The sequence below is a fragment of the Dermacentor andersoni genome, chromosome 10 (assembly GCF_023375885.2).
Source record: "Dermacentor andersoni chromosome 10, qqDerAnde1_hic_scaffold, whole genome shotgun sequence".
In the NCBI taxonomy this organism is placed as follows: domain Eukaryota; kingdom Metazoa; phylum Arthropoda; class Arachnida; order Ixodida; family Ixodidae; genus Dermacentor; species Dermacentor andersoni.
Genome location: NC_092823.1, coordinates 139,882,941 through 140,171,298, shown reverse-complemented (window position 1 = coordinate 140,171,298; position 288,358 = coordinate 139,882,941). Strand labels below are relative to the sequence as shown.

At 45.7% G+C, this 288,358-nt stretch overlaps 3 protein-coding genes and 4 long non-coding RNA genes across 10 annotated transcripts; 3 read left to right on the top strand and 4 right to left on the bottom strand.

Moving 5' to 3' along the window:
* The first annotated feature begins 32,719 nt into the window (after nucleotides 1-32,719).
* insc (spindle orientation adaptor protein inscuteable) lies at nucleotides 32,720-48,379 on the top strand. The gene is made up of 7 exons (XM_050192963.3): nucleotides 32,720-33,198; nucleotides 35,190-35,989; nucleotides 36,076-36,224; nucleotides 36,447-36,793; nucleotides 37,525-38,118; nucleotides 39,619-39,844; nucleotides 47,410-48,379. Exons 1-7 carry the CDS (start codon nucleotides 33,172-33,174, stop codon nucleotides 47,616-47,618), a joined length of 2,352 nt encoding a protein of 783 aa, XP_050048920.2. The 5' UTR covers nucleotides 32,720-33,171; the 3' UTR covers nucleotides 47,619-48,379.
* Nucleotides 48,380-54,740: 6,361 nt separating this feature from the next.
* On the top strand, nucleotides 54,741-57,730 carry LOC140213626 (uncharacterized). 2 transcript variants are annotated; one of them, XR_011890538.1, is made up of 3 exons: nucleotides 54,741-54,982; nucleotides 56,615-56,743; nucleotides 57,602-57,730. It is a non-coding gene; the product is annotated as an uncharacterized lncRNA (long non-coding RNA). The 2 variants fall into 2 exon arrangements; XR_011890539.1 differs by lacking the exon at nucleotides 54,741-54,982 and adding an exon at nucleotides 56,318-56,442.
* An 8,827-nt stretch (nucleotides 57,731-66,557) lies between these two features.
* Sec10 (Exocyst complex component Sec10) lies at nucleotides 66,558-246,660 on the bottom strand. 3 transcript variants are annotated; one of them, XM_050192964.3, is made up of 16 exons: nucleotides 244,973-245,166; nucleotides 228,710-228,946; nucleotides 221,625-221,825; nucleotides 212,753-212,817; nucleotides 202,262-202,400; nucleotides 174,770-174,814; nucleotides 174,561-174,701; nucleotides 174,260-174,336; nucleotides 169,765-169,971; nucleotides 166,222-166,384; nucleotides 160,254-160,362; nucleotides 125,482-125,605; nucleotides 116,280-116,469; nucleotides 96,254-96,410; nucleotides 78,724-78,884; nucleotides 66,558-66,779 (listed from the first exon to the last, which is right to left on the bottom strand). In XM_050192964.3, exons 1-16 carry the CDS (start codon nucleotides 245,000-245,002, stop codon nucleotides 66,693-66,695), a joined length of 2,133 nt encoding a protein of 710 aa, XP_050048921.1. In that variant the 5' UTR covers nucleotides 245,003-245,166; the 3' UTR covers nucleotides 66,558-66,692. The 3 variants fall into 3 exon arrangements, with proteins under 3 accessions (XP_050048921.1, XP_054934279.1, XP_054934280.1); XM_055078304.2 differs by lacking the exon at nucleotides 78,724-78,884 and having other exon boundaries at nucleotides 244,973-245,174; XM_055078305.2 differs by lacking the exons at nucleotides 66,558-66,779; nucleotides 96,254-96,410 and having other exon boundaries at nucleotides 78,791-78,884; nucleotides 244,973-246,660.
* Nucleotides 246,661-247,134: 474 nt separating this feature from the next.
* On the bottom strand, nucleotides 247,135-249,896 carry LOC140213769 (uncharacterized). The gene is made up of 3 exons (XR_011890710.1): nucleotides 249,642-249,896; nucleotides 248,715-248,826; nucleotides 247,135-248,507 (listed from the first exon to the last, which is right to left on the bottom strand). It is a non-coding gene; the product is annotated as an uncharacterized lncRNA (long non-coding RNA).
* An 18,978-nt stretch (nucleotides 249,897-268,874) lies between these two features.
* Nucleotides 268,875-271,274, bottom strand: waw (Translation factor waclaw). The gene has a single exon (XM_050192966.3). The coding sequence runs from the start codon at nucleotides 270,950-270,952 to the stop codon at nucleotides 268,961-268,963; it is 1,992 nt and encodes a 663-aa protein (XP_050048923.1). The 5' UTR covers nucleotides 270,953-271,274; the 3' UTR covers nucleotides 268,875-268,960.
* A 2,678-nt stretch (nucleotides 271,275-273,952) lies between these two features.
* LOC140213624 (uncharacterized) lies at nucleotides 273,953-277,195 on the bottom strand. Its single transcript, XR_011890535.1, has 2 exons — nucleotides 276,923-277,195; nucleotides 273,953-274,156 (listed from the first exon to the last, which is right to left on the bottom strand). It is a non-coding gene; the product is annotated as an uncharacterized lncRNA (long non-coding RNA).
* LOC140213625 (uncharacterized) lies at nucleotides 274,165-275,919 on the top strand. Its single transcript, XR_011890536.1, has 2 exons — nucleotides 274,165-275,469; nucleotides 275,538-275,919. It is a non-coding gene; the product is annotated as an uncharacterized lncRNA (long non-coding RNA).
* Nucleotides 277,196-288,358: the final 11,163 nt, after the last annotated feature.

Sequence of the window (288,358 nt, the reverse complement as noted above, 5' to 3'; positions counted from 1 at the left end):
CGCGCTAGCACACATACGGAAATGCATACGGAAAGATGCGTTCTGTGGTCGGGAAGAAAAAAAAAAAAGCGCTTCGCAGTTCTTTGGAAGACGACGCGGCGACAGCAAAAAAAAGGTTGTTTCACTAGTACACTTCACATCACCGTGTAAAATACGGCTTGAGGCGGACGACATGTACAGTCTCTGTGCGTGGCAAACGGCGCTTGGGTGATGGCAGGTCTCCGTCTGGAATCACTTCATAGTTCACGTCGCTTACACGCCTTAGCACTGTGTATGGTCCGAAGTACTTGCTCAGGAGTTTCTCGCTGAGGCCTCGCCGTCTAATGGGTGTCCAAACCCAAACTTGGTTACCAGGCTCATAGGTAACTTGTCGATGGTGGAGATTGTACCTTACTGCATCTGCACACTGCTGCTGTCTTATGTGCACACGGGCCAGTTGACGTGCTAGCTCGGCGCGCTGAATGCACTCCTCGACGTCAGGAGCTAACTGATCGAGCTGGTCGGTATCTTCATACGGAATCATGGCGTCTAGCATAGTTTAGCAAACGAGGCGGAATGGCGTGAATCGTGTAGTTTCCTGCGTGGCAGTGTTGTACGCGAACGTTACGTACGGCAGGATTTCGTCCCACGTTTTGTGCTGCACATCCACGTACATAGAAATCATGTCTGCCAGTGTTTCGTTTAGTCTTTCTGTCAAGCCGTTAGTCTGAGGGTGGTATGCAGTGGCCTTTCGATGACTCGTGTAACTCAGCTTGAAGATGTCGTCCAGAAGCTTCGCCGTAAATGCCGTCCCTCGGTCAGTGATGATGAATGACGGTGCGCCATGCCGAAGCACAATGTGATGCATAAAAAACTGGGCAACTTCAGATGCTGTCCCGCGTGGTAGTGCCTTCGTCTCAGCGTAACGCGTCAAGTAATCACTTGCAACAATGATCCACTTATTGCCGGAGGAAGACAGGGGAAATGGTCCAAGAAGGTCAATTCCAACTTGATCAAACGGCGTATGCGGATGGTCGATGGGTTGTAGAAGGCCTGCAGGCTTGAAGGGTGGTGACTTGCGGCTATGTCATTCACGGCATCCTTTCACGTAGCGTTTGACGTAAGCAGTCAGTCTAGGACAGTAGTACAGTTGCCGTACCCTGTCCAGAGCCCTTGAGTAGCCCAAGTGACCAGATGTCGGCTCGTCGTGGCAGGTAAATAGGATGTCGTCGCGAAGGGCTTGAGGTACTACTAGAAGATGTGGTCTGTCGCCGGCACCTGTGTTTCTTTTGTATAAGATGCCCCCTCGTAGGCAAAATGACAACCGTCGCGAAATGGGGCGAGGAATGGACGCGATGCCGCCTTCTAAGTGATCGATGATGGGTCTCAACTCAGCGTCCAATCGCTGTTTAGCGAGCAGATCCGGCCCACTGAGGGCTCCCAGAAAGGCGCTGTCATCTTCCTCGTCAGGATTATGAGATTCAACAGGTGCTCGTGATAGCGTGTCAGCATCTTCATGTTTTCTGCCTGACTTGTATACGATGGTGATGTTAAATTCCTGGAGTCGCAGACTCCAACGTGCCAATCGTCCAGAAGGGTCTCGGAGGTTGGTCAACCAGCACAAAGCATGATGGTCGATCACAACTTTAAATGGCCGCCCGTAGAGATACGGCCTAAACTTTGCGGTAGCCCAAATAACCGCGAGGCACTCCTTCTCTGTGGTGGAATAATTGGATTCGGCGCGTGAAAGAGTGCGACTCGCGTAGGCGATAACTCGTTCAGTCCCGTCTTGCCGTTGCACTAGGATAGCTTCGAGACCGATATTGCTGGCGTCAGTGCGTACTTCTGTGTCAGCATCCTCATCAAAATGACCGAGCACGGGAGGAGAACACAATCGACGTTGTAGCTCCGCAAAGGTGGTCTCTTCTTCATTAGTCCAGAGGAATGGCGTGTCGTCACGCGTAAGGCGAAATATCGGTTCTGAAATCTTCGAAAATTTTTCAATAAAGCGTCGATAATACGCACACAAACCCAAAAATCGTGGGACACTTTTCTTATCGGTTGGAGCGGGAAAAGCTGCTACGGCAGCAGTCTTCTCGGGATCGGGCCGAACACCTGCCGCGCTTACGACGTGACCAAGGAACTTCAGTTCCTCGTAACCGAAATGGCATTTCTCTGGCTTGAGTGTAAGGTCAGCCGATCGAATGGCTTCGAGTACATTCCGAAGGCGTCGAAGGTGCTCGTCAAAAGTTTCCGAAAGGACAACGACATTATCGAGCTAGACGAGGCAGCTTTTCCATTTGAGGTCAGCGAGAACGGTATCCATCATTCGCTGGAATGTGGCTGGAGCGGAACAGAGGCCGAAAGGGAGTACTCTAAATTCGTAAAGGCCGTCCAGAGTCACGAAAGCAGTTTTCTCGCGGTCACGCTCATCTACTTCAATTTGCCAGTAGCCACTTTTCAGATCGATAAAGGAGAAATATTCGCGCGCCTCAGCCTGTCCAGAGAATCGTCGACACGAGGCAACGTGTACACGTCTTTCTTCGTGACGTTGTTTAGCTTCCGGTAGTCAACACAAAATCGAAGCGTGCCATCTTTCTTTTTAACAAGAACGACTGGCGATGACCAGGGACTGCATGAAAGCTGGATTACGCCGTCTTGAAGCATTTCCTTCACCTGCGTTTGAATCGCATGTCGTTCGGTCGGGGAAACACGATAAGGCTGTTGCCGTATGTGGGGCACGTCGTCATAGGTGATGATACGGTGTTTCGTAATCGAAGTTTGACGTATCTTCGACGACCGTGCAAAGCAAGAGTGGAACTCAAGCAACAGCTCGCGCAGGGGTTGTTTGTTCTCTTCAGGAAGCGTTGGACTAATGTCGACGTTGCGTAGAGGTGCTTCAGCAGTGCCGATTGCCTCGGAAACAAAACACTCAGTGACATCGGCGATCGGGTCGGCGTAGGCGATGACAGTACCGGGGAAAAGGTGCCGGTGTTCGTAGCTGAAGTTCGTGACAAGAACCTCGCAGCGGCCATCATGGAGATCGACAAGGCTTCTTGCTACGCAAACACAATGAGAATGCAGGAGAAGCGATTGCTTTCTGCAACCGCTTCACCGTGTACGAGCCTGTCACATGCCACTTGAACCACGACACTGGTAACGTGTAACTGGTAACGTCACAGCGTCATCGATGACACTAAGAGATGCTCGAGGGTGGATGGTGTTGGTCGTCGCTGTGGCGCTCTTCGTCGAGAAAGTGACGAGGCGTTGTCGAATGTTGATGATAGCTCCGTGCTCCCTGAGAAAGTCCATGCCGATGATTAGGTCTCGAGAAAACTGAGGGAGAATGCTCAAACTGGCAACAAAGGTAGAGCCGCGAATCTGTGTTCGTGCCGTGCACATGCCGAGTGGTGTGACGATGTGCCCGCCAGCTGTACGAACTGGCGTTTGGTCCCAAGGCGTGGTCACTTTCTTCAGAAGGGTGGCCAGTTTTTCGCTGATTATAGAATAATCTGCTCCAGTGTCCACTAAAGCAGTCAATTCACGACCGTCGAGCAATACAGGAATGTCCAAAGGAATTCTTCTTCCGTAATTAGCAGGTACTGTCGTCGTCGATGTATCGTCGGTCCGCGTACGCGTCAGTAGGGGTCCTTGAGCACGTCCAGACTGAGCGACCTCGCCCCGAAAGGTCGCTGTGGTTAGCTTTCCCGGCGTGGGCTGGGCGACCGACCCTGCACCACGCTCGAATACGTAGGCGAGTCGGAGAAAACCGCCGCGGCGAAGGGGAGCGTGACTGGTGTCGAGCTGATGGAGATCCGCGCTGCTGGGCAACGTATTCTTCAATTTCAGGAGGACGCTGGCCGAACCTAGGTCGCGGCGAGTTCGCTGAGAATCCGCGTAGCCCGAGCTCTCGATAGGAGCACTGTCGGTAGACATGCACAGCTTCGCCACAGTAAAAGCAGAGGGGACGACGATTGGGTGCCCGCCACACGTCTAATTTCTTTGGGGCCTGTCGGTGGTCCTGGTAATACGAGGCCGCTTGGACGGGCTCTAGCATGGCCGGGCACGCGGTGCGAAGCGGGGAGGCAGGTGGGGCAGGTTGCTTCAAAGCTTGCGAATATGACATACGGGAGCTGTCATTTCTTAGCGGTCGAGCTTCTGTGTTGAAAGGTGGCTCTCTTAGCGCATGCTGGACTTCGTCACGGAGAACGCTGGACAAGGAGCTGAGCGTCGGCTGTGAGGGTACGGACAGTTTCTGGAGTTCTCCGCGGATTACGGAACGAATGAGCTCTCGAAAGAAATCGACGTGTCCCCCGAGAGCTCCGAAGAAGTCCGTAGGTGAGGCAGTGTTCACTTGGCGTTCGTATGATGGTGTCCGCTGCCGAAGAGTCTGTTCCATGGTGATGGCCTCCGAAAGAAATTCTGACACAATCTTGGGAGGACTGCGCACGAGACCGCCGAACAGCTGCCCTTTCACTCCGCGCATCAAGTACCGCACCTTCTTTACTTCCGACATGCTGGGGTCGGCTCGTTGAAAGAGGCGCGTCATGTCCTCGACATACATTGCGACTCCTTCCTTCGGCATTTGTATACGGGACTGGAGATCACGCTCAGCTCGCTCCCGGCAATCAGGGCTCGCATACGTCTCAAGAATCCGGCGTTTGAATTCCGCCCATGAAGTTAGGGCATCTGCACGGTTCTCATACCAAACACGTGCGCCATCGTTAAGGCTGAAATATACGTTTTTCAGTTTGTCTGCTCATCCCACTTGTTGAACGCGGCAACACGCTCATAGTGCACCAGCCAATCTTCAACATCCTCATGTATGGCGCCGTGGAAGGGATTCGGCGTTCGCGGATTGAGTAGCGTATAATGAATCGGCGTTGTGCCTTCCATACCGGTTGGGGTGGTCGGAGCTGCCATTTTCTCTGGGAGGAGTCCAAACTCAGGGGCTTGTCCACGGATCCTTCTGCTGGCGCGGTGTACAGGCGTAACCACCGGTACGGGGCTGGAGCTCCTGCTGCTCGGAGGGGTTTGGTGCATAGATTAAATTACCCCGCACCTCCACCAGTTTGTCACGCGCTAAGGCAAGAGTAAGCAGTAGTATCAGCAGCCAGACACGAAAATGTCAGACACAAGAAGGACGGTTCTCCAGCTGGCGCGTGATCCTTGACTTCGTCGTCTTCTTCGCCGTTTTTGCTGGGCACGCAACGCTGGCTCAAAACACCAGGTGGCAATATCTCCTCGCACTGCTCACCAACTGCAAGTTTCCCGTATACACGTGTGAGAACTGTTAATTTTTCAGCATCTTTTTTTCCTCGTGCAGCCAAAGACTACGGAACAGCCTTCCTCGCAATATCGTCGTTTTCACCTGTCCATCATCTTTTTCTGACAAAGTGACTGAGTACCTGTTGTCGCAAATTTGAGTGTTTTATTTATTCTTTATGTACACCCACCCCTTATGTAATACCCCCTAGTGGGGTGTGTAAGGTAAATAAATGAAGTGAAATGAAATTTTGCTCGGGGCAAATAGGCCGCCGTGGTTAGTCGTCGTAGCAGAGCACGAAGTGTGCTGCCGCGCAGCTCTTGTAATGAATGAATGAATGAATGAATGAATGAATGAATGAATGAATGAATGAATGAATGAATCTTGTAATGAATGAATGTGGCATGCTTTTCTAGAGCATTGCGGCACCTCAGTAGAAATCGTACATTGCTTTCGGCTGTACATACCGCCTTAGGACGACGCCGCGAATGGCATTTCACCTGTATGTACACGTTTCTCTTTGTTTGCTTACGGCCGCCTGTATGGTGTGCATTTTCTTCAGTTGGGAACCATTGGGAAGATGTACGTGCATGATGCATTACATTACACGTCTCGATGTTAAATTTACGCCTTACAATACTCATTGGCGCGTCACTGCGTGTGGTTGAACTGGAATTTCACCACTAGCTTCAGCGCGCTCGAGTTCTGCTCAAGTATACGCTTGCGGCCTGACTGTACGTACTGCAAAGTGTCTGCTTGTAATAGGACTTAAGCCCAAGGGTGCTTATGTACCGAGCGCTAGGTCCTAGTGCGTACGAGTAAGCAGCTGTAGATCGACGCGCTTTAAATTGCGAATTTGTGAATGTGTAAGTATTCTTTGGCAAGTACACTCTTAAGCAAAATTACACCCTTTTGGTCGTATCTTGCCGCACAACAATAATCGTCATCTGTCTTGTCCGCATTTCCTTTCTTTAACGCTGCGAGCCCGGTATACTTCCAAGTCACGAACGCTATATATGCTCGTTATCAGCACGACAGAGCATTCTCGACAGGAAAGTAGCGAGCGCAGCGTTTTCAAGAAAGAAAACACAAGCAAGGCTGATGACGATTATTGTTGTGTGGCAAGATACGACCCAAAGGGTGTACATTTGTTTAAGAGTGCCCTCCACCTCTGTCACCCAAAAACTGTAATACCTTGTATCTGCACAAGCATGCGTAATTTGCGAAGTTAAGACATTTAATGGTTATAATAGTGAAATGTAGATGATTGCTAGCTTTATAAGCGATTAGAATTAATCTAAACCACTAAAACTTTCCCAGAGAAAACGTCCTTAGGGAAACATAGGGCTCCATAGAATATGCATGGGGAAGCTCATAGCAGAGGTAAGCCAACTGAAATTCGGCGTTGGCCAACCCGAAGCTGGAGGGACGAAAATCGCACGACCACGACGGCATGACGACGGCGATATGACAACGGATGGCATGGTAGCGACCGTCAGACGACGACGGCATGAATAAGTTGCCATAATCACGATTGAATGACATCTTTTCACTAGAAAGACGAAGAGTTGACATCGATAGAATGACGACGGCATGACGACACGAGATGACGAGAGTCGAATAACGACGATGGAACGACCGCGCCGGCATCGCGACAATGGTGTGAGAAAGTATGCGCACGACGACGACTTCGCATCAGAAAGCCTGTGGGATAACGATGGCGTGATGACGGTATGACGAGAGTAGGACGACCGAAGCCTTAGTGACGACGATGAAACGATCACGACGGCATCACGACCATGATCACATACCTATAGTGGCTCGGACATTGGGCCACGTGATATAGGCGTAAAAGGCCTGGCGACACCGGCATGCATGGCTGTAGAGTCAGGTCCCGAAGCTGAAATGACGGCGATGGAACGACCATCACAGTATCACGACCTCAGGCACACACCTAGTGGCCTGTAGACAACGTGGACCACTGGGTTGGTGTAAGAGAATAGGCAGGCAGGCAGGCAGGCAGGCAGGCAGGCAGGCAGGCAGGCAGGCAGGCAGGCAGGCAGGCAGGCAGGCAGGCAGGCTCAGAAAAGGCTCAAGCATGGAAAAAATACTAATCGCTATGAAATAGCCTGACTTGCTCCAAGCGACGGCAAAGAATGTTACCTTTGTTCTGCCCTGCTACGAGGCATTTGCATATTTTAAAATTTTGGCACAAATTGCGTTGGGCACACGATATACTCGAACCAGGCACGTACCCAGGATTCTTTTTCGGGGAAAGGGGAGGGCGACCCCAAGGTAACTTTTGTGTGCACGTGAGGAGGGGGGGGGGGGGGTACTTTTACTAGCACAAACGTTAATAATTCACACCGTTCGCTATCAAGGCACGTAAACCCGCAAATGAGAAAAGAAGTAAGGTGTATCTCACAAGCACGCCTGTGATATACACGTACCCTTTACTTGGTAAACCAGGAACCACATCAAATTGACTCGCGCAGGAAAGAAACGCACGAAGGACACAGCCAAGAACAAGTAAACACACGAAAGCATAAAATGAAGATTTCTAGTAATGTTTTTTTAAATAGCTCTGGAAGAATTCTCGAGAAACATATATTTGCGGAACAATCACAGTTATCTTGTATCCCTCGTTTGCTGCTCTACCAAGTTAGGCGACAAAACCGACTCGTATTGTTATTTGGAAATTTGCGTAATGAAGCGTGGCCGCCAGTCCCGTACAACCGCGTAGAGTACAGGACGCTGCGGTTCTAGACGCACTGCACCCACCGCGGAAGGTTAGAAAAACGCCCACATAAGCACAGCAGAGAAGTGACTACGTCAGGCGGCGTGAATGATAACTGTATGAAGCGTCACTCAAAATACAGGGAGCTATTCTCCACTTCCAGCTGCGTTTTCTCTACTTACTCTTTAATTAAAAGGATTTTCGTGTATAAATATTTTCACAAACAACGGTTAAATTGGTTAATTTTTGCTTTTCCTTCTTGTTTTGCTGTTGCCTCGGTTCTCTCCATTAGCAGATCGCTTAATTTTTCAAGTTCTTGCGACTCTTTTCTCCCGTTGCCAATTTTGCACGATAAGTGCTGTACAATTAAGGAAAAAAACAAGACGAGGTAACGGGTGACATTCATATTACTTATGGGTTCAACGGTTACTGCCGGGTTTGATTGAAATTTTGAATTATTTTTGGATGGCTGCGAAACGCAGATCGTTGAAAAGATGTCAGTGGGGCCCTTTCAACGGCAGCACCTTGGGATTTCGAAACAAACATTGACATAACGAAAAAGGCGAAAACATTCCGCCATCTTATAGCTGGGAGAATATCAAGCTATTTCCCGCCCTCAGTTCAGTGGCCTTTCCCTCGGCCCGATGAGCGATCGCTTCGACGCCTCGGCCATAATAATACTGTAACAGCAGCCCAGTATTATTTATTTATTTTTATTTTGTTGTACGCTCAAGACCGAAGTATTACAGAGGGGAGCAGGTAAGAAACATACACATAAGTAAATAACAAAGCAGCAAAAGGTGGTTAGTTATTACAGAAAATTGGATTAGTTTATTGTATCCGGGAGTGAGGACGTGTGATACGGCCGAACGAAACTTGGAGTTGTCCTTGATTGCCACAACTGCGCCCGGAACGTGGTTCCATTCCTGAGAGGTCCCAGGAATAAATGATTCGTGACAGGTTCTGGTGTGGCATTGAATTATTCCAACCTTATGGCTATGATCAATGTGAGAGGAAATGTAGGTAATAGATGATATAAGATTGCCGCGAAGGTAGGAATTGCGGAAATATAGTTTATGAAATAAAGCAAGGCGAAAGCACTTACGTCGGGCTGAGAGAGGAGGAAGTTGCAAAGAGTTTTCCATGGCAGTTACGCTTGACGTGCGGCTATGGAATCGTTATGCACCAACTCGCCCAGAAAGAAGTTTTAATGAAGTGCGGCTATAATTGCTGTCAATGAAACGCGCGGCATTGTTTTGGACTAGTTCAAGTGATTGAATAGGGGCTTCGAAGTGCGAGTCCCAGACAGATGAGGCGCACTCCATTTTACTCCTGATAAGCGTTTTGTATATGAATAATTTTAATGATTGTGGGGATGCGTGACTCTCACGCCTCCCCTGAGATCTAGTTTTCCCGCATAGCTCGTCTCCCGCAGGGCGGCTTCGCCCGTCGCGTGACCTGGCGCCCGCGGCGGTCGGAGTGGTTGAAGCGCAGTGCGAGAGATGGCGCTAGTGTTGCGCTGCGGCGGGGTTACTTGGGCGCCGGGAGACAGGCGCTTCGGCTCTTTCCCGGCGGGGCGGCGCACGGCGTGGACGTCCCGCGCGCGCGCGGCGACCCATGCTTCTGCGAGACCGCCTCGCGTGGCCGCCTTCGAACGCACGACCGTTGGCGTGACCGAACACGCGAACGACCAGGCGTTGGGATCCAGCATGGGGCGAACATATTCGCTCGCCATCCGGTCGCTCGGTGAGTCGGACTTCTAGATTTGTCGCGCGCCCATCGGCATGTTTTGTGGATAGCAACTCGGCTAGCAGGCATTGATCTATGAAAGGTGCAATAAATGCCCTTGTGATTGTTTGCACTACTGTGTTGTCGTTCCTTTGTCCCAAGAGTACGGAGGAGAACCCCATATTTCCCACATGATGTAGGAGCAGAAGAAAAATTTCGACGAAGATAGCCTAGCATGCGGTTAGTATTCTAATTACCCTATCGATGTGCAACGACCAGGAAAGTGACGAGGTTATGCGGACGCCTAGGTAATTGTAGGAGGTTACTATTTCTAGGGGAATATTATTAACGTAATAGTTCGGCGGAGGAATATTGCTGCGAGTTGTACGCATACATTTGCATTTAGTTACGTTAAATTGTATTAACCATACGGCTCACCAGTTAGAGATAGCGTTTATATCGTCTTATAAGAATTTGTTATGAGATTTTTCTGAGATTTCACGGAGGATAATACAGTAATCGGCGAAAACGTAAATATTAGAAAAAACATGCCCCAAGGATCGGGATTAAACGGGGACATATGGTTATTTGACACAACAGACTTTGACCGATTAAGGAGAAAATTCTCAAGCCATGCAAACAGGTTAGGATCAAGACTAAGTTTAAATAGTAACAATTTATTACATTTTATCGAAGGCCTTGCCGAAATCAAAGAAAGCACAGTCTGCGAATGAACCTTTGTCGAGAATAAGATGAAGGCTGTGAGTAAAAGAGAGAAGCTGAGTTTCGATAGGGAAGTTTTTTCCGACTTAACCGCGGAATAGCTGTCAAGTCTCAAAATTGATTTGGAGGCGCTTTAGGAATATGATTGAGGAGCGGTGGCGTGGGCGGGGGGAGAAGGGGGTATGTCGCTTAATATGGGGGGAGGGGGGGGTTCCCTGGGTAAGTGCCTGACTCGAACCTTTGTTTTACTGAAACAACAAAGCCGATCATTTGTGTGCTTCAAACACAATGTTCCACTATTTCGTTATTCTTTTCATTGATATCTATGCATATTGCAGATGCTACCCTGCTATGTGCATTCATTTTGCCCGTGCAGAATACGCATTCTGTGGTAACAGCCCGCGAAGGAATAGCCAGCAGGCGATTAGAACAACCAAAATAGCTTCTGCCATGGAGGACATGCCACCCGACTAACAGCGATGCCACAGGGACACCACATGGCAGGCGCACCACATCCGCTTCCTCCTCGTTTCCGCTCCGTTTCATCGCATGGACTTATCTTTCTTTTCAACTCCGTCGGAAGCCAGCGCAGATCTCTACCCCCCAACACAGCTGCTGTAAAAATTCTCCGGGTTCAGCGACGATGCTCTTTCCAATGTGTCCGTTTTATTTCTCCCCCTCACCCTTCCGGCAATGGTGCCGCCACTGTTTCACCAAGCTGTCGACATCTGTGCGCGCTTTTCCACGTTATCGGCACTTAAAACGAAAACAGAAGTGCCTAATTTTGCCTTTTGCCATTAAACGCCAATTTTCCATTTCAGTGGCATTGAACTGGTCGATAATGCTTCATCATCAGGTGATTCGTCAGAATTGCACGTGCGCAAGCACGCCCGCACGCACACACACAGAAATAACCCCTCCCCCCGCCGCGCGCCACCTGTCAGCGGTGCTAGTGTTCTACGTTTTTTCAGCGGCACTAACGATCAGGATGTCGAAGACTGGCTACCTTCGCATGCGAGGGTGAGCCGGCATTACAATTGGACAAAAACACGAGACGGAAGAGGGCAGTCATCATGAGCTAGTCCACAGGACATAGAATCCAGGATATTTCGTCATTCATCATCATCATCAGCCTGGTTACGCCCACTGCAGGGCAAAGGCCTCTCCCATACTTCTCCAACTGCCCCGGTCATGTACTAATTGTGGCCATGTTGACCCTCCAAACTTCCTAATCTCATCTGCCCACCTAACTTTCTGTCGCCCCCTGCTACGCTTCCCTTCCCTCGGAATCCAGTCCGTAACCTTTAATGACCATCGGTTATCTTCCCTCCTCATTACATGTCCTGCCCATGCCCATTTCTTTTTCTTGATTTCAACTAAGATGTCATTAACGCGCGTTTGTTCCCTCACCCAATCTGCTCTTTTCTTATCCCTTAATGTTACACCTATCATTCTTCTTTCCATAGCTCGTTGCGTCGTCCTCAATTTAAGTAGAACCCTTTTCGTAAGCCTCCAGGTTTCTGCCCCGTACGTGAGTACTGGTAAGACACAGCTGTTATAAACTTTTCTCTTGAGGGATAATGGCAACCTGCTGTTCATGATCTCAGAATGCCTGCCAAACGCACCCCAGCCCATTCTTATTCTTCTGATTATTTCACTCTCATGATCCGTATCAGCAGTCACTACCTGTCCTAAGTAGATGTATTCCCTTACCACTTCCAGTGCCTCACTACCTATTGTAAACTGCTGTTCCCTTCCGAGACCGTTAAACATTACTTTAGTTTTCTGCAGATTAATTTTTAGACCCACCCTTCGGCTTTGCCTCTCCAGGTCAGTGAGCATGCATTGCAGTTGGTCCCCTGAGTTACTAAGCAAGGCAATATCATCAGCGAAGCGCAAGTTACTAAGGTATTCTCCATTTACTCTCATCCCCAGTTCTTCCCAATCCAGGTCTCTGAATACCTCCTGTAAACATGCTGTGAATAGCATTGGAGAGATCGTATCTCCCTGCCTGACGCCTTTCTTTATAGGGATTTTGTTGCTTTCTTTATGGAGGACTACAGTGGCTGTGGAGCCGCTATAGATATCCTTCAGTATTTTTACGTACGGCTCGTCTACACCCTGATTCCGCAATGCCTCCATGACTGCTGAGGTTTCGACTGAATCAAACGCTTTCTCATAATCAATGAAAGCTATATATAATGGTTTTATAATCGTGATATATTTTACCTATCGTATCATTCTTTTTATATGCATCTAAATTTTCATAGTACAAGTCATACATCATCGCCATAATTTTATCATACAGATTTTACGCACTTTAGAGCGTATATTTTAAGGCCTCTTTACAGCCACCTCACACCAACTTCATAGCAATCATAATTACACCGCAAACTCATTACCACAGACATGGCGCTCTTTGGCCACACCTGGCCCTTGCGCCATAAAACTCCACACATCATCATCATCATATATATAATGGTTGGTTATATTCCGCACATTTCTCTATCACCTGATTGATAGCGTGAATATGATCTATTGTTGAGTAGCCTTTACGGAATCCTGCCTGGTCCTTTGGTTGACGGAAGTCTAAGGTGTTCCTGATTCTATTTGCAATTACCTTAGTAAATACTTTGTAGGCAACGGACAGTAAGCTGATCGGTCTATAATTTTTCAAGTCTTTGGCGTCCCCTTTCTTATGGATTAGGATTATGTTAGCGTTTCGTTAGCGTTGTTAGATTATTTCGTCATTATCCAGTCATAAATGTCCTAAATTGATGCTACCCGGATCCTTCATTTTGGAGCGCATCTCTTAGGCAACCGTTCTTGCGTTTCGCGTCGGCGTCGTACTCCCTCGGCGTACAATCTACGCGAGGCTATCAGAGTGGTCGTACGGGAAGAGCTGTAGGAGTTGTACCTAAGGTCGCAGCCTCAAGTGGCTTCAGTCACCGAAATCGTCAAGGAAGAAGTTCAGCGATTGCTTGGTGTTCCTGAGGTGCAACCACAATCGCCGCAGCCCCAGCCGGAAGCGATGACCTACGCTGCCGTCGCCCGCCGTCAAGGTCCCCCTCCGCGATCGCGCCTGCAGGGCCCTGTAACGCCGCAATTCCATCGTCCGCCGCCCACCCGTCGCCCAGCGCAGCTACGCGAGGAAGAGGGACATTTGACGTGCCCCCGACCACCGCCCGCTCTGCTACCATTGCGGGGAAGCAGGCCACATGCCGCCGATGTCCTTATCGCGAGATGGGACTGCGAGGGTTCGCCGTCAACGCACCGCGCCCTCAGCGAGGTGAACGCCCACGCGACATCGCCGATTACCCGGCCACCACTCAGTGGAGCCCTCGACGGCTATCCCGTTCACCATCACCAGGCCGCTACCTGTCGCCGCAGCGCAGACCGTACACCGTGACCGGTCCGTCAGCCCATGTATACGAAAAACTAAAAGCAGCAACCGATGGAGGTGCGGTTGCTGTTCGTCGAAATGACGAAGATCCTCCACCGCCGACTAAGACGCAGAAGACACTATCTATACGATATAACAACGACACGCCGCCATCCCGACGAAGCCTGGAAGCAAGCAATGCACCGACCAAGGACCTGACGACGCGACGTACCAACCACACGTCAACGCGACGCAGCCGTGATCCGACGCCATGACTTAACCGCAACGCAAAACGAAGAGCCACCGACCTCGACGTGTTGCTCGACGGCCACGCAGTCACCGCATTAGTAGACACAGGAGCCAACTACTTCGTCATGCGTGGACCCTTCGCCGCCAAGTTGAAGAAAGTTAAGATTTTGTGTGAAGGCCCCCAAATTCATACCGCTGGAGGACACCTAATAACGCCGACTGGAATGTGCACTGGAAGAATTACAGTTCATGACCGGACCTACCCGGCCACTTTCGTTATCCTCCAACAATGTTCACGAGACGTCATTCTCGGCATGCACTTCCTGAACCAACACGGCGCAATCATCGACCTGAAGTCAAAGTCGATAACGCTGTCGGAAGATCAAGCGATAGAGCCGGAAAGCTGTCGTAATAACCACGCCTTGAATGTGCTCGAAGATCAAGTGAGCATCTCGCCTCAGCATTGTTATTACCGTTGGCACCGAAACATCCTCAGACTTAGAAGGCGTAATCGAGAGCGACCAACGTCTACTGCTCAACCATGAAATTTGCGTCACGAGAAGGGATCGCTTGACTGCAGGGAGGGAAAGCGAAAGTGATTCTTACAAACTTCAGCCAGGAGTTCAAGCACATCAACAAGGGCACGACGACCGCGTACATTGAGGAAATTGTGGAAACCAGCAATGCGTTTGTCCTCTCGGATTCTGCCGCATCAAACCCGACGACCATAGTTCCCGAACCAGACTTGACATAAATCCAAGTCTCCCCATGATTAAGCAGCAGCAACTCAGAAGTCTGCTCCGACGATACAAATGTTGCTTTTCGACGTCATCGAGGATTCGACAAACACCAGTCGCAATTAGCATCGCATAATAACCGAAGAGTGCGCTCGACCACTCCGCCAGAGCCCTTATCGAGTTTCGACGCGAGAACGTCAAGCTATTAGGCAACAAGTCGACGAAATAATGCACGACGACATCTTCCAGCCGTCGAAAAGCCCGTGGGCATCTCCTGTAGTCTCGGTGAAGCAAAAGGACGGAACCCTAAGTTTCTGCGTCGATTATCGTCGACTGAACAAGATCACGAAGAAGGACGTATACCCCTCCCACGGATAGACGACGCATTGGATCGGCTCTGCAACGCTAATTACTTATTGTCGATGGACCTCAAGTCTGGCTACTGGCAAATAGAAGTCGACGAGAGATCGCGAAAAGACCGTGTTCATCACGCCAGACGGCCTCTATGAGTTCAAGCTTATGCCATTTGGACTGTGTTCGGCGCCTGCAACTTTCCAGCGAGTGATGGACACGGTTTTGGAGGATTGAAGTGGCAGACCTATCTTGTTTACTTGGATGACGTCGTCGTCTTCGCCGGAAATTTCGACGATCGCCTCAGGTGGCGTGCGACAGTACTACAGGCCATCAAGTCATCAGGGCTCACTCTGAAGCCGGAAAAGTACTGCTTCGCTTACGATGAGTTTCTGTTCCTAGGCCACGTCATAAGCAAATATCGAGTCCGCCCCGACCCGCAGAAGACAGTTGCCATCGCATGCAAGCTTCCCGCAGCCCATCAACAAGAAGGCAGTGCGTCGATTCCTTGGCATGTGTGCCTACTACAGGCGCTTTGTCAAGGCCTTTTCACTCATCGCTGAGCCGCTGACACATCTAACTAAATGTGATGTCGAGTTCAAGTGGGAGACACCGCAGGCCGACGCATTTCAAGAACTCAAACGACGCATGTAGTCGCCTCCAGTACTTGCGCACTGCAACGAGGACGCCGATATACCGAAATCCACACTGACGCCAGTAGCCTATAGGCCTCGGTGCCGTCCTAGTCCAGATGAAAGACGGACTTGAACGGGTGATAGCTTACGCTAGCCGGTCACTGTCAAAAGTGGAAGGCAATTATTCTACGTCCGAAAAGTAATGCCTCGCCATCATTTGGGCTACAGCTAAATTCCGTCCTTACCTATATTTGGCAGATCATTCAAAGTCGTCAGCGACCATCACGCGTTGTGTTGACTAGCAAACTTTAAGGACCCTTCAGGATGGCTGGCGCGGTGGAGCCTTAGACTGCAAGAATATGACGTCACTGTAACCTACGAGCCCGGACAAAAACACTTTGATTCCGCCGCAACATGACCAGGATGACGACGCCTTCTTTGGAATAATAAGCCCGGAAGACTTCGCGGAACAGCAACGAGCAGACCAGGAGGCAAAAAGCCTCGTCGAGTATTTGCAAGGGCACACCGACGTTGTCCCTAGGGCATTTAAGCGAGGATTGCCTTCGTTCTCGCTTCAAAACAACATACTCGTAAAGAAGAACTTCTCACCGGTCCACGCCAACTACCTTCTTGTTGTTCTCTCAGCGCTGCGTCCAGAAGTACTGCACGCCCTACATGACGATCCGACCGCTGAGCACCTCGGATTCTCCCAGACGCTGCCGAGGATACAGGAAAAGTATTACTTGCCGCGCCTGACCGCCGACGTCGCCCGTTACGTCAAGACATGCCGAGACTGTCAGCGACGCAAGACACCACCGACAAGGCCAGCGGGATTAATTGCTACAGCCGATTGAGCCTACTTGCCGACCATTTCAGCAGCTCGAGATGGACTTGTTGGGGCCCTTTCCGACATCAACAACCGCAAACAAGTGGATCGTCGTGGCGACGGACTACCTCACCCGCTTCGCTGAAACGAAAGCTATGCCGAAAGGTAGCGCAGCTGAAGTGGCAAAATTCTTCGTCGAGAACATGCTGCTGCGACATGGCGCCCCAGAAGACTTCATCACCGACACAGGAACGGCCTTTACAGCAGAGCTCACCCAAGCCATTCTGCAATACAGCCAGACAAGCCACAGAATGACAACTGCCTACCACCCGCAGACGAATGGTCTTCCTGAGCGCCTGAATAAGACCCTCGCCGACATGCTAGCAATGTACGTCAACGTCGAACACAAGACCTGGGATGCCGTCCTGCCGTACGTAACCTTCGCTTACAACACGGCGGTGCAAGAAACAACACAGATCACGCCGTTCAAGCTGGTTTACGGCAGGAACCTGACGACTACTCTTGACGTCATGCTGCCGCACGTCACCGACGAAGAGAATCTTGACGTTGCCACCTATCTACAGCGCGCCGAAGACGCCCGACAGCTCGCCTACCTGCGGACCAAGAACCAGCAGAGGACCGACAGCCGACACTACAACCTTCGACGACGCCACGTCGAGTACCAGCCCGGCGACCGTGTTTGGATTTGGACCCCAATACACCGACGAAGACTTATAAATAGCGAGAAGCTTTTGCGCCGCTATTTCAGACCCTACAAGATCATCCGACGCATTGGCGCACTCGACTATGAGGTTGTACCAGACGGCATTTCGCTATCACAGCAGCGCCCGCTCACGACCTGAAATAGTCCATGTTGTGCGACTTAAGCCGTCCTACCAGCGCTAACGAACTTTGCGACTTTGTATAGCTGAACTCTGGACCTTCTTTTTATGGACTATGTTACTTTGGACTTTGTTTCTTTACCCGCCGTGGTTGCTTAGTCGCTATGGTGTTGGGCTGTTAAGCACGAGGTCGCGCGATCGAATCCCGGCTACGGCGGCCGCATTTCAATAAGGTGAAATGCGAAAACACCCGTGTACTTAGGTTTAGGTGCACATTAAAGAAGCCCAGGTGGTCGAAATTTCCGGAGTCCCCCACCACGGCGTTCCTCATAATCAGAAAGTGGTTTTGGCACGTAAAACCCCATAATTTATTATATATATTCTTTGTTGTTTTGTTACTAACCTACTTTGTTCCTCATCCGCGCCTCAATAGAGCTCAAGCATTAACGCTCCGTCTACTACAAACGAATACCTATCCGAATCCGTCGCTCTTACATAAAATCTATCCGGATACTTACACCAACGCTACCTGCCACGATTGTGGAGATATAGCCACGTTAGACCATATGCTCTGGTGGTGTGCCCGGTCACGCTCTATCATCGCTAACAGCTCGGCCAGATGGGAGGCGGTTCTCCGCAGCCCTCTTCTGGCTGACCAACTCTGGGCTGTCCAGCAAGCCCGTGATGCGGCCGAGAGGCTCGGCCTTCCGGTTCCCACGTGGGAGCGGCCCGCTTCGTGAAGACTCACGATCTGCAGGACTTTATTAAAGTTTTACCATACCATACCATGGGAGCAATACAGCGGCATTCCCTCGTTTCACTCCGTTGGCTAGCTGCGGGAGGATTAAGGTGACATGACGTGATTTTACTCCGCTTCAAACTCTTGTTCTCCTGTGAAAACTCCGCACAGGGAGTTTTAGAAAACTGCCCCCGCTGAAAGAGGTTGGTCACGTGGCGCTTCCCATAAGACTGTGCGCCGCGCCAGCGACCGGCGGCGTTCGGCGGAGTCGTCAGTGCTCATGGCTGACGGTTTGTTCACATCTTTGAAGGGGCGTTCCGTGACAGTTTCTCGTCAGTTTGATTCCCGTCTTTACTTCCAGAAAGTGTTATAGACGTGTCTGAAGCTCACTGTATCTCAGCTTCAAGCACTTTAGTTACTCGCCGAGGTTGCTCAGTGGATATGTGGTGTTGGGCTGCTGAGCACGAGGTCGCGGGCTCGATTCCCGGCCACGGCGGCCGCATTTCGATGGGGGCGTAATTCGAAAACACCCGTGTACTTAGATTTAGATTAACGTTAAAGAACCCCAGGTGGTCGAAATTTCCGGAGTCCTCCACTACGGCGTGCCTCATAATCAAAAAGTGGTTTTGGCACGTAAAACCCCAACGATGAATGCAAGAGCAATGTTTTCAAGTGTGGAAAAAGGCCTAGGTATATACCTCGAAGCTGCTGATTGGCTCGTGATGTCGGCTCAGGTTTGTGACTGTTTTCTTGCTGTGTGACCGTGGCTTGTGTCCTTCGGTACGTGAAATGCGGCATTTATCTCCCTGTGAGTACATGCTGACGATTTCCGGTGTGATGTTTGAAAGGACCGCATAGCAATGGCAATATCAGCCACTGTTCGAGCGAGGACGTCCGTGCTAGTCGCACATGAATGGCATACTCTAAGCTCGTTGCGGTGCTGTATGTGTTGCCAGTGAGAAAGGCCGTAGTGCAAGCAACTGTTTTTATGTATCTCTGTAAGGTTATCCTCGCCCAAGAAAGACGATTGGACATAGTATGCGTACTGTAAATAAAGCTTCTTACTGAGCAGTGTGAATCGAATTGTTATCGCGCATTTCATTTTTGGTCACGTCGTTGCTTCCAAAATTGCATTAACATTATGCTCTATCCCAGACACTGATTAGGGGCATGCCTGCTGCCTCTCAGTGTGAGGATTCGCTCGACAGATCAGCGATGTAGCTCCTTTTCACAACCGAGAGAGATTGCAATGCTTGGACGCTGAGCAAGTAGTGCGGTCTAGAAAATGTATGACTACGCACTTTTCGGTATTACGTCAGGTTCTGCGGGTCATGTTCACACGTAATAAATTCTTGCTACGCTGCCACTATTTCGCACAAAGTTAACGCACTTACATTTTCTTGCTTACTGTGACTAACGCATTACTTTTTGGCCGCGAACGCCGGCAGTGTGCGAAGTCGCTTCAGCACTCGCAGAATGGCATGCTAATTTTGAAAAATTATGCCATTACCTTTTCTTTATCTCTATTATAAATTAATAGTTTTGTGTTGATTAAGGTATTCGGTTAATTTGGGAGAGACAGGTCTTGTATGAGCGAGCATGTGAGTCGTAATTCTGAAAACAGCACAGCGGCTCCCTAGGCTGTTTCGAGGCACACAGTATCTTGGCTATATATACTGCAGTGTTACTGTGTAGCGTGTACGTTGAATGCCTTTTGAAGTTCTGCATTAAGCGTTTCTAAAATGTTTGTTTGGCATGATTTATGTGCTTTCATTGACTTGTTTCGTTGAATTTGACGAGGTCTTGTGTGTATATTTCGAAATTTGAGCGGTAGCCTCTGCATATAAAAATTTTCACGCTAGCTAACGCGATACCTCTTTTTATACTCCCGTTGCACCTCGAAAAAACTGTGTCTAGTGCAACGTAAAAAAATAAAAGACAAAGAGGAACTTCCATGGTTCCACGCAAAAATTTCGCTCGCACGGAGTAAAAATTCTACTGCGATCATACGGAGCATAATAAACTCCCAACCGGGGAGCCGCTAGAGGACAAGCATTATATATTCCCACCTGGGAGTTATTTCCGTTTACAGTGTTGAATAACTTGATTGCCGGCGCTGTTCGAATCTGTGCACGCCATGTTTTAAAAAAAATGTACAGATCGAACGCACATCGAAATTCTTCCAAAGAATTTGGAATAGGTTATATATCTGCCCATTCAGTTTGGAGTAAACTGGCGCGGCGTGCTCACCCGTGCTGCGCAGTGGGACACAAGCGACGATCATCTCAAAGAGCTAGTTGGCGTTTGGAGGATAGAAGTGCGATTGTGGCCTATAGTGGTTAGCGCTGGCATGATCCCACCATCGGGCACGTAAGTGATTACTTATTCGGCAAGAAATTAGCAGCCACGGTCAGGAAAGTCCGGGGAAGCTCTGATTCGCAAAGAAAGCTCCCCTTTGACATTTCACGTATTGCTCAACATTCAGCAACTCTGTGTTGGCAAAAAAGTAAATAATATGGACACTATATCAGCTATAGACCATCTATGAGCAGGGGTTCTTGCAGTGGCTCCTGTGGATAAGTATCCTCGCCATAATTATCAGTTTGAAGGGGAACATGGAAGCTCTCTTGCGATTATTGTTTGAGTGGTCTCAGCCTTGCACGCGAGTTTCCACATCATCGTGGACGCTGGCGTAGCCGCTTATGTGTACGCAAATACAACACGCTTTTCGTGTAGTTAGCTACGCCGATCAGGGCTCCTCGATGAGCCGTGCAGCAGGCGTGATTTGCGGTTGCGCTAGTCCAACTTGACCGAATTATCGGTTCATAGTAAGCGTTCCTCCCCTTTCAATATTTCTTGCATTGAGTCTGTGGGAAACTAACTAAATGTTTACATATTGTTCTTCATATCTAAAAACCGGCTTTATTAACGGGAGGCTACTGTACTTCGTGCTAGTTTTTACTCTGTGTTTATAATTTGTGATTACTTTATTAGTCAGGATGTTCACCCAGTGCTCAATTGGTCGACAAGCACTATATGTGTATACCAATCAATGGAATGTTCTTTGCGCCAATTGATTTGCTAGTAACGTTTGAGTTGAGTGTTACGAGCAAATGCAACTATGGAACTTGCATGTCGTGTTGTCGTAAAATTATTATTTATTCATGACCGTCGAATGCTTATGTTGTGTTTATTCCTGTTATTTGTATTACTATTTCAACAGTATGCTAATATTACGTTGCAACTAAATCCCCCTACAATAATGCCTCATGGGCGATGTATGTATGTATTTATTTGAGTTCAAAACAAAATAATAAGACAGCTAACTTAGTAGCCCTGCCGACGGATGAACGTACGGACACGTCAAGAGCTGAAAGAGCAGCTACCGTTTTAAGAAGACTATGTAAAAAGTATTAAATACGCAGATGCGTCTCTCGCCAGAGCTTACCGGCTTCACCGACAGGCAGTACGTCAGTACGTCGTGCCGAATAAAAGCGGCGCTTTCAGAAAGGGCGCTCTCCCCGTCGGGGAGGGGCCCACAAAAGGCGGCGACCGGCTGCTGCCGCAACGGCCGCTGCTTCGTCGAACATCTGCCACCACATGTCCCCTCCCCGCGTTCATTATTATAGGCCGGCGGGGTGGCAACTACCCGTCTCCTTTGCAAGCTGGGTTTGCGAGGAACAAACCGTCGGCAAATAAAAGTAAACGCGCCCACTGTACGAAAAAAAAAAAGGCTAAGCAGAATTTAACCTCATAGGAACGCTTGATCGTGACCGCTGCCAACTTTTTGCACAGAAGACAACGGCTGGTCTGCACCCGTACAGCGTCGAAACTAACGCCATGCCTTCAAACGACAGCAGTGAGAGGTCTTGTCAGAGAATTGCCCTATAGTTCGTTTCGGCGTGCTGTTTACGTACAGTCGACCACAAAATTTTAGGGGACAGGGGTTCTACGACAAATGTGAATTCACGTTCCGTTAAGGCTCGAGGCTTCTAATTGTCGCATCACTGTGTAGACTGTAGGTTGCGAAAGCGACCACAGATTGAAACTTGGTATTTGAGGCTATGTGCCCAGACGTCGCAGGAATTGCAACGTTTTCGCAAATCTTTCCAGTAAAGTTACGTGGCCGACTGCACATGCAGAGGGAATCACACTCGTCTAGAATGGCCAGGCGGCCAAGTGTGCCGTCATCTTTCGCAAAAGGAAATACATGCCGACGCCGCAATGAGATAACACGTGGTCATGCCGCAGGCTGGGTCTATGGGCCACTGGAGAAACATATGTGGGAAACAAGCAGCCACAGCGAAGTAGAAGCGACGAACGCTGATGCAGTCCGCAGCCGGTCTCTCTAAACAAGTTTGATTCCGTCTGCACAATGCATGGATACGCATTATCTATTTTGGAGCATAAACAAGGAAAACAACATTAAGAACCGTTAAGCACACATATTATGCACCAATGGCGAAGTCAGCGGATGGAAAAAATTATGTAGAAATAAAGCACTTGACTGATTATGTATAATATGGAAATGCTGCAGGTATGATGAGCGACTGAAATCAATGACAATTTGTTGCGACAGTTCCTATAGCTCTACAAATGTACTTTCGCCGCCATTTAGAGCGGGTATTTCGAACGGTTGTGTTGGAGCAGACATTATTTCTAGCCCCAATAACAGCTCCGTCAGAGTCACGTTGTAGTGACGGTGAAGAACAAAAATAGTGCTAAGAATCTAGCTCTTTATCAGGCGAATTACTGCCCAGAAATATAAGCAACGCTCAAATCACAACGACAGCATAGTGGTCGGTCGCCGAATTCAATCTCACGGCTCGAGTCCGTCCACTATTTATGCATGACTCATCGTACCTACCATGCAGCGTAATCGCTGGCGTTCGTGTACATTCGACAATGTAGTATAACACTATTATTGATGCAAGCGCCATCTGATCAGACACGCCTCTTTCGCTGTAGAATGGTCGGCAACGTCCAAAATATATTTAAAATAATGGACAGGTGCATCTTGCACAAAGCGACAATTTGATAGCAATATAATAAACAAGGAAAGCAAACACCGGCAACAAGCAAAAGACCGACGCGTGGCAATAATCTGCGACAATCTGAACCAGGAAAATAAAAATTTATCGAATTTGTTCATTTCCCAATTTTAAATTATAGTAGCAGATGAGAAGCAGATATTCTGCACTGATCTGGTACTTATATACATAGCGAGTGTAAAGAAAGAAATTGTAAAACATATATATTTTCATTAGTAATATCTTGATGAGGGCTAGTTGGTTCATATCTAAAAGTGAGGTTGAACAGCGCAAATAAGACAAGGACACGAGGAAACAAATACCACAGACAAGGCAGAGTTTGTCTTATTCGCGCTTTTCAACCTGTTCAACAAAGAAACTACGTAACACAGACGCTATCTTTTGCGGTGTGCAGTCACGTCCATACTGAATCACCAACTCGCCCAAGCTTTCACTTGATCATATTTTCACTTACTATACAATCAGAAATCGAGGATCAAACTATTATGTTAAAAATAAAATTGTGGGGTTTTTGCGTGACGAAGCCACGATCTGATTATGAGGCACGCCGTAGTAGGGGACTCCTGAAATTTGGACCACCTGGGGTTCTTTAACGTGCACCTAAATCTAAGTACACGGGTGTATTCGCCTTTCGCCCGCATCGAAATGCGGCCGCCGTGGCCGGGATTCGATCCCGCGACATCGTGCTTAGCAGCCCAACGCCATAGCCATTCAGCAGCCACGGCGGGTCAGCTATATATGTGATCAGGGTATGTGAAATTGTTAGCTTATTGAGGCCTTGCTATGTGAGACAATGTGAGTGCCCTATTATGAGAAACCAACAAACGCCGACACCAAGGACAACATAGGGGAAATTACTTGTGCTTAATAAATGGAATGAAGAAACGATAAATTAATGGAAATTAAAGTGGATGAAAAAACAACTTGCCGCAGGTGGGAACCGAACCTACAACCTTCGCATTTCGCGTGCGATGCTCTACCAATTGAGCTACCGCGGCGCTGTTTTCCCATCCACTTTCTTGGGTATTTATGTGTACTAGTAGAACCCTGGGAGTGTTAGCCAGCGCCACCACTCACAGACCATGGCGGCGGACGTGGAACGTCCTTGTTTCCGCAGGCGTCACGAGAACGTGATCTTTTTTTTGGTGAAGGCAACTGGTCAATAAACCCACATATGCTACCTGAAGGCATCAATGTTGCCGGATTCGAGACCCTCGTTATGTAATAAACGAGAAGAAAGGGGTTAACCGAGGGGCCCGATTTTTATTAGTCATATTATGAGAAGCCAACAAACACCGACACCAAGGACAACATAGGGGAAATTACTTGTGCTTAATAAATGGAATGAAGAAACAATAAATTAATGGAAATTAAAGTGGATGAAAAAACAACTGATGAGTGACCGTCACAATCAACCTATAGAGTTTACCAAACATGCAACATGCCAAATACATCAATGTGACGATGTAGCATACTCGATTTGTTGTAGCCTCGCGTTAGCAATCGTCAATAATTTTTTCTACATTTAAATGGTCAACACTGACCGAGTTGCAGGCTGGCCCTTTTCTTGTGCGTCATGACGCCGCCATGTCTACTCTACTCATTATTTTTGCCTCATTTACCAATACAGAAAGTACTCACTGGCAAAGAATGAAATCTCGAGCTATACAGCGTGTCATCTTAACTCGAAGCGAGTGAATTTGGATATTCAAAACAGAGTAAACTTATGTTTGTAGAAAATTGAGGTAAGTTGCGGAAAGAAATGAAGCTTTCAATTGAGAACTACAGTCGCAAAAAAAGAAGAGAAAAGAAGTATGTTTTCGGATAAACGCCGGAAAAAGGCCGCGATACCATATAACTGTATTACACCTAAAGCACCAAATACCTTTTCTCCGCTTATTTAATCAGATCGTCGCGCAGATCACTCAAAAAAAAGGAAAAAAATGCGACTGCCGTATGCATTAGTACCACCGCATCACCACTGAAGTAACCGGTACTCGGCTTGATTTTCTCACAAGCGGCACTCTTGCTCAGGAACGCTGGCAGCACTCTCGAGGCTATAGTGTGCACAAACACGCATAGTCAGCGCCAAGCGAAGTTCTAACATTTTGCACAAATATAACGCAAATAGTTTACCAATGCAACAGATCAGGCTAGTCGGCATTCCATACCCATATTATCGCGACAGCCTCCCGTGTCGCAAAATATCCAGCGTCAAACGTCGCTTCGGCAAAAAGAATATCGAGCCACGCATACTTAACCACGCAGGCCCTCCATGTGGCGGAAGGAAGTTACTGAAGTAAGTGAATTTCTCAAGATACGTAGAAAAATCGTAAAGTACGACTTACGCACATCCTATAGGCATAATATATCGTCGGATTGTAATTTGAATATAGGAGAAAACATAATTATGTTACGCGAAAACTCAAACGCAGACCCCTTCTAACGCTACAGCATTTTCCAGCTGCATGCCGTTTGAGGTCTGTCTTAGGAGCGGCGCGGCCCGCTCGGTTCCTTGCACACACACACACACACACACACACACACACACACACACACACACACACACACAAAAAAGAACCACAAAGCTCGCCTTTGTGCATAGCGTTCGCCACCAGCGTTTCCCGGTAAACATTACGGTTACATAAGATGCAGTTGACGGGAAGCGTGAGAAGCACTCAGGGATCATTGAATGGTTCGTGGTTCGAGCCTTCTTTTAGGCTTGGAAAAATCTTTAATTAGCACGCAGAGCAATAAAAAGCTGGATTAGACATTTTTCAGGATGGTCTCCAGTTTTCTCAATGTCACTTTTGCTCTCATTATAATATTTGAGGAGTTGTTAATAATACCTAATAATACTAATTACTAATAATAATACCAATAATACCTAATTATGTAATTATGCGAAATGCAAGAAATAGTATGACTTGCTCGAAACGATGGCAAACAAAAGATTCATATCATATCAACGCGATAGTGTTAAGGGTCCCGTGTCGCAGAAAATCCGGTGTCGGCGTCCGGCGTCCCGTGAGCGAAAATTGCCGTATACATTTAGGTATATGTAAATGCCACACCTTGCTATATGACATGCGGTATATGCGAGTTATATTGCGCCACACCATTCTATCACTACGGTTGCTCGTACCGTGTTTTACATTTTTGACAAAGTTATTCCTCGGAATTTTGAGAATGAAAACCCAAAAACAGAATGTCATGAAACAAAACAGCCCCACAGCGCATGCTTTTTATGTTAAATCTTCTCAGACTGAAATATTAAGAGTGTGAAACATTAAAATAAACCTGAAAAGTTTACATTTTTTTTGGCGCGGCTGTGCACTATCTCCGATATTTGCCCACTCAAGAGGCCGCGTTCCTGCCAAAAAGCTTGCCTTCGTGCATGCCGTACGCCGCCAGCGTATCCCGGTAAAGATTACAGTTACAAACTGCAGTTGCCTGAAAGCGTGAGGAGTAGTCGGGGATCTCCGAATGTAAGGCGTCCTACAATTATCACAGCGAAGCTGTTTATGTCTGGGTTCTGGCGGATCTCGTCTCAGTGGACATAGACCAACAATTTTTCACACGTGGACCGATCCCTAAGGTAGTGCAACGCCGGGCCGACCCGCGGCGGAGGTGAAGCAGGCGTTTAACCACTCCACATACGCATAAAACTACGTTTTGTTAAGGAAGTAACAGAAACGCCAATGCATTTGTCCACAAAGTTCGAGAATGAATATCTCGAAACTGGTGCCATCATGAGAATTCGTTCCAAGTGGATCCTCCTTGCCAACTCCAAGGCTAGAATTTGTAAATTGCATTGTTGATAACAATGTAATTAGTTAGAAACTTAATTAGTAAATTTTGTTAATTAGTCGATTATACATTTGAATTTTTTTGCAAGTAATGTCCGCCTCTTCAAGTAGACCAGCTCATAAACTAGAATTGTGCTATCTGCCACAGAACCTCTAAAAATTTTGAAAGTGTTCGCTGAAACACCTCGTATAAGTAACCCCTGTAGCATGCCGACCGACGCAGTAGTGCACGTGAACCTCTGCTGTGCGTAATAAAAAAATTTTACCGGCGGTTACGATACTCCCTAATGCGAAATTTGAGCGCAGCTCTACACGTGTTTTTCATTTTGCGATATATTGAGGCATCGCACCGATTACAGCACCGAATGGCAGAGCCGCGACCTCACACTTTCTCCTCACCCTTTTGCCATACTTTCCGCTTCATGCTTTCACTGTGGCCTCCTCTTCCGCTTTACCTCATCGCGATCTCTTCGCTATCGTCTTCTTTCATTCCCCGCTGCGCGTTCCCTCTGTTACGCCGACGAGGCATGCACACCGACGCTCAAGGGAGGAACGGGCGCCTAAGAGCTGCGCTCTAAAAATACTTAGATTCCTTCATAAAATCTGGACATATAGTATTGTCGGCTCATAAGTAACTTTAAAGAACACCGACATCTTAATGGTATAGCGCATGGTATTCAACGAATTGTTTGAGTTACTGGATTTTCTTTGATTTAGCCGTTCGGTGTATACGCCTGTCGTCACCATTCTTCCCTCGGCAAGCGTCATATATCGTCTTCGTCCTCGCGTTGCGACATAGCTGCGTAGATGTCTCAACCTGATATGACATCTGCATTTCGGCATAGCTTGCGAACCGTGTAGTGCATATAAACAAACATTGCATGAGACTGAAAGTGCGATCATCATAGTGGATAAACATGAACATTGCGTCAGGTTGCACGCTGCATATAATGAAAGTAAACACAGTTGCACGCATCGCTGTCAGTTCTAGAGGATGTTATGTATACCGTTTGACTAAAGCTACGCTTCACATAGATTTCAATGTGTGCGTTGGACCTGCATAACTATTTTTTTCCTTCGGCTTAGGTTGGCCCCTTACTAACGAAGGCACGAATGTTTAAGCGGGGAAAGCCGCCACGCATCTCACATGTTAAAGCACAGCGGCGCGAGTCATGTTGAGGTAGTGCTTTAGGACAACAAATGATACTCATACGCGTATATTCTATCATTGCCTTTAGTGACCAATTTGATAACCTGTTCACTTTCTCTTTTCACCTTTCTAATCCCCCTCTTTCCCTTTCTACTAGTGCAGGGTAGCAAACAGGACGCTCTTCTGTCTTCTGGCTGATCTACCTGCCTTTCCTCTCTTTGTTTTCTTTCTCTCTCTGTCTTCGATAACCCCTTATTTTTACTCGCTCTATCACTTCGTCTGCGCGCACACTGCATTCAGAAGAACAAAAAACAAATACAAAAAAGGTTTAGGGTTTGTAATTCGTTTTTACGTATATTTCTAGGTTCTTTAGTAACGTGCAGTTATTTGTGTTATGGGCAAGGTCGGCAAGCTAACTGCAAAAACAAGCATTGACAAGCACGTACAGACACCGGCAACTTGAATGTGATCGGCTGCATGGAAACCTGTTTACTAATATCAGCTTTCTGATAAGAAAGCAGTTTGCGTTGACACGAAAGTAACAATGCAGGATGTACTGCAGGCAGTGCTAGCTAAATCTGTTCATCTTCAACTTTTCACGAAAATAGTAGGTTGGGGACGCTGAAAGCCAATTCACTTAGAACTAAATTTATACCTTTCATAAAGCCGGCCACTGTGCTTGTAAACTGCTTGATAGTTTTTTAGCACAATCACTGAATCATACCTGGTTATCTTAGCAATCACAGCAACGATCGGCACGGCAAGGTCGCAACATCGCGGAACCAGTGTAAGTGAGGCCTGCCGCATTTTATAGCCGCCATCTCGAAGGCACCAAATGAAACACACCGCCCATGTATTGAGTAATATTAGGTAGTTGTGTTCTTTACTTACTGGGCACTCCAATCAAACCTTTCGCGCTGTTAAACGCTTAGTATAACGTTAGCAACGGATTGAAAACATTCGTAAGAGGTTCGGAACTGATTACTTTGTTAACTTGTTTTTTAAAACTGTTGCCGCAGCTTGCCCAAAAATTTACGTGAACTCAATGCCCAGAAAAGTAGAGCTCGTTCTCGTCTGTCGTGTCTTCTTCGTGCGTATGTGTACTTTTTTGTACTATATCTCGGAGTAACTATGTTATAGAACGTTATAACGTGTTAACGTTAGAACGTTATCTAGTGAGGCGAGTCTAGCAGTGTTATTGGAGGAATTAGAGGGTATAGTAAATGGGATATAATAGGGCTCAGTGAGGTTAGGAGGACAAAAGAAGCATATACGGTGCTAAAAAGCGGGCACGTACTGTGCTACCGGGGCTTAGCGGAGAGACGAGAACTAGGAGTCGGATTCCTGATTAATAAGGAAATAGCTGGTAACATACAGGAATTCTATAGCATTAACGAGAGGGTGGCAGGTCTTGTGAAACTTAATAAGAGGTACAAATTGAAGGTAGTACAAGTCTACGCCCCTACATCCAGTCATGATGACCAGGAAGTCGAAAGCCTTTATGAAGACGTGGAATCGGCGATGGGTAAAGGCAAAACAAAATACACTATACTGATGGGCGACTTCAATGCCAAGGTAGGCAAGAAGCAGGCTGGAGACAAGGCAGTGGGGGAATATGGCATAGGCTCTAGGAATAGCAGAGGAAAGTTATTAGTAGAGTTTGCAGAACAGAATAATATGCGGATAATGAATACCTTTTTCCGCAAGCGGGATAGCCGAAAGTGGACGTGGAGGAGCCCGAACGGTGAGACTAGAAATGAAATCGACTTCATACTCTGCGCGAACCCTGGCATCATACAAGATGTAGACGTGCTCGGCAAGGTGCGCTGCAGTGACCATAGGATGGTAAGAACTAGAATTAGCCTTGACTTGAGGAGGGAACGGAAGATACTGGTACATAAGAAGTCAATCAATGAGTTAGCGGTAAGAAGGAAACTAGAGGAATTCCGGATCAAGCTACAGAACAGGTATTCGGCTTTAACTCAGGAAGAGGACCATAGGGTTGAAGCAATGAACGACAGTCTTATGGGCATCATCAAGGAGTGCGCAATAGAAGTCGGTGGTAACGCCGTTAAACAGGAAACCAGTAAGCTATCGCAGGAGACGAAAGATCTGATCAAGAAACGCCAATGTATGAAAGCCTCTAACCCTACAGCTAGAATAGAACTGGCAGAACTTTCTAAGTTAATCAACAAGCGTAAGACAGCGAACATAAGGAACTATAATATGGATAGAATTGAACAGGCTCTCAGGAACGGAGGAAGCCTAAAAGCAGTGAAGAAGAAACTAGGAATAGGCAAGAATCAGATGTGTGCGTTAAGAGACAAAGCCGGCAATATCGTTACTAAAATGGATGAGATAGTTCAAGTGGCTGAAGAGTTTTATAGAGATTTATACAGTACCAGTAACACCCACGACGATAAGGTGAGAGAGAATAGTCTAGAGGAACTTGAAATCCCACAAGTAACGCCGGAAGAGGTAAAGAACGCCTTGGGAGCTATGCAAAGGGGAAGGCAGCTGGGGAGGATCAGGTAACAGCAGATTTGTTGAAGGATGGTGGGAACACTGTCCTAGAAAGATTGGCCGCCCTATATACACAAAGCCTCATGACCTCGAACGTACCGGAATCTTGGAAGAACGCTAACATAATCCTAATCCATAAGAAAGGGGACGCCAAAGACTTGAAAAATTATAGACCGATCAGCTTACTGTCCGTTGCCTACAAAGTATTTACTAAGGTAATCGCAAATAGAATCAGGAATACCTTAGACTTCTGTCAACCAAAGGACCAGGCAGGATGCCGTAAAGGCTACTCAACAATAGACCATATTCACACTATCAATCAGGTGATAGAGAAATGTGCGGAATATAACCAACCCTTATATATAGCCTTCATTGATTACGAAAAAGCATTTGATTCAGTTGAAACCTCAGCAGTCATGAAGGCACTACGGAATCAGGGTGTAGATGAGCCATATGTAAAGATACTGGAAGATATCTATAGCGGTTCCACAGCCACCGTAGTCCTCCACAAAGAAAGCAACAAAATCCCAATAAAGAAAGGCGTCAGACAGGGAGATACGATCTCTCCAATGCTATTCACAGCATGTTTACAGGAGGTATTCAGAGACCTGGAGTGGGAAGAATTGGGGATAAAAGTTGATGGAGAATACCTTAGCAACTTGCGATTCGCTGATGATATTGCCTTGCTTAGTAACTCAGGACACCAATTGCAATGCATGCTCACTGACCTGGAGAGGCAAAGCAGAAGGGTGGGTCTGAAAATTAATCTACAGAAAACTAAAGTAATGTTTAACAGTCTCGGAAGAGAACAGCAGTTTACGATAGGTAGCGAGGCACTAGAAGTGGTAAGGGAATACATCTACTTAGGGCAGGTAGTGACCACGGATCCGGATCATGAGACTGAAATAACCAGAAGAATAAGAAAGAGGAAAGTGTATAACAGCTGTGTGTTACCAGTATTCACGTATGGGGCAGAAACCTGGAGGTTTACGAAAAGGGTTCTGCTGAAATTGAGGACGACGCAACGAGCTATGGAAAGAATGATAGGTGTAACGTTAAGGGATAAGAAAAGAGCAGATTGGGCGAGGGAACAAACGCGGGTAAATGACATCTTAGTTGAAATCAAGAAAAAGAAATGGGCATATGGGCCGGACATGTAATGAGGAGGGAAGATAACCGATGGTCATTAAGGGTTACGGACTGGATTCCAAGGGAAGGGAAGCGTAGTAGGGGGCGGCAGAAAGTTAGGTGGGCGGATGACATTAGGACGTTTGCAGGGACAACATGGCCACAATTAGTACATGACCGGGGTAGTTGGAGAAGTATGGGAGAGGCCTTTGCCCTGCAGTGGGCGTAACTAGGCTGATGATGATGATGATGTTATAGACCAACTAGCTCAGCAGACGGTCTTCAATGCCCAAAGCCGGCGCGCACTCGGGCGGATGCATGCTCGTATGCCTGCCACTAGGGCCGGGTCACCGAGCTTACCTTTCGGAGAGGGCTCCCTACTTTCGAGGGAAGCTTCTGTTACTTCATTTTCCTTCTTTCCTTCAAGTGTGAGGAACACCTTGGCCGTTTGTGCCCGCCCTCGCGAGGGTGGAGATGACAGCTGCCACGTGCCGAGGCACGTGGCACAGCTCTGCTGAAAACGGGCGCACGGAAGCTGTCCAGCGTTTTAGGCTATTTTTTTTAAACTCCTCTCCTTGCACAAGCGTTTTAGGCGGGCGCGTGGCCGCGCGTAGGCCCGGTGTACGAAAACATCTGCGACGGAGACTTTCCGCTGAAGACTGGGGGCGGAAGGGGGGGGGGGGGGAGGGGCACACGCTACCTTTTGGGGCGCTCTTCCGGCACGCGCCAAGGGCGCAGCTGGCCTTGTTCGAAGCACGAGACGCCGGCTGTTCGCCGGGAAATGAGGAGGGGCGGGGGGGGGGGGGGGGGAGGTGTTCTCCTGTAGTGGTTGACGAAGTGGAGGGGCGCGCCAGGTCAGCAACGGAGGCCACAGCGGTGTGAGGGCCCGTGTAGTTGAAGGCTTTTGCTGCATCGGAGAAAGCGTGCCTGCTGGCTTGGCGCGGAGGGGAAGCACGGCGAATAAAATAAACAGCGGCAGCGTCATTTTCTAAGGAAACGCGCACGAAACGCGCATGGAAGGTGTGTTGATGGAGCGGATAGAAGGAACCAGAGGCGAGCCACGCGCCGTCGCGTGCCAGCTGCGGCAGTGCAAGAGGGGTGACGGCCGGCACGCGACCATCTGGTGCAGGCGGGGCCTCCTCCTCGCACCCGTGCAGCGTATAAAACGTGCCGCAGCTCCGCACCGCCCGCATTCGTTGCTCTGGTCTCGACTCGGTCGCTGCGCAATGCTGGCCTTTTGCTGAAGGTCTCGTGCAAGGCGGAGATTTGTGGATTTCATACCCGACTCGCGGAGGATTTCACGTTCAGCAACCAAGATGGGACGTGGAGGCATTGACACGTCGGTGAGTTTACTGGTGCTGCGTTCGATCGGTTGCTTTCTTCTTCGTTCTTCTTTTTTTTTTTTAACGTTAGCTGCCCGCTTTCGGCACGACCGGCCATTGTTCGAAGATACGTGCGCATGAGTTCCGTTTCTAAATAGAAACGGCGTAGTAGCGGTATCCAATAACTGTGAACGGGGGCAATATTTAAAAGCAACATCGTATGTTATCCGGTTCAACTTACAGGCATTGCCCGCATTCCATGATAAACGCTGAACACAAAATCAGGATGCGGATTTTGCCACACTAAATTATTCGCACATCAGTCTATCCTAATCTAAATGAATTACGGTATAGTGAGAAAAATAGCGTCGCTACTATGCTATGTGTTTCATGCGCTATTGTTTACTCTGATGGTATTAAAAAGAAAATGTTTCGTTCGATCGTTTGTTCACGGTTAGGACCGAAAAAAGGGCCCTCACAATATTCATTCGCAGAAGATATCGTTGAGCCAGCCCTTGAAGAGATTGCACCCAACGCCGCGCCTGGCATACATCGAGCCGTTTGACGCTGGTGCTGTCGGAAAGTGGAGAGTTGCACATATATAGCAGCTGGACTGAAATGATAAAAGGTGAAATGACACACAAGAAAAGGAATTTGGGGGGTGGGGGGGGGGGGTGAGGGTGTCTATATCTAAGGGGGGGGAATTTCTGAAAGCATGTCGTGTCAGTCAGACTGGAACCGATTTCAGGTACCAAGGAGAAAAGTCGCAGACAATAAGTGGACTCAGTGTATAAATATAGTGAGTCGGTTAAAAAGCGTCCGGTAAAAGCACTAAGGCTAGCATTTGTGTTAGGAAGCGGCACTGAACCATAGTAGGTTTTTCGACGACCATGTTCGAGTCCCATGTCCGTATAGGTGAACCCTTAAAGCAGCAGCTTCGGCGTAGCTCACTTGCAGCGCCAGGAGGAAGTGCAGTGCACTGTCACTGAGTGTTTGTTCGCGTTTAAACGAGCGCGCACGCACGCGCGCTCGCGCACACACACGCACGCACACACACACACACACACACACACACACATATATATATATATATATATATATATATATATATATATATATATATATATCAGTGAAGCAGAGAATCACAGGATCCGGCACACAAGTAGTTCAAACAACAGAAGCATGTAGGAAAAATAACAGGACTTTACTGACGTTTTGGCCAGGGTCCGGCCTTCATCAAGAGAGCAACTGCAAGCACAGAGAGTTCAATTTATGCATTTTTTCAGTAAAGAAAAAGAAAAAGCGAGCGAGAGGAAATACAAAACGTGAATACAAGCTTTACGAACTTGCGCGTGTACAAAAAAAAAAAAAAAAAAGGAAACGTAGTCTATGACCACAAGCCATAGTAGGGTGAGTCGGCTTCGCGGCAGGCAACCGAGAACCTTCTCAATGTTTTCAACGATTTATACGTAAACAATTACGTGCATGACTGGCTTCTGGGTAGCATCAAGTAAGGATAACATCTGTAAATCTTTGTTAGCCTGTATGAATTCGCTCCGACGATCTTTTCAACATACGCCTAAAAATTTGCGTAGATCGGTTAAAGTCATTTTAAACAAAGCCAGCTTTATTAATTATACTACGTTTATAGTGGACTTGCTAGGTGAAAATGAAGCATGTTTTCTGAAATATTCGAATAAAGGAGCTTGTCTAATTTTCAGACTGAATTCTTGAGAGCAAATATTACATCTCGCTAAAACCACATCACCGACAGATAGGGCTTCCTCGTGGCAACCTTCATAAGTGCAAGCCAATCCTCGCGGCAAAACGTGGCCCGGACAGTAGCGGAAATCATAAGCGTTAAAGCTATTCCGAAATTGTAACAACAGCTCGAAAATGTATGCAGCGTTAATCTGAGTACTCGAGAATCATGCATATTATGCTGGGTATTGTTACGCGAGAATTTGTATATGTGGCATGCGGAACCTTACATGCATCATTTTCAACTGCAGGCTAGTGGAAGGAGTCACGAGGTCTTCAAGCTCAACCTGGACACGTCGCTTGACAACTTCGACCTGTTCCACAAGAGCGTCCTCCCCTATCAGATTAGCAAGGTATCACCCCGAATCGGCAGCGCACCTCCCAGTGAAGAGGCTGGGCAAGAGGACTGGCTGTCTCACTCAATCGAGCAGGTCTGTCGCAAGACCCTGTACAAAAATGTTCAATACAGGACCATAAACATGTCTTCCGAAGCTGGCAGTGAGAAGGACGTATGCCACGTTCAGAAAGATAAACTTGCAGAAAAGCCAAAAATCGACGCCCCCCATTCGACGCCGGCCAAGTCAGCTCCACCGAACAACAAAGCGACCGATATGAAGACGCCGGAGAATGTCAAGGTTCCTGTGCCGAAGACGCCAAAGACGAGCACACCCAAGAGTGCGTCCTCGTTTATGAAACGATGCCGGAGGGGCAGCTCGTTTCGCCTGCTGCGATCTTCAGAGAAGAAGAACGTCCGGTTCGCTTCCACAGAGGACCTTGCCGCCGAGGAACAAGATTCGCCCAACAGTTCCCTTGTGCCACCGTCAGAGACCAGAGTCAAGGCGGAAGAAGCACTAAAAAGCATATATGCCACTGTCAGTCCCATTGTACCGACAGACCTTAGGGATGTTTGCCGAAGGCTTCCCTTCGCTGATGAAGATGCGATGATGTCGCCTGTAAAAAAACCGGAAACTCCCGAATGCTCTTTCCTTAATCCTGCCGTATTTCCTGAGAACAGCCCCCTGGGACACTACCTGCAGTGGATCGTTGAGCAGTAAGTAGTAATGCCAGCTATTTCATCGCTGGTGACACGCGGTTATTGCCTTCATGACATCTCATTAATTCTTGCCACTATTTCAGGTCGGGATTGAGCTCCGTGCCCAGCGTCCAGCAGTGGCTCAAGGCGGTGCGCCTTTCAGTAGAGAACGAGTGCCTCAGCTCCCTGCAAAGCAAGTCCCTCACCAAAGACCCAGCCCTCGCTGCCGTGCTGGCCGTCGGCGACGCGCACGGTACGTCACCAGCGTTCCAGCAGAATTTGTAACATATAGTAATGTATGGTGCTTACGTCATCAATCCGTAGAATAGATTGAGCGCTGGGACAACAAAGCTTCATTTAACGGGTTAGCAGAGTCATTTTAGCCGCTTTCACTTTATCACGTTGCAAACGCGACTTGTGTCGGAGAGATCCGTTATTCTCACGAAAGGTACCTCTTGCCGGTTTGTTCTCACAGACGCCATCACGTCACTGCAAGACCGCGTTGATTCGGTTATGGCGACCGTAACTCACGTGGCCAGGAGGCTCCAGCAGGGACAATGGCTCAAGTTCTGCAGCAGCACTCCCGGTCTCAGTTCGGAGGTGAACGACCTGCTGCGAGACTACAAGACTGTCATCCACGGCTCCTCGCCGTATTCGCGCAAAGTAGAGAGCCACCTGTACCGACTGCTGCAAAACCTCCGAGAGATCGGAGCAAGGCCCAACTGCAAGCCTGTCGATCTAGAGACCATTGTATCCCTCATGAGTGACATCAAGAACACCATACAGACGCTCTGCAACTCCCTCATCTTGAAAGATCTGGAGGTTGGTTCATTTCTTTGTTGCGACTCATGCGCTGCAGCACAGACTAAGTACAGTACACAAGTTCCACCCTAAAGAAGGCTCGTTCACATTTCACCATTTGGATGCTTTCTTTATCTTTTGAAGAAAAAGATGTAAAAATCGGATCATCAGATCTACAAAATTTTTGGGTTTTACGCGCCAAAACCGCAATCTGATTATCAGGCACGCCGTAGTGTAGGGCCGGATCAATTTTGAACAACTAGGATTCTTTAACTTGTGCCTAAAGCTATAAGTATACGAGCGTTCCTGCATTTCGCCCACCCCCTTCAGTGGCAGGTCGAATCCCCTACGTCCATTTGCATAATTATTCTGTCTTATGTAGAATACTACCAAGTATGGAACGCACGTTGCAAACGATACTGCCGTAGCACCTTCAAGATGAATAAAAGTAATGTACCGGGTTACGTATATATTAAATAAAAAAAACAGACTTACCTGCGCTAGATGTCGCAATTCTGTCGAATCATCAGGATTACTTGCGGCAGACAATACTTGCAAGGGAAATTACATAAGGATGTTAGCTAATTAACAGAGCTTCATTAAGCTTGTAATTGGTCATTTTAGAGCCCATGTCACAATTTCAAAATTGAAACCAAGCAGTAACGAAGTAGCATCATACAGTCTTGTGATTAGAGCATGACAGGACAAGCCGAAGTCATTGCGATTACTTATCACTTTTTTTTTTCATGCAGAAAATAGTGAAGATGAGCCGAGAGAACCGGGCCCCGAGTTGCGCCCGGCGATCTGTCGCCGCACTGAGCAGCTTGGGCGAAGCTGGTCCGGATATGTGCGACCTGATCACGCGAGTGGGCGGCGTCAGCGCTCTCCTGTCGATCGCCGAGGATGCTGGTCTCCGGCCGCTAAAGTGCGCCACCGTCCGTGCGCTGACCATCATATGCGGCCACTCGGTGGCCATTCGGCAGCTGGAGCAGGCGGGCGGCATCGAATGCATCGAGAGAACCCTCAGGGACGCCGACGCCAGTCAACAGGAGAAGTGCGAAGCAGTCGGCTTGCTGGCCCAAATCACTGCCCCGTGGGTCGACTGCACCGGCGGCACTTTGAGGCACATGTCGAGGCACATGGACTCGCTGGTCTCATCTCTAACCGGGATCATCGAGCGGGCCAACAGCGGAGACGTGTTTCTGCTGTCTGCGGCTGCGCTCGCCAACCTCTCCTTCTTGGATCGCGTAGCTCTGGAGTGCATCCACAGGAACAAGTCTGTGCGCGCTCTCATGCTGGCAACCAGGCAGAAGGACCTGGCCTGTTCCATCTTCGCCAAGGATCAGGTGAGACTTGGGTGTTTCCAACTGCGGCAGGCTTCTAAATTCCGACAATGGAACCGACTATCTTGTCCACAAGCACGCTGCGAAGCCGTTAAGGGCCAATTCAACGCATGTCTCGCATTTTTGTGTGAATTCGGTGATTTCGTGAGCGCTTCGTAGTACGTAGTTCGGTGACCACTCCGTGTTGTCCCTTTCTTCAAATCTCATGTTTTCTTGTGGTAACTTCCCAAAATCATAAACAACCAACCGGTGTACACTCACACTCTGCTATGATAATTCGGTGGTCGCGTAAAATGACGTTTTCACGTCGCTCAGGCCGATCAACTATAATCCTTACTGGGGCCCTGCCACGCCATTGAGACCCGGGGTGATATTCTAGACACTGTCGAATTCCGCCATGCCTATGCTTTGAGCCAATCAGCAGCTGACCTCCTGTGAGTCAATCGAAGGCGGCATTTGACAGTTTCTAGGAAATCACACTTGTCTGGAGTGGTCATGCGATGTAGGAAAAAATCGCCAGGAGCCTGAATGAGTGGCATTATCGAAGCGGAGGTCTCCATGTTAACTCAACCAGAAACTTTGAGATAGTTGATGTGCCATGGCTCAAGGTATCAACGACGGAAAATAGACGTGGACAACGAACACCTATATACGATAGGATGGGTGGCCGTTCCGTCTTATGTTTCCGCTTCTGTTATGGCGCCGCTGATTTCCCGAAGCAACTCCGAGTGAGCTGACTGAGGACACAAAAAAATCTGGAGTCAGCGCCAACACTAGCCAACGGGAAAATTAGCTTGACCATGAAACCTCGTCCGCATTAGCACGGTATTTGTTGGGATGACTTTTGGTGCATATTGACAGGCTCGACCATAGCATAACTTTGCACGTAAGCATGCCAGTCTCATGGCCTAGAGTTTCATATAAACATTTTAGAGGAATATTTAAACTGCAAACGTTAGAGAGGGAATCATCAGTAATACACAGATAAATCTGTGGAAAGCAACACCGGGTTTACGTTCTTGTTTCCAGGGTCAAACGTATTGCATACTGCTCTTGCGAAATTCTTAGAGCACACGTGCTTTGCATTCACCGTCAAAACATATAATCACATCATTTCAAGCGCATACGTGCACATCTACGTGTATGTATGTGGCTAAGGTAATATTTGGCAAGTAACACTCGCCTTGCATTCTTACTTGTGGCACAACTTCTAAGCACAGAAATTATAAATTAGAGCATAAATTAGACAAAACATTACATTTGAGGGAGAACGCTTAGTCTTCAGACCTCCTTTTTTAAATTCAAGTTGCTATGACAGCTTGAATAGTGTTCAACATTTGTCATAATATTAAAATTATATATGTGATCTAGCCCCGGCTGTCAGTTTCTTACTGTCCAGAGATAGACTATCGCGTACAGGATATAAAAACAGGCGGGGGCACACGTGAGCGTTGCGCACCTCCTGCATTTTGCCTTCACTCAAGCGCGCCTTGCCCATCACAGGTTGCGACGATCCTCGCTAATGCTTCGGCCGGGAAGTACTGCCACGCCGACATCATCGAGTCCGGCGCCCTGACTCAACTCGTCTGTTACCTGCAAGTTCGCCCTTCCAGCCTGCACAGCAGCGGAGAAGTGGATGCCTGCGAACGCGTCTTGCAGAAATCTGCGATCGCTCTGGCGCGCCTCTGTTCATGCTCAAGCACAGCCGGCATGGTCTTGCAAATGCAAGGTATGTTCCTCAAGCACCTTGCGCTGCTTTATTTTTCGAAACGGCAACCGTTCACAAACGTAAATTTACGAAATGTAAGGAAGCCGTAACATTAAAACATGGCGTGTATGCACGCACACAAACACACACACACACACACACACACACACACACACACACACACAATAGAAAACTAGCGACAGGAAGGCTTATGTACTGTCGTTCGCTTTCCCTTGAATTCTACGAATTTACGCACGTTAAAGGCCGCCTTATAATATGGAGGAAAGAAAGACATCTGACTTTTAAAGGGCAACTCCGGCGATTTTTAGATGTCAACAAATGTCAGTGACATTCTTTGGGTGCGTTCTTCTGCACACTTCGGTGATGTCCTCAAAAAAGCAGGTTTGAGAGTTACGGAGAATTTCTTACAAATGGATTTATTGCCTCGGACACCCTACCTTACCTCTTCATTTATACGGGTCACAACTGGCACCACCTGCGCATTTTAGTTTATGGTGCCGTGCACCTTTTCTGAATGGAACAAACGTTGAGTACGACGTAAGGAGTGGTACACGCGGAGCATGCCGGGATCATGCAGAAGACAGCGACGAGAGAGAAGTCGACGATCGCTATAGCTAGTGCTTGGCGAGAGAAGTTGCTGTCGCGAGAAGTTGCGTTCCCTGTGGACGTGCGAGAGATGTTGTGGTGTTGCGTTGATGGCTGCACGAACTTCAGCCCTCGCCATCCGTGCACACAGTTCGAGCCGATGCCGATCGCTTTCAGCCGAGGTTAAGTCGCGGAGTTGGTGCGAAAACTGCTGTCGGCCCTGAGCGAATGACCTGAAGCCAATGAAGCCATAGTAGGATGAACAAAACTGCTTCTGTAGTCAAGTTTTGACCATATGGATGTGAAGTAAACCATTCCTCATTTCGTACATTGCACACGCAAAAAAGCTAGAAGCGACGACACGACGCGCTGTCAACATTTGTACGCTGCCGTTGTCGACGGCGGTGGCGACGACGGCGACCGTTGTTGACGACTGGCTGGCACTTTCCTAAATTAAATGTGACTACGCGCTCAAAATCGCGTTCATGGGGTTTAGCCAGCGACGAATTCTAGATTTGCAGAACCGAGCGATCGCGCGACAAGACCGCGCGACCTGTTCAAGCCACGGCCCGATCCGTCGCTCGAAGCCGACGGATCGGGCCGTCGCTTGAACAGGTCGCTCGGAAGTGCTATGAGCGACTAGCCAATAGCGCGAAGCCGGAACTGGATGTACATAACTTAAATACTACCGATTGTTGCACAGAAGTAGCAAACGATTGAATTTTTATACGTGCAAGGATAAAAACCTACTGCGAGACCCTCAGAAATATTTTATGCTGGTTTTTACAGTAAGATACATCAACTTAAATTAATAATGCACGCGTCAGGCTAGTTTCGGCCCGTATATTGCTGCCCTCATACAGGCACGATGCCGGGGAGACGTCGCTCAAGATCGTCGCTCGCACGGGGTACGACTTGTAGGCGACGAGCGAACGCGACAGCCATCTTCATCGCATCGCTTGTCGCTGTCACGCGCCAGATCGCTTGCATGGGGTTTATACTTCATGTTGCAGCGAGATACGCTGCGCATGGGCACTGGCTCTCGTGGTGGCGGATCGAACGCGAGCTTGACTAACTACTCCCGTCATTCTAGCGTCACGTCCATGAAAAGAACGTTAAACTTATCGGACCTTTCCTACGTTTCAGCTGTAGAACCGATCACTTTCTCAAAGTAAGCTTGCCATCGTGTCGCATTAACTTTTGTCATGATTCTTTCGTCCCCAAAATAACCACCGAATGGAACCACCTTCCCTCCTCCATTGCTGCCATTGCAGATACAGAACAATTCAAGATCGCCTTGGAAAAGCCTTAAATTGTAACGTTTTTTTTTTTTTTTTTGCTGTTATTTCACTGCACATGTTTGTGACCTTACCGCTCCTTTCTGTAGTGTCTTCGGGCCCGGAAAGTATAAACAATAAATAAATAACTAAATAAATAAACGGCGATTCGGGGCTGTTGAATTGGTCGGAATCATAGCTGTCACTGTTTCACAGACCAGGAGAGCTGGTGCAACTGACATTGTCACGCGGTCACGAATCAGCCGAGCTTCTGCCTTTCGCCGGTTTCGTTGGCCTCGCGGGCGAGACCGGCATGCCTTGCGCGCCTTCCCCGCTGGGCACGGAGCAAGAAACCCGCTGGGTTACCTCTCGTGACGTCACAGGAAGATGTTCGCTCAGCTGCTTGGTCAGATTTCGGTTTCGTTTTTGTGATTTTTTTGCTTAAAGTTATTTTCGAATTTGCGGAACAATTTTACTATCATCATCACCATCATCGTCATTTACTGTCCCTTAATGGGGGTCCTTTCAGGGTATTACATAGACGCGTGACAGGATGTCTCGGGAACCTAAATATTCTATTACCTTGACATTGTCAAGAAATCGCTGGAGTTCAAATTCAAATTCAAATTTATTTTGCCACCATGGTACAGATGATGGCGGGGACCCGTAGTAAAAGCTGCCGTTGGACAGCTTGACAAGGCCACGGGCCCCCACTTTGACAGCAATACAGTGGTTGTTTTTCTTTCCCCTTTTTTTTTTCCCTTTTTTCCTTTCCTTTTTTCCTTTTTTTTTTTTCACACACACGAAAAAGAAAAGAAAATACAGGAAATACAGATAACAAAGGAAAAAAAAAAAAAAAAAAAATACATATAGCAGAGTTGTTATCCGGTTACAGTAGTCAGCATAAAATCAACAGCATTGTCCTGGCTGGAAAAGAAACTTACAATGATGGTGAAAGAAAGAAGAATTGGGTAGACAAATCACAGAGAAAAAAAAAAAAAAAAAAAAGGTTAGGTGTAGTGTAAAAAATACTCGAACAGTTTGTGGCGTGTTGTGTTTTGGAGATCAATATCGTTTTGTGCGAGTTTGTTAAGAAGTCGTGGTAGTTTATTTTCTAATGTTTGATTACCATAGAAAGTTCTGTATGTTTTTACGTTCCATTGTGCTATGTTTCTTGTGCTGTACATTGCATCTCGTTTTTCTAAACCAGCTAATTTTGATAGAAAAGATATGTTCTTCAACACCTCGTTTTTCACACACTTGCTCAGACGATAGTCATAAAGTTTAGTAATTGGTAGTAAGTTATACTTTAAGAAAAGTGCGGCCGTATGGTAGGTATGCGGAACATTTTCAACAATTCTTAGAAATTTTTTCTGTAACAAGTGTAGTTTCTGAAGATTGCCTGCTGTTGTTGCACCCCAGGTTAAATGGCAATAGCTGAAATGCGATTGTATCAATGAATTATATAGCATTAGCATTACATTTCGCGGTAGTATCTCACGGTTCTTGTAAAGAAGACCAATAATACGTGAACATTTATTTGTTACAAAGCTGACATGATCATCCCATGACATTCTTTCATTAAATAATATACCTAATGTTTTAAATGAAGGCACAACTTCTAAGGGTACGGACTGAAGGAATATATTCTCAGTGAGACGGACCTTCTTGTTTCTACCTCTGAAAACAACGACTTTAGTCTTTGCTGTGTTAATCCGCAACGCATTTCTGCTACTCCAGTTTTCTATTTGCCTCAGTGCATTGTTTGCAGTATCTGTGAGTTCGGCTGCATTATCTCCGGCAAGAAAAATACTGGTGTCGTCAGCATAGATGATAAATTTAACGAATGGAGTTGCATGTACAATGTCATTGATGTAAAGATTAAACAGAAATGGACCCAAAATGCTACCTTGTGGAACGCCACAGCCTACAGATTGCATATCTGAGAGGAGACCATTTATTGCTACTGCCTGTTTGCGATCCATGAGGTATGACTGCACAAGTGATAGTGCATGGCCGCGGAAGCCACAACGCTCAAGTTTACGAAGAAGTATTGTATGGTTTAATAAGTCGAATGCCTTCGAAAAATCAAGAAAAATACCAATGACTATCCTATTATGTTCGAGTTCGTTCAATATATATTCTCGTTGATCTAATAGTGCAAGTTCAGTAGAGTGGTGCTTACGGAAGCCATACTGAGCTGCTGTTATAATTTTGTGTTTTTCTTCAAACTGCAAAAAGTTTCTAAGTATTACTTTTTCTAGTAGCTTAGAAAACACGGGTAAGATAGATATTGGCCTGTAATTCCCGAGCTGGTTTTTATCACCCTTTTTAAAGATAACTGTTACACGTGCAATCTGCATTTTACGAGGAAATACAGCGGTACTGACACAAAGGTTTAAGATATGCGTGATGTATGGTAAAATAAGGTCAAAAATATACCGTATAGGCTTTATCTGGAGGCCATCAATATCAATGGATGTGCTATTGTTTAGTTCGTGGAAGGCTGTCATTACATCTGCTTCTTCAACCGGTTTGAGAAATATAGTGTCGCTTATATGAACGACATCACTGAGATTGTTATGTGGGACTTGATTTCTAGAAGCGCAAATAAAGTGCGTATTAAACGTATCTGCTAATTCTTTTCCAGTTATACTTACACCATCGATATTTAGCATATTTAATTCACCTGATTTGCTATTTCTCCCCAAAATTGCGTTTAGCCTCTTCCACATAATGTCGACACGACCACAAGTTGACGTGAATTGATTTGTGTAATAGGCGTTTCTGGCTTTCTTGAGCTCAGTATTCAAGCGGTTACGATATTTTTTAAACGCTGTCAGATTACATTCAGCTCTCGATTTAATAAACTTATGATATAGGATGTTCTTTGTGTTTATCTTTGCCACCAACTCCGGTGTGACCCATGGTTTGCGACTGTGACGCCTTTGTTTTTTTGTTAATATTGGGAAACAGGCCTCGTAAATCGGCTTCAGAATACCTAAGAATGCCTCGTAAGCATTATTGGCGTCATTTTCTAAAAGGACAGGCCTCCAGTTGTTCTTTTCTACCGAGTTTCTAAATGTCGACAGTGTTTTTTCAGATATAAGTTGGAAAGAATATGTTGAACTACGTTTCTTTTTAGACATGTTTTTAACACACATAAATATTGGCAAGTGATCGCTGATGTCAGAAATTATTACTCCAGATGTGATCATACTAGGGTCATGGTTAGTGATAAACAAATCGATCAGCGATGAAGACGTGATCGTAACACGCGTTGGCATTTTGATTGCATTCAGAAGTCCATGTGTCTTAAGCAATAAGTCTAAACTCATTTGGGATGCATCAACCGATAACATTAATATTTAGGTCACCACCAAGGACAATGTTTAAATGCTGACTGGTTGCAAATGAAATCAGGCTTTCAAGAAAATTCAAGAATATGGCTACGCAACCCTTTGGTGGACGATAGCACACTGCAAAAATAGTGTTGTTCAAACACATTGTTAAGATTTCATATTCTTTCACAGAAACTGTGAATCGCTCTAATATTTCAGGCCGCCACTTCTTCTTAAATGATATGGATACGCCACCACCAATACCAGCGTAACGATTCAGAAAAAATGTCTCATAACCAGGAATTCGAAAGACATCATAATCACTTGTAGACCAGGTTTCGCTGATCATGATAGCGTCAATGGGAACATTTAGTTGTTGAAAGAAAGTGTCGAAATATGCTTCTTTACGTCTGACAGATCGAGCATTGATATGAAGACATTTGAATGACGTCTGGAAAACCGGGCCAAGGTAATCTTTGAAGTTCTCTGGGAGTAGATAATTCTTTTCTGTTACAGTCTGCATTTTTGGCAGGAAACAAAAATAAAAAATCAATTTTCCCTTCTTATTGCAGCTTGCCAAGGTCGCAAGAGTGCTGCACTAGCATTGCTGACGCGCCATCAGTCTTTCTTATCAGAATCTTGCCGTTGCTGTGCCAGACATACTTGTACTGATTTGTTTTTGCCCATTCTTTCACTTCCCTCAGCAGTTCTCGATTTCGCCTGGTCAGGTTTTCCAACATGTGAACATTGGCATCCGCAGTGGTCAACTCCCGCCTGCTAGCCCACCATTTGTCCCTCATGCTCTGTCTCGCGAAACGGCAGATGATGCCAGGCACTTTGTCACGCTTTGCCGGCAATCGATGAATTGCCGTGATGTCGTGTTCTGATAGCTGGGGCAATCCACTTTCACCGGCCAAAGCATTAAGTTTGGACAAAAGATTTTCGCCTTCCGTTTGTGGTACACCATGAATTTCTAAGTTCAGTTTCCGGTTGCGCCACTCGAGGTCATCGAGTTGGACACTGAGCGATTCAAGCTGCTCTTTGTTCATTTCTGTTTTTGCGAGCCTAGTCTGGATTGCTTTAATATCTCGCTCATTTTGTTCTGTGCGCGTCAACAGGTCTGTCATCTGTTCGGACATAAACTGCACCGATTGCTCAATTCCATCGACAGTTTCTTTCAGTGGCAACAAAACATTAAGTTTTTGGTTAATCTCCTGAAGTACGACCAACATATCTTCTACGGTCAACGGTGCTTTTTCTTTCTCATCCTGGTTAACATGTGAGGTTGGTAGCCTACATTTCGGGCATTTCCATTTCTGGTAGGTTGATTTCTTAGATTTTATTGTTGCCTCCGACACTCCTGCGCAGCTTCCTACATGGTACGAAAGCTTACAAGTCATGCAAGATATACTCTCTTTGGGATCCAAGATTTCTTGTTCACACTCAACACACTCCATACTGACATAAACAAGGTTCGCTCCTTTGGCAGCAGCAGTGGCAGCAACACAATAACACCCCCCTCAAAAAAAGCCACTAACCTGTAACAGTATGCAGGAGTATTTAGGCAAACGCTCTTCCGAACACTGCTGCTGCCAAAGTGCCGTCTTGGATGCGATGCCGTAGCTTTATAGCAGATGCGTCGATGCAAGCGCCACGCCAGGTGATGCCAGCCGGTGACGTCCGTCCTTGATAACTCTTAGTTGATAACCGGAGTCGAAATGCAGCCTCAGAAAACGTGCGCTTCTCGGCTTATAGTGGTGTCGTCCTAGGATCCAGGGTTATCTGTAACAGTATGCAGGAGTATTTAGGCAAACGCTCTTCCGAACACTGCTGCTGCCAAAGTGCCGTCTTGGATGCGATGCCGTAGCTTTATAGCAGATGCGTCGATGCAAGCGCCACGCCAGGTGATGCCAGCCGGTGACGTCCGTCCTTGATAACTCTTAGTTGATAACCGGAGTCGAAATGCAGCCTCAGAAAACGTGCGCTTCTCGGCTTATAGTGGTGTCGTCCTAGGATCCAGGGTTATCTGTAACAGTATGCAGGAGTATTTAGGCAAACGCTCTTCCGAACACTGCTGCTGCCAAAGTGCTGCTGCTGCCACTGCTGCTGCTGACACTGCTGCTGCCACTGCTGCCCTTCCAATCCACTGTAGAAAGGTTGCTTAACACACTTAATGGTGAATTACCATTGCGCGATGTTCATAGTCTAATTGAAACTAGTGTGAACACCAAACCAAGTTGTTTTTTATGGTGTTCGCTACGAGTAACCTTTCCCTCATGTAAAAAAATAGTGTGCGCAAAAAAATAGCACAAACCTTTCATGTGCGTACCCGTTTAACCAGGCACAATTTTCTTGCATTCAGGTGTGCAAAGACTTGTTCGGCTGTGCAAGGAACCAAAGGAGCGCAACGGCAGCAACTCTGTCCTAGTGGCCTGCCTGGCTGCGCTCCGCAAGATCGCCACCTCGTCCGGTCACAAGGATCTGAAGGACCTCGGCGCCACTGACCTTGTGAAGGACGATTTGTGGAACTCTTTCAAGCAGTACTCGGTTGCTCATGAAAGTTACGTCTAATGACGGCCGAAAGCTGACGACGAAGCTCGTGCGTTCCTATGTGCGCACCGAGGCTGCCATTACATGCGAACATTCATCAAAAGGAGCCGAAAGCATTTACACAAAATGCGGCAACGTAGTCACGAGAAAAGAAAAAAAAACACACCGGCTATATTCTAAGTCAGATGCAGCATCCCTCTTCGGACACGGGTCAGTCAAAAGCAGAGGAAGCCATGCATACCGCGATAGCGCTCCTTAAATTTGTCAATTATATATCTAGACAAATCTACCGACGGAAGATCTGCATGTTCGCGGTTTCCTTTATGGATGAGTCGACTAGTTGCGAGTTGATCCAGCAGTGGTGCTAGAATCATGTCCCCGTGACGCAACAAATCTAGTCAAGGACCTAGTCTTTCGAAACGCTAAATAGTGTACATTATACCAAGCACTGCTTTCTGTGGACTGTGATTGTGATAGTAGTGTGCCCTTCAATAATGTACAAATTGTAAATGACGTATATTCTTAATCGCGAGAGTGAGCAGATTATTGCGTTATGTAGCTTAGTTTACTGTGTTTTATGTCGCTACTTTAAGTACAGCTTGTGGCCAAAGACTAATGTACGTTGCAGTATTGATTCTACTTCTGTTTTCTGTGTCTTCAAGTGAAAACGCTACACCCCTACGAGTGTTATTCACGATTTATAGTCGTTTTATCTATAGCGGTAAATTTCTTGACAAGACAACGTTTGCTCTGTGTTCAGAAATAAACTGGCATGCACTTTATCATGGTTTGGTTTCGTTACTATTCAAGCTATACCTCCATTATTCAAGGATACCTTCATTAGAAACAGCAATGAACAGGATACAGAAACTCCTCCTATAACTAGCGATGAGGTCAGAAGGGCCTTGCAAGACATGAAATGAGGAAGAGCGGCAGGAGAAGATGGAATAACAGTCGATTTAATCAAAGATGGAGGACACATAATGCTTGGAAAACTGGCGGCTCTATATACGATGTGTCTATCGACTGCAATGGTCCCAGAAAACTGGAAGAATGCAAACATTATACTAATCCACAAAAAGGGAGACGTTAAAGAATTGAAAAATTATGGGCCTATTAGCTTACTCCCAGCACTATATAAAATATTTACCAAAATAATATCCGATAGAATAAGGGCAGCACTGGACTTTAGTCCACCAAGTGAACAGGCTGGCTTCAGGAAGAGATACTCTACAATGGATCACATCCATGTCATTAATCAGGTTATCGAGAAAAGCCTCTCTATATGGCTTTCATAGATTACGAAAAGGCATTTAATTCCGTGGCTATAGCAGCAGTCAGAGGCATTACGTAATCAAGGAGCACAGAACTCTTACGTAAATACCTTGGAAAATATCTACAGATATCTACTATATCTGCTAAATATCTACAAATATCTAATTTAATTCTACACAAGAAAAGCAGGAAGATACCTATGAAGGAAGGGGTCAGACAAGGAGACACAATCTCTCCAATGCTATTCACTGCGTGCTTGCAAGAAGTATTCAAGCTATTAAACAGGGAAGTCTTAGGAGTTAGGATCGACGGCGAATATCTCAGCACCTTTCGGTTTGGCGATGACAGCAACAATGCAGACAAGTTACAACAAATGATTGAGGACCTTAACATAGAGAATGTAAAAGTGGGGTTGAAGATTAATATGCAGAAGACAAAGATAATGATGAATAGGCGGGGCAAGGGAATAAGAGTTCAAGATCGCCAGTCAGCCTCTAGAGTCTGTGAAGGGGTACGTTATCTAGGTCAATTAATCACAGGGAACCCTGACCATGAGAAGGAAATTTACAGAAGGATAAAAATGGGTTGGAGCGCTTACGGCAGACTTTGTCAGCTCCCGATTGGAAGCTTACCCTTATCATTGAATTACAATTGTGTACAATTAGTGCATATTACAGGGGCTGACATGTGGGGCAGAAACTTGGCGACTGACAAAGAAGCTTGAGAACAAGTTAAGGACCGCACAAAGAGCAATGGAACGAAGAATGCTAGGTATAGCATTAAGAGACAGAAAGGGATTGATTGGGATCAGAGAGCAAGTGGGTATAGCCGATATTCTAATTGACATAAAGAGAAAAAAATGAAGCTGGGCAGGTGATGTAATGTGCAGGTTAGATAACCGGTGGACCATTAGGGTTACAGAATGGGTGCCAAGAGAAGGGAAGCGCAGTCGAGGACGGCAAAAGACTAGGTGCAGCGATGAAATTAGGAAATTCGCGGGTGCTAGTTGGAATCGGTTGGCGCAGGACCGGGGTAATTGCAGGTCGCGCCTGCAGTGGACATAAAACAGGCTGATGATGATGATGATTCAAGTATTATTCAAGTACTCAATATATTAGACGGGAAAGGCTTAGAAGGATCAATGGCGAATATCTCAACCTTCGATTTGCAGAAGACATTGTCCTGTTCAGCAACACTGCAGGGATGAACTGCAACAAACGATTGAGGGCCTTAACTGAGAAAGCATAAGAGTCCGGTTGAAGATTATAGTGCAGGAGACGAAGGTAATAGTAAAGTTTTCTTTGTCGGTTCTTCTTGCTTCTCCTTTCTTTGCTGAAATGTTAAGTCTCTAGTGTGATGATCAGCAGCGATGATCAAATGCAGACGGGAAGCGAGGCAGACTAAAATGAACAAGATGACGTTTATAGGTAAACGTTTCTATGCTGATACATGGCAGATAAAACAAATGAATTACAACTTGAACAATTGAGAAACACTGTCTCACTCTTTGATTGTCTCAATCCCCAGCCCAGTCTGACGGACAGGATATCGTCTGGATTAATGTAGTTCTAACAGACAAAGAAAAAGGGCGCTAGGACGGTCCGTTGGCCCGTCCCACAGAAGAATTACACGTTTGCTAAGGCACAACTCAAAAGAATGGGACAGACAAGGGCTTAGAACATGCATCGAGATAACCCTGCTGATGGAAAGATTGCCTATCGTATTGGCTAACTGGAATCATGTTTTTCTCATTGAACGTGGATTAAATTTTAATTCATTACTAAAAGTCGCCAAAAATAACCTTTGGCGGCCCACGCGGCAAAGAACATGAAGGTGTACAAGGGGTGCGACTGTTTTCACAACAAATCCGTGCAGGGGGCGAAGCCTCGCCTCGATGACGTATCACCATTTTCTTTTTTTTTTCCCTCTGTTTGGCGGCGCGGTCGGTGTGCGGCGCTTCAGTTCGGATAAGTTTGGAAAAAATTTCAGAGTACCGCATTCGTTTTCCCCGTGCCGCCGACGCGTTCATTGGCCCAACCGTACCACGTGACTTTGGGGTGCCATATACCTTCCAAGCGCCGGGCGGGCCGGCTGAGTTAGAGCGCAGGAAGCACAGGTTCCCTACGTTTTTTTTGTGTGTTTCGGTTGTCGCGCTCGCGTTTGACTGCAAGGAATTCATGCCTGGCTGCTGCGCCTTCGGATGCAGACACCGAACCGAGTCTGGAAATACTTTTTTCTCGATTCCGACCGGGAAAAATGACCGAGAGCGTCGTTCTGCGTGGTTACGCAGAATCGGCCGGGAGAACTTCGAGCCTACAAAAAACACCCGCGTATGCGAAGTATAAGTACACCTTGCTTGTGCTTTTCGGCAGCGTTTTAGAAGATATTTAAGCGAAGTGCACGCGGTGTTAGCGATGCCACGAAAATAGGAGTTCATTGCAGGGATCGTTCGCGTCTTGCACGCTTGACGCGGGTACACGTGTACGCGTTTGTTGCTCAACACACGTGGTTAATCCGTGGTCGTGGCACGCGAAGGCACACTTGTCGCGCAAGAATTCCGCGTCCTCACGTGCACCAGGTGCTCGCATTATTTCTCCGCGCACGTGAGCGCGCTCTCGCCTAGAGTTACTCGACCCATAGGCACTTGTTTTTCGCAGACTGTGACGATCGCAGTCAATAAATACATGGTCAGTGCATGTCGTGCGTCCACATAAGGGCCGCTTTCTGTGCAGTTGTGTTGGCACTGGTAGAAAAATAGAGTTGGGTTAAATGTTAGCCATCCTTGAAGCTGCGTGTTGGCGGCCACATGCGCGTTTACACCTCAATTGAGCTATTTTAATTGTCTCACTGCGTAAACTTGTAAACCTTTATAACGTATTCTTCGACTCTTTAGTTGAATCTTTCAACTTATTATTACAGCTACCTTCCATGTTTTTCTTGTTTCACGTGTCTGAAACAGGGCTTCATTCAAGAAAGCCCTGGGAGCCTCCTTGGACAGCCCAGCGTTAGGGTGACCAGCATCACACTTCTAACCATACAACAAACATTTGCAGGACCACTTTTGTGCTGAAGACTTTGAGAAGCCTAGAGTGGATGGGCATTCCACTTATCCTTTACTCATTTATACATACGCATTTTGAGGTTGAAACCAACGGCAAGGTGATATTCACAACACATGCTTCAAGTTTTGAGCTTGTAAGCCGAGCACATGCAATGAATTGAAGTCAGCATACATATTATGTTTTATGTTGAAATGCTACGCTGCATACCCAAATAATGTTGAGCTTGATGCATAACAAGAAATACAAAACAGAACACCCATTAGCTTTAGTTTCACTGTGTCACTATGCATTCTTTAAAACTGATGGTAGCGCTAAAAAGGACGGATACACGATGAAAAGACGACACGACGACGAGGAAACGCTACTAACAACTGGTTTATTTTTCGGAAAAGTTCTATATTTAAGAGAATCACAACACATGCGCACAACCGAACTGCACCAGCCTTCTTTATCGCAATATCGAAAACATGCACGCGAAGTGAAATGATAAAACACCCAAGCAGCAAGAAGTGAACACATGACCAACTGAAGAAAAGCCATACGTTACGGTTTTTCAAATTTCCCCAGAAGTGTGCGCTCAGCCGAGTACAAATTTATTGAAACATCGCTGATGCACAGACCCGCCTTCTTTTTTGTATGTGGAAAGCTTCCAGCAAAACTCTAGCTTTAGCGCTTGCACTTCTGCCCAGAACCTTTGCTTCTTTGAACCGTGGCACGCACTCGCAAACCATCACATGCGAAACTAAATTCGCAAGTTTGTCTTGTTTTGTTAAGTTTTGAGCGTGTTCCCTTAAGCGGTCATTGAGGCAACGCCCCGTCTGCCCGATATAGCACTTGCCGCAGGACAGGGGAATAAAGTATACCACTCCTAGGGCACACCTGACGAAGACTTCTTCATGCTGCTTTTTGCAACCGCGTTGACCTTCACTGCAAATGCGGGGGCACAGCCTCGCCAATTTGTTTGGCGCAGAAAAAACAAGCGGCACGTTGTGCCTGCTGGCCACCTTTTTGAGATTATGGGAACAACGAAAAACTGCGCGAAAAAGAACAAGCCAGAGAAAGAACCACACGACACAGGCGCAGCGCCTGTGTCGTGTGATTCTTTCTCTGTCTTGTTCTTTTTCGCGCAGTTTTTCGTTGTTCCCATAATGTCATACCAACTAGCCCCTCACCGTACGCTTCTACACCTTTTTGAGGTTGTGTGAAACCTTATGAATGTATGGCATCACCTTAGGTTTGGTCTTCACGCGTTCAGGTGCAGCCTTCATTCGTCGGGGGCCAAATTTCTTGAGGAGGGTTTCAGCGACAGCTACGAGGACCGAGCAAGGGAAGCCTGCGGCCAATAGCCTGCGAACCTGATAGTCAAAGCTAAAAAGCATTTCGTGCGGGCAGGACTTTTGAAGCGCCGATTCTATGCAGAGCGATGCAATTGCTCTTTTCACGGTCTTTGAATGAGACGATTCATAGGGCAAAAGTTCTTTCTTTGCACGTGGGAAATACGCCCAACCGGTGTGTCCCTTAGCTATTCTCAGCCTGAGGTCTAAAAAACGTATCTCGCCATTTTGCGGAAGTTCATGGGTAAAAGCCAGGCCTTTACCATGGTCATTAAAGGTCATTAAGACCTGTCGTACAGAATCTTCAAAAGAAATGTCATTACGATCTTTTAAAAAGATCAAAAAATCGTCGACAAACCTAAAAACATTTAAAACCGGGCCTCCAATAAAATCTCGATCCAAAAGGCGATCAAGCGATGCATGTTACATAAACCGCTCTAAATGCGCAACAATTTTATACATCGCCCATGTAACTTAGAAAGAAAAGTGCTGCGTCAGCAGCGGGCGTTCCTGCCTATTTTTTTTTACACAGGCAGCAAATCTTGGCAGTCTAAGAAAACAGCCATAAATAAGTTGAAAAGAGTAGCCGCTCATGAACGCACTTGACAGCCGCGTTCATAAATCACAATGTAGCAAACTCTCGCTCATTATCAGTGTACAGAAGTACATATACGTTGCTGTAATCACGCAAATGGCTCATATTGGCCTTCCACAAGATTTAGTGCGCAAAATGGTCATCGAAGTTGGTTTTTACACCTGCTGTGCACAGATCGTCTTACGATCACGGCCAAACACCGGTGCGCACACGGCAGTCGCAGTGTGTCGTGTGCGTATACGGCGGACGAAGTCGCCCGGCAGAGTCGAGAACGCACGGTACCCGATTACAATCTAAATTAAATGTATCCGATGTAGCTTGTGAAATTATACAATAAACATACGTACCTGTGACACTGTCAGGTGTTAGTTTCGTCCTGCTTGGAAACATTCAATAGAAGCCGGCGGTGGTACACGATGTTCATGCCCAAAAGCGCAAGCTTGCCTCATTGCAGCTCGAAGTGACGAAATGTTTTCTTCGTAGCTCGCTCCGCGGAAGGAAAAAAAAAACGCGTGCATAAGCTCCCGATAGCAGCGCAAAGCTGCTGCCCCCAATCGTAGCACAGTTCCAGCAGTAAACACGATCGGCGTGCAAAACAACCACCGGCTGTATGACTTCGCACAAAATAACATTTTATTTTTGTTCTTAGCAACCATTATCTCCGGGCACAAAGTATCTGTACTTCAGTCAATACTCAACCCGATGTGTCACCGAATATCAAGCTCTTCCAACACGGCGGCCTTCCCGCGACGCAGTCGGCTTGGAAGGTATATGGCGGTGGCCGCTCAGTGTTGCCAGTCAAATGCCGACCTTTGTGGTACTCAAATTTTTTCCAGTGACTCTAGATCAGCTCACTCCACGTGAGCGAGATGTTGGCGCGCGTATTATATTTGCGGCGTGCATTGTTTTGTTTCAGACGGAATGCAACGATGAGCGAGCCTCCTGACCGACAGAAGGTGATCGAAAAGTACCTCCAAGGGTTACATCATCATGAAGACGGCTACTCCCATGGCTACCTGAAGTCAGACGCTGAGCTTAAGCTTTTTGAGAGGTCCTTCGCTGCCGTCAACGAGAGGTATGCTGTGCGGACATCAAGAGACCTGAACAAGCCGTCTAAATGTAAGTAGTATCGACTGCTTCTTAATGTTTCGGTCTGCGCGTAGATTTATCATTGTAAAACGCAGTAGTAATTTCAAGGGGACCATTCTATTTGTCATTATTATTGCTGATTATTAATTGTTCCTGATATTTTGGTGTGTTGTTCATTTGAAAAATGGTTGTTTGAGCCTTGTGTACTAGATCGTACACCTGCCTCTTGTTGCAGCGGGAGCAAAAAGGGGGATAGCAATTTAGTTAGGTTGATTTGGATTATGGCCTTGTCTGGTGTTTGACGGGAGACAGAGGGCACTTGTTCGTGTTGGGTGTTGCCTCTTGCCGGTCGGTTTTGCAAGCTGCAGAACGACCAACCGGGACCAGTGGCGAGAAGCAAGGGCTTAGGAACGACCGAGCGGAGCTGGTCGAGGTGCCTTGGCGACAACGCGGTGAGCAGAGCTCCTGTCCTGGCGAGTGGGACCTGGGCACGTGAAGTTACCTGGCGTCCAGACACTGGACGTGAACTTGGACGAGCCTGACGAACGTGCGCGCCTGGCATCCGAGCCACGTGGAGGCAGCTCGTCTTCCCAGCGCCTTATCTGAGGGCGGGGATGCTGTTGTGCCATTACCACCAGCCCGGATTTCGAATCTACAAGATGCAGAATTTATCCTGCGAGCGCCCTTTGGACAAACCCGGGGCTGCGCCGAAAGGCACAGCGCCCTAATTCTCCCTTGACAAGTCAAGATGCTGAGCCGTCAGGCAGCGGTGTCCTGCGGAGAAGTGTCGGCGAGCGACATGTCCAAACGTGCAACCAAGTGCCAGACAGCCCGGCGCCGTACCTCCCGTTGCCGGGAGGTCACCGCGCCCGCCAACATTGAACGGGGTGGCCAGCGCGGTCGCTAGTTGGACCTCTCGGACGACCGTCGAGTGCTGGCTTTGTATTGGGCCGTTTGAGTGACAATGGTTTCTCGGGCCATTATAAGCCGCGACGCGACCGCCTGGAAAACGGGATCCGCCGACCCACCGGGAGCGAGTGCCACTCTCGACTGGAGTGAGATGTGTCACGCGTTTTCGCCGGACGTCGCCGTGCGGGAACAGTCGCGTTTGCTGTGAGCTCTCGGCCCCAGTGCCGATCCGATCATGTCCTGTATAATGACCTGTATATAGGGTATAAAGTCCCTTTTGTTATTCTCACCGACGCCTGACTCGGAGTCTTCGCTACCAACGCTCTGTCACTAAACGGGTGACGAGCGCTACGAGACCACCTCAAAGTCGTAATAGTGGTGGCACCGGTGCAGAGTCGTAACAGCACCTTCATTAAATCGTCTTTAGTGTTTATTTTCAGCCAATGTCGTCTTCTCCATGATCCATTCTGGGTGCAGAATCTCTCCAGACAATGTAGCGTTTGTGGTTGTCAAAGAAACCGCCAGTCTGCATATTTGGAACGGAATACTACAAAAAGACTCGAGAGAAAAACAAAGACCAAGTATGTTACATGGTGATGCACTTGCGCACGTTTCAGTCTCATGCAGATATCCAGCAGCGTTCCAAATTTAAAGATTGTGTACAGGCAGTGTAAAGAGGATTTACTTTAAATTACTTTAGGTTAGGTTAGTTAGGTTTACACCAGAAATAAATATTCTTGATTTCATTTACAGGGTTCAAGCACCACTGACTGGCCGAAGGAGGTGTACGAGAAGAAGCGAATGAACCTCCAAGGCACAAAGAAGAAAGGGTGTGCAGCAACAATGAATTTGAAGTGGATTGAATTGTACCCAGATTTCCAGGTACGTAATGTGCAACCACAAGTAAAAAATGTTTGCGGGTTATTTTCTGGGCACCTTTATCACGGCATTTATGTCTGCAAGCAGACACGAAACAAGCAGTTCTAAAAAAAAAATTATTACATTGTCCTTGCAGTGGCTCGTGAGAAATTTGTAGCTGATGTCCACTATCATTGCTTCTACTTCTGGTGATAGTAGGGAGTTTTAGTAGAGGAATCCGATAAGGATGCCTCCTCTCCCCTCTGACAGCCTTGAACACGCGTTGTGCATCATTATGGGATCGTTATCGGGGCTAAAGAACGGTCTGGTAAAACTCCCTAACATCGGCTTTCCTGTTGCCCTTGGTGCGCAGTGCAGACAAATTTGTCATGGCATAAGATGGAGCACATTAGACTTGGTTGACGTATGCTCAATGAAAGGTTTGTTTGAGCTAGTTAACCAACTAGCTCAAACAGCAATGATCATTATGGTTTAAAACAGCGTGCCAATATGAGGACAAAGTGAAGACGAGACAGAAGACAGCACTGAACTAACAACAGAAAGTTTATTTCCGCTATTTCCAGTATATATACGAGTACACGTGGGAGATAGCAAAAAAAAAATGAACAGTGCGAAAGATAGAGTACAACACATACAGTCTCGGCATTCAAGCCGAGGCTGTATGTGTTGTACTCTTTTTATCTTTCGCACTCTGCTTATTTTGGTATTTCCCACGTGTATATATAATGGACAAGTGGAAATAAATTTGCAGTTGTTAGTTCAGCACTGTCTTCTGTCTCGTCTTCACTTTCTTCTCATCTTGTCGCGCTGTTTTAAACCATACAGTATGCTCAATATACGTAACAATGCCTACTTTTCTAGGTGGACCTTCCCCAGCCATGCGGCCAGACAAAAGAGGGTCGGCTGAAAGCAGACAAGGCCAAGCAGCTGCAGGAGGCGCTTGACGCAGAGCAGCAGACTGTGGCCAAAAAGACGCGGATATACAGTAAAATTGCCAACTGCAGCCCCGTTTACATGAATGCGACAGTGACGCATCGCATTTCCCAGCGCATTTGGGAAAGGCGATGCGACGCCGTTACTTCTAGCCACCCTAACGCCGTTGACATGTAGCGCATTAACTGGATGGATGGATGGATGTTATGAGCGTCCCCTTTGGAACGGGGCGGTGGCTTGCGCCACCAAGCTCTTGCTACTATGCTGCTTAATATCCTACCTAGGTTAACCAATGAAAAAACAAAAAACCCCACTATGAACTACCACGTCCAAATTTTCTGATACCCTATTGCGAACTGTGCTTTTGTACGTCTCCGTCTTTTGTAGTTTCCCTACTTTTCTTCCACCAATCCTCCAATCGCCTCTTACTGATGTCTATTGCGGACCTGTTTGCTTTACCACTGCTCCCGCTGAACCCAAGGGCTTCAAGGAGGCCAGTGCCTAAATCGACCGCTGGATAGACGTCTTCACATTCTAATAAAATATGCTCCGTCGTTTCCCTAGCTTTACCGCAGCAAGCACATGCTTCTTCTTCCTTCTTATATCTCGCTTTATAGGTGCGTGTTCTAAGGCATCCCGATATCGCTTCGAAAAGTAATGAGCTTCCCTTTGAGTTATCATAAATGGTTTCTTTCCTAATTTCGTTTTTTCCCCTTAAGTAGTTACTCATGGCAGGTTTCTTTTCCATTGCCGCCACCCATGAGATTAATTCAGTCTCTCTGACTTTTCCGCTTGACCTTTGTTGCTGTGTTGCCCACCCTAGGCCACATACTTGCTGGTAAGCTTCCTAGTTCTTTTCCTCCACTGTGAATCAATGTTTTGCCTGTACAGATACCTGAACACTCTCCCAGCCCATTTACTTTCCTCCATATTCCTCAGCCGTTCTTCATACTCAATTTTACTGCGAGCTTCCCTCACTTCAAAACTAGTCCAGCCCATATCCCCTTGCACAGCTTCATTTGTAGTCTTCCCGTGCGCGCCCAATGCGAGGCGACCCACTGACCTTTGGTTCCCGTCGAGTCCTGATTGTACCCCTGATTTAAAGCAAACAACCGCATTTCCAAAAGTAAGTCCTGGAACCATTACCCCTTTCCACATACCTCGGAGGACCTCGTACCTATTGTATCCCCATAGCGCTCTGTGCTTCATTATGGCTGCATTTCTCTTCCCCTTGACTGTTATGGTTTTTTCCTGTGTTTCCATATATCCGTTGCCTTCGTTTATCCATATACCAAGGTATTTATATTCTGTTACCCGAGGTATTTCTTGGCCCTGTATCTCCACTGTCTGTTCACTGTTTTCATTGAATACAATAACACCTGATTTTCTAACACTAAATTTCAAACCTAAATTGTTGCCTTCCTGTCCACAGATATTAGCCAGACGTTGCAAATCACTTTGCTTGTTTGCGAGCAACACAATGTCGTCCGCATAAAATAAACCTGGGAGTTGCTGCTCTATTACTGTACCTGCCTGTTTGTATGAGAGATTAAACCCGATATTACTTCCTTCTAGCGCCCTCTCCATCCTCACCATGTACATCATAAACAGCAGCGGGGATAAAGGGCAATTTCAGGGACTTGCCGCCATCTCGCGGCACTTTGGGTTTGTACGCACACTTTCAATACTTTTTTCATCGTGGGTTGGCGCGCTCTTGTCCGCTATCCACTTCTGCAAAATGATGAGCTCAGACGAAGACGAGATCGTTGGCATTTTACTCGCCACTAGTCTAGTCGCTTTTCAAGATTTGTTACAGCGCAACACAAGACAAGGACAAAAGAAGGTATAAAGCGACGGCACGGCGCCGTGTCGTCGTTTTATACCTTCTTTTGTCCTTGTCTTGTGTTGCGCTGTAACAAACCTTACTATGAATCCAAACCAACTGGCCCAACTTGCCGTTTTGACGCTTTTAAAGAACAGAAGCGAGAAGCCCAGAGAAAGACATTCGTTTACATTCGTTCACCAGCGCTTCTGCCGTGTCGGGTTCTGATTGGCTGTGGTCAAAGCGGCCAACTTGTCCGCGCGGAAAAAATCGGTCCGGGCGCGATCCGGCCAAGCGGCCGCGTATTTTCCGCAAAACGGAATATCCGCGGCTGCTTGGCCGGATCCGCTTGTCCGCTCCGCCTTCGGTGTGAACGTGCCTTTAAACATGGCTACGGTCCCAGATGCCTGCTTCGAATTGAACGTGGCATTGCTTTTGTAAAATGCACTTCGTTCGTAGCAAATGACTGTGTAAACGGCTTTTACTTAGTCTCAGGCCGCTTCGACGACAGATTAGGGGCTTTTAGCGGTGCTACGGAAAGTACGGTATACGGTACGGTAAGTGCGTAATACCGTACCGGTTGAGGACTGCGCATGCGCGAACTTTACCGTACGGAATTACTTTCCGTACGGCATACTAGACGGTAAGGAGTCGGTAAGGTTAGGCTGGCACCGTGTGTCGCGAGCCGAGCTGCACCAAGCCAAAACAGTGAGAAGCTGGTGTCGGCCACAGAGTCCATGTCTCGCGTGCTTTTTTTACCATGATAATACCAAGGCGAGAGGTTACTTTAAATCACCTTCTGCGGAGCGACGAAGTGACAACTAGTAAACAGTGACATAAAAAAAACCAGGTAGGTGGTGCCATCTAGTGATGCAGAGTTTACTTAGAGGGGACGCAGAGTTTTTATTGCAATAACTAACTATATTCTACTTATCTGCTGGTGTAAAGTGTCAGCCGCGGTGCAATTTACAAGAAACAAACCCTTTTTTATGTATTGATTAGATAAGAACACCTATGTAACAAAAGGTTTCACGTGTTGCAGGACGAAGTGTCACAAAATGTCGCTACTGGCCTTGTGACTGGCGTCTAAGTTTGCCGTAGCCGGGCATTTCTGTAAAGAATAATGCGTGTATGGACAAGCTAAAGCTTTCTAATATTCGTCAAAATGAATATTTCGCACTCAGCGCATAGTTATTGTATTCTGCAAAGCCCCAATGTTAGCCGCTATCATCATTATTACATTACCGTATGCATCGAGCGGCCCACGCAGCTAAAACCTTTTCGGTCATCGCGGTAAGTTAGTACGGAACGGTAATACCGTACCGTATACCGCACTTCCCGTACCGTAATACGGCATTGCTAAAATTACGGAAAACCTTGTGGAGTTTTCGAGATCGCTTCTCATTTCGTATGAGTCAAAGCCTAACGAAAGAAACATTCGAGATGTCAGCGCCACCTATGGCTGCAGTCGGGAGATTAAAACCTTAAAAACCAAAAAGCAGTAGGCCCTGATGATATCCCCAACGAATTCCTAAAAGCACTAAAGACAAAAGCAAGAGAGGTACTACTAGACTACTTCAACAGCATCCTCGATTCGGGCCAAATTCCACCAGCTTGGAAAGAGGCAAAAGTGATCCTCATACACAAGGGCAAAGGAAAACCAATTGAACAACTAAATTCATATCGCCCGATATCTATACTGAGCAACGTACAAAAGCTGTTCAGCGCAATCCTAAACAGAAGACTACAAAAGTTCTGTGAATCAAATAGCATATTCACAGAGTCTCAAAACGGCTTCAGACTAAACCGCAGGACAAGTGACCATATATTCACTCTCACCCAGGCTATGGAGATGAAACATAAGGAAAAATCAACGCTTTATCTGGCTTTCCTTGATATGGAAAGAGCTTATGACGGTGTGCCCCACTCGAGGCTTTGGCAAAAACTACTGAGCAATGGAATAGATTGTAAAAGCATCGACCTGCTCAAGAACCTATACACGGATTGCACAGCAGTGTACACACTACATGAACTAAGGTCGAAGAAAATCGAGCAAAAGATAGGACTAAAACAAGGATGCCCGTTGTCCCCAACATTATTCACCATATACATCACACAACTACTCCAAACATTACACAATGAAGGACCAGGCCTCCGCCTATCCACGATAACAACTGACAAACAAGAAGAATACACCAAAATTTCATGTCTGGCATTCGCGGACGATATTGTGCTGCTAGCAGAATCAGCAGCTGACCTCCAACACCAGCTCGACATCTGCTCCCAAGTCACAGGAACCGACCAGCTAAGGTTTAACACTGAGAAAACACAGTGGATGGGGATAAATACAAGCAACACTAACAATGAATTCACCCTCCAAGGAAACCTCGTCAAAAAAACATCGGAATACAAATACCTCGGCATAACTCTCAGTGACCAGCCAAACTTTCTGGATCCGCATCAAAAAGCACTAGTAAATAAATCTAATCGCCTCAAAGGCCGCATCTGGCACTTGGCCAGACATTCATATAACCCATACACTGTCGGACGCACACTGTGGAAGGGAGTAGCAGTACCAGCGACAACATACGCAGACGATGTGCTGGCCTACTCCAGTGAAACCATAAAATGCCTGGATCGTCACCAAACAGAACTAGGCCGTTGGCTGCTAGGGGGCAGCATAGCCACTGCAAATGCAGCAGTAAGCGGTGAAATGAGCTGGTCCTCGTACGAGGCAAGGGAGGCGCGGTCCAAATTACAATATGCCGGCAGACTCAAATTTATGGCAAACACAAATTACAGTCGCAGAATGTACCTACACCTAAGATACAAAAACATCAAGACGGCTTGGATTCGGAAATACACATCCCTAGACACGAAATACAGCGAAAATTCAAAACAACACGACACTAAGACGGAGGCAGATTGGCGCAAGGCAGTCAAGGAAATCAATGAGGCTGAAAAAACGATCTGGCGCACGACAGTGGCAAAAAAGCAAAGCCTGGCACTATATTACCACCACAAGCCGGAACCGTGCCCATCACCAGACTACCGAGGAGATAGAGGCAGCGCCCTGCTGTTTCAAGCCCGCACTGGCGCTCTCCTCACCAACCAACGCCGCCACGAACTATTCGGCGTGGATCCGACGTGCCGCTTGTGCGGTGCACCAAAAGAAACCCTTCTCCACGTGCTACAACAGTGTCCGAGACTTCCCGCAGTTTCCCGATCGTGCCCCCTGGCTGAGAGCCTGGCGCTGACTGGTCTCACCGAGGAGGACCGAACAGCACGCGCCGAGACTACGAAGATCCGGCTAGAACAGTGGGAACGGCTGAGCAGGCGAGCCGAATAGGTGAAGGAAACCCGCACACAGATATCGCCCGGCTAGAGCCGCCCAGTCACAGCGAGTGGCCGCTGAAGCCGACCTCCTCAGCTACACGAACTCCTAAAATAAAGACGGCCGACCAAGCAGCGACGCAAATGGGACGCCATAGGACGCGCTGACTTGAACCGGCAGCGCTGGCGGATTGGATTGTCGTGGCTTTAGTGAAATCCGAGGCGACTGGAGCCTAGAATACAACAAACCGGACCAACCAGACGGACTCGTAGACTGTGACAAAACTGTGTTTTAAGTTCTTTTAAGTTCTTTTATGTGTTTTCTCTCCTTACTTTCTTTCCTTCTTGTACTCTGAACATCTCCTGTGGCGTTGACAAACGCCTGCCCTGAGTCAAAAGGGATCAGGACCACTTACTTACTTACTTACTTACTTACTAGATAGCCCCAACGATGGCATATGGCCTCTGAGATCTGAAGATATCACAGGGCAACTAACACTGTAATGTGCGATGCTTAGCATATGCAGCCCACACTATACTATAGTGTACGCTATAATTGCGTATTGCACATGTATTATATTCCACATGGTGGTGATGTTGAAGAACACAGTAGCAATACTGTGAAGGACAAAACCAACTTTTATTGGGCGAACCTGTGCCTACAAAAACAGGCAACACTTAAAGCACAACGATAGCGGCGAACACGGTCGGCGATCGTCGAAAATCTGATCAGCGGGTCAAGCGCGTCCGCTTTTATACATCAGTCGTCGAATGTTCCAGAGTAATTGCCGGGATGCGCGTGCCTTCTACAAATTTCTACATTATTCGCGTCGCGCACACATGCGATGAGATTACACAAGGCTCGGTCACAGACAGCGGATGGAAGCATCTATAACATTCCAGAAACTTCCGATACATGCAGGCGCGTCCTGCGCTGTACGATAACATTTGTTAGGCGGTGAAACGTGTCACCCGATTAAGACAAACAAGTACACGTGTCAATATCACGCCGCCGCCGCTACTGCGAGGAGGCAGGAGAGAAGGTCTGCGTCCCCCAATTAATTGAGCGCCGTCGCGTGGTATTTTTCAAGCCCTTTTCTCTATTCTTGCTTCTTTTCTGCATCTCGGCGCACTCACCACCATGACAGTTAGCTATCAAGTTCCCGCGGCGAGGCTTTCCCAGGGGATGTCGCATGTTTTGGCTAAGTTTCGTTGTGGCTAGCCGCTTCATTGAAGAACTTAATTTTTGTTTTGTTTTATGTTAGGGATTGATTTTAATTGTACCGGATGTGCAAATGTGTAAAAACGGAGCTTTTTTTTTTTCTTTGTTGACAGGGTACAGAGCTCAGGCATAGAGAAGCTTATGCACAGGTGCTATTCTCGGTGCTCGTCCAGATTTGTTTCCTGATCGCGCTATCGTCAACAGGTGTATGAAGCTATGGAGTCCATAGGCTGTGTTCTGTCATATATCGTGCTATAAACATAACACATGTTATTGTTGTAGTAGTGAGAGTGTGTAGCTTTGCCACTCCATGCTTTTGTTAGGCACTGCAAATATATTTTGCGAGGACAAGCTGTTCACTACCAGTGCAAATGATTTTGACTATAGTGAGTAGGTTTTCTACGCTTCACCATCTCGGCAGGATAAAGTGGTGCAGGAGTTTGTTGGCTCATATTGACTTGGAACTGTGCAAAGGGGGAAAGTGCTCATTGATGGAAACTATTTCTATGTTTAACTTTTGTCCTTGCATATGCTTTGTTTACAAATGAAGTACAGGTTCCATTGTGATGTTTGCGCTTAAGAGCCGACGGCACCAGTTTGTCATAAAAGCAAAGGACCAGTTTCACTGCATAAAGAGATGCCAGCGTCTTGACGAAACGACGAGAGTAGCTGAGATGCTCCGCATTGATCGCATAAGTTTCTACATGACGCTCGCATTATTCAGGCGAATATGTCACGTGCCTTGTGTTAGGTTATCATGGTACTAAGATGAGTAAATTATGAAGCTGCACAAGCTGGACACAAAGCAGTCGACTGGGTACACGCAAGTACACACGTATGCACTTAGAGTAGCGCAAACGCATCCAAGTTGCTGAATTAATTTGGCAGCTACATAGTGCTACACACACGCAAGCACACGGCCTTTGGCGTGTACCGGCAAATCCTTCATCGCAGCCCTTTCAGGTCGGGCAAGTGTCTTTAGAAAGCCAAATAAAGAATCTGATCAATGCAATAGAAACAACTCACGAAGCAGGTTGATCTGTGCAAGCCGCAACAGTAGGTCTATTCGATTCAGCCAAGTTTCGCTGCACCTTCTGCACCTGTTCACGGTGCACTGCACCTAGACCTTCGATTTTCCAAGGTGCAGTGATGCCCCCTGCATCCCTGTGCTTGGTCGGTGTGTATATATATATGCATACTTGATGGGTCTTGCAGTGAGCCTTTGCCTGTAAACATTGTGACTGTCACACTGTGCTGTATATTGGGTTAATAAACCTGTGTTTGTTGTTGGCGATCTGACTCCAGAGCCTTCTCTACGCTGTGTCGACAAACCTTGCCACAGCGCCTTCGTACATTGTGGAGTAGAGGAACGTCGTGCCCTTTTCTGACCATCACTTGTAGGGTAAGGCTCGTGTAAAATCTCCACAACAGATGTGCTAGCCCAGGCCATGCTGGCACTTTCGTTTTTGAATGTGTACAGCGTCCTCCTTAGTTCCAGTCCTTTTTTTAATAGTTTTGTAGCTTCTGTATAATGTCTTGCAATAGAGTGTTGATGTCTTTGTATGTCCAACAGTACTTCCCATGGTGGCGTTATTGGCGCTTCGGCGGGTTTCAGCCTCATGTGGCCTTAATTGGTTATCCCATGCCTTGATGTGTTTTCCTTATGTCGTGTTTTCCAACCGGGATCGCACATGAATTCGTTCTTTATTATATCCCATACTGATGGTACCATTACCAGCTTGAGCAGCTTCTCATTGTTCAAGTGCTTCGATTGCCCAGTGATTGTATGAAGGCTTGCCTTTTGTAACTTTTCGATGTCGCCGAGGTCACAATCAGGGAAATCATACACGGCTGCCCCGTAAACAATTTTTCCAACTGCGACTGCATTTTCAAGCATTTGGCATGCTTTCTGCTGCACTCCGCCACACTAAGCTTGTTTGACATTCGTCGGACCATGTGCCACATCGGGCTTCATTTTCGTTTCAGGGTGCAGATCCATTGCTTGGGGCTGTTGCACCTAGCAATCTGTGCTCCGAGGATCCTGATTTGTCTGTTGGTAGATGTAATATTGCTTTGGCCGATTTGTAATGAGATCTGCTTGCTTGAATTAGTCACTTTTTTTCAGTCTACGCTGATTATGAAAATGCAGCTGTTCTAGCCGGAGCGTTACAGATGACAGAGGCGATCGAGTCCCCCTGGGCCGCTATTTTGTAGTGATGCCTTATGCCTTATTTCTATGCTATTCTTATCATCCACCACACACGGCCGCCTGATCCCGTTGATAATGTGGGCAGACCGTTGCTCTGACCACTGGCCAAGCGCGAAAAGTCTGAAAAAGCATAGAATCGGAAAAGGCATCGCTACAAAATACCGGCCCTGGTGACGTCACACCAGAGCATTGTCTGGAGTGCTGCCATTAGTCGTGCATGCTGCTGCTGCCCCAGTTCTCCTAGTGCGGGAGACAACATAGAGTCTTATGCAGTTTGAATAAATGAAGACAGTTTGAATTCAAAGTTGTCGGGTTTCGATGTCTTTCTGATTGGGTCCCGACAGGCTCAACATTTTATTCTAGCCCTGTAACGAAGCACTTGGAGCCCTTTTAAGCTGTCAGCCAAGTGTGGGGTAACAAAGCACCCAGTGGCTCACTTGAACTGGTTCACCAGCTTGTGCACCTTGCAGTCCGTCCTCAACTGGACGAAATTCACCAGCACACTCCTCTCCAGACTCGCCTGGAAAACAAAGTAATGTAAAGGGTCCTGAATATTTCGCAATAGGATAGAAAGTTGGGGGAGTTGGTACGGTAACATGATCTTGAATTGTAGCGCGAAGTGACACAGACAGACTGTCTGCTTCTAGTCTCTGTCTGTGTCACTTGGCACTACAATTCAAGATCCTGGATATCTCGCTGCGCGTGTTTGAAAAAAGATTTTCCACTACCCGCTGCGCTGTTCTTGCTCAATTTTTTCGGAACGATCGCATTTTGGCGTCGATTTCATTTAGTATAGCACTTGGCACATTAAATTGCCTGGTTTTCAAGAAAAAAATACAAGTTTGCCTGCGCTTATGGGAATGCGAGCCACTGCCGCAACGGCGCAAGCATAAACTTGTGTCGCCGCCTGCCATCAGCTGCAGACAGCAGCGCTTCACGGAGGGCTGCTGCGTGCTGCCCACTCCTGGAACAGGCAACTGCTCTCCCTGAAGCGCTGCTTTCTGCAGCTGGCAGCAGGCGGCAACACAAGTTTATGTTTGCGCCATCGTGGCAGTGGCTCGCATTCCCATGAGCGCAGGCAACTTTGCCTTTTTTTTCTTAAATACCAGGCAATTATCTGACCCAAATGTTATTCTAAACAAAGTCGACGCCAAAATGCGATCGTTCTGCAAAATTTGAGCAAGAACAGTGCAGCAGTGCGCAGAAAATATTTTTTGCGAACGCACGCAGCGAAATATTCAGGGCTTTGTATACACAAAGCTGAGAGTCAAATATTTCCTTCAGGTTCCTATAGGTATGCCCCCAGATCTGTAAAGACATTTAAAGGGGGTACTGACACAATACTTTCGAGTCCCTTTTTTTTTTTCGCTTTAAAGGACCCTCACCAGGTTTGGCCATTTTAAACAGAGAAGTGCTGTGTATACAATGCGTGCTGATGATCATGCTGGCAAAGTATTACACCGCTGCACGCCACTGAAAACAGCTGAAATTTTGTTCCAGCATGCTCGGTTGTTCACTATACTGCTACATTGGGCCTCACGAGTAGCAATATTGGGGGCAAGGACTTACGGAGTCGCCATCTGTCGGAAGCGCCTCCCTTGCATAGTATGAGGGATAACGTGGCGCGCGCCTCATAAATTTGGCTTACGGCGCCCAATAAAAACACCATGCGGCAGCCCTCCTCGAGATTTCTGTACGAACTCTCAAAACGAGGGAAGTCTTTATTGTGAAAATAATAATCTTGGCCAAACTGAAAGCACATAATCGTTTACGGACGTTATCGCTTTACCGAATATGCACAGCGAGCGTCACTGCGGTCACCGCGATGGAGTCTCCTGAACCGGCTTCTTGCGTGAAAGGCAGGCAAACGCTAAGAGTAAACTATGTGAAATATGTTCTTATAGTGGGCTGTCTGTGCAACTGAATGGAGCATAACAGCATGAAGCCTCAATGCAGCAATCGCACGGGTTCGCAGTGACCGACTGCGCGTCTGCATGCATATCCGCGCACAATGATTTGCTTTAACTGCGAGCGCATTTCTGCACCATGCCGCCAGCTTCAGGCCGCATAATATGAGCGTTTCACAGTACACAAGCAACCATTGTTGCGTGGACGCTATCAGAGCTATTCAAAAATAATTTCATGATGTGCCGTCGCAACAATTCAATCTTTTTTTTTTCCCTCTAAATCCTTATATGTTTCAATATCATTATTTCTCATGCTTCTCATGTTTATCGGCCTTCTCAGCATGTGATTTCCTGCTGCTTCTTTTTCGTAATCCAGTACATTAATTCATAACACAAACATGACCAAGTGCCATGCCTTCTTTTAATGTGCTTCTTACCGCTCCCTTTCCATTCCAGCGAACTTGCCAGTGCCTAGCATCAACAAGTTCATAGACCAAATAAAGCGTCATGACACTAGCCAGGCAGCAGGCGCGTGCGAGCGTCTCAGTGCGTGCTTTCTGCTATTCACCAAACATCGCAGTCCTGACGGTGTATCAGAAATTTCAAGCAACAAGCAATACACCCAAAATTCACCATAATCATAGCTCGGGCACGCTTTGGAAATGACAGTCTCACTTTGCATGAGTCTGCAGCTCGCCTTTATTTTTTTGTTTGTTTTGTGTCCCATGTAGACTGATGTGGTTATTTCATTTGGTATTGTTTGACCTTGAAAAACTATCGTGGAAACCTTGCTTTTACCTAGAAATTTGCCATGAGCCAATAAATACTACAAGTTTGTCTCAAACATGTTAAATTGGCAAGTCAGAGCTCCAAAAGATGAACAAGCACTAAGCAGACCAATATCGTCTGGTTTCCAAGAGCCCATTATTTGCGGAGCAGTGAAGAAAGTTAACATGGTCAAGGGTGCGGAACTAAAAGGATCAAGAAATAGCAGAGAAGGCACAGAGCAAATGTGCATTGCAGTCATGCCTTAAGTCAATAACTTTTCTCATGGACTGCAGAATGTTGCTAGCAAGTTTGATGTCAATGTTGTTTTCAGCACCCCTAACAAGCTAGGACGACTCTGCCAAGCTGGGGCAAAAAAGAATGGAAGACAGAAAGCAGATGTGTCTTTGCTTTGAAAGAAAACTCAAAGTTTATTAAATGTAAAGAAGGTGTAGTGTACTTAAGCAAGGTCTGACTACGGGCTAGTTGGAATTCCATGGTATAACTCGTCACTTACAGCGCAAACATAGACGGAGGACACGTCGTCTACGTCTACGTCGTCCTTTTTGTCCTCCGTCTATGTTTGCGCTGTAAGTGACGAGTTATACCGTAGTGTACTTGTTGCCTTTAACTTGCAGCCAAGTTTGCATAGGGAAAACTGGCCAGTGTGTTAATACATACCTTAAAGAGCATCTGTAATCACTGGGGAAAGATAACCATTCACTATGAAACTGCAGAGTGCACAGAACAACATGCAACCGTTCACACTTAGCCGACCACTGTAAACGCTGTCATTGTCACCCTTTTTTTTTTGTGATAAAGCGGATCTGTTGGCACATAAAAATAAACATGAAAAATACTTGAGGCCTTCTGTGTAAGAAGGCATGCAGACTGCACGTGAGTGAGCGATCTGTTTTACTCCCTGACATAGAATTCACCTTTTTGAATAGCATGTGATTTTTTTATATCTTTTGCAGTTTCTGTCAATGATCTGCACATGCTCATTGCAGCTAGCCGCGGTGTATATGTTGTAGGAATGCAACGTATATACAATGCTCTCACGCATTTCCTGATGTTGTTTTCCCCACATGCCTCTCGTGCCTCTTGCAATCCAGTTTTGCCATGAAGCTTTGCATTGGTGGTGGTCACTGTAGGTACAGAATAGTATGAGAGATGGCAAGTTTTGTTCTGCTACTGCCACCTAATGGCAGGGTTACTCGCTCACAAAAGGGAGTAGCCTCTTCCTCTTTGGCTTGGCTCTGGCTTTGGAGCGAGGTGCCAGAATGGACAAACACGATCATTTGAATGTGTCACCATTCGTGTGACTGTACACGTGAACGATTAGGCATTGGTATCTGGCATGTGACGAACATATTCGCTCTATATCCTATCACGGTGAGCAGGACTTCCTCGATTCATTAGCGCCCATCAACATGTTCCACTGGTTGTTATTTGGCTAGCTGGCGACGGTGTATACAGGGAGCAATAAGTGCCCTTTTATTTGTTACCACTACTGCATTGTCGTTTCTTTGTCCCAAGAGCACGTTTGAGACCTCACAATGCATAATCTTCTCCTGAAATAAACTGAGTTGTGAGTCAGAGCTTGTTTTTAAATTACTCGTGTCCTTTGTCCTTTGTGTGCACCACAGTTTTACCATGACAAAGAAGCAGATCCCTGGTAAACTGAAGTGTGCATAATGTAAACAAACCAGAACAGCAGACATTATGCAGTTCTCTAGGGAAAATTTTAACTAATTCAGAAATACTACTCACTACAAAGCAATCCTGTAACTGTATCATAATTCTTAAACCCAAATTTATTGACACAATTGGTTAGCAATATTTTGAGTGAGAAATACGAAATGGATGGGGTGACATTGCACACCTTCTGCAATTTGACGCTTTCAGTTTCGGATTCGAATGCATGCAGAAAAGAAAGGCTGAAAAACGGCTGTAACATTCGAATGGGTTAGTTTGGAAATCTAATCCTTTTTGATGAATAATCTTGAAAAGATCGACACTACTTTAGAAATATATAAAAAAAAAAAACGAAAAAATGACAATTTTTCAGGAAATGTGTTTTCAGATGTGGTGACGTACCTTGACAAATTTCTAATGTTTGACAGCCAATAGTGTCTCATTCTCACACTTCTACATGAAAGCAAGAAGTGGACTGAGCACTTGCAGTATGCGCACCTGTTTTACATGTAGCACTGTGGTGACATTTAACGAGCTAAGTCAGCATGCAGCAACACACTACACCATATGTTTCGGAGCCAATGATGCTAGTTTGCACAATGCTTTATGAGCTGCAGGTATGACGGAAAGCTCGTCGGCCCCTTTATTATAAATTATAATAGTATCAATGTCAAGCATAATTTTCTGTCGTGTGGCCGATGTTCCCTGACGCCTTGTTCCCTGAGCCTTGTTCCCTACCGTCAGGGGAGCCGAAACGTCTTTTCTTGTATTCTTTCAGTGGTCGGTGTCCTTTTCTTTTTTTCCCTTCTTCATGATGCCTCCCGACCAGACAGGCTTCCGTCAAAACCTCTACTTATGTGTAGTCATGTTTCCACACTTCCAAAAACTGAGTAACAAGGCATAAACAGATATTTGCTCCAACCTAGTATCGGTGCTGAAGTGACTGGCCCTCTTCTGGTTGCTGGTGTGGTTAAGAAAAAGCTCTAGCTCAGGAGCTCCTATCTATAACTACATGGTATGGGAGAAATTACTTCTTTTAGGGGGCTTCTTATGTTTAAGGAAGAAGTTAAAATCTGCTAATTGTAGAAAATGGACTATCAATTTACAACATATTTTGTTGAAAAAATTCCTGAAATTTGTAAAAAAAAAAAAAAAAATGAAGAATGCTCAAGTATCAAGTTTACAACTCTCTAAATGAAAGGGAAAAATTGGGAGCTGCCTGGACTGTTGTAGCATGAATCTACAAAGCTGTAACTCGCCAATAAAATACCTTATCACAATTCTGTAAACTGCACCTAATAGTAAGTCGACTGCTGTTAATTGCAACACAGTCCATCTGACATTGTGGTTAATTCAGAATGACCTGAAAATTCCCGGCAGGAAACCATACATTGCTATAGAAGAAAAAAATTGTTTAGTTTGAACGCAAATGCATGCCATATCGAGTTATTCGACCTCCACCGGCACCCCCTTATGCACGGAGCAGTTACCAAAAGCTTAAAAACATAAATTTGGCAAATGGTGCTAGTGCTTCCCCAGGCATGAAGCTGATTTATTTGTATCTTTTAGTGGCCAACACTTTTTCTGAATGTGAAGCCGTCTGTTCCCACTTATGTCTTTTTCTGTCCCACTGAAGCAGCATTTAAAAACCTCAGCCCTCTTTGCTACATGTTGGTTCCGTAGTACTTTAACTGCAAGATGAAAAATGACATGACCGACTACTTCTGGCAAAGAAAAAAATTTGCAAGGTGAAAAAGTTCTGCAAGGTGAATTAACAAGAGTCGACAGTATATCTAAAGCAGACAAAACTGATGTGTTATACACCACTGACGGATCCAGTGATCCAGATAGGACCAAGCTGCTAGCACTGCCTAGGAGGCGTAAGTCTGCAATATCTGAGGGATATGCCATCATTCTTAGCAACAAACAATTACCGGAGTGCCACAAACATGTTCAACAGTGTTGACCAAAATGTTGCTTTGAGCTAAGTTGAAACCTGTGGAGAAAATTACCTTGGTGCATGCTGTTTACAGTCATGTTCTTGAGTGTGATAATGCACATTGCATCAGGGAGACTGTACAGGTCATCGCTAAGTGCGACACCCGACATACTCTTCATTGCAATAATAAAGGTGTTATATAGGCGGTTTCGGTTTCAAACCGTAACTGGCTAGCCCTCAGGGGGTGCTAACGTATTGACGCAGAGCCTATTTGAGGCGCTGCAATGACAATAAGTGCACTCTGCCTCGGTCTCCGTTTGCATCTCCGTGTTGCTTTCAGTGCCCGGCGTGCCCAACGTGCCCGGCGCTGCGACCATGGCGGCCACGCCGACGTAACATTTTGGCGACGACAATAAACCCTTCCATACGTACTATGATACCTTCAAGATTCCTTAGAAACCGTTTTGCTGCCATGGACACCGGATTCTGCCCGGACGCTACTAGTGTTGGCACCTGCACCATGTCCTGCTGAGCAGCGCGTTCCTTCGCCATTCCTACAACATTTTGGCGACGAGAATGATTCAAGTACATCGTGACTACCTGTAAGTTGCGTTTACTAACTGCATTCCTTACAGCATCTTTCCCTTTGCCTGCCCGTATTTCAAGTAGTATTTCTGCACTTTCTACAACTGCCTGATTCCTGCTTGCTGCTTCTGTAACCCCAGTGTCCACTTTCGCTGCCCTCCTTGCCAGCAGCATTTTTGCACTGTTTGCATTTTAACGTGCCTTCGATGTCATTTGTCTCACCCCCAACGCTACTGCACCATTTGACAAATTTATGTTTTTAAGCTTCCTTGTCATCCTTGCATCTGTCCTAACCCTTCGGCCCTGCCTGTTACTGCTCGGCATGAATGCGGCAATCCCCCCAACCCTTCCTGTCATGCCCCGGTGTACCGGCCATCCCTTGGCTAAAATGGCGACATGTGTTGCAGGCATACATCCCCGCCACCACCAGGATCGTTACGCCGGAACACAAGGAAGCGCTCCTCCTCAATGCGCTGGGGGTAGAAGGCATCAGCATCTACTACAACATCACCGAGACGAAGACAGAGGCCGACGAAGGGACAGGGGATGCGCGGGCAGTTGATGTTTATGAAGCGGCACTTGAAGTGCTTGACAACCATTTTTCTACAGAAGAAGATGAATTCTGCAGCTGCGTCCAGTTCAAGCGCAGATTCCAATGTTCAGCGGAGCCAACTACCGAGTTCATCCAGGATGTGCAACGGCTTGCCAAATCATGCAAGTTTGGAACTGCTACCGATCTCATGGTCTAAGATCAGATCCTTTGCGGCTTGCAGTCGCAACAACTTTGCTGCAGGTTCATTCAACTCGGCGAGTACTTCACCGTCAAAAAAGCATTGGAAATTGCGCAAGAAGAGGAACGCACCAACAAAATAATGGAGAAGCTCGGCGTTCTACAAGTAGATGCCGTTTCACACATTTCACAGTGTCGTCTGCCACAAGATGGCAGCCGCGACCAGCCCCGTCTTCCTCGGGACTTTCTCAAGATGGTGGTTATATTCCCTGCCCGACTGCATTTCAAGACGGCGGCCAACGGACCAACACTCCCCCCCGACTGCGCCGAGATGGCGGATGCCAAGAGCGAGGAGGTGGGCCTCCCCGTCAGGGATAGAGACAACCGGGCGCTTCCTGTGCCTCCGCACCGTCGGCTCGGCCCGGCGGCAGTTTCCACTGCGGCTCGCTGCAGCACTGGGCAAATTTTCTGGGTTGTCCTGCCCGCCACAAATTCTACCAGACATGTGGAAAGAACGGGCATTTCTTCCAAATGCGCCGTTCGTCGGAAAGTGCTGGATATACAAGAGCTGGATACACAAGAGAATACTACTCTCAAGACAGTGATCATTCTACACATTGAAGATGCTGTCGGCGCCCTATCGCTTACGCATGTTCCCGTACAAGTTAACAACGTAACTCTTCCTTTGATGATCGACACAGGGGCAGTAGTCCCACTCCTGAATGTTCAGTACAATAGGCACTTCTCACATATCCGTCTACTTCAATTGCATCTAGTCATCCAGAACTACTCGAAGCAAGTGGGGAATAATTTGGGATCTTTCTCCAAAACTGCCAAGTTCCAAGATAACTCTGCTGCAATGAACTTCTATGTCACCAAACACAGTTCATCACTTCTGGGACTCGACGCTATTGACACTCAAACTAGTGATCGATGGAGCGACTTTGTCTTGGCTCCAAGCCTCATCTTCACCACTTGGTTCCCACTGAACGGAATATCATCTGGCTTCACTGAACTTACATGGTACAGTGGACTTCAACAGTACCACAGGCCAATGCCTGTTCGATTTCACCACCAGCGAGAGTGAACCAGTGTAGAGTGCTGGAACAGTCTACCCCAGTTAAAGCATCGTGATGGCAAGCTCTGCGGAAAGCCCAGGTGGACAGTAAATCACCTGTCAGTTTGCATGTTGAGTGCATTCCTACCAGGTTTTTCTATAGTGGCACGCAGGTTAAGGTATATGCCCTTCTTGCAAGTTCTTCTCTAAAACACTCAGATGCAGAAGTTACCTTCGGATATGCCTTCAGTGAATTCCGCATTTCAGTGCAGTTCTTCTCATTCGTGAGTGCACTCTTATACAGCTCGTAAAGTAGCTCGAATGAGTGTTTCATGTTCAGCCATAAGGCAAGAGAGTCGGGCACGGTTAGTTATGCTGACTGACGTGGCCAGTCAAAATGCTCCGCTCTCAGCATGGACTGCTGAGCATTTCACAGGATCTGAGGATTCTGTTCAGGCACCAGTTTCTCATCTGGCTGTGGTGCCCAGCCGTGTTCTTTTGCCTGATAGGCATGCAACTGAACCTAGTGGTTCAATGCAGGCACCTTCTCAATGAATGACTGATGTGCCCTGTCCCCATGCTTTCTCAGAAACACCTAACGCTCATGTCTCCGAGCCTTTCTGCTCACATACAGTCCTTCATAAGTCTTCGCTCCCAGCTGTGCCTGAGGAGCGTGTCAGTGGATCTTTGGATTCTTTTGAATCTTGTTCTTCGCCTTCAGAGTTGTCTGACGGACACTTCAGAGAGCTAAGGAGCTCAGAACAACAGAAAGCTGAGCTAGTTGGTAAGGATTCATTATGCAAAGGAGCTCAAATGTCAAGTCTTCATCTCTGCCCCCAGTTTTGTTTGGTGGGTGCTTAGCTGAGCAGCATAGCTCAAAACCAGCTTCGGAGCCATTACTGGCACCTATGGACAATACGTAGCTTTTTGTACCGCAATAGCCTCGGCGGTCAAAAAGGTGGCGCCGCAAACCGCGCCACCTAAATGATATTGTTCCATGATGTTTTTTCCATAATTTCCTTTAGTTCCAGATGTTCGTATCTTTTATTGCGAAAGCAATACTGCTCGAGGTTTCCGCTCTTGGCCGTCGTCCCGGAGAATCCACCATTGACCTTTAGCGTGACCTATGTGTGACGTCATACCAGCTGTGGAAAAGCGGGGCCCCAACTCAGCTCATCGCGATCGTCCCAGCGAATCCTCCATGCTGCAGCTGCGCGCCGCTGCCGCAAGGGGCGCTCGCTGTACGTGACGTCATGCCAGCTGTGGAAAAGCAGCCCCCCCAACTCGGCTCGCCGCGATCGTCCCAGCGAATCCTCCACGCGCTGCTGCTGTTGGGGAGGTGCTTGCTCTACGTAACGTCATGCCAGCTCTGAAAAAGCGGCCCCCCAACTCGGCTCGTCGCAGTCGTCCCAGCGAATCCTCCATGGTATGTCGGATGATGTGTATAACGTGAAGCTGCAACGATGTGCTGCAGCTAAGAAGCGGTGGCGTGCGGAAGAAACGAATGAAGAGCGGGAACAACGTTTAGCTAAACGGCATGCATATTATGCAGCCAGGCGAATGCGTTCAACATCTCTTGATCTGGGTACATCACAAGTATCATGCATGCTCTCAATGCTGACACGAATTTGGCGACACCTGATCGTTCAACAGCAAGTCTTATGGAAGCTTTAAATGGCAACGAGACTGCATCTACACGTTCGATGAGCAGTATGGAACTCTACAACCTGAACGGAAGATTGCTTTCGCAATCCACTAGGCTTAGCCAAGCTAAGCCTCTGCCATTTTTTTTTTTTTTATGTACCAATCCTGGACAGTTGTCTAGATATTTGGCTACTGTGCAGTCCATTGAGTTTGTCATGTGTATAAACGTAATTTATATTTTCATACTCAAACTCACAAATTGGACATCGCACTTTCAGAGATATTGGCTGGTATTGCGTAAAACTATTCCAATATGTTTTTTTCTTTTTTGAAATCTATTATTAGCCCTCTGTGATAAGTTACAATGGTTCAAGTCCAGCCAATATGAGCGGATGCCACGCCCAAATGGGCAGAGCCTGAGCCATTTTGACCTATCATGTAGGGCTAATGGCTGATTTGGAATAAAAGTGGATTGCAATAGCTTTATGTTATACCGGCCATTATTGTTATGGAACCTGACTCATTGTAGATTGCTGTATTCAGGTTTCTATAAGGGCACTTGCATACGTCCAATGTGTATCCTTTCCCAATTTCTGATTTCAATCAAGTAGTCCCTCTCCTAAAGGGTTCCTCAAGTCAGTCAGACTTAATGGGCCTGGCCACCCGTGTTTTTCATTACTTAGATGATTACATGGTTTTTGTGGCCAAAAAATATTGCACTAGACTCTTGGTCAGCATCATTAAAGTGTTTAAGTATAGGAGTCATAGCCTCAGTATATCATGTGCGAGGTTGCCAAAAACAACAAGCTGCATTTTTGGACCCTTCCTCAGGTTTTCACGACAGTCACATCTGGTGGACGTACTCGACTAAAATCATCAAGCCTTCTTTAATGCTGGCTCAGCACATTACAACATTGTAAAAATGGTTCGGTCATGTCATGCTTGAAATCAGCCTTGTATTAATCATGTGCTTGTGCAGGCTAGTTTTGAGGTGCCAGTTGACCGTCTTCTATCGGCTGGGTATTCTCCCAGTTTAACATGTACTTGCGAATGATTGTTCAGTAAAATGAAAGTAGCGACCCGACAGAACCCCGAGAATGCTGCCCCTGTTTCGGAAAACTGCAACATAATCATTACTCTGTAGCTGCATTACTACATTACATTACTCTGTAGCTGCTGTAGCTGCATTACTCTGTAGCTGCAAGAAGGCTAGTGTAGTAGTTATGATGCCGATGTTGTTTTCTCTTTAAAAATTCAGCTTGGCAGTGCTTTTGCAGCCATTCAGAGGAAAGTGGAGGGTGGGGCAGCTCATCAAAGTAAGATGTGTACAATTAACCACACCAACAGCCTTATACACCATTACAGGGGTGCTGTTTACAAAGTTCCATTGTCTTATGGCAAGGCTTACATAGTCCTAACTGGCCATCATATTACATCATATTATTTTCATTGAGAGAACATTTGAATTCACTAAAAGGTACACCCAGCTCTTTTACCAAGTCAATGTCAGCCATGTGGCCACTCTCCAGATTTTGATAACACTTCCATGCTTATGAGGCACATAGCTCAGCGCACCTGTGAAATTCCCAAAGTTTTCCAGGTTGAACAGTGTGCACAGTCTTATGTCAGTCAGCCATCTACCGCTCAAGCTAAGCAGGAGTTTGAATTTCTAAACTGCTGATTTTGTCACCCACTTTTGACATTCTCATCCTTCTTTCTTGCTTCTTTGTGACTGTACTTGAATGGCACATGCTTCCACTAAACCTTTAGTTGAAAGACGGCACCTTTGTCCCTATTTTTCCTTATCTCCGTCTTTTTGTGCTAGCTGTAAAGCCTGAACCTGTTCCACCACACGAGTGTGCTCCATTCTTAGACTCACTGCCCTAGGCCTCCTTTCAGCTCACTCACTCATGAGTCGGTGCGAGTCTAAGTGAGCTGACTCCTGAGTTCATGTCCTTGGGAAAAAGTAAACAAGTAGGCAGGGCACAGGTAAGCCCTGTGATGTCAGCAACACTGCAAAGTGTCTCAATATTCTCTAGAGCTTGTTTTGTACCATGTGGTCAATACTGCAAATGTATGTATGCTGTATTCATGGCCTTTAGGTAAGCAAAAAGCAATGGTGAATTGTGCCACAATTACCAGTTGGTCGTCCCGACAAACATCCTTTAGGTTTTCCGGTGCCACCACCAGCAGGTTGCAGAGGGCATGCAGAACATCGAACATCTTGTCCAGAGCAAGGATCTTGAACTGCTTGGCACATTTGCGGTACTCATTGTGGTCACAGATGAGGATCATGCCACCTGCATCATCACTAAATTAGTAAGATGACCAGATCTGCACTGACATGCTAATAGGCCGAAACAACCACATACCCACCAGGCGAGGTAAGGTAATCCACAGAGCAAGGTGGGTTACGCTGACAAGTGAGTGACTAAGTAATGCCACATATAAAGTCCTGAGGCGTTTGCAAGCTAGTCCAATATGTTGATGTATGAAAAGTTGGTGCGTATGAAATGCTAGGAAAACTGGCGGCTCTCTATATGAAGTGTCTATCAACTGCAAGGGTCCCAGAAAACTGGAAGAATGCAAACATTATACTAATTCACAAAAAGGGAGACGTTCAAGAATTGAAAAATTATAGGCCCATTAGCTTACTCCTAGTATTATATAAAATATTTACCACAATAATCTCCAATAGAATAAGGGCAACACTGGACTTTAGTCAACCAAGGGAACAGGCTGGCTTCAGGAAGAGATACTCTACAATGGATCACATCCATGTCATTAATCAGGTTATCGAGAAATCCGCACAATACAATAAGCCTCTCTATATGACTTTCATAGATTATGAAAAGGCATTTAATTGAGTAGAGATACCAGCAGTCATAGAGGCATTACGTTATCAAGGGGTACAGAACTCTTACGCAAATACCTTGGAAAATATCTACAAATATTCCACAGCTACCTTGGTTCTCCGCAAGGAAGGTAGGAAGATACCTATAAAGAAAGGGGTCAGACAAGGAGTCACAATCTCTCGAATGCTATTCACTGCATGCTTGGAAGAAGTATTTAAGCTGTTAAACTGGGAACATTTAGGAGTAAGAATCAATGGCGAATATCTCAGCAGCTTTTGGTTTGCATATGACATTGCCCTGTTCAGCAATGCTGGTGGCAAATTGCAACAAATGGCTGAGGACCTTAAAGGGCCCTTCACCAGGTCTGGCCATTTTGAGCTGACAAGTGCAGAGCATACATTGTGTGATAACGATCGTGTCTGCAAAGTATTACATCACTACGGGCCTGTGATGTGTGTAGTGCGCAACATGGTGCGGTGGTCAGAAACAGTGGCGTAGCCAGAAATTTCGTTCGGGGAGGGCTCGGGTACTCCTATGTAAATTCATGTAGAAAATGAATCCGTTTTTCTTGGCACCCACTGCACCAAATTTGATGAAGTTTGTTGCATTAAAAAAGAAAAACATGAATTCTACTGATTTCTGGTTCTCAGTTTTCATTTAGGTTGTCAATTCTTTATTAAAAATTGTCAAAAATCGCAAATTTCCAGGAAACGAAACTATCACGTTTAACCCTTTCGCTGTCACGGACGTACCGGTACGTCATCGCGCTTCCCCCCCACGGTGTCACTGACGTACAGGTAAGTTCTCTATCGTGCGTTCAAAATTTCGCGCCTGAGCGCGAAGCTGGCGCTCCTGAATTGGCCACGCCATCTGTTGACTCTTTCTACAAGTTCGTATATTCTCCCCGACCTGTGTTAACCCATGTATTGAAGAGTACGGTGCGACTGCCACTCCCCACTTTCTCTTTGCTGAGTGGCGCGGTGGCTCCGCGTTCACTGCATCATGCGTCGTGTGCGTGTGGTTATGGGTTCAAGGGTTGTTCTGCCATCTCCGCTGGTTTGAAGGTTTTTATTTTTCTTCTGTTGGTGTGTCTGCTACGCCGCGTCAAGTTCAGGCGCACGTGCCGCCGTTGCCTCTCCGAAAAGAGTGACTCGATTGCTGCTTTCGCTCTCTCGCCGAACCCTCGCTTCCGACTTGCAGCAGTAAACGTAGAGCCCTTCGAACTTTGTTTAGCCTTTTTCCATCTCCCTCTGTCTTCTTGATCACGCAACGTCCCATTTCTCTCCGTTGTGCGGGCGACTGAAAGCGCATCCTCCCAGCGCGCAGTTACTTTCGGATGGCTGAGCGCGCGGGACCTTCGTCTGCTCATTGGTGCGGTGGCTCAATTCCAATTTCGAATACGAGCCGAGCTCGGATTCGGACTCGGACAGAGTCGCATGCGAGGAAGAGGGTTCCGCATCGTCAGATTCGGATGTTGAACGGATTTTATAGTCAGGCTGATGATGATGATGATGTTTACTAACAGCAGCTGCAGAACACTGAAATGTGCATATAGCATTGACTACGTTATTTGTATACCAATCATAATCAAAAATAAATTGCTATGTTCATTCCCTGTTATGCTCGTTTCCTGAAACCACGCCGACACTGGGGGTGCGTCACGGCCAGAAAGGTCCGACAGCGAAGGGGTTAATACTCTGTAACTCAACAATGAAAAATAATATCATAATTCTGTGAATTGCATCTAATAGTACATCTATACAGCGGACAAAGCTGATATGTCACACATGAATCTAAAAAAGTTTAGTATTATGGAAATACTGCTTTTGCAGAACCCTTGTACACCACGTAACCAAGTAACGTAAGGTACAAATTGACATCCCAAATTTGTCCGGTTTGACTGTTATAATAGATGCCGTTTACAGAACTGCGATATCTGTTCTTGATGCAGAGCTATTAGTTTGTAAACGTTGTGCTTCTATTTTTTTTGCACTTTCGAATTGTTCAAAATATTTAAAACAAAATTCAGGCCCTAAATCAATATTCCGCTTCCAACAGATACTATAATTTAACTTTTGCTCTCAAATGCAACAAATTTCATTAAAAGCGATTTAGGGGTTATCTCAGAAAAGCATTTCGGCGTTTTACATGTATTTGAATAGGCCGCGTCAAAGTTGGGCCCGAGCCAGAGCGTCTTCTTAAACAATTTCTTGAGGGATCAAATACATGAATAATAACTGCATTGCCCTAGCCAAAGATGCTGCAATCGAATTCTTGAACGCTACGCACTGTCAAAACATGTATTTTTTCATTAGAAGATATTCTCGTATGTGCCAAAAATTGTGCCCAAAATAACTGATATCAATGCTTCCGTGTTTTGTCTATTTAATAAGTAAAGAAAATATCACACGAACTTTAGAACTATATCAGTTCAAAACCAGCAAAGCAGTGCATGCCACTGGTATGAAAAATGTAAAGGCCATGAAGTGAACATGTTGAGGACAAATACGTTAATTAAACTTTGTCAATCAAGAACCTTGTTTACATTTTTGTACATATGCAACAGCCAGTGAAAAACCTCAATGACGCTGTCATTTATTCCAATGTATTATGCAGGAGCAGCTGCCACCGGTCGTGTATCGTGAGTAATTGCCCCCAAATTATTGTCCCAACAGAGAGCACGTATACAAAGCCGTTCTGCAAAATATACGAGGGCGGGTGAAATGAAAGTGAGCCAATGTGCATACATGACAAACGGGGTACTTTATTTAAAAGTAGTCTCTCTGAGCATTTAGACATTTCTCCCGTTGACTAATGAGTTGCGTGATTCCCCGTCTCATAAAACCCCTTGGGTTGCTGCTTCAAAAAGCCTGCAACTGACTCTTTCACGTAATCGTCCGACACGAATGTGTTTCCCTTGAGCTGTTTTTTCATTTGTCCGAAAATGTGGAAGTCGGAAGGCGACAGGTCTCAGCTGTATAGCGGATGTTGCAGCGTTTTGAACTTTGCCAGCTTTGTATTAACCACATCAGCGACGTGGGGACGGGCATTGTCGTGGAACAATTGAAAAATAAATTATGAGGTTTTACGTGCCAAAACCAATTTCTGATTATGAGGCATGCCGTAGTGGAAGACTCCGAAAATTTGGACCACCTGTGGTTCTTTAACATGCACCTAAATCTAAGTACACAGGTGTTATCGCATTTCGCCCCCATCGAAATGCGGCCACCGTGGCCGGGATTCGATCCCGCGACCTCGTGCTCAGCACCCCAACACTATAGCCAGGTCGTGGAACAAGATGGCCCCATTCGCCAATTTTCCACGTCGTTTGTTCTTGATTGCGACACGCAGCCGATCCAGCGTTTCACAATATCGGAAACGGTTGATAGTCTCTCCGGGTTTAGCAAATTCCATCAGTAATGGCCCCTGACGATCGAGAAAAAAAAGCCAGAAACACCTTCCCACCGGAAACGACGGCCTTTGCTTTCTTTGCGGGTGGTGAACTCGAATGTTTCCACTGTAAGCTTTGCCATAGTGTTTCAGGGTCATAGTAGTGGCACCATGGTTCGTCCCCGATCACAGTTGCACACAAGAAGTCGTCACCTTCATTGTGATACCGGATGAGATGAGTCAAAGCAGTGCAGAACCGCTCCGTCTTCTGGCGGTGGTTAAAAATCTTATCCATCCATTGCGCACACAAGAGCCGATAACCGAGATGTTAATGAATTATGGCGTGAACCGAACCGTGACTGATGTTCATATGCTCTGCCAGTTCATCGATGCTTATCCTCCGTTCTTGTCTCATCCGCCCATCAACCTTTGCAATTTTGTTGGGGGTGATTGCACGATGGCTTTTGCCTGGTCTTGGATCCTCTTTGCAACTTTCATGTCCTTCTTTCAACCGTTTACTCCAACGCTTCACATTGGCCAATGAAATGCAATGTTCAACGTACATGGCAGCCATACAGCGACTAATTTCTTTTTGGGAAACACCTTCAGCTGTCAAAAATTTCTCGGCACCACGCTGCTCAACTTCTGAAGAGTCCATTAAGTCACGCAACCATGTTCAACCTAGTGTATGAGAGCATTAAAGAAGATTTACCCTCACACTTGCATGTCACTTTTGTAAATGAGAGATGCCTTTGTGTCACGTGCATGCCTCGCATATAATGAACCGAACCATTACTGCGTGAGATGGGTAAGCTCACTTTCACTTGACTCGCCCTCGTTCATTAGAAATGCGAAGTTACAATGGAATATACAAATGCTTCATAAAGGGCAAAAATGTGTCACTGGAAAGAAAGTTCACTGCACGTATACAGAAAACCTCGGAACAAGATATTTAAGTATACATGTAAGTCACCAATAAATCTACGTATCTAAGAATAAGTCACTGTATATAATGCGTCAAAGAAGGCAAATAAACATGCTGCGCAATTATGGATTCACAGAATCCTAGATCCCGCCCCCATTCCATCGACTACCCCCGATGTATCGCACGCGAAGGAAGGCGGCGCGCTTGCTTCCCGCTTTTCTCATTTGCGCACACAAGACTGAGCCACCATCGTGGGCTCACCCATTCCCTCCTCCCGTATGCTTTCACTCGCACATACAGCATGCGGCGCGCGGTCACGAAGTTATCGCCCTTGGACTTCATACGAAACATGAGAGTGACGGCGACAGAAGGAATGCGCCTGAAGTGTCCATATAGTTACTGCCACACCAATATAATAAGAATATCCAGCAAATGAAATGTCCCGTGGCCGATTACTTTCCACAAAAGAAGCAGCAAAATCGAACTTTCACCATGCGACAATTTGCTGCTCCGCAACAATGTATTTTTTTTTCCTTTTGTGGGGTGGGGGCACCGAAATGAAAAAAAAAAATACAAAGGAGAGTAAGCTGGCCAATATCCAATGCCTACTTTGGGCATCTAATGTGGCTACCGAATGAATATAGAAGAAAATGTGAGACGTTTGGTCCACCGAAAACCATACGCATAGTGCTCGGTATCCTACACCGGCGAGACAAGACTTTCCGGAGAGGTTGCGCTTAAGCGAACGCGGTGCAATCCGTCGAGTCCTCACCGTGATGGCGCTGAGCGACCATTGTTTCTTTTTCTCGTCTGCTAGCCAGAAGGTGTCCAAAACTCTGCCAGGCAAAAATACACTCAGCCAGAAAAAACCAAACGCGCACCACAGTGCCCCGCGTGGTGGTCACGGCAACACGAGAAAAAGGCATGCGCTCTGGCTGGCTCTGGCAGCCAGTGGGTATATGGTAGCGAGAATGAAAAAATTGAAGAGGCTTAATGTGTCCTCACGAATAAAAGTCAAAGTAGGAAAGAAATCTATAAGGCCGTAGTTAGCCTGGCTGGCTTCAGTGTCTTCACATGGATGCTTTGGCATAGGTGAAAAGAAAATGTTTATATTTTTTATGGGATATGACGGCACAAATGAACGACCACAATGCTTCGTCTCATCGGACCTCACTGCGTGCTTTGTCAACTTGCCTGATAGTGCGTTGATTTGGCTTGTCTCGTTGTATGTACCGATCTAAGACTTTAGAAAAGTCAATGCGCAGTTGGTGTCAAATGTTTATAACAACATCAAACCCACAAACCTCCGAAATTGAATATCTAAAGCACAACTTTAGAAATGTCAATGCACCTTTCACTTCAATAGCTTATGAGAACTTTATACCCATAAAGTTTCGGAATTGACATCCACGCACTCCATAGATTCCGCGGCCTCCGCGCGATTCCGCGGTGAGCCTGTTCGCGATCAAAACGCCCTCGAAACTTTGTCCTCGGATGGGGCTGCTTGCGTTTATGATTCCCGGTGCATGGGCGTTGCCGCGAAATCCAGCCCGAGTTCACAATGTTCGCGGGGAAATGTCTTTCCGAGCATGATAAAGACATTCTAGACAAAATTCAGAATGATTTCTGGTGCCGGGGGTTGCTTTGGTCGTCGTTCCATGTACAGCATGAAAAAATTTCAGGGGGGGCTGAAGCCCCATAAGCCCCCCCTCTGGCTACGCCCTTGGTCAGAAAGGACAGAAGCAGATGACAAGGAGTGCATGCGCCGAGGCAAATTCCGTGCTGGAGAAAAAACGACAACGCCGAAGAGCATCTGGCATCTGAACACGCGGCGCAAGAAAAGAAAACAAGAAACCAATTAGGAGAAACCACGGAGCGTCAAACAACCAATCACAAAACGACTAACCGGCCAAAGCGGAAGAAAAAGTGAGGCGTGCTGGCAGAAGGGGGGTGACGCCGGGAGAGTTCCAGGAAGCGACGCCAGGAGAGGGTCGGCCACCGGACCGGGAGTTGAAGACGGGCCGTCGAGTTCCGGACCCGAGCCACCAGGACTTCACCCGACCGGGGCCTCCTGCCAACCCGTTCCTGTGCGTCGCCAGTCTACCCGAGCATGCCGCCAGCTGTTCAAGGCCGGCGAGCTTCTGCGCCCGTGGGCAGGATGAGAGCAGTCGGGCTACGGGCCCGTGTTCTACACCCAGATGCCCGGCCAGAACGCCCCGCCATCTGCTCGTGCCGCCTTCTGTCCAAGGCCAGCGTTCGAGCTTCTGTGCCCGTGGGCAGGACGAGAGCAGTTGGGCTACGGGCCCAAGTTCTATGCCCAGCTGTTCGGCCAGAACGCCGCCGCCGTGTGCTCGTGCCGCCAAGCCGCCTGTCGTCTATCTTCAAGCTAGAGCAAAGGCGCTCCGGTCGCCCGGTCAACCATCCTATACCCCAACTGTTGGTGAGACTGGCGCAACTCCTTTCATCAACTTGTCACCGCGTCTCCACGTCGAGACTGTTATGCGTCCCTGCCGTCGTGGCAAGCCCGGACACGCGCACTAGTTAACGTCATACTAGCCCCAAGTGTGTTTCTTACTGCTGTTATGTCTGTTTGAGTGTTTATTTCATGCTTTCTTTTTCCTTCTATTTATTTTAACCCTCTTTCTAGTTTCATTAAAAGTTTGTGTGTGCGTTTTCAAAACCAACGGCTTTGTCCTCAATTAGGTTCTCAGAGGCTCCGCCTAAGAGAACCGTCAGAACCTTTGAGTACCATACCTTGCATCACAGTGTCACAGAAAGATCTGAAATTTTAAACCGAACAGCGTTTTTCCTTTTTCTCGCGGCCGCCGTACTCCAAGCCGGAGCATGACGTACTCGCATCCCTGCGCCTACATACTCGAGTCCGCAGTGTGATGTCGCTCGTGGTGACACGTGACTTCGAGAATTATTCAAGGCACAATCTGTTATTTGTGTGATCTGTTGCTTGAATTGACAAATTTAAGTTTAGAGAAATAATATAACACACAAAAAGAATGTTTGCATGCTTTTTTTGCTTTACTTCGCACCGAAGCAAGAGAGATGTACTTCCTCTTCGTCTGCTTGTTCCCATGATCGTGCGGTCAGGTGCGCAGGTATTGAAACTATGCCATTTTCTACCGTGTTCCAGCACTTCAACATGCTCTGCAATCTGCTTGTTCTGCCTCAGTATTCGTGTAGCACTGTATTATACCACTAGTCATGTGTCCTTGTGCACAGCGTGCAAAATCGTGCGCTGCATGAAATGATGACAGCTTGCACCCAACACTGCCAGTGGAAGTGTGCATCGCCGGGGGGGAAAAAAAGTGAAGGCAGGGCCCATGACGTAGGTGTCATGTGATCCTCGAGGTCCAGCATGGGAGAACGCAAGGAAGGAATTTCGCTTGCGGAGGCTAGGCAAGGCGAGTGGAGAGAGAGTCTCGCTATGCAGTGGAGCCCGCCTGCTGGAATCATGGGTTCGTGGCACTGAAATATTTCTATCTCTGCTACTAATGAGCCGACTTGAAAAACTTTTGCGGAGGAACGCTCCCTGGAGGACAAGTAACAACTTCCAGCATATAACTAAAGTTTGCTATGGGGCTGGTGAGCGGCCCTTTAACAGACAAAGTGTAAGAGCGGGTTGAAGATTAACATGCAGAAGACAAAGATAATGCTCAATAGCCTGGCAAGGGAACAAGAGTTCAGGATCACCAGTCAGCCTTTAGAGTCTGTGAAGGCAAACATTTACCTAGGTTGTTTACTCACAGGGTACCCTGATCATGAGAAGGAAATTTACAGAAGAATAAAAGTGGGTTGGTGTGCCTACAGCAGACATCGCGAGATCCTTACTGGAAACTTACCACTATTACTGAAAAGAAAGGTGCACAATCAATGCATTCTACTGGTGATAACATATGGGGCAGAAACTTGGAGGTTCACAAAAAAGCTCGAGAACAAGTTAAAGAGTGCGCAAAGAGTGATCAAACGAAGAATGTTAGGCATAACATTAAAAGACAGGAAGAGAGCGGTGTAGATCAGAGAGCAAATGGGGATAGTCAATATTCTACTTGACATTAAGAGAAAAAAATAGAGCTGGGCAGGCCATGTAATGTGTAGGATAGATAACCGGTGGACCATTAGAGTTACAGAATGGGTGCCAAGAGAAGGGAAGTGCAGTCGAGGATGGCAGAAAACGAAGTGGGGTGATGAAATTAGGAAGTTTGCAAGCACAAGTTGGTATCGGCTGGCGCAGGACAGGGGCAATTGGAGGTCGCAAAAAGAGGCCTTCGCCCTGCATTGGACATTAATAGGCTGCCGATGATGATGATAGATGCATGTGAGCCAACATTACACAGTAGACTCTCGTTAATTCTAACTCCAAGGGGACTGGACATTTATTAAAAAAAAAAAAAAACGAAGCTTGAACTAAGGAGAGCCCCATTTAATAAGCGCTGATCAATTGTGTGGTACAGTGGGCAAAACCAAAATCGTTACTAGGATTGGTTTCAAATATGGTTCTTGTGATAGTGGTCTCTGATGAGGGTATGAATAATTCCATTCTTTCCTCCACCAGAGCACGACATGTGCCGGAAGAAGCCTAGGTTCCCTATAAAGTCCATGTGCAATAACATGGCACTTCATGTGCCTTTTGTTATGGGTGCGAGAAAAAACTTGTGAGGGTGAATTGAGTAGAATGGTGGCTTCAAGCCTGCTGTTCTTCTGCATGCTCAATGTTGGAGATAGCATGATCAAGTGTGCCCTAGGAGGGTGCTGTAGGTGATGTAACATGATGGTAACCTGAGCCACATGGGCACATGAAATGACATTAACTTGCTAATGCCTTAAATTTGAATGCCATTTGCGTGATGCCACACGGACAAACCTAATGCCATTTGCCCTAATGTTAGGGGTGTGTAAATATAAGAAAATTTTTAATATTATATTTTTGACGTATGTATTCGATTCGAAAACTAGGTATTCAAAAATTTTTGAATATTCTATAGGATACGAGTACTCAAAACAAATCGAATATATTTCTGGTTGTGCGGGAGCAAAAATTGGTCTTAGTGTTTGTTTCTATCCAATCTAAGAAAGTGCGTCTGTTTTGTGCTGAATTTTGCTATAATTTCATGCTGCTGGCGAAATTTCGCTTGTGCTTTTTCCTCTCGCATTCTGTTTCCCTACACTCCACAAGGACGTGAGTGACCGCCCGCCTTTCACCACATGTACCACATGTAGGAGGTTCACCAGTCGGCAAGTAGTTGCGTGTACTGTATTTATGCCCTATTCTTAGTCAACAGAATGCAACATCAGTTTCTCTTAATTTTATTATAGAGGAGGAAGTGCTTAAATCTGGCCTGATTAACTGAAGTTTATTCGAGGTTTGGGAGTCCCACAAGTGTTGCCAATAACCTCTTGATATTTTGCAAATAAAAGGTCTCAAAACTATGGCGAGGACAGCTATGGAATAGTTGAAATCTTTTCTTGCTGTGGATGTGGCGATTTCGTCAGCAAGCACATTACTCTCGATGCCTCTGTGCCCTGGCACCCAGCATATAATAACATGTTGATTACATGCATAAACAGAGCACAAGAGTGTATAAAGATTATTAATTACAGAATTATTGTGCTTTTTAGTGATGCTAACGCCTTAACAACGCCCAGAGAGTCGGTATATATAATTGACTTTCCTAGTTTTAATTGTTTTACGTGTTTTACAGGTGATAATAGTGTATAGGCTTCAGCCGCTGTAAAGATACTTGTTTGCGCATGCAGAATGCCAGAGTCTGAAAAGGATGGACCAACTGCTGCATAAAAAATGCCGGCTTGTGACTTAGATGCATTGTTGGAAAATTCCGGGCAGCAGTACTTCGACCGAAGTTCAAGGAAGTGCATCCGAATGTGCATCTCAGGAGCACGCTTACTGACTTCAATAAATGACATGTCACATTCCACGAGCTGCCACTGCCACGGTGGTGACAGCTTCGCTGGAAGCATTAAATGGTGTTCTACCAGTGGGACACACATTTCTTCACTGAGATTCCTCACACGGAGCAAGAGGGCTTTCTGGCTTTAGGCCAATTATTAAAAAATATGGCACAGGACACATCGTTTACAATTGTGTAACAAGGATGTTCAGGATTCAAGTTTACTTTCAGATAATATGTGAAGCCAAAATATGACCTCTGTAGATGGAGTGACCACTCGTTTGATTCTACATAGAGACTTTCTACAGGTCTTGCCCTGAAAGCACCGGTCGCTAGGCGAATACCTAGATGGTGCACAGGGTCTAGGGTTTTTAGCATGCTCGGCATTTCAGAATGATAGATTATTACTCCCAGGAATTTGTGCTCACTGCTCACAGATGCTCTTGACTGATGGTGAGTTTTGGCATTGGTGTTATGCCTCTTTTGTTTGAAAAGAGTATACACATACATTTGTGGCAATTTATTTTAAAGCCATTTGCATCTGCCCATTTAGATAATTTGTTTAATGTAAGCTGTATCTGTCGCTCGCAGATCGCAATGTTGCACAATTTAAAGCCTATCTGTACGTAAACAACATACACAGAATAAAACATTGTGCGTGGTATGACTGTATACAGGGAGTTCATTTTTACAATAAACAGTGTGCAACTAAGCACACCCCCTTGCGGCACCCCAGTCTCCTGGGTGAATGTTTTAGATAAAGCATTGCCCACTCTCACATGAAACGTGTGGTTGGATAAGTAGCTTTTCACTGTGTTTAGCATATTTCCTCGGACCCCCCCTCGCGGAAAGATCTCGTGAAATCCTGAAGCACCATGTCGTATTGTATGCTTTCTCTAAATCTAGAAATACCGACAGTAAAAACTGCTTATGTATAAATGTATCTCTGATGTTCGCTTCGATGCGGACGCGGTGGTCTATTGTTGATCTACCTTCTCGGAAACCACAGTGGAAGGGGTCTAGTCTTTTGTTATATTCTAGGAAAGAGATTAGGTGCCGGTTAATCATTTTTTCATACAGCTTGCAGACAGCTTGTTAGTGGCTATTGGCCTGTAGCTGCTGGCTAAGGACGGGTCTTTGCCTTGTTTAAGTATCGGGCTGACTATGGCTTCTTTCCACGAGGACGGAATATACCCAGCCGCCTACATGGCATTGAAAAGAAATAGGAGCATTTTCGGTGCTTCGGGGTGTAGGTATCTAATCATTTCATACATAATGCAATTGCCACCTGGTGCCGAGTTTTTGCAACAAGCAAGATACGAATTAAGTTTAGCTAAGCTAAATGGACGATTGTAAACTTCATTCGATGAGTCTTTGTGATTAAGGGGCTCTCTTCATGTTCTTTTAACCTCAGGAAAGATTCTGTATAGTGCGATGCACTTGAAACATATTCAAAGTGTTTGCCTAGATAATCCACCTGATCTTCCAGGCTATCACCCTGGGTGCTTACCAAAGGTAGAGGACGCATCTGCCGGCCTACTAATTTATTCACCCTATTCAAGACTTTTGTCTCGCCCATGTAGGAATTTATACCAGAGATGTACTTCTCCCGACTCTCCCTTTTAGCACGTCGACATGTTCTTCTACCCTGAGCCTTTATTTGTTTAAAACTCATCAAGTTTTCAGCGGTTGGAAAGTCGCGAAGTTGTCCTCAAGCTTTGTTTTGGTTTTTCTGTGCTTTTTTACATTCTTCATTCCACCATGGGATACGACGCTTATTCGACATTCTGTTAGTTTCACGAATGCATTTTTTCACAGCCTCAATTATAAAGCATGTAATATATGCCACAGCATCGTCTATATTGAATCTATTTCATTCCGGATTATATATTTAGTTCTCGGAAAAGTTCCCAGTTAGCCAATTAGATCTTCCACCGGGCAGCATGTGGCAAGCATTCATCTTGTTTTGCTAAGTTTAACATAACTGGGAAATGGTCGCTCCCAAAGGGGTTCTTCAGAACGGACCACTCAAGGTACGGCATTAGTGTACTCGACACTATGCTTATATCTATCAAGGAGTATGTATTATGTGCCATGCTGTGATACGTCGACTCTTTTTTATTAATTATACGTGCTCCTGAGGAAAAACGAAAGTTTTCAATTAGGCTCTCACATCGCAGTGAGAGTCTCCCCACAAAGTGTTATGTGCGTTTAAATCTTCGACAACTATGTATGGCGTAGGAAGTTCATCTATTTAGTATTCAAATTCGGTTTTAGTGAGTTGATAATTTGGAGGGACGTATACAGAGCTGATAGTGATCAGCTTGTAAAACAACACCCCTCGGATAGCAACTGCCTCCAGGGGCGTACGAAGTTTTAATTTCCAGCAAGCAACACCTCTGTCTACAATGATAGCAACACCACCGGATGACACGATCGTGTCATCGGAGTCTTTAAGAAAAATGGCATATTGTCAAAGGAAATTTGTTTGCGTACGTTTGAGGTGTGTTTATTGAACACACAGCACCTTTGATATCATCAAGATTGTGCAGGAGACCTCTGACATTCCAGTGTATTATTTGTGTATGCATGTTGAATGTGGTTTATGTGCTGTGTGTTTAAGAAAGAGGATTTAGCTCACAAAGCCCTTTAGAGGCACCGTGATGCGGTGTTTTTCTTTTTTGGAGCTATTGCGAGACTCTCGTTGCTCCTTAGGCGCTAGCGGCGCCGTCTGACTAGTTGTGTCTATCGCCTCTTCCGAGGTGCTGGACAGGCGCTCTTGCGAGCGCTGTGTTTGACATGAAGGCCTCGTACCCGTAGACGAGACCATCCCAGAGGTAGATGGCCTCTTCTGCTGGGGCAGCAGCGCAGCGCTGGCTGCAGGAAGTTCATCTATTTAGTATTGAAATTCGGTTTTAGTGAGTTGATAACTTGAAGGGACGTATACAGAGCTGAGAGTGACCAGATTGTAAAACAACACCCCTCGGATAGCAACTGCCTCCAGGAACGTACAAAGTTTTAATTCCCTGCAAGCAACACTTCTGTCTACAATGATAGCAACACCACCAAGGGGGCGGGTGGCGTCACTGTTGCCTCACTGGGTGTGGGTTGGACAGTAGCCGGAGGCCGTTGTGCTGCTGCCCCCTGACACGCCACATCGGCAAACTGCTCTTGGGCAGGTAGGAAACCCGCCTGCGTGCTTCTTTGAACGAGATATTCTCTTTGACTATTATCGTCATGATTTCTTTTTCTTTTTTCCGTGACGGGCACGATCGTGAGTATGCGGCGAGCTCGCCATCACAGTTGACACAGTGTGGAGCGCTTCCGCAATTTTTGGAGGCATAATCTCTGCTACTACATTTAGCACATGTCTGTTGGCCTCGGCAATTCTGGGAACTGTGGCCGAAACGCTGGCATTTAAAGCACCGAAGAGGATTTGGAACCTAGGGTCTGACACGTAGCTTTACATAGCCTGCCTCAATTGTCTCAGGCAGGATGCTTGAGCCAAAAGTGAGTATTAGATGCTTTGTTGTGATTTCCTTACCGTCACACCTTAGCATAATTCGCTTGACATTGATAACATTCTGCTCGGTTGAACCTTCTATCAGTTCAGCTTCTGCCAGCTCGATTGGCCAACATCAGAGACAACACCACGGCTGGTGTTCATAGTTCGGTGCGGGGATATAGTGACTGGGATTTCTCAAAATGTAACTACGTTAGGAAGCCTTTCATGTTGTTTCTCATCGCAGAGTTCCAGAAGGAGATCTCCACTAGCCATCTTTGATGTCTTGTAACCTGCACCAAGTGCTTCGGTAAGACATTTTGACACTAGGAAAGGTGAAATCATTCTCATAGTCTTTTCAGGTTTGTCATAATGGATGACGTGGAATCGGGGAAAGCTTTGTAATCTGTTGCCACAAAATTTTAAAACATCTTCGGTGCGCCCTTGCTTCTGAGGGCGGTCACGGAGTGGGGGGAAAGAGCTAGCCATTCGTAACATCAGTTTCAGTAGCGGTGCTAGCCGCCCACCACGGAGCCCAACAAGGGAATGTGAAAGGATTTGTGTTTAAACAAGGCGTGCCAACACCAGCTGTACACAGCCACTATAACCAAATATGACATAACCTAGGTTGGCTACTCACACAAGGTTAACCCTTGCTGCCTGGGAGATCGGAAGAAATGAGTAGGAGACAGGAAAGATGGAAAGTGAGAGAAAGACTAAGGTTCATGGGAGAGAGAGACAGGAAAAGGCAACTACCGATTTCTTTCGGGTGGGTCAGTCCGGGGGTGCCGTCTAGGTGAAGCCTAGGCCAAAGGGGTGTGTTGCCGCCGCGGAGGGGCCGTAAAGGTCCAAACACCCGGCATTGGCTCAACCCCCGGGATCCCCTTTTCCCCGGACATGGCTAAGCCGCGCAAGGTTAGATGCGGGAGGGTCCAACCCTCGTGTGCTCGGGTATGTGATGTCGCAACACACGCGGGGCCAAGTTTACGGGAAATTGATGAGGTATAATAAGGCACAGGTTGGCGAGAACAGAAAACTAGCAGAAATGACTGAATTTTCCAAAGCTAACATGAGCCAAATACACACTCTTCTAGTATAACGGCTTACCAGTTAAATTTTTTCACCAATAAGAATGTAATTGCAATGTTCCAACATACTAAAATAAACCAACTTGCTATAAATGCATGTGTATATCATTATTTGATATTCGATTCAATATTTGATGCTGAGTATTCGATTCGTATTTGAAAATTTTGATATTCGCGCACCCCTACTTAATGTCATTCGTTATCTAATGGGTTCACCAGAACTCATTTGACTGAGATATGCACACCCTAAACTCCGTAGCTTGGGGAGTGCAGTATAATTGATGTATTTGAAACAGTCCCTAACATGTAAAAAATGCTTTATACATAACTTTCAACTACAACGCTTCTGCGAGGAGTTGTACTTGAACTTTCTCAGGTCAGCTTTGGAACGGCTTCAATGGGCCAAGCACCATTTTGATTTTGGAGTTCGAATATGACCTGGAATGGCTGAAGTTGCAATTGTCGGTTGCAACATTGCAAAAGACAGCAACAAACTCAAGCTAACGGCACTATGGTATGCTTGCTTTTATGATTCACTATTCGTGAAGAGCCAAAGTAAACTTTGTAAATGCATATTTATTTATATTTAGTGCTTTAATATTGCTCGCTACAGAAGATGCTGTCATCGATATCACCACATCAAATGTCATTAAATTTGGACCTGTGGCAGCTGTGCTGGAAAAAAATGTCGTTAGCAAACATAATGCATTAACGAATGAATGGCATTCTTCGTGCTCGTGTGGCGCGGGTATAAGTGTGTGCTGGAGCTCCTCCCCGTTCCTTTCAAGCCAGATAGAAAAGGAGGGTGCACACTGCTCAGCTTGCTCCTATTCAGTCTTGGCTTCCTGCATATCTTCCCTCATCATTTTTTACAGCACACAACATTAGCGTAGCTAGTGACACATTGAACCTTTGCCTTTGGCTCAGGTTGAGCCAAAAAGCGGTGCATGGGAGTGAAAGATATTGTACGCAATAACCGTTGCTTGGTCCTTAGTTCGAATTCGCTGGAGTTTTTCTCTATTCAACTACATAGGACGCTGCTGGAATCAACAGTCCAGTTTGAATTATCCGTCAATTCAAATGGCCAGATTTAAAATTATCAGGATTACGCTTAATGTTCTGGTTTTATAAAGGAGGTTATTTTTTTGGGTTATGCAGATTGGAGGTGGACATACTAAGCTCATTTGCACGTACTTTCATTCGGCGCCTAGTAGCACCTAGTGACACCCAGTGTCCAAAGTTGGCAATAAACGGCCTGAAACTGACAAACTGCAAAGTGGGGGGAAGAGCCACTAAGAAAACTGTCGCTTTAAAAAGCTTGGTTTTTCTCAACATAAGTCTCTGAAGAGTTTTCAAAAATTGTGACACTAGGAGAAAGTATTTCTAAAAAAAAAACTCACTTTCAAAGTACAGCCAGTATATTCAAGGCACTATACTCAAAAGGTTTAAAGTGAAGCAGGAATACAGTGTACATACTTTCCTTTGTGTCAGCTATAGACAAAAAAAGATCTCTTATCTACCCTGAACATAATTATCGTCTACCCTGAATCTCGCCTACCAAATTAACACATAGAAAGAAACTAGGCTAAGAACTAAAGCACAAAGCTGAACCACAAATCACCTGCTGGCAACTATCAGCTTTGCATACCACTTTGTGAACCGAAAGAGATGTCCACTTTGATCAGGACAGACTGTCCTGTCCAGAGCCCATTTTAATTTTTTGCAGAACTGCATGCTGAAGGTTCATAGCTATGAGAAACAAAAGGTAATGAGTTTGAGGAGCAGTGTGGTGAAACAATATTCTGAATCGCTGGGAAATTGCGTTTTTCACGCATTCAACAGAGTGACACTGGGCAGCATACAAAACAAAGTAATATTTTTCTATAGAATTATCAAGTAATGCTGCATTTGTCTTTTCACGTGGGAATAAGTTGATAGGAGTCACATGCAATGCATACCTTCTAGCACCTATGCATTCGTGCACTTACCTACAGTACTGTACTGAAATGTCTGGATGTGCTCGTAAATCGTTCTGTGAAACCTGATGCCCAACTCCAAAAGCATAGCATCCACGTTAGTGCCATCGAGAGAGTCCCTAAGTTTTTCAATGCACTTGGTCACATACTTGACAACCTTTTGAGCAACCTGCAAGAGTGAAACTGTGAGCAGATGCAGGGTAATGTGCAACGAAATACAACACATAAACTTATATGTCCAGCAAATGCAGTACGAAGTGCTGCTAGTACGGCTGCTGCTCTACTAGTGAGCTTCCTCACGTATGACTCCCACCCTAATATAGCATTCTTATCATTCATTGAGCCGCCTGAACCGTCATCGATTTTGAAGTTTGCCAAAATTCGCTTACCCAGCACGCGATCGTGTCCTTAGGTTAAAGGGTCACTAAAGTGAAAAATGATTTCATCTGCATCAGTAAATTACTGTTCTACAACACCAAAAACACCACTCATACAACGATAAAACGTTTTGTAAGCTAGAAAAAGCGCAACAACGAAATACGGGTGGTGACGCCTACTTAAGTTCCCACACCTGGGGGCTGTGACGTCATGGATTTTGATGGCATCTTCTAGGGCCTACTAATTATATATAGCGGTACAGATTGACTACATTGTGTTCTAAAAGAACCAAATATTAAACATGGCAAGTTTTGGGAACATTTATTCAGCTAACGCAGCCCAAATGCAAAAACATACTTTGGAATCCCTGACGTCCCGCTGACGTACCGGCGCTAGGGTTTTGGCGCAAAATTCAAATACTGATACTTGGACCTTCATTTTCTCATCTAATAACCAAACTATTTTTTCGAAATGACTGCCTGCAGAGTTCTCAAACAATGCTTCATTAGTCTAAACTGATTTATTGTTTTGCTTTAGTGTCCCTTTCAGTTATACACAAGTGATTTGTGATCTCCGAGAACTTTAACATGTGTGCCTTCCAAGTAATAATGAAAATATCAAAGGTCTTTTGAAACAACCAGTGCTTTCTTCTCTGTTGTGGTGAATTGCACTTCTACTTTTGTGAATGTGTAACTGTAATAGCCAACAAGAAGTTGCTGATTTCTTGCTTGAATGCAGTCTGGCAGGTACAGAAGTGCTCTGGCTCCCTAATGAGAACCATCTATGTGAAGTTTGAAAGAAAGGGTTGTTGGGAAGGCAAAAGACAAGAGGAGATAACTTGTACCTGGCATGTGTGGGTGGTGTCACACTTGTCTGTCCAACAGAATATGATTCGTTCAGGCACACCACATCCTCTGCTCCATATATGCTTGCTATCCTGGAGATACATGCTCCACGATAGATGGATTGATGCAAGAAATGTGTTGGCGTTGTAACCATAAGCTGTGTTTACATGAATGCGACAGCAGGGCTTTGCATCATCTATGCACATTCTCAGCAGTTCTTTGCTGCCTCCTTAGCCAGTAGTAAGGGTAAACGTCCTTATAAGTGTTCACCAGTGCCACATCGTGTGCTCAGCATTTATTTGGCATTTGCTTGTTACTGTCTTCACATACCATAATATGGCGGAGAAGTAAAATGATGCGGTGAACAATTAGGCCTTTGTAGAGTTCCAAAATGTCAATGCATTGCCAGTGTTAGTGCTGTGGTGCCATTTGCTAACAGGAAATTAAACCATTTTTGCAGCTTGGCAAGACCTCTGTAGTCCTAGAAGCATAAAAAAAAAGCAGATCTAAACAATTTGCAAAACAACATACCTAATGCTTTGCCCTCAGCATAAAGTGAGACTAAGTGATGACATATTTTACCAGTTATCTCTTGATGTAGGGTGAAGAGCCAGCAACAAGAGCAAATGCAGATTGAAGTGGGTGGCCTGCACCATATGGGCCTGTCATGTTGCTATGTAATCATTTTTACGGTGGCTATTACCGTTAATGATGGTAACTGCCTAAGCAATTTGTATTACACGATGTGCAAGCACAAAGGTCCTGACATGTCACATATCACTGTAACATATGTACCAAGTAAAAACAAAGCTCTCTAATCCCACAATTCACCAGATAGTTACGCCTCGAACTTTATTCCGCGATATTGATTGTGTATGCCTCATACCTTTGGCAGCGCTGCAGACAACTTGTGAAATGGAGTAGAGTGGTGAATTGCTGCACAAAGGACAATATTATCTCTGCTGCATTGTTTTTATTTCCATCCTTGTCAATTGAGTGCAGGGTATTTAGTAGTTAAACAAGCCTCGTAACCTTTAGTAGATAATATGGGCATGCAAATATTTGGAATTTAAAATGGAATTGTATACGGTCAAACCCAGATATACAAAACTCAAAGGGAATCGTGAAATAACTTGATATATCAATAATTCGACATACATATAAAATAAAAATATTATACAAAAATTTTCAAGGGGATATTACAGCTGTTCGTTATACAAAATAATTTGTTATATCTGGGTTCAACTGTAGTCTGCTATTTGATTTATATTCAATGAAAAATCAACAGGGTGTCTACCAAGATGACATTTCCAAATTCCCTGAATTTTTCAGGTTTTCCCTGAGTGCCTTTGCAATATTTCCTGAGTGACACAGAACTTTGTTTTATGTCAAGACGGTCTCCCTACATCATGTCGCCCAATGGTGTCACTCTCTGGTAAGCATGCTAAAAAATAAAAAAATAAACTTAATCCAGTTTGAATAGTAAGGGGTAGTACTTATTTTATTCAAAAAGAAAACAGAAGGGAGGGGTTAGTAAAACGCACAGCGAATAAAATATCTTCGAAAGGAAATAGTAAAACCCATTGCAAACTGAGTCGAACATTCTCAACTATGAATAAAAAAAGATGCATACAGAATATTTTCAAATATGAGCTATTTCTATCAAGTAATAGCAAGCTAACTGGTATGAGGCCCGAACTTTATCAGAAGCGAGATTTTCTCGTAAAAGCTGGTAAGTCAACCTCAGCTGTCCTGACATACTCAGCCTGCTCACAACACCCCAGTGTTGCGTTTCACTGCTTTAAAGAATTTTTTTTTCACTTCGATGAAGGACACCTGCATCTCTGTGTCAGCCAACACTGCTTCTAGAGAGCAAGCTGCCTCAAAAAATCGGCGGCGTGCTTCCTTCCCCGTTCATTTCTCAATGCGTAAATCCTTTGCCTTCTTGTTCTCCTTAGGCTGCGCATTAGCAACACGAACTATTTGAAGCATCCTCTTGGACAACTGTGCAGTGAGCGTCAGATTTTTCGGACTCCCTAAGGGGTCGACAAAACATTAAAAAAAAAATGAATGCATGTCTTTTACAGCCCTTAAGGGTTCAAATCGCCACAGGCGCGCCCGAAAAAGTTCTGAAGGCCTGCCAGTACACTTATTAGGCATATCGATGCTCGTACTGTGACAGAAGATTGCGGGTGTACACGTGTATCATCATCATCAGCCTGGTTACGCCCACTGCAGGGCAAAGGCCTCTCCCATACTTCTCCAACTACCCCGGTCATGTACTAATTGTGGCCATGTTGTCCCTGCAAACTTCTTAATCTCATCCACCCACCTAACTTTCTGCCACCCTGCTACGCTTCCCTTCCCTTGGAATCCATTCCGTAACTCTTAATGACCATCGGTTATCTTCCCTCCTCATTACATGTCCTGCCCATGCCCATTTCTTTTTCTTGATTTCAACTAAGATATCATTACCTCACGTTTGTTCCCTCACCCAATCTGCTCTTTTCTTATCCCTTAACGTTACACCTATCATTCTTCTTTCCATAGCTCGTTGCGTCAGCCTCAATTTAAGTAGAACCCTTTTCGTAAGCCTCCAGGTTCCTGCCCCGTACGTGAGTACTAGTAAGACACAGCTGTTATAAACTTTTCTCTTGAGGGATAATGGCAACCTGCTGTTCATGATCTGAGAATGCCTTCCAAACGCACCCCAGCCCATTCTTATTCTTCTGATTATTTCAGTCTCATGATCCGGATCCGCAGTCACTACCTGTCCTAAGTAGATGTATTCCCTTACCACTTCCAGTGCCTCACTACCTATCGTAAACTGCTGTTCTCTTCAGAGACTGTTAAACGTTACTTTAGTTTTCTGCAGATTAATTTTTAGACCCACCCTACGGCTTTGCCTCTCCAGGTCAGTGAGCATGCATTGGAGTTGGTCCCCTGAGTTACTAAGCAAGGCAATATCATCAGCGAATCGCAAGTTACTAAGGTATTCTCCATTAACTCTTATCCCCAATTATATGCGTGTATAATTAAGGAATACATACTGTGTCCCATGACAGTTGCCCCTTCCCACACTTGTTATTATTGCTGTAATGTGGTGAAGCTAACTTTCGGGAAGCAGAATTATGCAACTCGCCGTGCTTTCCGAACTTTGAAGCCAGTCGCGATGACCACAAAGGCGGTGTCGGTGCCATTGCTGATAGCGGCGAATTCTTTCAATGAAAAGCACGGTACAGAACAGCAAGAAGCTTAAGCTAGGCCTAGCAATGCCGCGGTGGTGGCTACGGCAGTCAGCGGATCTGCGTGCGAGTGTGCCGGTTCGAGGCGGCGAGGTTATCAAAATGGCGGCGGTTGTGGCTTTTATTAATGCAGTTTCGGACCTACGGTCACGGCAAAAAGTCAGGAAAATCGGATGGCGAAGGGTTCTTGCGTCCGAAATTTCAGCATTCTTATACATTGACCCTATGGGGTACGTACTGGTGCCGCGAAGCCGTCCGAATTATCTGGCGTCCGGAAAGTCGCTCGTTGACTGCGCTCTGGCAACTCCTCCAGCAGACGACGCGGCGTCAAAGACCATTCGTTACGATTCCTCTCTGTTACTCAGGCCAGCATTACCGTGACTTTGGGTACCCTTTCAATAAATTTACAGCCAATTTTTCCTGATAGAAACACAAATTCCCTGAGCTTTCCCGGTTGGTAGACACCCTGATCAACTATCAAAAATTAAGGGTGTAGTAGCTATTTCTTTAAATACAGTATTCAACAATAAAACTGAAATTCCTAAGGAAACATCAAAGAATCATTCTATGTGCATTTCGAAGTGTAATAACCATGTCTTAAGATATAGGAATACCAGCCCAGGATGTGCCCATTTGCTAACTCCTTTGCTGGGAGGAATGGAACAAGGTCCCTGAAGTGTACTCTCAAAATTAAGTCTTATTTACACCGATGGTTTAATCCTCCTGCTCTAAAACTTTAGCGAAATCCTTGAATAAAGAAAGAAGACAGAACAGAAGCTGTCAAATATTCAAATCTGTTTAAGTACAGTCAACAACTCGGTTTTTTGGACATTCCTGATAATTTGGACACCTTTGCGACACTGCCGCACACCGCCATAGAGCCAATGTATAAGGACATCTGAAATTTTAGATGCTGAAACCCTTCGTTCTCTGAGGTATTGGACTTTTTGCTGTTGCAGCAGGTCCAAAACAGCACTAATTGAAGCCACCACTGCTACCATTTTGATTAAATCGCAGCTCCAAACCAGTGCTCTTGCATGCCGATCTACTGGCAGCCATAGTAGTTAGTTTGTGCAGTCGTAAGGCTTGGCTTTTTCAATTTGTGGTACCAAGCTTCCTGCAGTTCAGTGCCTTATTTTTCATTTAAAGGGACACTAAAGGAAAATATTATGTCAAATTGGAGTGTTGAAATACCACTCAAGAAACCTCACAGTGCTTGTTTCATACCAAGAAAACACTTAGTTTAAGAGAAAGTCACGTCTGAAGGGTCCGCACTCTTCTAGTGCAATTCAAGCAAATTGCCTGCTCACAGCAAGGAGATGCAGCATTGCTAACATCATTATCGCCCTTTACTGCTGTTGGTGAGTAAAATGGCACCCTATAGCCAGCGCTACATTTATTTTTTTAAGATGCAATAACATAACCAGAAACCAAGCGCAGACACAGCCAACAGCATCCCAAGACATCACATGGACACGAAATTTTATGCTGCTTGCTGAAGTTTTGCTTCTTACCAGCATGTCTGCGTGGTGGCCCACCTGTTGCCGAATGCTTACATAACAACATGACAGCAACCAGTGTGCCCGGCTGAATCCGAATTCCCTCTTGCTAATTGCTTTCCTCCATGACAGCAAGAAATAAATGGTAAAATTGGCCTTCGATTTATCTCACACTAGTACAGAGCATTCGAGATTGTGGCATGGTCTTGGAGGACATGTAGTCACAAATGTAGTCACATGGAGGCACATCATTATCAGTGCCTGTGCACTGATAATGACGTCATCGATGGGAGAACATGTGGGTATAGGTTGTAGTACTGAAGCTTGTGTATGCCTTCTAATAAGGTTGGTTGTGAGTTTAGCACTGTCCTGTGTGTTTCCTGTCTTTTGTCTTTGTCGTCTTGCGCTGCCCCTTCAAGATGTTCAACCAGTTCCAACTCGCCCACATGTTGATTCTTCTACATATAGTATGTGTTCCTTTTATACATGTCCACACCTGCCATCTCCTGTCGCAGTAAGAGCACCAAGACACCTATCTTAGAGCTATTTAGAGCTATTTTCGATGTGTCCATGGTGCGTCCCATAGGTGTTTTTGCGTTCTCTAAGGAGTTTGAAAAATTGGATGTTGACTTATGTACTATAATGGATAACAACACTTGTTGCATTCTACAGGAACAAGAACTGATGCAAGAGCAGACTGTTCCAAACGATAGTACTGCAGGAGAAATGCAGTCGTTGCACTGACACATCAGTTGTTGAGTGAATGGATGGAGAAGACAATTTCCACATTGTAGTTTCCAGTTTCCAAATGAGCATGCCTTGCTTTCAGCAGCCGGTGAGCTTGCTCTTTTGATTTATGCAATGTAATTAATTATTTGGCCAATTTCACCATGTTTCGATCCTTTATAATGATGTGCACTGATGCAGCATTACATTTCACTCCTTAATCAAACATAACTCTACCATGTGTGTCAGGTGACATGCTGTTATTTTGTCTTACTAGTCATTGTCACGAATGCGCTATTTAGGTACCACTGAATGTTCTTTTTTGCTGTTACGTTTGTTTCCGCTCATGCGGTATATATGTATCGATGCGTGCGAAAAATAAAACCTATAGTTGAAAGTGAAGCGCTGTCTCTGTGTACCTGTTTCTTTCTACGTCCTTGTTCAGTCGCGCTTATACACTCTATCATGGATTCTAACCAACTAGCTCACCGTGTTTTAGCCAAATTTCAGTTGTTTATTATTTAAAAGCTTCTCTGTTGACCTGACACCCAGTTGTTAAGGCACTACATGTATCAACAAATGTCAAGAAGCCCCCCTCCCCCCCCCCCCCCCCTTTTTCTTCTTTGCCCTCAATGAACTCCATGCAAACTTTATATTTCAGAAGAGTTGCAATCTGGGTCAGTTGGCTGAGGCGGGGCGTGTTAACATTGTCTTTTCTGCTCTATGCAAACTTTCAAACCTTAGTTCACGTATTGTGCCTGACAGCACTAGACCCACTGAGTGTACGGCGCTGCCTAAAAACCTGTGCTGTGCACACAGCCGTTGACATGCTGGCTGACACACGGCCATGTCAATGGACTTGTACACAGCACTCCTTTATTCTCAATTCTACATGCTCGCCGCTAGCACACCTTTGGTTGCTGCCGCACCCACTCGCCTTACCCCTCTCCTCTCTCGAAGAATCCTACCTATATATACTCTGCCGAGGAAAGCATATGTCGCCTTGAAAAAGACAAGTCCACTTGTTGAAATGTTGACTCCTGTTTATAGCTTGTTCTTGTTTCGCTCGTTGTCTTGCATAAAAACCTGTACTTTATGCGTGCGACACGTGTGGTGCACGAGATCCCACTGAAATGCAAAAAGTTTACATTGGCCAAACAGGCCAGTGTGTCAATGAGAGGCTGTGAGAGCACCAGAACTCTTTGAACACTTCTGATGGAGCAAATCTGCCTAGTCATTGTCAGGAATGTGGCTGCGTCCCACTTTTTTCCGATGTTAAAATTCTTGGTAGAGGCAAGGGTAAGGAGGAACACGATATTCTAGAAGCGTATCACATCAGCATTCAAGGGGATCATTTCATCAGCACAACTTCAGCAACGCTCGCCCAGCAGCATGCATTTGCACTGTCATGCGATAACAGCCACGTGCCCAAATACCTACATCAGGCATAACGCCCTATCGCGGGCCAGTCTCGCTCATCGCTCATCCATCGCACGCTTGAGCAGCACAATAACAGTGCGCAAGCACCCCGTCACGTGGTATTTTTTCATATTTCGCAGACTTTCTTTGGAACGTGGAAAGAAGGACCATGTGAGATATATCGTGTTAGAAACAAGATACTCAAAGGTTTCTCAAGGTGCTCTACAACTTTGCATATCACACTTGGGGTCTGCAGCCAATACTTAAAAGGTTGATTAATTAAACATAACTAATTCGTTAGTTAAGGGGAAAATAAAAAAATTGCCTGAAGAGGCTATTGCCAGTGCCCAGTGCCAACACCACGCATTCGGTTCAACTCGTGTCTGGAGTGGCTTTCATTTTTAAAACTTTGGCTCAAGTTATGTGGGACAACCTGTATACCTAAGCTTGCTACATTCTTGTTACGCAATGCTTGGGCACTCCTGAGTGTGTACAGCCTAGTGTTTTCTTTTCCGAAATTAGTAAGCATTAAACTGCGAGAAATTTTCTGATATTCGATTCAATATTCAGCTTTCATTTTTTTTATTCAGTTTAACACTAGATTTGAACTGTATTATTCAATATTTGCACAGCCCAAATTTTGTATCTATTTCACATAAGTGGATATTTGAGGCACTGCCACTGTGGGTATCATGAATTTAAAAGCAGAAAGGCAACCAACTGCTCTCAACCACTTGTTCTACGGAGCGCAGTGCAAGATGCTCATATTGATGGCAGCTGTGCAGCAAGATTAAGGTTGCTTCACAGAATAGTACCAAGCACAAGGACATGAGCCAAAGGGACATGCCATTCCTTTTCTTGAACAAAATGCAAACCACAGCAGACTGTCGTCAGCATATTCAGGTGCACTACTGCTATCAAGAATAACTTAAATGCCCTTTAGTTATTTTTGCAGATAAAGAAATTAATGTGCATTCACAGACCCTAACTAAAAAATTCCCAATGACGTGACATGGGGATCACTTGCCCAAGTGATGTCAGTCACCCATTCCAGATGGAATGGGCTGCAGAAGGGCTGATTGGTGGGGATTGCAGGCAACCTTAACCAGCTGTGCAACCTCCTCCTTGGGCAAGAGCACTTCACTCTGGCCCCTTCCACCACAGTAGACCCAAAACTAAAAATTACGATATTGCACTGTGGCCTCTGAATATGAAGCATGCTACTGGCATTTCTTCTACCAATAGTCAACGCTTCTTGAAATTTCTTCACAACACACTACCAAAACACAAAGAATTTTTAAAGTACGTGTAAATACAACTAAGCATAAACAAATGTTTTCCTAACATGAACACTGCCATATTAAAAGCCACTTAAGCAAATTAATATTTTGTTTGCAGAGCAATAAGTGGTGCTAGTTGGTTCATGGTAATTTTGACAACACACTGATCTGAAAGCAAAACATGAATAACAGCATATCTTGAGCATATCTTGTTTTTGCCTATTAGAAACTTCCTTAGATCTAACAATTTTTTTCATCCATCACAACACGGCTTCCGTAAAACGTACTCATGTGAAATACAACTAGTTACCTTCGTGTATAATCAAAGTATTATTCTGAATAATACTTTTTCAGCCAACTGCATTTTCCTTGACTTCTCCAATAGAGATGGTTAATCAACATTTTATTCGATTAACGATTAATCACTCACTAGTTTACCCTTTATTAATTAATTGAAATTTTTGACGAGCACTTTTGGAAAGGTTGAGACAGAGTTACACTTTAACCTCGATATAACAAACTTCAATATAACAAAATTCTTGATATAACAAAGTATTTACCTTTTCATAACCTGTTGTCCATAGAACATGTATTTAGTAATTCAATATAATGAAGTGTGCTTGTATGCGATTTCAATATAAAGAAATTTCACTGCCACCGTAAAGGAATGCCGAGGCAATAAAAGGAAACTTTCGCAGATGCAGATGGTCAAATGAATGCATTAAAAGTTGCTGCTTGTGAACACATCTCTGAAATTGTGCGCGGCGCAAGAGCAACCACCGAAGTAAAGCTGCATCATGTTCTGCACAAAGTCCAAGTGCAATAAGATCCTAACGCGCCTCACCCACTGCGTGCCTTAGGTGTGGGTGAAAGCGTGCAAGGGTGAGACAAGAAAGATATTTAAATATCTAGGAGTGCATATATCGCATGACTTATCTTGGGCCCATCACATCAATCAGTTAACTAATTCCTGCAATCGATTACCAGGTTATCTCCGCGATAACTTGTCATCAGCATCTCCCTCAGTCAAACTACTTGCATATAAAACCTTGATCCAATCTAAACTATAACATGCCTGTGCTACTTACGACAACCATCAAGGTAATATGATTAACTCCCTTGAATCGGTTCAGAACTGCGTGGCCAAATTTATTCTTTATGACTATTCCTATAACACAAGTGTTTCAGCCTTAAAATCCCAGCTGAGCCTTCGCTCGCTCACCTCCCAGCGCAAAAGTGCTAGTCTTTTCTTTTTTTTTTTTTTAGGTTATTTAATTCACTGCCCACAGGTAACCAAATCATCAATCCAGCCCATCATTTCTCCTGCCACACGCATCCTAATGCTGTGTATCTATCATGCACCCATTCCAATACGTATCGACATTGTTTTTTTCTACACACAGCCCGAGAATGGAATACCCTTCCTTCTGACATCGCCCTCATCACCGACATTTCTCAATTCAAAGCTGCCATCGAAGACCACCTTTCAAGTCACAACACCTAACCTGAACCGCCATTTTTCAATATGTGCTTACCCCTCATGTAATCTCTCATTTTGGGTCCATTTTGGGAGGTATAATAATAAATAATAAATAAATAATAAATTAAGTAGTGGCTTCATGCGAGCAAAGGGAAACAGAGGGAGGAGAGCAAGCTCACGGTAACGCGATTAAGTACGCATGAGGGGGTGGAGTGGAGAGTAAGTTGGTGTGCATGGCTGAGCGCATACGCAGGCGCACAGCCTGCTTTAGAGGTAATCTGCCCCATGTGCAAAGAGCATGCGTGCCAAGACGGCATGGCACCATATAAGCTGTCTTCCTGCGCATCTAATATTGGACGTTGCATAATCTAGAGTTTCGATGACCCATGTGAGCAAAAGGTAGACAAAGCATTCGCTCCCCACTGCCGGCGCTTTTCCTGATAGCGTCGTCCCAGTGTGGGTGACGCTATCAGCCACGAGGGTGGAGCGCATGCGAAAGTATGGCTGCCTTCGCTTAATTTGTACTGCCGATGTGAAGATATTGATGTACAAGGCATAAAAACGTATCACGTGTCACCAACTCCCAAATTAGTCAAAATGAATTGTTTTCTCATACAAATTTCCTTCTTTCAATTGCCCAACAATTCGGAAAATTCTGCAGCCCCTTTCCCTGAAAGAAATATAGATCGGCAATTGTACTTACTCGCATAAAAGGTCAAATTTCAAGTACAACAAAATTCTGATATAACGAAGTAAATTTCTAATTTTACCGACTTCAGTACACCGAGGTTTAACTGTATATATGTTTTTAGAACCCTATCTTTATGTTTGAGAATAATCTTAAACTTGTTAAATATAGTGTTAATATAGTTAAATATAGTTTGCACTAGTGGCTTTTCCAAAGATAAACAATATTATATGTCACAAAATGACACTTAGTGCTGAATTAAATAAGATGCTTGGCACTAGTGAATGCCTGTACAGTACAGTTAAGCAAGAAATAAGAAATGTTGCTGCATCCTATATGGTCGCCGCGGGTATGTGCCAGGCGATGAGAACGACGCTGAAGTAGCGCACGGGTGGAAAAACAGACGACAATGACGTCGTGTTGACTGCTCTGATAAAGTGCTTTCATACGTCCTCTACGCCAGCTTTCTCGTCTCCTACTAGGCTGCGACACTGGTGGAGGTGCGGGGTAGGATTGCCTCATGCTCAGCACCCCTTTGCGGAGCCATACCTCGAAAGCGGAATCACCTTCGTTCGTCGAAACTCCTGTTCACCGGTACAGTCGCCGCCTGCTAGGCCTGACGCCTGAGTTCAACCCTTTGCCGGACCCTGCTGGAACGCGTCTACCTACTTCAGCCATGGCTACTGCAACTCCATCGCAGGTGATGCTGCAGAATCCTAAGATACCAGAAAGTTTCCATGGCGACGCTTTTGAAGATGTCCAAGATTGGCTGGACCAATTTGAGCGTGTTGCCAGTTATAATGACTGGGGCTCCCAGCAAAAGCTGTCTAATGTCTATTTCGCGCTTCAAGACAGTGCGTGGACATGGCTTGTGAACCGGGAGAGAAGTCTGACCACATGGGATGCCTTCCGCACCCAGCTGCTAGACACGTTCACTAGTACTGACAGAAGAGACAATGCGCGACGCTTACTCGAATCCCGTATTCAAAAACCAAACGAGAGCGTTGCCATGTTTGCAGAAGACATGGCCCGCCTTTTCCGCAAAGCAGACCCTGAGATGGCCGAAGAAAAGAAGTTGCGCTATCTCTTGCGCGGAGTGAAGGAGGAACTGTTTGCCGGGCTCGTGAGGAACCCACCGACGACAGTGGCCGAATTTACCAAGGAGGCTACCGCTATAGAACAGGCACTACAGCAACGGTACCGCCAATATGACCGCAAGAGCTCGCCGATGAAAGCTTCAATTCTACCTGAGAGCTGCAGCACGTCTCTGCGTGAAGTAATCAGAGAGATTGTGCGAGAGGAGATCCGGCAGCTCGGGATCTCTCCCATGGCACCAGCGGTGGCTTCTGTCGCTGACATCGTTCGGGAGGAAGTTCGAGAGGCCTTTTCGTCGCCCGACTGGCAGGCGGTGCCGCGACGATTATCCTACGCGGAAGCTGTCTGTCGTCCACCTCCCGCCACTTCGATGCTGCTGACACCGTCGACCACTACGACGCAACCATCACCACCACCCCCGACACCCTACTTGCGACAGTCACAGCCGCCGCCAACTATGCCGTATCGCCGCCAGTCGATCACTGTGCCTCGTTTCTACGGCGAATCCCCTGCCGGCTACCCGCTTCGGAAGACCGATTTGTGGCGCACCGCTGACCGCCAGCCGCTATGCATTTTATTGAGGCGAAGCAGGACATGTTTACCGCGCGTGCCACTACCGCGCGACTGGGTATGCAAGATTTCCCAACTGCAATTACCCTGTGTCTGATGCTGCACATAGCTGCGACAGAAATTCCGCAAACTTTCGGCCAGAAGGTTCAATGACGCCTCGATCGCGTTCCCCTTCTTCGGCTCGTTACACCCCACCTACCCATCGCGATTTTTCTGACGCCTCTAGGGGCAGGTCCCCTAGCCCGCGCCGAGGAAACTAGATGCAGCGACCTTCGGGGGTGAGGTTGCAAACCGGCTAGATATCCAAGAGCCCCCATCTCCAACGATCGACGACTCTACAACTCCGACGACTCCAACCACACCCCCTGTAACCGACGCCGTCAGCGCCGATCTTGTCGTTTGCATTGACGGCCACCAAGTGGCTGCTCTCGTCGACACTGGTTCACATTTTTCGATAATAAGTAAAAAGCTGGCCGATAGGCTGAGAAAAGTGAAGACACCGTGGACCGAGCCCAACATCAGAACTGCCGGCGGTCAGTTGATGACGCCGATTGGAAAATGCACAGCCAGGATAGTAATCGCCGGTGCAACCTTTCTCGCCACCCTCGTCATTCTCTTTGAGTGTTGTAAGGAACTTATATTGGGAATGGATTTCTTGAGAGAGTACGGTGCAGTGATTAATGTCCCTGACCTCGTCGTCACATTTTCTACGAGCTCAGACGACGTTGACCCCGCGGCACACCAGCGACCCGGGTCCGCTTACGTATCACCGACGACGACGTCATGCTTCCGCCACGAAGCTGTTCCCTCGTACCTGTAATCTGCGACAACTTGAACACCGGGACTGGCGTCGCTGAACACATCAACGCACTGGTACTAAGTCAAGGGGTTTCCATCACCAGGGCCATAACTAACGTACACGACGGACATGCTGAACTCCTGCTGACGAATTTTACCAGGGAACGTCGGCACATTGTTAAAGGCACGGCTGTTGCTTACTTCGACAAATTTACTTCAATACAGGACTGCCTCTCAGTGGAGCATGCGACGTCCACCATGGTTATGCCTGCCCCTGTGGTTGACATCAGTCCCACCTTATTGCCTGTGGAACGCAACAGCCTTCTTGAGCTCATCGATGAGTTTAAGAGCTGCTTCTCATCCCCGTCACGAGTTAGCCAGACGCCGCTCACTAAGCACCGTATTGTCACCGAAGCCGACGCCAGACCAACTCGGCAGAATCCTTATCGTGTAGCACCTAAAGAGCGCGAGGCAATGCAAACACAAGTGAAGACCATGCTTGAGGACGGAGTTATTCGGCCCTCTAAGAGTCCTTGGGCATCGCCTGTCGTATTGGTTAAAAAGAAGGACAGCAGCCTGCGCTTCTGCGTCGACTATCGAAAACTCAACCAGATCACAAAGAAAGACGTTTATCCGCTACCGCGTATCGACGATTCACTGGACAGGCTACGAAACGCACATTACTTTTTGTCAATGGACTTGAAAAGCGGCTACTGGCAAATAGAAGTTGATGAGAGAGACCGTGAGAAGACCGCTTTTGTGACGGCCGACGGACTTTATGAATTTCAGGTGCTCCCCTTCGGTTTGTGTTCTGTGCTGGCAACGTTTCAACGACTAATGGACACGGTACTCTCAGGCCTCAAATGGCAAACCTGTCTGGTGTACCTCGACGACGTGATTGTTTTCTCCATCACGTTCGAGGAACACTTACAGAGACTAAAGACTGTCTTTGATGCAATACGCTCAGCTGGTCTAACTTTGAAACCTGAAAAGTGCCATTTTGGTTTTGAAGAACTTCAATTTCTCGGTCACGTTGTTAGTCCTGAAGGTGTCTGACATGACCCTGATAAAATCTCTGCCGTCACTAATTTCCCAACGCCATCAGATAAAAAGGCAGTGCGACGTTTTCTGGGCCTTTGCGCCTACTACCGACGGTTTATCACGAAATTTTCGTGTATCGCATGGCCATTGACACATCTTACCAGAGAAGATGTCCCATTTGTGTGGGGTGAAGACCAGCAACGGGCTTTTGATGACCTACGGCAACGGCTGCAGACGCCTCCCGTGCTCGCACACTTTGATGAAGACGCCCCTACGATCCTTCATACCGACGGTAGTAATGTCGGCCTTGGCGCAGTGCTTGTACAGCGGCAGGACAGCGCCGAAAGAGTGATTTCTTACGCCAGCAGGACGCTATCAAGGACGGAGGATAACTACTCTACTACAGAAAAAGAATGTCTCGCACTGGTGTGGGCTGTCCTGAAATTTCGGCCGTATTTGTATGGTCGGAGTTTCACCGTTGTCAGTGATCATCATGCACTTTGCTGGCTGACTAATTTAAAAGATCCAGCCAGTCAGCTTGCGCGCTGGAGCCTTCGGCTCCAAGAGTTCGACTTCACTGTTGTATACAAATCGGGGAAACGACACGCCGACGCCGACTGCCTTTCTCGGTCTCCTGTTGAGACTGCCGTGCACGACAATGATGACGCGGATGACGGATGACGTGCTAGATACTGTGGCTGTTTCATGCCAGCAACGCGAGGACACAGAACTTGTTCCGCTTTTCGGTTACTTAGAGGGAAGAACAAGCAGCGTGCCGAGGTTATTCGCCAGAGGGCAGCCTTCATTCTGCTTACGCCACGACATTCTCTGTGAAAAGAACTTTTCACCTAGTGGCAGCAGCTACCTACTCGTCATTCCCGCATCTCTTCGCGACGAAGTCCTACATGCCTGTCACAACGAGCCGAACGCTGGTCACTTAGGCTACACTCGGACATTGGCAAGAATTAGGCTAAAGTACTATTGGCCGAGACTTGCGTCGATCGTGAAACGCTACACACAGACATGCCTGGATTGCCAGCATCGCAAAGCTCTACCCAGCAAGCCAGCTGGACTGCTGCATCCTGTTCAGATACCGCAAGCACCGTTCGAACAAATTGGCATGGACCTTTTAGGTCCGTTTCCACTGTCTACTGCTGAAAATAGATGGATAATCGTCGTCACGGATTATCTTACTCGATACGCCAAAACAGGTGCTATCCAACATGGAACAGCAGCCGAAGCAGCGCGATTTTTCGTCGAAGCCATCGTCCTAAGGCATGGCACTCCCACAGTGGTTCTGTGGGAGCGCCATGCTCCCACAGACAGAGGATCTGTGTTCACGGCTGCGCTTCTGGATACCGTGTTGCGACTAAGTGGTACCACTCACGGAAAGACCACGGCTTATCATTCCCAAACCAATGGGCTGACAGAACGTATGAATAAGGCTCTGGCAGACATGATGAGTATGTACATCGACATCGACCACAAGAACTGGGACGAGATTTTACCATGTTACATTTGCGTATAACACGGCTCGCCAAGAGACAACACGCGTGACGCCTTTCAACCTCGTTTACAGACGCGAAGTGACAACAATGTTGGACGCAATGCTGCCACACGAGTGCGGTGACGACGAGACTGGTGCCGAGGAGTTTACGCAACGCGCAGAGGAAGCCAGGCAGCTTGCGCGTTTGCGAATCAAAGAACAACAGGAATATGATGCAGACATTACAATCTTCGGCACAGACCCGTCGCATACAACGTCGATGACCAAGTGTGGGTCTGGACTCCGATTCGTCGGCGGGGGCTGTCTGAAAAGCTCCTGCGAAGATACTTCGGCCCGTACACAGTTCTGCGCCGCATCAGCGATGTGAATTATGAAGTTGTCCCCGACAGCCATAACTGCTCCAAACGCCGGCGGCATCTGCCCAAGATTGTGCACGTGCTTCGTATGAAGCCATACATTTCCTCATGACCTCAACTTTGCACCGTCTGCGCACAGCCTTAGGCGGTGCACAGGGAGGGGGGGCAAATGCCACATCCTATATGGTCACCGCCGGTATGTGCCAGGCGCTGAGAACGACGCTGAAGTAGCGCGCGGGTGGAAAAACAGAGACGACAACGACGTCGCATTGACTGCTCTGATAAAGTGCTTTCATCCGTCCTCTACGCCTGCTTTCCCGTCTCCTACTAGGCTGCGACAATATGGAAAAAGTAAAAGGTGAAGTCCAACTGAAATAAGCAATAAATTGCAATATGCACAGGGGAAAAAAAAATTATCGGTTTAAAATTTCACCCACGTGCTCTTTTCCAGAAAGCCAAGGAATGTAAATTGGCTGGGACGTTAGGGTGGAAATGGCCACACAACCACCATGGAAGAACAGATCATTGACACTGTTGATTTGCTGGAACCAACATGAACTCCATCGCTATGTCAAATACATGCTCCAAACTGGCACGCATGCTGTGCCAGGTATTTATGGATTGGGAGTGGCACGACGATCAACAACTGGCTTTGCTATAGTGTGCCTCGAATTGTGAGGGCATTTCAAGCCTCCAGCTTCGGGCGTTGTGGTGCGTGTGCGGCGTGGGGGAAGAGAGGAAAAGTGCTCGGCTTGGCATCAGTCAGAAAAACAGTTGCTCTACCACAGCCACACAGTCACTGATTGTGCACCGCCATGCTAGTACGATTTCAAAATTTTCATGCCACTCCTGTCAAACTCTCAAAATGATTAACGGAACAGGTCTAAGAGATTAAGTCGATTAAATGAAAGGTGGACATCAATAAAGATTAATAGTTTCGCAGGATACATTTAGTTTCGTAGTAATTCATTGATGTCACCAGCCCTATTCTCCAAGGTGTTCAACAAAGTTTGCTATAAACTCTTCTTAAAGGGCCCCTAAGCCACCTCCGATATTTTTTAAACATTTCAAGTAAACATGGGTATCGAATTCACAATGCCATCATGATAAACGATGCCAAACGCGACAGGGCTATGCGCCGCAGGTACGCCACAAAATAAAAAAATAATCCTGTGTTCTTATCCAGGCCCTTTGGCATCCCCAGCACTCGTCGTTACGTAACCAGGGTTCGTCTGTTGATGTCACCAAGAGCAGACGTTGTCAACTGGTCGAACAAGAACCTATAACTTCCGGTTAGTCTGCTAGCAGCTATGTGCGCTCCCTGCTCTTCCTCATCATGTTGCTCACTTGTGTGCACTTGCGAATCGGTAACTACGGCTTGCAATGCAAGTGGCAAATCGCTTGCATTCCAACACAAATGTGCTTAGTGGTTTGATTAGCTGTGCGAACAGAGTCCAACAGTGTTTTGTGATATCTAGAAGGCATCCATGTGCGGTGCTTGGCGCCGACTGGAAAAATGAAACGAAGCGACACTGGCTGCCTGCAATCACTTAGTACAGTACCCCTATTACGGTCCTTAGTCTAAGCCTGCACAATTAACATTTGTTTGCCAAAATTAACATTTGCTTGCCTTACGAGCTTGTTACATGTCATGCAAGTTTCCACTGTTAAGACATGAAAGTCTTGAGCCATCTAACCTTGGTTGTCTCTATGACATCCTCTACTTCTGGCTTGAAGTCCATTTTCTTCTGTTCAGTTTGGAGGATGCAGTGTACCCAGCCAACAATGGCTGCCAGTGACTGCACTTGCACGCATATGCACTTGCATTGATGATGCCATTAGGGCGAAACAGGTTAACAGACAATGGGCCAAAACAGCAGAACATGCCAACCCATATCGTCGCCACGATCTGGGGAAGGTGGCAACGGTGACTGTTCATCTCCAGCAAAGGTACTTCGGCACAGCGTGCCACTGTACGGATCCATTATATTGATGAGCCTTTCTAGACGTGTGCACGACACACGGTCCATAGCAACACGCTTCGCAGGGGCGGCACGCACATGCACGGCAGCAGCAGCGGGTGGCCGAGAAGCACGGAGTCATGGTAACCAGAAGTGGACAGCGTTTTGAAAAGCGCATTGGCGATGACGTATGTCGTGTGACATTTGGAGAACCAGTCGATGAGGAGAAAACCAACAGCAAATGGTGAGTAGTGAAGAAAGGAGTGAAACGAGCGAGGGCCGCGTTTTGATCATCAAATGCATGCAACTCCACTATTACAGCACTATTTCGAAAAATTCTTGCGGCTATGTGTTCGTTGCAGACTTGTGTACAACTGCAACACCACAACTAAATTTGAACCTCTGGGTGGTTTAGGGGAGCCTTTTAACATTGGCCATAAATTGACTTGGGTTGAATGTTTTCTTCTTAATCGCTCCAAGTTTGTCGCAGCTAAAAACATTAATTCACACCCCAGCGCTGTACATTCTGGTGTACCACATGTTCAGTGCTTGGTTTTCATCTTTCCAATTTATATAAACAAATTACCTTCTTCGGTTCTATTTGCTAGGCTTGTGCAAATATCGATATTTTGGTTTGGAGTGAAGTTGAAGTGAATAGTAATTAGTGCCTAATAATTTTGAAATGAATAGTTTGTATAGTTGATATTTGCATAAAACCTTGACATAAGAGCCAGATGTTGAGAAATCTGAAAAAAAGTATATTATTTACTTACAAAAAGAGAAAAAGCAGGTTCATCTCCGAAGTCAGTTTATTTTCGAAGTGCCATTATTGAGATATTTTCATGCAAGAATGCAAGTTCAACATTTCTTCCAACTCCAGCAGCACAGAAAACTTGTTTACAGACTTTTTCTGTGTCTGCAGTTTAATCTGTGTTGGAGAAATTCAGCTTGATGCCTTGCATCTACACGTGAGCTTAACCCGTTTTGCATAGATGAACTTAGTAGGCCCACTCAACTCGATTATGGTCCTCAGTCTAGCCTGCATGATTAACATTTGTTTGCCAAAAATTAACATTTGTTTGCCTTACGGGCTTGTTACATGTCATGCAAGTTTCTACTGTGAAGACATGAAAGTGTTGAGCCATCTAACCTTGGTTGTCTCGATGACATCCTCCACTTCTGGCTTAAAGTCCGTTTTCTTCTGTTCAGTTTGGAGGATGTAGCGCACCCAGCCAATAATGGCTGCCAGTGAACGATCCAAACCAGTGTCCATTTTGATCTCCATTTGTTCTGTCAGCTCTCGCTTCTTCTGCAGACACACACTATGTTCTGGAGTAGACCTGTTTTAAATGAAAGTGTTTGTCAAGAAATCTTTGCATAATTCAGAGCCCACTGTTGCTGCACTCAACTGTAGTGGACAGCTGGAACAGCTGCAATGTTCCAAGTGCAGGGAAAGGTCAAACTGGTTGGAACATGGACATCAAATTATGCTGCATAGTTTTAACAACACACACACACAAAGTCCTGCCTCCTTCGTCTGTGTACGTGTTAATTTGTGCTCCTGTTCTGATAGCTATGCATCACCAACTAACCCAACAAGTACTCACACGGAGAAAGCACAATCACACATGCAGGATCACACATTGATAATCCTGTGTGAGTGATCATGTTTTCTTTGTGTCATGTTACAACTATGCAGCACAACTTTACATCAATGATCAAGAACCAGCAAGCCTAAACATCACTGTTTACACAATGCATTGGCGGGCTAGTTGGAGCGAATACATAATTACTTTGTTTAGCGCAAAACAACGGACACAAAAAAGACGGACAAAAAGAAAACAAAGTAATTATGGGGTCACTGTTTACCTGTAACATACACCGAATAAGGAACACTGTGTTTCATATTGTCACTGAGACTCAAACACACATACCGGCAGACAACAAGCTAAGTTATCCACTTGAGGGCATTGCATTTACGATTGCATATGCCAAGATAATGCATTAAAATCTCAAGCACTAAGAAAATAATGACGTTTAATATCTGCTGAATGTATAATCAGCTTAATTTGATAAAAGTTATGACAAATAATTACCCATGTGTACTTGGGGAACTCTCAAAATAAAGCTTTTGATCTGAGCGTTAACTAGCGGTGCGCGGACAGGTGGCAGGTTACTTTTCTTTCCTGCTTTTTGGCGTTAACAATTTACACCAGCCATCCGCCATATGTCTGAAACATCTGCCAATTTCCTAAGTACACTGCACGTCAAACAGTCAACTTTTGCTTGGTATCGCAAATATTTCAAGAGTTGAGGCATGGAGTTCATGTTTGAAGACAAATTGAAAACTCACCAAAAATATAACATTTCTAAATTGTTCTGCTTCTGCCTGTTCTCAATGACAGTGGAGGCACATAATGTATGTAAGTGATCAATGTTGCTGATTTCACTGGTACCTGATGAGAATATGCCGTGCATTACAAGGGATTGTACCACTTTTGATGCCACATCCACTGAGTTTTGCGGAAATAGCAGCACCAGGCATACATGACTTTCCTAACAGAACCATTGGCTCATTTTCTCTTAAATTTTGCACAGAGGTAGCATATTGCAATGGGCTAACTTTAATACCACAATTGCAAGCATTGAGTCTGGCAAATCCATTCTGCAGAAGGCCCCAACGTGGAAGAACGTTCATGAAAGAGAAAATTGTCACTGTACCACAAAGCTACAATGGATACTGGTTTCTCAGAAAGAAAGCTTCACACTTAAGGAAAATTTTGTAGTTGTCCGGGTATTGAATATGGGACCAACAATCCAGAAAGAGGGACCACCACAGAAAGGTGTTGGTCCCGGGTTCGATTCCTTGACCAGGACAAATTTTCCTTCAATTACAAAACTCTTTCTCAGAAACCTGTGTGGGCTTCCATTGTAGCTTTGTGCTATATTCATGCAGATGACAACTATTCCTTTCACCTGCGAGCATTACTTGCCTGCTTCGTTCACAGTAGAGTCAAAGTGCATACTGTCTGTGGCAATGACCCTAAAAAATTATTTTGCTGCTACAGAACAGCGGTGTCATCTGTCGCTGCTATGGTGAAATGTGCTTTTCACTGTAGCAGTAACAAATGGCACCACTGTCCCATTGCACCAAAATAAAAAAATATTTTTGTCACACACAGCGGACAACATAGATTTCAGCTTCATTTTTAAAGAAACACGCAAGTATTGCTTGCAAATGTGGTATTAAACTGAGAGCATTAGCGAAAGCTCTTGGGCCAGTTGGTGCATGATGAACTTGAAAAAGGGAGTACCAGCGAAACACAAAGGACACGCACACAAGAAAAAGGCATTAAGACACGGAGGGACGCTGCGTACCAGCGTCCGTCCGTGTCGAACGTTTTTTCCTTGTGTGCGCGGCCTTTGTGTTTCACTGGTACCCTCTTTTTCAACTTAAACTGAGTCCAATGCAAATTTGTAACTCAGTGCAAAATCTGAGTGAAAATCAGCCAGCAGTTTAGCTGGACAAGTTATGTACATATGGCACTTCTAATTGCACAATAATAAGAATATATACACCTGCCGTGGTTGCTTATTGTATTAATTTCTTATTTGTTTAGGAGCTATAATGTTATCTCTATGTTAGTTTTATACTTTGGACACATTGTAAGTGGGTTTGCATTTGTTTTGGGGGCATGTTAGAATTGGGAAAATACTGCCAAATAAATCAGCAGTGCATTTTGAAGCTTTTTCCGCATCTTGTTTAATTTGATCCACTGGATAATTCCATCAATTTTCTTAGTCCCGTCATATCCTAAGAATGCAAACGCATTGAATTGTGCGCACATTAAATTTTTTATTTGTTTAGGAGCTATAATGTTATCTCTATGTTAGTTTTATACTTTGGACTCATTGTAAGCGGGTGTGCATTTGTTTTGGGGGCATGTTAGAATTGGGCAAATACTGCCAAATAAATCAGCAGTGCGTTTTGAAGCTTTTTCCGTATCTTGTTTAATTTGATCCACTGGATAATTCCATCAATTCTGTTAGTCCCATCAGGGTCAAATTAATGGAAGTTGACTCTATTTCAAGCTGCTCTAGTATGTAAAAAACAGTACGCTTTCTTGCCTGCAAACATTTCAGGATTCTTCGTATCTGTAACCTAGATTATGAGGCTAATCTGTCTGCTGTTGCAGTTCCTGAAATGCGTGACAGATCGACGAGCTCTGCACATAGAAGCCGAGGAAATTCCAAGACATGACGCAAGTCTACGTCACTGCTGACGTTGCAGCCAGTTTCTACGCCAGGCCTCGGAGATAGCGGCTGCTGACTGCTTCTACAAGGGGGCGCCATAGTCTGAAACAGACTATATAAACATTGTCAGCTTGGCTGGAACCTGCAGTTCGGCGGTGGTGCACTTAGATTACAAGGCTACTCTGTCTGCTCTTGCAGGTGAGACGTGTTCAGCATCTTATTTCTTGTTCTGTATCTGGGAGTGCACCACTGCCAAATTGAACTGCCTCGTGTGATTACTACTATTCTTGCTGTGTTTTTGGCTACATACTTGACTCAATGGCTAAGAAGGCAATTGAAGGTTTGTGTAGTGAGGTTCAAGAAGAACTCGAGGAGATCATGAAAGCTTTTAACGAGATCAAAGAACTTAAAAAGGAAAAGACATCGGTGATCTTAAGAGCATAACAAACGAACTTGCAGAAGTGCTTCGTGAGTACGGAGAGCTGAGGGCACATAATGCAAAGCTATTGCAAAGGTTAAAAGAACTGGAACAATATCAACATTCAAACAACATAGAAATCAAAGGTATACCCCACGATGTCGACACACTGACTATGGTAAAGAAAACTGGCCAGCTTATTAATGAAGATATGTCAGACTCAGATATAGATACATGACCCAAAGTGACTATGACTAGACATGACCAATTCAACATAGTTGTGCGCTTTGTACAGCCCAACAAAAGAAATGATTTCCTGTACAAAGCAAAGAAAACAAAAATTGAAACGCATATGCTAGGCCTGGACGTTTCTAACTAGGCAACAACATCTAACTAGGCAAAACAAACAACTGTTGGGAGCAGCTATTAAGCAAAAGAAAGAGGTAAATTGGAAATTTGTATGGAAAGCGGGCGGTAAAGTATTTACCAGAAGACACAGAACGTCACCTGTTTTACGCATCTTTCACTATGGAGGACATCAAAAAATTGCAAGATGAAAGTGCTGTGCGATCTATACGTCTGCTGTACAATTCTAGTTTGCATAATGTTCTAATCGTACTCTATGCCAACAAAATATTTCGAATATAATTATTTTAATGAAACATTTTCAAGCCTAAACCTTAATAAGCAACTGTCCCTCATTCACCTTAACGCTAGAAGTATCTGTTACAAAGAATATGTGTTACATGAATTATTTGACAATATAAAGGTTAAATTCGATGTAATAATGGTTACTGAAACATGGTTAACTATAGATGACAATTTGGCACACTTCTGCGGTGACAATTAGTTTGGTCCTATTCAGGCTGCTGGTTGTGGTGGTGGTGTGGCTATGTATTTACTAGAACAATCCTACCATGAAGTGTTACCAGAGTTTTCTTTTATTGATGATGATGTTGAATGCCTAACTGTCTGTTTAAAGAAAGTTACAGTTGCTGTGGTCTACAGGCCACCTTCTGGAAAGACAAAAAGTTATTACATTTGTTGATAAAATGTTAAATTTCCTGTGTGATTCTGATATTACATTTGTAATAATGAGAGATATGAACATTAATATGCTAGCGAGCAATACATATGCCAGAGAACTTGGTAGCATATTCCAGACTTATGCATGTACAAACATTATATCATCGGCTACTTGCATAATGAAACTGCAACATAGTTGGACCTGTGTAACACAAACATACACCCCTTAATAACATCTTCTGGTGTTTTATCATCAGTGATCACTTTCCTGCCTTTTGTTTTTTATCGATTGCAAGCAAAAATAGTAAAAACGTGCCTACGTCAAGCTCCTATTAGGATATTAACTTGCACATGCTGAATACATTTCGAGCACTTCTACATGATATAAAATGGCAAGACGTTGTGATGCAACTAGATGTCAATAAAGCCTATAAATAATTTTTCGGAAAATTAAAGGCATGCTACGAGCTCGCATTTCCACATAAAGTATGAAAATAACATAGCAAGAAAGCTAGAAAACCATGGATAACGACAGTTCTTATTTAAAAAGTTCCCGGAAAGATAAAATGTATCTTTTTGTCAAATCGTGAGATCCTTGTAAACTTACTGAGTTCAAAGAATTCATAAACAAATTAAATAGTGAACTTAAGAAAGTGAAGTCGGAATATTATAAATCACCGTTTTCACTTATTCGCAACGAACCCACAAAAATCTGGCATGAGCTGGGAAATCTTACCCACAGGACAGCTGCGAACTGCCCAACGTACTATACCTACAGCTACTTCATTAAACGCGCATTTTAGGTGCCCTCCACTGTAACCTAACAGATGATACATTCATCTTCAGGATACATAGTGTAGTGCACTCTATTTCTTTATCGACAATGACCTACATTGAGGTACAAAGATTAATAAGAAACTTTAAGAATCATACATCTGTAGGACATGATAACATTAAAGCTGAAATGATTAAGTATGTCTCGGATATTATTTGCAAACCATTGGGGCACATTATTAATTGCATACTGGAATCTGGTGTATTTTCAAAGGATTTTAAGATAGCCAGGATATGTCCAGTGATGAAAAAGATTGGAGATACAAGTGTTAATAATTATAGGCCAATCTCTGTACTTTGGATGGTATCTAAACTGTTTGAAACCATTATCGGAGACCGTTTAACAAGTTTTTTTAAGAAACATAAAATTTTGTCTGAACTGCAGTTCGGTTTCCATAAAAATTTTTCTACTGAGCAGGCATTACTGGACGTGAAGCAGACAATAATAAACAACATAGAAGATGGACTATACACAATAGGTCTCTTTTTTAGACCTTCAGAAAGCTTTTCATTTGGTTGATCATGACATACTGCTGTCCAAACTCAGTTGTTATGGCAACCGAGGAATTGCATTTGACCTAATGAAGAATTACCTAACAGACAGGCTACAGTATGTAGCCTTCAAAAACGATGTGTTGCAAAAAAATTGAAAATAATCAGAGTGGTACCTCAAGGGCCAATACTTGGGTCATTATTATTCAATTTATACAAAAATAATCTAGCTGAATTACCAAATTGCCAGGGTTTAATTATGTATGCTGATGATGCTGTCTTCTTCATGGCCAAAACACTTTTGCATATACAGCAGTTAGCTAATGAGTATTTAAATGTATTATCAATTTGGCTATGTAAGACCAAACTACAATTAAATGTAAATAAAACTAAATATATTATTTTCGGGCCAAGAAATAAGCCTTTTAACGAACACTAAAATAGAGGAGGTAGAGGCACAGAAATGTTTAGGCGTCTGGTTTCAGCGCCGTGTCGCCATTTTATATCTTCTTTTGTCCTTTTCTTGTGTTGCGCTGTAATGAACCTTGCTATGAATCCCAACCAACTGGCCCAACTTGCCGTTTTGACACACATATTGAAATACACATATTGAAAAGTTAATGGCAGAACTAAGTAAAGCTGTTGGCTACCTCTTTAATCTTAGTGAGTTGCTGCCATTGTGGTTAAAGAAGGTGCTCTATTACACATTATTTCATTCCAGATTATCATACTGCTGCTTAGTATGGAGTACCACAAGCAACCAGGATTTATCTAAAGTTACTGTATTACAGAAACGAATTACATAAAAATAGAACAAATTATGGTAGACAACATATAAACTATCAAATTCCCATTTTGTTAAATGGAATAGGGCAAGAAATTAACTTTAATGCACACATAAATAAAAAACATATTAGAAGGCTAGTATTAGAATAAGATACTGTGCAAAATTGAAGTTTTCTTCTGTGTTTTCATGGAAATTTTACTTACATTTCATTTTTGTGCGTGTTGAATACTTCAAGTGTATGCATGAATGCACTATATGTAAAAAAAAAAAAATTTTTGACTCTTTGAGGCTCAATGACGTAAATATACGGCGCTGCGAACAAGTCCAAAAATGGTCGATGCCGTATATTTAGGCGCCGTCTGTACATTTAAAAAGTGCGCCAATTTCCTAACTTTTTCTTTTCAGCCAGGTGTTGCCACCATGTGGGAATACAGGGAATTTTTTTCACGCGCTTTCCTCTCTCGGTTTCGTTGCATGGTTTGTTTTAGAGCTAGTTTGTTCCCGTGTGTCTATATACTACCGCTCACGCATTGGTGGGCGCGCGAACGAGTGGTGGTTCGGGTTTTCTTCGCGGGCGGTTTTGGCTTCTTGTGCTTGCAAAACTGATGCCCAACTCGTTACTAATCGCTCAAAGGGCGACCGCCTCTTTCTCACTCGTTTAGTGCTCACAGGGGTGCGCATAGGAAAGATGCCGCCATGCATGCATTTCCGTTGCTTCTTCTTCTTTTTTTTTTTACACTCACAAAAACTAATTGCCTCTGGTTGGCAATAAGATGAAGATTAGCAGAAGTTTGTCGCACGTCGTGCTTTTTTGACAGGCACACAACCACACAGTTTTCTTGAGTACGCGCACCTACGCAGTTCGATTACGCTATGGATGTACATATTAGTGTACGAGCAGGAACATTTGAGTCTTGCAAAATATTCTTGTGTGCGAATTTTCAAGGCCTTGAACTATGTGTATAAAAATGCATCAAAATTCTAATTCTTATAAGTTTATTTTTTCTTTTATTGTTGTTATTCATGAATGAAGTGTACATATATACCCACGCAAAATATTTTTTTCTCACTTTACTGTTACCCTAGAAAAATTGTGGTACATATTTTTCTAAATAAGTCCCTAAGAAGAATTGGAATCTGCAATAAAAAAATCGACCCTGGGCGGTCGCATATGGCAAAAAAAATCAACCAACAAAGGGTTAAATAATTGTCTGAGTTATCTTGAGCGAAAATTATTGTCAGTATTTTTATGTAGTAGAGTACATTTACACCGTATACACGAATATTGCTTTATATTTGTAAATTTCCGCTAAAATAATTGCTCTATTACATAACTAGTTTGTAGTTAATTGTACAATTTGTGTCTATATATACAATGGAATTGCATCACATTTCGTTTCCTGTATCTGCACTTTCTCCATTTGAAATGATATCTGGAGGAAGAGCCTTTGTTAGCTTTAGCTCTTGCTTCCCTTTATTTTGTATTATGAAAGAAAGAATAAAGTTCTTTTGGCAGCACTGTTAGAAAGACCTCAATGATTACAACTATATATGGATGGAAACACACCACATATCAAGTACCTACTTTAGTAAATAAAATAGACTGCTTCTTAGACATAGAAAGTGCTATGTTGTTTATACAACGGACAAGATTAATGAAATACGTAGTCACATGTGTGCAATTGTACACATGTGTGTCCGTTTTATTTTGTCCTTTGTGCGAACAGCACAGCATAGAACAATGTCGTACCAATCAGCCCCAGTCGCTGCCTTATACAACATATGAAGCACAACCTCTGGAAAAGTGTTTAAAATGGTTTTGATTGAAAAAACAATTTCGTAAACTTATTGACGCCCTTATATGTATTTGGTCTTGACAATGTTTAGTGTGAAAGTTTCATGTGACACTGCACTTACATATATTTTTCTTTTTGTCTTGTGCTTGTGGAGTATATATATATATATATATATATATATATATATATATATTTTGTCGTAATTATGTGTGGTGAGCAACTACAACAACTATAAGACTAAATGAGCAAAATGAGAACAAAGTGAAAGCAGGAGCCAACGTTTCGACAAGCGGACTTGTCTTCTTCAAGGCCACTTGTCGAAACATTGGCTCCTGCTTTCACCTTGTTCTCGTTTTGCTTATCGTCCTGAATTTTCATCTGCCGCCTTCCCCGTGTTTTCCCTATATATGTTTTCCCTATATGCATAATATAAATGTAGTATCGTAAAAGTGCGTATGCCTGTAAGAAGGTTACAAACATGTATGAATTTCACCAATATCACATTTCGTAAAAACGCAAAAACTTGCCAAACAATTCTATACTTTAAAAAAAACAGATTTTTCTTCGGTTATTTTTTGTTGTATTCGAATGTGCTAGTAGACGTGATTTCGTTATAAAATTGTGCATGCTAGCCTGCATGCCAAACTGTATCAGGAGCAAAGGCCTTTCTCATGCTACTAAGCCGTTTGCTTTTGCTACAGTTTCTGTTCCTATAAACAAATTTCATGCCAACATGCATACTCACAGGAGGAGAGGGGCAACATTGTTATTGAAGAGCTTCTCAAGTAGCTGGTAAATGGAGTTGCACTGCCTGACCGTGTCAAAGAAATAAATCTCTGGCTCACTCTTTGGCTCGGACACAGGTATTGCTGGTGGAGAGAGAGAAAACACCATTCACTTATGCATTCTAATTACATAACATCTATCACAGTGAGTGTACCACATTAACAAAACATTTATGATTTTTGTAAGATTGAGAATGGAAGAGAGCACACAAGCCCAAAATGCGCTAAAATGAGAGTGCTGCCATTTTACGTAGAGACTCTACAAAAATATGCGGTAATATGGCCTTCAACATAGGGATGACACTATCAATCAACTATTTGTTGATTAATCAATTAAAAGTATCCCACAAAATGATTAATATTCATCATGTCCACCTTTCATTTAATCAAGTTAATTGATCAGACATTTCATTTAATTTATTATCACCTTGAAGGCCCGAAGGCATTACACAAGGGGGGGCAATACAAACACGTGTAAGAGTGGTTTCTTGCAAAACAACGAACAAAAGAAAAAACATACATTGCTGATTTTGTACGACTTTAAACAATCAAAGAAAAAATTTGAATTGAAAGAAGTAACACGGCAATACATTCGCAATAAAAGAAACAAAAGAAAAAGACTAGGTGGAAGGGTTGACAAGGGTAGACTATACCGATTGGTTTATGATGGGTTCATGAACGATGTACACTGGGAACAGAAAGTTATTCAAAGTGATTCGTTAGGTATTCACGAAATTTTTTGCGGCTAGTACAGGTAACGAAGTTGTCAGGGAGCGCATTCCAATAAACGATTGCATCAGGAAAGAAGGAAGTGGTCATGGCAGATGAGCGACCGGGTAAACGTGCTATGGCAGAGCTGTGACTTATGCGAGAGGAAGTTCGTAATGGTGGTTTAAGTAGGTGGTGCCTTGAGCGTGGATTGTAAAAAAAAGAGTGCAGCAAGCAAAGATGTAATATGATGCAGTGACACTTCAGTGTTGGCAGACCTATTGTTTGCTTCACAGAAGTGACGCTAGTGTACCGTGAATAATGTGAAGTGATGAAGCGGGCGGCTCGGTTTTGAACGGATTCCAATGATGCGGTTAGGTAATCTTGAGATGGATTCCAGACAGCAGAAGCAAATTCAGGTTGTGGACGGACAAATGTCACGTACGCCAACTTATTTACCTCTGGGGATGCCTTCTTTAGATTTCTTTGTAGATACCCGAGTGAGCGTGCAGCTTTGCGACGTATTGTTTCGATATGTGTTATCCAAGAGAGTGATGACGTCAAAATAAGACCCAGGTACTTGTAAGATGAAGTGGCGCTGATGTTGACAGAGCTAATGCGATAAGTGGACTGAAAGGGACTGCGTTTTCGGGTAAAAGACATAGATTTGCATTTCGATAAGTTGAGAGGCATGTGCCATTTTTCGCACCATGACGAGATGGCATCGAGGTCACGCTGCAGGCAAAAAACATCGTCAGAGGAGTTAACAGTTTGTAAACTACGCAGTCGTCTGCGAAAAGTTGTAGTTTACAATGTATGCTAGTAGGCAAGTCGTTTACATAGATTAGAAATAATAAAGGGGACAGACAGGCGCACTGAGGGACGCCCGAAGTTACATTGGTAAGAGGTAAGCGGTGATTGTTTGTGGAAGTGTATTGTGTGTGCCCGGATAGGAATTGTTCAATCCATCTGAGTAAGTTATTACAGATTCCAAGTCCAGATAGTTTTTGCAGTAAGAGCTTGTGAGGCACCTTGTCAAAAGCTTTTGAGTAATCTAATAAAACGGCGTCGATCTGCAGGTTCCTGTCCATGATAAGCAGAATGTCGAGGGTGAATTCAGCAAGTTGGGAATCACACGATAAGTGTTTTCGGAAACCATTATGAAATGGGTAGAAAAAATTATTGCTTTCAAGGTATTTTATTAGGCTTGAGCCTATAATGTGTTCTAGTGATTTTGAGGAGATGCTTGTAAGGGAGATTGGGCAGTAATTGGTAAGGTTCGAGCGGTCACCTGATTTAAAAATGGGCAATATATTACCTTTCATCCAGTCACCTGGAACGGTCCCCATTTCTAGCGATTGTTTGAATAGTATGCAGAGCATTTGTGCTGATACATGAGAGGTGTTCTTCAGAAGTTTACTACTAATACCATCACAGCCAGCAGAAGATGATGGTTTAAGACTATTGATTAGGTTAAACATACCCTCCGCGTATATGTCTAGGTCTGGCATAGTTTCCATGGAAGCAGTAAGTGTGGGCAGGTCAGATACATGAATGGGAGCAGTAAATACAGAAGACAAGTAGTTATTTAGGGCGGTTGCGCATTCATCATTATGGATAGGTTCACCATCGAGGTCAACGAGTTCGATGGTGTTAGATCTGTCTTTAGTGGAGAGCATGCGCCAAAATTTATTTGGATTTGATTGGAGAATGGAGAGTAGATCTTGACTGTTAAATTTATCTTTAGCTTGACTAACCTCCTGAATATACAGTTTTACGCATGCGCAATACCTTTCCCATGCTGCAGTGTTATTACTTTGATTTGCTTTCCTGTAGAGATGTTTTTTACGTTTAAGAAGAGATTCTACACAACATGTTCGAATAATTGTTTGCGAGAGTCTGACAGAAGTGGAGCGAAAATTTTGAAGTCATATTAGGATGGCTATGTACGAGTAGTGACTGTGTAGCTGTGGTAGAGTGACTGTCAAATGTTTTTCCAAGTCCCGCCTCATGCCAGGCCGCACCCTTCCCCTCTCTTCCCCCCACAATGCACATGCCACTCCGCCGTCTAAAGCCGGAGTCTTGAAATGCCCTCACAATTTAAGGCATACTATGCAAGCCAGTTGCTTATCGTCGAATCGTTCCCAGTCCACTAAAGACGTGGCACAGCATTCGCGCCGGTTTGGAGCATGTATTTGACATAGTGATGGAGTTCGATTCCAGCAAAGCTATAGCTTCCAAGCATCTATTCCCGCAAGCCGGTTTCACCCAAAAATCTCGGCCAATTCACATTCCTTTGCTGTGTAAAAACAAGCATGTGGCTTAATATCCTAAACCAGTAATTTTCTTTTCTTCGGTGCTTATTGCAATTTCTTGCATATTTTAGTTGGACTTCACCCTTCCCTTTTGCCATTTTTCTTATTTCTTGTTTAAGTGTATTTTAGAGGGATTCCCTAGTGCCATGTATCTTGTATAATTCTGCCCTAAGTACCATTTTATAACATGTATTGTTTATCTTCTCAAATACCAATAGTGCCAACTCTGTTTAGTCTTTAGTCTTTAACAAATTAAAGATTATTCTTTATCAATCTTTATACACTCATATTTATAACTTGGATCCACCTCTCAAACATTAAAATAGGGTCCTACAAAAGTATACAACTGTGTTTCAACCTTTTTGAAGGACCAGGCAAAAATTTCAATTAATCGATTAATCGATGAAAGACCCTGCACTGAAAGTGATTAATCAATTAAAGACTAAAATGATGAATTATTAATCGTTAATCAAATAAAAAAAATAATCGACTATCCCTACTTCAAGATGGTCAGCGCAGTACAGGCACAGTGCCAAAAATCTCGAAGGCTATGTATTAGGTCACCTATCTACAACACCATGTTTTGCAAAGCCACAAGCAATTCAGTGAAAGTAAAATTCAGTAAAATTATTCTAGCTTTGTGGCTCAAATTACAGCAGTATAATAGCAATATGATTGAACAATAACAGGGATGGTAATGGCCAAGGAAGTTTTGGAGCAGCTCTGGAAGCAGCAAATTTGGCACTTTGGAGCAGCTTTGCAAAAGTAAATAAGTAAGAACCACAGGCATAATCATAAACTTGTTCCTTATTTGACTCTGCAGAACACAATTAGGTTATGACAGATCAGTTCTGCGGAGGCCCGCAAGGCAAGCAAAATTTATGGCAGGGAACAATTGTCATCTACCCAACTGTAGCATGAAGCTACAAAAGAAGCCCATACAGGTTTCTCAGAAACCAACATTAAATTGCATACCAGATGTGGCAACTAAATGTGGCCAAGAAAAAATAACCTTGGGCTTTCTATAAACAGCACCCACTCTATGCTATAAGGCTGTTCTTTCTTTTTCATTGTAAACAAGCAACAAATATTTAATTTTAATGAACTAACATTTACCTTACTGTTACCTTACTAGGTGCCAAAGCAAAGGTTGTGGAATATGCTGAGAAATGACGGATAACAGAGTATATAGCAACCTCGGTCTCGTATGGTTGTTCTTTCCAAAAAAAGAAAAAAGAAAGCCTGTAAATGTTTAAAAATTCACGTGACACCATGTCCCCGCACCAGTAATATAAGTAACCTCACATTTAAATGCCATCATCAGCGCACTATGTATATTACAAACGTGCAAATCTGGGCCACAGTCTTGTAATGGTTCGGGAAACGAACCATTACAACACCATGCACCTCAAGTCAGCTGGCGTTGTTTGAGGTCAAGTTCTGCCACTATTATCAAACATCTAATAATAATAATAATAATAATAATAATAATAATAATAATAATAATAATAATAATAATAATAATAATAATAACAACAACAACAACAACAACAATAATAATGATACTGCAACGGGGGTGTTCGCCTAGCAGCACTAGCTCTATAGGTTGCAGCGGTAGGCTTAAAACAGGTCGGTGCTATATCGAAACGGGGAAGCAAGCACTCCTCGTCGTCTTCTTCTCATTCACTATCACCATGCCCACTGCTCAGTGCCTTCAGTACAATCACTCCCCACCGAAAGAGTAGCCATCCTGGCGACCTAAGGACAGGAGAACACAGGGGGGTCATGGCACTGCTTGAGTAGGGAGACGTGGACAATTTCCTGGCCCCGACGACGCTGGTCGGAAGGCGTTTCAATTGGCTCGATGAGGTAGTTGACCGCGGATGTTTGTTTCAGTACCCGATAAGGACCGTGGTACTTGGAGAGCAGCTTGGAGGAAAGGCCTGCAGGAGTAGATGGCACCCACAACCAGACTAGCGAGCCAGGCGCAAAGCACGTAGCCGTAGTGGATGAATCGTGGATTTTGGCGCCACTGGTCCTGGGATGTGAACGAACGAGCGAGCTGGCGACATTCTTCGGCGTAAGCAGCCGCTCTAGAAACAGTCGTCCACTCCGAAGCATCTGGCCGGTAAGGTAGAATCGTGTCCATAGTGCATGAAGGTTCGTTTCCGCAAAGGAGAAAGAAAGGGGAGAACCCAGTGGTGCTTTGCGTGGCGGTATTGTAAGCGTAGGTGACGAAAGGTAGAATGCGATCCCAATTCGGGTGGTCAGATGAAGCATACATGGCCATGATGTCACCAAGGGTGCGGTTGAAACGTTCTGTCATCCCATTAATTTGAGGATGATATGCTGTGGTAGTGCGGTGAATGATGTGACACTCCTTTAGCAATGCTGCAATGACGTCCGAGATGAAAACGCGACCGCGGTCGCTCAGTAATTCTCGAGGTGCTCCATGGCGTAAAATCAGGTTTCAAAGGATAAAATTGGCGACGTCTTTTGCTGTGGCAGGTGCTAGGGCTGAAATTTCAGCGTACCGCGTGAGGTGGCCGATAGCAACAATAACCCAGCGGTTGCCGCTTGGAGTGTTGGGAAGCGGACCGTATAGGTCAATGCCGACGCGGTCGAACGCGCGCGCGGGGCATGGTAAAGGTTGCAAAGGGCCGGTGGCATGTTGAGGTGGCGTCTTGTGTCGTTGGCATATGAGGCAGGACCGGACGTACTGGCGAACGAAGCGGTACATACCACGCCAGTAGTACCGAAGCTGGAGGCGAGAGCATGTCTTTAAGACACCAAAGTGGCCGCATTGGGGATCGTCGTGGAACGTGGCGCAGATGTCAGGGCGCAGGTGACGGGGTATAACAAGCAACCACTTGCGACCGCTCGAATTGTAGTTGCGTCGGTACAGCAGGTTATCCCGAATTATGAAGTGCGCGACTTGACGACGGAGCGTCCGAGAAATTGGCGCTGGCGACTGGCGAGACAGGAAGTCAATAAGCGAAGAGATCCATGGGTCCTTGTGCTGCTCTGATGGCATGTCGGTAATGTTGAGGGCGAAGGCTCCATATGTGGAAATAGACGAGTGGGCAGGACCGGAGGGCAGGGGTGACCGGGATAGAGCGTCTGCGTCTGAATGTTTTCGGCCGGAGTGATAAACAACGCGGATGTCGTACTCTTGTAGGCGCAATGCCCAACGGGCGAGCCAACCAGTTGGATCTTTAATGAAGATAACCAGCATAGGGCATGATGGTCGGTCACGATGTCAAATGGACACCCATACACATAAGGATGAAATTTTCCGATTGCCCAAATGATGGCCAGACATTCCTTTTCAGTAACCGAGTAGTTCGCCTCAGCTTTGGTAAGGGTGCGGCTGGCATACGCGACGACGTACTCTTCGAAGCCATCCTTGCGTTGTGCAAGAACAGCGCCGAGCCCGACACCGCTAGCGTCCGTATGGATCTCAGTTGGTGCAGAGGGATCGAAGTGTCGCAGTACTGGAGGAGAGGTGAGAACGCGTCGCAGTTCTTGGAATGCGTCGTCGCACGCCGGGGACCAGGCTGATAGGTCAGAACTGCCGGTGAGAAGCTGCGTCAAGGGGGCGATGATAGAGGTAAAGTTACGGATGAAGCGCCGGAAATATGAGCACAAGCCGATGAAACTGCAAAGCTCTTTCATAGTGGTTGGTTTAGGGAACTCGGTTACGGCGCTAAGTTTCGTGGGGTCCGGGAGGATACCGTCTTTGGAAACTACATGACCGAGAATAGTAAGCGTGCGAGCGCCGAAGTGGCATTTCTTCAAATTTAGTTGCAGTCCTGCAGTGGAGAGGCATGCAAGGACTTGCTCGAGGCAGCTGAGGTGCGACACAAAGTCGGTGGAAAAAACCACAATGTCATCCAAATAACAGAGGCACGTTTTCCACTTCAGCCCTCGAAGAATGCTATCCATCATTCGCTCGAAAGTGGCAGGCACGTTGCAGAGGCCGAACGGCATGACGGTGAATTCATATAGCCCATCAGGAGTTACAAAGGCTGTCTTTTGGCGATCGGCCTCTGCCATTGGCACTTGCCAATACCCGGAGCGTAGATCCAGTGAGGAAAAGAATTCCGCTCCCTGCAGACTGTCCAAGGCATCGTCGATGCGCGGCAGAGGATAGACATCTTAGTGCGTTATTCGGTTAAGGCAGCGATAGTCGACGCAGAACCGAATGGAGCAGTCTTCTTTTTCAACAAGTACAACCGGAGATGCCCAGGGACTGTTAGAGGGCTGGATGATGCCACGCTCCAGCATGTCGTCAACGTGCTGGTCGATGACACGGCGTTCAGCGGCCGACACACGATACGGACGCTGGCGCAATGGTGTTTGTTGGCCGGTGTCGATACGGTGAACGACTGTGGACGCCCGGCCCAAGGATGGTTGGCCAATGTCAAATGAGGCACGAAAACGCTGGAGGAGCTTGATGATTTCGGTGTGCTGCGCAGGTGTCAGTTCTGCGTCGATGGCACGAGCGAAGACGTCTACAGGGGCATCGGTCGCGGTGGGAGGAGTTACGGCACAAATCAGAAGTGATGCCGTATCACCAAACATGGTGGCCGGGAGAACTCTATCGAAAGCTTCAGTAGTACCCACGGTACCCAGGCACTCGTGTCGATTAGTGCGTGTACGGTGACGCCGTCTACGGACAGTTCAATTTCGTTCGCCGGCACAGAATGAGGCCTTGAAATGTTCGACGTAAACGCAGTTCTTGCCTCTGGAACTGCGACTGTTAGTTTTCCTCTCGAGCTGGGCTGGGTCGGCGAACCACCGGGGAAATGGATCGGCGACGTGGGGAAGGCGACCGGCGTGAATCGAAGGGGAGGTGACTGTAAGAGGAGTCCGGAGGAAGGTCAGATTGGTCCTGACGTGGAAGTCGAGATGGCAAGAATAACATATTGGCCGGTTATCAGGTGTTCGCCACGGGTTGACGACAGGGGCTCCAGCAGCCGAGTAAGGAACGACTATCGGACGCGAAGGTGGCGGTGGTACATGGAAGGTGCCGGTGGCCCGGTAGGAATCAGGAGCCGGAGGAGCGTAAGGCCGGGCGACAATGTCAGCGTACGTTAGTGGTCCAGCTGCAGGCTGCGGAGGAGGGGCAGATGGCAGCGGCGCGGCAACTTGCGTCTGAATGATGTGACGAAGCGAAGGAGCCAGGGTTGTCGACGGCTCAGGTGCGCTATTCGCCAGAGAGAGTTGGAGTGCGACTTCCTGGCAGATGAACTGCTTTATCTCCGGCATTAAAGCAGAGATGTCAGCAGCGTCGCGACCGAAGTCCAACGGGGATAGATCCGCAGTGTCTTGCTGAGCAGCGCGTGTTGATGCACATTGCTTGCGCAGCTCGTCGTACTGCTGGCAAAGCTGTATGACCTCGGCAATCGTCCGGGGACTCTTCGCGACGAGCATCTGGAAGGCATGCTCATCGATGCCTTTCATGACGTGTTTGATCTTGTCAGCTTCGTCCATAGATGAGTTGACGCGCTTGCAGAGCGAGAGCACGTCTTCAATATAACTGGTGAAGGTCTCGTCTTGGCGTTGAGCTCGACCACGCAAGCGCTGCTCAGTGCGAAGCCGGCGAACTGCGGGACGGCCGAAGACCTCAGCCAAAGTCGTCGTGAAAGTCGACCAGGTGGTAAAATCGGCTTCATGATTGCGGAACCATAGGTTGGCCACGACAGTCAAGTAAAATATGACATTTGTGAGCTTGACACGGTCGTCCCATTTATTATAGGCGCTTACACGGTCATATTCGGCGAGCCAGTCTTCCACGTCGTGGTTGTTCGTGCCGCTAAATACAGCCGGATCGCGCTGGCGGATAACGCCAGAGCAGACGATGGCCGGGGGCACGGGAGCAGCAGCCTGGGACGGTCCCGGTTCATCCATTGCAATAGCTGGTGGTAGTGTCCGACTGCAGAGTTCCAGGATGTTGAAGAGAAACTCAGCAGCTCCACCAAATGCAACGGAGGTGTTCACCTAGCAGCACTAGCTCTATAGGTTGCAGCGGTAGGCTTAAAACAGGTCGGTGCTATATCGAAACGGGGAAGCAAGCACTCCTCGTCGTCTTCTTCTCATTCACTAGCACCATGCCCACTGCCCAGTGCCTTCAGTACACTACTACTACTACTACTACTACTGCTACTGCTACTGCTACTACTACTACTAATAATAATAATAATAATGTCACGTGGTGGTGACATTGAAGAACAGAGTAGCAATATCGTGAAAAACAAAACTAACTTTTATTGGGCGAACCTGTGCCTACAAAAACAGGCTACACTTATAGCACAACGATAGCGACAAACACGGTCGGCGATCGGCGAAAATCTGATCAATGGGTCAAGCGCGTCGGCTTTTATACATCAATCGTCAAATGTTCCAGACTAATCGCTGGGACCCACGTGTCTTCCACAAAGTTCTACACTATTCGCGTCGCGCATACATGCAATCAGATTACACAAGGTTCGGTGACAGACAGCGGATGGAACCATCGATAACATTCCATAAACTTCCTATACATGCAGGCATGTCCTGCGCTGCATGATAACATATGTTTAGCGGTGAAACGTGGTCACCCGAGAAAGATAAACATGTACACGTGTCAATACGCCCCTCTTAAAAAGCATCAACCCGATGCTGAAAACAAACGAAAGTAATAAACAAAAACACCCGTAGCAAAGAAAAAACAAGCTAAGGAAGTTCGTCAGCGTGCGTAAAAGGGCTTAAGATGCACCACGTTGACCACTTCAGATAATGCGCGGCACCGCTGTGAATGCTGTCTGGCACGACCTCTTAGTCTAATGCACCAATACGTTGGATGACCTTGTAGGGTCCGAAATGGCGTCACAATAGTTTCTCACTGAGTCCCCCTCGGCGTATCAGGGTCCAAACCCAAATACGGTCACCGGGCTGGTACTCAACGTAGCATCGTCGGAGGTTGTAGTGTCAGCTGTCGGTACGCTGCTGGTTCTTGATCCATAGGCGGGCGAGCTGTCGGGCTTCTTCGGCGCGCTGGAGACAGGTAGCGACGTCAACATTCTCTTCGTCAGTGACGTGCGGCAGCATGGCGTCGAGCGTCGTCGTCAGGTTCCTGCCGTAAACCAGCTTGAACGGCATGATCTGTGTTGTTTCTTGCACCGCTTGTGTTGTAAGCGAAGGTTACATATGGCAGTACCACGTCCCACGTCTTGTGCTCGACGTTGACAGCATGTCAGCGAGGGTATTGCTCAGGCGCTCCATGAGACCATTCGTTTGCGGATGGTAGACAGTTGTCCTCCTTGGCTGTATTGCAGAATCGCTTGTGTGAGCTCTGCTGTAAAAGCGGTTCCTCTGTCACGTCGTAGTCCTTGTCGTCTTGCGGCAAGGGATCGATGGGGGCGCATGACAAGCAGTCGGCGTCAGAGTGTTTTCTTCCGGACTTGTATATTACCCCGGTCATGTACTAATTGTGGCCATGTCATCCCTGCAAACTTCTTAATCTCATCCGCCCCCCTAACTTTATGACACCCCCTGCTACGCTTCCCTTCCCTTGGAATCCAGTCCGTAACCCCTAATAACCATTGGTTATCTTCCCTCCTCATTACATGTCCTGCCCATGCCCATTTCTTTTTCTTGATTTCAACTAGATGTAATTAACTCGCGTTTGTTCCCTCACCCAATCTGCTCTTTTCTTATCCCTTAACGTTACACCCATCATTCTTCTTTCCATAGCTCGTTGCGTCGTCCTCAATTTAAGTAGAACCCTTTTTGTAAGCCTCCAGGATCAACTACTCGCTGACTATGGTGGTAGCTGTGGCATTAATGTGCCTCAGGAGATGTGCCATTGAAGACAAATGAAATACAAACAGCAGAGCATGTGGCCAAAGCATAAATAAAGGTGCAGGGCATGCTGTCGGCCAGTTATTGCGCACATGCCTGGGCATGTGGCTTTCCCACAAAGTGTTGTATTTTCCTCCCGAAACTACTTATCATAGGTTGGCAAAATAAAACGTACTCCGAAAATATATTTCTTGCATAGGGAACACTTACACTCAAACTTTCCAGAATTATAATCAGGTGAACATACTCGGACTTGGACTCACCAATACCAGACTCAAGCATGTTCCCTCTTCCTCAGACTCAGACAGGCCCACTTAGACTCACAGACTCGCGCACACTCACAATGACTCAGATTCAAGTAATTACTGATACACTCATACTAGAGCAATCACAGGAACAGATACCATTCAATCTCAGAGGACCCCTCACTTGATTAAAACTCCCGGGTTTATAACCCATATGAATTACCAGCTCACTAATAGGATCACTGACAGAGAAAAATCACGCAGAGCTTGCTTCAAAATCTCATTCACACTCACATTTAACAACATACACTGCCATGCAATCACTTGCACAGTCTTCTGCCCACACGTACTTGATCACACTCATAATGACGTGATTCACACTCACTGGCCTTCACTGATAATAAAACCAGAATTTTGAACCCCTGAAAAAGTATACAGTTCAGTTTGGATTCAACAGGCTCTTATTTCATTCTGGTTCAGTTCCAGTTATTAAAAAAATAAAGAAATGTGAAATGGATCGGTGTAGTCCACTGTATCTAGCCTCATGGTTGACATGCTACCCAGCACTATCGATATCTCCCCATGGCGCAGGCCTAAGTTTTATCAGGAGGAGGAAAAATTAGACTCCTTCGCACATAGAAGCTAGCAACTGACATTTTCACATGATTGTAATTTACTGAAGTTTCATGTTATACAGCTACAGCAGGCATAAGCGCAAAGACATCCATTTTAGAGTGCACAGCCCGTTGATGCACTCTGTATAACTGCTCACCCTCTTTCCCTCGTTTGCTTTTATACATGTACGGAGTACATGCAAATGTAAACTGTAAAAAATTGCCCCAAAAGATTAAATGCTGGGGTTTTACGTGCTAGAACCATGATCTGATCACGAGGCATGTCATAGTGAGGGACTCTGGATTAATGTCAGCCAACCGGGGTTCTTTAATGTGCGCCTAATGCATGGTACTTGTGCGGTTTTGCACTATGCCATCAAAAGAGTGGCCTCCACAGCCAACAGTCAAACCCACGACCTTATGCTTAACATTGCAACACCATAGCCACCAAGCCACCATGTTGGTTACAAAATAGCCTTCTGAGACTTATAAGCATGCAGATTAAGGTATTTGTAAATGTAGGATGTTATGGTCAACCAAATTATCAGGTTTCGTTTCTCAAAAATTGCACATTGTAACTTAGCGACATAACATTGTACATATTAAACAAAAAACTATTGTGAATATGTAAATAAATTAAGACATTGTTAAATCTGATATAGAGCACATCCACAGGGATGACAGGTGATAAATCACATAATTATGAACATACAACCAAGCATTTTGTTTTCTATGCATCACAATGTCCACAAATCACATATAAACATGAGCATATTGAGTATGCTGCACAATCATCAAGTGCAGAGCTGAAAGGACCTCGCATAAAAATAAAATGTATCTAAAAAGATCCCGAAAAGTAAACAAAGTAACAACATTGAAATAGTAGCTGTTCATTCATCTAAATATGTTTCTGCTGAGGCTGTGCGACATGCTCACCATGAATGCATTGCGACAGCAATAGTATATCCCATAAATTATGTGTAAAAAAAGCCTACAGTAACATGGTGCTTAATCAATCTATGATACACTAGAGCACTGCTGAAGTCTGGCTCACCTCACCATTCTCAATGATAGCCATAGACACTGAGCATTCAAAACTTCCACAGTTGCTTTCACTGATGCAACAGAAATACCAAACATGACACACAAAGTGCCACAAGCGTAGATGTGCATGCAGCATAACCAATGCACAGCCGTGACATTTGCTTTTGGTCACACTGAATGCCTCTACTGGATCAGCACAAAGCACAGTACAGATGTTCAGTTCCAGTGGCATGTGCAATGCAGGAGAAAGAAGGTTGAGTGAGCACCGAAAAGAAACTGTAAAGACACCAACCAAACTTGGCTCTCAGCTCTGATCTCACTCGCTTCTCATGACCTTGCCGGTGCCATAGGCTGTGACCATGTCTGACCTTCACGACCATGGTGAAGACAAAAACAAGAGCTGTACTCCTGTGGCACCCAACGCTTCACGCTCTACTGTAAAGCTTCGCCAACAAGCGGATCGGCATAGTTTCGGCATAGTTTCGATACCTGCACAATGAATGTATGACCGTGGGAACAAGCAGATGAAGCAGAAGTACATCTCTCTTGCTTCGGTGCGAAGTAAAATAAAAAAAAAAACATGCAGACATTCCATTTGTGTGTTTTATTATTTCTCTAAGCTTCAATTCGTCAATTCAAGCAACAGATCACACAAATAACAGATGTTGCCTTGAATAATTCTCGAAGTCGCACGTCACCACGAGCGACGTCACACTGCAGACAAGACTACGTAGGCGCAGGGACACGACTACGTCACCATGCTGCTTGGAGTGCGGTCACCGTGAAGGAAAGGGAAAACGGCGTTTCAATTGAAATTTCAGACCTTTCCGCAGCGCGTAGCAATGTAAGTTTTTGCAAACACGATCGTTAGTGCGCATCGTATGCTCTGCGCTTGTCAGCTCAAAATGGCTAGACCTGGTGAGGGGCCAGTTTTAATTTCTTTATACTACATAGAGTACAGCATAGGCTTCTGCAGTGAACATACTTGTTAGGGGTTTCAATAAGTCAGATTTGGAAAAAGAGGGACCAACAGCAGTGTAAGATATGCCAGCATGTGACTGACGCGTCGGTGTAGAATTCGGAGCAAGAGTACTTTGATTGAAGTTCACGAAAATGCATTGGGATTTCGAGCTCAGGAGCATGCTTTGTGACCTCTACAGAGGATACAACACATCACATTCTATCACCTGCCACTCCCAGGGCGGTAACAGCTTAGCTGGAGACTTTAGGTGATGTTTGAGAAGTGAGACATCGATTTCTTCACTCAGTTCTCTCCCATGCATTGAGAAAGGCAGTCTCATAGAGGGTCGATTACAAAAAAGTGCTGCACACCCAAGCCGTTAACAGTTGTAGAACATGGATGTTTCTGATTAGAGTGCACTTTGAGAAAATAGGTGAAGCTGATATATGTTCTCTGCAAATGGAGTGACCACTCATTTGATTCTACGTATAAGCTTTTGTCAGGGCTTGTTCTGAATGTGCCAGTGGTCAGGCAGATACCTAGATGGTGGATGGGATCTAGCATCTTCAGCACACTCAGGGCGGCAGAGTGATATACCACGGCACTATAGTTCAATCGTGATCAAACTAGGCTCTTGTGAAAATTCATTAAACATTTCCTGTCACTGCCCCAGGATGTGCGAAATAAAATTTTCATTAAGTTCATTATTTTTAGGCATTTCACTTTGAGATCTCTTATGTGTGGAATGAAAGTAAGTTTAGAGTCAAGGGTGATGCCTAGAAACTTGTGCTCTTTGTTCACAGGTATTTGTAGCCCATACATTTCAATATTGGGATCTGCAGCAAGCCCTTTCTTCCTGGTGAAAAGAACACAAGAACTTTCATTGGGGTTCACTTTCAACCCATTTTCATCTGCCCGCTTATAAACTTTGTTCAAGCACTGTTGTACAAAAAGAAAGACAGGACACACACTGACACACACAGCGCCAGTGTGTGTCCTGTCTTTCTTTTTGTGGCTCGTCTTAGTTGTTTGCGCTGTTACGTTTAGTTCAAAAACTGTTGTACTTCTCTCACACATTGTAAGGTTGCAGGATTTGAAACTTTTTTGTATGTTGTCTATGAAGACGGAATAAAAGATAGCTGGTGGTAATGATGTACAAAGCGTGTTCATCTTAACGACAAAGAGCATGCAACTGAGCACGCCTCCCTGAGGTACCCCAGTTCCCTGTATGAATGCATGCGACAGTGAATTACCTATTTTCACCTGGAATGTATGGTTATGTAGGTAGTTTTCTATAATGTTTAAATTGCCACAGATGTCCAACGCCGACAAGTTGCGCAGGATTCCGTAGCACCAAGTTGTATCAAACACTTTTTCCATATCGAGAAACACGGATAAGGACTGTTTATGCACAAAGGCGTTGTGAATGTTTGCTCTGATATGCACAATATGGCCCGTCGTAGATCGTCCTTCTCTGAAACTGCACTGATATGGATCAAGAATTTTGTTTTGACTCAAGGAAGTGTAAAAGGCGACGGTTTATCATTTTTTCAAAAAGTTCGCAAGTACAACTTGTGCGGGCGTTTGGGTAGTAACTTGTTACTAGTGTGGGGTCTTTGCCTTGTTTCAGAATTGGAACGACAAGGGCTTCTTTCTGTGCAGTAGGAGGGTGCCTGGCAGCCCATATGGCATTGAAGTGTGAGTAGCGTTACTTGAGTATCACAAGGGAGGGGGAGAGGGGGTAATCATGTTGTACATGATCCTGCCAGGTCCAGGTGCAGAGCTCTGACATGCAGTCAAGGAGGCTCTCAACTAGGCAATATTAAAAGGCAGGTTATAGGATTCGTTCTGTCTGCATTAGCAGTCAATGACCTTGCATTCTGCTATTTGTTTGTGCTTTAGGAATGCCTTGAAATGATTATTAGAACTGGAAATGCACTCGAAGTGTTTGCCGAGAGCGTCAGCTTCATCTTCCAAGCTATTCGCTTCATCGATCCCTAGAGGCAACTAATGAATTTCTTGTTCCTTTAGCCTTCTTAGCCCGTCCCATACTTTAGCCTCTTAAGTATATGAATTTATACCCGAGAGAAACCTCTGCCAGCTTGTACTTCTTGCCTGTCGTCGCGTCCTTCTTCCCTCAGATTTAACATGTTTAAATTCTACTAGATTTTCGGCCGTAAGACATTCACGTAGTCTGCCACAAGCTTTATTTTGTCTCCTTCGTGCCTGTCTGCAATCGTCATTCCACCAGGGGACCCGTATTTTGAATGAAGTGTCACTTGTTTAAGGAATGAACTTTTCAGCAGCGTCAATGATAAAAGCGGTAGAGTGTGATACAGCATGAGCTATACTAAAATTATTTATAAAATTTTGTGATAAGTAGGCGGATTCCTTAAACATTCCCAGTCCAATGAGGCCTGTTTCCAGCGAGGAACATGTGGATGGTAGTCATGTAGGGTTACTAAGTTCAGCATTACTGGAAAGTGATCACTTCCCAATGGATCTTTAATTACATGCCATTCTAAATCAGGGAAGATAGAAGCGGAGCCAATCGACAGGTCTATTGATGAGTGTGAGTTATGATGAGGATTATAATACATTGGTTCCTTCTTAGTGAAGAGGAACGCACCAGAGTTTAATAGGAAGTTTTCAATGAGTCGACCCCTTGCGTCGCATCATGAGTCTCTAAACATCGTGTTATGAGAGTTAAAATCTCCCACGAGTGTAAGGCTCGGGAAAGTTATCAAAGAAGTTATAAAAATCTTTTTTTTCGAGATGATAGTTCCGAGGCATATAAATGGGACATACAGTGACCAATTTATTAAACAGAATGGCCCGAACTGATGCTCCCTTAAGGGGAATCTGAAGGGTGACATGTAAGCAAGCTAGACTTGTCGGCTACTATAGCTACACCGCCGGAGGTGTTAGCCTCATCGCAGTCTTTTTTGGAAGATGGTGTAATTTAAAAAAAAAATTAGTGTTTGTATGATTCAGATGTGTCTCTTGAACACACAACAACTTTGGATTATGTTAGTGGAGGAGCTTTCCAACGTCATCGAGGTTATGAATGATTCCTCTAACATTCCATCGTAGCATTTGTGTCTCAATAATGAGGAAAGTGTTTGTGCTGTGTGCTTAAGAGATGAAGATTAGCTCACGGGGCCCTCTCCAGGCACCGCAACGTGAGGTTCATCTTTTTTGGGGCGATCGCGAGAATCTTGCCACCTCTTAGGCACCGGTGGTGTCACCTGGCTGGTTGTTGTGTCCATCGCCTCTTGCGCGGCACTGGACACGCACTCTTGCCAGTGTTGTGCTTGATGTGAAGGTCTCGACACCTCAGAAGAGGCCTTTGAGGCCACCAGCCCGCAGGTCGATGGCGCTTTCTGCTGGGGTGGCGGAGCAGGGCTAGCTTCAGCCGCCAAGGGGGCAGATGACGTCATCGCCGGCTCACTGCGTGTGGGCCAGACAGCCACCGGGAGCCGTCGTGGCATCGTCCTCTGACACACCACTTCAGCAAAGCTGTTCGTTGGCAGGTATGACACCCGCCTGCGAGCCTCGTTAAACATTATATTTTCCTTTACTTCGATTATGAGGATTTCTTTTTCTTTTTTCCAAGACGGGCAGGACCACGTGTATGCAGCATGCTCACCAACACAGTTGACACAGTGTGGAGTGTTCTGGCAGATTTCAGAGGAAGGTTCATTGTCACAACACTTTGCACAAGTCAGCCGGCCTCAAGAGTTCTGTGAACTGTAGCCGAACCTTTGGCACTTGAAGCATTGAGGGGATTTGCCATATATGGCCTAACACGTATCTTGAGGTACCTGGCATCGATGGACTCGGGCAGAACACTTGAGCCGAAAGTAAGTACTAGGTGCTTGGTCTGGATTTCTTTTCCATCAATTTCCATCAAGCTCCAACAAATCAGCATCGGAGTCGCCGCGGTTGGTATTCATGGTACGGTGTTACTGGAACATCCCCAAAGGACACTAGATTGGGTAGTTTTTCATGCTGTTTCTGATCGCGGAGCTCCAGTAGCAGATCACCGCTTGAGATTTCTGATGCTTTGTAACCTGGTCCAAAGACTTCAGTCAGAGATACCGAGACAAGAAAGGGTAAGATCATTCTCACGGTCTTTCCAGCTTGATCAGAGTGGACTACAGAAAAGCGGGAAAAGTTGGGTGTTCAGTTGCCCGAAAATTAAAAAAACTTCGGTGCAGCCTCGTTTAAGAGGACGATCAGGAAGTGGGGGGAAAGAAGTTTCCATAGATATACATAATAAATTTCGGCAGCGCCGCCAGCTACCCACCACAGAGCTCAACAAGGGGACGCTGCAGGGCCTTCAAAGGGTAGGTCCTGCATATGCCAGCTGTACTACGACACTACTATAACCAAATATGGTGTACCCAAGGTTGGCTACCCAATACAAGGTTAACACTTGCTGCCCAGAAAATCAGAAGTAAAAGGAAATAAGGAGAGGACAGGAAAGGTTGAAAGTGAGGGAGAAAGACAAAGCTTGGAGAGAAGAGTAGGAAAAGGCAACTACCGATTTCCCCCAGGTGGGTCAGTCCGGGGGGTGCTGTCTATGTGAAGCGGAGGCCAAAGAAGTGTGTTGCTGCCACCGAGAAGGCATAAAGGTCCAAACACGCGGCATTGGCTCAACCCCCAGGATCCACTTTTCCCCGGACACAGCTAAGCCGCGCACGGTTAGGTGCAGGAGGGTCCAACCCTCGTGTGCTCGGGTGCATGGTGTCTCAACACACCAAATGCCTGCTGGCGCAGACGTCCCTGTGGGGGTGGAGGTGTGAAGTGTGGAAACAGTTTTAGAAGAAAAATTAGATGCATAAGAGAAGCAGGGAAGGGAGAGGAAACATGCCTCGGCATGATACTGTAAGTCTAGCCTGAGCAGAGCCTACTTGTGTTGCCAGTGCTGCGATGACTCCAGGCTGACACTATGGGGGCATATGTACGGGCTAGTGTGAGAGTTCATGCATGTGTGGGGAAGGGAAAGGGTTGCAGTGACCTTGAGAATGCAACTGAGATTCGAGTGTTGTGCTGCCGATAATGTGGTGGCCACACGATTTCATGACGGATCTCTTTTTTTTTTCTTTATAGAGTTCTTCAAAGCATGGTGTGCACATTTGAAGTAGTAGCTTAGCGCAAATAAAACCATGGACACAAGGAAGACGGACAAGGACAAGCGCTTGTCCTTGTCCGCCTTCTTTGTGTCCGTGGTTTTATTCGCGCTAAGCTACTACTTCAAATGTGGAGGCCCACTAGCCCAACAGTCAACTCTTCTAGAATTCATGGTGTGCACCACTTTGATAAGCTTTTCACATTGTCACCTTTGTCACAATTTTAGCGATGGCTTTTTCAAGACTGACACCATAAGAGGGCAAAATAGTAACTCACTCAGACTCAATCAAAAATGTAGATTTTTTGCTCCAGGCCCTCACTAGGATTTAGACTCTCCAAAATTCAATTCAGCTGAGCTCACTCAGACTCACTAAAATTCTACTCAGGTGGGCTCACTCAAAGTTTGACTCACCAAAATTATAATCAGCCAGACTCACTCATGAGTGGGTTTCCAACCAATGGTCATAACAGAGAAAAAAATTCAGTGTCACCCTCTCTATCCATACTGAATAAATTTCAGAAGTAGCTAGACCCTGCAACAAGATACAGGCCCTCGAGCTTGAGCAAAACTGCAGTTCCTCAAGCCGCCAGGACCTGTACCAGATGCTTTTTATTATCTTCTCATTCAAAATTTTCTTTCAACTTTTTAAAGACAGAAAGTTTAGATGTTTACAGGCTATTTTGCAGCAATATACACATGGAATTTTAGAACTGCACCCTTTTTAGCGCTCGTCCCTGTCTTTTCTTGGCATTCTCCTCATGTCTCCGTGCAGACTTTTTCAGTATGCCTTTTTAGCTGGTTTTTCGATACCCCAGATGTGGTCAAAGTTGACTGAGGAATGACTCGCAAATCTTGCTTCATTGTCAGGTTACCATGATGGCTGCAACAAGTTTGCAACCTAGAAACAGTGAAGTGAATTCATGGTGGCAGACTCAACAGGGATGGTCGCTTCTATAGATGCTAGGGTTGCCACTTTGGCGAGAAAAAAACAAAAACAAACAGCACTGTGAGTAGAGAGATCGAGGAGGGGAGGTATTTTTTTTTGTAAAACACGCTGTATGCCAAGATACAAATAAAACGAGAACAAAATAATGTGGTGCTACCTCAAGTACAAAATCTGCATGATAGAAATTTATTAAAAGGCTTTTATAAAGCTTGGCACAATTAAAATATGCTGTTATTGTGGCAAATAATCTATTTGCAAGGTATGCTAGTGGCCGACAAACAACACAGCAATACAAGGAAGTCTAGATAAGAGCAAATACATGACTTGTTAACATATCAAGCCATGAGATAGTGAAGCCAAGGAAAGCTTTCCCTGAATTAAATTCGTATGGCTGTGATTAACAAAAATTGGGCCCCTGGATTCCACTCCTTTTTGTTGAAGATGTTTTACGTAATTGAGAAAAGTTAAAAGAATTAAGAAATAAATTTGTTTATGACAATTCAGTCATGTTGCTATGTATGCACACCAGACAGGGCGCTTGCAATGCAGCTTTTAATGTGCCAGTTTATGGAGAATCGAAAAACTGGCAAATGGCATGACTGTGTATGGGCTGAACAGGCAGCCAGCACTGCAAGGGAAATACCATTTTTGCAGGTGAAAAATTGGCAAGGCAGCAACTCTAATATGGCAAGCTGGCAACACTTGTCAAATAGAGTAACTCTAAAGAGAAACACTAATTGTCAGGTTAGACTGATAAAGTGTTATTTGTAAACTCTAGTGCTGTTCATCTGCTATAATAAGTTAATTATTAGAAGAGAAAACGAAGGTCAAAGTGTCATTTTTTAAATTTTACTCATGCATCGAAACGCCAATACGTCAGTGTGATGTCACTGATTTTGAATCAACGTTTCAGTTTCAAAACTCTCCGCCGTGCCCATTGAGAGCAGCCGGCCTGCTGCTATTCCTGCCACCGCGGTGCTGCAGTCAAGGGTTGAGCTATCGATGCAAGCATTGTCTGCTAGCTCCAATGTTGAGCTTGTGTAGCAAGCTCCTAAAATACTTGTTCTTCAGCAGCTACCTTTCATTCTTCAAAATTTCCTGGAAGTTCGTTGGATTTCGTTGGAAGAAGTTAGTACGTTCACACATACAGGCATCAAAGTAGAAGGTTTGGTTCGGTATGTTTGCCAAGGCAGTGTTTATTACTGGTGCGCATTTATATATGTGTGTGCTACGATGTGCATTTTCCTCTCCTGAAGTCTTAATGCGCGTGATTCTTAGTAAACCGGTGGACTAGACCATGCCCGTTGCAGCTTCTATGTCTTTAGTGTTGCGCTTTTGTGGCTGATGCTCAAAATACATGTTGCAACATGCCGCTGTATTATGTTGTACTTATGTGCAAAATGTGTGCCAATAATCTGACGCTATGCACCCTGCATGCTTGGTCCTCGTTTGGGTTGACTGCAAGTGTGCGCGTGACCTTGATAGGAAGAAAAGGAATGCTTTCGCCACCAATCAGATGTTCTGGCCGAAACCCGCTTCTGTTTTACGGTTCTCAGTAGCATTTGTTCCCATGCTTTGTATATATTCATCACTGGCATTTTTACTGGCAGTTTTCCACGTTAGACAACACTAGTAAATGCACACACGAAATTAGGATAAACAACACGAGACAATCGGGTAATAAAATTCAAAATATAAAGAACTTCATTTACATATTTCAGGAAGCAAACTATATTGTGCAAATTTAAACAAGTTTTGCTTTCTTTATTTCTCTTTGTACTTTCACTGCACAGTCATTCCCTTGACACGTTTTTGTGCAAAGAAATGTATTCAACCAACTAAATAAAAATGAATCACTTTACCAGTGAATTCATTGCAATGCTGTGAACAGCCAACTGTGTTGGTGCCATATTCAATGAGGCTATCAAGAACTTTCCCAGAAAAGATCACCAAATGCAGCTTGTCTGCTTGCTTGACTTAGTCAAGTGTTTGACGGAAACTCGTCTAGAGCGCTGTAACATAAAGCAATTCCAAACTTTTCTATTCCGATTCTGCAATCAGCCCCGCACGATTGGTCGAGCGAGCGAAGAAACTTTGTTATGGATGCCTGCAGAACGGTTAGCCTTCCCCTGTTAGGGAGGCTTCACCGTGATGCGGCCATGACGTCTTCGCAGCGTGTGGCGCCTCTACTTCGGCCGCGGCCGCACTACTTCCTTTGGTCGACCGCGCCTGCCCCTCTTTTGGGGTGGCAGCCTCCCTCCGGTTTCGCTCGGTCGTTGCCTTTCGAGGGCCGCCGAGATCTGCTGGAAGGCCTGGGCTTGGGCATCCTGATCATAGCACCTTGTTACGGTCTCGAGCCGCGGTGGGATCGTTGCTATCGTTGCAGCTTCGTGCGGATTTTTAGCACAGTCCCAAAGGATGTGAGCTGCATTGGCTCTTTCCTTTTGGCACACACAACACAGGTCACTTATATAAACACTTGGACACACGTGCCTCATCAGCACCGGGGTGAATAATGACCCCGTTTGAAGTTGTTGATATAGAACCCCTTCCTTACGGGTCAAGCCCGGATGAGGTGGCGGCATAGTCCTTCGCTCTAGTCTGTACCACTTCACAATCTCGTTGTAGGAAGTCATTTTGTCTTTGGTTTCCCACCACCACGACTGATCGACCGCAGTAGCAGCGGCACGGTTGGTTAGTCGTCGCGCTGCCGCGTTCGCCGTCTCGTTGTGGTTTGCGTTGCTGCGATCCGACACATCACTGCCCATGTGGGCCGGAAACCACTTTATCACTACACACCAATTTTCACTCGCGAGATCGACCGCACGCAACACACGCGCAGCATCACTACACACCCTTGCTCTGGTGTAATTTCGCACTGCCGTTCTAGAATCACAGAGCACAGCCGTGCACTCGAGGTCGGCGATGGCCAGGGCAATTGCCACTTCCTCGGCTGGATGCGCCCCTCGAGTCCGCACACTTGCTGCTGTTCTCGTTCTCATTACTTTTTCGCCATTACTTTTCAACGATTGGTAAAAACTTTTTTCAGACCATTCCCACGTTGCCTGTCATGCGATGTCACGAAAACCGCGATAGCTCTCCATCCGATATGACATGTACACACCGATTATGCACGAGTGGACCGAATAAAAGAAAAATATTTATTTCTGATTCAACACCTTTTGGCCATTAGCCCTTGGATATTGGTCAAAAGTTTTTGGGCTGCACCTACTTCACCTGCCTGTCGCGCGACGTCACAAAACCACAAAAACTCACCACGCCAAAGTGATGTCTACGCGTTAAAGATGCATTAATATGCCGAACAAAACTGAATTCTTTTCTGAATAGCTGCAGGCTGCCTCATTCCGAAAGGAATAAAAGATGGCTGCCGCCGATGAAAAAAGGATGTTTAAGAAAGATGTTTTTTTTTTTCCAGATTATTATGCACATGTAACAACCACTTGTCAGACCTGTAGCTGAAGGCTAGTGTAAGGTCCGATAGAAAAATATAAAGGAAATTTTAGCACAGCAGGAATAAAAAAAGAGCAACAGTAATTGTATATACAAAGTTGTTGATTGTTAATTCACAAGTTAACTAAAAGTAAGTGAATACATCAGAGTACCAAAGAACAGTGTAAGGGGCACAGTTCAAATACAGGAGAATACATATCTCAATGTAAGAATGTGTACTATGATGTCAATTTCTTTTACGTATCCCACAAAAAATTGCAAGCAATATTATTAGTACTGAACTGGTTGATAAAGCAAACAATTTTTGAAATTCAGTCAGTACATAATGAGCAAGAACGAGAGCAATATGACATTTCGTTGCATAACAAAACAACACAATCGCGTCATACTCATTACATAGAATAAGTAGAAGATAGTCTAAAAATATAATTATTGTAAGCACTATTAACGTACTTCGTCGTTTTCATTTGTACATAGCCATCATCATCTTCCCTCTTCTTCGACTTCTTCGCGCGTGAGCTGCGGGCGTTGCCTTTTTTGGAATAAACAGCGCTGGACAACTTGATCGGTCTCGGTATTATAAAGTGGTGGAGGTACGTCAAGATCCCGACGTCCTCTCGCATTCCCGTCCTCCCTGGAGCTCCGTTCCGGTCGCCGCCTGCACCCAGCTACCCCTACAACAATGGACACTTCCAACCCCGGCCCTTCCGGCGCCTCTAACCCTACCACACAGACGACCCCGCCTGCGGCGCCCTCTTGGACTGTGACGAGCCCTCAGCGCGATCCCCCTGTCTTCGCGGGACTCCGCGGTGATGACGTAGACGATTGGATCGACCACTACGACCGCGTGAGTTCTTGCAACAAGTGGAACGACACCCAGAAATTGAGGCACGTCGCCTTCTACTTGACCGGTGTTGCAAAGACGTGGTATTTCAACCACGAATCCGACATCGCGGATTGGTCCACGTTTACCTCGAAGCTGCGGCAAATCTTTGCTTCCTCGTCTGGCCGTGCAGAAGTCGCCAAACAGAAGCTGGGAACGCGGCGCCAACTTCCCCAAGAGTCTTACACCTCATACATAGAGGATGTCTTGGCTCTGTGCCGCCGTGCGAATCCTAGCATGACGGAAGCCGAACGCGTTCGCCACATCTTAAAAGGCATTGGGCCTGTCGCATTCAACGCCTTAATCGTGCAAAATCCGGCTTCTGTCCAAGACATCACTTCAACGTGTCAACGCCTCGACGAGCTGCAGTCTATTCGTCTTCCACATGGCTGCAGCGATCCTCAGGTTCCCCATTCTTCAGATCTGCGTGCTCTTATCCGCACCATCATCCGCGAAGAGCTTCAACTACAAGACCTCAGGCGTCCACCTGCTGCCTGCGCCCCAACCCCCGCCTTCGACTTGCGCGAGGTCGTAAAGCAGGAGTTGACAGCCATGACTACACCCATGACGCATCTTGCTCCGGTAGCGCGCTCCACACCTACCTACGCGGATGTTGTTTCGCTACCCACCCCTACCGTGCCTTCCGTGCCTACTGGCGCTTCCTATGACCATTTGGCTTCGATGGGAACCAGAGCACTTGCTGCGCCATCGTACCCTCAGTGGCGTCCACCTCGTCCAGTTTGTTTTTACTGCGGTATACGCGGCCATATATCTCGCTTCTGTCGCCGGCGCCAGCAGGATGAAAGGCGAGGCTATGCGGAGCACGAAAGAGACCGCACTCGCCGATCAGACGACTACTATCCCGGACCGTACTCGTCCCCGCAACAGCGTTCTCCGTCTCCACCAGCTGCTCCCAATCTGCCTCATAGTTCCCGTTCGGCCAGACGTCGTTCCCCATCCCCTTACCGGCGCTCTACATCATCGCTTCGCCCCACTTCCCATTTTGTCGACCAGCACTCGGAAAACTAACTGTTGCAGTTTTTGGAGGGGAAACTGCTTCTTATCGGTCTTCAAAAATTCCTCCTGTTCGCCCGGCCAACATGCTTTCTGTGACTGTCGAAGGTGTTCCCGCGTCAGCTCTCATCGATACCGGTGCCGCCGTTTCTGTTCTTCGGAGTGATCTGTGTTCGCGGCTCCGTAAAGTAAAAACGCCTTATCTTGGACCTATTTTGCGTGGTGCTAATAATGCATTCATTCACCCTGACGGACAGTGTACTGCTCGTGTTCTCATCGACGGCATACGCCACCACATCGAGTTTATCATCCTTCCAACGTGTATCCATGAACTTATACTGGGTTGGGACTTCCTACATTCTGCTTCAGCCGTCATTTCATGTAGAGAGGAAGTTGTCCACATCACGGATACAGAGCTTGAACCTGTTACGGACTCTTCACTTTCATGCGTGAACTTGACCATCGCTGCCGACTACGTCCTGCGTCCTGGTCACGAAGACGTTGTAGCCGTAACATCCAGTCATATCGCCGACGGAGACGCCCTAGTCGCCCCTTCTTCCCGCTGTACTTCTCGCGGAATTCTCATTGCCACCTGTCTCGTCCGGTTTTCACGCGGCCGCGCCCTTCTGTCTGCTTGCAACACGACCCCAGATCCTGTGATGCTGCCCAAAGGGATGACTGTGGCAACCCTCGCCGACACTCAACCTATCTCTCTAGTCGCGCTTTGCCCTTCTTCATCGCCAGCCCCAACCTCAGGTTTGGATGATTCTTTCCCTCCTCCAGCCGTTCTTGGTTCTGACCTAACAGCCGCGCAGTCCGAAGCCCTAATGGTGGTCTTGGCAAAACACAAAGCCTGTTTCGATAGCTGTTCCCCTGTGTTGAGCCAAACTCCTGCGGCTACACACCGCATCGAAACCGATGGTTCCGCTATTATACGACGACACCCCTATCGTGTATCGCCGTCCGAACGAAAGGTCATTGAACAACAGGTTGCTGACATGCTTGCGCGGAAGATAATACGACCTTCATCTAGCCCATGGGCGTCTCCCGTGGTCCTGGTAAAGAAAAAAGATGGCTCCGTTCGCTTTTGCGTGGATTATCGAGCGCTCAATAAGATCACACGCAAGGACGTATATCCAATACCTCGAATTGACGACGCTTTGGCACACTACAAGGGGCGGAGTATTTCTCCAGCCTTGATCTTCGGTCAGGATATTGGCAAATTCCGATGAACGAGACTGACAAAGAAAAGACCGCATTCGCTACACCGGATGGCCTTTATGAATTTAACGTGATGCCTTTTGGCCTTTGTAATGCTCCTGCCACATTTGAGCGCATGATAGACAACGTCCTTCGTGGTCTAAAATGGAAGACATGCCTCTGTTATCTGGACGATATTGTCATCTTTTCGTCTGACTTCAGCCAACATCTTCATCGACTAGACGAAGTTCTCAAGTGCCTTGCGAATGCTGGTCTCCAAATCAATACACAAAAATGCAAATTTGCAAGCAAAACAATAAAAGTATTGGGTCACGTCGTCTCAAAAGCTGGCATCCAGCCTGACCCCGAAAAGATTAGTGCCGTTCTTCAGTTTCCTCGCCCCCAGCAACAAAAAGATCTACGTAGTTTCCTCGGCTTGGCGTCATACTTTCGTAGATTTATACGCAACTTCGCAGCAATAGCAGCTCCTCTACACAAGCTACTGGTTACCGGTGCCTCTTTCACGTGGACTAGCGACTGCGAGTCGGCTTTTCAAGCTCTTAAGCGGCATCTTACTTCTGGACCAGTGCTTCGCCACTTCGATAATCGTGCCCCCACCATACTCCATACTGACGCAAGCGCACAAGGTATTGGCGCAGTACTTCTGCAACGTAATACAGAATCTAAAGAGCAAGTCATAGCATATGCCAGCCGAACACTTTCTCCAGCTGAGCGGAACTACACCATTACAGAGCAAGAGTGCCTGGCTATCGTTTGGTCGATTCAGAAATTTCGCACATACCTTTACGGCCGCCACTTCACCATCGTCACCGACCATCATGCTCTGTGTTGGCTGTCATCAATGAAAAACATGTCAGGACGCTTAGGACGCTGGATACTGCGATTGCAGGAATATGACTTTACTATAACATACAAGTCTGGAAAACGCCATCATGATGCAGACGCATTGTCTCGCTGCCCACTCTCACTCTCTCCCGGTAACACGCCGTCGTCTTCCCAACCACATCGTTCCGATGCTACGCTTGCCTCCCACCAGCTCTCGATAACGCCCCTGGACCAAGTTACGCTTTCATCAAGCTCTGATTTCGTATCGCTTCAGCGGGCCGACTCCTACTGTCGAGCTCTCATGGATCGCCTTAGTGGGTTCACCGAACCACCCAACAGCCGCTTGCGACGCCAACTTCGACAATTCCGCCTTCAAGGTGGCGTGCTACACCGCTACGTTTACCACCCAACAGGTCACCGGTGGGTCCCAGTTCTACCTCGCTGCCTTCGCTTGCGGGTATTAGAGGCACTTCACGACGATGTATCGGCTGGCCACTTAGGCTTCCATAAGACTTACGACCGCATAAAGACCCGCTGCTTCTGGCCTGGCCTATCCACAACGGTGGCCAAATACATTGCCTCTTGTGCGTCATGTCAGTACCGCAAACGCTCGACATCCCCTCCTGCCGGTTTACTACAACCTCTCCCTTGCCCGGACGCACCTTTTGAATTTGTTGGCATTGATTTATATGGTCCCTTGCCGTTGACACCCTCCGGTCACCGTTGGATTGTCACTTCGGTCGACCATTTAACAAGATATGCCGAGACTGCCCCTCTGCGATCCGGCACCGCTTCTGAGGTCGCCGACTTTTTCTTGCGCGCCATCGTCTTGCGCCACGGGGCTCCTCGCGTTCTTCTCAGTGACCGTGGCAAGGCGTTCATTTCACAAGTTCTCGAGGAAGTTCTTCGAGCCACTAATACCGTCCACAAATCTACTTCTACTTATCATCCGCAAACCAATGGCCTTACTGAGCGCTTCCACCGTACGCTGTCTGACATGATTGCCATGTACATCCGTCCTGACCACACTGACTGGGATAAAATTCTTCCTTTTGTGACATTCGCATATAATACTGCTATTCAACGGACTACCGGCTACAGCCCTTTCTTCCTTGTGTATGGACGATCTCCTTCCACCATATTCGACAGAGAACTATTTTTCGCACCTTCTTCGCCTGACGCGTCGCTTCCAGAAGATTTTGCTGCCCGAGTTGCACATTGCCGTCAAATCGCCCGGCAAAGCACAGAAGCTACCCAAGCTGAGCGCAAGCGTTACTGCGACAACAAACGCCGTGACCTACGTTTTCACCCAGGTGACCAAGTCCTGCTTTGGACTCCAGTCCGCACCCCAGGCCTCTGTGAGAAGTTCCTTCAACGCTACATTGGTCCATACACCGTTGTGCAGCAAACATCTGCAGTGAACTATCTCGTCCGCCCAGTACACTCCGTCACTGACCGGCGCCGCCGGAATGCCGAAATTGTTCACGTGTCGCGGATGAAGCCCTTCACTCCCCGTTTAGATAATCTCTAATCTGCGGCCAGGCTGGCCGCTTCCATGACGGGGGGAAGTTAGTGTAAGCACTATTAACGTACTTCGTAGTTTTCATTTGTACATAGCCATCATCATCTTCCCTCTTCTTCGACTTCTTCGCGCGTGAGCTGCGGGCGTTGCCTTTTTTGGAATAAACAGCGCTGGACAACTTGATCGGTCTCGGTATTATATTATTCTTGCTTTGTACAGATCTATCAAGAAATTCATGATTTACTCTGTCTTTAACAAAGAAAGAAAATATTGTTTCAGGACACTAGGGAAGTTTGAGGAATTAATTACTCTTGCTGGGAGTCCATTCCAGGTTTTAATGCCTGTGAACTATAGCATATGCCCTCCGTATACATTGCTACATGGTGCGAGATTAAATCGCTCAGGCACTGGCTACTCACACCTCCCGGAGACCATGTGTTTATTTGCATACAATAAAACTTTTTGCACGGCCATGTAATGTTATCGAGCACTTTCAGCTCGCTTATGATCTCGCTCTGCCAACTCTTCTTTGCTGAGGATCAATTTTAGCGGCATTCTCAACCTTCCCTTGCGTGCCGCCACGATTTTCAACCGGCCACCGCAAGCTAAGTAAGGGAAAGCGGATCAATCACAGACGCCGGTACCACCTTCTTCATGCAGTCATCGATTTTCAGTACACTGGCTCGCCTCCATCGAATCCCACTTCACTTGAGCATACTCCTCGCCTCTTGTGAGCCTATTAGATAAGACAAGCTGCTCAGTGTAGGCGATGTTATTCATTTTTAAAGTAAACAAAAGTGACCTCCTATAAACGAGGAGAGCATTTGATTGGTCTGTTCAGCCAACCCTGCGGGTCACTGCCTGATGCTTGCAGCAGGGGTTACGCAAGTTTGACATCAGGAGTATGGAATAAAAACATATTGAAATAATTTTACGTTATAGGGCCCCTGGTGAGGAAACATACTGGTGCCAAAAAAAACATGCACTCGCCAAGAACAAGAAAAATAAAGAACATGACATTTCGGGCCCCGTACGGGTTCCTTGATCACAATGAAGATATAAGCATGGGCGCACGGCTATTTATGTGTGAGGTGGCGCAGAGTACGGGTATATATCTCGAGAAGATTACCCTGTGTCCTATTTATCATGCATCAAGTTGATTAATATGATTCTAAAAGCAAACGGGCAGATAGGTGTTTCTCGGTTGCGATGATGGGTGCCGAGTCCCAGTCAATGCTGTGTCCGGTTAGTTCGCGATGTTCCGCCAGGGCGTTTGTGGCTGTGTGGCCCTTGGCGACGTCATTCATGTGTTGTTTAAAGTGCCATTTAGAATTTCCGCCTCTCGGCGATGCACGACACATCACAATCTTTGCATGGTATCTTGTAGATCACTCCCATGTAGGTTGTGTGGTTCAAAGGGCCTTTTGCGTGAGCGATTTTCACACCGTAGCCCTTAAAAATTCTCGCAAGTTCCCATTGTGTAAGGTACCGCTGCATGCTTCACTGTTTCTTTCACAATTTCATGGTGAGACTTTGCTGATTTGCACTCCTGCATTCTGAGCAGTTGTAGAGGGTAACCGTTGTTTAACAGGTCCCTTTTCACCACCTGCAGCTCTTGCCTACATTTCGCAGGGCTGGAGCAGACGCAGAATGCCCAAGAAAAGAGTGCTGCTGTGACATATTGATTTTTCCCAATCAGGTGCGTCGAGCCGAAGCTCGGGTACTTTCCCGTGTGAGTTGGCTTTCTGTACACAGTAGTCATAAAGCTGCTTGAAGTCCTCTTTACGAGGACATCCAGGAAGGGAATGTGCTCACTGGTTTCCTCTTCAGCCGTGAACTGTATACTTGGCTTGAAGGAATTTAGGTGCTTGAGGAAATTTGTTGCGAGCCGGCGACGGATAATACAGAAGCAGTCGTCCATGTATCTTAGAAAGAGGTTTGGTCATGTCCCGAACGAAGACAAGGCGGCACTTTCCAAATCCTGTGGAGCAATGTTGGCGCAAACGACAGACACAGAAAGTCTCATCGCTGTGCTGAATACCTGCTTGTAATACTTTTTGTTAAGGACGAAGTACGTATTGTCAAGGCAAAATTTTATAAGGCGGCAAATGTCTTGCATTTCGAATGGTGTGCGTTCAGGCAAAGAAGAGTCAGCCTTGAGAAGTTTCCTGCAGCACTCGACCGCATAGTCAATAGACACGCATGTAAACATTGACTTTGCGTCAAAGGAGATCATGACTTTGTCGTCGTCAATGCAGGCGCTTCTTATTTGCTCAATGAAATGAGTGGAGTCTTCGACGAAAGTGGGCATGAGTCCTGCAAGTGGCCTGACAATACGGTGCTGCCAGCCAGACAGTTTGTACAGCGGCGAATGCGTGTAGTCTACAATTGGTCATACCGGAATGTCGGGCTTCTGAATTTTCGGCAGTCCATAGAGAACAGAAGCCGATCCGTTGTGGCGGAGTAACCTCTAGTAGAGATTCTTTCTTTCGGGCGGGACGAACTTGAAAACTTCGGTGAGCAGCTTCTGGAGTTCCGATTCCACCTAAAGTCAGCTAAATTCCTTCAAGCTGAGTATACAGTTCAAGGCCGAAGAGGCAACCAATAGGCGCATTCCCTTCCTGGATTTCCTCCTAAAGAGGACTTCAAAAGGCTTTAGGACTAGCGTGTGAAGCAATAAAACGACAGACATCGACCAAAAGAAATGCTAAAAATGAATAATTCTTTAAGACATTCCGGCTTTGTTCTGGAAGCCTTGTTCACAAGGGGGTAAAGGAAAGTTTGTGGAAGCTTACGTATTCCTCAGCACATGACGTAAGCAGCGTGTGTACATCAGGGGGAGGGTTCCCTCACTTCGACTGAGCATGTGACGTGTTTTCTGTATCTCAAATGACTCCAGATACAGCCGCAATTTCAAGTTTCTTTCTTGGCCGATAATTCTTAAGTTTTCCCAGTCAATCTTGTAGCCTGTTGCATCTGTGTACTCGGCCAGGGCATTCAAAACTGTTCGTTTCTTTTTGACATCGTCTTGATGCTGCCTCAATCTCTGTCTAAAGTTGCCCGATTCATCGATGTATGCACAGTCGCAATGTGCACAGGATGTGTTGTAGACTATGCCAGAAAGCAACCCGCTCAGAAGCCTGTCCTTACCACCCATGAGTGCGTGCCTCAGCTTACACACAGGCACGTGTATCACCTCAACGTCAAGAATTACTCATATTTTAGTATTTGTTTTGGTCGGTGTCAGTCGTATTATTACTTAATGTTTTATCCTGACCAGACGGGCTTCCACCGAACCCTCGACTTTAGGACTAGTGTGTACAGAAAGCTAACTCACATGGGAAACTACCTGAGCTTCGACTCGATGCACCTAATTGGGCAAAAGCGATCCGTTGCAGCAGCACTCTTTTCCTGGGCATTCCACATCTGCTCCAGCCCCACGAAACACAGGCAAGAGCTGCATGTTGTGAAAAGAGACCTGTTAAACAATGGTTACCCTCTACAAATGCTCAGAATGAAGGAGTGCGAACCAGCGAAGCCTCACCGTGAAATGGCGAAAGAAATAGTGAAACGCGTGGCGGTATCTTACACAGTGGGAACAAGTGAAGCCCTTGCAAGAATTTTTAAGCACTACGGTGTGCAAATTGCCCATGTGTCTTCCCGAAAACTTGGCCAACAGCTGGTTCGCGCAAAAGACCCTTTAAAGCACACGGATTACTCAGGAGTGATGTACAAATTACCATAGAAGAAGTGTGAAGTGTCGTACATCGGTGAGGGCTGAAATTTAAATGGCACTTGAAACAACACATGAATGATGTCACCAAGGGCCACCCAGCCACGAACGCCCTGGTGGAACGTCGCGAACTAACCGTACACAGCATTGACTCGGACTTGGCAGCCATCATTGCAACCGAGGAACACCTATCTGCCCGTTTGCTTTTAGAATCATACTAATCAACTCGACGCATGATAAACAAGACGCGAGATAATCTTCCAGAGATATACACCCGTACGCTGCGCCACCTCACCCATAAATAGCCGTGCGCCCATGCATGTATCTTCATTGTGATCAAGGGACCCGTACGGGGCTCGAAACGTCCTGTTCTTTATTTTTCTTTTATTTATGACGAGTGCGGGGTTTTTTTTTTTTTTTTTGGACACCACTTGCTTGGCTTACTGTCTTCTCAACGGTATTTATGCATGCAAATAATTTTTAATACAAGGCAACTAGAAACATGAGCTTGATCATTGGGCAGAGTGCAGATTGGCAAGCCACAGGCTCTGTAAGCCTATAAACACTTGCTCTCTTTCTCAGTGACTGCTGCCTTTTAGATACAGAAGACATAACTGGGCAAGTTTGGGAATTGCATTGGAATGGCACCACTTCTCAGCACCTATGCACCCCATTCAATCTCTACAACCTCATCAATAACATGCTTGTATGTTTTGATTATGTCTGACAACTGGAAGTGAATGTCACACACTTTGCATGTCTTGCTGAGCAACTTGCCGGCACGGGGAATAGCTCTAGCCCACCTTTCAAGAAACTTGGGCCCCGATGGCGGCGAAAAAAAGTGCCGCTTGTCTGGGTTGCTTCTGTACCTGCTCGTACAGCCAGGCACAAAACACATCGGCATATCGGCTGAATATCAACGAATTTTGCACGTGAAACTCAAAACATGCCGACGAAAGAAGAACTTCGTGTTGGAGAGCTGCTGGCTGTAGCAGTCAGCCGTGAAAGCCGAAGATTTCGTTGCCTGTTCGTTGTAACGTACAAATATATCAGCAGTCACTCACTGAAGGAAATATTGACTCCTAAAAGAAGTCACGAAGTGCAAACACAGTTCACAAATACAAAAGGCGAGGAAAACAAAGAGCGAAACCACGGTGTGACCAAGAAAATGTGGCCACTGCCAACACAAAGACACTCCAAGGACGCTCACACGCACCGGTAGTACTGCGCAAGCGTCGACCGCAGTGCCCTCACACTCCCTAGCAGTAAGTCGCGCGCAACTCCTGCGGCAGAGTTCCTAAACTGAAGTATATCTATAAACAGTATTTCAAATCAGTCTTTTTTTTTTCGTATTTTGACGGTGTTGGCCCAGTAAAACTTCCCGAAACTTGCATATGTTCAGTCCTGGGCTCTTCTAGAACACAATGTAGTCTATTTGTGCAGATGAACAATGAGCCAGGCCAGAGCAGGTGCCATCAAAATCCACGACGTCACAGCAAGCTGGTGTGTGAAATTCAAGGCGATTGTGCTGCCTGTTGTCCTTCCTTTTTGTGCCTTTTCTGGCTTGCCAAGGGCCTTCTGGTGGTAGGAGTGGTGTTTTTGGCATTGTAGATGGGCAATCTACTAATACAGGTGAAGTCGTTTTTCTCTACAGCATCCCTTTAACAAAAACGATTACGTGCATGTGTCCACACGTTGCCATGTTTGCAAGCACTGACCTTTGTTCACCAAAAGTTGTATTCTGCTTAAACATTAAATTAAATTATGGGGTTTTACGTGCCAAAACCACTTTCTGATTACGAGGTACGCTGTAGTGGAGGACTCCGGAAATTTTGACCACCTGGGGTTCTTTAATGTGCACTTAAATCTAAGTACACGGGTGTTTTCACATTTTGCCCCCATCGAAATACGGCCGCCGTGGCTGCACTTGGAGCTGCTCACAGTGAACACAAAGGTGCTCACTGCATTAGCCAGCCTTCGATTACACTATCACCTATCAAAGAAGGAACTGCCATACATTGATAGCCTGTTTTAGGAAGAGTACTGATAGAGGCACGTGCATTATTTTATGCATCTTGACTTGATTTTGTGCATGTACATATATTGCATTGCTTTGTATGAATAAAAATTAATTGTGAATTAGCGCTTGCTCCGTGGTCTTCGTCTACTCCAATAGAAGCTGGAGGGTATGCCTGCAGATATGACAAGCTACTTTAGCAGCCCACTTGGGCATGTGGAAAAGACTCACCTCGCAGGCCAATGTCCAGGGCATAGTGAATGTGCTCAATGCAAAGGCCATTTAGCAGGATGTCAAAGATCTGCGCCACACTTTTTGGCAGCTCTGTAGGCTTGGACAACTGCAGAGGTTTGCATAGAACTGAATTACTCACTCTTATCAACAAAAATGTTGACAGTTCCACATAAACTGTGCAGAACACGAAAATGTGATTTCAAAGCATTATTTTTTGCTGATAAAAAAGAAAAAGGAAAAGAAAAATAAAACAGAGAAAAGAGCAGTAACACAGCATTTCTGGCATGTTGGTATGACATGAAGAAGCTTATAGCGCACGAAAGGACGAGGACACAGAAAGACGTGGTATACACGCGCTGTAGAGAGAGTTTCAAAAGACCGTTCAACCACTATAATTTTGTTTCTTGCGATAAATGTTTACATTCTGTTTCAGGAGAGAAATTATTGTTGTAGTACGTTCCAGATGGGTCCACTCTGCTTATTATTAGATCTTGCCGTTGAGTGCGGGAGTTGGCCGATGTCGAGGAGGATTTTGAGAACTGAAGGTTTATTTACATTATTTACAGTAATAACACAAAGTAATGAACAGTCAAAGTCATCGACGGCCAGCAGTGAATCGGACGCTGCAGTCCGTGGCAAGAAGAACGAAAAACCTCTTCTGCCTGTCTCTCGCTTTTAACCCCTTCGGTCTCTCGGGGTGACATCATTTTCAGCCAATTGTCATGCCAGCTCAGGTGTCATAATTTTTCTCCAATGGTGTGTGCCCGTGCAAGTGCCATCACATTCGGCCAATAGGGACGCTCCAAGGGCTCCATTGTCCGAGGGTTGACTTTCCTCCGGCGTCACCTCCTCGCCTGGAAGTGCTCAGCTGGAGGAGACGCGTTGTTCTCGAACGACCTTCCAGAGCCACAAAACAGCTTCGCTCAGGACCAAGATCAACTACCTGGAATCGTGCCAGCCTTTCGTTGCACTTTCGGGAAGAGTCAAGCAGAGGGGGGAGACAATAGCTTGACGTGCGGTGCATGAGGTGGGGGTCGTCAACCTGTCTGACGGGTCCGTTAACGTGGTAGATGTGCCCCGGCGCACCATAATTGGAATGCAACGACGATTGGATGTGGTTTGGGAACTTGAGTGATGCCAGGAAAAGGGTCCGCATCCAACAGCATGCTCTGCCCAGCCAGTTGTTGTCTAGCGAAGAAGACACACCTCTGCTGTGGACCTGTATATTGACTTCTGCAGTACATGTTCCTTTTTCCTATGCTTCTCCAGCAGGCCTGGCCCTGAGGGTTCTTGCCAACGGGAGCAGAGCGACCTGACACCCAAAATGAGGGAGGGACGTAAGTTAGACATAACGTTATGTCACATGCTACATGATGTCAACATATTGGTTTCCGCCGGTGAGAAGAACTCATAATTTCAGCCACCAATTTTACATTAGTTAGTGCCTGCAGAGCTGTGAAACTTCTTGATCAAGTGAATGCGCTCCTGTACTACAATGTAACGCTTTTGTCAGACGGGAAAATTTAGTGTCACTTTTAGAGAAAGCATCTCCCCGTTAGTGTCATTCACAGGCTTTCACATAAAGATGTTTAGAGCCATATGTTGTAGAACACACTTGCCTACGAGTGCGATCGTCGAACTCACTTTCCCGCATCAAAGCACACAGCCTTGACCAAAGTGCTTTCAAATACAGGGTGTTTCTACGAAGACTAAGTAATATTTAAAAATAGCCATTTTGAAATAGAAGGGCAGTTTCTTCAGAGACATGCCATCAGCGGTGTGGACATTAATAAAAAAAAATCGTCTTTTCAACCTTTAGTTTCAGCGGGCACATCGTAATTGGGAAATTGAAGCGAACTCTCCATACAAGCTATATCCACTTTGGATCTGGAAAAATATGATTACCTGCAAAACTGTGGCACGATGAATTTCAGGTATCAGAGCACACGATACTGAAACTGGGGGACTGCAGGGAGCGCATGGCCGGGCTCCTTGTAGCGACGTTCTGCTCACAACACCCAGTAACAGACCTCCAGCATGCTCTGGCACCATGAGCATGGAGCCACAACGTGCTGGCTGCCTGCTGCTGAGTAAGGCAAGCAGACCTGGCGCAGCTTTGCGCTCGGTGCAGCCTACCGGTTACCATTTTGCGAGCTCCAACAGCCGAAATTTGTCATGCCACAGTTCTGCAGGTAATTGCATTTTTCCAGCAGGTGAGCTTCACTGCCAACAGCAACACTGTTTGCCTTGACTACGGTCCACAAGCGGCATTCCTCACCCGCATTCTCTCATGCGAGAGCTGAGGGAGCACGTTTTCTTCTGTTCCTTTTTTGCTGTGCAATGCACTTTCAGTGGTGAAATGGCATGCTCCGCATCAGATGATTTCGCGAAGTCACATGCCATAACCGGTGACATTACAGGCATTACAGGTAATGTGTCTTACATAGAGAAACTTATGCGTGTGACCTTGACTTTCTGGTCTGAGGTGGGACTCTTTCGAGGGGAAGGGCACATAGGCTTTTCTTGCACTTCTTTCTTGCACAAGTGCACTTGTCCTAACAAGTGTGCTGCTTCTAACAAGTGCACTTCTAACAAGAGGGCTTTTCCTAACAAGTGTACTACTAACAAGTGCGCTTCTCCTCTCGCACTGTCAAAAACTTAAAGCCAATGAATCTGAAACAGCACTGTTTTAGCAGATGCTGTCAAACAAGACACTGAATCTAAAGGTCAGTAATGCCAAGGATGGAAAATGAGCAGTGCGTGTCTCAGTTTTGCTTGCTGCAAATAAGGAGGTTTGCGTAAACTGCAGCCATTCATTGTCAACAAAAGCAGATTGCCCGCTGCTCCAAAAATGTGAGAAGCCTCCCGGTTCAATGCGTGCATTCCACAAGAGAGCATGGATAACATTAAACGTTTTCATTGAGTGGTTCCAGACATGGGATGCCGAATAGAGGTGTCTGCGCCACCAGGCTTCTGTTCTTGTGAACAAGAGCTTTCCACAAACAGCAGTTTACGTTTCAATGTGCACCCAAAATGAATTTAACTCCAACACTTACATTACAGTTTGGATTTAACAAAACCACCACAAGCCACATCCACACTTCACTGAAAGACCACTGAAGTAATGGCGTGCAAGACTCATCACTGCAATTTGCAGGCCTACAGTCTGTGCTGAATGCGTTACATTTGTGATTGGACTCAGATGTTTTGTAAGCTGAAAGCATTTCGAATCTATCAGTGTCTGTGCACTTTCAGCAGTCACCAATGCAGAGGCAGGAGGGGAAGGGCTGAGAACAAAGGGAATGCAAGGTGTCGGAGCACCGAGTGGCACGCAATAAGAGACAGGCGGACTTAGGGCAGATGAGAAGCGAAGACGGTTGCCTCCAGTCGGTTCTAGAACAGAAACCTAAAACAAGTCTGCCTTGTTCACTTGTTGCCTACGAATGAGTATGACCCTCGGCCATTTAAATGACATATTGTAATGGACACACAGCCACGCATGTTTGTACAAGTGCACTAATGCCAGCATAGTGCATTTCCTTTTTACAAGCTTGTTTGTTGCTGTGCTGTGTCCATTTCTGGCTTATCCTAAATAAAAATGTGCAACAAACGCTTTAGCATATGAGGTGCACCACATTCTAGCATTCAGGCCAACCGGGCTTTTAGGGTTAGCATTTTAGTCCCCAGTGGGAGCGACTTGTGACATTTGTGTGCAAAATACATAAACTTTTGTGTGTTCGACACAGCCTTGGAGAGGTGAACCGGCAGATTCCTGTTTTTCCTGATCTCTGAAAAATGTCAAAGGACATGTGGAGGTTTCAGATAAGCTTCCCATAGGCACATATTATAGTTCGTATTATTGAGATATTGAACTATTTCACAATCCCCTTTGAGTTCGATATAGCTAGGAATGACTTACAATGAAGCTCATTATGTTCATATAGCCAGGTGAAACTTCCAGTGCACTGTCCCACCCAATTGCAAAGCAATGCTTGATACTGCATGACAGCAAGGACCATTTGGGTATTACTGTCTCTGGTTATTTTTGGCCTGCACAGACAACATGCACAAAACCTATATACAGAAACAGGCCTCAGCTCCAATCACTTTGTGAAAAATGTTGCCCCTTTTCAAATAGCACTGTGCTTAATAATGCTCCTACCACATGTTGAGAGCATCTGCTTAAAAAATTTGAGCTCAGAAATTACCAAGGAGCACTGCTAATATGCAGTCGCAGCCAAGGGTTGACAATGTCTTCCACTTTATGGAGTAGAGATGGAGTGTCAAGTGGGGGATCATTAAGAAATAGGGGGATAAATCCTCTTGACGCCCACAGGTATATTTATATGTGCTAGTATATGCCTGCCAAACCTAGTGAAATGGTCATTATCTTTGTTTTAAAATTAAATTCTGGGGTTTTGCATACCAAAACCACAAAATTATTATGGGGTATAGTGGAGGAGTCCGGATTAATTCTGCCAATCTGAGGTTCTTTAACATGTACTTAAATTCATGCACACAAGCATTTTTGCATTTAGAACCCATCAAAATGCAGCCACTGTGACAGAGATTGAGCCCGTGCCCTTTAGCTCAGCAGCATTAGTGTTCCCTTTATGACACAAATAATTACAAGTCGTTCATGCACGGCCCCAAGAAGGTGCACAAGAAGGTTCAGCTAGGGAAGTGAAAAAACAAGTGAGGAGCATTTTTTTCATTGTGGCCAAATCCATAAGTGGAGAAATATGCGACTGTTTCACAGTGAAGCTGCTGGTTGTCAATAGCAAATCATTTTTTCTGGACTCATTGGCAGTGACGAAGTAAGAAACTAGGACTTATACAACAAACCTACTTAACACAGTTCAAGTACAATTCGACACCATATTTTGGATTTGGCTCTAATAGCTGAGTCACAATGAATTTTCCCACTTAGAATGCAGATCTTTATTTGAGAAACTTTCAGGTCTCCAGAATTTTTGCTTTCATTTTGCCTTTGTTGTGTCTGTGCCTGAGAAGTTGTACAACAGCACTATGGCTAACTGCAAGCACAGCACGAAACATGTCGCTACAACAGTCACCTCTAGTTCTCTGGACCTCTTGTTCTCTATGCATATCTTGTGGCACACTGCTAAGCTTCGAATAGACATTTGGTTTTTGCTGGGCCACCGGTGCTTCATTTCACATGCGTCACAAGCCATTAAAATGAAGTCTGCCGCTCTGCTAAACTATTCAGTCCATTAAACTTTGCTTTGAAGCTTTTCACTGACTCCTCTGATACAATATTTTCTGCGTGATTACACTTCAGCAGAGATACAGCTTCTATAGTTCTTGGCAGACGTACACTCCCCCACAGAATATGCCAGGACATGAGAGTGCATAGCCATACATTATGGAGCGCCAGCGCCGCCACACATTGAAGCAAACCTGTGCATGCACAGTGACGGCTAGATGTAAGACTTCACATTGTCTGCTACGTTATGTCATTACAAAGAGGTGAAGCAAGGTTTGCTTTAGATAGCATATTGCTTTTGAGGTAAGCCAGCTTTGCGTTTGTGTACTGGATGCACAAAGGTGGCAGTTTCACCACATCGAGCCCAGTACACTGTCTCATAGCAGGCCCCGCACCGGTATGGACATGTGGTGCCGTAGGAGTGCTGCAACTGGATATGTAACTATCTCTCATATTGATTGGCCCAGACGAAGAATATTTTTCATTGAAAATGAGTTTTTTTGTAGTAAGTATTGCAGCTTAAATTGGCTCATTTTAATATCTGACTGTCCAAACTAGAGTATGAAGGTGCAGTGTCAAGTACAAGCAATTCTTACTTAGTTTCGGTTTGGGATTTGGCTCACTTTGAACAAACACTCCTCAAATTTCAAGGAATCTCTGGGGGGGGGACAGAAGTGTTAGGCATTTCACCTGGTGCATAAAGATACAAGATCACTGGGAGAAGAAAAATAAGCACACCAGCTGGCAGCGATGAAAGGCAAGCTTGCTCTCCTGCAAGAGATTAATGGCCACTTCTTCAGAGAGAAATGTCTCGCCACCAAAGTTTTCCACTGTTGGTGCAATGTTGATGTTGGAGCGGGCACCAAGCTTCGCTTGAAGGTCACGACGGAGGTCATGAATTCTACAGACAAGGCAAACATAAGAAATAATAATGTTAGGTAATAACAATAACACAGGCAACTGATGGTCACAAATGTAGTAGCCAGATTAGCACCCACACACAAAGCATTTCATTTTGCTTACTCTTCGCTGTCACTATCCCAAACCAAATATGCCATTCCTGCTCTGCTCAGACAGTGCAATACTATGGCCTGTATCTCTCCTAGTAGAGCTGTCATGAGTAAATCTGGTGACACAAGACTTTTTCACTTTTGGAAATAGACTGCCCAAGTCTTTTCTTGGCCACTGCATGGCACACATTTGGCACTAACAGCAAGGGAGAAAGAAAAGAAGAGTGCCTTGGAAAGCCACGAAGAAGAGAGAAGGCGAGCGGAGGCAGAGGGAATGATGGAACACTAGGCACATTCTAGCACTGAAAAATAAGTTGGCTGCACTAAATGTACTGCAAGATTGCAAGATAGTAGTGTTGGCGCTCCTGTCTCTCCTACTCAACGGCATAGGCTATAAAGCTGTGCTAAGTCTTGCATGCATGGTATACATGCATGAGAATGCTACAAGGTGCTACACAACCATATGTGCACACATGAAAAACTAATCTAGAATTAGACACAACAGTGTTTTTATAGATTGGTAAAATGCAATTGAGTCAACCAGTGAGAAGTAGCAGGACCAGCGACTTCTCCTGATGTGTTCCAACAGTGAGCCTTAAAGGGACACCAAAGGCAAACAAGAGAAGGGAAAGCGCAGTCGAGGACGGCAGAAGACTAGATGGGGTGATGAAATTAATAAATTTGCACATGCTAGTTGGAATCAGTTGGCGCCCGACAGGGGTAATTGGAGGTCGCAGCGAGGGGCCTTTATCCTTGCAGTGGGCATAAAATAGACTGATGATGATGATGCTGATGATGATGAAAGGCAAACATTAAGTCAAAGTAAAGTGATAGATCAATGCTCGAGGACACCTAAGGCGTCAATATTATAGCGAACAAAGTTTTGGTAATCAAGAAATTGAGGTAAATGCAGCACATGATTTGAGACTCACCAGGGACATTCAAGTACTAGCCCGATAACAAAGGCACTCATTTTATTTCTGTCGCTAGTACTCAACTTCTTATAGTAAAAAGCTAATTCCATTGCATTATAACATTGCCATTTGTTGGGCGTGTTGGTAAATTGAAAGCATATTTAGCGCCAGCAAACAAGGACGTAAGGGAGACGACAACACAGGCGATTGTTGAAGTTAGCGCATTGTGTTGTCGTCTCCCTTACGTCCTTGTTTGCTGGCGCTAAATATGCTTGCATTATAAGACTGAAGAAAATGCTACTTGTTCAGTTCTATTTGATGCTTAGGAAAAAGAACTCATAGATGTTACCCTTGACAACGACGTGGGCGGTCGAAAGGCTTTGCTTCTGTTCAATTCTGCCCCACCTGCACCTTCGCATTTCAGTAGTTTCATTATCATGTGGTGCTGCACTGGTTTTGCTGGCTCCCGAAACTTAGGGTTAGGGTTAACATTGAGCAACATTTCTAGCACACCCTCACATGATATCGTTACATCTTGTGGCAGTGGAGACCATGAGTTAAGCGTATATTCATCACATTCCAAGAAAATGGTCTGGAAAGCCTAGCAACCTCCACCAAATATGTAATGCAGTCTAATTACAAACCGAGAAGGTTAAACAGGCAGGTCTTTTGGTCAAGGGTCAGGCACCGAGGACGCAAGCTCTATCCTCGAGCGAGGCACTGACGATGTGCCTGAAGCACATGCCTGTTTTGTTCTCTACAATTAAAATGATTTGCAATCTATATTGTATTTGTCACAGTAATGGTATCCACAGTTACCTTTGAGATTTCGTTTTTACCACTGCCTAAATAATGCCAAAATTTAGTGGGGTTTAACCTAATATATTCTTCTAGGTTTTCTCAAAAGAAACTGTGTCTGGCTATGTTAATTTTTGTTACCAACTTTTGCTTTAATTTGATGAACTCGGCCATTGAAGATTTGTGCTGTTTGTGCAGCCTCTTAATTTTAAGCACAGTATGTATAATGTCACGATTAATCCAAGGATTAGAGCAGCATTTGTAGGTTTTCTTAAGTGGAACAAAAGTGTTGCACAGTACTCAATAACACCACAAGAAAGTTTGCATAATAATTTTACATTGTTATTTGTGATGGTAAGATGTGTCTCCAAATAGTCAATTACAACAATGTCATCTGCCCGACTGAAGTCTCTAATGATAATTGGCAACAACTCTTGCCTCCTAGCATTACTAGCCTTTTTATTCCAAAAGAGTAGCAAAATAGTTGCATTAGACTTGAGAATAAGCTTGTAATATCCAATATCCTCCATAAGCTTAAGCTCACAAGCGTATACAGTATAACCTCGTTCTTAAGTTTTGGAAAAGGAACATGAGAAAAAATGTACTAATTGGGGAAACGTACGATCCAAAGTACTAAAAAATCTGGCAGACTGAACTATTGTTGACATCTTACGCAATGCGAAGCGTCGCACGAATCGTTACGGCACGAGATGCCAACGCGCGTCGAGCTGCAGGGGCTCCAGCAGCACGAGACGCGTTTTGTTGTTTTCCTATTGCGGGGTGTTTTAAGATGGCGACGGGAAACGGAGGGCTGGTGGGCAATGCCGGATGCCGCTGAAGTGAAACTTGATGCCCGTGCACATTGTGCTGCCTGCAGCAGGGAACGGCGGCACGTTTGAATTATCGCCTACTAAAAGCGTGCAGTGCACTGTAAAACAGATAGGTGAAGATGCTTATCGCAGGTTTGGCGGTGGTTCGGCGTGCAATGACTTGGGTGGAGATTTGCTGGTACCGCGCACCAGCGTTTTCACGTGAGACGGGTGGCCATATACTGTTCTCGATCACGCGCGCCTCGCGCATTTTCTTGTTCACATGGAATCTAGCAGCCGGAAAACGTATCATGCGATCACAGTTTGGTGACGTACTGAACGTTGGTGCCGAAAAATTGTGTTTTCCGGAAACATATGAACCGGTAAAATTGAGCACAACTCTATTGGGTCATTTTTTGTGCTCTCGATTGCGAGCGTTAGCGCCGGGAAAACGTATGTAATGAGAACGTGTCCACAAGGTTCTACTGTATTTAATAATTTTTTACATCTGCGCTTGTTATTTCGAGGCACAGGTCTACTGCACTGAACTTCAAGGCCAGCTAAAGCCTTCTCTTCTGCCTGGCATTGCCAAAATCTTTTTTCTCTTGAAGTTTGCTTCACCGATTATCTAGACACTCTTGTAGTCCCCTTCGTGTCTGAGAAAACATCAGAAGCTGAAAATGAATGCATGATTTCGTTCTCAGCAGAGCCAGTGCATGTACCCTCTCAGCACAACACCAAGGCTCTTACCCGCCAAACTGGAACTGCCGCTTGTGGTGGTTCTTGGACTCGTAGTACCTGTTGAGCACAGAGCAGCATTTGTCCCTCAGGTAGTGTGTTTCAATTGACAGGTATGGGTCCAAATGCTTGGAGAAAATCTGGCGCGTCAACTTCTTCAGGAAAGCAGGGTCATTCCCCATCTTGAACTTGGACAGGTTGGAAGACAGCTGCATCGTCCTACCATGAGAGGCAAACACTGTGGATCACCACCTCTACAAACAAAGAACATGTTGAAGCATTACATGCATTACACATGAACTCTGCCAAGGCTGTCGTAGCATGATATGGTTTGCACCTTTTCAAGTCAGTCACTCATTAGTGATTTCACCTGTCTTTGTTAATGCCATCACTCTGAATATAAAAATGAACTTGTCTAAGCCACGAGTAAAAAGTGGGCCAGATATTCTCAGCCACGTTGAACATCATTTCAAGAAAGCTGCCAATTTAAGATAGGGAAACTGTATAAAAATACCTAACAAGGCATCAAAGTATGCATACCTTTCCCACATGGTGACTGTTCTACATCCCCAACTACGATGTGTGTGTGCTTTTCAACAAGCTGGATTGTGTGGCACAGCTACCAGTATCTTTGACTCAGAGCAGTTATTTTACTACTGCTGCTGCTCTGTGAGAATGAACCACACCAACATTTCCCTTGCTGTGTGTTATAGATGCCATCACAAAGAGTATGAGAGCTCTGTATGTCATGCAACAAAGTGATTGACTCATTCATGGGATTTGAAAACCCAAAGCGACACTTGGGCTATGAGTTGTCATAGCTCCAAATTAACTTTGACCACCTTCTTCATAGACCCAAGTACCCCCATCAAAAGGAAACCACCATGGCTGGATGTCAAGCCTTGCACTGCTGATGAGCAGATGCCACAGCCGCCAGTGAGCCACCAAGGCAGGCGACATGCGACCAAGTACACGAGTGTCATGGTGCAGCATAGAAGTAAGATGAGATGTCCTTTCAAAAGCACTAGAAATTATGTATTAAGAAAAAAAATGCTATCACTTACCAACATATTGTGAGATGAAGCTTTTGATTTTTTAATTTGTAGGTTCTCTACTGCTAAAATAGATGCTTTGAATGTACATGACAAAAAACTTGTGGGAATCTACCCTGTACAATACTGCATGCTTAAAGCACAAACTGCTGAAACCAACAAAACAAACTAAGCCCAGACACTTTTTCGAAAGAGGTAGACTCTCACAAAAGTGATTTTGCCAGATAATTCTACAACCTAGGGCGCTGAGAAATGGCATAAAATTTTATTTAGAGGGGCAAGCATAAAAGCACTTATAAAAGCATCTGGCCAATTGCAATAGAAGAGGAAGATGATCAAAACGAATTTTTAGCTTGTACTTTGTGACACTGATGTTCATGTTGGCAGTGCACAGACTTATTCCCTTTCACATGACATCCAGAAAGATGAATATTTAGGTTATAGAGCTTTAATAAACTAATTTATCAAATATGCACATCCCGCACACTGTGGAAATTGATATAAGCGAAGCTTTCTACGCTGTTTGCTTTGATGGACGAGAATTAGCGGTGATGTTGACAGCGAATGTTCAATTTTTTCTACATTTAGTCCAATATGAGAGTGGGGAGTTGATATTAAACACTCCTTTACGTGCATGACTGCTGTTTGAGTAGTACACGGAACACACAGGGAAACATGTTTGCTTGAGGCATTGTTATAGGCCATTGTTCATAATCTCTGAGAGGGTTCAGCATTATCATTGCCTCACATGGCACATCGCATCATGGCAGAAGTGTTAAACTTTAACTGAATTATGGGGCTGTCTGTGCCAAAACCACAATCCAATTATAAGGCACACCGTAGTGGTGGATTCCGAATTAATTTTGACACCTTGGTGTCCTTTCTAAGTGCACGAGCATCGTTGTATTTCGCTCTCGTCGAAATGTGGCAGCCAGGGTTGGGATCAAACCCATGACATCAAGCAATACCATAGCTACAAAGCTACCACGACGGGCACAGAAGTGCTGATTTGACGTGCAACATGTTAATTTGACGTGTGTGGAGTGTCGCCTAGAGCCTATGGTGGTTTAATGTGGCTTTGCGTCTGCCTACCTTACGTCAATTGTCAACTTGACAAATTCACATGATGTTTATTATCAGAAATAGCAAAAATATAATGTACTGTGCCTTCAGTTTACCCACAACTGCTGTTGTGCCTATAGTATTAGCGTTTCCCAGCCTTCTCATGTCAGCTGCCCCCCCCCCCCCAATTGCCAATTGGTATTGCAAACAAAGAGTGGCAAGGCTGTTCACTCTTTTCCCGACTGTGTCAGTTATACCTATTCTATGCATTCTCTCCCTATCTCCTCTCTATGATTCTATCTAGCTTCTCTCTGGACTTGCACGTTAGTAGAAAGGTAAGCGCTGCAGTTTCTGCAATTCTTTTGCAAGGGGTCATGGATAATTACAGATGTTAAGAAGCTAATGTGGCGATGCCCAGGCAGCTCCAGAGGGCATTGTCCTAACAAGTTTCTCACATCGCCTTTGCTATCTGCCATGCTCCTTCCACGTATATGCACGCTTTGAAACATGCCCCGAAGTGGCATGCAAAACAGCCACAGCCCCAGCAGCAGCAGCAGCAGTGAAAAAGTTGAAGAGGCAAAGAAAGCTCCACTTCAAAAAATTACTTTCTAAGTGACAAGATTTCCCTGCATCCTTGATGACCATGGAAACTCCTATGAGAAATAGGGCAATGCCTACTGTAGAATACCTTTAGCCCTTTAGTAAAAAACACACAAGACAAGATGTGGCATAAGGCTGCTTACACTAACACTTACGCTAAATAAATAAGTAAAACACCTGCAGCTGGTTTCTAATGTGCAGTATGCAGCCGACAACTTCACATCAACAAGCTATCTCGCAGACAAACAAACTTGGTGCAGGCACTATGGGTGCACCAATCGAGTACTTTTCTAATACTTTTTAAATAGTGTACAGCCATTTTCACCATAATTATACTATGATCTTCACATCCTAGCATATCCACAAGGTTGCCAAGTTTCTATCATCTACACTGCACATTATGAAGTGGTATTTATTAAAAGCACAAATGGAGCTAGCAGCAAATAAGCAGTTTATTTACAAACTTAGGACTCAATGGTGAAAGCAAATGATAGTGATTTAGCCGGGAATGTCTGGTTCCCTGAATAACATAGCATGCTATCTTATGTAACTTCTTGTGCTTTATCTTTACTATATGGCCTCCAAATGCATTTTCTTCCTTCAAATATTTGCGCTGTAGCACAACGACAACTCCTGCATGTTTCTGCTATCTGTTGTACATTTAAAGCAGGGTGTGTGTTCTTTTTTTTAATCTGACATAGCGGTGCTATTGCAGAAGCATGCACATCAGAACAAAACTAGGTAGGAGATGCAAAACAAAGAGAGGAAGATGAGGCCTATATTAAGAGTGCATTTGCCATTATCCATGCCATTTTTCCTCCTTCTGAATAGCTGAAAATAAATCATGCTCATTTTGTAATATCTAAGAAAAAAAAAGGCGAAACCGAAAGATTAAAGAAAAACTTAGCCAAGCCGACTTTTTGCATATGAAGAATGGTTGCTTGAACATTTCATTCATTTCCCATTAGCCCCGATGGGCAGACCTATAACGAGACTGTGCTAGCCCAATGAGAAGCAAATGGTGTTTCTGTGGACTTAACACCTACATCAGCGTCGACGAAGGGGAAACCTGCAGAGCTGACACCAAGAACTAAGGAGGTTCTTGAGGTGCCTCTGGGGGCTGATAATTATGGTAAGGACACCACCCAGCGGTGTTCTCACATGATGCAGCTGACGATGCTCCGAATAGATTTTTTTTTAACGATATAAGGACACTGAAGAATTTTTTTTAGAAAGCTAAGTGATATGCAATTTTTTGTGACAGTGTGCAGGCTTGGACAGTTGGCACTCGTGATAGCGCTGGCAAGTAACAATTACTCAAGAGTGCAAAAGCAAAACATTATAGTACCATGTAAATTCAATAAGTGTCTCTTTTCACATCTATGTTTTGGTATTAAGGCCGCTTCATTTATAATTTTGTGTTGTGGATATTTGGGTGCCCCATGAATAATACATTTCAAGTTTTGTGGATTACTTTTGTTAAGACAAGCTTTTCATATGATGAACAGATTTTCACAGTCCTTTTGAGTGTCGGGAGCCTACTGTACATATCATACTGCAAGAAAAATTTTGATGCTAACAATAAGGACAGTATGCCCTGAAACAAGAGTTCAAAGTTGTGCTGAATAGTACGCTCAAGGTAGACAGCAAAACTAGAATGACCCTTGTAAACTAGACGAACAAGTACACATAGGTAAGAAAAGCACCAACAGTTGCTCTGTGCACAGCACAGCATGTCCAGAGGGAGTGTCCAATGAGTCGGAGTAGCATGACAAAAAGTGAATATTACATACTTTGAGTAAAGCTCGTACAGACTCCTAAGGTATTTCTCCGGGTCAGTGCGGTCACTCAGGTTTGACTGAATGTACTCCTGGAAAAAAGAAAATTGGAATAGCTTCACTTCACTGCTTCTTAAAAGTTTTTGGACAGCCATGCACACACTTGCTCACACACGTTTATTCAGCAATGCAACACACTAAAGCATGCGTAATGCAGTACTTTGCATGCCTTCTTTATAAGAGCTTAAGTGTTTACACCGTGAAATGCAATGGGAGGCGAGATATAGCCCAAAACATTCAAGACTCTTCACCCAACCTGCAGCTTCCCATTGTAGATGTTCGAGACAAACTTGCACATCACTTGTTCCGGGTTTGTAAAGACCTCTTCAATCACTTGCTCACTGCGCTCGCAAAGTGGTACTATATCAGAGAACATATCCTTCTTCATGAATGCACCCTGCGGGGTTAACAAAGATGCAGCAAGATTAAGAACATGCCACCAAAACATTTGGCTACTCTCCTTACCATTTGGCTCTCGTCAATGAATGTGTCAATGCAGTTCGTATAGCCCTAAAAGAGAAAGACACTTCCTGTAAACATGTGATACACATCGAAGTGATACACTTCATTCAAATTTTCCCCACAAGAGCGTCACTTGTAGACTAATGATTCTTTCTAATGGCTCTTTCTGCCCACTACAGGAGTGATAGTTGAGCGCCACCGGTTCAAAACGCGTCTGCACCAAACCTGGTGAGCCCACTGAACTGTACATTGCTTGTTTATGAGAGCTGGCGCAGAAATGCGAATGGGAAGAATCCTCTGACATTGTTGTCTGTAACCAACTAATTACTGGCATCACATCAGACAGGCTTCGTGAGCACCTGCTTTTCGAAGGCACAATGCGGAGTCTTGACAAGGCAGTTACAATAGCAGAGCACTAAAAAACAACCATAAAAATTATTCAGGAATTAAGCAAAGCGAAGGAGGTGAAGTATGTACGATATTCAGGTGAATGCTCGGCAAAGTCGTGTGACACTTGTCATAATGAGTACACACCCCCGAAGCAGAAGTGCTGTCAGATGCAGCCATCTCGGTGGCTGGCCTTTGGCTTAACGAAAAGTGCTTGTTTAATGTACAAGAACTGACATTCTTGGTACATGTCATCAGCCACAGAGGCCTGGCACCCTTGAAATCGAAGGTCAAGCCTGTAGTTCATGCTCCAGCACCCACAAACGTCATTTGTTCCTCGGACTTGTCAGCTACTATGCCAAGTTGATACCCCACTTTGTTGACATCCCAGAGCCTTTTCACCAGTTACTTCATCAAGGAGCTTTTTTTTCCTGGGACAACAAGACTGCTCAAAGCTTCCATGAGGTGGAGCAACTACTCACAATGCGCAAGGCCGTGCATACGTCCAACCCCTTGCTACCTGCAGTAGCAACTACAGATGCTTCAGACTACGGGCTGGGAGCCATGCTTCAACAAATGTGCGGAAACGAACTCTGTACCGTTGCCTTCACACTTCAAACTCTGTCGCAAATGAAGCACAAGTGCTCCATGCGACATAGGCATGTGAACATTGGCATATATTTCTTTGGGGAAGGAAGTTCGAGCTTCAACCCGACCATCAAGCTCTGGTTACACTCCTCTCATCTCGAGGTGCTGGTCGCCGGTCTACATGAATTCTGTGGGAGATACGGGGTTCTCCTCCGTACTCTTGGGACAAAGGAACGACAACACAGTAGTGCAAACAATCACAAGGGCATTTATTGCACCTTTCATAGATCAATGCCAGCTAGCCGAGTTGCTATTCCCAAAACATGCCGATGGGCGCGCGACAAATCTAGAAGTCCGACTTACCACGACCGCATTGCGAGCGAATATGTTCGCCCCATGCTGGATCCCAACGCCTGGTCGTTCGCGTGTTCGGTCACGCCAACGGTCGTGCGTTCGAAGGCGGCCACGCGAGGCGGTCTCGCAGAAGCATGGTCGCAGCGCGCGCGGAACGTCCGGCGCTGTTCGCCGACCCGCCGGGAAAGAGGCAGCCCCTTGTCCCTCGGCGCCCGAGTAACCCCGCCGCGGCGCGACGGTCGCGACATCTCTCGCACCGCGCTTGTACCACGCCGCGGCCGCCAGGCCACGCGAGCCGTGCGGGAAAACAGCATAACAGGGGATGCGCTATGCGGGAAAAACATCAGAGGACGCGCGAGAGTCGCGCATCGATCCCCCCAACCTTAAATCACTTCTTATTCCGGCGAAACATGTCACACGGTCTAACATTAACCCGTGCTTCGCGAACAAGGTGGTACATGCAACAGTGGCCGCGCCGGGGAAATGTCCACACGCTGTCCGTAACATGCGAGCCGACTGTCCTTGGGGTACACCGCTGGCGTCCGCCGGTCACAGCAGCAGCTTTGCAGACTCGACGGCATCATTCCAGGCCAGGACTCCGGAGACGACGACGCAGTAGTCGGTACGAGCAAGCGTCGCTCGCGCCGACGCGCCCTGCTGGCAAGAGCCGCCGTAGCTGTCAGTGACCGCTGGCTCCTTTGTCCGCCGCCGAGGGTTGTGAGCTGGATGCAGGAGGCCGCCGAAGTCGCTGCGCCGAACTGGCCACAGCATCACCATCGCCCGGGGTGACTCGATCGTGGTCCGGGGCAGCAGCGCAGACGATGTGCAGGTGACAGCAAGCCAGGGGTGACTCCAATCACGCTGCGTAAACTCAACACACTCGGCAAACACTACAGTAGTGCAAGGGAGAGGAATTCTGCATGCGCATCGCCCACGTGGTACGATGTTCAACTCGGCTAGCAAAAGATCGGGCAGCTACTCAGATGCTAAGTTCACGTGAACGAAGCTCGCTTTCTTGAGTCGAACGATTAATTTCAATTCGTGCGAGGCTAACTAGAATGAGGGAAGCAACTTGCAACACCTCAACGCCACGGTCCACCAGGTTGTGTCCCTCCACGTGCGACAGGCAGCTTCGTAAAGCCTTAGGCCTAAAGCGTCGCTACTCTGACAACAACCGGCATCCAAAAACAACACTCAAAATGAGCGCAAAACAGGCAGCCGCGAGGAGACGTTAGCTCTGTGAGGTGGTCCTACTCCGCTCGGTGCACACAGCATCCGAGTTGACGGCGCCCACCGTCCCAGACGGTGTCGGAGCGCCCGGTGCCAGGCCGCAATACCAGTCAGCCCGTCGTGGCACCCGTGGCCCGCGGCCACCCGGCTCCCAGAGCCGCGACTTCGTCCGAGTCAAAGAGATAGAAGAAGCTATTTACATAAGAAATTCGGACCACCCACGAGGCTTCCGTACTCACTCGCTTCAGGCTTGCCACTGCTCCGCGGGCGCTCAGCCTCGCTCTCCCAGGATGCAGACCACGTGGCTCTCGTACCGACGAATGTCATTAAAAAAAACACTTGCGAAAAGGCTTAGCATGTTGACATGTTCAAACACACTACAGCCACCGCCGCCTCGCTCAAGAAAGCACGCCGCCAACGCTAGCGATCAAAATCCACGCTAGGCCTACGCTTCGGTTCAAACAAAGGTCTTGAACGAAGCAACACTTAAAATTATCGTCCGATGCCCCAAGAGGTCCACGTTGGGCAGCCAGATGTGGGAGATACGGGGTTCTCCTCCGTACTCTTGGGACGCCGACACCTTGGACCGCCTGAACCACAGCACCTGCCGCATCCCGTGAGTGATCTCGTTTGTCTGACCCACCCAGACAACGAGGCAAACCTTTTACTACTATTACTGAGAGGACGTCCCTCTGCGAGTGTTCGCTATTGCTAGTCGCAATAAACGTTGTTACCGTCTGGTTGCCTTATTCGTCCGAACCCGGCGTAGTCGCGATTCCCGCGCTATGGGTTGGGAGTACCACGAAGCGACTGCGTGGGGCTAGATCCGGAGCTCGCCTTCAGCCCTAGCCGCACGCAGAGTGGAACCCCCACAATTGCAAGATCATCGGTGCCCCTTTTAGACTACAATTTTGATGTGCTGCACCACCGCAGAAGTGGTAACAAGGTGGCAGGTGCACTATCATGATTGCCTCTGTCAAGGGTACAAGAACAAGAGGAAGTCGTGTTTCTCATTTCCATCTGCATCATGAAGGCGCAACTTCAAGCTGTTCAGTCTGACTTAAAGTTACAGCAAGTGATGACTTGTGTTATAATTAAGTGGCTGGCAAAATGCAGCCTTTGGCCTACGCTGCGCCCCCTTTTCTAAGATGAGCTGGCAGTCATGGACAGCCTATCATTGCAGGATGAGCGCCTGATCATCCCGACTGTACTCACATCAACGCTTGCGGAGGCAGCACATGAAGGCCACCAAGGGAATGTTCGCACAAAATACTCAACAAATAGGTGGAGCATGCGATCAACTTTTGTAGTGTCTGTCAAGCAGCAATCAGCGAAACCTGTCGTAATGCCCCTGGAACTAATCCCCCTACCGGAGCGTACTTGGCAGAAATTAGCGCTGGACATTGTCGGTCCCTTCACAGCGCTAACGAGAGCTGCAAATTTGCATTAACTTTAGTCGACTTTTATTCGAAGTGGCATGAGGTATGCTTCGTTTCAAATGTGACATCTAATGCAGTCGTCAGGTTCATGACAGTAGTACCCAGATGACAGACCATGAACCACAACTGCAGTCCACCCTTTTCGAAAATTTTCTCCAATAGCTTGGAATTAAACACTCCTGCTCATTGATCTATCATCCTCAAAGTAACGTACAGGTCAAACATTTCAACAGCGTCTTGATAGACTATGGGCTTCTTCGATTTTCCACTTCTGGCTACCCGCGGGCTGCCAGAGCCAGCCAGAGCGCCTTCGTTTTGCTCGGGCTGGATGGTTCTGGCTACCAGGGGGCTGCCAGAACCTGCCAGGGCGATTTTGGTCTGGCTGCTCTCTGGAAGTTCTCTGGCTAGCAGACGACTAAAAGAGGCGATGGGCGCTCGCCGCCATCTTTGCTGGGACTTCACGGATTGCAACGCGGGCGCTTGAGGACTTACATTTACCTCGCTCAGCCAACTGTCTACGGTCATCTCCAGATTTCCTTACTTCTAGTGTTATCTTTTTAGGTGCTAACGCTCCGTTCCGCAACGCGAAGCGGTGTGATACGAGCCGTGGTGAACCGTTTGAAGCTTTTGTGTGTGTGTATATGTGTGTGTGTGTCCTGACTGCTTCTTCGCGGCGGTGAACAGAGCACCGCGCTCTCATGCGTGCATGTTAACTGCATCGTGTTCCACGCAAGTTGTAGACGCTCATTCACACATTGCGGTACATTTTGGGTTCGTCTTTCACTGGTGGCGTTCCTTTTCACATATCTCGCGTATGTATATCTCTCCTATCTCTGCAATTAGCAAAGGCTTTGCAGCTAGCCCGTGTTCGATCCGTCTCTCCGTCGTATGCTTAGGTGGCAGCTCGAAACCGATATGTGTTCGAACTGCGGGCTGTTGATATAAGAATACACTGATTGCACTCAGTACATTAGACACACGTACATTGGCTTATTGCTCTCATGATTGCGACCAATGTTTTTCGTGTGAAACGTTTCGCTGGTCACAGGCGACGTGCATTTTCATGCGCCAGCCGCGTCCCCAGCTCCTTGGGGTCAAAATGAGAAGCACCATCAGCCACAACAAACTTTCTGAAATCGGAGCCCATGCAAGCAGGTCGGCGCGAAATTTTATGCGTATGAGACGTACCCGACAACCTGCTTTTTCATGTCTTGTGATGTCACAGCGAACAGGGACCCTCCAACTATCGCTTTCGAGTATACAATCACGATTTCGCGTCTTGTCATCCGCCGCGTCGGGGGCCATCTGTAGCGCTGCGCAAGGCAAGGTTGGTTCAGTACGCGTCCTGCGCCGAGTCACGTGAAATCGCGTGAAAGCGATCGTATTCTTGAATGCAACTATATATTTTCAAGCTGGTAACGCATAAATGGGCTGACTACGCCGAGCGCGCGCCGGCCTCGCCGGGCGCTGCCATGCTGGTGGCATGTTTACATTTGGCCAGCTGTATCGGCGTTCGATTTTGCAAACTTCGGTCAGGTTCGGGTTGTCTTGAGAACCCAGCCCACGTGACTTCCTGTCAGAACCGGAACTAGCTGGCTGCCATCTGGCTGCCAGCGGGCTGCCAGAACTCCGAAAATCGTAGAGGCCCTATGTTCAACTTCCAGTCTTGGAACAGTGACCTATAGGGATAGTAGATAGGAATACCTTGCTGTTTACCGCAGAACGCCACATGCAACAACGACAGTGGTGCCGGCTGTGCTTTTACATGGACGTGCTCTATGCACCATGCGGCTGGTGCGCCCAGTCAAGCGCTAGCCCCTGGCCAAGGGTGGTTACTCCGGCTGCTGCTGCTAGCCTGGCTGCCAGCCATCCTGGTCTGCCGTTCCTGTCAGCACACAATCCAGGGAGCCCAGTGACTTTTGTTGTGGCCGCAGTGCCAAAACTGCAGCCATGCCTCGGGCGTCCTTGGCAGCTCCTGTTCGGCGAACCTTAAAAACGTTGCTGGCTGACCCATGGTGCTGCCCCACCCCATCCTTCCTGGGCTGGCAACCCTTCCTCCTGGTTGGGGCCCTTCCTGGTGTGTGGAACTTTCGTGACCAAGGCTGCCCCCTCCCCCCCCCCCCCTGGCTTCGCATCAAGAGAAGCAACATCTTCGCCTCTTTGTACTATAGCCCCTTCTCCAGGACCTGGTTTTGATGATGACGGCAACACCCTCTTGGACTTTGCCCTGTTGGCTTAGCTCACTTTGGCTGAGTCAATCTTGCCATTTGACCTCAGTCAGCCTCCTTTGCAGGCTGGCCTTGGTCTTTAGGAGGGAGGAATGTGGGATCGAGGTGTCTTCCCGTGCCTTGTACTCCAAATAGCACTAAGTAAAACTCTTGCTTGGGCTAGTTGGTTCATGCTTGAAGTAGGTAAAGGCAAGGCGCAGAAGACCAGGACTTAGGAAGAAACACAAACGACAAGACGGGCGCCACTCACAACTAAGTTTATTTTCGCAACAAGCCTGCCTTATGTAGGTCATTCACGCCGAGTCACGCACAAAACTTTAGAAGGAAAAAAACACAGCAATCTATCGACCATTCAGGAATGTTATCTGCGCAGCTATCGACAGAGCAAACAAGAACCACACGTGGATCAGCACAGGAGCCAACTGATCTAGTACAGCCTTTTTTTCAACGCCAACGGCGACAAAAAACCAGACATAAAAAGTACCGTCTACACTTCACTACCAACCAATCTAACCACACTTCAAACGCCTAAGACCCAGTCAGTGATAAAACCCGCACGACGATGGGAATAATGACCAACGAATAACACGGAAATAACATGAAAAATGCGTCTAAGAACAGTGTCTGCGTCAATACTAAAATCTCTAATAGTCACTCACATAAAAATTTGATAGAACATGTAACCGCGCGAAAAAAAGAACCACGCGACAAACAATGAAATGGACAGAAGTGATGATGAACGATAAAGGTCTAAGAACAGCGTCTGCGTCAAAAAACAACAAAAGCCTAAAAGCCACTAGAAAATCGTCAGCAAAATAAAACTAGTTAATTAAAAGGATGACAGACAGTAAAACAAATGAAATCACTCTAACAAGAGGCCTAAATGAAACCTTCTAAAAAAGTCGTCTCCTTGTCACTAAGCATAATGGACGGCCTGCTGACGCATGCGTTCCCCTCTTTTTTGATGAAAAAGGCTTCCACAATTTCCCGCTCATACCTGTCTTTTCCATACTTCAAAAATTTGGTTTTGTCAAACTGAGGCCGACAATTAGAGCAGTCTCTGCAATGCTCTGCAAGGAAACTCCCTTCCTTGTTGCGCAGATTCCGACAATGTTCCATTGCCCGCTCATTGAAACATCGACCTGTTTGTCCGATATAGCTGCGCCCACAGCTTAGGGGTATTCGGTAGACTACACGTGTCCTGCATTCAGTGAACTTCTTCTGATGCTGGATTGAACAAGCCGGGCGTTTCTCTCCGTTCATGGCACAAAGCTTAGACAGCTTGCAAGGCGCCGAGAAAACAACCTGAACGTTATGCCTACTTGCCACTTTCTTAATGTTGTGCGATACCTTATGAATGTACGGAATTACCGCAACAGAACTGCGTGAAACTGGCTCCCTGATAAGAGGCGGGTGCTTTAGTTTTTGGAGCATCGTTTCACTGACAGCTGAAATCAGACATGGCGGGAAGCCTGCCTGTTGTAGTCGTTGCACTTGAGTGTTAAAGCTACTTGACACTAAATGGATGCAAGACTTAGTTAAAGCCGCTTGCAGAGAATTTGTAGCAATTGCACGCTTTACAATCTTGGAATGGGCGCTCTCAAACGGAAGCAGGCCTTTCAAAGAACGCGGATTGTACATCCAACAAAGGCCTTCCTTTGGAAACACTAGCCTGATATCCAAGAACTGGAGTTGACCGCATCTCGGAACTTCCTTGGTAAACCTGAGACCCTGACTGTGGTTCGAGAAGATAGTCATGGTTCTCTCAACGGTAGAAACTAATTCGTGCTCAGGGACGTCCTTCAAAATGACCAAGAAATCATCAACATATCTGTAAATTGACACTACATGAGGATCACAAAGATTATTACTGATGTCAGTTCCTACAACGGATAGGAAGATATCGCAAAGGACTGGAGCCACAGAAGAACCGATGCATATCCCTTTCTTCTGCACATAAAACTTGCCTTCAAACAGAATGGCGGTTGAGTTCAGGTAGAACTCTAATAAGGAAATGAAACTGTCCACGCTTACACCTGCCGCATTCTGGAAGCGGACTTCACCATTTGATTGGATCTTGTCCCTGACCGCCGCTAAGAGACCTTGGTGAGGGACCGAATAGAAGAGATCTTCAATGTCTATGGAGAACGCATTGTATTGACGAGGCGGCAGGTTGTCCAGATCCTTCAGCACCTCCAGAGAACTACGCACCAGGAAAGGGTCGTCGCTCACCATGTTTCGCAGATGTGTCTGAAGGTACCGGCTAACCAGACGTTGCCATGTTCCCCTTTCTGAAACAATGGTGCGCAGCGGACATTCAGGCTTGTGTGTCTTCACAGTGAAGAAGATCTCAAGAAACCTCCCTTTTTCCTCCTTTGCCATCTTGTGCAGGTTTTCCAAATTCATTTCTCCCAAAAGTTGGAGAGCCTGACTTTTTTGCTTCCGAACCTTGAACGCCACCTGTTTGAAGTTCTTCTTTATAGCAACCAAGGCCTTCTCTCGAAAAACACCAGTCGGCATAACAGCAAAGCCGCCCTCCTTATCAGCCTGTAGCACCACAAGGTCGTTGTCCTTCAGATCCTGTGAAATCCTCTGGAGGCGAGGCTTTCTCGGCGGAATGGATGCACCACTCGCCATCAGGCAGGAAACACCGTCGCTTACAATTCTTTCTTTTTCTTCTTGGTTCTTTCCGCGGCTAGCCACTCTTCTCACCATGGCAAGCAATTCTTGGCGCTTGGATCCTTGTTCGAGGCTGAACTTCGGTCCTTTTTCCAAAAAGCGCTCTACTTGTCTAGGCAGAGCTGCGTCTCCTAGCACGGTGACCTGGCCGGTGCTTGCATCGTGAGACTTTTTTGACCGGGATATTAGGCTCACTAACGCTCGATGCCAAAGAAACTCAGTGGACGTTGCTGCCAGACGCTTCATCTGCTGCAACCGCCTGTTTTCGCTTTCTGGTTCTTTCCCGAGAACAACAAGCACACGCAGCCAATCTTGAAACAATCTAACTTGCCTCCAATACTCAGACTTGAGTATTTTGCATACGCGCCGGACGTGCCCAGAAGACGGTTCCAAGACGCCGAAGATAGACTGTACTTCCAAAGGCACCAGCTTTTTTCTCAAGCAATACGACACCACTCGAGACTGGCAAGCTGAGACGGCGATCAAGTTGACGCACAAAATGGCAGGATCGGTGCGAAAGCTTGAGCATATTTCTTCTACATTGGGCCCTTTCTTTCATCAAAGCTTTCGCACCGATCCTGCCATTTTGTGCGTCAACTTGATCGCCGTCTCAGCTTGCCAGTCTCGAGTGGTGTCGTATTGCTTGAGAAAAAAGCTGGTGCCTTTGGAAGTACAGTCTATCTTCGGCGTCTTGGAACCGTCTTCTGGGCACGTCCGGCGCGTATGCAAAATACTCAAGTCTGAGTATTGGAGGCAAGTTAGATTGTTTCAAGATTGGCTGCGTGTGCTTGTTGTTCTCGGGAAAGAACCAGAAAGCGAAAACAGGCGGTTGCAGCAGATGAAGCGTCTGGCAGCAACGTCCACTGAGTTTCTTTGGCATCGAGCGTTAGTGAGCCTAATATCCCGGTCAAAAAAGTCTCACGATGCAAGCACCGGCCAGGTCACCGTGCTAGGAGACGCAGCTCTGCCTAGACAAGTAGAGCGCTTTTTGGAAAAAGGACCGAAGTTCAGCCTCGAACAAGGATCCAAGCGCCAAGAATTGCTTGCCATGGTGAGAAGAGTGGCTAGCCGCGGAAAGAACCAAGAAGAAAAAGAAAGAATTGTAAGCGACGGTGTTTCCTGCCTGATGGCGAGTGGTGCATCCATTCCGCCGAGAAAGCCTCGCCTCCAGAGGATTTCACAGGATCTGAAGGACAACGACCTTGTGGTGCTACAGGCTGATAAGGAGGGCGGCTTTGCTGTTATGCCGACTGGTGTTTTTCGAGAGAAGGCCTTGGTTGCTATAAAGAAGAACTTCAAACAGGTGGCGTTCAAGGTTCGGAAGCAAAAAAGTCAGGCTCTCCAACTTTTGGGAGAAATGAATTTGGAAAACCTGCACAAGATGGCAAAGGAGGAAAAAGGGAGGTTTCTTGAGATCTTCTTCACTGTGAAGACACACAAGCCTGAATGTCCGCTGCGCACCATTGTTTCAGAAAGGGGAACATGGCAACGTCTGGTTAGCCGGTACCTTCAGACACATCTGCGAAACATGGTGAGCGACGACCCTTTCCTGGTGCGTAGTTCTCTGGAGGTGCTGAAGGATCTGGACAACCTGCCGCCTCGTCAATACAATGCGTTCTCCATAGACATTGAAGATCTCTTCTATTCGGTCCCTCACCAAGGTCTCTTAGCGGCGGTCAGGGACAAGATCCAATCAAATGGTGAAGTCCGCTTCCAGAATGCGGCAGGTGTAAGCGTGGACAGTTTCATTTCCTTATTAGAGTTCTACCTGAACTCAACCGCCATTCTGTTTGAAGGCAAGTTTTATGTGCAGAAGAAAGGGATATGCATCGGTTCTTCTGTGGCTCCAGTCCTTTGCGATATCTTCCTATCCGTTGTAGGAACTGACATCAGTAATAATCTTTGTGATCCTCATGTAGTGTCAATTTACAGATATGTTGATGATTTCTTGGTCATTTTGAAGGACGTCCCTGAGCACGAATTAGTTTCTACCGTTGAGAGAACCATGACTATCTTCTCGAACCACAGTCAGGGTCTCAGGTTTACCAAGGAAGTTCCGAGATGCGGTCAACTCCAGTTCTTGGATATCAGGCTAGTGTTTCCAAAGGAAGGCCTTTGTTGGATGTACAATCCGCGTTCTTTGAAAGGCCTGCTTCCGTTTGAGAGCGCCCATTCCAAGATTGTAAAGCGTGCAATTGCTACAAATTCTCTGCAAGCGGCTTTAACTAAGTCTTGCATCCATTTAGTGTCAAGTAGCTTTAACACTCAAGTGCAACGACTACAACAGGCAGGCTTCCCGCCATGTCTGATTTCAGCTGTCAGTGAAACGATGCTCCAAAAACTAAAGCACCCGCCTCTTATCAGGGAGCCAGTTTCACGCAGTTCTGTTGCGGTAATTCCGTACATTCATAAGGTATCGCACAACATTAAGAAAGTGGCAAGTAGGCATAACGTTCAGGTTGTTTTCTCGGCGCCTTGCAAGCTGTCTAAGCTTTGTGCCATGAACGGAGAGAAACGCCCGGCTTGTTCAATCCAGCATCAGAAGAAGTTCACTGAATGCAGGGCACGTGTAGTCTACCGAATACCCCTAAGCTGTGGGCGCAGCTATATCGGACAAACAGGTCGATGTTTCAATGAGCGGGCAATGGAACATTGTCGGAATCTGCGCAACAAGGAAGGGAGTTTCCTTGCAGAGCATTGCAGAGACTGCTCTAATTGTCGGCCTCAGTTTGACAAAACCAAATTTTTGAAGTATGGAAAAGACAGGTATGAGCGGGAAATTGTGGAAGCCTTTTTCATCAAAAAAGAGGGGAACGCATGCGTCAGCAGGCCGTCCATTATGCTTAGTGACAAGGAGACGACTTTTTTAGAAGGTTTCATTTAGGCCTCTTGTTAGAGTGATTTCATTTGTTTTACTGTCTGTCATCCTTTTAATTAACTAGTTTTATTTTGCTGACGATTTTCTAGTGGCTTTTAGGCTTTTGTTGTTTTTTGACGCAGACGCTGTTCTTAGACCTTTATCGTTCATCATCACTTCTGTCCATTTCATTGTTTGTCGCGTGGTTCTTTTTTCGCGCGGTTACATGTTCTATCAAATTTTTATGTGAGTGACTATTAGAGATTTTAGTATTGACGCAGACACTGTTCTTAGACGCATTTTTCATGTTATTTCCGTGTTATTCGTTGGTCATTATTCCCATCGTCGTGCGGGTTTTATCACTGACTGGGTCTTAGGCGTTTGAAGTGTGGTTAGATTGGTTGGTAGTGAAGTGTAGACGGTACTTTTTATGTCTGGTTTTTTGTCGCCGTTGGCGTTGAAAAAAAGGCTGTACTAGATCAGTTGGCTCCTGTGCTGATCCACGTGTGGTTCTTGTTTGCTCTGTCGATAGCTGCGCAGATAACATTCCTGAATGGTCGATAGATTGCTGTGTTTTTTTTCCTTCTAAAGTTTTGTGCGTGACTCGGCGTGAATGACCTACATAAGGCAGGCTTGTTGCGAAAATAAACTTAGTTGTGAGTGGCGCCCGTCTTGTCGTTTGTGTTTCTTCCTAAGTCCTGGTCTTCTGCGCCTTGCCTTTACCTACTCCAAATAGCACATTGTGCTTTGCTTGATCTCTGCGAACTGCCACCGTAACGGCAACATGGTGGACACAGCTAGCATGCCGGAGCTAATTTCCCGCACAAACCATGCTTTTCCCTCCCCGGCTCGAGTCACTGCGCGAGCAAGTGCCACCGGGATGTGCCCTGATTGGCCTCCCAAGTGGCAACGCCCGGGCACCCTCTCAACCTGAGCTCTTTTCCGTTCGGCACTTAATCGCAGCGGCAGATGCTCACAGGCTCACAACGAGTTGGTTATATGGAACCCTTGCTCCCGTGACTTCTCATTCTCGTACTTGGTTGACCGCTTCCCGGTTAGCTCTAGCGCAGCGGGCACACACACGTGATCGGTCTTGCGGTGAGCCTTTGGCCGAGACAGTCACACTGTGGCGTATCTTGGGTGATTAAATCCATGTTTGTTGGCGATCTGACTCTGGAGCCTTCTCTGCGCCGTGTCAGAAAGTCGACGAACCGTGCCGTAGCGCCTTCATGCGTTGCGGAGTGAAGGAGCGTCGGGCCCTTTTCTGACCATCGCTCATAGGGTGAGCCTTGTGCAAACCCATCTCCACACCAGCAAGAGAGGGCCGATGATGCTGCAAGAAGACTTTGTCAGCTACATGATGTTTTTGAAGTATCGCCCCATGTAGGGGTTTTTCTATAAGTTTGCTAGTCATCAATGAAAGGTGGCTACTTTGCGGTTCATAATGCAGTCCAGACAAAGCCCTGGCCGCTTTCAGTTTTAAACATAGAGTTGCAGTCGTATGCTATGCATGTTTTTGGCACCGAACCGACGTAGAGCTACCACTAGGGTTGCAATATGGTACATGGCACGGGTGTTTTATAGCAGTGCGCATCCTTGTTCTTTTTGTGTTTTTTTGTCCTGGACTTGCTTCCGAGATCGGGCCAAAGCACATGACCCTTCCAAAAGGTTTCGCAACTGATTCACTAGGACAGAGCAGATGCGTCATTGCACCATGGAAAAGGTAGAAAACGGTTCATATTACATAGATGTCAACTACAGTACTCTTTAAAATTTTTAGTGACTACGGATTGTATGTTTTTCTAGGTTCTTTTTCCTGAACATATGAGCAAGCTTTACTGTAACATAATTTTGGCAACTACTTGCTGTATGCTTGGATCTTTAGGGAGGCTTTCATTCACTTTGTTTTTCTAATGGATGTCGAATAATTGAGTTTGCTGGCACATGCTCTTACATGGCTTGCCTCGCTTTTACTATGGCTGCATGTACTGTAATTGCATTCTCTTATAACGCACTTGATTTTTCATTCTTCTCGCCCTTCATTATTGGTTTGGACATAGCTTAGGCTAAGCCTGCTGTACTGCTGTTTTTGCGGGGATCAGTCCCTCGACACAACACATTATAAGAATGACAACAATAAAACAAAACAAAAGGCTATGCAAAACTGTCAATGGTGATTGTCAATGTAATCAAGTAGCTGAATGGTTTTAGAAGGCATTTCACTTTTTTAAAGGAATGATGTGCTTGAATGCATTTATTTGGTATAGCAGCGACACTTGTGCAGAGTCTGTCGTTTCATTGTAATTCTGTAGACAATGGGACCGTTAACCAGCATATCAGTAGCACATCTGCCCATACAAAGCTGGTGTGTGTGTGCGTGTGTGTGTGTGCATATTATATATATATATATACACACTGTTCCCTACAGCATGAGCACCAGAGTGGAATGTTACTGCTGTCTTTTTCTCCTTCAGCCACCACAGAGACAGAGGGCAGTGGAAGAAGAAAAGGGCTTTCTTTCCCAAATGCTCCACAGCAGCACATAAACCTTCCGTCACCCCAAGGCTCTTGCGCGACAGCACTTGCATCTCAGAGAGCTATAGTAGTTAGCGTATCAGCGAAAACCTTGTAAGCATTTCCTAAAGGTAATGCCTTTAAACAGGCAGAAAACAAGAATTTAGTCATTTTCATCCGGCCCCTACATACACACTTCAGAATTTGTCAGCACATGCCCCTAACAAGTCCACGAATTTCCCAAGGTATAATATCGGTGCATGATCTAGTTCCCCCAGGACACCATGGAAATGCCCATATAACAATTTGAGTGCTCTAAGTCATCCTACTAGCTTCACTGTAAAACAAGATAAAACTTTGGTGTTATCAAGCCATTTTCAAGAATTCGATTTCCTTGCCATATAGAGATAGCCATCTTGCATGCTTCGTCATCATTATGTTCAACAAAAAATGTGCAAAAAAGCCACACACACACACACACACACACACACGCACACACACACACACATATATATATATATATATATATATATATATATATATATATATATATATATATATATATATATATATATATATATATATATATACTCCCTGCGCTGTCTGGTCATGGCAGCATTTCAAGGTAACTCGTTTTGAATAAGGGAGCACAGCCTCAAATTGCAAGTACTTTCAAGTGTCTGTGGCCTGTACTGCCTGCGGCGTCTGTGCAGACTGCACATAACTTCAACAAGGACCATATAAGGATGCACACAACGGCACTGACTCAATCTGGCAGCAGCAGTTGCGGCAGCATGTCCTCCTTCTAAGACAATTCTTCTTGCCAACAGGTTGGTTGATTACTTCTGTACACAATCTAAAAGTTCATTCTGCCGCAACTGCTGCCCAAACTTCTTGTTCCACTGTTTGTAGTGTATATACTCCGCTATGCCTACTACAGCGGAACTGATGAAAAAAAAATTATATCTCTTGAGGCATTGCTCAATGAAAAGTTGGATACACTGATCAATTATTTAGTGTCACAAATTAACATCAAGCTACTACAAAACTGAGGACTTGGTGAGCACGCTTAGCTTTGCGAGAGTGTTCAGTTCATGAACAAAGAACTCAACACAATGAAACTAAAACAGAAAGAACAGGTAATCTCAAAACAAGGCGCTCTTGTGACTTAACGAAGCACTCGAAAGAAGAGTGGCTGATTTAGAGCAGTATTCGAGAATGAATAATGTGGAAATTAAGGGAATCCCTATATCGCAGGGTGAAGACTGCAGAGTCATTCTGAATTGAATTGGCGATGGTATCAAGTGCCCTAATCTTACCCACTGATATTTACACTGCTCATCCTGTTGCCTCTAGGTCAAATGAGAAGAGCATCATTGCTTGCTTCTGCTCACGCGATAAGGAAAATGAGTTCATCAGGAAGGCGAGAAACGCTAGGCTTCGCACTGACCACACTGGTTTCACTGGTGGCACTAGCACGCCAATCTATGTGAATGACCACTTGACCAACTGACAACAAGAACATGTTCTCGAAGACGCTGGCACTCAAATAGGAAAACAAGTGGAAATACTTATGGACGGAAGACTGCCAGACAAAAGCCCGCAAAACAAACGACAGAAGGGTCTATCGCATTATCACTGAGTCCGACCTTGGAATCTTCATATGATTCATTGCAAGTATTTTTTTTTACTTCTTCCCCTTTCTTTTTTCATGGCCTTGCTCTCCCCCGGTGATGTAAAATGTCGTGTTACCGCAAATAAACGTTCACTCATTGACTTCAATGCTCGTAGCCTTCATAAGAACATAGATGCAATTAATAACTTCATTGCCTCACTTCAGCCTATCTTCACATTTATCTGCATATCGGAGACTTGGCTTTCTGATGCCGACAACATCAGCAGTTTTCTATTTTACCAAGCAGAGTACTGTCATCGTCCACCTGATAGTCATGGTGGAGCCGCCATTTTTATTTCACAAGATGTCACCTACAAGTGCAGATTTGATTCGTAATGGTTTGCTGTACAAAAAAATTACGCGGCTGATGATCTTCCATTGCTTCTAGTTGTGCCCGAAAACCTGCACCCTGCTGTCCTTCGTTCCATGCAGGATGATATCACGTCCGGGCACCATGGCTTTGCACGCACGCTACACCGACTTTGACAGAGATTTTTCTGGCCCAAGCTCTGGAAAACAACGAAACAGTATGTTGCCAGGTGTACTGTTTGCCAGCACCACAAGCAAAGGACGATCGCTCCAGTAGGCTATTTGCAACCAGTTAGGCCACCGACGTTACCCTTTCAAAAAGCCAGCATCGACTTGCTCGGCCCTCTCCCAAAGATGCCAGCTGGCTACCGCTGGATTATAGTATGCATAGATTACCTTACTTGCTACACGGAAACAGCGGCACTTCCATCTGCCACTGCAGCAGATGTCTCTTCATTTTTGTTGCATCACATCGTACTCCATCACAGCGTTCCCCGGGTTGTCATCAGTGACCGTGGACGGCAATTCACCGCCGACGTCGTTGAAGAACTTTTACGCTTTGTGGTTCTGCATATCATCATTCCACTCCTTACCACCCGCAAACCAATGGCCTCACGGAGCGGACAAATCGAACCCTTACCAACATGTTATCAATGTATGTTGCTGCTGACCACGAAAATTGGGACGTCTTACCTTTTGTAACATACGCGTACAACAGTGCCAAGCACGAAGTTACTGGATATGCGGCATTTTTTTTGCTGTATACACGCACTCCCCAGTGCTTTCTGGACGCTATTCTACCTTCATCGTGTCAAGAAGATCCTTCCATCGCTCAAACTCTGTGTCGTGCTGAAGAAGCATGCCGACTGGCGCATCTTAGGACGTTGTCCTAACAAGGCAACAGCAAAATTCGCTATGATGCGCGGCATATCCCCGTCAGCTTTACTCCCGGTGACTATGTTTGGTTGTGGACACCTGTTCGCAAAAAGGGATTGTACTGCAAGTTTCTCACCACTTACACGGGACCATTCATTATACTCAGTCACTTGAGTGATGTGAACTATGTCGTCGCCAAAGTGACGGCAAGTAATCAGCGTTCCCATGCGACGCAAGTTGTTCACGTGGCCAGACTCAAGCAGTACCATCACAGGTCCCTTTAACTCGCTCAGCGAGCTTTGTCTGCCCCCGGAAAAAATATCGCAGCACTGCACCACTGAGGCACAGAAAGAAGAAGTCAAGTGCGCGCGCATGATCTTTGAGTACTTTGCGCCAGCTGGGCCTGGCCGGTGGCTTCCTCTTGGACCTCGTTTCACCCTGTAAATAAACATCTTTCGTAACAATATTGTCGCAGTATAACACAGACAGTAGACAGGGAGACGTGTTTCGATAACTGCAGGACAACTTGTTCAATAACAAACAAGCCAGAGACACATCTTTTTCGTCCTCGCCGAATCTCACTGACCCACTAGATGAAGTCCGTTAATGTCCCATCTTCATCGTCGTCTGCATAAAATACATGCATTATTTGTCCCTCACTAAGAGAGCATTGTCCCGATGCTAGACCAGAAGTATCACTTGCGGAAGTAAGGGTCTCGCCTAGTTATTCGCTCACATACGGCTTCATGCGGACAACGTGCACAAGTTCAGGACGGTGCGTGCGGCACCGCGTACAGTTGGGACTATCGGGGACGACCTCGTACGTGACATCACTGAGTCGGCGCAATACTCTATATGGTCCGAAGTATCGCCTTAACAGCTTCTCGGAGAGGCCTCGTTCCCGTATGGGTGCCCAAACCCACACTCTGTCGCCAACACCATAGATTACTTTTCAACAGTGAAGATTATAGCACCCTACGTCGTAGTCTTGCTGCTGGCAGATCCGCAAGTGTGCGAGCTGCCGAGCCTCTTCTGCATGTTGTGTAAAAACATCGGCATCCGTATCAGTGTCGTCAAAGTCATGTGGAAGCATCGCATCCAATATCGTTCGTACATCCCATCCATGAACAAGGGTGAACGGAGTCATGCGCGTCGTCTCTTGTTTCGCCGTGTTATATGCGAAGGTGATATAAGGTAGGATGTCATCCCAATTTTTATGTTCAACATCCACGTACATGGAGAGCATGTCTTCGATTGTTTTGTTTAGGCATTCGGTTAATCTGGTGGTTTGTGGATGGTAGGCGGTTGATTTCCAATGAGCCATTCCACTTAGCAGCAAGACGTGATCTAAAAGCGCAGCCGTAAATACGGTTCCTCAGTCTGTTATTACGACAGTCGGTGCGCCGTGTCACAACACAATGTGCTCAATGAAAAAGTGCGCCACCTCGGCTGCTGTGCTTCTCTGGATTGCCTTTGTTTCAGCATAACATGTGAGATAGTCAGTTGCGACGATAACAAAGCGATTCCCTGTAGTAGAAATAGGAATTGGGCCCAATATATCCATTCCGATTTGGTCGAATGGTCTTCGAGGAACCTGGACGGGTTGTAGGAGGCCGGCTGGTTTCGACGGAGGCGACTTGCGCCTCTGGCAGTCGAGGCAAGTGCGGACGTGCTGTTTCACCGTGGTGGCAAGTCTCGGCCAGTAGTACCTCTGCAGCACTCTGGCCAACGTTCTCGTGTAGCCTAAGTGACAGACGTCACCTTGTTGTGATAGGCTTGAAGTACTTCCGTACGAAGAGCTGCAGGAATGACGAGCAGATAGGGGGACCCGGTCGAAGAAAGTTTCTTTTGTAGAGGACTTTGGCTCGCAAACAAAACGACAACAGTCCTCTTGAGAAAACACTAGGCGGTTTCGCAGATCTGCCCTCTAAGTAATAGATGAGTTCAAGCAACTCAGGGTCGTCCCGTTGTTGCGCGATGATGGATGTGTCCAGAACACAAAGAAATGCCTAGTCTTCTTCAGGTGGAGCAGACGACTGTATCGGCGACCGAGACAGGCAGTCAGCATCCGTATGTCGTTTCCCCAACTTGTACTTGACAGTCATGTCAAACTCTTGCAGCCATAGGCTCCAACGTGCCAGTCATCCCGAAAGATCTTTAAGGTTTGTCAACCAACACAGTGAATGGTGGTCGCTGATAACTGTGAAGTGGCAGCCATACAAATATGGGCAAAATTTCATAACCGCCCATACTAAAGTGAGGCACTCCTTCTCAGTTGTGGAGTAATTAGCCTCTGTGCGTGAAAGTGTTCTACTTGCATAGGCAAGTACTCTTTCTGTGCCCTCCTGCCGCTGCACAAGAACAGCTCCCAAGCCAACATTGCTGGCATCAGTGTGGAGCAATGTAGGAGCGATCTCATCAAAGTGAGCAAGCACTGGAGGTGTCTGGAGACGTTCCCGCAAGTTGTTGAATGCACCTTGCTCTTCGTCGACCCACACAAAAGCAACGTCGTCTCTCGTCAGGTGAGTTAACGGCGACGCAATGCGAGCAAAGTCCGCAATAAACCACCGGTAATAGGCACAGAGGCCCAGAAAGCACCTGACAGCCTTTTTATCGGATGGTACGGGGAACTGTGCTACGGCGGCAATTTTCTCAGGATCTGGGCGAACACCTGTGTGGCTGACGACGTGAGCGAAAAACTGTAGTTCCGCGAAGCCAAATTGGCACTTCTCCGGCTTCAGGGTGAGGCCGGCGGACCGGATTGACTGCAGAACCGCTTCAAGCCGTTGGAAGTGTTCTTCAAACGTTGCGAAAAACACGATGACGTCGTCCAGGTACACTAAGCAGGTTTTCCACTTCAGACCCGAAAGCACAGTATCCATGAGGCGTTGGAACCTAGCAGGGGCAGAGCACAAGTCGAAAGGCAAGACCTTAAATTCGTATAGGCCGTCTGGCGTCACAAAAGCAGTTTTTTCACAGTGTCTCGGATCTACCTCGATTTGCCAATATCCACTTTTTAAGTCCATTGAAGAAAAGTAACGCGCGTGACGAAGCCTGTCGAGTGACAGGCTTCGTCATACGGGGAAGCGGGTACACGTCTCCATACGGGGAAGCGGGTACACGTCTTTCTTTGTCCCCTGATTTAGTTTTCGGTAGTCCATGCAGAAACGCAAGCTGCCGTCTTTTTTCTTGACTAGAACTACAGGAGATGCCCAGGGACTCGTTGATGGTTGGATCACATCGTCTTCCAGCCTTTTTGTGACTTGTTGTCGTATGGTTTTACGTTCTCTGGGAGCCACATGATAAGGATTTTGGTGAATTGGTCTTGCCGTATCCTCTATAATTATCTGATGCTTTGTTAGAGGCGTCCGTCCGATGCTAGACGTCGATGCAAAGCAGTCATTGAACTTTGACAATAGCGTGAGAAGCCGCTCTCGTTCGTGCTGCGACAAAGCAGTGCTGACGTCAAGTGCAGAAGCTGGGTCTTGCGTAGGCGCTTCTTCGAGTAGTGAACAACAGCCGCGAACATCCTCAACACCATTCAAATAAGCCACAGCAGTGCCCTTTGGAAGGTACCGTCGCTATGTGCTAAAATTGGTTAGTAACAGGTTCGTGCGCCCATCGGTGACATTTACGATTCCTCGTGCGACCGAGATACCGTGAGTAAGCAACAACGTGGTTATTTGGTCAGCAACTCCCTCGCAATGAAACGGTTCGTCACATGCTACCGAAACAAGGGAACATGATCGAGGTGGGATGACGACGTGATCTTTTGCTAGACAAAAGGAGTTGCGTTGCGGCAATAAGCAATGGACTAAACCAGGGCTCTTATAAAACATCACCATGCGGTTCGGGATGTTAATTACGGTGCCATATTCTTTCAGGAAATCCATTCCAATAATCAAATCTTTACAGCACACAGGAAGAATGATGAAAGTGGTAACGAAAAAAGAATCCCGGATGCTAATTCTTGCAGTACATCTTCCAGTAGGCATCAGTAATTGCCCGCCTGCCGTCCTTATGTGAGGTCCCGTTTATGGCATCTTTACTTTCTTCAGGCGGAAGATGAGTTCCTGACTCATTATAGAGAAGTTGGCACCATTGTCAACTAACACTGTCACCGGCTGTCCATCCACCAAAACATCAATGTCGGCGCTCACAATTTCTTCGGCGTGGGGGTTTATCGGCTTCACGTCGTTGTGCGGCGAGAGTGTGGGGGCTTCTTATTGTCTTGCGGTGGGCCTGCAAACTTACCCCCAGAGGTCACCGCCTTCAGTTTCCCCGACGTGGGCTGGGCGACCTTCGTTCTCGGAGGTCAGCAAAAGTATGTCCAGTAGGGGAAGGCATCTGACGTGGAGAGATTGGAGAGCGCGACCGACGGCTGAAATCGCACTGAACATGCGGCACAGATTCGTCATTCGGGTGCGCTATTGGAGGTCCCTGAAAAGCAGTTTCATCGCGGCATAGCATGGAGTCGTCATTTGCACGTCGACCATAGGAGCCCAGACGAAAAGGTCGAAATGATGTGTCGCGATGCCAGCAATTACACCAAATGTGGCCGGCGCCTCCGCAGTGAAAACAGAGTAGGCGCCTATCGACAGTGCGCCATGCGTCGGTTCTCCGAAATTGCGGCCATCCCGTACTGTCGTTTTGTGGCGTTGACCAAAGCGCTGTGAACGGCAGCTGGTGGTATGACTGTAGCTGCGTAACGGGTACGCGCCTCGAAGCCTCCTCTTGCGGCGGCGACCAAGGAGCAACTGTCGGAGGCTGGTGGTACAGCAGTGTGGTTGTAACGGGTGGTGGACATCGAACAGTGGCTGCATAAGTCATGAGACACTGGTGATCTTGATGATCAGCTGCCGGTAACGCCTGCCTGATTTCGTCACACACCACTCCAGTGATTGACGCTATGGGTCTCTCCACTGTTGGTGTCAGAATCTTTTGAATTTCTTCTGATGAGTTCTCCGATCAATTCCCGCAAGGGGTTCTGATACTCGCCAGTCACTGCGGCGGCATTGATTGTGGTGCTGGTGGACAGTCGATCGTACTGCCTGCATCTCTGATGAAGGGCCCGCTCAATAGCCATAACCTCTTTGATAAAGTCGGCAACGGTGACTGGTGGATTCCGCACAAGCCCCATGAACAACTGCTCTTTTACACCTCGCATGAGGTAGCACAACCTTCTTTCTTCAGTCATGTTTGGGTTGGCTATACGAAAGAGGCGGGCCATGTCCTCAATGAACATTGTGACCGACTCATTAGGTTGTTGTACCCGTAGCTCCATCATCTGCTGGGTGCAGTCGCATCAGTCGGCACTCGCAAAAGTATCCGTGATTTTCTGACGAAAGTCATTCCATGTCGTTAGGCTAGCTTCACGGTTTTCGTACCAAGTACGGCCACTGTCGTCAAGGGCGAAATACAGTCAAACCCGACTATATCGAACTCGTTTACATCGAATTATTCCATATATCGAACAATTTCTGGACACGGTATAGTTACAATGAGTATATATAGCAAAAATTACGCTTACATCGAACAAAACTAGTAGCGACTCCCGATATATCGAACGTCAAGCGGCGGGAAGTGCCCCCGGAAGTTGGCTTTCCCTCGTGGTGTCGGGAAAACCCGGCGGCGCGGCTCCATCCAACCGCTCTCCCTACGTGACCGCGCTACCTCGGAGCCGCCGACAACCCCCTACAAAAAATGATCCTGGCCCGCGCGCCCGCAACGCTTGCTCAGACAGCCAATCAGAGGCTCTTGTGCTCTCGTTGTGCAAGATGGCGAAAGTGCGAGTTGTCTCGCTGCTTATCTGATTCATTGTGTGCGCCTTCTCCCGCAGTGTTGCCGTGATGAAGCCTCAGAATTCGCCTTTCGCCGTGAAGCTCGAAATCATAAATCGGGTCGAACGCGGTGACAAGTCGGATGTCCCCGCAACGTACAAGATTCCGAGGTGCACTCTCGGCACGATTTTGAAGGGGGAAATTAGGGCTAAAGCGGCCTAACTCGCGACCCGGTGCCCGAAGTGCCCGTGGCGCCCGACGCGTACGCACGGCCGTGTACGAGCGGTTCATCCAAAATAGCTTCAGCCGTACCGACTTCCGCGTGCTCGGTGATGACTGTAAATTCTGATTATTGCGACGAAGCCGTTGCCGTTGTTGCCGAAGTTTGGAGCGAGCTGTCAGAATTTCCGGAAGCTGTTGACGAATCAACGGTGGACGAGTTTGTGAGCGCAAATGATGGTGTCGCGGCCACGGGAGAGCCCTCGAACGAAGACTACATTGCCGACATCGTGCCGAGCACAAGTGAAAATGGGCACAACGACGAAAGCAACGACCGTCTTTGGTCCACATCCTCCGAAGTGATTGGTGCGCTCGCACTAGTCCGGTGCTTCTGCGCGAATGCGGAATGTTGCAGCCTCAGCTGCTCCGACTCCTTAAACGAAGTGGAAAAGTGCGTGCCTCGCACGCAGCGAAATTGCCCAAGCAGAAGAAAATGCAGGACTATTTCGTGCGAAACTAAGCTAGTTTCATCAATAAAAGTGATTTTATAAATGGTATGTGCTTTTATGACATCCAATTATTTAGCAGGCTTATATCGAATTATGCTCTATATCGAATTGATAGGCGTTTTTTGGCGAGTTCGATATAGCCGGGTTCGACTGTAGACGTGGGAGAGCTTTTGCTGCTCAGTCCACTGATTAATCTGTGCAACGTGTCCACACCTGTCAAGCCAGTCTTCAACGTCTTTGAAGACTGCACCACGATAGCGATTGGGAACGAGAGGATGCAGAACGGTTACGTGCTGTGGACTAAAGAAACGGCTGCTTTGGGGTGCTTGTGGTGGGCTGGTTTCAGCCACTGTGAGATGTGTGGAGCTCCTGGAGAGAGGTGGCTGAAGAGGGAAGAACTCCAGGGCAAGGCCTAGCAGTCGACAACTAAAGCGATGCATGGGTGTCGTTGGTGATAATGCATCCAGGCTAGAGGAATGACTCCCAGAAGGACTCTGGAGCACCAGGCACAGTCAGTACCCAGCACCTCCACCAGTGTCGCAGTACAACACGGACAGTAGACAGGACAATAACCACAGGACAACTTGTTCAAAAACAAACAGGCCAGAGACACGTCTTCTTCGTCCTCGCCAAATCTCACTGACCCACTAGATGAACTCCGTTAATGTCCTAATCTTTGTTGTCGTCTGCATAGAATACACACGTCAATATAAACCCCTCGAACGATGGCAGCATAACATATCTGAAAAATCCGAAGACTGTTAGCTGCATTGACGTCACATTCGCATTAAGTCAAGTTGCCCCTACGTTAGAACGGTGTACAGATTTCGAGACTCGAGGTAGTGATCACTACCTGATCCTAATGTCTGCCCTTCATTTTCGGACGCCGCCCAGAAAAGTGAAACTGAAGTCGGTAGACTGGGAAGCTTACACAGCAGCCGTAGACAAAGTGATCACAGCCTCGACTACGAATGCAGAATTAATACCAACTATAGATCATTGCTCTGCCACTAAGCATTGTAATGTACCTACTAACGACGAGGAATTCGAAAGGTTATGTGCCATTCGAAAGCGTGCTAACAGGAAGGCTCAACGTACTAAGAATATCGAAGACCACAGAACTTGTCGACGGGCACAAAGACCGTATACGGCGTTACCTCACCAAACTGAACCGAAAAAGATGGAGGGACTCTTGTGTGACACTGGACACATGAAAACCGCTGAGCAACATCTGGTGAGTCGTCAGAGGCACTTGCAAAGAGCCGCAACAGCTTTATCCTTTTATCATTTTCTCATACCAAGTACGGCCACTGTCGTCAAGGGCAAAACAGACGTGGGAGAGTTTCTGCGAAGACCTTAAATAATGTTTTGGGGCGTGCGAACAGCATAATTTTAGAATATGAATACTTAGCTTCGAATATCGAATCGAATAGCGAATAATATTCACATGCATTTATTAGCAAATTGGGTTAATTTGTTATTTTGAAATATTGCAATTACAGTGTCAATGTTAAAAGAACTAGGCTAGTAATCCGTTATACCAAAACATTGTTCATTTGGCTCATGTTAACTTGGAAAATTTAGTTATTCCCACTAGCTGTCCTCGCCAGCCTGTGCCTTATTATACCGCATCAAATGCCTGTAAAATCGGAGACATTCCACCGTGCGCCAGTCATCACTTATCGCACTTGCTGTCAGCAATAAGCTCAGAATAGGGAGTGGCGCTGCAAAATAATTAAATAAATAAATAAATAAATAAATAAAGTGCACTCTCGCTGTCCGCAAACCCATATGCCCCTTGCTACTGAGAGGCTTGCTTTCCCACAAAGTTTAGACATTCCATGTCTAAGTGTGCTTTGCAGGCAAATTTCGCTAGCAGCACAATATCATTGCAATATTCGGCACAATATCACACAAATATTCTTAGATTAGATAGAAACAAATGCTAATAACCTGGTTTGCTCCGGCACGGCTAGCTATATATTCGACTTGATTTGAATATTCGTATCCAACCGAATATTCAAACATTTTCAGATATCTATTTTTTTAATCAAATACAAATATTAAATATATATTATTCTATAATATTTGAAGTTCTAGAATATTTGCACTCCCATAGTAATTCTTAAAGATCGCCTGTGGGAGACCACACAATTATAGTCTTTGAGCTGGTCTACTCAAAGAGGTAGACATTTGCTTGAGAAATTTAAATACATAATTGGCAAGTTAACAAAAATTCACAAATTAAGCTTTTAACTAATTATATAATGACCCACACTGCAATTTAGTAATTGAAGCCGGGGTGTTGCAGACCCACTTGGAACAAATTCTCAGGATGACACCAGTGTCGCAATATTATTTCCCAAACATTGCAAAGATATATATGAGCAGTTCAGTTAATTTTGTGCTTCAATGCATAAAACGGCATTGAGTTAAAAACATAAGCATATCTCAAAAATGGTTTCATCCATAGAATTATTTTTAAGTGGATATGTTTGGCAGTCTCGCTGGCTCCAACTTCTATTGCAATATGAGCTTTAAGATAATCAGTAAAAAGCTTCATTAGTGAAATTTTGCTATTTAGTCAATTATGCATTTCAATTTCTCGTGCAAGTAATGTCTGCCTTGTGTGAAGCCCAGCTCAAGGACTATAATTGTGCTATCTGCCACAAGCAATTTTTAAATATTGCTTAATGTCTTCGCAACATCAGCGCCACTTCATCTTACAAGTACCTGGGTCTTATTTTGACGTCATCACTCTCTTGGATAACACATATCGAAACAATACGTCGCAAAGCTGCGCGCTCACTCGGGTATCTACAAAGAAATCTAAAGAAGGCATCCCCAGAGGTAAAGAAGTTGGCATACTTGACATTTGTCCGTCCACAACTTGAATTTGCTTCTGCTGTCTGGCATCCATCTCAAGATTACCTAGCCGCATCATTGGAATCCGTTCAAAACCGAGCCGCCCGCTTCATCACTTCACATTATTCACGGTACACTAGTGTCACTTCTTTGAAACAAACTATAGGTCTGCCAACACTGAAGTCTCGCCGCATCATATCACGTCTTTGCTTGCTGCACTCTTTTTTTTACAATCCACGCTCAAGGCACCACCTTCTTAAACCACCATTACGAACTTCCTCTCGCATAAGTCACAGCTCTGCCATAGCACGTTTACCCAGCCGCTCATCTGCCATGACCACTTCCTTCTTTCCTGATGCAATCGTTTATTGGAATGCGCTCCCTGACAACTTCGTTACCTGTACTGACCGGAAAAAATTTCGTGAATACCTAACAAATCACTTTGAATAACTTTCTGTTCCCAGTGTACATCGTTCATGAACCCATCATAAACCTATCGGAATAGTCTACCCTTGTCAACCCTTCCACCTAGTCTTTTTCTTTTGTTTCTTTTATTGCTAATGTATTGCCGTGTTACTTCTTTCAATTCGAATTTTATCTTTGATTGCTTAAAGTCGTACAAAATCAGCGATGTGTTATTTTTCTTTTTTTCGGTGTTTTGCAAGAAACTACTCTTACACGTGTTTGTATTGCCCCCCCTTGTGTAATGCCTTCGGGCCTTCAAGGTGATAATAAATGAAATGAAATGAAATGAAACAACCGGTATAATCACTGATGGGACCTTATCATGTGTGCGAATTATTTTCATTTTTTTTTTCTGAATGATGTTTCACTGTACCTTGAGAATGTGTTCCCTCAGCCCCAGGTGTTGTATTGGTGGACCGTAACTATTATGTGCATTACATTGTCGCGATGCAAATGGTCGTGGTTCAGAACCACTGGTCTAAAGAAACTAAACAAAAGACATAATAACCAAAGGCACCCACCCTGAAGTGCGACAGAACAGCCGCAACTTGCCTCATGGTCTCCTTGTCACCTTCATGATGTGCTCGGACAAATTCAGCAATTAAGGCCTTCTCGATCTCATTGTACTTCTGAGCAATCCTCAAACGTGCCTTCTCAAACCTGGAACAAAGTCTGGACGTTACCAGCCATAGAGGATAACAAGAAACAGCAACTCACCTACACGCTAGTGCACACAAAGTGGTAAGCAATCTCAGAAGCAGCCACCACATCACTGCTTTCAAACACGTCTAAAATCATTAAAGGGACTGACAACTCACCAAAATCTGTTGCGAGATTGTATTGCAAATAAAAGAATACACTTCATATTGACAGAATCAAACAGAACATCAGTACTTGAAAGTGGCAGAATGATTTAAATTAGAAAAGAAAGTATGTAATAATACTGTGCGCTGCAAGAACTCTACTTTGAAACTAGTTGGATCCACCCATGCGATCACAAACTGTAAATAAGTTAGGTGCAATTATGTTCACCATGCATTTGCTTAATAAAGCTTTCATTATAATTGACGTGCCTTTGCATACTTTTGATGATTATTATATCGCACAAAAAAAATTCATGTTTACAAGTGGCACTGCCATCCCTTGAATGAGTGGAACGGCAGAATATGAGCATCTGGTGACACCCTCATTGCGTGGCATCACACCTAAATGCTTTTGTAAGCACGTGAGCTGGGGAGTCTCCCAGTATTCCTTGTGGCGATATATTGCTACAGCAGAGCTATGTCATTTACCAAGAGCAGACCTATCACAATTGAAGGGACGATGAGGACAATGACAATATAACCTGGCAGGGACTGTTTGTTCTTGGCAGGGCTACATGCATATGCGCCAATAAATATATTTGTATGTAGTAATTTCTGTGCACCTTTACATGTAACATTTTAGGTGGAGGTTTGCGGTCCCTGCCCTCGCCATGGAGCTCCGCAGCAGACGGCCACTCAAGGTTTCCACCACAGCCTCCGGTCAACCAACCTCGACCACGCCAGCTGCCCTACCTACCACGACTTTCATCATGCTTTCCACCCCCAAAGATCCTGGTGTCTTCTCATGCCTGGACAGTGCTGATGTCGATTGCTGGCTGAACCTCTACAAATGCATCAGCACTAACAAGTGGAACCTTACTATCATGCTCGGAAACGTTACCTTCTACAATGGCCGAATGCTTCGAGTATGGTTTCAAACCCATGAACACGAGGTCACAAGCTGGGACAGCTTCAAGCAGAAGATTCGTGACTTATTTGGGAACTCCTTGGGTCGACAGCCTACTGCCAAGAAGGAATTACTTGTGCGTAGATGTCAACGGAGCCATATGTAACCTATATAGAAGACATCTTAGCTCCCTGCTGCAAAGCCAACGAAAATATGGCTGAGGCGGATAAGTTGCACACGTCCTTAAAGGTATTGCAACCGCCTGGAACAAACCAAAAGCCAACGCATCACATATCAGTTCCAGCACCTGCTGAATACCGCAGCGACATCATCGTGTGATGATCTCTTTCACTCAGCCAGCAGCTGCGATAATGTTACGGGTACCATTCAGCATGAACTTGAGGCTGCTGCCCCAACTACCCTGGAACCTAAGTCCTTCGGCCCACCTGTGTTTCCTATACCCCATGTCCAAGCTACATCATACAGGAGATTGTCAATATAGGTATCTACTCTGCTTCCCCAGCTCCTCACTCTGATGTCCAGCCACATTTCGCAACTCTATCTTCCCCCACATCACACTTTCCTCCACTGTTCCAGAATCCGTCCGCATGGCAAACTCCCGACGACAAGCCTATTTGTTTTCATTGTCACCGGGTCATCCATATCTCCTGCCACTGCTGGAGTTGCTGGACTTCTACACGACAGTCAAATTTTCCCGGATACTTTAATGCACCTGGACACTATCACTTGTATATGCCCAGATCTGACCAAGTTGCCCTTCAAGAACAGGTGGCTGAGCCCCGCTACTCCTGCTCGCCTTCACCCCCACGCCACCAATCTGGCTCCCCTCAGCCTCACTGACCATCCTCCCGAACCTTTCTACAATGCTCCCAGACTGAAAACTAAGCAACGCAGCTCCAAGAGGTGGTGCTGCATCTTCAACCAATCCTCTATTGACGATCCCTACCTAACAGAACCTCCTGGATGTACAGATTGATGGTGTACAAGTCACTGCACTCATCAACACTGGAACACACCTTTCCATTATGAGTGCCGATTTTCGTTGAAAGTTCAAGAAAATTCTGATGCCAACGATGACTCAAGTTCTCTGTGTCGCTGTTGGCAGAACAGCTCCTATCGTTGGAATGTGCAGCGCTCGTGTTTGCATCACTGATCGCCAGACAGTTGTTCTATGGTTGCCATTGCCAAATGCCCGCATGACATGATGCTGGGCCTCGACTTCCTTGCCACGCACTTCATCTTGATCTTCTCCTTCTGGATCCCGCTGACCAACCTCCGAGCAACCCACCTCCCAGTGATATGCGAAACACCAACAGCTCATTGTGCCATAAAGGCTCCGTATGTACAGGCTGCCAGCACTGTATGGACAAACACTACTGGCCGATCTTGGAGCTACTAAAGCATAAAAACAGTCTGAAAAAAAAATAGAGGTATATGTTACTTAAGAAATAATTCATCAATTCTGAAAGCAAAAACCACATGACTATCACCTTGAGAAGCAACAGATCAAATTCTTACAGCCAGACCTGCACTTGTTGGCTTCTCTAACATGCTGGTATACAACTGCTATCATGCTCATCGTTTACGATTGTTTCCAGCATAGCGCTGCATAAATATGACCGTGACTATAGATTTAAAAAAAATAAGGCTCTTATAAACATTTTCCTCTACTGTTTACCATATATAACCAGTGGGCCTCTTCTATATTCCACTTCTGGCTACTTGTGGAATGCTGGAACACAGCCAAACATTCATTTTTTATAGGTCTGTGTGGTCTCTGGCTACCTATGGGCTGCCAGAACAGCCAGGACAATTTTAGACTGGTAATGCGCCGAAAGCTCACTGGCTGCTAGCAGACAACAAAATGAGCAATGCGTGCAGCTGGCTAAAGGCTGGCTAATGATAATGAGCCATTCCTGATATTTTTTGCATCACTGGACTAGATGCCACTTTTTTTCGGGTATGAGCCATTGCAACAAGCCACTTAAGACTTTTGCCTTAGACAGATGTCCCTTATTTGACTTTGCAGAACACTATTAGATTATGGTACATGTTTATGGTACAAAACCGCAGATGTGTCTCAGAAACCAGCATAAAATTATATACCAGATGTGGCAACTGAGGCCAAGAAAAAAAGGATCGAGGGCTTTCCATGAACAGCGCCTAGTCTATGTTGATAGGCTTATGTTAATGCTAGTCAAGTTTTTTTTTTCATTGTAAACAAGCAACTAATATTTAATTTTAATAAGCTAACATTTATTACCTTAATTATTCAATAATGTGCCAATGCAAAGGTTGTGGAATACGTCAAGAAATGACCGATAACAGCTTGTGTAGCAACCAAGGTCATGTGTAGTCCTTTTCTTTAAAAAGAAAAAATGAGAAAGAAGCTGCAAAAATTATTTAAAAGTCCACGTAACAATGCGTCCACGGACCAGTAATATAAGTGGTCTCAGACGTAAATGTTGTCATCAGTGCGATGCGTATATTACGAACGTGCAAATCTGGAGCACGGTCTTGTTACAGTTCGGAATGTGAACCGTTGCAAGATCGCGCTACTTTGCGTTTGGCAGGGACCAAACATGCGCACCAAAAACTACGGACACGTTGAGAAAAAAGTGCGGCCGCTTGTTCCCAGTGCCCCTATTTGACATAGTTTGCATAAAGATTGATGCAATATTTGGTGCGCAGAAGCGCTGTCACGGTCACAGTGGTTTATTTTTACATTTTACTTATTTCAAGCCCTTTCTTTCTTGTTAAAAAATGTCTTCACAAATCCTAGGTTGATTTAAATGCTGTTATCGGTCATTTGTCACCGTCATACAAAACTCTTTCACTGACATCTCATCAACTAGCTAAGTTTATAAATTTAGCTTATTAAACATATTTGTGCACAATGAACAAGAAATATTCACAGTGGCCACCATGAACAACACCCATAAATTAAGGTACAGTGACCGCCATTTGAGTAGTGCCCTCTGGTAAGTTTTAATTCTTGGCAACCTGCAGTTAAGAAAGCAGAATATCGCAGAATAAATGTGAAGTGATGTACTGGTCATTGCACGTTTGCCAGTATTTCACATCGCTTGCCGAGAAAATTCTCCAAGATATTTTTGAAAACAATAAAGGGATAAAAACGTTCACTGGCTTGCCGGTCTGCGGCGTCGACCAATATTTTGAATTAGCTCAATAATTCTGGCTTATTTTATGTGCCGAAGGATGGCTTATTAAAATTTTTGGACTCGATCTGCGCAAGACACGTCATAAGCATCACTGCCGCGAATGCAAATTTTGCAGGCTTGCATTTTCGAAAACATTTAATTAGGACCACCATTTGGCTGCTACGATTAACTAAATATGAAATGTTACATCCTTGGCTTGCCTTCTGTGGCAGCAGAAGTCTGATTTTGTGTGGTGTGGCCCTGCAGAAGATATTGTAGCCTGAGTGCAAATTTGAATGAATACTGCGGTTGCCATTGGATATTTGTGACCAGAAGTTTCATGAAAGCAAGCAGGTCATTTGTCGGTGTGCTGCACTATCATCCCTGTAACCGGACGAAGTGCATGTGCAAAATAGATTTAGAACGTCACATGCATGGCATCCGCCCAATGAATTGATGCAGATTTACTTACCAATAGAGCGCGAAAGCAAGTACTAAAATGTAAAACAATGCTGATAAGCTACAAGATGAGCAGACTGCACGACCCTATTCACTGAGCACGACTTTCCTTCCCAACAGCCCCATGAAATGAGCGACAGTTCAAATTTTTAGATGGTCCACATTTACACTATCGCATAACACTTATATAAAGCATTCATAATGCATTGTATAGCACAAAACGGTTTTCATTTTCTTGCGGCTTAGTTACAATTATGCCAACAAACACACCCATAGGTGGAGAGTTTTCATTTTTCCGGGAGGGGCTGGGGCCGGACCAGCTTTCCGACCCACACTCCCGCGTGTGCGCGCGTGCGCACGCACACGCACACACACACGCACACACACACGCACACACACACACACACACCTTGTACTTGAAGAAGCTTCGTGTGATTGTCGCATACTTGGCTATCACTAGTACTGCTTCAGCTTTCCGGCGAAACTGAAGCCTCTCTCTCTCTCTCTCTCTTGTGAGTCCAAGTATAAGCGCTGCTGCGCATGACTGCTGTTGATTCTGATTTCAAGTGAATCCGGCTTGGCCTCATTTTGGTTATAGAGTGAATAAGTGTTCCCCAATTATCATGCACCAAGATTTAAAGAAAGAAGTTGCGTTACTCGAAGAAAACCTAGTGCACATTGTTTACAGTACAGTGGAATAAACACCAGTAATTCTTTCGTTATTGAGATTTAATTCAGTAATTGCAATTAAACATCTAACTCAAGAAGTACTGTCCTAATTTTCAGTGTCAATGAGGCATGTGTAAGCACCCCAAAATTATATCTAAATGTGGTGTTTTCAGCGATGCACTAATTGCCTACAGTTTTTTTTTCGACTGGCAAAGGAACCTTGCGAAAAATGAGAAGTGCAACGTGACTGCGCTCCCACCCGCATCATAAAGCAGCACCCTCAATTAGGCCGATTGAAAGCAACGCCATTGCCTGTCGCAAACCCGAAGAGAGAGCGCATCATCTTAACAATGGTTTAGAAGGAGCACAAAAAAGCAGGTTTCACGACTTTGCAGCTATTCCTTCCTCTCATTTCTATGTCACACTTATTATCCGTCTCTCAAGGCTGATTTATCACACTGATAACAAAAATCCCTTTATAATGCGGCCGAAGCGCCGCTCTGACAACATACGAAATGCGAAAAGCAATGAAATAGGTATAGAATGTTTCAAAATATGGGCATTGCTCGCACGGCATCGAAAGAGTGCACCTGAAGCTATATATTGAGCCAGAAACTTGCTTTGGACCAAAGCCAAATTAAAGTGACTGTTTTATTTTTCATGAAAGTGCACACGTGCTGCAATAACAGGTTCGTGTCAAAAAATAAAAGCGATATAAACAGACCGGGAAGCGACCAACGTGTAGAGAAAAGGCAAAATCGATGCGTTTAAGAGAGTAAATATATCACTTCTAAATGAGCCGAATTCGCAATCATGATGTCAGCACAAAAGAAAAAAGAAAGAAAAAATACACAAAAAAAGAACATGAGATTTCAGTGTGCCCTTATTATCCATGAATTCGTAAGCTCCATTGAACGCCAGCCTACAGGACGTGTTCAAAGAGGTTTCCTTGTGCAGCTATACGCAGTACTGTGTCCATTTTATCACATCTTCAGTGGCTTTCTTGATGACCGACGCTGGAATTCCACAGCAAACATCCATTATCCTTGCCTTGAACTAATCTGACGTCCCGTCTCGATCATGCAAGCACAATCTTTCACATAACTCTAAAGAAAGAAATCGAGTGAGGAGAGGTCAGGTGACCTAGCCGTCCAATTTACAGGCCCGTGCCTTCCAATCTATTGCACATAAAAAGTCGCATCCAGCCAGTTTCCTGCTCGGCTGCTGCTGTGTGCTGGCACCCCATCTTGCCAATACCACAGAAGTGGAAGACGAGACCGTGGGACTTTGCTGAGAAACTCGATCACCACTGCTTCAAGGATTTCATTCACGTCAGTGTTTAATCGAAGAAGATGAGACCAATTATAGCACCAGTGTAAATTCCGCACCCCACATTGAGCGACCACTGGTATTGGTGCCGATCGCGCTTTACCCAGTGTAGATTGGAGTCACTTCAAGTGTACATTATGCAAATTTACCTAGTAGCTTCTGCGAAAATTGGCTTCATCTGTGCCCATAATGTTGCTCAAAAAGTCCGATGACTCATCGGCTTTTGTGAGGACCCAATTTGAGAATTCTAGACGATTCTACAGGTCCCTATCTTCCAAGCACTGATGCTGGTTAAGGTGGTAGAGGTGAAAGGCTGTCATTTAGAATCCTCCAAACTGACGACATAAAAATTGGTACCTGGGTGGCCACATCCCGCACGGTAGCATGAAGGTTTGAGGCAATAATTGCTAGAACGCCCACGCATAGACTAGGACTCAAAGATGGAGTCCTCCATCGCTGTTTTTTGAAGCTGCCGGTTTGTTTTAGGTTTTCATAATTTCTGATGACAGTCAATGCGTATGGTCTACCGCCATACTTCCATGACTGATATATATATTTTTGGCCTTCCTCTTGTTGTCATTTGCAGGTCCTAAGGCACGGATCATTTGTACCTTCTGCTCATTAGAGAAACACATGGCGACTTCGATGAAACAAAACGCACCTTTAAACATTGCACTGACGTCGATTCGATTTTGTGGCGATAGATTTTGTGTAAAAAAAAAGAAAGAAAGAAACCATCCGTGCACTTCATCTACGCTAAGACAACAGCTAGCTATTACAGCTTGTTTCCAACTAATACCAAACGCGGCATGTTACTTCAGCCGGAGCGCGGCAGATAAGGCACCAGATCGATCACGATTTTTTTGTTTATTTCCTTTATTTCATTCTGGCTAACTTAGAGTGAGCATGTTCGAGGGCGCTGCTTTATGATCCAGGTTGGAGCGCAGTCACGTGGTATTCTCCATATTACGCTGGGTTTATTTACCAGTCGGAAAAAAAATTAGTACGCAATCAGTATGTCGCTGAAAATACCGCAGTTAGATGTCCCTTGGCTGTGCCTTCAAATGCCTCATTGACACTATGATAATTAGGATAGTACATCTCGAGTTAAATACAATTACCAAATTAAATCTTAGTAATGAAAAAATTACTGGCAACTACTCCACTGTACTGTAAACAATATGCACTAGGTTTTCTTCAAGTAACACACTGCTCTTTCTTTAAATCTTGGTGCATGATAGTTAATTGGGACACCCTGTACATATTTATGACCTTTGCATGCTACTGACGATATTTCCATCCCTAATAAATGTTGTAAATTATTAGAAATGTTTTTTTTTTCATGAGTCATTAGCATTGACTGGAAAGAAAAGCAATACTGAGACGCACAACCTTCATGTGCATTTCACACACCACTGATAAGACTGCTGAAGGGGTCACTGAAGTCTTTCGGTTTTTTTCATGGTCAAAAAAGCATGGCAAGTAATTTGAAGCGTGGTGAACATACAGCAACATATTCATTCTCTAGGCATAGGCTATCCACAAAATTAGAAATCCTTTTTAATTAGATACTTACATCTCTTTCAAAAATGTAATAAACTTTGTCCTGTGTGTATATTTAAATATATTGCATGTGTGCATGCTGTTTACAGTGTAAATTTAAAACAATGTTGAAGTGAGAAAATACGGATGAGGCAGCTGTCGCTAGTGCTTCTAATGCACGTGTCACCTTATTGTCAGGATTTGCAATAAAGTGAAACAATGAATTAAAAGCCGTGCACGTCCACGTCAACAATGATGCAGAAAGCTATTAGCCCCAGCAAAATTTCAAGTGAAAAGGTGGAGGACAGTCAAAAGAAACCTTAAATGATGTTGGTGACAGAGCTCTGGTAATGGCACTGTAGGTGTGTGTTTCTGTGGGGGGGGGGGGGGGGCTTCAACATCGCCCAGGGGGGGGGAGGCTCGACTCCCTCCCCCCTGAAAACTCCGGAGAGGTGCTCGGGCCCCGGAACCCCCCCGTAGTCGGCCTCTTTGAACACACCGACACTCCAAGGATGCCGATGCAGAAACGCATTACTTAGGCTTGGATTGCAGGGCTAAGGGCTAGCCAACGGCTTTGTGGTTGCCACTGAGCATGCACAGCCTACTACATAAATTTGGAATCTCATTTAAAGTTACTGTTTTGGCGCAAGTTGGTTCAGCTCGGCGGTTTGGCGTAAGATGGCTCAACTGGCGCAGTACTTGAAAAGAATGAGGAGAATCAACATTTATTTTTGGCGGCAAGAGATCGAAATTTCTTTTCAATGCTGCAGTACTTACTTCATCCGGAAGGGGTGCTAGATTGTTTTTCCAAGCTAAGTAGCCTCTTATATATATTTTTTAGTTGTTTTAAGGTGTTGTTAAACCGTGGCGATGCTGGTTATTCTGTTACGGTGATGGTGTGGACGTATAAATCAATTAATTACTTTATTTTATTTTTAAATAAGAACCAGTCCCAGGTCTTTTCAGAGCTTTCAATACACTTGTACAGTAGAATCTCATTAATTCGAACTTCAAGGGGACCGGAAATTTATTAAAATAAAACGGAGTTCAAATTAAGGAGAGCACCTTTGAATATAGCACCCGATTAACAGTACAGTACAGTGCACAAAACCAAAACCCATCACTGGGCTCTCTTTGAAAAGGTCTTATCTTTCCTCCATGAGTGCATGATATGTGCTGGAAGAAGCCTAGGTTCCATATAAACTCCAAGTGCAACAAAATCATGCCTCGTGCACTATTAGCTGTTTACCATACCTTTGGTAACAGTGCAAAAGCAAACAAGGGCAAAAGGACGAAAAACACAACAACAGGGCACTGACTTGCTTACCTACTTATTGATCAGGCGCTATATTTAAAGGAGCTCTGCTTTTTCTTCCTTTTGCGCTGTTACCAAAAGTACAATGAATCCTAACCAACTGGCCTGCCTTGCCATTGTGCTCCACCACTTGCTGTGAAGGAAAACGTGCCAAGGTGAGTTGACAAGGGTAGTAGCATGACATTCGCCGTGCTACCGCATGTTGGAGATGATGTGATCGAGGGCACACTAGGAGGAGGTCGCCTTTAGTTAGGGTCTGTGCAAAAACCGGTGCATGGGAGTGAGAGATTTTGTTTGAAATACCCATTTCATAGTTTTTGCTGTTGGAATTCACGGGAGTTTTTCTCTATTCAAATACATAGGACTTGGCTAGGAGAGCATTTCAAATTACCGTCAATTCAAATGAAGAGATTTCGAGTTATCGCGACTTCACTATATCAGCCTCTTGATAGCAACATCCCTGCTGCCTTGTGGGTTTACAAAATAACTGCAACGGAACAAAAACTTAGGAGTGGGGATCTTGAACTCTGGGCTGACACAAACAGGAGGGTGGGAGAGTACAACTCTTTGCAAGGAAGCTTCAGTTTGTATTTCTTCTGTAATTGTCTCTTCAAATGCTGATTCAAAGCTACTTAAAGTACATAATATTTCTGAAACTTCACAGATAGCATGCTGCACAAAGATTTTCCAAAGATACTTTTTACTTTGCTGTCGACAAAGATATGAAAACATCCAACTTGCTGTAAACCAAATGAACTCTCTGTAAGTGACAAGAACCAAAGCACACCAATTAGGAAGGGGCATACTTTCCATAAGGCAACTCTTGGGCTATCAGATGGAGTTTTTGAATAATGTCAGCTGCTTCGTGAAGCTGCAAAAAAGAAAAAAACGAAAGAGAAAGGTTATCCATATAACCACATACTATGCAACAAGTAAACATAGGTACCAGCTTTTTCTATGGTTCAGACAAAACTATGTATCCTCCATTCATTGTTAAAAGTGACCCAATGTGTCTTTCACATGAGCAGAACAATTTTCACTTGAAAGCTGACATTTTCTACCTGAATGTGGTGGGAATGGACAAGAGCATTTTGAAGAAAATCTTGCAGTAAGCAAAATGTCGAATTGTAGCACCTGCCTCCAGTTTTGCGGTAGGTGGTCGAAGAAAATAAAAAATTTGGTTAAAAGCAAAATATAGTGTTTTCATTGTAAATGTACCCTTCAGGTACCTCCGACATCAAAAGCAAAACAAGAACACTTTTGGAAGGCTTAAGAAAAGCCCCTTGAGTTTCTCAAATTTTTATGAAGCTCAATGAAATGATTTTGAAGAATCATGATAAAAATGGACCTTGCGACGGACTATGAAGTTAGTAATAGATTTTCTCTTCTTTTTTTGAAGGCTTCTCTCATAACAAAAAATGCAAAACAAAATTTTTCTGTTTAGTTATTAAGATAAGGCGCCGTGAATGCAAGATAAATGCTTTCTTCTCTGTCATGAGCGTAACAATGTCGCAGGCAGTGCCGAAAGTTGGCACCCAAATTTGCGAGCTTGGCACCTGAAGGCCATCCATTTCCCTAGACATGGCTTCCTCCACACTAACATGATAAATTCTCATGTTTCTAGGCATTTTCAAGCATGGAGCTGAAAGAAGAAAGCTTGATGCAGACTACCAAAGAGATTTTTGTAGATATTCAGCACTACTTTTCTGATGCAGATGTGTCTGATCAATAAAGGGAAAATTAGACATCCAAATTAGACAAATTAGATGTTGAGTGCACTAAATAGGGCATGGTAACGGTACACACAGATTTGTGGCGATCCGCTGTGGTGGCTTCAGTGGCTATGGTGTTGCACTGCTAAGCCCGAGGTCACAGGATCAATCAAATGCTGGCTCCAGCGGCCGCCTCTCAATGGGGGCAAAAATGCCCGTGCCCCATGCATCGGGGAACATTAAAAATCCCTTGGTGGTTAAAATTAATATGAAGTCCCCCACTATGGCATGCCTCTAATCAAATTGTGGTTTTGGCATGTAAAACACCAGAATTCAATTCAAATTCAATTTAGGTTTGTGGTGAGATTTCTGAAGTTCAGCATTACTTTACAAATGGTTTCATACAGAATGCAGCTAAAAGCATGTCTGGAAGCAGGCAGGCCAGCAATAACTTTTCCGGCACCCCTCCAACCAAACGAGTGTCATCAAAAGATTGAAGCAAAGGCTTCTCGTGCATTGGGGTTTGTTTATCCAATTCCCCTATCTTATAGAGGGACATGCAGTCGAACCTCAATAGTATATCGAAAAGCACAGCGATCGCGAAATAGTTTGATGTAACCAGAATTTGATATATAAGATCACGTAAAAAACACATAAAAACTTGTGCACATCAATCAATGAACCAACTGTGGCGCACTAAGTACTCACTTGAGGTTTCACACAAAGTACTTATTTCTTTGGCTGAAAGTACTGCAGCAGTGTAGCCTGCTTCTTATTGGCAGCTGTGTGCTTAGCCATGGCATCCTCAAAGTAGTCTAAACGATACACAAGCAACAGGCCGGTGCCTTCTATTGCACCGCAGTAGTGGTGTAGAAGAGCCAAAGCAGCTACAGCCTCAGTTGAAGTTGGAACCAGGGCAACATCAGCGCTTGCGGGATCAACCTCGGCAGCGTCTTCGTTTGGCCACTACTACCGCTGCGATCTCCCCGTCCGTCAATCTAAGCATTTTGAAACACTGCCAATAACAAAGTATTAAGCTGCATCTGTCATGGCGTCTGAGTGAGCCCAGTTAATGCGTGCTGTCGCGCATCTTTGTGGAAGCAAAACGCCGTTTCTTGTGAGGCACGGCAGGCGCAGAGCGCGTCACCGAGGAGGAGTCAGTGTAGTAAATGCAATGCGCTGTTGACGTTGTCGAACTAGCCAAGCCGACATTTGTGTACACCACTACGTTCAAATGACACCCTTGGCACAATCGATGTGTGCAACCATAGTGCACAGTAGTTTGAAACGCCCACCGTTATTTTCGAGGGTGTTGTGGGAAAGCTCACCACCTGTCGACAGAGCGCACGTGGTCTGGGATGGCGCAGTTCGATATATCTATTTTACGTCCGACCTCGTTCGAAATAAAAAATTTTAAATGCATGCGATTTTCCAGGTGATATAGAAAGCATTCAATATACACAATAATTCCATATATCCATGTTCTATATATCGTGGTTTGACTATATGTACATAGAAAAGGCAGGTCATTATTTTAATGAAAGAGCATGAGAACATCACTTAGCACCACACAATACATCCGGAGGACAGCAGGATATTCAATGTAGGAATTGTGGGTACACACCAAAATTTGACAACACAGCCTTCTTTGTCCAAGGTAGCTAATAAACTTCAAAGGGAAGTCATCAAAATGTATTTCATTGTCAGGAGCTCTGACAAATGTCAGTGTCCTTGTTAAGAAAGGAAGTGGACTTTTTAGGATAGTTTTGTATGCTGGCACCCAGCAGGTTTCTAAGGATTCTTAATTATCCTCTTCCATGGCTCAAGTTTCTTCTTGAAATGTTTGTCATCTGGTTTTACTTTTTTCCGATGTTTCTACGCTTTTTTCACTAAGAGTCAGTGTTGTTGTTAATTTGGGTGGTTTTGTTTTTCGACCTTTATTGTTTTGTGCCTCTTTATATATATTATAATCCTAGTCCACTCCATTCACTTTAAAATTTCATATGCATAAATTTGATGACAATTCATTATTGCCTGCTGGTTTTTTAAAAGCAGTTGAGTTTCTAAAGTGGTGCTTATTGCACGGCTCGTTCCTGCTCAACACAGAAGTTTGGGCTAGTAGGTGATAACGGAACTTGGACATCATAACAAGCGCTAAGGAACGCAAACACAGAGAAAAGACTGAGAAGAGGTTTATTGGCGGCTCCTAATGCGAAGGCGCAACGACCGGGAATGGCGAGGTAGCTCGAAGCACTGTTCAAAAAGGACGCCAGCAATCAACAGCGCGAGCCAAGCCGAGCCGCGCGTTGGCGATGCGGCTGTGTCGCGAGGCGTGTCTTCTTCTTCACAATCTCTCCCCAGGCAAAAAGAGCCATCCTGGCGCCATATGAATCGGGAGGCAGATGGTCGTGGTAGGGCTTGAGACCCGAGATATGGACAATGTCACGTCCACGTCGGCGCAATTCTTTAGGTGGTGACAGCGGCTCAATGAGAAAATTCACCGGGGATGTTTGCTCCAAGACTCGGTAAGGCCCTTCGAATTTTGGGACAAGTTTCGAGGAAAGCCCCGGCATTTGGAAAGGGACCAACAACCACACAAGAAAGCCTGGAACGTAGGTGATGTTTGGAAGCATTTCGATGCGGTTTTCTTTTTGGCGTTGCTGTTGCTCTGCCGTAAAGAAGCACGCTAGCTGGCAGCATTCTTCAGCTTGTCGGGTGACGTTGGACACAGGTAGACACTCGGAGGCGTCAGGACGGTATGGAAGGAGCGTGTCGATGGTATGCTTAGGCTCGCGGCCATACAGGAGGAAGAAAGGTGAAAATCCCGTAGTGGCCTGGATCGCGGTGTTGTACGCGAACGTGATGAATGGAAGGATGCAGTCCCAGTTACAAGGACCAGATGCCACGTACATGGAGAGCATATCACCAAGTGTGCGGTTAAATCGCTCTGTGAGCCTGTTAGTCGGTGGGTGGTATGCCGTGCTTGACCGATGAATAATATGGCATTCCGAAAGCAAACTTTCGACGATTTCGGAGAGGAAGGCGCGACTTCGATCGTTGAGGAGTTCTCGAGGTGCGCCGTGTCAAAGCACGAAGCGATGTAGGACGAAAGAGGCTACATCCCACACTGTAGCACTTGGTAAAGCAGGAGTTTCGGCGTAGCGTGTCAAATGGTCAACAGCAACTACGATCCACCGACTGCCGTCTGATGTCATAGGAAGCGGGCCGTATAGATCGATGCCGACGCGGTCAAAGGGTGTGGCAGGGCACGGGAGCGGCTGCAAGACACCAGACGGGCGTAAAGGCGGCGATTTGTGGCATTGACAGTCAAGACAGCACCGAACAAACTTGTGTACAAAATTGTACATGCCGCACCAGTAGTAGCGCTGGCGAATTTGTTCGTAAGTCTCGAAGACTTCGGCGTGGCCACACTGCGGATCGTTGTGGAAAGCGGCACATTTTTGAGACCTTAAGCTGCGGGGAACCACCAGAAGCCACCGACAACCTTCAGGAGTGTAATTGCGTCGGTGCAGCAGCTGGTCACGAATGGCGAAATGAACTGCTTGGCGTCAAAGGGTTCGGGACACAGGGATGGTCGATGATCCAGAAAGATAGTCGAAAAGAGAAGCGATCCAGGGGTCACGACGTTGTGCGATGGCAAAGGAGCCCATTTCGAGATGACACGGAACGTGCGGAAGTTGTTCCGCAGGCCGAGTCTGGAGGTAAAGGTGAATGAGACAAGGCATCTGCGTCGGAGTGTGTGCGTCCGCTGCGGTACACGACGCGAATATCGTACTCCTGGATGCATAGTGCCCAACGGGCTAGGCGGCCAGTGGGATCTTTCAAGTTGGCGAGCCAACAAAGCGCGTGGTGATCTGTGACCAAGTCGAATGGGCGCCCGTACAGATATGGTTGGAACTTGCCAAGTGCCCATACTAAAGCCAAGCACTCTTTTTCGGTCACGCTGTAATTGGCCTCAGGCTTCGTCAACGTGCAACTCGCATAGGCGACTACGTATTTGGGGTAGCTGGGCTTTCCTTGGGCGAGTACGGCGCCGAGACCGACCCCGCTGGCATCTGTATGTACTTCAGTTGCAGCTGACGGGTTGAAATGGCGAAGAATAGGTGGGGAGGTCAGAAGACAATGCAGCATAGCAAAGGCGGAGTCACATGCAGGGGACCAGCAGGAGAGGGCGGCGTCACTGTGTAGAAGCTGAGTCAATGGCGCCATGATCGATGCGAAATTCCGAACAAAGCGCCGGAAATATGAGCATAGGCCCACAAAGCTTCGAAGTTGTTTGATAGTCTGAGGCTTCGGAAACTCAGCGACTGCTCGAAGTTTTGCAGGATCGGGTAGAACGCCGTGCTTGGACACAACATGGCCTAAAATGGTAAGCTCTCGCGCGGCGAAGCGACACTTCTTGAGGTTGAGTTGAAGGCCAGCGTTCATTAGACAGGTCAAAACATGTCTGAGGTGGAGCAGGTGAGTAGGGACATCAGGCGAGAAAACCACGACATCGTCGAGGTAACACAGACATATAGACCACTTGAGGTCACGCAACGTGTTGTCCATGAGTCGTTCAAAGGTGGCAGGGGCGTTACAAAGCCCGAAAGGCATCACCTTAAATTCATATAAGCCGTCAGGCATAATGAATGCGGTTTTCTGGCGATCGGCCGCAACCATCGGGACCTGCCAGTACCCTGAACGCAAGTCAAGGGACGAGAAGAATTCTGCTCCCTGAAGACTGTCGAGGGCGTCGTCGATGCGTGGCAAAGGATAGACGTCTTTGCGCGTTACCTTATTTAACCGACGGTAGTCGACGCAAAAGCGAATAGACCCATCCTTCTTGCGAACGAGAACGACAGGAGATGCCCAGGGACTGCGAGAAGGTTGAATAACATCACGGCGCAGCATATCTTTGACTTGGGTGGTAATGACACGACACTCTCCGGCAGAGATGCGGTACGGTCGTTGTGATGTGAACCAGTGTCAACCTGATGTGAACCAGTGTCAATGTAGTGCCGCACTTTCGACGTGCGGCCCAGGTGAGGTTATGAAACGTTGAATGAATTTCTAAATTTGTGCAGGAGATCAAGAAGGTCGGCGCGTTCGGAAGGTGTGAGGGTATCGGCGATGGCATTCGAGAACGCATCCCTGGACGTTTCCTCAAGGGCGGAAATCGAAGATGGTTGGCCGGAGTCGACATCAAAAGAGTCTCCAGGGACGTCAACCAAAGACGAAGAGTCGATGAGTTCCACGAAGCCAAGGCATTCACCAACGAGCCACTTAATAGGCGCACAGGGGGGATTGTAAAAGTATATATTGCTGCAGCCGCCAGCCATGTCAAGAGTTGCGAAGGGTAGTGGAAGAGATTCACAGCTTATGAAGACGTCGGACGGCGTGAAGAGGACCGTTGCATCAGCGACGGCATCGCAAGAGACAGGTAGGAGGGCGAAGGAGCCAGGTGGAATATCTGTGTCCTCGCGCACGGTAAGTTTAGAAGTGCGGTCACAATCTTCGTCCAAGGGTGCATCACAAGGGGAAAATTCAACTTCGGCGCGTGCGCAGTCGATCACGGCTTTATGACGGGATAAGAAGTCCCATCCGAGGATGACGTCATGCGAGCAGGTGGGAAGAACAATACACTCAACGATGTAAACAATGCCATGAATAAGCACACGTACAGTACAGGCTGTGTGTGGAGTGACCAATCTTGTTTTTCGTGTGAAACATTTCGCTGGTCACAGGCAGCGTGCATTTTCAAGTGCCAGCCGCGTCCACAGCTCCTTAGGGTCAAAATGAGAAGCACCATCAGCCATGACAAACTTTCTGAAATCGAAGCCCAAGCAGGTCAGCACGAAATTTTATGGGTATAAGACATACCCGATATCCTGGTTTTTTGTGTCTTGTGAAGTGATGACACAACGGCAACTCATCAATGTCGCCGGTAGGCGACGTGATCACTGCGTGCCGTGATCCTCGAGCTATCACTTTCGAGGATACAATCACTTACGCATGATTTCGCATCTTGTCACAGGACGCGTTGGATGCCATCTGTTGCGCTGCACAAGGTGAGGTTGGCCCAGTGCACGTCCTGTGCCGAGTCGCGCGAAAGTGATCGTATCCCTGAATGCAACTATATATTTTCAAGCTGGCAACACATAAATGGGCTAACTACACCGAACATGCGCCAGCCTTGCCGGGTGCTGCCATGCTGGTAGCATGTTTACATTTGGTCAGCTGTCTCGGCATTCGATTTTGCAAATTTCGGGCAGGTTCGGGTTGTCTTGGGATCCCAGCCCACGTGACTTCCTATCAGGACCGGAACTAGCTGGCTGCCATCTGGCTGCCAGCGGGCTGCCAGAACTCCGAAAATCGAAGAGGCCCACTGCCGTGAATATGCAACCATATGATTGGTGTCATCACGCGGGATCAGCATGATGGCTTGTCGACTGCTGTACAACCAAGCCAAGCCGCCGCCACCAGACTTTTCTGACACTGAGGAGACTGCATGTGAATACCTACTCCACTACTATGGCTGCCAGTCTAGCTTGTGCGTCTGATTTCAAGCTCAATCACCGATAAGGTCTACAAGTGCAAACACAGTGATGGCAAGCTTTCTGCAACAGCTCATCACCAGCCTTTTCACCAGCCATACTACTTCGGCTGCTAGGCAGCCATCTCTCGTTTACATCGGAATTCTCCACCACCATCCACGATGTCAAGAGGTGATCAAAACGGGCCGGCTGATGCTCTTAGCCATGTGGACATCGTGACATTATTGTCCCGTCCGATACCACTCAACCTGCAGACACTCGCATCGCACCAATCTAATGATCCTGAACTGTCTCGACTCCACTTGTCTGCTACATCACTGTGGCTTGCGGATATATTGCTTGATGGAGTTACACTCATCTGCAACACTTCCACAAGTACCTTGAACCTTGAGACCATTCGTCCCCAGTACGCTACGGATGTGGCATTTCGATGCAGTGCGCCAGCTTGCTCATCAAGGCGTTTATGCCACACAGTCGCTTATTATCTAGTGCTACGTGTGGCCCCGGATGGACACCGATGTATGTGACTGGGTACGTGCATGCACACCTTGCCAACGTCCATCGGTATCCTGTTCCCGCTACGTGGAAGTTCCTTCAACCTGACCGTATCGACATTGTAGTACCATTACCGCCATGTTAAAACTTTCACTACCTGCCCATCTCCATCAACAGGTTTACCTGGTTGCCAGAGGCAATGCCTATACCAGACCTCTCCGCCACAACCGTTGTGGCTACCTTTGCTCAACATGGGTGCCCGGTCTTGGGTGCCTGACCAGAATAGTCATAGACCATGGACAACAGTTCAAGTTGGTGCTCTTCACAGAGCTGCTCCACCTGCTCAGCACTCAACTGTGCACGGTTGCTTACCACCTTCATACCAACAGCCTCACGGAACATTTTCATCGACAGCTCAAGTCACCACTGATTGCTCATGGCACACCATCGCAATGAATTCAGTGCCTTCCGCTTGTACTTCCGGGCATATGATGCGCCCTGAAGTCAGACGTGGGATGCCTGAGAGCGGAGCACGTTAATAACACTCCATTCAGCCTGCCCTGCAACTTCTCACCACCACCACCTTTGCCTGCCCTGACCACTCAGGAGTATGTGCAGCTTCTTCGGAACCTCTTTCAGGATCTGAAGCCCTGTCTTGGTGGCCACTAATCTGGGGGTGCGTGGCGTGGAAAGACAAGAATCCCAAGCAGAACTCTTCTGGTCATCTGATCACTATCAAAGTTGCTAAAAGCAGACATTTAGTGTGCCTCTAACTCACATCTGCTGCTATAATCTGATTAATTAGGAAACACTTTTTTCACACATCCTCATTGCAATGTGTAAGGGAGACACACTCACCTACATGAAGGTTTTAAGTCAGCTACGATATTTTGGTACTAGAACAAGTGCATTACCTTGGCTGGGTCATGGAAGATACCAGTGTATGACCCATGTTCTGGTCCAAGGAACTCAGCAAAGTGCTTCATCAGCTTCTGAGCCTCCACAGCACGGGAACGGGGTGTGTTGACGCTTTCCAGGAGGTCTCCCAAGTGCACCACTTTCATTGCCACATAGCCAATCTGCGAATCTAGCTCCTTATATGTGGCATATGAGGACTGCGATAAAAAAAAAGGGGGGGGGCTGCATCACCAATCCAGTAATTGGAAGAGTAACAAACAGACAACACATTTTCCTCCAATACCATTTTAGAATTGCTACAATTAATTTCAAGGCAAGCGCAGCCCTGTTCAGTGTTTAATTTAATATTTTAAGCACATCACTTAACAGTGTGCAGTAGCAAGCATGTCCTGGTACCAGTGTTTTTGTACCGGAGACCACTCAGAGCCGACAATGTATAACTGAACCTTTTCACAGATTTGCTTTTATGTGGTAGAGAACTGAACTGCTACAAGTTGATGACGTTTGCATTCAAGAAAATGATGGCACATTAAGAAAAACATCAACCTATCTTTCCTTTCTTCAGGTACTTGCCCCCAACATGAAGCATGAAGAAATATAGTAATAAACACAAACTCACCACTTTGAAAACACCATAAACCAATATTATAGGCAAACTAATTGCACGAATGACTGTATGAATCAAAAGAACATCCGAATAAATATGCTCATGTTATTTACAGCACCAAAGCCGAGATTGGCTTCTCGGTACCATGCCAGCTGATCTGTGCTTTTTAAAGCAGGAGACATTAACCCTCGCATTCTTGAACATCCCTCCCATCAACACACATGCTCGACTTAAGAAAGCCAATGGGAGTGCCACCTCTCAACAGAAATGATCACTGCTCTTCACTGACACATCATGGCAATTCATGCAAAACATAATGTCTTCTGCAGTCGGGGGGTGGCCCTGTAATGGAGGAAGAGCTTCAAGTGAAGGATCGTTTGAGCATGCTAGGGGAAAGAATTGTACAGTTTCTATGAGACAAATGAAGCCTGTCAATGGCACACAGAAAAATATGTGTCTGGCATCAAGTGACAGCTGCCTGCTGCTGTGAGACAGTCTTTACTGTGTTGCTCTTGCCTTATGTGATAACAACATTGCAGCAGAGACACACAGCTCCATACGCCTGCATGGAGCTGTGTCAATTGACATATGCCCGTAGGCATGTCCACTAGTGTTCAAGAGATTTTGTGCAGCTTTGTGCAACAGGCAATCACACTTGTTTAGAACACAATGCAGCCAGCATATGCAGCCAGCATATGCAGCCAGCATATGCAGCTTCATACAAATATTACCAGAAGGAAATATAGCACTGCCACTGTTCAGCAGTCACTACAAAGATTATGAGAACTCTTTGAACTGTGCTACAATTTGGCACTGATTCGTTAACAAGCACATTGTAGCAGCTTACTTGCTTGCCAGCCTCACGTTTCATCAGAGCCCTTAAAGGGCCCCTCACCAGGTCTGGTCATTTTGAGCTGACAAGAGCAGAGTATACAATGCGCGCCAACGATCGTGTTTGCAAAGAATTACATCACTACGCGCCGCAGAAAGGCCTGAAATTTCAATCCGAGTGCAGTTTTCCCTTCTCTTCATGGCCACTGTGCTCCAAGCCGGACGGTGACGTACTTGCGTCCCTGCGCCTACGTTCTCAGGTCCGCAGTGTGACGTCGCTTGTGGTGACATGTGACTTCGAGAATTATTCAAGGCACTATCTGTTATTTGCGTGATCTGTTGCTTGAATTGACAAACTGAAGTTTAGAGAAATAATAAAACACACAAACAGAAAGTCTGCGTATTTTTTTGTTTTACTTCGCACCGAAGCAAGAGAGATGTACTTCCATTTTGTCTGCTTGTTCGCACGGTCGTGCAGTCACGTGAGCAGGTACCGTCTTCCAGCGCGTGATCATGCTCTGCGATCCGCTTGTTCTGCCTCAGTATTCGTGTAGCCCTGAATTATACCGCTAGTCATGTGTCCTAGTGCACAGCACGTAAAATCGTGTGCTGCGCAAAACCAGACAGTCACAACAGCTCATGCACAAGGCCGAAAAAAATAAATAAAATAAAATAAGCGTGGAGAAAAAAATAAAAACGAAGGCGAGGCCCGTGATGTACGCGTCACGCGATCCTTGAGATCCGGTATGGGAGAACGCAGGGAAGGAATTTCGCTTGTGGAGGCCAGATGGGACGACTATTCTACGTCTATCTTGACTATTAATGAGCCGATTTTCAAAAGTTTTTGCAGCAGAACGCTTGCTAGAAGACATGTAACAACTTTCAGCATATAACCAAAATTTGCTATGGGGCCTGGTGAGGGGCCCTTTAAGGGGAGATGCACTTCAAAACGTTTTTTTTTTACTTGTACAAAAGTTTCAAAATTCAGCCAATTATAGTTTTCTATGCAGATTTCAAATATGTCATTACGTTTTGTGCAGCTGCTACAGTTTTTCAGTTATGTGATGCACAATGGCAAAGTATAGTCTTCTCTGTGGGCACTTCATTATGTCCAGTAATATGGAAAGTTGGGCTAGTCGGTGATTAATGATCAAACCTTGATGGTGAAGCAGCGCACTGACACGGACAAAGTGAAGACACACAAATGTATGTTTTCACCATCTTGTGTGTCATCTTGTGTGTCTTCACTGTGTCCGTGTCAGTGCGCTATTAGATTCGTCGGACGATCCCACCGCTGTCAACCAGATGTAGGAGTCGTCGGACGATCTCGCCGCTGCCACCATTTGAAGGAGTTGACGGTCATAGAGAGGAACTCGGTGAACAGGATTTATTTACATTATTCACATCTACGACAAGACATACATCAACAGTCTAGCGTGACTCCCAAATGGCGCCCGCAAGACGACGCATACAACAAACAGCTTACGAGCACACAGCTCACTAGTACATTTCGAGCATGACAACGAGCACTCAGCTCACTACGACGAGCACACAACGAGCACGCAGCTCACTACGACGAGCACACTCTCGCAGCCGACAACCGTTGCTTATAAGCTCTCCCCCCCCCCCCCCCCCCCCCCTTGATTCCAAGCGAACGGAAACGTTCGTCCAGTCATCGTTCGACGTCACCGTTCGACGTCACCGAAGATGACCCGCCCTTTTGGAGGAGGCTCACAAACACGTGTTGCACACAAACACAGGTGTAAAGGTCCGGAGCCGACGTCATAGGGCTTCGTAGAACTCGGCTCCGTCAAGGGTGGCACTGCCGAGTACCACATTCCTGAGCTGACCCCGCGCCACGTGGTTGCCAGTTATCCGCAGTTCTCTGAAGTGCGCCCCGTCTGGTTGGATTGGAACACGTGCAGCGGGCTGAAATAGCTGGCACGTTGCCACCCCGTATGGCCATTCCTAACAGCGCTGCTTCACCAGCAAGGTATGATGACTTTATTATGTACTAAATTTTCACAAAAAGCATCGTGCTGTAGCTTGTTTAGCTCTTTGTAGATCATAAGTGCCAATATCTAGCCAAACAGCGTGTACAATTACTGGAACTATGCAAAAAGATAGAGCATTTCAACTTTCTTTCTTTCTCGGTTCCCTGAAGTATAATCTCGTAGTTTTGCAACTACTGCTGGGAGATATTGCAATTTCGAGTAGGTATTAGCACTGTACATATCTTCAAGTATGCCAAATTTCATTTGTATAAGAGAATTATAAATGTACAAGGTTATTTTTATGTGATTGTGAAAAAAATTAGTTGAAGTGTCCTAATTTTTGTTTCATAGCTGCAGTAATTGTAGATGCTGTATGAATAGATATCAACACTTAGCAGTCTACAAAGCGCTAAATAAGCTATAGCACAAAGCTTCTTGCGAAAATTTATTACACAATAAAGTGCCCACAAAATCGCTCTAGTTTGCCATTGTGTAGGACTAATGCAATAACTATAGCAGTTACACCGAAACTAACGACATATTTGAAATCTGCTTGTAATGGTGCGTAAGTGGGTGGACCTTCAAATCGCTAGTACAAATATTTAAAAGATGTTTTTTCGAGGAGTGTCTCCCCTTAAAGGTTTTACATGCACAACTAATTCACTTTATTAGCAAATTTTCAGAGCACAAATAAACATGATCTTAGCTTCTAGCGCATGTTACCGTATCAACTCGCCCAACTGTCTATCCTTTTGCACAAATAAACTCCTAGACTTTCAAGTATGCATGTTACTAAATACAAATGTACGGAAAGACTCACCAAGCATTACTATATCTTATTTTCTGAAGATCACTGAATTGTAGGAACTACAAGTCAAATGAGAATAATTAACGTTATCAACAATGAAAGCATATTTAGTGCCAGTGAACAAGGACAGTAGAGAAACGTCACCACAATGCACCAACTTCAACAACTTCATTTTCAGGAAACAACCACCTAAATTATTTAACCCATGCACGGTGGCGCCACATGTTCCAAATTTTTAACCATTCAAAAAAGCTGTCCCCTAACTTGTATCACTATTCTGACAGATAGCCTGAGCCTCAATAATCTCTCACACATCTTTATCGTTGTGCTTCGCAAGAACACGGCAGGACCCACACACCGGTGCACAGCCGCATTCCTGACAGTGAGTTGACATATGACCGTATTGCTTATTTCTCACATTTAGATTATGTTCTAGTAACTTGTCATTAAGACACCTTCCTGTCTGTCCGATGTGTTTTTTCCCACAGGACAGCAGAAGCTCGTAAACAACAGCTTCTATGCAACCCACTGGTGCTTTACAATGATTCGTAGAGCATCCGACAGCTGGCTTACAATACGGGTCCGTTAACGCCGACATTTCTGTCTCCAGTGATAGCTGTCGCACCGAGAGCGACCAAAACAACACTCCTTATGAGAAGAAGTGAGCGCAAAGTAATTATTTTAGTGAATATTTCTCAAATCACAGCGCCTACCAGCCTCCTCCGAAAGCTCCGGCAAAACCAGATATCGCATCACGCTTAACCACCTCGAGGCCCATTGTGAGCGATCGTCCACAGTGAGCACGTGAAGGGACGAGTTGACGTTTGCAACGACGCGATTTCTTTGTTCGACCGTCCTATTTGCACCACTTCCTCGTGTTAGCTGTTCGAAAACCTCGTCTTTCATCTCCTGGTTTTGTGCATTGATGCGTGGAGCAGCCGTGTCAACGCCGCAGAATGCTGAGGGTCTGCTGTGCACAAGGGCGCCGAAATAGTATTGTTGGGCGAGACACGCCGTGCCACTCTTTTCCGAAAGGTGAGAAGCTGCGCAGAAACGTAATTTGTTGTTTTTGCGACATTCTGAGCCAGATGTTTGGCCAATGCTGCCGGAATGAATCGAAATCCACATCGTCTTCAGCGACGGCTGACGAAAAAAACAAAATTCGCCGACATGAGACTGGTGGCGCCATCTCATTTGAACCAAGGGAAGGAGTGCTCAGCTGCAATGAAACAACGGGAGCAGGCGCGTTAGCTAGCGCAAATGTGCTGAGGTGCATGTTACCTGCTCACCACTTGGGTTCCTTGTTGGTAGCAATACTGCAGGCTGTGCTTAAAAAATCGCCCTGAGATTATGCTTCTTGGTTAATGCAATTTTTGAAGGCAGCTGTTGTCTTATTTCAACCGTAGGTGACTGCATACGTAACAAGCAGTGCCGAACGGAAGTGGCTGTGTGTTTAGCGATCCTAGCCGGTGCTTCGGCAGTCGAACACCGTGCTCGAGGTCGTAGCCGCGGAAGAATGGGGGGGGGGGGGGTAAGGGGTGCATGCAGTGGATAACGGAGATGGCTCTGCCTTTCGGCTTGGCCGAGCGGCTGCTATGGCTACTGCCGCGGAGGGGTGGCACTGGAGGATGAGCGAAGTGGAGAGCAAGATTTGAGAGCGAGATTGCGCCGAAAGCGCACGCAGCTAGAGCAGCGCGCTCGCGCCATCTGCAGAGCTCGGTTACGGCGAGGGACAAAGGCAACGCCAACGCGAAGTTCAAGAACGCCGCGTAGGAGCTGCGCTCTGAAACCTTATTCCTCTGTGGTTAGATCATTGATCAACTTCTCGGTGAAGGTACGGAGGAACCAGACCACGCAGTCCCACTGCGCAACACGAGGAAAACAAAACTGCGCAGCCAGTCAGTTCGCCCCGCAGCTGCTGACGGTAGGTGTGACGTCAGATCCGCCGGCTTGTTGTCGGGAGCGCTATGCGAGTGATGCGGTGGCCGCTCATAGAGTGTCAAAAATAAAGCCATCCGCTCAAAAGTAACCCGAATAATGACTATATACTATAGCAATCGTGTCTTAGGAATGCAACTGTGGGGCTTTCTCTATATTCTTGAATTTTTATTCTGCATCCCTATAACCGACATATCTTTGCAAGTTTTTTTCTGGTGCTGAAAAGGCCACTTTTGTGTCCACATGGCTAGCCATATTTTTAAGCCTACATGTCGTTCTATGCAGATAGAACACTATCGCTACCTTCCCTCCACTTTCGTCCATTGATTTGCCGCATGAATCTAAACGTGAGAAATAAGCAATACGGTCATCTGTCAACTCACTGTCAGGAATGCGGCTGTGCACCCGTGTATGGGTCTTGCCGTGTTCTTCCGAAGCACAAAGATAAAGATGTGCGAGAGATTATTGAGGCTCAGGCTATCTGTCGGAATAGTGACACGTGTGTTAGCACCCCTTCGGTCGAGTTGTTAGATAAGGGAACGGCTCTTTTGAATGGTTAAAAATTTGGATAATGTGGTGCCACTGTGCATGGGTTAAATAGGTGGTTGTTTCCTGAAAATAAAGTTCTTGAAGTTAGCGCATTGTGGTGTCGTCTCCCTTCTGTCCTTGTTTACTCGAGCTAAATATGCCTTCAATGTCAGTTTACCAACACGCCCAACAAATGGCAATGCTGTTATCAACAAATTCTTGAAGAAAAATGAGGTTGAAGGAGTTTAATATCAGAACCTTTTCCTCAAGCCACAAGGATCAAATATAGGCAAATGCATACACTACCAGCATTAGTATGCTGGCTCAACAGACAGGGCAAACTGCGCTTCCAGAGACCACACAAAGGTGGCCCACCTTGTTCTTGTCCTGGAGCTCGGAAACCTTGTGGCAATGGCGCGCTTCTTCCTCCCGGCAGATCATCTCGAGGCGTTCACACTTCTTCTGGGTCATCTCAAAGAGGACCTGCAGGTCCCGAATTCCCTGCTTGAATGCCTCCTGCAGCACACTGGGGTCAAAGGTCTCGGGGTCCATGTTGCCTCCCAGGCTGCGCCAGGCAAGGCGCTCAACAAAGTCCTCAGGGCTGAATGACTCCTGCATGCAAAGGTAAATGGGCAGCTACTTCGCAGCCATCATCCCTGAAAGGCTCTTCGATGTGAAGCTCAAGTGATGAATACACTGGTGCATGTTTACACCCAGATGCGCTGTACTCCTCATACTAGCTTATGCCAGAAATGCGACTTTGGTAAACTGAGCAAGTTTGTATGTGTCATGTAAAACTTCAATGACGGTGGTCTTCTTTCCAACCTTGTCTAGTTATTCAGCTGAACATTTTGGAAGAAGGTTTTCATTAAGTAAAAAAAAAATTAAGTAAGGAACGCTAGGTGCACATGTCCCAAAATTTTCACTGGATGGGCACAAGCTACCTTACAAAAGCATATTCAGCACTTTTGCATAAAAATTTAAATAGGAAAGGAGTGAATCATTGTTTTGCCTTCATCCTTTTGTTTGCTTTTCTTTTAACAGAAATTTCAACAAGTAACCAAATGAATTGTTTGAAAAATACAATATCTATTTATTTATAATTTACTTGCCGTAGTAATGTTTTGATTTGTAGTGGTTTTATATATTACCTCTTTATTCCAAGAAATATTAGTCACATCATGTTCTTAGGGATATCGAATTCTAGTTTATTTGTATTTTGAATGTAAGCTATACTGAGGTCAATGGCAAAAAAATATTTCGATGTTTAACTGATTTCAAATTAATGTTGAAAACCACATTAACAAAAGTAATTATTCGTCATTTTACTGAGAAGTAATCTGATTTAAAGGAACATACTGTCATGTTGTAGAGATGGTGAAGAATGCAGTGTCAGAACTGAGTTATAAACTTAACTTTTTTTATTGGATGAACTTTTGCCCAGCAAACGAAGTAACACTCAAGCACAACAATAGCGACATGCAAAGTCAGCAATTGTTGAAAATCAGATCTTCTGATCTGAGGGTCAAGCATGTTAGCTTTTATACATGACTCGTCAAAGGTTCCAATGTAATCGCTGGTACACATGCCTTCCAGAAAATACTACACAATTTGCATCCTGCATACAATCAGATTACACAAGGTTTGGTGACAATAGACAACAGATACAATCAACGATAACCTTCAAGTAAATTCCAAATTCCATGCAGGTGCATCCTGGGCTAAGCGATAACATTAAGTTGTTAGCGGGCGAAATGCAGCCCCAGAGAAAAGGATAAATAAGTACACGTGTCAAGATAACATAACACTTCTGAGTCCATGCTGTCTCAAGTTACGCCATGCTACAAGTTACCGTGGCTCCTGCTGATGACTAAAGCAAGCTGCAATGATACCCATGCTGCACATAGGAGCAAAGGTGACCTTCAGTTTATTCACAAGTGTTACATGGAAATGCTATAGTTAGCAGTCGCGACTATTTGGGCTTGTTGGCATGCCATTTGTAAGAGAATGATTGCAGCGCAGGTACATTGGGATGAAAGGAGAACTGTCGAGACAAAGCACTAAAATGTTGTTTTAATTTCCAAAAGCATTTTAATCCTACAACAACACATGGTGTGCTTGTTTGCATCACCTGCCATGAAAATCTCACTCCTTATCACCCAAAACCACACAGGGGTACTCACACAATATGACCCAAGCTTAGAAATAACATCAGCTTCAAAAGTTTGGAGGACGCTTAAGCTTCGCCTTAATTCGAAGATCTCTGACTTTTTCATGCTTCCCAGCAACTGCAGCTTATGTAATTGTAATGTTTTCCTGGAAACGCTGGTGGTGAACGCTATGCATGAAGGCAAGCTTTCTGGGGTGCGCCACTCCTACTAAGACAGACCTCAAATGGCAGCTGGAAAAGGGCTTTGTGTTTGAGTTTACGTGTAACAGAATTTTGTTTTCTCGTGTATTTAAATTACAATTCAACACTACCTTGTCTGGAAATTGTGAGTAAGTCATACTTTACAAATCTTCTGATGCATTTTACTTAGAGAAATTCAATTACTTCAGTAACACCTCTGCGCTGAGTGGTGTGCCTGCATGGATTGGGATGCGTGGGTCCAGATGATATTTCTCATACAGACGTCACCGCCACCGCCATCGACGCCAGATTTTCGGTGACACGGGGCCCTTAACATTTTCATGTTCATAATTTCACATATCAGCTTGTTGCTTTGTTTTACTCATGACACATATTAAACAATTGATCGCAACCACAGACTTTGCAACAATGTGCAAGCCAGCCATCTTTTAACATTATTACTGGAATGTTCTCCATCCATACCCCTGAAAACATCAGCACCCCTCCTGATGAGAGCCGTAATCTGAGCCTTGGTCAGACGTTCATGGCAGAACTGCTCCTCAGCATCCCGCCATGATTTGTCAAATATCACGCTACGTGGTGCAACAAGAAAATGTACTTCAGAGGGAGTGGACGCTGTATCCTACTGCAAGACAGCTGGTTCTACATCTCTGATCAAGCGAGTCCAGGCCTTGGTTGAGAAGCAATCCTTGGCGGCTCTCCCAACTGACAAGGAGGTTGTGCCCTTCTTCCTTTTGACATTAGCAGCAGCGACAGCATAATGCACACATCTTGATGCAAATTCCTGTCCTCTGTGCAGATATCATGTCGAACAATTCCAGCACTATCTGTCAACACGTGGAAGGCAACCTGGCGCTGCCAGTAGGAGCTACCTGCAATCCCACTGTGCGTCGCTCATTTTCCCCAAGTGCTACTTAATAAACCTACAGACTTCGACAAGGCTCCATTAGCAGCAGCGACAGTGCAATGCACACATATTGATGCAAATTCCTGTCCTCTGTGCAATTTACTGGTACACCGACAATGACAGCCTGTCTGACAGGCTGTCATTGTCAAGACCCATTGCTTTTGCTGGCATTGTGAACAAAAGATCTGTATGGGCCACGAAATATCAAGTTTGTGTATTTATGATACTCTTGACAAATGTTTGCTTTAAGTCATCAAGTGCCTTAGATAGTATTAGAATCGTTATCATCTGAAAACAAAAACGTGACAATTATGGGCGACATGAACATAAATTTATTTGACACAATGTCCCGTAACTGCACGACCTATTCCAGTTATCCTAGTTTCGGGTGTGAGTGCCTAATTACTCAACCAACACATTACTTTAATGATGGTGGAAGCACATTGCTTGATCATGTATTATCTAGCCCTTAGTCCTGCCTGAAGCTGGTGTTCTTACTAGCGACATCATGGACTACTATCCCATCTTTCTCAAGATTAATTCTATTCCTTTTTCCTGCACTGTATTCTACTACAAACATATTCTTGATAGACATTTTTTTTAAAGCCACAACACATATGGACTGGTTCACAGTAAAGGAAACTAACCGCCCTCAACACGCTTTCTCGCACTTTTTGTCTATACATTTACAAAACTTCTATTTCCATTTGCGCAGGAAAAATTCAAGAAGGTACTTCACTGCAAAATACACTGCAAAATTTGTGGCTTACTGAGAAAATACTCAAAGCAATGTGAAGACGCAAGAATATTCATAAAAGAAAAAACAAGAAAACAGCCCTTTAATGTTAGACTGATAGCCCGGTACAAGAAATATTGCAACTACCTCCACACGCAGCTGAAAAGACTAAAAAAGAAGCTTTTCTAAACAGAAAATATTGGAGTGCAGGAACAACTATGATAAATAATGGGAACTAGTAAACTCTTTCCTAGACAGAACCACCACGCAGGAAACCATAACTAGAATAAACCACAATGGCAACCACCCTCATGACATTGCAGACATCTTCAGTGACTTCTTTTCTGTAATGGCTAGGCTTCAGAAACACTTTAAGATTACCCACTGGCACTCCTTCCACATTCCTTTTATAGGTTTACTACTACTCCCGATGAAGTAATCTCTGTAATTAATCATCTAAAAATCCCAAATGCCAGTCTTGGTGATGTTAAGCCATGCGATATAAAATTGTTTATCCAATATCTCGTATTCTTGCTGATATTAATCTAATATTTAAAATGGGGTGCTTCCTCTAGAACTCAAGCATGCCAAAGTTACCCCAAATTTTAAAAAGGGAGATCACTCATTATTAGCATGTTACTGATCGATCTGTGTGCTGCCATTTTTCAATAATATAATTAAGAAATTAACTGAGAAACAATTAACAAAGTACCTTAATAAATTTAATATTTTTACGCATTATCAGTGCGGTTTTGTATCAAGATATTCTACTGATCTTGCTCAGTATTTCTCACAGATTACCTAAACAGGGCTACTGACGATGGTAGCTTTGCTGGCTCTATTTTTGTAGGCCTGGCAAAAGCCTTTGACACCATTAATCACTAAATCCTCATTCTAAAACTAGAAGCAATGGGAATATTTGGTCCCGTCTTGCTACTAATCCACAGTTAGCTCCATAACAGAAAATTAAGAAAGCAAGTTGTTAGCATTCAGGGTACTTGCTCAAAGCAAAAATCATCTAGTATAGGGGTACCTAGTATAGTACATCTAGTATAGGGTATAGGTATAGGGTATAGGGGTATAGGAATATTCTCGCGACTCAACAATAGACCATATTCACACTATCAAAATGTGCGGAATATAACCAACCTTTATATATAGGTTTCATTGATTACGAGAAAGCGTTTGATTCAGTCGAAACCTCAGCAGTCATGGAGGCATTGCGGAATCAGGGTGTAGACGAGCCATATGTAAAAATTCTGAAAGACATCTATAGCGCCTCCACAGCCACCATAGTCCTCCATAAAGAAAGCAACAAAATCCCAATAAAGAAAGGCGTCGGGCAGGGAGATACGATCTCTGATGCTATTCACAGCGTGTTTACAGGAGGTATTCAGAGACCTGGATTGGGAAGAATTGGGGATAAGAGTTAATGGAGAATACCTTAGTAACTTGTGATTCGCTGATGATATTGCCTTGCTTAGTAACTCAGGGGACCAACTGCAATGCATGCTCACTGACCTGGAGAGGCAAAGCCGAAGGGTGGGTCTAAAAATTAATCTGCAGAAAACTAAAGTAATGTTTAACAGTCTCGGAAGGGAACAGCAGTTTACAATAGGTAGTGAGGCACTGGAAGTGGTAAGGGAATACATCTACTTAGGACAGGTAGTGACTGCGGATCCGGATCATGAGACTGAAATAATCAGAAGAATAAGAATGGGCTGGGGTGCGTTTGGCGGGCATTCTCAGATAATGAACAGCAGGTTACCATTATCCCTCAAGAGAAAAGTTTATAACAGCCGTGTCTTACCAGTACTCACGTACGGGGCAGAAACCTGGAGGCTTACGAAAAGGGTTCTACTTAAATTGAGGACGACGCAACGAGCTATGGAAAGAAGAATGATAGGTGTAACGTTAAGGGATAAGAAAAGAGCAGATTGGGTGAGGGAACAAACGCGAGTTAATGATATCTTAGATGAAATCAAGAAAAAGAAATGGACATGGGCAGGACACGTAATGAGCAGGGAAGATAACCGATGGTCATTAAGAGTTACAGAATGGATTCCAAGGGAAGGAAAGCGTAGCAGAGGGCGGCAGAAAGTTAGGTGGGTGGATGAGATTAAGAAGTTTGCAGGGACAACATGGCCACAATTAGCACATGACCGGGTAGTTGGAGAAGTATGGGAGAGGCCTTTGCCCTGCAGTGGGCATAACCAGGCTGATGATGATGATAGGGGTACCACAAGGGTCCCCTCTTGTTCTTAATTTATATTAACGATCTACCTAATTTCATCACACACTGTAAGTGCTTGCTGTATTCTGATCATATTACAACATTGAACTCTGATAAGATTCATTTATTTCTCCAAAAGAAAAAGGCCGGGGACAAAAAGCTGCCTTGGAGCAGCTTGAGAAACCTATAGAGGGTAGTGGTACTGTGGTTCTTGTAGACGTGAATCTCCTTGGGAAAATTGCAAATGTGCTGGAAATGGGTTCAAAGTTCAGTGTTGAGCCTGACGTTCCCGCACATAAGCTCCTTGCCATCAACAGAAAACTCGCTAATAGAGTGTATTCATAAATCAGATAAAAGTGTTTGCTAGATGGCATTGATAGCTTGGAAAGGAGTGCAGTTTGCAGTCTTCCATTCCATAAGAGAGCAGCGACGGAAAGTGCTGCATCATTTTTCAACTCCGATGACCTATGCCCCATGACTGCAGATATAGAGGGCAGATTTGTGGTGATGGAGTTGGGTTGTTTAAGTAAGAAAGCTGTTCAGGCACAAGAGAAAGTAACAAAGTTGAAGCCTATGGCAACAGCGCTGTGCAGGGATTTTAATTTTTAGGAACTTGCTAAGGAAATAAATATGTGCGGAAAAAAATAGCCTCTAGATTTCTTTCAGCACAGAAATACATAAAGCTGATGTCCCTTTTAAGTCAACTGTCATGGAAACAGGAACGTGGCATCATCATATTAGCAAATTTCTTCAAAAGCGCTTGTACGGGATCTGTATAGAGGATCCCTTTGTCACAGGAAGTTCTTTGGATATCATTAGGTTTCTGCATGAAAATCAAGAGATTGGCTATGCACATGTGCAACGTTTGTGTTATGCAAGTGCAAATTCTCATTTCATTTCACCTTTTCCTGAGAGGCATCAGCTGCTAGTGAGCACTCATGTTGTACTGTCTTGCCCATGTTGTTTATTGCGCTCTTTTAATTTTACTGTATACCATGAACAAACTAGCCAAGTATCAAGCCTTGTTGTTGTCTTTAGAGTGCACAAATTATTTTTAGTTCCTGTTCCTTCCATCTGCTTGCCACACTACTCAGAGCAGGCTAGCGATGATTGCATGCACTTGGGTGTCAAAAATGTCATTAACACATTTCAGGCATAAAAAGGATGTCGTATGGTATGTGGAACCTCATTTGAGCTCATCCATTTTTTTTTACATACCATTCTCTTATTGTATCACGCATTCATGAATTCACATATCAACTACTGCATAACTACATGGGGAGACAAACACACCAATCTTGTGTCACTACAAATCGTTCAGAACAGAGCAATCAAAATAATGGCCTTTAGCTCATACTACACCAATGCCAAACAATTATTACAAGCCAATAATATTGTTGCAGTGTCCGGTGTAATTAAATATAATCTAGGCATGTGGTTATTCAAGCATACCAACAATCATATTCCCCTTTTCTTTCATTCAATCTCCTTTACTAGACAACACTAACAGCACCAAATTTGCTCTCAAGAACCTCATTTTGCTCAAAGTCCCAACTAACTCCCAACTAACTACAGCATGCAAACTTCATTTCAGCACATTTTTTTATCATGGAACTCACTACCATTAGCTTTAAAATTAAAGACACAACACTCATTTATTACAAAACTCAGAAAGTTCTTTTGAACCAATACAGTTCTCTATAAAACGTTTTGCATATACTACATAATGTATGTTATGCATTGTCATTGGGAAATGATATAGTTTATTATAACACATTTATTAATCACATGTGACACTTAAAACATGCTGCTTTTCAATTCAGTTTGTTCATATTTCTATATGTTTCTGATTAAGCTCACCGTATAATTCCTTCGTGTTCTAGTATGTTTTTATAATTGCTGCCTAATTTGGTTTTAGTTGGTGTTTTTTACTGTTGCTATAACCAAGTTTTCTTTCCCCGTATACCATGTGCAGGAGGTCCCAATTCAGTCTCCGACTCCAAAACCTCCTCCTGGACATTGCATTTTGTAATAACTTTATATATAGCTATAAAATGTTATTATGCTTCTGGCCTGTTTGGTGCCATAATCACTTCTGTACATGACTATAAACACACAAATGACTGGCATCTCCCTTATCTCGAAGCTTTTTTTGTGTTCATCTTTCGTACTCAAAAATATGTATCAACTCACATAGCAACTAACATCGCTAAGTCATTTCCGTTTTTCTCGCCCCAACAAAGCCGAAACCAAATAGCTATGTAAACAGCCTAATATTTCCTGGGTACTTCTAAATGTAAGAGTGATTTTCTTGAAGCCTTCTTTAGAGCCAAGATGCACAAACTAGGGAAGCCCTATAGGATCATCATCACAAAGTGCAGTGCATGGCAGAACTCAATTTCTATCTGCAAAGGCATTTGGGTCATTGAGTAATTGACAATGCATTTTTTATCAGAAGTTTGCGAAATATTAAAAATTTTCTTGAGTACCGAAAAAAGCTTGCATGCATTTTCCAGTGATGTTGAAGATCTATATTACTTTATCCTGCATAACCTTCTGCTCTATGCTGCAGAAGAGTGTATCGAAGATCACAGCAGTGTAAATTTTCAATTCAAGTCTGATGTTTACACCTGTAGTTCTTGGAACTTCTGTCATTTTATCTCAAATTGGCATTTATATTATGGAACAGATTACCTTCCATTCATACGAATTCAATCCTTTATCAGTTCACGCACTGCGCATAGCCTGAGCAACATATTTCTAGCAAGAATTGATATAAGCCATCTGTTTGCAAGGTCACCTTGAATGCTATTTTCTTTTACATTTAAAATACAGGAACGAACTTTTGCACTAAAACTTTGATACAATGAAAGTTTCACTCATTTTCGGTGACCTGCTATCTGACTTGTTTGAAGGGATGTTTGGAGGGAACTTGTAATCATGGTATTGTAATAATCATCACACGACGTATATCGTTATTTGATCACACTCGGGAATCGTGAGGCAGACAGTTCAAAGCAAGGCTGCTTTGTGTGTTAGAAGCCTTTGTCCAAATTATGGGATCCGTAGTTCACAGTAAAGTAAGGGCTATCAGCACCAAGAGATTAAAAAATGTTGCGTTTCCTGAAACCCGACTGTTCTGAAGACTGCAGAGACATTTTGTTTGGATAGGCGCTCCGTAGCGAGCAGCACATGTTACGACGGGGTAAGTGAACCTCAGCTAGTCAACTGGCCATAGCCATCTGGTGTAGAGGGATCGGGCAGTGACGAGACGCTCTCCTTGTGTCCATAATTTTTCGCCACCTTCGTTCTTGATGTCTTGTATGCACTCTGCACCCCCCCCCCCCCCTCATATTCTTCACCCAACCCCCCTCCTTAAACCAATTTTTCGTCAGTCAACGTCGCAGTATCCAACATTTACCGGGTTATTGAACGGCACAGCAGCCCCTAACATTTCTATATTTCCTTTTACCTCTTCAAGGCGGCACCGCTGCATGGACGACATAGCCATTCATCTACTACCCCGCCCACCTGTTTGTTGTGGCTGTTTCTTAGTTTACCTGGTGCTGTAGCCTCTCCATGATATATTTTGTTGTGTGCAAATGAGTGTTCTGTAGGTTTTTCTTGTCCCATTCTTTGCACTGGTTTCATTCTTCCCAAACTGCACAATCTAGCCCCACAGCAACCTCTCCTCAAGTTTATTTACATAATAAAAGTGAGAGACAAGGGAAAGAGAAAAGGGGAGGGGTTTGCTTATGTGTTTCCTAGACAAGTAACAACATTTTCAGAATGCTTTTCTTCCGCAAAGCGTGGTCGATGAATCGGTTAAGTACCAGAAATGAGACGCTCTTAGATGACATGAAGGCCTGGTGGGCAGCAACAATGCCCCAAAGTTTTAAGCATGCACTCATCCTTTCTTTCTCTGTGTGTGTGCGGTGTGTAATTTTTAGCATTGATCCCACCTCAACAGTTATGGTTAACACAATCCGGAATGAGGTAGAGGCACGCCATAGGTAGGGCGTCACTGTTCTACCTGCTACAGGCATCCAGCAACACCTTTCTCCTACTTTGCTTTCCAAAAGCGACGCATTCCTTGTGCCCATTTAAGGGCAATGGGTGTGGTCCTAGACACTGAATTCAGGGGAGGGGAGCGGGGGGGGGGGGGTTCTACAGCTGAAAAAAAAAAATTTCCTCACCTCTGTCCATGACTTAAATATGCTTTCAAACAGCAGGGTTGGGCTGTGCATTTCTTATCCATAGAGGATCTCATCAGTGGTGCATTTTGTGTGCGCAACTGGTGACAGGCACGAAGCAAGGGCTGCTCTTTCTCCAGAGAATGGCAACGTCATCATTCTTCAATGAAGAAAAATGTGTGGTTGCTTCGGACAGCTCTTTTCACAATTTGTCGTTTTTCCCTTCAACAAAGTTTTTCTCTCTCTCTCCGCTCCTGTAATTATTACGTACCTGTCATAGGCACACACACTTGGAGGGAGGAGCAACGTGGATGAACTTGTGTGTTCACTTCGAAAATGCCTCGATAGTGGCCGTGAATGCAGTGAAGGCGCCTGAAAATTTCTGGAATCTAACTAGATGCTATAGCCTGTCGGGTTGTGTCTCTTGAAACGGGTTCTCTTACTTATCCGCTCCCCCTATGCATGCCCACTAGCCAGTGCGTCCCCTGCATGAGAGGAAAAATATCTGAGTAAATTGCCCTAATGTTCACTATAGTGAATACTGTAATTATTGTAAATAGACCCTCGGTACTTTCTTGCACCCCACTCTGTGCTTTCTCCTTTTCTGTTCCCTCTTCATTGCACCCCCACCTACCCTTTCTGGCCACTGGGTGTCAGCCACCGCCAGTGCAGCCAGCAAAGTTTTCTCTGTTCCGACAAGCATAAATGTAGTCACTTTTTCCAGAATCAGATGTGAGCTGACTTGGACGCACCTTTTGCCTATTTGTTCTTAGTACGACGGCCAAGATGTTATTGTGCATGTGCAGGGGAGAGGAGATCGCCCTCATGACAACCCCCCTTCCCTTCAGACCGCCACTAGCCCTCGACTTGCTTTCACATTCAACCTTTCCCTTTCATCAATAATGCTCTTTCTGAGCCCGCCTCCTGAAACTTTGTTCCATGGGAAAGGAAGGAAAGCAGGGGGGAACGTCAACCCCCCCACCCTCCCTAGCTATGCCAATGCTACTATCTGAGCTAACCAAGAGGCAAGCCAATTGCAGACCCAGGCCAAATCAACCAACCAGTAAAAAAGTAATGACTCTGAACATGGCAAATCAGTTGCGTAGAACTGGTGGAGGAATTTTCATGAAAGGGGAAAACATTTTTATCCATGAATGACATCCCCATAGAATGAGGAGGAAGACCCGAGAGAAAGGGAGAAGAAATAATCACCGGGACATAAAGTAGTGAATAAAGGAAGGCCACATGGATTTGAGACACCTCAAAGTAGTTTTAAAAGAGAAGACAGCTTGCGTTGTGTGTCCCTTTCTTTGTTTATCATCTGTTGCGGTGCTCTAAGTCTTGATACTGTAAGACTCAATGACATGTGGAGAAGGAGAGGGGACAGAGCAGAATGGATGAACAAAGCATGATTTTGGGCAGTCTGAGGCTTTGGAGATGCAGTCGGCAACACTCTGCTGGACACTTTGCCCCATCTCATGCGGCTATGCTCCATGGGCTGAGTGAGCACAACGAAGAACATCCGCAGCAACGACCTGATAGCAGCTTTACGATGAGGACGCACTTCAGCTCTTGTGGCTACGCTCTGTAGGCTAAGCGGACAGGTCCAAGCGATCTAGCCTTGTAGGCCCGATATCACCCTTGAGACAGGCCACAATGACATCACAAACACCAATGCCATATTCCTTGCCACAGCGCCATGCCGTGCTATGCAACATCAAAATCAGACCAACACTGTGTCTTTGATTAACTGTTCATAAATATATTACGACTTCTTTTTCTGCAACTTTGAAGACTCTTGAATGGTACTATGTTGTTCATAATTCGTAGATAGGGTTTCACTGATAGGTGTACTTATATGTTTTTTTATAGTATTATCTCGTGTGGTTTCATGCTACTCTTAGGGTAAATTAAAATTTTTTTTCTGTTTCATGTGTAGATGATGACACAGCGTAGTACACACTTTAATGTTTTAAAGCGGAGCTTTCTTTGCCTCTTCCACCAACTCTACCATTGCTGCTGCTGTCTTGCCGAATGTGTGAGCAACACTGAAAATAATGTCACCATCAAAACGTCCCCATCATACCATTGCATCTCTACTGGCTACAGGCTAGAGTCTTGAACGATTGGTCGGTTGCAAACATAGCGCAAACAAACTTGAAAACTTAATATGAATTGAGACAGCCTGCGGTGGCAGTTGATGCATGCAAGGGTGGACGCGAGCCCTAAAACCAGCATGTCATCGTCATGCCGTCATGGTCGTTCCATTGTAGTAATTTTGTAATAGTGATTCTACTGTCAACATAACATTGTAGTCATGCCTTTGTCGTCATTCTACTTTCATTATTGCATTGTCATCATGCCATCATCTTCATATCACTAAATTATTTTAACATCATCATCCTCTTGTTGCCATGCTGTCATCGTCATGTGATTGTCACCACTGCATCATCATGCAGTCACCATCATGCCATCATGGTCATTCCGTTGTTGTCATTTTGTCGTAGTGATTCTCGTTGCTGCCATGCGTTCAGCACCGTTTCAGCATCATTATGCCACTGTTATACCACCATTGTAATTTTATCTTTGTCATTCCAGCTTCGTAATAACCTTTGTCACATCGTCGTCCTCATACCATAGTCAGTGCTCCACAGTAGTTGTCATGCCATTGTCAGTATTGCATTGTTGTCAAGATCGTTTTGTCTTCATTTTACTGTAGTGATTACAATGTCATCATGCAATTGTCACCATTTCATTGACATTATACAGTCATCTTTATGCTGTGGTGGTGATTCCCTCATCGTCGTTGCTTTGTCATGTGTGGCATGCGCATGATCGAGCGCAACAAGTTCACGTTGAGCGAGGCAGTCCTCAATGACAATGTGTCCAACAGAATCGTGGGGTCTCTACTTGCAAATGGTCACTAAGCAGGAAAAGCATTCTTCACAATCAATGAAAGCATCCCTTTAGCTGATTCTAACAGTAAGTGGAATCCGCATATTTTTATTTTAGCAACTTTAAAGGATTTAACACAGACTGTCGCCTTTGTTCTCACTCGTCATTCGCAACAAGAGAGCATTTTTTTGGTCTTAATTGTGCTGTGTGTCCACAGGTTGCATGTTCAAATCATGTCCGCATCAATTAAAAAAAGAAAAGAATTTGGCAGAACCCATCACAACATGACTGTCAATGGCAATGTGTTTAGCATAAAAGCATTACAGCGATACAATACTACCACCATCGTAATGAGGTGTGTTCTGCAGAGGGATTCCTATCTCATGCCACCCTATGAACAGTCTAGTGGTGCAAAGCAGAAATGAATCCATGCCACAAGCGCTCAAGGAGAGCCACCCGAAGCATTAGCAGGCCGAGCCACAATGCTTCTAGTATGTGCCCCTTTCGATGGACTCCTTTTATGCCAAAGCTTCGCCGAGCGGGGCCATGAACGCACTAGATATGTGGCACTCTTCAATGAACCTAATGCCAACACGGGTCATTGAGTGTGTGCCACTGAGTGTGCAACAAGCAAGGGAAAAATTCTCAGTATTCGCAGGCACCAGGGCACTGCTTCTAATCTTGGATGCCATGCACAGATTTCTCGGCAGGGCCCCTGATAGCACAGTGTGTCCAGAACCACGAAAGAGTAGACCGGTTGCTGCATAATGCGTTTCGCAGCATCCGCACACATTGGTATGCCATACACTTTGGAGGCCACGTGCAGGCTTCGCAGCTAGATGGTGTCGAGGGGTCCCACTGCACAACACGCTTCATACGTAACTAGTTTAGACGGCGGCAATAAGTTGTGCTGCTTTATTGATTCAATGTTAACGCTTTGCCATCGACAGTCATTGGGAGACAGGTTCTGTCGCAATGTTTTTTGTCATTGTAGAGGGGCTCATTTCCACTGGCACGTATCTAGTTACCCAAGTTGGCATCGAGGAGGTTCATTGAAGAGCGAGTGGTTCACAGACCAAGTGGCACATACCCAGACCCGTATCCCTATTGACCCACGTCAGCCTCAAAGACGTTCGCTGAAGAGCTGCACACAGGTGCGCAGTGCCACAGGCCTTCTGGCCCAAGTTGGCTCGACAGCTGGTTTCGAACCCTGGTCCCTCAGCACAGCAGCCCAAGACGCTGCCCATTCAACCATGGACCACCCAGCGACAGACCGACCATCAGCCCCCCTAGAAAGCGTGTGAAGTACCCTAAGAATGCTAACCGCATTAAACGTACTGCTCCTTTCTGTCTCTGCAGCTTCCTTCTCTGATAGTGAGGTGTGCATATCGTAGCGGTCTTGAGCAACACAGGTCAATGAAACAAAGCTGCTTATAAGGGCAGACCTGTGCCCACAACTCGGTTCCTATTCCTGGCTTAGCAAAAAGGACTTGGCTAATCTTAGCCAAGTCCTTCTGTTGGCTATCCAACTAGCTCACTACCCACTTCACTACTCTCTTGACCAGCCTGCAAGTGTTCTTTGGCAGATAGCTCACATGCACACAGAGCTGGCAGGTGCATTCTGGCTCCCTGCATCATGATGGATGCTGCCAGTGTTTCACTTCAACTGCAACAGTGTAGAAAGCACAGTGTACATAAAGTGAAATGCATGTCCCTTGAATGCAGACAACTCTCACAGGCCTCCAACATTGACGAAGGTCTCAAATTAATTTTTTTCACGAAAAGCAGGCAAGATGCCAAGCACTTTATTGAAGATCACAGGCCAAACAAAAAATTTGATCTTGTTGCGAAATCTGTGGGAAAACAAAGCTACTGCCAGTGTAAAATATTTTATATTTGTTAGAATAAAAACACAGGCCATTGTATCTTGCTTGGTTTCGCACCACAACAACCCAGTCAACGAGAATACAACAGGCTGAAAAAAGAAAAAAACATATTGAAAGGGAATAACCATTCTGCACCACTAACGTGAGCATTGTGTTGTGTATTTTTTCACACGGAGAGCAGAGGTCTAACAGCCCAGCTTTCGGGTGCGGGTTAATGCTAACCTTCAATGTATAATTTCCATTTATGCCTTCAGGGATAACCAAACCGTTTACGATTATGTGCAAAGTAAAGGAGGACCTAGTGGCTATACTATTCAAGAGCATGCGTAGCCAAACCGTCCAAAAACCTTTCAGTGGTTTTAGCAGAAAGTACTGCAGCCTGAAATGTGATTTTTTTGCTTAGTACACACATTGACTTTTCTCTGCCACAGTGTTTAAAAGTACAGCCCCTACTGTGTAAGTAGAGGCAAATATATGTCACGCACAAGCCCGTATTTTCGTGTACTGTCAAGGCGACCCATTGAAAGCATATATGACGTCTCGCTCAGGCGTTAATATAGCGCTTCAAATGCTCTTCATGAGGTTAAAAGTGCTGGCAACAACGCAAAGCTTGCAGTATGTACTAATGTATTTTTAAAATATTGCACCCTTCATATACAAAAGCCTAAATTTACCTGCCATGTCACCTGTAAATATTAGTGTCAGGTCCACTCGGACATTTCATATTTATTTTTATCCTCTTTTTCTCCCACTCTCTTCTGGAATCTTTTATTCCCATTCCCCATCCCTATACAGAGTAGCATGCCAGCGGTTATAAACGCGCCGGCAAAATTATCTGTTTTTCTAATAAAGAGCCTTCTCTCTTAAAAAATTAAATTATAGGGTTTTACGTGCCAAAACCACTTTCTGATTATGAGGCACGCCGTAGTGGAGGACTCCGGGAATTTCGACCACCTGGGGTTCTTTAACGTGCACCTAAATCTAAGTACACGGGTGTTTTCGCATTTCGCCCCCATCGAAATGCGGCCGCCGTGGCCGGGATTCGATCCCGCGACCTCGTGCTCAGCAGCCTAACACCATAGCCACTGAGCAACCACGGCGGGTGCCTTCTCTCTCTCTACTAATGTAATTAACTTACTTTTCGTTAGGTTATTCTTGAAAAACTGCGCCACCTACATGTATATACTGCGCACAACTAAAATGCATGCGTCTGCTGTTACAGTTAGATTATAGTTGCAAAGCGTTAGTAAAGAGACAAAGACAACCGGTTTCGAGTTAAGTATATTATACAATCGCAACAATTCGCATAACCATAACCTGCACAGCGAGGAAGAAAGCCGTGCCAAATGAAGGATAACTGCTGGGAGCCTGCGCGCCCGCCACTAAAACGGCGCCCTCGTCTCCGAGGTGTACAGACCTGTTCGAGTTCCGGCAAGAAGTGCGACATATTTCCCGGCGTACTGCTGCCCCTGACATTCAAATTGAGCTAAGCTGGCTATGCGACGTAAACTTCACGCACGAGAAAACGACACACCCCACTGTTCGACAGTGCACAACGGCACAGCCACAGAACACCTATGCACAACTAGATGCCTACGGCAACTTTAGAGAAGGGAAACTGTACCTTCCGCAGTGGTTCGAAAATAAGCAGCGGCAGCGCATGGAACTTACCTAGGTGGACGCCAGATGACGCTGCTAAAACAGAAAGCGGAATTGCGCGTTTTTTTTTTTTTTTTATAGCATTATTCAATATGGCCGCTTTTTGCCGGTCGTGTACGCTTGTATCCGTTCGTACGCGACGTACTCGCCTCGGCTGCCGCGTAGCCGGTGCGTTCTAATTGCCAGGAAAGCAATGAGCCTCTACTGACGCCCATACAAACAAGCCACAAGTGAGTGAACAGAACGTACGACTTTATTGGCAGAAGACAAGCAGTGTATGTACATTCTCGTGCAATAGCAGAAATAAAATTTGTATGTCGAGATACACTGGAATCTTTGACGCGAGCTCGTAAACGGCTCACCGTCGTCGTCACACATGGCGGTCTAGTAACGAGCGACAACCAGCGGCTCATGCAGATTGGTCAGTGTCTCGCCTGTTTGCAGCGGCAGTCGCCGTTAAAGATGAGCAACTTGCACTGCGAAACAATCAGGTGATGCAGGCATCTGCTGCCACAACCAACACAGCGAAATGGACTATCCGGCATTTTAGCGTTAACTCCTTTCCAACCTGCATGTTTCTTTTCTGTCGAGGGCCACTAATGTGTGGCTCACATTTGGTGTCCCACTTTGTCTCAATATGGACAAGTCGCTTTCGTGGGCATCACCTTCGGCAGCCATTTATGCGGGCCTTTCCACCCATGTGGCTATGAACTTCAAACACGTTGGACCATGTAAGCACGTATGCTTGTCTCCGTTCGTGCTTAATTGCGACTGAGAAAGGCCGCAGGCACAATTTGCACATGGCTGCAGCAGGAAAGGCTGAACGGGGAGCACGAATCATGGTGTGTAAATTGGGAGTCTATGTCGCTGTGCGGACTGCAGGAGCAAATGCTTACCTCGAGAGACTGTTTTCCAATGTAACTGACCAGGCGCCCACATCCGATAAGCATAATACGGCGACCGTAACCAAGTGAGATAACAGCAAAAATAAACGGCAATCATTCACCACATAGTGTTCAGAGAATACATTATACATTGGCTACAAACCATATGGCAACAGTGAGCATTCACATACACGGGTCTCTTAGGATACATTCAGCCGCCTACTTACAGGCATAATGCTTGCCTTCGTCGCATGTGGTGGTCTGGTAACGAGCGACAAACAGCAGTACAAACAGATTGGACAGAGCGTCGCACCTGTTTGAACCGACAGTTGCCGTTGAAGATGAGCAACTTCCATTGCGAAGCAATCAGGTGATGCAGGCATCTGCTGCCACAACCAACACAGCGAAATGGACTATCCGGCATTTTAGCGTTAACTCCTTTCCAACCTGCAAGTTTCTTTTCTGTCGAGGGCCGCTAATGTGTGGCTCACATTTGGTGTCCCACTTCGTCTCAATATGGACAAGTCGCTTTCTTGGGCATCACCTTCGGCAGCCATTTTTGCGGGCCTTTCCACCCATGCGGCTATGAACTTCAAACACGTTGGACCATGTAAGCACGTATGCTTGTCTCCGTTCGTGCTTAATTGGGAGTGAGAAAGGCCGCAGGCACAATTTGCACATGGCTGCAGCAGGAAAGGCTGAACGGGGAGCACGAATCATGGTGTGTAAATTGGGAGTCTATGTCGCTGTGCGGACTGCAGGAGCAAATGCTTACCTCGAGAGACTGTTTTCCAATGTAACTGACCAGGCGCCCACATCCGATAAGCATAATACGGCGACCGTAACCAAGTGAGATAACAGCAAAAATAAACGGCAATCATTCACCACATAGTGTTCAGAGAATACATTATACATTGGCTACAAACCATATGGCAACAGTGAGCATTCACATACACGGGTCTCTTAGGATACATTCAGCCGCCTACTTACAGGCATAATGCTTGCCTTCGTTGCATGTGGTGGTCTGGTAACGAGCGACAAACAGCAGTACAAACAGATTGGACAGAGCGTCGCACCTTTTTGAACCGACAGTTGCCGTTGAAGATGAGCAACTTCCATTGCGAAGCAATCAGGTGATGCAGGCATCTGCTGCCACAACCAACACAGCGAAATGGACTATCCGGCATTTTAGCGTTAACTCCTTTCCAACCTGCAAGTTTCTTTTCTGTCGAGGGCCGCTAATGTGTGGCTCACATTTGGTGTCCCACTTCGTCTCAATATGGACAAGTCGCTTTCTTGGGCATCACCTTCGGCAGCCATTTTTGCGGGCCTTTCCACCCATGCGGCTATGAACTTCAAACACGTTGGACCATGTAAGCACGTATGCTTGTCTCCGTTCGTGCTTAATTGCGACTGAGAAAGGCCGCAGGCACAATTTGCACATGGCTGCAGCAGGAAAGGCTGAACGGGCAGCACAAATCATGGTGTGTAAATTGGGAGTCTATGTCACTGTGCGGACTGCAGGAGCAAATGCTTACCTCGAGAGACTGCTTACCAATGTAACTGAGCAGGCCCCGACATCCGAGAAATGTAACACGGCGACCACAACCAAGTGGGGCAGCAAAACCAGATTCTGCAATCTATCATTCAGTGTAGCTTGTGCAAAGACCCAGGCTATCGAGGAAGAAGAGCAACCATCAACGAGACTAGGAATATGGAAAATGAGAAAGCTTGCATTCAAGAGAGAAGCCACCCTGCTCTGCAAGCATTGAAGGCCAAAAACATCAAGAAAAGTAAAATGGTGCATAGCAAACAGTGCGTAGGTTAATGCAAGAAACATGTCGATGTTGCATCAGCTATTTCAGGAGAGGAATTGTGCATGACAACATGCACTAAAAGGTACTGCTACAGATATGTTATGCTACTAGACAGTGACTGGTATTAAGTATCAGCGAAGAATCGGTTGACCTTTATGTTTGGATGAGGATGAATGATCTCTAACGAGAATGGGCAATGAAAAAGCTTGCATTTATAGAAGAAAAATTACACTTGGCACAAATGGGATTGACATGGCCAGGAAGCTGATTAAGGGCAAACTGATGGAACTCTTTTGGCCAGCGTCGTCCGTGCTTGATTAGAAGTTGCAGGTGCATCTGAAGATGAAGAATTTCTATAAATTCCTTTTTGAGTTACCTGGATGACTAAGCCAATTTGTCCGCGCTGGTGGAATGGTGGCTGAAGCTCTTTTCAGTCTTGACACAGTGCTCTGCAGACTTGATATCTCATGTAAATTCTTCTGCATGCGCTTCTTTGTTCGTGGTGTAAAAGCCTTGCAAATTCAGCTCCAGCCCCTTTCTGTTGGTGTGGATAGGAGCTCCTGTGATGACCAAGGTATGCTTGGCATGGACTCTGTTGGGGCAGAACGGTGACACATGAGATACAGCACAGATTAGCCAAACTCATGTGTGTTTTCTTTTATGTTCGAACCAATTATACTGAACCATAAACATGAGCAAACATTCATTTCTGCTGCAAACAAATGACATGTATCTCAAGACTAGCAAGACAATACAGCATATATCAGGCATATTTATTTCTGAACCACATGTTGTTTACCTTGTAGTAGCAGCCAATGTCCACACAATGGCCTTGTTGTAGCAGGCAGCAGCTTCTGTTTAGTGTGTGGAGTGTGTTGCTTTATACTGGTGCCATCCTCATTACTGCATGTCTGGAACAGAAATTTTGACTGAATCAGAAATTGAAAAAAGCACAATTTTGCAATATGATATGCAAGGGGTGACATATATATTGTAATGGTTTGCGACTACAGAACACATGCAAATATACCCTGTCTGTTCTAGGGCGCTTAAGCAGCACGTTAAATAAATATTGCTGTTGTCCATAAATTTATGCCTGCCTAACTATACAATGCATGTGAACAGTTTAAGTATTATTAATATCACAAATGAGAACATTTATGCGTTCATTTATACACTGGAAGAGATCACAATGCTGGTTCCACAAGCAAATACATGAAAGTCATGAAGCTATTAAAACTGATGCATTATTTTTCTGCACGAACGTGATGCACTGCTGCACTACTGCAAAAATAAATGCCCTACGGTAAACCAAACTGAACAGCAAGAACATTTGGAACCAACAAGTACGAAATATGAGTGAATTATCACGCTTGCAACTGTTTAATACATTAAATTCTGTACTTTCACATCATTTTACCAAAGGATTATTCGATTTTGTGGACGAAAAAAGTTGCCGGCGGACTCGAAAATAAGTTTTATATTTATATTGTTAAGGCTACCCAGTCACCTATGGCCACGGCTACAATAAGATGAAAAATGAGGCGCGCGTTCCGATATCGCTCTTTCTTTCCCCCTCGCCAGTAACGGTTTATTTAGGAAACAGCAACGGAGGATCCCGACTGCCATATGCTGCGCAGGATCTAGTTCGTTAACTTGTCTCCGCCTGTAAGTTAATGAGACGAATATTATATAACGATTCAAGCAGCGGCGTTAAACGACTCACCGTTATTACCGTTGTCAGCCGCACCAGAATCCAGCTCCCGTTTCGATGCAGACGTGTTCCGAATGGCTCACGACCGATACCCAACTTTCGGGCTTACATGTCCGCTTGCAAACACGTCACTTCACCCCAGGTTAAATAACGCGTGACATCGAAGCGCAATAAACTAGTTTTAGCGAAAAAGAAGCAACCAGTCTGAGCGCACGAACGAATGAATCCGTGCCGCCATGTACTCGAAAATACCGGTAAAAATTTTAAATCCAGGCCAGAAGTCACGTGAAAGATCGATGATGCTGTTCGCTATTTGCGTTTATAATGACAAAGAAACAATAAACTTACTTACAAAAAATACAATATCAAATTAGCAATGATAATTTCGCCCCTTTTTTTTCATGTATTAAACGTGCTTCGGTAATTGTAGGAGAAAGTTTGCAAAAAAAAAATTGCGCTTATTACAGCGCCTCCAGCGGAAAATGTTCAAACTAACGTAAGCATCTCGAAGTGATATTACTATGCTGTTTTTTTAGCAGCAGCGCGTGGTCGATTTTTTCGCCCTCTGTGGCCATTTGTTGAACTTGAGAGTGTGCGGGCCCTCCTACGGCCTGACGCATGAGCGGAAAACCAGCTGTGAACTCCTTTCCTTTTCTCCTCTCCACTCATAGAGTTTCTCACTATAACACCTAGAGGGTAATCTGGCGCCACCGTCTAAGGGAGTTCATTAAGGGGGCACCGTGCCGTCATGGGAATGACGGTATATGTGGGCGCTATTCTGGACATTCCGCCATTTTCTTCGATGCATGACGTAGGCGCGACGCAAACAAAATGGCGCTGGTGGCCCAGTTTTGCTTACGTAACGTGACGCCAACTTGACGTTTCGCCTAAGAAACTGAAATGAAGGCACTGAATGAAGCGTTCTCAGTAAAGCAAAACAGTTTTCCTCCGCAGTAAAAATAAAGCAGCTATCTCAAAGCATATGATGATTCCGTCGAAAACGCTTCCGTCGTCTGCTGCGTACAAGCCGTCGTCTGCTTCAATAGCTAGGATGCGTGTCCCCGGAAAATGGAATGAGTCATCGCATGTTGGCGCCAACGCGCTTCTTTTCTTGCTTGAGACAACATACGCGACCTACCAGTGGTGATGCGCGCACGTTCGGCCACGTTATCGCTATTTCGTGAAACGCAAGTGACTCAGCCCGACTCGGCTGGCTGAGAAACGGCCGAATATCACCGATAGCGTTGCGCGCGCCAGAGATATCCACTAGCGCGACGCAAGCGCCGGCGCTGCCATCTCTTGTTCATTTCGCTGGTGCGGGAGGAAATTTCAAGGCGCCGCCTTGCGTACATTTCTTTTTATAAATTAGGAAGAGGCCGTTGTCATAACTTTTGATTGTGCGAAAAGGCATTAATCTTGATTACAATACAAATGAAGCAGTGAAAAGTGGACAACAATTCCGAAAGTTTGCTATGTTCAACCAATCTTATTTCGTATAAACTCGTTCCTTTAAAAAATGATGGCCCCAAACACAAATGCCAACACTACCCGAGAGCGATGCAAATACTATGAGCACGCGTTATGAACAAAATATTTTCGTGGCGCCAAACGGCGGGGAAAATGTGGCGATACGCATTCCTCTCGGCAGTCATTGCATATGGCTGCTCATTAGCATAATTCGCGCGGCTCGTCGCAGCAAAAATTATGGCGGAAAATCTCCGCAATGGCGGCCCAGCGCAACGTCACGCATCGTCAAAATGACGTTTACGAAACAGCCCTTCCTGTGACGCTCCTCACGAGATATTCCTTCAGCCAATCAGCAAGCTGGCATGGCGCATATCTTGGATCGCCAGCACATATTCGCGCAATTGCAGATGCATTGCACTGGCTTCTGCACGCTACCGCTCACATTCTTTTTGAAGCGCTAACATCACAATATATCTGCCAAGGACCAAAAATGTATTAGTCCATAAAATTTGCAGCTCCACGTCACGTTTCGTCATCTTGATGAAAACGCAAAATGACATTTCGCAAAACTTCCGTTTCCCGGCACAAATTTCAAGGCACCTGAGCTCGCCACAGCCAATCAGAGAGTCAACATGGCGGATAATGGCGGCCGTGCAGCCGCCATGCGTGTCGAGAATAGCACCCACAGTTATGGTGGGTACTAGCCACCATACCACAGTGTGTCTGCGAGGCTCGTGTTGGCTGGTGTTGTAAGAGGCTTAGTCTAAAACGTGGATATGGCTACGCAAATAACGCGTTCTCAAAGAAAAATCTTCATAAAATGTTTCCATTCACGCATATTACATCTTTACTAACCCATGATGCATGACCAAGCGAAGAAAAGCAAGAACAGACGACCAACTGTTTCAAAGCGAGCGCGTACCTTGTCGTCTGTACTCCAACTTTAGCGGCCCGCTGATACTTCTTACGTAACATGTAGTCGTACACACAATAACAAGTTCTCATAGTTAAACAAAACATGTTTTCGAGTAATAATAAAGCTAAAACAGCTTTTCGCGTACTGTTCTAGTAGAATATGAATCATTGTGACAGACGGAACGGTACTTGCCAAGCGCGTCTTCAAGGTGTCCTGTCTCTACGAGAACGATGCCAATCCGAATCCACAATATACCGGCATTCCGGCATTCCCATGCATACCACAGCGCAGCAGCGCCAGATTTCCCTCTACGTAATGTAGTGAGCATAGAGTTTCTCACTACATTACCTACGTTACCTAGAGAATTACCTTAGGGAAGGTTGTTGCCTAGGGAAAAGGTTGTTACCTAGGGAAAAGGTTGTTGAGCAACGACTAACGGGTTTAATCTATGCGGACGATATTGTACTGTTAGCAGATAGCCAGGAAGATTTGCAAACTCTGGTTAATTACTGTGGGGACGAAGGAGACAGTTTAGGTTTCAGTTATAGTGCAGCTAAGTCCGGTGGGATGTTTTTCAACGATACAACTGATCAGGAGCTCACAATACAAGGCCATAAAATACCCCGAGTGGCCGAAAACAAATATCTCGGGGTATGGATAAACAAAGGGCAGATGTACACGGATAAGCACGAACAGTCTCTCATAGCAAAAGGGCGAAGAGATGCCGGGATAATGAAACATAAGGCATTGTGGGGGTACAACAGGTATGAGGTACTGAGAGGTATATGGAAGGGAGTAATGGTGCCGTGGCTTACTTTCGGGAATGCGGTCCTGTGTTTAAGGGCAGAGGTTCAGTCGAGACTAGAAGTAAATCATAGAACTGTGGGAAGGTTAGCACTAGGTGCCCACGGGAAAACCACAAACGGAGCAGTACAGGGAGATATGGGCTGGGCATCGTTCGAAGCACGGGAAGCTCAGAGTAAAATCCTATACGAAAAACGTCTGAGGAAATTGGACGATAACAGATGGGCAGCTAAGGTGTTTAAATACCTATACAGAAAGAGCGTTGACACACAATGGCGGAAAAGAACTAGGAAGCTAACCAGTAAGTATGCCAGACACGAGGACGAAGAAAGACAGAGCATTAAACAACAGATTAAAAATGCGGAAGGTATAAATTTGATAAATTCAATGGAAAATAAGCGTAGTGTGGAACTATATCGATACTGGAAACAGCAGATCAGGAAGGAAGCGTTTTATGATAACAAAGAGTAGGGCAGTGCCCTACTCTTTGAAGCTAAATCAGGATGTCTTAGAACGCGGAGCTATAAAAAGAAATTTAACGAAGAAGAAGACACATGTACTGTGTGTGGTAAATATGTAGAAACAATGGAACACCTCATACTAAAATGTGATGGTATCAAGCCCGATGTCGATGCGGCCACAGTCACCCTTCCTGAGGCCCTAGGGTTCAGAGATAATAATAGTCATGTAAATAAATATTCGGTGGAAATTAGCAAAAAGCGATTGAGAATTGGTGGCTCAAAAGCAGAGAGATGACATAAGGTTAAAAGGGTAGGAAGACGTATTTAAAGAAAATCGAGAAATTCAATAACACACAACACAGATAACAATAAAATTAAAGGCAAAATAAAAATCTGAGCATGGTGGCAACTGCCATTGCCCCGTTTCAAAGGGGACGCTCCTACCTTCCATCCATCCAGCATGCAGGGGCGCTATTCTGGACACGCATGGCGGCTGCACGGCCGCCATTATCCGCCATGTTTACTCTCTGATTGGATGTCGAGAGGTCACGTATGTTGAAATTTGTGCCGGGAAGCGGATGTATTGCAAAATGCAATTTTGCGTTTTCATCAAGATGACGAAACGTGACGTGGAGCTGCAAATTTTATGGACTAATACATTTTTTTGGTCCTTGGCAGATATAATGGGATGTTAGCGCTTCAAAAAGAATGTGAGCGGTAGCGTGCAGAAGCCAGTGCAATGCATCTGCAATTGCGCGAATATGTGGTGGCGATCCAAGATATGCGCCATGCCAGCTTGCTGATTGGCTGAAGGAATATCTCATGAGGAGCGTCACAGGAAGGGCTGTTTCGTAAACGTCATTTTGACGATGCGTGACGTTGCGCTGGGCCGCCATTGCTGAGATTTTCCGCCATAATTTTTGCTGCGACGAGCCGCGCGAATTATGCTAATGAGCAGCCATATGCAATGGCAGCCGAGAGGAATGCGTATCGCCACATTTTCCCCGTCGTTGGCACCACGAAAATCTTTTGTTCATAACGCGTGCTCATAGTATTTGCATCGCTCTCGGGTGGTGTTGGCATTTGTGTTTGGGGCCATCATTTTTTAAAAGAACGCGTTTATACGAAATAATATTGGTTGAACATTGCAAACTTTCGGCAATGTTGTCCACTTTTCACTGCTGCATTTGTATTGTAATCAAGATTAATGCCTTTTTGCACAATCAAAAGTTATGACAACGGCCTCTTTCTAATTTATAAAAAGAAATGTACGCAAGGCGGCGCCTTGAAGTTTCCTCCCTCGGTGCGAGTAACCAGCGAAATGAACAAGAGATGGCAGCGCCGGCGCTTGCGTCGCGCTAGTGGATATCTCTGGCGCGCGCAACGCTATCGGTGATACTCGGCCGTTTCTCAGCCAGCCGAGTCGGGCTGAGTCACTTGCGTTTCACGAGATAGCGATGACGTGGCCTAGAACGTGCGCGCATCACCACTGGTAGGTCGCGCATGTTGTCTCAAGCAAGAAAACAAGCGCATTGGCGCCAACCATGCGATGACTCATTCCATTTTCCGGGGACATGCATCCCAGCTATTGAAGCAGACGACGGCTTGTACGCAGCAGACGACGGAAGCGAGAAGCGTTTTCGACGGAATAATCCTATGCTTTGAGATAGCTGCTTTATTTTTACTGCGGAGGAAAACTGTTTTGCTTTACTGGTAACGCTACATTCAGTGCCATCTTTTCAGTTTCTTAGGCGAAACGTCAAGTTGGCGTCGCGTTACATAAGCAAAACTGGGCCACCAGCGCCATTTTGTTTGCGTCGCGCCTACGTCACGCACCGAAGAAAATGGCGGAATGTCCAGAATAGCGCCACAGTATGTTGTGACTTCGGATTAGCATCATTCTCGGAGAGCCAGGCAAGCACCGTTCCGTCTGTCACAAAGATTCATTTTCTACTAGAACTGCAGGTAAAAGGCTGTTTTAGCTTTATTATTACACAAAAACATGTTTTGTTTAACTATGATAACTTGTTATTGCATCTACAAATATATGATACGTAAAAGGTATCAGCGGGCCGCTAATGTTGGAGGACAGACGACAAGATTCGCACTCTCTTTGAAACAGTTTGTCGTCTGTTCTTGCTTTTCTTCCCTTCGTCATGCATTGTAGGTGAGTAAAGATCCAATTTGCGTGAATGGAAACATTTTATGAAGATTTTACTTTAAGAACGCGTTACTTGTGTAGCCATATCCACGTTTTAGACGAAGCCCCTTACAACACCAGCCAACACAAGCCTCGAAGACACATATACCCACGGAGGAGGGAAACTAAGGAGAGGCCCTGACGTCACTCTTTGTGAAGCAAAAGTGAAGCCGGAAGTTGGCGTTGCTCATGGCGATGCTCCGCCTTTTGTGCCACCCTCCTCTCTTGTTTACATCTTTCGCGAAAACACGCCGCACTGCGCGTGGTATCGCACGCGGAGCGCGCGCGCTCGCGCAACATCCGGCAGAGCACGGTGCAGGTAACACAGCGCAACAAGACACGGTGACTAACGCAAACCCGCCCACACAGCGCCTTTGCCACGGCACGAAACCTACCAGAGCAACACGTGTGCGCGCTCAAAAAATCAGAACAACGCCGCCATTGTGGCCCAAAAGGCGTGGCCATGCAGCAAAAAAATAAAAAAGCAGCAAAAGAAATGAGAACCTATACGTCATTTCCGCCACACTTTTCTCCTAGCGCGCGGAGGGGGTAGGGCCTCTCCTTAGTTTCCTTCCTCCGTGCATATACCAAACGGTGCATAAACCGTCATTCCCGTGGTCATCCCCATGACGGCACAGCGCCGCTTAGGAAACTCCCATAGACGGTGGCGCCACATTTCCATCTAGGCGTTATAGTGAGAAACTCTATGCGGCCGCCATTATCTGCCATGTTTACTCTCTGATTGGCTGTGGAGAGCTCATGTGCTTTGAAATTTGTGCTGGGAAACAGAAGTTTTGCAAAATGCAATTTTGCGTTTTTATCAAGATGACAAAACGTGCCGTGAGCTGCAAATTTTATCGACTAATACATTATTTTTGGTCCTTGGCAGCTATATTACGACGTTAGCGCTTCAAAAAGAAAGTGAGCGGTAGCGTACGTACAGAAGTCAATGCAATGCATCTGCAATTTCGCGAATGTGGGGTGGCGATCCAAGTTAATTAGCCGCCATGCCAGCTCGCGGATTGGCTGAAGGAATATGCTTAGGGGAGTGTCACATGAAAAGCTGTTTTGTAAACGTCAATTTGACGTTGCATGACGTTGCGCTGGGCCACCATTGCAGATATTTTTCGCCATAATTTGTGGTGCGACGAGCCGCGCGAATTATGCTAATACGCAGCCATATGCAATGGCGGCCGAGAGGAATGCCTAGCGCCACATTTTCTCCGTAGTTTGGCGCCATTAAAATGTTTTGTTCATAACACGTGCTCGTAGTATTTGCATCGCTCTCGGGGGGTGTTGGCATTTGTGTTTTGGGCCATCATTTGTTAAAATAACTCGTTTATACGAAATAATATTGGTTGAACATAGCAAACTTTCTACAACGTTGTCCACTTTTCACTGCTGTGTTTGTATCGTAATCAAAATTAATGCCTTTTCGCACAATCAAACGTTATGACAACGGCGCCTTCTTAATCTATAAAAGGAATGTACGCAAGGCGACGCCTTGAAGTTTCGATTGATTGATTGATTGATTGATTGAAACTTTTATTGGAAGGGATGGCCCGTGGCCTAAGATAGGGGTAAGGGATCGGGTGAAAGGAAAGATGCCTGCCTCCTTCGCAAAGGACAGCAAAGCTTTAATTCTTCTGGTGGCATCTGCTTGCGGTGTATTCAACTCTGTGGGGCGCGCACAGAGGACCAAGGCAGAAAACAAGCGCATATGTTGTACCAAGGCAGAAAACAAGCACGTTGGCGCCAACGTACGATGACTCATTCCATTTCCCGGGGACACGCATCATGGCTAATGAAGCAGACGACGGAAGCGTGAAGCGTTTTCAACTGAATAATCCTACACTTTGAGCTAGCTGCTATATTTTTAGTGCAGAGGAAAACTGTGTTGCTTTACCGAGAACCTTACGTTCAGTGCCTTCATTTCAGTTTCTTGGGTAAAACGTCAGGTTGGCGTCACGTTACGAAAGCAAAATGGGGCCATCAGCGCCATTTTATTCGTGTTGCGTCTACATCATGCATCGAAGAAAATGGCGGAATGTCCAGAGTAGCGCCCCTGATCTGCTGTTTCCAGTATCGATATAGTTCAACACTATGCTTCTTTTCCATTGAATTTATCCAATTTTTACCTTCCGCGAGTTTAACCTATCGTTCACGTCTACACCGACAGTCAAGAGGCCCTCAAGCAACTGAACTCGCGATCCTACACGACTACCATAGCGCACCGCATAAAACAGGCCTGCCGCCACCTGCGGGACAATAGACATGCATGCATTTTCGTACGCTGGACACCGGGTCACAACATGAGGGGAGCGGGGAACAGGGCGGCCCATGAGTCTGCAGGCGAGAAAATTAAAGACAACCGCGTACACTGACACCAGGTCACAACATGAGGTGGGCGGGGAACAGGGCGTTCCATGAGGCTGCAGGCGAGAAAATTGGAGAAGACCGCGGCCATCGCAGCCATGAAGTGAGCCCGTCCCTGCTGGACCACACCTGTAGCTCCCCGTCATCCGTCGTACAAGATCACCAGATTGCATGGTTGAAACACGAGAGGAAGGCTCTACTACGGGAGTCCATTCCTAGTATCCTTCCTCCCATTCCCACTCGCCTTCCTAGAACAGCCCAGGTTCTCATCCACAAACCAAGAGCTAAGGCATCTATTACACCGGATGTTCTGAGCAAGTGGAGAGGAACACATGTGAAATGCCCCAACTGCATGCCCTGCGATCAACGTTGATATCTCAAACATATCTGATCTGGTAACGTCCTGTCCTGCCACAGCCACCCTCAGGGAACCGTTGTCAGATGGGAAGAGAACTTGGCACCTTTGAAGGCACCGCTTCCATGAGCTCACATGTACTCATCAACCCAGCATCACTCGATACATTGACCCCGGTTCCCCCTCAACCCGGGTTGATTGGGCGGGGGGCTTTGGTTCGGGCCAACGGTCCTTCCCGGACAAGGGGGCTGTTGTGGTGCAGCACAACTGAGGGACTGCACTCAACACACAAACAGCCATGTCGGTCTTACAGGACTCAAGCCTGACTTATCCTCGGACTGCCTTGACGCAAAAGAGGCTAAGGCATACAACCATGGAGAGCACCAAAGCTGTCCGCGGAGCAGCGCGACCAACCAAGGGTGCGCCACCACCGGTTCCAGTTCTGGATTCCACTAAGCCAAACAAAACCCCGTAGATCGACTGGCGCACACGGCCGAGTCGAGCGACCTTAGGAGCATGCATCATAACTTAATGGATAGCTTTCCACCTGACTCATCAAAAATCACTGCAGGACGGGCTCACACTTCGAGAAACTTCTTCTCGCCCAAGCAGTGCCGCTCCCGGGTGAGATGGAACCAGACCTCCTTTCGTGCTTTCGCAAGCACTTCGTGAAGGCCCGGTGCCCGACCCCTGAAAACTGCATTGCGGCGTGCCAACCAAACTTGGTAGGAGCACTCGATCGGCGAGGAGAAGCACGAACTCTGGTTGACCGCCTGATTAGGTAAAGGGTGCAAAAATCGAACTGTCTGATAAGGAACGCCTGGGAGATTAAAAAGACTAGCAATCCTACGGAGAAGAGCTGCATTAAGCAAGCTCTGCATAAAGGCATGAACCGAGTCCTCACGAGCGCCACAGAACGGGCACACCCCACTAGCCGGGACGGCTGTGAAGGGCCTGTAGCCCAACGGCAGGCACCCTCGCGCCAGGCGGTACATGAACGTGGCTCGCCTAGCGTCGAGGAAACTGGCCGTGATGAGCTTCCAGCCACCCTCAGGGACAAGCACTCCCGACCTCTAAAGGTGGCATATCGTACGAAGACTGGGTCACAGCTTGAAGTTTCCTAACGCAGTGCGAATAACCAGCGAAATGAACAATAGATGGCACCACCGGCGCTTGTGTCGCGCTAGTGTATATTCCTGGTGCGCGCAACGCTATCGGTGATATTCGGCCTTATTCAGCCAGCTGAGTCGGGCAGAGTCACTTGCGTTTCACGATAGCGATAACGCGGCCTAGAACGTGCGCGCATCACCACTGTTAGGTCGCATATGTTGTACCAAGGCAGAAAACAAGCGCGTTGGCGCCACCGTACGATGACTCATTCCATTTCCCGGGGACACGCATCCTAGCTAATGAAGCAGACGACGGAAGCGTGAAGCGTTTTCGACTGAATAATCCTATGCTTTGAGCTAGCTGCTATATTTTTACTGCGGAGGAAAACTGTTTTGCTTTACCGAGAACCTTACGTTCAGTGCCTTCATTTCAGTTTCTTGGGTAAAACGTCAGGTTGGCGTCACGCTACGAAAGCAAAATGGGGCCATCAGTGACATTTTATTCGTGTTGCGTCTACGTCATGCATCGAAGAAAATGGCGGAATGTCCGCAGTAGCGGCCCTGATCTGCTGTTACCAGTATCGATATAGTTCAACACTATGCTTCTTTTCCATTGAATTTATTCAATTTTTACCTTCCGCGTGTTTAACCTATCGTTTAATGCTCTGTCTTTCTCCGTCCTTGTGTCTGCCATACTTACTGGTTAGCTTCCTAGTTCTTTTCCGCCATTGTGAGTCAGTGCTCTTTCTGTATAGGTATTTAAATACCTTAGCTGCCCACCTGTTATGATCCAATTTCCTCAGGCGTTTTTCGTAGAGGATTTTACTCTGAGCTTCATGCGCTTCGAACGATGCCCAGCCCATATCCCCCTGTACTGCCTCGTTTGTGGTTTTTCTGTGGGCACCTAGTGCTAATCTTCCAACACCTCTCTGATTTACTTCTAGTCTCGACTGAACTTCTGCCCTTAAGCACAGGACCGCATTCCCGAAAGTAAGCCTCGGCACCATTATTCCTTTCCAAATACCCGTCAGTACTTCATACCTGTTGTACCCCCCCAATGCCCTATGTTTCATTGTCCCGGCATCTCTTTGCCCTTTTGCTATGAGAGACTCTGCCCTTTGACATCCGACATCTGCCTTTTGTTTATCCATACCCAGAAATATTTGTATTCGGCCACTCAGGCTATTTCATGGTCTTGTATTGTAAGCTCCTGATCAGTTGTATCGTTGAAAAGCATCCCACCGGACTTAGCTGCTCTAAAACTGAAACCTAGACTGTCTCCTTCGTCTCCACAATAATTAACAAGAGTTTGCAAATCTTCCTGGCTATCTGCTAACAGTGCAATATCGTCCGCATACATTAAACCCGGTAGTTGTTGCTCAACAACCTTTCCGTCTAATCTGTACGACAGATTATGCCCTATAATGCTTCCTTGTACCCTCCTTTCTATACTTATCATATAAAGCATAAACAGCAGCGGTGATAGAGGACAACCTTGCCTTAATTCTTTGTGTACCTCGACAGTTGTCATACTCTTAATTCCTTCCCATGTTACTTCAACATTATTTTCTCACTATATTTAATGTAGGAAATCAATTACCTCATGACCGATACCTTCATCTTTTAAATGTTCCACAGGACTTCCCTGTTCACGTTGTCATATGCACCGCTCATGTCCAGGAAGGGTAAAAACAGAGTAATACTTGTTGGGGGGCTAGTTGGTGCATGTTTCCAGAAGAGGGTTGTAGCGCCGAAAAACACAACACACAGCAAGCGAGACGGGACAGGTGCCTGTCCCGTCTCGCTTGCTGTGTGTTGTGTTTTTCGGCGCTACAACCCTCTTCTGGCTAAAAACAGAGGTCTATTTTCCACCTTAGCTATTTCTATGCACTGGGTAAGCCCGAACAGGCCATCATCTAAGCGCCTATTACTTCTGAACCCGTTCTGAAGTTCTCCGAGTATTCTATTACTGTCTACCCGTGTCTGCATATTTACTTTCACTGCCTGCATTGCCAGCCTATATAAAACTGATGTTATCGTAATTGGTCGGAACGATTTTATATTCATCTTATCGTCTTTCCCTTTAGAAATTAAATTCATTTTACTCTGTTTCCAGCTGTGCGCAATTTGCTTATTTGTTATGACTGCCTCCAATGCTTCTATCAGCGTTTCCTTGCTTCTTGGGCCAAGTTCATTAATCAACATGATTAGAATTTCGTCTATCCCTGCGGACGTGCATATTGTAACATTTGCTTCCCCCTTTTTCCAGTTAAGACTGGTCAGTTCTAAGCTGTTTTCTATTGTGCTATCATGTGTTGCTCCCTCATTTTGGGTGATTACCCTATCGTCTTTCCTAAATGACTCAGCTATAACTGAACCAATGTAGTTGAAAGTGTCATCTCCCTCTAAACATTTTCCCTCGGCATCGTGAATCTGTCCCTGCTTTCTGTAATTCGCTTTACCCAGCCAGCTTATATGGTTCCAGAATTTTCTTGACCCCCCTTTAGGTGCATCGCGAACTTCAGCCAGCCAGCGATCAGAGGACTGCTTTACTTTAGCCTGGACGAGGACCTGCACTTGTTTCTTTTGTTGATTAATATTCCCATTTTTGGCCTATTTCCTCTTCAGATAACTGCGCCCTCTTTGCTTCTCTGTGTTCCCGTGATGCCAACCGTCGTTGTTCGACGGCCTCAAGTGGAAGCAAGGTTAACATACCTAGAGAGTGTCACGGGCGTCGGTGCTGACTTAGCAATTCTAGACGAATTCACTGAATCTTGGGTCAATAAAAAAATATCTCATATAAACCTAGGCACAGCAAAAAAGAAAGCAATTGCGACTACGACGCAACAGCAATGCTCTGCATATTCGTTGAGAAAGGATATACAAACAGACGCTTTTAGATATGTGCCCGATTTTTTTAACATGTTGGCTGAAAAAGCTACGTTTTGTATTTATCTCACTTTAAACACCTCCGTATTCGATCCTCTCAGCCCTTAGTATGAAAAGGCCAGAATTTCGACCACTTTAGCAAAGAAGGATGTAGCGAAACGACTTTTAATTTTGTGTCCGACTTTTAACTTGAAGCAAAGGCAATGAGTTGCCTCGAGTTTTGACAAATTAACCTTCGCCATGCCATCTGCTAGCCGCCTGGTTAGCTCGGTATAGCAGCTGCCCCGGAAAGGCGGTGGTCCCGGGTTCGAGCCCTGGACCAGGACAAATTTTTATTCAACTGTGAGGCTTTTCTTTCGAGGAACCCATATGGGTTTCCTTTGTAGCAATTGCTATGAACTGGTGGATTTGTGATTTTCTCTATATTAATTACTTCTCTCCACCTTGCGGGTTTCCACAGAACTATTACCTCAAATTGTTAAATGATGTTGCAAAATAGTGGATTGTTTCTACCAGCCGAGTACACATCAAGAATCCTTTACTAAAACTGTGTTGACATTTGGTGAAAAAATTACGATTATCCAGAAAATTTTCATTTGATTATGTATGTGTCCGAGTAATTTGCAAGTTGTGGATGTTAATGAAATTGGGTGATGGTTCTTAATGTTGTTTCTCCTTCCACTTTTATTCTATAATTTGATTCTGGCTGTCACCTAGTCATTCCGTAGTTTACCGTCATGTAATGATTTATGAAATAAGACGTGCAGATACTTAGACATCCACTCGGCATATTTTTGAAGAAACAAATTTGGGATGTTGTTTGGCCCTGGTGATTTCTTTATATTCAGTTTTAACAGCATGCTGAACATACCTTGTTTTGAGATTATAAGGTCTGGCATATGTGACAACGAGACATAAAAGAAAACGTAGGGCACATCATCTTTAGTAGAAACAGATTTGAAGTGGTCGTTAAATGAATTCGATATTAATTCAAAATCAGTTACCTGTTCCCCGTTGATCTTGAAAGTATTGCAGTCCAAGGATTTAGGCGAAATAGTTCTCCGAAACATTTCTGGTGATGCTGTAATAAAACTAGGAAGTGATTCCCTGTAGTAACATGTTTTATCTATGGACACCTGATTCTTATTAGAAGAATAGCAAGAAATACAAGGATAGCAGGAAAGCTTTTCATTGCTGCTGTGCAAGCCGCTATTTGGCAAGCCCATCGTGTGTCGCTGAGATGCTGCAGCTCTATCACTTGCAAAGACAACCTTTTCTGTCGATCTACGAACACAGAGTGAATTGCAGATCCACTCAGGAAAACAGAGGCATTCTAAAAGAGAGAAAGAATCCCTCACCGGTTTCATCACCTTGCAGACATTCACGATTACTAGATTGAGGCGGTGGTTCATGCAGTGGACTTACACTGCCTGCAGCACTTCCTGCGAGTGTCAGGAGGTATCGCTCATGACACTCGCACCATCATACGTTTTAGCAATGTGCAGCTGAGCATCAATGCCGTAGCAATTCAACGTTTCCCTTATGTATCCCAGGAGTGACCTTGCATTAAAGTGCTCGGCTTTGTAGAATCCAAGAAACTGCTCAAAGACAGCCCCACTGACGTAGTACCTTACTACAACTGATAATTGTTCCGTCTTGCTTAGGTCCTTGGTTTCATCCACAATAAGTGCAAAGCACTTAGAGCTTTTGATCTCTTCCATTATATATGTTAATGTGATGTGACTGAGAATTCAGAGGATCTGGTCTTGTATTTAATGATGAACATACTTCGCGTTCGCTGCTCCACCATTCAGTTTCTTTCCAACAACATTCGTCATATTTGCCAAACAAGTTCCAGAGCTTAATAAATGGAAAATGAGACATCCACCCAAAGCAAACTGCTACAAAGGAAACCCATACAGATTCCTCAAAAGAAAAGGCCTCATAGTTGAAGAAAAACTCATCTAGGCCCTGGACCACCGTCCTTCTGGGGCAGCCACTCTACTATCCGAGCTAACCAGGCAGCTAGCAGATGGCAGCGCAAAGTCAATTCAACAATGTCATTCAATGTCATTCCTTGAATAACGCAGAAAGATAGTTATAACAGACTGGCAGTTTAAAATCGTAGTTGGCAGTGCAGCTCAGGGGATTTTCATGCATGAGCCACTGGTGGATTACGCTGCACACAAATGCAATTGTTTTCATTGAGTGGATTGTGGGTCACCGGTGGGTCACAGTGTTTCATCTCCGCCAGATTTTCTCCTGGCTGTTCGTAGCCTCATACGTAAAAAGTATACCTCTGCATTTAAGTGCTGTAGAGCTATGGCAGCTGCAAGCAGATGAATACATTTAATTTGGCTGCCGCGTAGAAGAAACACAGGCCGTGACCTACCGGTGACCCACAATGCAGTGAACATGTTAATGGCAGTGCCCCTTCATCAGCCACATCACAATAACGAGTACACTTCATGTCATCACTTTTGCTACCTAAAATAAGCATGAATTACAGTCACCAAACCTTAAAATTCACAGGAGGCATTATCTGCAACAGCCTTACTAATAATGCAAAGCTTGCTCCAACTCCTCTCTTCCCAAAAATATAAAAAAAAGATTTACAAAATTTGTTCAAGACCACGTATCTCAGAAACCACAATGTTAGTTCTATTCAATATTAAATGTATTCTTGCATTAAATATTCATGCATGTCCACATTCTTGCTTTTATGAATAAGTGTTAAAGATATATCTGTTCACATACTTGCCATCGACTTTCTTTTTTCATGCCACTAGAATCGTTTGAGACCCCTTCACAGTTTTGGCGGGTTACGGAATTGCTTAAAGCATACATGTATGTTTAAGAATGACTACAATGAACTTCAAACTTGAGTAAACTAACAATTAGGTATAATGCTAATGGCACAGATAATGACAAATAAAAGGGTGTTAGACAAAGACCGTATTCTAGATGGGCACATTGGATAGGAAGCCAGCTATGGAACACTACCAAAGAGCAAGAAATGACACCAACTGGGGAAGGCATCATGATAATTAAGAGGGTGTTACCCTACTATTTAATATATATAATATTTGGGGTTTTACGTGCCAAAACCACTTTCTGATTATGAGGCACGCCGTAGTGGAGGACTCCGGAAATTTTGACCACCTGGGGTTCTTTAACGTGCACCTAAATCTAAGCACACGGGTGTTTTCGCATTTCGCCCCCATCGAAATGCGGCCGCCGTGGCCGGGATTCGATCCCGCGACCTCGTGCTCAGCAGCCCAACACCATAGCCACTGAGCAACCACGGCGGGTGTACCCTACTATTTGAAGGCAGGTAAGCATGTCTGAGAATAGAACATTTTAGAAAATTAGGAGATTACAATTTATGAGTATCACATGGAAACAGCATAGAGTCGAACTTTGTTATAATGAAGTCGCATCACACACAACCTTTGTTTCATTCAATATTTGCTATAATATGCTTGTTACCTGCCAATATTGCCAAGATACATTTAAGATTTACCTTATTACACTTGATAATTAGTTATATTCATGATCATTATAGTGAAAATTCGAGTGCATAAACCATGAGCACATTTTCCTAGCACATCACAGTGCCAATCTAGAAGTAATTGAGCATGTGGATACATTACCCACGGCTTGTGTTAGAAAAGACAGTAGGGGAAGGGTGAATGAATCAGTAGTCAAGATTATAGTATAGTAGAAGACAGCTTGAGGATTAATGGCATAAAGGTAATAAAATCTATGGTTCAAAGTTGCCAAAAAGCAAAGCTCAAGGTGTTACTATATGCCAACTGTCTGTGATGCACAACACACTAGGCAAAAAAAAAGAGAGAGATTAAAGTCTGTAAAGCAGCGTCAACAACCTGTTGCCATGCTGATGCAGCTGGTACATATATACAAATGGGGTATTTTTAACCAGTTGTATAGCTCAGTGAAAGCTAACACATTTACTCTACAACCCATAATTTTTCAATATACCAGCACGTACAAACCAAAACAAAATTGCCTACAATATGCTTATGAAGGCATTAATAATGCATTACAAACACATACCAGATAGTGTTGCGTTATCAGAGAACAGATGCGATCAGAAGAAAAATGTAGAAATGACAATACAGAACTAGTCTGATTGAAAAGATAAGAAACTTGTTTGGGATCCTAGCCATTACAGCTATGAGTCCTAACAAGTTTTGCGACATTCAGTTGTATGTTAATTAAAACAATCAATCAAGCAAATCTGCAGGCACAGAATGAGTTAGGCTGACAAAGGACTAGTGTTGCCTTTCTTTCTTGCAAAGATTCTGCTGAAACAATAATAAAAGAAGGCTAGAATCCACTGAAGCTTACCAAGGAAAACTTGTGAGAAATAGAGTAGAATACAGGTAAAGACACATTTTTAATTTGTGTGATAATCAATTATTATTCGTTATTATGTCTATAAATTATGAAATCCACGCAGAAAATGCTAGAAAGACACATCTAAGACCTTTTAAAATTTTGTTGTCTGACATTTGCTTACAACAATGATGATGATCAAGCTTTATGCACTAGAGATAGCTCAATGGCCTAAGGGGTAAAGGGATACAGGGCTTGGGAAATGAAGCAAGCCAGACGCCAAGAGGCGCTCAACAATACACCATTCGGAGGATGCCCAACCCCACTGCAAAGTAGAGCGCTTGCAAATCATAGCTGGCCTCCACTGACAGATAGGTGGATTCACTCTTCCTAGCTCGTCAGTTGGCCCCAGTGCATCTGAACTTCGAGTAGTCCTACGATGCTTTTCCAACTATTGGTGCAGCAGTTATGCTGCCCTTAGGGCAACCTGTCTGTGTCGGAGGCAACTGTGCGGTAACGTCTTCCAAAAATCATCGCCAATATACCCTGTGAAGAAGGATGAACAGCGAAGCTGTGAATGTGTTAATGGTGAGCTGCATCTTTGCCGCGGGTCAGCCCAGCACTGCACTATCTGCATGATAGGCCCACGTATAAAATAGTGTTGGTCTATGTCCACGGAGTTGAGATCCTTCAGAACCTATCCATAAGCAGCTTCGCTGTAATAAATTTTTGTGCACACCAGCATGTCCAGCATTAGTGCCATGCCAATGTGGAGCTTGATCACTAGCACTTGACTAGCTATAGGCAGGCCTGCAGACCGCAAATGAATGCCTTTTATCATTTACCGTGTTTTAAAAGAAATGCACTGAAAGAGATGTATGTACAAAATTTCACCACAATTTCTACTCTCAAAAACAGGCATTGCGTTCCCATCAAAAACAGTGTGCCCTTTGTCTCCGTAGCAATAAAATGTCTCTTTATTACAGCTGGGACCAAAAAGAAAAAAAGGAAATAATTTGATAGGAATGCGTTGTTAAACAATGCGCACCTTAACAGACACAACAAGTGCAGCCCCCGAGCTTGTGTATTTGAGAGCACAGGCATAGTCTATTGGCATGAGTCTTCATTTACTGCACGACAGCATTTACAGCACAAATGCACCTTTATCCTGTTGTTTGCTCGGTGAACTGAAAAGTACCCCCCCCCCCACCCCCTATCATTCCCCAACACTGTGTACCTATGACCTGACCACTCAAGACTTGTCTGCTGACCCAGTACTGCATGTCAGTCACCATTGAACATTATTTTTGGAAGTCCACATTTAAAACAGGTTCTCTTGGACCTTCTTCAGCATAGTGCAGATGACAGTCATGATAATGTTGACTGTGCTTGGAACCAGCGATATAGGATGGTACAATTATCTGCTAAGGAAACATACATATACATGTGTGCTTGCATGATATATTGCGCTAAACCCTTTTACAGTGGAATCTCGTTGATACGATTCTGCGTAGTAAGTTTTTAGGGATAATACGTTTCTTTTTCTCTTTCTGGCCAATATTCAATAGGAGAAGGGTTGAAATCTGGGCCAGTTGGTACATAGTTGAACGAAAAAACCAGTCAAAAACACAAAGGACAAGAGGAGAGGTTCACACCACAAAGGTGTGAACCTCTCCTCTTGTCCTTTGTGTTTTTGACTGGTTTTTTCATTCAATAGGAGCAGTGTATTTCTATATGGTTATTGCTATCGTGTTTTCACCTGAAATTAGATCAAACAACTGCAGAAGTGGGCTTTTACAAGTATCTTTAAAACAGATAGCTTTATATACCTGTGTACTAGCTTAACATTCCAATGGCCCACGAACATGCTGAGCCTCCGCCACACTGGAGGAAAAATGCACACGGCGCACCTGCTGTGGTACAACACTGTTGCGGCAGTGCACTGCTGCTCAGTTAAGTGAGGAAATGGCGTCTTCATTTTTTTACTTCCAGAATAACTTTTTACAGACGTTGAAAAAAAGTTCCGCACAAACTGGCAAGCTATTTCAATGTTGCTAAATAAAAGTGCATTGGATGTGGCTCATGTGACATCGAGTAATGCTGCTCTGCATAACGTCTTACGGGAAGCAGTATCATTCGACGCTACAAAAACTTTTGCTATTGAGTTTGCCACTGAGTACGCCTATATTCATGCTGTTTGGAGCTTGCTTTGGATAATATGATATTATGATGATGCATTTAACTTTCTAGTTTTCGTGAAGATCGTATGAAAGAGATTCTGCTGTAAATGTCATTATGTGAAGCCCAGGAAGGGGTACATAATAAACTTTAATGTTCCAACTACAGTTATAACATTAGAAGACAGTCTGTCATTCTCTCCTCTTTGAAAAACAAATTATGTCCGCTTCAAAACATTAATAAAGGCATCACGAGGAATCTGGATGTTCCCAATGGTCCTAAGTTTTTTTTGTTTCTCAGAATGTTTCTTCAGGAGTTTTAACTTCCGTGTAATATCGCCACCATAACACTTTGCAAGGACATTCTTTTTAAGAGCTTTGATATCTTCACGAGCCAGAATTTTGCCGCCAACCGCTGCCTGAAGGGCTACAGCGTAAATTTGCTGAGGAATGCTTTCCTTCAATCTTAGAAGCATAGAACGGCCTGCCTGTCGAGCCCGGGTGGCATGCACAATCGTTGTTAGCTCTTCAATAACTTTTCCATTCAGAATTATATTCAACTTCACTAAGTCGGTGAGCTCATAGCCAACTTCCTCATAGTCGAAGCTGGCATACCCTGATGTAATGGACTTGAGTGCATCATAAAAGTCAACAATAATCTCACTTAGAGGAAACTTGTACTGGAGAAGGATGGTGGTGTTATCTACATTTTGTGTAGCCTTGGCAACACCTCGATTATCAGCACACAGGCCCATCACTTCACTGAGGTACGTGTCTGGAGTGATGATTGTAGCCATTACCATGGGTTCATAATATTCTTTGATGATCGCTGGATCAGGCATGTTGAGTGGGTTGTTGATGGTGATGATTTCACCTCCATAATGCTTAATCTGTTTTGCTCCATGCACCTTGATTTGGTAACTCACGCTGGGAGCTGTTACAACTACTTGTGCATTAAACTCTTGGTCTAGCCTCTGGCAGAAAACATCCATGTGCAGAAGCCCAAGGAATCCCAGGCGCCACCCCAGGCCCAGTGCAGGGCTAGATTCAATTGAAACTTGTACGCTAGGATCATTAAGCAGAAGGCGGTCAATTGCACTTCGCATTTCATTGTTTTTAGACTGGTCTTCAGGGTAAACACCTGCGAACACCATGGGCTTTGACTCTTGAAACTTTGGAAGTGGCTTAACATTATCGCACTTGTGTGATAATGTGTCACCAGTATGGGCTTCCTTTGGAGACCTCATGTTTGCAACCACATATCCAGCTTGACCGGCGCACAAGAGTGGAGTAGAAGTTTCAAGAGGCTTCATGAAACCCAAGTCTCGTACAGTGTATGTTGTTCCAGTGGCATGAGATACGATTTCATCCCCTGGCCGCAGCGTGCCATCAATTGCTATAACGAGCGCAATAACACCGCGGTATCGGTCATACCACGAGTCAAGCAAGATGCCGCGAAATGGCGCATCAGGGTTTCCACTGGGTGGTGGTATTTTTTCTATAATGGCATTCACAAGTTCTTCAATGCCAATGCCTTCTTTAGCTGACACCTTGAGCACATCTTTCTTGTCAATGCCAAAAACATTTTCCATTTGTGTCGTCACGCCATCGACATCAGCGTTTTTTAGGTCTATCTTGTTCAGGACAGGTATAATAGCAAGATCAGAACAGAAGGCGATGTTGAAGTTGGCCACTGTTTGGGCCTGGATTCCTTGATTGGCGTCAACTAAGAGAATGACACCTTGGCACACCGACACGGACCGAAGTACCTCGTAGCTGAAATCGACGTGACCAGGAGTATCAATAAGGTTCAGAAGGTACGGCTCGGGGTGACCCGGCTTCTCGAAGACCATCGATGCTGTCTGCGCCTTGACTGTGATGCCCCGCTCTCGTTCAACGGGGAGCCGATCTAGCACCTGCTTGTTATCCCGAGATGGCTTTATCGTCCCCGTGAACTCCAGCAGCCGGTCAGAAAGCGTGCTCTTGCCGTGATCTACGTGGGCTACGATGCAGAAGTTTCGTACAACCTTCTGGGAGAACTGGCTCGGGTCAATGTCATACTTGCGTTCTTTGCTGTTGATCGCACCCGAATTCGTAGAACAATACCTCTGTAACGAACGCTGCCGACAAGTCCACTTATGGACACAATCGTCCCAGACTGTCCTCCTCCGGTTGCACCACCGGGAGGAAACAAGCAGAGAACTACGCATGGCACAAGATGCATCGAGCACCGTAGAATATGACTAGCGATGGCGTAGGCAGCAAACGCCTACACAGAAGAGAAACTGTTCCCAGGCCCCGCACACTCTCAAGTTCAAGAAATGGCCACAGAGGGCGAAAAATCAATCGAGGCGCGTTTTTTTTTGTTTTTTCATTGGTTAACCTAGGTAGGATATTAAGCAGCATAGTAGCAAGAGCTTGGTGGCGCAAGCCACCGCCTCGTTCCAAAGGGGACGCTCATAACATCTATCCATCCATCCATCCGCGTTTCAGCGTAAGCGCCCAAGTGGAGCTACTGTAATTTTGTCACATACCTTAATTTGTGCTTTCTCTGCTAGGGGCGCTGAACATGCTGAATTTTTTACTTTACACAAACGATTGAGATAAACAATCGAGGTGTCTAAAGATGTTTTTTACCTCAGACAAATAGGCAATTGATTTTTTTTTAATTGGATTGTTGAAGCTGCTTTTTAGTCATAGCGTCAAGGTTTTTGTACTTGATTAACCACCGACAGCCTATTGGTATCGATGTGTTTCCTGGCCACGGAGGAATAGCGTCCTCGATCACCCGCACCGGTGCGCACCGGGGCGCCTTGGTGCGCACTTTCATCCTCGATCAACCGCACCGGTGCGCACCGACCATCCTCGATCACCGGAAGCGCACCCTGTTGGAGCGGTTTTCCGTTGCCCCGTCTCGCACCGAGAAAATCGGCGGTGCGCCGGGGTGCAATCCCAGCAAGCACTGCGGGACGCGCCGCGCGCGCGCGCACTGGCGACTGCAGAATCGCGGACGCTCTGGCCCGATAGCTGCGGTTGCAACGGAGTTGACGGAGTTAGCTAGTGGAGATGTCGGCAATGAGAAAGGAAGCGCTGCTAGCTGCCGCAATCGATGAGCTTTTGTCAAGTTCGTCTGAGAGCGAAGACGACATGCTGATCGACCTCGTCCAATAACAATGTGGTGAATAGCAGCCGAAAGTGGACAGGTTCATTGAACGGGTCGTCAGGATTAATTATAAAATCCATTGGTGTTTGCTTGCAACCAGGTATGTCGGAGCACGCAGTTTGACAAGGTTCGAGCGCTTGCCGCGGATGCTCAGCACCTGTAAGCAACAAAATATGCGCGCGCGCGTATTCGCGCACGTTTTGTGCGCCAGGGGCAAAGTAGCGCTGCCTGCAAGCAACCTGCACGGGGTGCAGTTTTGTCCTCGATGTTGACCCTCCGCAGTGCGCCACCACCGCGGTGCAAAGCGCACCATTCTGGTTTCGGGGCAACCCCGGGGCAAGGTGATCGAGGACGCTATTAGGAGAGGCCCTACCCCCTCCGCGCCGCGCGTTAGGAGAAAAGTGTGGCGGAAATGACGTATAGGTTCTCATTTCTTTTGCTGCTTTATTATTTTTTTTTGTTGTATGGCCACGCCTTTTGGGTCACAATGGCGGCGTTGTTATGGTTTTGAGCGCTCACACGTGTTGCTCTGGTAGGTTTCGGGCTGTGGCAAAGGCGCTGAGTGGGCGGGTTTGCGTTAGTCACCGTGTCTTGTTGCGCTGTGTTACCTGCACCCTGCTCTGCCAGATGTTGCGCGAGCGCGCGCGCTCCGCGCGCGACACCACGCGCAGCGCGGCGTGGTTTCGCGAAAGATGTAAACAAGAGAGGAGGGTGGCCCAAAAGGCGGAGCATCGCCATGAGCAACGCCAAATGCTTCACAAAGAGTGACGTCAGTGCCTCTCCTTTTATGTTGAATTCCAATGGCAGAGTCGGAGCAGCCGACGGACTCCGCGAGCGAACACGACTCTGGCGCAGAGCAACGCTTCCAGATCCGCGAGTGGAACACAACCTGCGCCGCCGGAGCAAGGCGGAAGCGGAAGTTCTGTCAGAGTTACCCAGGATACCTTGCGTGTTGTCATTTCCTTCCGCTGTTTGCTCTTAGCACCGCCGCACCGGTCACTTGTCTCTTCAGCGCCGTTCACCTGTTGTTTTTTTAAAAGTGCGGAACGGATATCTCGTCAAACGTGCAGCAGCTTTTGCTTCCTCGCCATAGAGTTAGTAGAACAACTCTAGAGGAAAAGCTGGGCCGGAAAAGTGGGAACCTCTAGGGCGCCGCCCTGTTGCTACTGGTCAATGTGGCCAGCGCAATTACTATTGAAAGAGCTGAAAACAGGTACAGGTCACCTTATGCTTTGTCATCTAAAAACGCATACCTGATGGCTTTATGAAGATGGTGCGTTAATATTAAGTCTACAGAAAGCGATCGCTAAGTCAGTGACTTATGTAAATCACGATGTACGCATTCATGCAATAAAGGATGACGCGAATTTCGGTTTCGAATCTGTTTTTTGGATGCGTAGTAGTTTCGTACAGTTTAGGTTTGACCAATTAGTTTGACATGCGATCGCGCGTCGACATCGGACGCTATAGCACACTTGTGCCTTATGTGCCACCGAAGTGCTCTGGCATATACCTTCACATGTAAGTAAACGAATGTATCTCCTTGTTGAGAATATCACGCGAGTAGGCAGCTCTTGTGGTGCATCACAATCATTTGAGAAGCGTCACAGTAGAGCATTTTTCTACATGCGGAGCGGTGTTTGCAGGTTTCCCAATTAGGAAATTGCTGGACAGGCGGACCAGCGCACCGGAATTGTATTGGCGAAGCCACAAGCAACTCATAGAATCTGTTTAATTGTTGCACTTTGAACAATCATGCTTCTACAAAGGCCACAGCAGAAAAACAGCCTGATGCCGAGTATTTCTGTGCCACGAAGTAATCAAGAGGCGAGTGCCTAATGCGGACGAAATCGAGTGCATCGAGACTTAGAACGACACAAAGCTGAGCTAGTTGGTAAGGATTCATTATGCAAAACAGAGGTGAGGCGTGCAGACAGGACACAAGAGTAGAGAAGTGGACGGCGCTCGTGTTGTCCACTTCTCCACTCTTGTGTCCTGTCTGCACGCCTCACCTCCGTTTTGCATAACGAGTGCCTCAACCCACATGTTATTAGCGTAGGCGTTTTATTAACTGTGCAATATTTTCAACACTTCCTTGCATGCCATTTAATGTGGCATATCTTTTCTGGTCACAAATTTGTGCAGCGAATCTATTTGCATGATCGACTCCGGGCCTGTGGGACCGTTCACTTGCACTTGATGCTGAGTTTTTTACATGTATCCACGAACTGCAGATATGCACATCAGATCCCTGCGAGCATTTTCAAAATTCAATTATTTTAAACAACAGGCACATATGCAATATTGACATAATCTCAAATAGCAGCTGGGACGCATTTTTCTTGACCATACTCGCCGGTAAAACAAGTAGATCATGTGGACAGCTCCAGCTCATTTTCCTTAAATCAGTGTGTACAAGGGGTATGCAAAAATAATTTTTTTTCTCGCGCACCGATTATTTTGCTGTATAAGCAAGAGAACCCCCCACATTAGTGTAACGTATCTTGTACATCACACTAATATGTACTTTAATTTACCAAGTGAGATGAGTTACATTTATGGCTCATTCAGTCAAATCAGACGGCAAGCTGCATTCATCAATCTTCAATTGGAGTTTGCAAATGTTTAATGAAACATGTTTCCCTTTTATGTAGATATGCAATGGCAAGCCCTTCTGTGTGTTCCAAAGGTAAAATTTAAGCTCTAAATTAAAGAAGACATTTCTAGTCAGAAACAAGCAAAAATGGTGAATGCAGAGTATCAGAAGCCCCAAGGTACAGAAATTATGAGAAGTGTCGAATAATTGTAAGAAAAGAGTCGTATTTGAAAATGCAAGACTCTTTAGTGGAGGTCAAGCAAGTCAATATAGGTAGAATACTCTGCAAAATCATGCGAGTGAGGGGATGTCAAACAATGGGTCAGGAAATGCATTGTTTTTCCGCAAAACAAAAGCCGATTGCCATTACATAAGTCACTTTAGCATCATGAGACTGCTGCTTGATAAATTCAGAAATAAACCCAAAAACAAGACACGCAAAAATAAAAATCAATTTAATGATGCCCTCTCCACACTGGGATAAATAAAAACAAACACATCACATCTAATGTGGATATATCAGACGCCTTGTGAAACACTACAGGAAAAATTCAGTTTCTAGCTATGGCACTTGCCGCATAGATGTGGGGAGCCTTGAAGTAATAGTGATAGTTACCACTGCATTTAGAAATTGTAAGCATTCATGCAGACAAGGATGATTCTTTATATTTTTGGCTACCACTTCAAATGCCTCCACCAAGTGTTACAATGCTGCACGCAGCCATACTAAGGATCTCGCAGCAACACCTGCAGGTAAAAAGCAGAAGCAGTCAAAGTGCTGGTGTGCTGGACACTATGTTTGAAAACATTTGGGCAAGAAGAGTGCAAGAAGCAGACATAACTGCATTTATTTCCATAATTCCCCATTTGAATGGCCTTTTCTTTTTGCTTAGACAATGCCTACACCTAACCACAGCAGCTCCCTCATACAGACTCCGCAAGCCAAGAGGCCATGGAGGCAAATGCAGGTAAGAGGCAAGAAGCAATAGCAGTGGTATCGACATTCATCTAATGTCTTTCTTTTTCTTTCGTTAAGGCAGCCAGCATACCTCGAACAGCCACCTTGTCTGCGGGTGTGTCACCCTAGTCGCCAAAGAAACATTTGAGGGAAAGCGACAGGCAATGTCAACAGCCACTTCTCTATGTAAACGATACTCTTTCTCACGGATGACTCCTATGCCTCGCCTCGCCAGCACACTTGTGCACAAAGATGCCGCGGAGGCACGTGCAGGTCACAGGCAAGAAGCAGTGGTACTGGTGTGGACATTCACCCAATTTCTTTTTCTTACACTGAGGCAGCCAGCACACCTTGAACAGCCACCTTGACTGCGGGTGTGTCAGTAGATTCCTGTTGTACATATGCTCATAATAAACTTCAGTAAACTTGAACTTGATAATAAACTTGAAGGCAAATGGGACATTGATGCATTGTTTTTTTTTTAACATTTATTGTACACATACAATATACGTTATACTTTGCAGTGCTACAGAGCGTATTTTGAAGCTTCCCCCTATATTTTGCACCTTTAATTACGTATGTGCTGTGTGGCCCTCAATGCAGTTCATGTTGTAGCAGCTAAGCTTTGTCTGTGTATCGCACATTGGCTTAAGCTCGTGATATCCACATACGTCTCTCACATATACAAAATAAAGTTCTATGTAGTCCTCAGTGTTACAACAAAAAATGAAAGTAAACAATCCGATCGTGGAATTGTGTTTATTACAGTGATTCCTATGACAGTTACTGACAAGTTGACAACTTGAACTGGCCAATCCGTCCCATAGCCTCCTCTATTTTTCAAAAATAAAGGAGGCTATGATGCGTCATGGCAAGTAAGTGTATGTATACATAAAAAAAGGGGGTATGTGTGTGTGTTTGTAGTGGGGGGTATAGGATCAGGGCGGCACGAAAAAATGTGCCAATACCGTCCTCTAGACCCATTCCGTTAAGGTACCGTAACAAAGCGTATTATGCATAAAGTTCGTACAACCAACTCTGATATTACTACACACGCCAGGCGACGCGAGCTACATTTGCCATTACGCATTCGCGACTGCACCGGATGCCCTCCATATTATTCTCGTTAATCGTGCTCACTGCACAGAGGCAAAAGAAAGAGCATGGGCGCAGGTGCCTTTAAAGTATCTCGACCTTAGCTGCCCGTGCGAACCCTCCCTGGCACACACCTGCCCCGGCGGCCGCAACCTACGTACCGTTCTGCTTCGAGCTTTGATCGCCCCACTGTCCCTTGGGTGCCCTGGAGTTCCTGCGCCGCCTGCTTTATTATAATCACAGGTGCTCTCCTGAGACTTCCGTTTGTCGGTTACATGTGCCCTACAGCTGGATCAGTACTTGTAATAATAAAAAAACCCGATCTAGCGTCGCGACGATAGATCGCGAAAGCGGCTTTTGCAACATACCGCGCCCGTGCGAAGAGAATTACGGAACGCCAACGAGGAATCTGACCACAGCTTCGAGCTCGTAACCTCGTCGAGTGACACTCCTGCAACAGGCGTTACCGCTGAAAACCGCATACCGCCGGAAACTTCAACAGGATCATCCCTTGGTTGCATAACTGCCACCTGTACGGCCAACATGGACCACACCCACACCGTTCCGCAACATAGAATAAAGAACCAACTTATAAAGCCCAAACACACGGCTGCACGCACACATCACGACACTACAAGCGAGATGCCATGCTGCTACGCTGCTACGGTTGCCGGATTAAAACTGACTACTGTCACCAAGTCTAGCAAGCGTCTCAGGAGCTGGCAACCTCGGCGCGTAGCAACATGGCGGCGCTCTTGCGGTTCCCGATTTCAATGCATGGGCCCCACGGAGGAAGGAAACTAAGGAGAGGCCCTACCCCCTCCGCGCGCTAGGAGAAAAGTGTGGCGGAAATGACGTAGTAGGTTCTCATTTTTTTGCTGCTTTTTTATTTTTTTTGTTGTATGGCCACGCCTTTTGGGCCACAATGGCGGCGTTGTTATGGTTTTGAGCGCTCACACGTGTTGCTCGGGTAGGTTTCGGGCCGCGGCAAAGGCGCTGAGTGGGCGGGTTTGCGTTAGTCACCGCGTCTTGTTGCGCTGTGTTACCTGCACCGTGCTCTGCCAGATGTTGCGCGAGCGCGCGCGACACCACGCGCAGCGCGGCGTGGTTTCGCGAAAGATGTAAACAAGAGAGGAGGGTGGCCCAAAAGGCGGAGCATCGCCATGAGCAACGCTAAATTCCGGCTTCACTTTTGCTTCACAAAGAGTGACGTCAGGGCCTCTCCTTATGTTGAATTCCAATGGCGGAGTCGGAGCAAGTTATTCTGCTCGTTTCGGAGCAAGTTTGTTCCAATGGCAGAGTGAGGGTGGGAGTCAGGTGTTCCAATGAGAGAGTCGGAGTGGATTCAGAGCGGGAGTCACTCCGTGGAGCAGAAAAAGCTGCTCCGCCAAAATCGGCGGAGTGGACCGGAACTCTGCGTGACGTATTTCCTTTACCACATTTGTCCGCTGGGAGGCGCCACCGGTCACGACTCGCGAGGAAGCAAAAGCTGCTGCACGCTTGGCGAGATATCCATTCCGCACTTTTAAAAAAACAACAGGTGAACGGCGCTGAAGAGACAAGTGACCGGTGCGGCGGTGCTGGGAGCAAACAGCGGAAGAAAATGACAACACGCAAGGTATCCTGGGTAACTCGGTGATAGAACTTCCGATTCCGCTTTGCTCCGGCGGCGCAGGTTGTGTTCCATTCGCGGATCTGGAGGCGTTGCTCTGCGCCAGAGTCGAGTGCTCGCTCGCGGAGTCCGTCGGCTGCTCCGACTCCGCCACTGGAATTCAACATTAGTTTCCTTCCTCCGTGCATGGGCCCTATGGGTAGCTTGTCCTCTAGAGTCAGTATAGTAACTCTATGTTCCTCGCGAGTCGTGACCGGTGGCGCCTCCCAGCAGACAAACGTGGTAAAGGAAATACGTCACGCAGAGTTCCGGTCCACTCCACCGATTTTGGCGGAGCATCTTTTTCTGCTCCACGGAGTGACTCCCGCTCTGAATCCCCTCCGACTCTCTCATTGGAACACCTTACTCCCGCCCTCACTCTGCCATTGGAACAAACTTGCTCCGAAACGAGCAGAAAAACTTGCTCCGACTCCGCCATTGGAATTCCTGGCCGTTGGCGTTCCTGGCCGTTGGCGTTCGAATACTACGGCGGTAAAACATTTTTCGAAAAGCATGCTGGTTTCGTCTGCGAGACTGGGAGTCATTACATAGACTTGCTATGGGCACGTTGCAAGTGCTAGGCGGCGCCCTGTCTTTCTAGTGTTCCTGTGAGCATATACAGGAACACTATGTCTTTCCGACCCCTAGCGCCATCTGACGAATAGTTGCGCGAATGCGGTAGGATTACTCACGGCGTCCTGTAAAACGGTAGTGACGGCGCGAAACAGCGCGCCGATATTAATTTTAACCGGGTTTCAGGAATTACAAGATCTCCACAGGTTTTTTTCGTGAAAATTATTTAGAGAGAGGAAGTCGTCAATTTGAAGTGGGGCACGTCTACGACGTGAGGGACGTGTTGAACTCGCACTGATCGGAAGTGACTGCTAGGTGTATTCCGCAAACGAAAAATAACGCACCAGCGAGATGCGTGAAGCTCAGCGTAAGTTACTTCGTTATCTACTGTGTGGACGCATGAAATTATAGGCGACATTGATTCTTGAAGATCGGCGACAGCAGACAAATCCTAGCGGGAGCTGCGATTGCCGTGCTGGCATCGCAAGGAAGTGCAAGGACGCCGCGGTAGTTTCCCTGTACATACAGGACGGCAAATACGAATCCAAAACATCTAATCCAAGAACGTGGGGCGTACGAACGACTCGTAAGACCTACCCGAGGTATTGTAACGTTGTTGCTCTCCCAAACAAGAAAAAAATAAGGGGAGGAGCTTACGCTGGGAAAATATTTTTGCCCGAGTTACTGGAAGTGTGATACCTTTATGTTGCGATCTTCCAGTGCGTGCAAAGGAGGTTCCAATAAACCACGCCGCAAAAATTTTGGTGATCTCAACTGCCCCTTAGTTGATATGCTGGGCGCAGAAGGGTGTATGCCAGCTCAAACAGTTGCAACCCCTCCTCAAATCTCTCAGCAAGCCCTAGCGCTCTTTGAATGGGAGAGGATTGGGAAAGAGTTCCGCTGCTTTACTGCGGTACAGTGTGGGAACAAACTACTTTGCTGTATATCCTGGTACGCACTGCAGGTGTCCTGTTGCTGCCATCATTGCTGTAAAAGCAAAGAATTCAGCGTTAACGCGCTTGGTATAACGCCGGAACATAAAACAGCTTATGCCGTCGGACGAGCGCTATCCAGTCTTGACGCCGTTCTGCTTCATACGGTCGGCTTGGAAATCTGCAAAACTTTTTTCCTCGTGAGTTGGTGTACGTGCTGTTGCAGCCCACTACGCAACAGCTCGTGTTACACTTCGCCATTGCTTAGAAAAGGCAACAGCTACGCGCGAAACAGTGCCCAGACAGGCTTTCCGAACACAAGCGGGCCGGTCGCATCCTGCCCGTTCCGCGCTCGCCGCCGCGAGGGGCGCCCTTGTAGGCGCGGGAACTACGTTCGCAACCTGCCTTTGTACTCTTGGCAAAAAATAGTGCCTCATCTTGTTTAGGCGTTGATTATCATAATGAATGCGGCGGAGGTTGATGGAGTACGCTTGAAGGTACGTTTTTATGCCGTTGATCTCCATAACACCGTAAGTACGCAAACCGATGTCATAGAACACCCGATGCATCATTGTGTGTTCTCCGTCATCTCCGTCATCGCTTGTTTGCTGTACGCCTACTAATCCTTCATTTCTTCTTCAAGTGTTGTATCCTCCTTTTGTCCTTGTTCTCTTGTGCTTCACTTACAGTATGTCGTTCCGTCAGCTGTAATGCGCATTTGCAAAACCAATACATGTTTGATAAGACGCAGTGGTTATCATAATTTCATTACACATGTATTAAGCTGGCACATATGGTTCAGATACAGATACCTGTATGCGGACTTGCACGACGTTGATGCGGAGATTAGGATAATTATGGCACCCGTAAAGAAGAGGCAGCTGACGGCCGCAAGCTGTTGCGTTCTTTCCGCCAAACTACCCGTCCTGGTAGTGCTGTAAAGATGCTGTATAAAAGTGACACGTGGTGACAGGGAAATTATTATACTTAGCAGCCGACCGTACGTTTTGTAGCTTAGGTCTTCTTTCTTGTGCGTTTGTGCTACCCTTATTAATGAGCCATTTCTTGACTATGTTCTTGACTATGTAACCGCGTTTGTGTGGATGCGTAGACGTGTGCTTCTTGTTGTGCTTGTAAAATGCAAATAAATTATTTTCAGGCTTACTCAATCTTTGGTGTCGTGTGCGTTTATTCCAGTCGAGGCCGTCGTGCCGCCTGGAAACCGCATTCTGTCAGTAGCCATACACGAAATGCAACAGCTGGAGCGCGGCGGCACAACTAGGGGTAACGGCGGTGTAATAAACGAAAAACCGCTCGGGATGCCCTTAAAAGTCAGTTCAGAGTGTGCCTTAACTCGATATGACTCAGCGCTACATATATTTATATATGTAGGCGCTACGTTTGCCACGCAGCAACCGAACTGACGGGAGCACGATCGAGGCGCAGCAGCCAGAAACCCAGTAAAGCCACAGAACACCTGCGGACATACTGTGCAAAAGCCCGTTTCCGATGGATGGATGCATGGATGTTATGAGCGTCCCCTTTGGAACGGCGCGGTGGGTTGCGCCACCAAGCTCTTGTTACTATACTGCCTAATATCCTACCTAGGTTAAACAATGAAAAAAGAAAAAAAAAACACTATGAACTACCACGTCCAAATTTTCTGATCCCATATTGCGAACTGTGCTTTTGTACGTCTCCGTCTTTTGTAGTTTCCCTACTTTTCTTCCCCCAATCCTCCAATCGCCTCTTACTAATGTCTATTGCGGACCTGTTTGCTTTACCACTGCTCCCGCTGAACCCAAGGGCTTCAAGGAGGCCAGTGGTGCCTAAATCGACCGCTGGGTAGACGTCTTCACATTCTAATAAAATATGCTCCATCGTTTCCCTAGCTTTACCGCAGCAAGCACATGCTTCTTCTTCCTTCTTATATCTCGCTTTATAGGTGCGTGTTCTAAGGGATCCCGATCTCGCTTCGAAAAGTAATGAGCTTCCCTTTGAGTTATCATAAATGGTTTCTTTCCTGATTTCGTTTTTTCCTCTTAAGTAGTTACTCATGGCAGGTTTCTTTTCCATTGCCGCCACCCATGAGATTATTTCAGCCTCTCTGACTTTCCGCTTGACCTTCTTTGTTGCTGTGTTGCCCACCCCACAGGCCGCACACTTGCTGGTAAGCTTCCTAGTTCTTTTCCTCCACTGTGAATCAATGTTTTGCCTGTACAGATACCCGAACACTCTCCCAGCCCATTTACTTTCTTCCATATTCCTCAGCCGTTCTTCATACTCATTTTTACTGCGAGCTTCCCTCACTTCAAAACTAGTCCAGCCCATATCCCCCTGCACAGCTTCATTTGTAGTCTTCCCGTGAGCGCCCAATGCGAGGCGACCCACTGACCTTTGGTTCCCGTCGAGTCCTGATTGTACCCCTGATTTATAGCAAACAACCGCATTTCCAAAAGTAAGTGCTGGAAACATTACACCTTTCCACATACCTCGGAGGACCTCGTACCTATTGTATCCCCATAGCGCTCTCTGCTTCATTAGGGCTGCATTTCTCTTCCCCTTTACTGTTATGGTTTTTCCCTGTGTTTCCATATATCCATTGCCTTCGTTTATCCATATACCAAGGTATTTATATTCTGTTACCCGAGGTATTTCTTGGCCCTGTATCTCCACTGTCTGTTCACTGTTTTCATTGAATACCATAACACCTGATTTTCTAACACTAAATTTCAAACCTAAATTCTTGCCTTCCTGTCCACAGATATTAGCCAGACGTTGCAAATCACTTTGCTTGTTAGCGAGCAACACAATGTCGTCCGCATAAAATAAACCTGGGAGTTGCTGCTCTATTACTGTACCTGCCTGTTTGAGAGATTAAATCCGATATTACTTCCTTCTAGCGCCCTCTCCATCCTCACCATGTACATCATAAACAGCAGCGGGGATAAAGGGCACCCCTGCCTCAGTCCCTTGTTGATATGAACTTTCTCCGCGCTCCTCATCCCTTCCCATTCAACGCAAACAGTACTTTCTAGGTAAATCTCTCTCAAAAGCTGTAGACAATCGTTACCTAAGCCTTCCCCTTCCAGAATATCCCACAAAATGTTGCGGTCTACGTTATCGTAGGCTCCTGTAATGTCCAAGAAGGCCACATACAACGGTCTGCTTTCTGCTTTTGATATTTCAATACACTGAGTAAGAACAAACAAGTTATCATCCAAACGCCTACCTATTCTAAAGCCATTCTGAAGCTCTCCCAAAATGCCATTATTCTCTGCCCATGCTTGAAGCTTTAATTTGATTGCCTGCATTGCTAGCCTGTATATTACCGATGTAATGTTCAACGGTATATACGAGTGAATATTATCTTCATCCCCCTTACCTTTATATATTAAATTCATTCTACTTTGTCGCCAACTGTCTGGTATTCGTCTATCTTTTAAAGTTTTTTCCACTGCTTTCACCAGAGCTTCCTTACTTTTTGGTCCCAGTTCATTTATCAGCCCAACGGGAACCTCGTCTAGCCCTGTGGCTGTGCGCTTAGGAATTTTCTCTTCTGCTTTCTTCGAGTCTAAATTTGTCAGCACCAGCTCCTTTTCCACTTGGGTCTCTCTCATGCTCTTTTTTTCTTCAAATACAACCTCGTCCTTGCCTTGGAAAGATTCGGCTGTTACTTTTTGGATGTAATTTATTGCCGCTTCTCCTTCCAGTCTGTTTTCATCTTCGTCTAGGATATGTTGTTGTATTGTTGTTGACTTCCTGCCTAATAATTTTATGTGATTGCAAAATATTCGAGGTGTGGCCTTCTTTTTCTCACGTATTTCTGACAACCAACGTTCACTTTCACCTTTCAATTTTGCTTGCACCAGTATTTGAACCATAGACTTTTTCTCCCGGTATATTTCCCATTTACTGGTTACTTCATCCTGTGGCAACTGCGCCTTCTTTGCCTGCCTGTGCTCTCGAGATGCTTTCTGTGGTTCGGCGATCGCTTCTCGTATCTCCTTGTTCCACCAGCTTTTCGGTTTCTTTTTTCCTTTCCAACGAACACGTTGTTTCTCTTTCCGTATTTCTGTCGTTGTTACACTTAGAAGCTCACCATATTCCCACTCCTTACTTGGCCACTTGCCAAGTTCTTCCTCACCTCTAGTGACTACATTTGCTATTTGTTCAGCGTTCAAATTTGGACTGGCCATTGTGCTTTCCTTGCTGTCTTTCCCAACTACATATCCCATTTTCAAAATGATGCGTTTATGGTCACTCCCTATGCTGTTAAACCCTTCCTCATCGATGACCATTTCTCTCAACTTATCATGAATTCCTTCTGTCATCAGACAGTAATCAATGGCCGATTGCCGGTTTCCCATTTCCCACGTGATCTGTCATTCTCACTTAGGCCCTGTATTCACGATCACGAGGTTATGTTGCTCGCAAAGGTCTAGCATTGACTTCCCGTTATTGTCGGTATAGCCATCTAAATCCTGTATGTGGGCATTCATGTCACCTAATAGGACAATCTCAGCACCATTCCCGAAACCCTTAATATCAGCGCTTATGCATTCCACTAACTCTTTATTCTTCTCTGTGCAATTTTTTCCGGTCCACAAATACGTTACTCCCAGCCAAGTTTCTTTCCCACTCATTGTACCTTATAACCAAAGATGCTCTTGACATTGTGAATTTACTCTTTTCCATTTGGCTCCCTGATGGATAAGCATTCCGACTCCCTCTCCCTTTCTTTCCGACTTAGTTCTGTTGCACCCTTCCCATACACAATTCTCAATAAATGGCGGCCCTTCTGAATCTCTAAGGTGCGTTTCTGTAACCGCATATACCCCTATTTGTTCTCTATGTAACTGCTCCTCAATCTCTGCCCACTTTTCCTTTCTTCTGCCCCCCTGCATGTTTATGTAGCCTATTGTACGGATGAATGGATGGATGTTATGAGCGTCCCCTTTGGAACGGGGCGGTGGGTTGCGCCACCAAGCTCTTGCTACTATGCTGCCTAATATCCTACCTAGGTTAACCAATGAAAAAAGAAAAAAAAAACACTATGAACTACCGCGTCCAAACTTTCTGATCCCCTATTGCGAATAGTGCTTTTGTACGTCTCCGTCTTTTGTCGTTTCCCTACTTTTCTTCTACCAATCCTCCAATCGCCTCTTACTAATGTCTATTGCGGACCTGTTCGCTTTACCACTGCTCCCGCTGAACCGAAGGGCTTCAAGGAGGCCAGTGGTGCCTAAATCGACCGCTGGGTAGACGTCTTCACATTCTAATAAAATATGCTCCGTCGTTTCCCTAGCTTTACCGCAGCAAGCACATGCTTCTTCTTCCTTCTTATATCTCGCTTTATAGGTGCGTGTTCGAAGGCATCCCGATCTCGCTTCGAAAAGTAGTGAGCTTCTCTTTGAGTTATCATAAATGGTTTCTTTCCTGATTTCGTTTTTTCCTCTTAAGTAGTTACTCATGGCAGGTTTCTTTTCCATTGCCGCCACCCATGAGATTAATTCAGCCTCTCTGACTTTCCGCTTGACCTTCCTTGTTGCTGTGTTGCCCACCCCACAGGCCGCATACTTGCTGGTAAGCTTCCTAGTTCTTTTCCTCCACTGTGAATCAATGTTTTGCCTGTACAGATACCTGAACACTCTCCCAGCCCATTTACTTTCTTCCATATTCCTCTGCCGTTCTTCATACTCAATTTTACTGCGAGCTTCCCTCACTTCAAAACTAGTCCAGCCCATATCCCCCTGCACAGCTTCATTTGTAGTCTTCCCGTGAGCGCCCAATGCGAGGCGACCCACTGACCTTTGGTTCCCGTCGAGTCCTGATTGTACCCCTGATTTAAAGCAAACAACCGCATTTCCAAAAGTAAGTCCTGGAACCATTACCCCTTTCCACATACCTCGGAGGACCTCGTACCTATTGTATCCCCTTAGCGCTCTGTGCTTCATTAGGGCTGCATTTCTCTTCCCCTTTACTGTTATGGTTTTTCCCTGTGTTTCCATATATCCATTGCCTTCGTTTATCCATATACCAAGGTATTTATATTCTGTTACCCGAGGTATTCCTTGGCCCTGTATCTCCGCTGTCTGTTCACTGTTTTCATTGAATACCATAACACCTGATTTTCTAACACTAAATTTCTAACCTAAATTGTTACCTTCCTGTCCACAGATATTAGCCAGACGTTGCAAATCGCTTTGCTTGTTAGCGAGCAACACAATGTCGTCCACGTTTCCTGTTGTACAGCGCCATCTGTGGTCGCATACTTTAGTTCACGACGCCACCGCTACGCTTATTTCCGTTGCACTGTGGAAGGTACAGTTTCCCTTCTCTAATAGCGTTCTCGATCACCCGCACCGGTGCGCACCAGGGCGCCTTGGTGCGCACTTTCATCCTCGATCAACCGCACCGGTGCGCACCGACCATCCTCGACATAGAGTTACTATACTGACTCTAGAGGACAAGCTACCCATAGGGCCCATGCATTGAGATCGGGAACCGCAAGAGCGCCGCCATGTTGCTACGCGCCGAGGTTGCCAGCTCCTGAGATGATTGCTAGACTTGGTGACAGTAGTCAGTTTTAATCCGGCAACCGTAGCAGCATGGCGTCTCGCTTGTAGCGTCGTGATGTGTGCGTGCAGCCGTGTGTTTGGGCTTTATAAGTTGGTTCTTTATTCTATGTTGCGGGACGGTGTGGGTGTGGTCCATGCTGGCCGTACAGGTGGCAGTTATGCAACCGAGGGATGATCCTGTTGAAGTTTCCGGCGGTATGCGGTTTTCAACGGTCACGCCTGTTGCAGGTGTGTCACTCGACGAGGTTACGAGCTCGAAGCTGTGGTCAGATACCTCGTTGGCGTTCCGTAATTCTCTTCGCACAGGCGCGGTATGTTGCAAAAGCCGCTTTCGCGATCTATCGTCGCGACGATAGATCGTTTTTTTATTATTATAAGTACTGATCCAGCTGTAGGGCACATGTAACCGACAAACGGAAGTCTCAGGAGAGCACCTGAGATTATAATAAAGCAGGCGGCGCAGGAACTCCAGGGCACCCAAGGGACAGTGGGGGGATCAAAGCTCGAAGCAGAACGGTACGTAGCTTGGGGCCGCCGAGGCAGGTGTGTGCCAGGGAGTGTTCGCACGGACAGCTCCCCTGGCACACGCAGCAGTGCCTCGCAAGGTCGAGATACTTTAAGGCACCTGCGCCCATGATCTTTCTTTTGCCTCGGTGCAGTGAGCACGATTAACGAGAATAATATGGAGGGCATCCGGTGCAGTCGCGAATGCGTCATGGCAAATGTAGCAAGCGTCGCCTGGCGTGTGTAGTAATATCAGAGTTGGTTGTATGAACTTTATGCGTAATACGCTTTGTTACGGTACCTTAACGGAATGGTTCTAGAAGACGGTGTTGGTACATGTTTTCGTACCGCCCTAATCCTATACCCCCCACTACAAACACACACACATACCCCCCCCCCCCCCCTTTTTTTTGTGTATACATACAATTCCTTGCCATGACGGATCATAGCCTCATTTATTTTTGAAAAATAGAGGAGGCTATGGACGGATTGACCAGTTCGTCAACTTGTCAGTAACTGTCATAGGAATCACTGTAATAAACACAATTCCACGATCGGATTGTTTACTTTCATTTTTTGTTGTAACACTGAGGACTACATAGAACCTTATTTTATATATGTGAGAGAAGTATGTGCATATCACGAGCTTAAGCCAATGTGCGATACACTGAGAAAGCAGCTGCTACAACATGAACTGCATTGAGGGCCACACAACACATACGTAATTAAAGGTGCAAAATATAGGGGGAAGCTTCAAAATACGCTCTGTAGCACTGCAAAGTATAACATATATTGTATGTATGTGTACAATAAATGTTCAAAAAAAAACAATGCATCTGTGTCCCATTTGCCTTCAAGTTTATTATCAAGTTCAAGTTTACTGAAGTTTATTATGAGCATATGTACAACAGGAATCTACTGACCCACCCGCCGTCAAGGTGGCTGTTCGAGGCGTGCTGGCTGCCTCAGTGTAAGAAAAAGAAATTGGGTGAATGTCGACACCAGTGCCACTGCTTCTTGCCTCTGACCTGCACGTGCCTCCGCGGCATCTTTGTGCACAAGAGTGCTGGCGTGGCGAGGCGTAGGAGTCATCCGAGAGAAAAAGTATCGTTTACATGGAGAAGTGGCTGTTCACACTGCTTATCGCTTTCCCTCAAATGTTTCCTTGGCGACTAGGGTGACACACCCGCAGTCAAGGTGGCTGTTCGAGGTGTGCTGGCTGCCTAAACGAAAGAAAAAGAAAGAAATTAGATGAATGTCGATACCAGTGCTATTGCTTCTTGCCTCTTACCTGCATTTGCCTCCACGGCCTCTTTGCTTGCGGAGTCTGTATGAGGGAGCTGCTGTGGCTAGGCGTAGGCATTGTCTAAGCAAAAAGAAAAGGCCATTCAAATGGGGAATTATGGAAGTAAATGCAGTTGTTATGTCTGTTTCTTGCACTGTTCTTGCCCAAATGTTTTCAAAGCTAGTGTCCAGAATACACCAGCACTTTGAGTGCTTCTGCTTTTTACCTGCAGGTGTTGATGCGACATCCTTAGTATGGCTGCGTGCAGCATTGTAACA

Excerpts from the sequence above, each read along its gene's own strand:
- insc (XM_050192963.3), top strand. The coding sequence starts at position 33,172 with ATGGGACGTGGAGGCATTGACACGTCG. Across the intron at positions 35,990-36,075 it reads CTGCAGTGGATCGTTGAGCA|GTCGGGATTGAGCTCCGTGC; the intron begins GTAAGTAGTAAT and ends CCACTATTTCAG. Across the intron at positions 39,845-47,409 it reads CATGGTCTTGCAAATGCAAG|GTGTGCAAAGACTTGTTCGG; the intron begins GTATGTTCCTCA and ends TCTTGCATTCAG.
- Sec10 (XM_050192964.3), bottom strand. The coding sequence starts at position 245,002 with ATGTCGCACTTCTTGCCGGAACTCGAACAG. Across the intron at positions 166,385-169,764 it reads CGGCAGTTCCAGTTTGGCGG|AATTCATGACCTCCGTCGTG; the intron begins GTAAGAGCCTTG and ends CCTTGTCTGTAG. Across the intron at positions 78,885-96,253 it reads ATTTCAGTACAGTACTGTAG|GTGGCATGATCCTCATCTGT; the intron begins GTAAGTGCACGA and ends GTGATGATGCAG.
- waw (XM_050192966.3), bottom strand. The coding sequence starts at position 270,952 with ATGCGTAGTTCTCTGCTTGTTTCCTCCCGGTGGTGCAACCGGAGGAGG.